Source organism: Capricornis sumatraensis, chromosome 12, assembly GCF_032405125.1.
Source record: "Capricornis sumatraensis isolate serow.1 chromosome 12, serow.2, whole genome shotgun sequence".
In the NCBI taxonomy this organism is placed as follows: domain Eukaryota; kingdom Metazoa; phylum Chordata; class Mammalia; order Artiodactyla; family Bovidae; genus Capricornis; species Capricornis sumatraensis.
In genome coordinates this window covers 30,885,563-31,173,920 of record NC_091080.1, presented here as the reverse complement: position 1 = coordinate 31,173,920, position 288,358 = coordinate 30,885,563, and the positions used below count along the sequence as shown (strand labels likewise).

General features: G+C 44.9%; 2 protein-coding genes and 1 pseudogene across 2 annotated transcripts; 1 reads left to right on the top strand and 2 right to left on the bottom strand.

The window, feature by feature from the left end:
• Positions 1 to 21,744: 21,744 nt before the first annotated feature.
• LOC138089208 (large ribosomal subunit protein uL22-like) lies at positions 21,745 to 22,299 on the bottom strand (annotated as a pseudogene).
• Positions 22,300 to 45,010: 22,711 nt separating this feature from the next.
• DHRS12 (dehydrogenase/reductase 12) lies at positions 45,011 to 85,969 on the top strand. The gene is made up of 10 exons (XM_068984536.1): positions 45,011 to 45,112; positions 55,664 to 55,797; positions 58,480 to 58,562; positions 63,614 to 63,706; positions 64,920 to 65,001; positions 78,889 to 78,950; positions 80,202 to 80,306; positions 81,903 to 81,993; positions 84,509 to 84,646; positions 85,442 to 85,969. Exons 1-10 carry the CDS (start codon positions 45,057 to 45,059, stop codon positions 85,549 to 85,551), a joined length of 954 nt encoding a protein of 317 aa, XP_068840637.1. The 5' UTR covers positions 45,011 to 45,056; the 3' UTR covers positions 85,552 to 85,969.
• Positions 85,970 to 94,181: 8,212 nt separating this feature from the next.
• Positions 94,182 to 268,712, bottom strand: WDFY2 (WD repeat and FYVE domain containing 2). The gene is made up of 12 exons (XM_068984542.1): positions 268,385 to 268,712; positions 197,308 to 197,375; positions 180,813 to 180,886; positions 143,296 to 143,350; positions 138,960 to 139,110; positions 130,581 to 130,693; positions 118,532 to 118,658; positions 103,970 to 104,075; positions 99,063 to 99,164; positions 98,078 to 98,208; positions 95,952 to 96,060; positions 94,182 to 94,584 (listed from the first exon to the last, which is right to left on the bottom strand). Exons 1-12 carry the CDS (start codon positions 268,519 to 268,521, stop codon positions 94,555 to 94,557), a joined length of 1,203 nt encoding a protein of 400 aa, XP_068840643.1. The 5' UTR covers positions 268,522 to 268,712; the 3' UTR covers positions 94,182 to 94,554.
• Between the last annotated feature and the right edge of the window lie 19,646 nt (positions 268,713 to 288,358).

The following is a 288,358-nucleotide window of genomic DNA, read 5'->3' as shown; positions in this document are numbered from 1 at the left end:
CTTGCCAGGATCCTTCATGCCTTCCTCTCCTTATACTGTGACTTTGCCAGTGCTCCATCAAAAGGCAGAGTCTGTCTCCTCCCCCTTGAACCTGGGTGGGCCTTTGGATCAATCAACAGGGCACAGAGAAAGTGGTGCCATGTGAGTGCTGGAGCCCTTGTGCCTGCGAGCCAGCAACCATGCGCATCTTTCCCCAGCTCCATGCCCAGTGGAGTCATGTCAGTAGCCTGAAAATAGCCAGGGTGGGGTTATTTATGTCATGTACTGCATGCTAAGTCACTTCAGTCATGTCTGACTCTTTGTGACCCCATGGACTGTAGCTCGCCAGGCTCCTCTCTCTGTCCATGGGGTTCTCCAGGCAAGAATACTGGAGTGGGTTGCCATGCCCTCCTCCAGGGGATCTTCCTGACCCAGGGATCGAACCTGTGTCTTTTCCTTGCCACCCACAGAAGCCAGCAAATGCTACAGTCATAATCACACACAAACACACAGAGCTGGTTGTCAAACATTTACCAGCAAACCACCATTTCTGAGGCTAAACCATAACAAGTGTACAGATTCCTGGGGTTTTCCGTCTCTTAGTACATGCCTCCATGCTGGGAAAAAGCCCAGGGCCCATGCAGAAGCCACATGTGGTGTTCTGACTGACATCCCCAGCTGAGTCCCAGCCCCAGCGAGCATCAGTCACCATGATCCATGTGAATGAGGAAGCTTACTGATGACCGCAATGCCAGCCACCATCTGTCTACTGAGCCCAGTCAACCCCCAGGACTGAGAGATATAATAATAATAAATGATCGTTGCTGTTTTTTTGCCACTTGGAGCAGTCGTGCAATCATAGATAATCTGAACACTGATAACTTGCTCAGTTCTTCACTAAGGCATTATAAGTTAAGAGGAATAAAAATGCACCAGTTTCACATTGAAAAAAAAAATCTGTTATACATGATAAATCTTCATGTATAAGATTCATAACTAAGAATTCACATATAAGAATCAGAGTAAGATTCAATCATTCATTCATTCAACACATATTTATTGAGGGCTAGCTAATTAAGCATCAAACCCTGTGCTCACTCAGTGTTAAGGGTGGAGGAGTCCCCAGTATGCAAATGGAGACAAAATGGAAACAACCCAATGCTAGCGCGAAAGGTGCCAGAAGTGTGCTCAGGGTCCACTGGGGCTAGCGGGGTTGGGAGGAGGGCAGGCACAAAGGAAAAGGGGCCAACTCTTTAAAAAAGTTTTATTTAAGTATAGTTGATTTACAATGTTGTGTTAACTTCTGCTGTACAGCAAAGTGACTCAGTTATCCATCCATCCATATATATATATTTGAAATTCTTTTCCATTATGGTTTATCACAGGATGTTGAATATAGTTCCATGTTCTTTACAGTAGGACATTGTTTAATCCATTTTGCATACAGCTTGCGTCTGCTCATCCCAAGCTCCCAGTCCTTTCCTCTCCCATCTCCCTACCGTTTGGCAATCCCAAGTCTGTTCTGCGTGAGTCTGTTTCTGTTTCCTAGGTGGGGTCATTTTTGTCATAGATTTTACAGAGTAGTTTTACTTATTTGACTGCCCCAGGTCTTAGCTGTGGCGTGCAAGCTCTTCAGAAGTTGCAGCATGTGGGATCTAGTTCCATGACCAGGGATCGAACCCAGGCCCCCTGCATTGGGAGAATGGAGTTTTAGCCACTGGATCACCAGGGAAGTCCCTGTGTCATATTTTAGATTCCATATGTAAGTGACATCCTATGATACGTGCCTTCCCCAACCCTGATCCAGGCCCTGGGGATGTTGATATGCTCTTGGACTTGGCAGCCTGAACAATGGCCTGAGGACAGGTGCTATTCCTTTTCCCCAGCCCGCTCTAGGGCACCAGCTAGAACTGAGTAGAAGGGTTGAGGCTGGAGACCTTTCAGGAAGCAGGCACCCGTCTCTCAGGGGTGGGTCTTCACATCCTCCCCACAGGCCCCTGGGACCGCTGAAACAGGGGCTCCAGGTCACCCCAGTATTTCTGTGGAGCATCTTAGGCAGGTGCCCAGTTCCATGGCATCCTTAGAATCTGAAGGTTTGGCTGTCTTTATTTTTTCTCCTAGACCCAGGGTTTTTAAATAAAAATTGCAGTAAAATATATGTAACATAAAATTGACCACCTTTTAAGTGCACAGTTTCGTAATGTTAAGTACATTTGTAGTGTCCAACCATCACCACCATCCATCTCCACAACTCTTTTCTATTTTGCAAAACTGAAATTATACCCATTAAGTACCCGCCACCCCAGTCCATCCTTCCCTTAGCTCCCGGCAAGCACCATTTTGCTTTCTGTCTTAGTGAATTAGACTACTCTAAATACCTCAAATAGATGGAATCATACAGAATTTGTACTGCTGTGACTGGTTTATGTCCCTTAGTATAATATGCTCAAGGTTCATCCAGACTATGGCTTTTGTTGACTGTCTTTCTCTCTTTCTTCTTCTATAAATTCATTCAGGACATAGGTTCTGCTTCTCTTTTTTTCTTAAATTGTCTTCAGGAAAATTGTGCTGAGAAAACTCAAAAAAAAATTGAGAGTATCTATTAAAGATGCTTTCTGATTCAGGTGGACGTTGAAGGGAGGGACCCTGATGGTTTCTCTCAAATTAGGAAGCCATCAGGATTAGCAGATGGTGAATATAGGAAAAAACAAAACTCAAATACAAGAGTGACATCAGAATGGACAGTTTACCAAGGAAAGCCTGAAAGGGATGTGAATGATTACACAGAACTAATTTGTTTGAGAATAACACACTATAAAAGACAGCCTTCTGAGACTCCCCTAGTGGTCTGGTGGTTAAGAATCTGCCTACCAGTGCAGGACTCATGGGTTCAGTGCCTGGTCCAGAAAGATCCCACATGCCTCGGAGTAGCTAAGCCCGTGAGCCACAATTACAGAACCTGGGCTCTAGAGCCTGTTCTCTGCAACAAGGGAAGGCAGCACAGAGAGAAGCCTGAGCATCAACTAGAGAGTTAAATAAGCAGGGTGACAGTATACAGCCTTGACGCACTCCTTTTCCTATTTGGAACCAGTCTGTTGTTCCATGTCCAGTTCTAACTGTTGCTTCCTGACCTACATACAGATTTCTCAAGAGGCAGGTCAGGTGGTCTGGTATTCCCATCTCTTTCAGAATTTTCCACAGTTTATTGTGATCCACACAGTCAAAGGCTTTGGCATAGTCAATAAAGCAGAAATAGATGTTTTTCTGGAACTCTCTTGCTTTTTCCATGATCCAACGGATGTTGGGAATTTGATCTCTGGTTCCTCTGCCTTTCCTAAAACCAGCTTGAACATCAGGAAGTTCACGGTTCACATACTGCTGAAGCCTGGCTTGGAGAATTTTGAGCATTACCTCTTTAAATAGTCCGTGTTCAGTCTGTTCTTCCTCATAAGCTACCAGCATGCAGAGAGCAAGAAGAGAGAAGAGGCTGCCAGACATGCCTGCACTACCCACTAACGTTAAGGCCCTGAAATGGAATGTTTCCAGGACTAATTTATAACCAGTGAATTATAACTTCGGCACCCAAGTGCCACAGCCCATCTTTAAAAGGCTTCCCGGGGTTGCGCTGCTGCCCCCTTCCGGCCCTGGGCAGTACTGCAGGACGTTGAAGCTGGTGGTGGGGTTGCGCTTTCCACATGGAGGGTGGAAACAGAGATAAACCCCTCCGTCCCAGGGAAAAGCCAGGAGTTGCTGTCCTGCTGCGGAGAGAAATCTGAGATGAGACAGAGAAAGGAAGCGTGCGGCAGGGAGAGGGGACCCGTAGGTGAAGAGAAGTCCATCAGTTGTAGACTTGGACCAACCACCCGACCCCACAGTGGCCAAGGTCAGACTGGTCCTGGATCTGGCTCTTTGATATCAGCTCAAAAGGTGAGTGGAGACAGCGCTGTGCAGCCTTTCAAGTTGGAGAGAGAATCCTAGCAGATGGTTTCTCAGAATCATTCAGGGGAAGATGACAATGTGCTGATTTGTGCTTCCTGGAAAGAAAATGACTACAGTGTGAAAGTGCTGTTTCTTAATTGTGCGGAGAGAAAGGAAAACTTAATCTTCATGGAGTCTAAGGAAAATGGGTTTTCCCATGGAAAAGAATAGTCGTAAAGGAACAGTGAACTTCAGGGTGAGAGCAAGTTGTGCTGGGTTCTTAGAAACAGTTTGGTAACTACTGGGCAGTGAAGATGGAGCCCCTGTGGGGTCTCTGAGCAGGTGACTTGGACATGCTCATGATAAAAGTGTGTGTAGAGCCGGGAGGATGGACATTTTCCATTTCATAGGACCCAAACACTGAAAGACTCCTAGGGAAGTGGTGGATCACTCTGGCACACAGTAGGTTTGCAGTTACCTCCACGGAACTCATGCAGGATGGAATGGTTAGGAGGGGAAATGGAGAAGATACATAAAGAGCTACAGATAATAAAGGATTTGTGTCCTGAGCACCCAAAACATCTGTTGGAAATATTTAACAATTCAGGCTAACATCTGTCTTTGGAGGAACAGGTATGGAGGTGGTTAAGGTTTAACATTTAATATTATTCAAAACCAGGCCAAATTGAGCTGAGTTTCCACTCACCTCTAATTTAGGTAAACAGCCTAATTTACCAAGTCAGTCACTGACTTCTCCAGGCAAAAATACTGGAATGGGTTGCCATGCCCTTCTCTAGGGGATCTTCCCGACCCAGGGATCGAACCGAGATCTCCTGCATTGCAGGGGGATTCTTTACCGTTTGAGCTACCCAGGAAGCGATAGCTCTGAGAGACTGCTCCAGAGAGAGTGGCGGAAAGGCAGTGTACATGTAATTTGGTGAAGGGGGAGTACATGCAGTCAAGCACATATTTTTCCAAAGTTTCTGCTAGTCTTGTGAAAGTTAGCCGCAAGGAACAGTCATCACCATGAAGGACTTTAGTGCTTTTTTAGATATGAGGAGATACAAGAATTAGGATTGGTCCCTGAAAGTATTTAACTATCTGAAGACTTGTCTTGCCAGTACTTCCTCAAGTATAGTTTTGCCTCATTTCTGCTCTCCACCCTGGACTCCTCTCAGGGGGTGTTGAAGGTCAGCGCACGTGACCTCATCCCTGTAGAGGCCGATGGCAGGTGCCAATGGCAAGTGCCAATTTGTAATCGACACAAACCAGACATTTAAAATAAACTGGTATTTTATAAATCTGAATACTAAAACTGTGAATGTTAGTTATAAAAACTTGTAATTATTGGCATTTAGACTAGATTCTTTGTTGTTGGGGGGCTGCCCCATTCTTTGCAGGATATTTAGTGACATCCCTGGTCTCCATCCATGAGTCACTAGCCACCACCCTCACCCCAGTGAGGAGAATCCAAAATGCCTCCAGACATTGCCAGGCATCCCCTGGGAGGCAGAATTACCCTTGATTGGCTACCACTGAAATACAACAATTGGACTGAAAAATGAAAGTGTGTTAAGAATGTCTATTCTTAACTATTGTCTATTTGGTGACTGTTGGTGACTATTACCAATTAATTTTCTATTATCAATTAATACCGTTTATTGTCACTGGACTTCTAGGGGAGGACGTCGCAGGGGGCTGTTATCACTTCTCTTACTGATGCAGAAACAAATGAGAGACAAACAATCCTATCACTCAGACACAAGTCACTGTTGATTCCCACAGGAGAGAAGGGGCTCACCCAGCCCACTCCCGAAATCACTTCCTATGTCAGATTTCTACCAAATAGGGAAACTTTCTACCAAACAAGAAACATATTAATTTTCTTAGTACTTAGAAAGCTTAGAGCTTGCCTAAAATGGTCCTTGCCACCCTTATTAGCGTGGATCTATCTCTTGAGCATCTCCTTTGTATGAGGGGTCCACCTTCTCTTAGAAGAGCTTCCATTTGAAAGGCCAGGGGAGCGTGTGACTGAGTTTTGTGAGTTTTGCATGTTCCCACCGTAATAGTGAATAGATTTTTCATAGCATATTTTTGTTTGTTTGCTTTCTACCTTTTGACCCCCTTCACCCATTTCTCGTTTCCATACCCCTACCTCTCTCCCCAGCAGTCACCAATCTGTTCTCTATGTCTGTGAGCTTCTGGGCTTTTTGTTTGTTTGATATTCCACATATAAGAGAGATCATACTTGTCTCTCTCTGTTTGACTAATTTCACTTAACATAATGCCCTTGAGGTTCATCCATCTTGTCACAAATGGAAAGATTTCCTTCTTTTTAGGGCTGAATAATATTCTAATGTACATATACCACAATTTCTTTATCCACTCACCCATTGATAGACGTTTTTTATTTCCATATCTTGGCTATTATAAATAATGCTACAGTGAAAATGGGGGTGCACATATATCTTTTTGAGCTAGCGTTTTTGTTTTCTTTGGATAAATACCCAGAGGTGGAATTGCTGGATCCTATGGAATTTGTTTTTAATTTTTTGAGGGCACTCCGTACTGTTTTCCACACTGGTTCCACCAACTTATGTTCCAACCAACAGTGTGTGAGAGGTTCCTTTTCTCCACATCCTGGCTAGCACTTGTTATTTGTCTTTTTGATAATAACCATTCACCCAGGTGTGAGGTGCTATCTCGTTGTGGTTTTCATTTTCATTTTCCTGACGGTTAACGATGACATCTTTTCATGTACCTGTTGACCATCTGCATGTCTTCTTTGAAACATGCCTATTCACATCCTCCCACCTTTTATCAGGTTGCTTTCTGCTATTAAGCTGTATGAGTTATTTATGTATGTTGCTTTTGTTTTTTTGGCCGCACTGTGTAGCATGCGTTTCCCTAGTGGTTCAGATGGTAAAGAATCTGCCTGCAATGTGGGAGACCTGGGTTCAATCCCTGGGTTGGGAAGACCCCCTGGAGAAGGGAATGGCTACTCCACTCCAGTATTCTGTCCTGGAGAATTCCTTGGACTGTTTGGTCCATGGGGTTGCAAAGAGTTGGACACGACTGAGAGACTTTGACTTTCACTTTTGTGCAGCATGCAGGATCTGGGTTTCCCCGAACAGGGATCGAACCTGCTGCCCCTGTAGTGGAAGTGTGGAGTCTTAACCCCTGGACCACCAGGGAAGTCCCTTGAGTGTTTCAAATTATAAAAGCAAAAGGGTAAAAAAGCAAAGCAGTGTTAGGTTATAAAGTGAAGCAAACATGCTTCGCACACCCACCTCCACTGTTTCCTCTGCCCCGCCCTGTGGTCCTACTGTGGCTGCTTCCGCCCGTAGGAAATGGTCATTGACCACGGTTCACTGGCATGCTCTGTCCTTTCCTACTCGAGTATGTCACGTGTGGACAGTTTTCCATGGATGAGACTGCACTGGACACATCCCCCTGCCCGCTGTGCTTGCTATCAACCTCCAAAGAAGTGGCACCTTTCACATTCCCACTGACGATGCACTGAGTGTCTCCCTCTTCCCTCACTAGAATCCTAAACTGTTTCCTCATCTTGCCAATCCGATACGTGAAAGCTGATACGTCATGGTTGTTTTAATTAACGTTTCGTTCCTTATCATTGTGTGATGCTGAACATCACTTACGAAGTCTGTTGTCCAGCATTTGCAGCCTCGCAGGGGAACTCCATCTTCTCTTTCTAGCTTGGGGTCAAAGCTCAGTTCCCATGTAGAGCCTTCTGACTCCCAGGGAACATTCTGTAAGGTGTGACAGAATTAGCAACACATCAGTCTTTTTTACTTCTCATCCATCTTGCCAGTTTATAAAATAAAGGGCTTACTGGAAAGAGAATGGCCTCATTTATAAGATGGATCTCATACCTGGTATTGGCTTGTCTCACTGGGTCTGATGTTATAACCAGTAATGGTATCACTGGTTTTCTAAATGGATGTTTCTACCATTATTTTCAGTTAATGACTAAAGAAAGCAGTCAACTAAGTATAAAATAAATAAGGTACAAGGATGTAATTACAGCACAGGAAATAGAACCCATATTCTATAATAACTTTAAATGGAGTATAATTTATAAAAATATTGAATCATGTTATATAAGTGAAGCTAATCTAACATTGTAAATCTACTGTACTTCAATTAAAAAAAGAAACACACCTAATGCACACACACACAAGAAAGCAGTTAACTTGGGATATTTAAATTTTTAAAAATCTCTCTGCATCCCTACATTGTTTTTTGTTTTTTCTTCGAGGTTCACAGACTTAGTGGCCCACGGTGCAAATATGTGTGTTGTTATGATGTAACACAGACAAGTACAGATGGTTTCCACTGGAATAGCTTGGGTTGTAGGTATACTAGGAACAGTTCACATGTTGTTTTAATGGAAATTTATACGTTTTTGGCAGGCTTCCCATGTGGCACAATAGTAAAGAATCTGCCTGCCAACGCAGGAGACGCAAGAGACGTGGGTTTGATCCGTGCGTCAGAAAGATCCCCTGGAGAAGGAAATGGCAGCCCACTTCAGTATTCTTGCCTGGCGAATCCTATGGACAGAGGGGCCTGAGGGACTACAGTCCATGGGGCTGCAAAGAGTTGGACACAACTGAGCGACTGAACCCACACACACACACACTCACACACCTGTGGCAACCCTGCCACGCAAATAGGAACAGCTTACCCTTAGTTCCCCTCCCTTTGTTATTTCCCTTCTGTGATGCGAGAGGAGGGTGTTGGCTAGATACAAAGTCCACACCAACCCCCGAGAAGGAAATTCCACCAGCTTCTCAGTGGTATTCACTGCTGCTCCCTGGTACCCAGGGCCTGTGATGAAGTTCACCAGTCCTAAACCTCCGGAGGGCTGTCTGAGGGCAGGGGTGCCGCCCATTGGGAGCTGAGACAGAAAGAGAGGTGTGCAGGGGTTGGGGATGTATTCTGTACTGTTTCTGGGGACATGGGGAGTGGGGTTCTCTCCCCCAGACACCCCAGAAGCTGATGAGATTCAGAGCGAGCTCTTTGGCATAAAGGGGGACATACCAGTTCTTCACCTCAAAGAGTGAGGTTAGGAAAGACCCTTAGAAGCCCTGAATCGTGTTAGTCACTCAGTCATGTCCAACTCATTGTGATCTCACGGACTGTAGCCCTCCAGGCTCCTCTGTCCATGGAATTCTCCAGGCAAGAATACTGGAGTGGGTTGCCATTTCCTTCTCTAGGGATCTTCCCGACCCAGGGATCAAACCTGGGTCTCCTGAATTGCAGGCAGATTCTTGGCTGCCACGCTGGACCAAAACCTCCTCCTGCCCTTGGATAGTTGAGTTCGTCCTTGGATACAAGGACAGTTGTTTTTCTAGATGGAGTTTTAGTGGTTTAGTTAACATGGCACCCTTGTGATAATCGACCTCAACAAGTATGAAAGGGAAAGTGAAAGTCACTCAGTCGTTTCCGACTCTTTGTCACCCCATGGAATTCTCCAGGCCAGAATACTATAGTGCGTTGCCATGCCTTCCTCAAGGGGATCTTCCCAACCCAGGGATCGAACCCAGGTCTCCCACACTGCAGGCAGATTCTTTACCAGCTGAGCCACAAGGGAAGCCCCAACAAGTGTGGACACCAACAAAAAATCTAATTCATTCAATTGCCAGTTGTCCACGACTGGGGGCCCCCTTTCTGTTTGACAGAGGTGTGCCCCTGGCAAGCCACGTGAGGATGGCAGACTGGCCTAGCTTCATGTCTCTCAGTGAGAAGCTGGTCAGTGATGGAGAGGAGGCTGCTGTCCACTCTGGGCTTCAGTTCCCGATTCTCTGTGTGTCGGGGCACCAAGGTGACAATTTTTGCAAGGACATTGTGGAAAGGGTGAATCCTCGTGAAGTGATGTTTGCATAGCAGTTCGCAGGATCGTGCATTAGATGTATATTGAAGACCTACTAGGTGTCACAGACGTGTCTTCCACGGTTGCTGCAGGAGGAGGCAGATCGACCTGCGCTCACTGGGACTCCCTCAGCACCGCATTCCGCGGAGACAGGGTGTGTGGCCCCCTCGTGCTCTGCTCCGACGCCTCGAGTCCTGTCTTCTCCATGCTGTGGGACCCAGCTCTGGTCGAGTGAGGGCAAACCTCTCAAGCTTGATGGAGCTGATGACCCCTGAGTTCTCATGTAGCTGTCTGACCTTGAGCAAGTTCTTAACTCTCCCGATCCTCCATTTTCTCATCTGTGGAATGGGCACGATGCTCCTTACCTGGTAAAACATGACCGCGCACCCACAGTGCTGATGGGGACGGTGCGCCCACCTTCTGCCGCTCTTGACTTTCACTGGGAAGCCCTTCCTTTCTGGATTTCCTCCCCTTTCCTCCTGCCCTGGGATAAGGGGCAGAGACTGGGCTTGGAAGTCAAAGAGACCAGTTTTCAAATAGAGTCACAGAAGCCTCATTGCAAATCCCAGTTCTGCCACTCGGTAGCTGAGCAGCTTTGAGCCTGTGAACCATCTGACTCTCAGTTCTCTCTGTACCTTGTGGGGAGCTGGGGGATGGCATGTGGTGACGTGAGGAAGACCCTGGCAGGGCGCTGGCCACTTGCCTCTGGTTCCAGGTGACCCGTCTCCCATCCCATGGACTCCGACTTGCTGCAGAGGGGCTCCTGCAGTGGGTGCTAAGGCAGGTTTGAGTGTGATGCGTCCGAGAAGCAAAGTGATAGGGAAGAGAAGCCCCGTATCTCATTGTCACCCCTGGAGGAATCACCCTGCTGGTGGGTTAGCAGAGGATCAGCGCTGCCAGGGATGGTCCTGCCAGCAGGTCCGCGCTGAGCAGGCGGTGTGCGCTCCTCCTCCGTCTTCACGTCCTCTACACACACACACACCCCACCTGCCCTTACCGCCAGCACCCTCTGCATTCAGATCTTTCCACTCCAGAGAGCCAGCCGGGAGCATCCTGAATGCCGCAGTACCAGCACTGAGGTCTTTTTAAAAAGCGTGTTTGCAGATGGAGCCGTGCTCATTCAGGACAGGTTCCTGGAGGGACTTTGTGTATGAAGTAGGGATGTCTTTGCCCCAGGTCCTGTCTGGATCAGCCAGCACCCCCTCTCCCCCACCCCCAGAGCTGAACTTGCTCAAGCAACAGAATAGTAGATTATGGACCCGTCACATCCCAGCACTGGGGGCAGACGGATGGAGCACCACAGCCCCCATCGAATGCCTTGACAGGGCCATCTCGTTCCCTGGGTGGGGGAATTTGCTGTTACACCTGATTGGTCGGGTGTTTGGTTCTGTATTTTATTTATTTAAATGTTTGATCTTTTTAATTCCGCAGAGAATGAAATGTGAGTTATAATATGTTTTGAGTATAATAGGGCTTCCCTGGTGGCTCAGCTGGTAAAGAATCTGCCTGCCATGCAGGAGGCCCAGGGTCCATCCCTGGGTCAGGAAGATCCCCTGGAGAAGCGAATGGCGACCCACTCCAGTATTCTTGCCTGGAGAATCCCATGGACAGAGGAGCCTGGAGGAAGAGAGTCCATGGAATGTTTCCAGGCAAGAGTATTGGAGTAGATTGTCATTTCCTCCTCCAAATCCAACACCTGACACTCGGCAATAGCTCAATAAATGATACCTTCCCTCCAGGCCCTGTGTCTTCCCAGCTGTGCATTTGTGGGCAAGCCTCTTAACCTCTCTGAGCCTGCTTCCCTCATCTGTGAAATGAAAGATGTTTCCGTCTGATCCTGGCTGACACAGCCACACCTGCCGGCTGACAGATGACAAAGCCGGCATCTGGAATCCAGCCTGACCAAGGTCACTGGAGCCACAGGTGACACACACAGAGGTAGTTAATGGGTGCTGAGGCAATCCTGCAAAGATTTTTCTAATAAATTCTGAATAAATTAGATTTGGTTCCCAGAACTTTGTTGGCAAGCAAGAACCATGCTGGGAGGTGTGGAGGAGGCACGGCATCAGTGCATTTCTAAAACTGCCAGCGGTGGTGAGTTGCAGCTCAGAGAAGTGCCCTAGCCTTGAAGGATTGGGGGGAGGGGGGTCTGAGATAAACGTGACTTGTTCCAGCCCAAAGTGAACCTTGTGGGTGGTCTGTGCTTGGCTCAGGGCGGCCTTGGGAGGGTGGCTGGGGGCTCAGTGTCCTTCCGTCTCTTGGTGCCCCTACTTCTGCTCCTAACTGAGGAAACTTAAGCTTTTCGTCATGCACAGGATGTGTTTTCAACACAATATGTGTTTGAAAACATCTGAGTGGATGGAGTTCCTGATACAACCAATGAGAAATGGCAGCAGAGCTAGGGGACACGCAGGGAGAGGGGAGTGGGCATGGATTGGGGTAGCCTCCGCACCCCACCCACCCTGTCTCCTTGCCAAACTGGATTTTCCCTCGACTTCTCCGAGTGGGGCGCTTTGTGTACAGAGGGGCAGAGCCACAATGCAGAGGGCTCTGGCCTTTTGTCATAACATTTGGGATATCCTTAGAGACCTTGGGGCTCCTTGAAATGAAAGCATTGACCTCCAGGTGAGATGTCTGGTTTCATTTATAACTGGTGTCTGAATAAAAGGAACCTCGTGGGAAGTCTTAAGCAACTTATCTTAGAGCAATAATACTCAGAAACAGCAGGTGGAGGGTCGAGTGGACTGAAGTATGGGTCAGGAGAACAAGGGGATGGCGGATCGGTGCCTGGCAACCCTGACGTGCTGATAGCCACATCTGGTCACCAGCTCCTCACCTCCCTCTTCTCCAGGGACATCTCATTCACTGCTGTACCCCCCCCCCCCAGCACCTCCAGTGGTGCCCAGCACACAGTAGGAGCACAGCGAGTGTCCCCTGAATGCCTGGATGGGTGAATGACCTACCCGCTCCTAATACAAGCTTCTCCTCTTGCTGATATGCCTGCCTCTAGACGCCATCTCACCCTCCTCAGGCACACCCTGACATTTTATTCCCAGGAACGGCTCTGGGGTCCACAGCCCCCTTCACCTCTGGAGCGTGCCTACTGTGGGCTATAGTCCACAGAGTCCCAGAGAGTCAGACACAACTGTAGCGACTTAGCACGCACGCAGGCCTAGCACTTGAGTGCTTTTATGCTCCTTTCTTTCCTTTATCAGCGCATCTCACTGGTGTTCAAGTCCCTGCCCTGTCTGCATTTCGAGATCACCCTCCTGGCTGAACTCCAGATCAACCTCCTCCCTGGTCTTTCAGCCCTGTCACCACCCCACTGGTCCAGGTTTTTCCAAATGATCTGACTTCATGTCACTTGGCAGCTCCACGTCCTCCACTCCCTTTACCTTCCTGAAAGTGAAAGTGAAGTCGCTCAGTCGTGTCCGACTCTTTGCGACCTGGTGGACTGTAGCCTACCATGCTCCTCTGTCCATGGGATTTTCCAGGCAAGAGTACTGGAGTGGGGTGCCATTTCGTTCTCCAGAGGATCTTCCCTACCCAGGGATCGAACCCAGGTCTCCCACATTGTAAGCAAGATGCTTTACTGCTTTACCGTCTGAGCCACCAGGGAAGTTTACCTTCCTAATCAAATGCAAATGCCCTGAGGTAGATTGGAAACGTTTCCTGTTCTCAAGTCCTCGTTCCAGTTGTATTTCTCACTTATCCGTTGGAGGACCTACGCTCAGGCAAATGGGGGGCTTTGCCTCTCCCCAAAACCACCCTGAGCTTTTCTTCCTGAATCTTTTCCTATAGGATTTTCTTTTTGATTGAAAAGCTACTCTGCCTGTCAAAACCCTGCCCATTCATTCATTATCCAACACCGTTACACCTCCTCCTGGAAGCATTCCTTGATTTCCTCAGGACTCCTTCCTCCTCTGGGCTCCTGAACCTCTTAGCACTCCCCTGGTGGCCCCTCTCACACACTGAGGGGCTCCTGGGCACCCATCTCATCTCCCTGATAGGGCGTGAGGTCTGTGCTGGTGAGTTAGTGGGGGCCGTGGAACAGGCCAGGTGAGAGGACGATGCAGGTGTTGACACGGGGATGGAGAAGAGGGAAGGATGCAAAAAAATCAGTCCAAGAGAGAGTCACTGGATGTACCAGGAGAGGACAGAAGTGGCACAGGTGACAGGATTTGGTGCCTTTAAAGATGCAAGGCAGAGGGCAGTTTGGAAAGAGGACTTCGTTTATCCTCCTGAACTCTCTGCCAGTTGCTTCCAGGGTGTTTGGTAGCTGAGTGGAGCCTCCAAAAGGTGGTGTTGCAGAGAAAACTGCTGGGTCCTGGTTGCGGTTTGCCTGATAAACAATTTAAGCCCGAGAGCAGGAGCTACACTTGTTTTTCAAAGGCACCAGGTTCCAGAAATCCCAGATAGCAGACTGAGCCAGAAGCCACCCACTTGTCTTATCAAGATTCCCCTTGGAAACATGCTTTCATACTTCTGATCATGTATTTGGAGGGATAGCTGGGTGCTAACATGTCTTATTTTTTAAATTTTTAATTGGAGGACAACGATGTTTTATCGGTTTCTGCTGTACAAGTGAGGCCGCCGTAAGGATACATGTATCCCCTCCCTCTTGAGCCTGCCTCTCTCCCCGCCCCCACCCCACCCCTCTGGGTCATCGCAGAGCACCAGGCCGAGCGCCCTGTGTTCCACAGTAACTTCCCACGAGCTGTTTCACACGTGGCAGTGTATACACGTCAAAGCTACTCTCTCAAGGCGTCCACACTCTCCTTCCCCTGCTATGCCCAAGTCCGTTCTCGACATCTGCACCTCTATTCCTGACCTGCAAATAGGTTCATCAGTACCGTTTTTCTAGATTCCCTGTATATCTTGATTCTAATATCCTCCTATCACCATTAATCCTGTTATCTTCTCCTTTAGGACTCTCGGTTGACTTAACAGTTTCACTCAGTTCTTTTAAACAGACTTGATGGAAACTCATTTCATCAGAAACCAGGATGCAGCACCCTGAGCCACACTGGAATTGGCGCTCAGTAAACTTGAAGGCATGGTGGTGTTTATTAGAGGCGGTCATTGCTGTCGGTGACCTGTCCTGGCCCAAGCAAAGTCAGTGGGAAACTCAGTCACTGTCTTAGAGGATGTTCATCACCCCGACTGCTCTCCTGGGACACAGGGGAATAAGGGCCAGCATCCCAATCCCTGGCCGTGGCTTGGGTGGTCCTTATTAGCACTGAGGGATAAAGAGGCCCCCAGTGTGGGTCAAGCTGGTCATTTCCCTCCCAGTGAAATCCCACAGCCCAGTGTGGCCCCAGCACCTCACACTTCCCTGAGCAAACAGGCTCCAAGGAAGAACCGGGCTGAAGACTCTCCAGCCCCCACTTATAAAAAGGATGGCAAGTGGACCACCTGCTTCACAGTCCCTGGAGGAGTTGCTTGGAAATACAGATTCCCAGGTCACGCTGGCAGAGATTCTGACTTCCTGGGTCAAGAGCGGACAAAGGGAATCTGAGAATCACGTGTCCCAGGGTGAGAGCGGAAGTGAGCCTGAGCCCGTGGCGGTGGTGATGCCGAGGCTGGCGCCAATGAAGCCGGGCTGCGGATGCGCTCAGGAGTGAGGGCGGGTTTACTTGTCTCCCGTGGAGGCTAATTCCCAGTCCACGCGACCTGCTAGGTCTCGCTTCCTCATCTTCAGTTCTTCAGTTCTCTGTTTGAACTCCAGAGCTGGGGGCAGGGGAGTGTCTGAGATAAAAGGGAAGCCACACGCCTAACACGACTTAGCGGCTAAACAGCAACACCCCTTCCATCACAGCGGAGGAGAATAATGGTGGTGATGATAAGGGCCAACACTTACAGAGCGTTTATCGTGTAGCAGACCCTGTGTTAGGTGCTATATGTGGCTTACGACATTTAATCATTTTAACAAGTCTGCTGCTGCTGCTAAGTCCCTTCAGTCGCGTCCAGCTCTGTGTGACCCTATAGATGGCAGCCCACCAGACTCCCCCGTCCCTGGGATTCTCCAGGCAAGAACACTGGAGTGGGTTGCCATTTCCTTCTCAATGCATGAAAGTGAAAAGTGAACGTGAAGTTGCTCAGTCGTGTCTGACTCTTAGCGACCCAGTGGACTGCAGCCTACCAGGCTCTTCCATCCATGGGGTTTGCCAGGCAAGAGTACTGGAGTGGGTTGCAATCGCCTTCTCCGAACAAGTCTCCTAGGAAAGTCCTATAATTATGCTCATGTCTTAAGTGAGGACACGGAGGCCTCAGGGGTGAAGAGCTCAGCTGTCAACACTGGAGAGCGTGGAGTGGGCTGTGAGCCCAGGCCACACCCAGGTGGCAGGTCCTCATGCTCTCCTCTGGGTGGTCCTGAGGGATGTTCTTGCCCCAGCCCCCTTTCTCAGCCTTGCTCCAAGGCAGGAGGCTTGCGTGACAGGGGCCCCTGTGTTACTGAACACCTGGCTTACACGTGTGGCCAGGTGGCACCATCTGTCACAAGCTTGCAGAGCAGTGAAGGATCTTTTTAGGATGCTGATCACTTTATCATCCTGGTAACAAGCCCAAGGCCAGGAATAGAGATGAGATTTATCCACTTCCTGCTTTTCTATCACGTATCAGCAACAAATTTCTTCCTTAACCCCCACTGTAAACTGGGAACTAAAACAGATGCGGCTAGATTAATGGCATTCTCCCTTTAATCTGCCACATGGCCAGCAGTGCTATGTCCCTCGTGATCCACAGATCACCCCAGGACTTGCCAGGCTCAGCTGCAGAATGAAGATGCAGAGCATCTTGTTCAAAAAGCTGGGAAAAAGCTGCTCACGGTATTGAAAGAGAAAGCTTTTCCCTTTCTTCTGCAATCTCTTTGGATCTGTCATAGTGTTTTTCATTTGCTATTTAATGTCATTTTAGGTAAAGAAAAAAGAAAATTTTCTACCAACAATTTTAAGTTAGTAGCATAGGGATGCTCAGACTCCTTGATCCCAATGCAGGGGGCCCAGGTTCAATCTCTGGTCAGGGAACTAGATCCCATATGCTGTAACAAATAAATAAATATTTAAAAATAAAATTAGTAGCATAAATTTTATCATTCACCCTAGTGTTATATAATGACAGATTTTTGTGGGGTTTTTTTTTGGCTTGTGGGATCTTAGTTCCTTGACCAGGAATTAAACTCAGAACCCCAGCAGTTAGAGCACTGAGTTCTAACCACTGGACTGCCAGAGAATTCCCTATAATGACAGTTTTAAATGCAATTATAAGAGCATTTAATGCAGATGTAGAATCACCAAAATGACACTATTTGTGTTTCATAGCTCTTACATGTGTATGCATTTCGTTTTTACCAGAACAGTGTAAATAATACCATATCAGATACTATGAGATACATGGGTTTCCCTGGTGGCTCAGATGGTAAAGAATCCTCCTGTAATGCAAGAGACCCGAGTTTGATCCCTGGGTTGGGAAAATCCCTTGGAGAAGGGAATGGCAACCCACCCAGTATTTTGGCCTGGAGAATTCCATGGACAGAGGAGCCTGGCGGGCTACAGACATGGCTGAGCAACTGATACTTAACACTATGGGATGTATAACCCATAAATAAATGGAAGGGAAGAAGAAGACTTCGTGATGCAGATTCCTTAAGTGATGAAGCGAGTTGTCAGAGAACCTTATGCAGGGCAGGGAGGAGCCATCTGCAGTGGGTACAGGTGCCCAGGAAGCACAGGGTAGATCCTGCCTGGCTCTGTGAATGCCAATGGCTCCTGCTCATGAACTCCTTTTCTAGAAGTTGTCACTGTGGAGAGGTCGTGCAGGAAAGCTGGGCCTTGGAATTGGCAGCCAGATCAGAAAAAACCTTTAGCTGTCTCAGAGATGCAAGTCCTGGCTTGAACTCCTGCCTCTGGTGTGGAAGCCCCAGCCAAGTAGAGACCTCCCCCCATGCCCCACTGTCATCTGCTGTCTTGACAGAAAGGGCAGATTTCATGCAACATGTAAGTAAACTGCAGTGGGAAGGAAACGAGAGCCTCTGTGTTCTCACCCACATGCGCTCCTCTTTACAGCCTGCTTTGTGTTTCTGCTCTTCACGTTCCTGGCACTGCTGCTGTCCATGGCCTTCACAGGTGAGCTGCTAGACGCCCTCAGTCAGCCAGGGGATGATGGTGCTTCATCTTTAAACAGAAAATGTTTGATGGGAAGGCCCTGGCAGTCCAGTGGTTAGGACTCAGCTCTTTTACTGCTGTGGCCCGGGCTTCAGGCCCCAGTCAGGGAACTAAGATCTCACAAGCCACATGGCACAGTCAGAAAGCAAAACGAAACAAAAACCCCAAAATGTGTGCTAGAAAGAGCTGATGATTTTTGGACACATACTCAGTTCCATTCAGTTCAGTCGCTCAGTCGTATCTGACTCTTTGCAACCCCATGAACCACAGCATGCCAGGCCTCCCTGTCCATCACCAACTTCCGGAGTTTACCCAAACTCATGTCCATTGAGTAGGTGATGCCATTCAACCACCTTATCCTTTGTTGTCCCCTTCTCTTTCTGCCCTCAGTCTTTCCCAGCATCAGGGTCTTTTCAAATGAGTCAGCCCTTTGCATCAGGTGGCCAAAGTATTGGAGTTTCAGCTTCAACATCAGTCCTTTGAACACCCAGGACTGATCTCCCTTAGGATGGACCGGTTGGATCTTGCAGTCCAAGGGACTCTCAAGAGCATATTTGTCACGCAGAATTACTTGCTGAACATTTTGCAAGTACAGAGTGCCAGACCCTGCCCTGAGGAATACTGAGGACAGATATCTGCTTTTTAAAATCTGTTTAGATGGTTCCTGTGTCTCTTGCCCAGGTTGGGAGTCACTGGACCAGAGGTTTCCCAAGGCTCCTTCGCAGTCCCTGTGCTCCTCCGTGGAGCCCTATGAAAAGATGAATCTCAGGCTGTGTTTATCGTCAGCACTCTATGCATTTTTTTTTACTGAATGAACAAATAAATATTTCCATTAGTCATGTATATTAAATGATCTCAGTTACTCAGAAGTTTGAAGTGTGAGGAAAGACTGAGGAAGTGGAAGGGTTCAATCCCTGGGTCGGGAAGCTCCCCTGGAGAAAGAAATGGCAGCCTACTCCAGTATTCTTGCCTGGGAAATCCCATGGACAGAAAAGCCTGGCGGGCTACAATCTATGAAATCATGGAATCAGACATGACTGAGCAACTGAGCACACATGCCCGCAGAGGTAATGGTTGCATATCATTGTGGGTATGTCAAAGGTCACTGAATTGTTCCCTTTAAAATGGTTCATTTTCTGTTATGTGAATTTCATTTCAGTTTTTTTTTTTTTTACAAAAGTGACAATACAAAACAAAAATGAATACAAAAACAGGATTCTTAGATTTGTATCAAGTGAAAGCTGACAGCTTGACAGGAAATAAAAGAACAAAATAAAATTTTCAAATTTGCACAGAACTCATATAGGCAAGTAGTCTGGGGCCATCTAGTGTCAGGGCAAACAGTTCAGCCACTTCAACAGGCTCTGAAGTTGTCATTGTTATAGGGCAGTTCGGAAATGAACATGTATTATATGGCTCTGCTTTAGCAAAAGAGTTTCTAAGGTATAAGGTGTACCCTGCTTAAGAGTCCCCGGTAAGAAAATGTCCCATGCGAAATCTGTCAGCGAAAGACAGAGGTTTTTTATCAAGTCAAAAGCCTGTGCTTCAGTTATCTAAACCGCAAATTGAAACAATTCACCCGCTAACATGACTGCATAAATGAGACAAGACCCCACAAAGCCAGTTGACGTAGAGGTTATGTTAAAATCACTACATCCACCACCAGAAGTGGGCATCGGGGAATTATTGCTTAATAGTTACAGACTTTCTGTTTGGGGTGATGAACAAGTTTTGGAAATTGATAGTGGTGATGTTTGCAGAAGTTTGTGAATGTAATTAGTGCTACACTTAAAATAGCCCCCTAAAATTGTATGATGTATATTTTATCACAATAAAAATATTAAAAATACTTTTTAAATTTCCATAATATGCTCCCCCCATCACTATATCTAGTAGTTTTACCAAATGTACTGGGGAGACTTCTAAAGCCCAAAGAGAGTAATTGTGATTACTGCAGGTCAGATAAACTCCCGAGGTCCCAGGCAGCACACGGGGCACACGGGGGAGGAAAGATGCTTTTATTACATTTATTAGGATCCTTTTAAGCCATCTGTGTGCTGATTGACTCTCCTGTGAGCAGCAGCTGTTTTTATTCATTAGCAGTGAGCAGGTATATCAGTCATTACTCATGTTCATTTCACAGCTGGGTTTTGAATGGAAAGGCAGTTCCTACCCAACAACGCTGGCATCCAGTATTTAAAGGTCTTTGTGTGAAAAGGTTGTCTTGAGACTTGGAAAATATTTCCATCTAATAATGTCTTCAGTTAAATTAGAGATGTCGAGAAAGGCAGGCCTCTGTAGGCTGTTGACAGAGATACACACAACATGTGTATGTGATTTTGCTCTGGGACCCTGAATTTGCAGGTCTCTGAATACTTAGAAATCTTTATTCATTTCAATGAAATATGGTATAGTCATAAGAAAATGGTGTACTCCCTCTGTTTTAAGTACCAAAGCCTTCATGGGAAATGAAAATGTCAAATCAAAGCTAAAACTTTAAATGTCGTTAAATAGAAGACTAGTCCTACAGTGAGAATCCACTTTCATGGGTTCTGGTGACAAATGCATTGGTCAGAGTAACTTTATGCTGCAGGAACAAACCAATCCTGGAATCTCAGTGACTTAATACTACAAAAGTTTCTCTCTAAAATTTTTTATTTTAATTTTAATTTTATACTGAATCAGTTCAGTTCAGTTGCTCAGTCGTGTCTGACTCTGCGACCCCATGAACCGCAGCACGCCAGGCCTCCCTGTCCATCACCAACTCCCAGAGGCCACCCAAACCCATGTCCATTGTGTCAGTGATGCCATCCAACCATCTCATCCTCTGTCGTCCCCTTCTCCTCCTGCCCTCAATCTTTCCCATCATCAGGGTCTTTTCAAATAAGTCAGCTCTCCGCGTCAGGTGGCCAAAGTATTGGAGTCTCAGCTTCAACATCAGTCCCTCCAGTGAACACCCAGGACTGATCTCCTTTAGGATGGACTGGTTGGATCTCCTTGCAGTCCAAGGGACCCTCAGGAGTCTTCTCCAACACCACAGTCGAAAAGCATCAATTCTTCAGCGCTAAGCTTTCTTTATAGTCCAACTCTCACATCTATACATGACCACTGGAAAAACCATAGCCTTGACTAGATGGACCTTTGTTGGGTAAGTAATGTCTCTGCTTTTTAATATGCTGTCTAGGTTGGTCATAACTTTCCTTCCAAGGAGTAAGCGTCTTTTAATTTCATGGCTGCAGTCACCATCTGCAGTGATTTTGGAGCCCAGAAAAATAAAGTCAGCCACTGTTTCCACTGTTTCCTCATCTATTATACTGAGTATAATTGTATTAGTTTCAGGTGTACAGTAAAGTGATTCAGTTATACGTATATCCATTCTTTTCAGGTTACTTTTTCATATAGCTTATTACAGGATATGGAGTAGAGTTCCCTGTGCTATACAGTAGGTTCCTTGTTGATTATGAAGGTTTATTTCTTGCTCATGCAAATTCTGGTGTGGGTCACGAGCCTTTCCAGGGCTTCTTCCAAGTGATGTGATGATGTCATGCTCTAAGCTGCTTCAGTCTTGAGCACTGACCATCTCAACCCACGGTTTCCAGTGGGTCAAAGCAGGGGAAGGATCAAAGCGAAGGATCATGGGTCAGTTTTTTTTTTTTTTAACTTTTCTTTTTTTTTCCCCCAGCCTAGTCAATTTTATTTATTTATTTTTTTTGTGTGCTAACACTTGAAATACATTTACTAATTAAGACAACCAACAATTTTACTTTTATTTGCATTTATTTTTTGTGGCATTTATTCCCGGGCCATAAGTTTTTGTTTCTTCAGTTTCTTCTGGGATATCTTTTTCTTCTGTGCAACCTCCTCTTCTGGTTTAGGAACAATCTGTTCTTTCTCAGTAAGGATCATCTCAATGTGGCAGGGAGAGCTCACGTAGGGGTTGATCCGACCGTGAGCTCTGTAAGTCCTGCGTCGCATCTTGGGGGCTTAGTTCACTTGGATGTGCTCAATGACCAGAGAATCTACATCTAAGCCCTTAAGTTCAGCATTACTCTCTGCATTTTTGAGCATGTGTAGTAAAAATTCAGCACTCTTTTTGGGCCATCGACCCTGAGTCCAGCCCCACTGTTTGGCCTGTGCACACCTGCCAACTCCACCGTTGTAGCGGCCGAACGGCACACACTGCTTCTTTAACGTGACGTCCTTCAGGTACTTGGTGGCTTTTCGGATATGCATACCCTTTATGGCCTGGGTGGTTTCACGAGTGTTCTTAAAGTGTACGCGAAGATTGGAACCTCTTGATTTGCATGATTTTGTGGGGTTTTCTGGGTCAAGTGAATAGAGCACCATTTTTAGGAGTCACCTCAGGCCACTTACCGGAAAAGGAAGCTCAATTTTATTTTATTATTATTATTTTTTAACTTTATGATACTGTATTGGTTTTGCCATACATCAACATGAATCCGCCACGGGTGTACGTAAGTTCCCACTCGTGAACCCCCCTCCCACCTCCCTATCCATACCATCTCTCTGGGTTATCCCAATTCACCACCCCCAAGCATCCTGTATCCTGCATTGAACCTAGACTGGCGATTCCTTTCTTATATGATATTATACATGTTTCAATGCCATTCTCTCAAATCATCCCGCCCTCTCCCTCTCCCGCAGAGTCAAAAAGTCTGTTCTGTATATCCGCGTCTCTTTTCCTGTCTCGCATACAGGGTTATCATTACCATCTTTCTAAATTCCATATATATGTGTTAGTATACTGTATTGGTGATTTTCTTTCTGGCTTACTTCACTCTGTATATTCGGCTCCAGTTTCATCCACCTCATTAGAACTGATTCAAATGTATTCTTTTTGATAGCTGAGTAATACTCCATTGTATATATGTACCACAGCTTTCTTATCCTTTCATGGGTCAGTTTTTAAATGCTTTGGCCCCCAAATGTCCCACAGTCCTTTGGCTGAAATGAGTCTCACAGCCCTGGGTACCCACATGGGGGCTGGGAAATGTGAGGGCCATGTACTGAGCCATCAGCGCTTCTGCACAGCCAGAATGTGTGCTCGGACCCAGACTGAGGGTGATGAGCATTTCCTTCTAGTATTTTAAAATATTTATTTTTATTTCATAATTTATTTGGTTGTGCTGGGCCTTAGTTGTGGCGTCTGGGATCTTCAGTTGCAACAGGTGGGCTCTAGTTCCCTGACCAGGGATCAAACCCCAGGCCCCCCTGCACTGGGGGCATGGAGTCTTAGACAGTGGACCACCAGGGAAGTCGCTCTTGTAGTTTAAATAATGCATCATATTCAGTTCAGTTCAGTCGCTCAGTCGTATCCGACTCTTTGTGACCCCGTGAACCGCAGCACACCAGGCCTCTCTGTCCATCATCAACTCCCAGAGTTCACCCAAACCCATGTCCATCGAGTCGATGATGCCATCCAACCATATCCTCCGTCGTCCCCTTCTCCTGCCCTAAGTCTTTCCCAGCATCAGGGTCTTTTCTAATGAGTCAGTTCTTCGCATCAGGTGGCCAAAGTATTGGAGTTTCAGCTTCAACATCAGTCCCTCCAATGAACACCCAGGACTGATCTCCTTTAGGATGGACTGGTTGGATCTCCTTGCAGTCCAAGGGACTCTCAAGAGTCTTCTCCAACACCACAGTTGAAAAGCATCAATTCTTCAGCACTCAGCTTTCTTTATAGTCCAACTCTCACATCCATACATGACCACTGGGAAAACCATGGGCTTGACTAGACGGACCTTTGTTGGGTAAGTAATGTCTCTGCTTTTCAATATGCTGTCTAGGTTGGTCATAACTTTTCTTCCAAGGAGTAATAATCTTTTAATTTCATGGCTGCAGTCACCATCTGCAGTGATTTTGGAGCTCAGAAAAATAAAGTCGGCCACTGTTTCCACTGTTTCCCCAACTATTTGCCATGAAGTGATGGGACCAGATGCCATGATCTTAGTTTTCTGAATGTTGAGCTTTAAGCCAACTTTTTCACTCTCCTCTTTCACTTTCATCAAGAGGCTCTTTAGTTCTTCACTTTGTGCCACAAGGGTGGTGTCATCTGCATATCTGAGTTATTGATATTTCTCCTGGCAATCTTGATTCCAGCTTGTGCTTCTTCCAGCCCAGCATTTCTCATGATGTACTCTGCATAGAAGTTAAATAAGCAGGGTGACAATATACAGCCTTGACGTACTCCTTTTCCTATTTGGAACCAGTCTGTTGTTCCATGTCCAGTTCTAACTGTTGCTTTCTGACTTGCATACAGGTTTCTCAAGAGGCAGGTCAAGTGATCTGGTATTCCCATCTCTTTCAGAATTTTCCACAGTTTATTGTGATCCACACAGTCAAAGGCTTTGGCATAGTCAGTAAAGCAGAAATAGATGTTTTTCTAGAACTCTCTTGCTTTTTCCATGATCCAGTGGATGTTGGCAATTTGATCTCTGGTTCCTCTGCCTTTCCAAAAACCAGCTTGAACATCTGGAAGCTCACGGTTCATGTGTTGCTGAAGCCTGGCTTGGAGAATTTTAAGCATTACTTTACTTTACTAGCATGAGAGACGAGTGCAATTGTGGGGTAGTTTGAGCATTCTTTTGCATTGCCTTTATTTGGGTTTGGAGTGAAAACTGACCTTTTCTAGTCCTGTGGCCCCTGCTGAGTTTTCCAAATTTGCTAGCATATTGAGTGCAGCACTTTCACAGCATCGTCTTTCAGAATTTAAAATAGCTCAACTGGAACAGTTCTACGAAGACCTACAAGACCTTCTAGAACTAACACCCAATGCATCATATGACCATTGGTTAAATAAGCCTGGAGACAAAGGCTTAAGAATGGTTGAGAGAAAACATTGCCATGGGGAGAAGAAGAATCATAAGAAAGGGTATGAGTCTGGGCTGATTTGATAGTTTTCCAATATGGTGGCGAAGGATATGTCAGTAAACTCATGTCCCAACCTGGGGGCGGGGGTGGGGGTGGGTCGGGTGGCTGAACTAGTCAATGGTGATCATATGGTTGCTGCTGCTGCTAAGTCGCTTCAGTCGTGTCCGACTCTGTGTGACCCATAGATGGCAGCCCACCAGACTCCCTCATCCCTGGGATTCTCCAGGCAAGAGCACCGGAGTGGGTTGCCATTTCCTTCTCCAATGCATGAAAGTGAAAAGTGAAAGTGAAGTTGCTCAGTTGTGTCTGACTCTTAGCGACCCCATGGACTGCAGCCTACCAGGCTCCTCCGCCCATGGGATTTTCCAGGCAAGAGTACTGGAGTGGGGTGCCATTGCCTTCTCCGGATCACATGGTGCCTGCCCCTAATACAGCACCAGGTTCTGCACACGGAGGAAGAGTTCTCTGCCTGTTCCACGCTGCCCTGTGGACCCTGGAAGCAGAGTAAATGGGACCCTTATATTACAGAGTGGATACACTGTGGGAACGCGACCCATAAATTGGATCCTATTTTTAAACTTTTTTGAAATTTTGGCTACGCTGGGTTTTTGTGTGCGGACTGCTCTCCAGCTGCGGTGCTCAGGCTCCTCACTGTGGTGGCTTTTCTTGTTGGGGAACATGGACTGTAGATGCACGTGGACTCTGACGCCTCCTGGGCTCTCGAGCACGGGCTCAGCAGTTATGGTGCAAGGGTTCAGTTGCTCCGCAGCATGTGGGATCCTCCCTGACTAGGGGTCCAACCCGTGTCCCCTGCTTTGGGGGGTAGATTCCTAACCACTGGACCACCAGGGAAACCCTGGATCTTATTTAAGCCCATCAAGACACCTGGATATTTAAAGGGATCCTTCGGATCCTTTGGTAAAATGCATCATTAGAAATATGGGTCGTCATTTGCTGGCTTTTCATAAAAGCAGAGCAGACCTGTAGCCAGTTAGTACCCAGGCAAATGGTACAGTGATGTCTGGTCCCAGCTCTGATGTCCTGTGGACTGCCATTCCGTCCGTCCACTAAGTACCCTGAAGATTGGGTGGCTTGGGAGACTGGGCAGATTCTCCAAGCAGGGGATCAAGCTTCGGTTTGTGTGATTAACATGTTGGCTTTTGCAGACGTTCGGTTCATTTTCCTGATGGGCATTGTGTTCTTGAAAGCATTTCTCTCAAACCTCCTGTTCTCTCCCCTCTGCAGGAATGAAGTTTATGGAGAACCGTCCCATACAGTCCCTCATTCCTCTGTACTTGCTAGTGGGTGGGATCACCAGGGCCTTAAAAGTAAAGTCTACTGGTCAGTTGTTTGTAGTTTCTATTGAAATTTAGCTTACAGGCACCATGGAGTGCAGCCTTTAACCCACTCCAGTATTCTTGCCTGGAGAATCCCATGGACAGAGGAGCCTGGCAAGCTACTCTCCATGGGGGTCACAAGAGTTAGCGACTAAACCACCACCACTACTCACAGAACAGCTTCCTCCTAAGCACAGGGTTGTTGAAAAGTAGGATCAGGTTTTTCCAGGTGAGGAGTATTCACCCAAAGCTTCCCTCCTCTGCTCTGAGTTCAGTGTGCTAAGCTGAGGCTTTCCTCTGACAATCATTGATGCAGATAAATTACCGATTGCCAATTACTTATACCATTGAATTCAGTTGTAATCATGACCTTTCTCTCTGCTTCTTTTTTAAAAAAGTTTCTTATGTCAGGAAGTACAGATTGCATCTAGTTAAAATATGTTTGATTTTAGCAGTTCCTAATGTCTGTTTTTAACCATAGCTCCTAGTTCTCAGCTGACTAGCATGGAATTCGTTAGCTGCAGTCATCAGTGAGACATTAAACTCTGATGTTTAGGGGCAATGTCTGTGACTCTCAAGCTTATGTCAGCCTAGAGAGCTGATTTGCTCTTGGGTAGTATTGACATATGGTGAAACAGGAATAGTGATGGAAAAGGAAATACCAAAGGTCCTGCATAGCCTGCAGTTAAATTTTCAAAATTCCTAGCCTACAGAAATGTCACAGCTGCCAAAAGCACCTTAGGTCTAAAATACCTGAGGTCAACCTCCATTTATCAATGACCTTTCCCAACCATCCAAGCTTTCCATATCAAAAGCTGCAAAATACAAGCATTCATTTTTCCAACTTCTTTCTGGTGCTTGGGGCCTTTAAAAGAGGCTGCCTGGTGGCACTGGTCAAGATATTAATCCGAGACATCAAAGGAATATCTTCAAGACGTCTGTCCTCATATGCATCAGTAGCTACAAGCTCTGCTCCGTCTTGGGAAATGTATATGATTTAGAGCCTTTTTGGTTTGAGTCCACCTCACTATTAAATGCCCTCCTCTTTTGGCAGCAGTCTGCTGGGCAGTCTTAGTGTGTGTGCTCAGTCGTGTCCAACTCTTTGTGACCCCACAGACTGTAGCCCACCAGGCTCCTCTGTCCATGGGATTTCCCAGGCAAGAATACTGGAGTGGGTTGCCATCTCCTTCTCCAAGGGATCTTCCGGACCCAGGGCTTGAACCCGTGTCTCTTGTGTCTCCTGCATTGGCAGGCAGATTCTTTGCCACAGAACCACCTGGGAAACCCACTGGGCACTGTTCTGGAATGCATAAATACACGATCCTTTCTCTTAACATCCCGATGAAGTCTACCTGGGGCTCTGTTTAGCTCCAAGGAGACCCGAAGGCTCTTGGATCAATAGGGCTGCATATTCCCTGTGGCCCCGCAGTGTTAGGGCAAAGCTCTGATGGACTGAGTGCCATAGAGATGCTCAAAACAAGGGCGCAGTTTTCAGCAGTAATTACCTCTGCCCCACCCTCTCTCACCGGACTACCTCATAATCAGGCTGCAAACTAGAACTTTCCTTTAGAGATGTTACCATCCATGGAGTCTGTTCCTCTTAATAACAGCAAACTTTTGTCTTATGAAAGTCAGCTCAGAACCCAAAGGTAATTTATTTTAATGAACAAACAAGAGCCCTAATAAGCAGCATTGATTTTTTTCCCCCTGGCAATCGAAAACTGTTTGAAGCCAAATTAAATTTTTGTGCTCATCATAGCAAGGCAATAGACAGTAAGTCTATAACCACGAGAACAATAGCAAACAGGTCTACAGAATCCCCCGACAGAGAGGTCTACTCGGGAGGCCAGTGTTTTCTGTTTAACCCCCTTGGAGCACTGCATCCTCTCTGAAATGAGTCCCTGTATTGGCACCACTGTATTCCATGGCACCACCTTATTCCGGTGTTGAATAGAAAGCTGCAGAGAAGAGCATGGACATTGCCCAGGGCCGCCTGAGAGCACTGACAGTCGTGACCCATTAGAAGATCATGAAGATCCAAACTGGGACACTGTTGGGCTGTTGTGAGTACAGGGGTCTCTGATAATAATCGCGCCAGGAGAACAGCATAAACCAGGACTCCCTGAGCCAGTGAGGACGTTTGGTCACCTGATTGCTAGGCTGTGACGGGAAGTGTATTTGTTATTGAGCGCCATGTTGAAAGAATCTGAAACGCTGATTTAGTGGCCATTTCCCTACCTAACAATCCTCCCCCTCATCTTCCAGGCTCCCACTTCTCAGTAACAATCGCTCCCACCCGGGAGCGCTTATTGTGTGCCAGATGCCGTGCTAAGGGCTTGGCCCTCGTTCTGAACTCATTCAGTTCCCACCTCGCCTCTTTTGATGCAAACTCTTGTATCAGAAAGGATTTTTTGAATATAAGGAACAAAATTTCCGGCTAACCTGAGAGGTAATTTGTTAGAAGGGCTGTTAGGAGGCTGGTGTGAGAGGAAGGAACCAGGCGGCTCCAGAAAGCCTGGGCCGAGGGACCAGCCAGGTGCTCTGAGCCTGCAGTGAAGTGACTGAGCCCCAGGGGGTTTCTCCTCTGCGGGCGTCAGGTGCCTACCAGCCCGTCCTGGGAGGGCGGCCAGGTCCCTGGATCCTGGGTGCCAGGCAGCCCCAGGGTGGGGAAGGTGCCTCCAGGGAGGACAGTGCCCCAGATACACCCTCTGTACATGTGATGGTAGAGGAAGCTCCCCAGAGGCTAGGGCCCTGCTCGGAAGGGAAAGCGTGCTGAGTAGCTGAACCCCGAGCTGCGCTGTCAGCTCCAAGCTTACAGATGAGGAAACCGAAGCCAAGAGGTTGCTTTTCTTGTGTTTCTATGGCAGCGATGGCTGAGCTCCTGTGCCCCCATGCCTGCCCCACCTCATAGTCCTCTTCGGCCACGCCGCTCCTTCCAACTGGGTTTCCCCTGTTGCCCAAACCCACCACTTTCGGGGCCCAGCCCCTACAGGATCTAGGGAAACCCGAAGGAGAAACGGCGTCTGCAATTGCGATTGATTTAGAGAGAGAGAGATAGTTAAGAATGTTGTAGATAAGAAAATAGAGGAGAGAAGAAAAGAGGCTGGTGTTCCTTGGTTTATACAGAAAATCAATAAAGTCTCAAGACAAGAGACTTGCACCGTCTACGTGAGGCCACAGGTGCCCTCCCGGTCTCCCGGGGGAGTGAAGGCGCAGGGCGCCTTCCCGTTCAGGTCATAGAAACCCAGGCAAATAAGTAGACACGGCGGATCTCTGTACTCCAGATGGGAACTAGCCTGAAAGAGAGAGTAAGAGGAGGAAAATGATTGACACGAGGAGACCAAGCTGCTTTGATGAGCGAGATCCATAGCTTTGTTTTTAAACGGTACTTATATACCTTTTTTGTACATAGAGGGAAATGAAAGATCCAAGGTCATACAGAGTCAGCCCAACATTCCAGCAGTATTACCCTTATTGAAACCATGATTTTTCTGCATACCTTTTCCACAAAAGATGTTGTGTACAGTATCTTTCTGGCCTTGGAGGCCTGTGAACATTTTATGACCCTCTTTTGATAAAGGCTGCTCAACCAGAAAACTTATTTTCCCGCAAAGTGTTTTTTCTTTATATTTCTAATCTATGTCAGCCTCAGAAAATGCCAAACAGAGTTACGTTTTTCACAGAGCAAAGGTGCAGTGAGTTACAAGAAAGAACCAATTAGCTCAAAAGTCTGATGTGGTTAAATTCAAGGCTACACTTGTTTTTCTAGCATTCTCACCATGTTAACTAATGCATTCCCAGGTGCACAGTGGATAAGAGATATGGGAACTTAGCAACAAGCTTTGGCCCAGTAATCCTACACCAGCACTAGCACTACTCTAATAACTTTTAACTCTTTCAAAGGCTCTATATTTTAGGCTTTCCGTGCTTCTCACAGTTGGGAGTCTGTAAATAATTGTATGCATAGCTGCAAGAGTCTGGATAACCTGCCAAGCAAGCTAGAATGCTAATAGAGGGGGTTTGATTTGAAATATTCCTCTCATGTCCAGGAGACTTATTAGCTATAGCCCTAAGTTGATTTTCTCCAGAGAAAGGTGGTCAGGGTTAGCCCCCTGTTAATGTCAAGAGGAGTTGGGGAAAGTCATGAAACAGGAAGATTCTAGTTTTGGGGTAGATGCTCGAGAAAGCCTAGGGAGCCCCTTGAGTTCTGAAGCCTTGCTTAACAGTTCTCTTCCACATGACCTTGTCATGGGGGGGATCTCCCGTGGCAGCTTCCGGCACACCACCCTTCACCTTTGCCATCTCACTTCCCATTCCTACCTTTCTCTGCTCACTGGGGTTCAGAATATACCCCCCCTTTCAGGAAGCCCTCCCTGAATGCATCAGCTTTATCCAAGTAGCTCTCTAGACTCCCCTCTCAGCCCTCGCTTCCCTTTTCTTATGGAACTGTTCTGCCTCCCAACCAGGCTACAAGTCTTATTCCTAGAAAGGATCATAAATAAACAATCACCGTAGAATGTGAGAGACATGGTAGAAATACACACTTAAGAATCATGGAGACCCAGAGGAGAGATTTCTAACCCAGCAACTGATTGAGTTGAGGAGGCCCAGCGGGCCTTCACATGAGCCTAGAGTTCAGGAATGGAGTTGCAGACTTGAGTGCCATCTGTCTGCAGGTGAGTGGTGTTACTCAGGGGTCATGCCGTCAGCCTGTAGGTGGGTGGTGTTACTCGGGGGTCATGCTGTTGGCCTGTCGGTGGGTGGTGTTACTCAGGGGTCATGCTGTCGGCCTGTAGGTGAGTGGTGTTACTCAGGGGTCATGCCATCAGCCTGTAGGTGGGTGGTGTTACTCAGGGGTCATGCCATTGGCCTGTCGGTGGGTGGTGTTACTTGGGGGTCATGCTATCAGCCTGTCGGTGGGTGGTGTTACTTGGGGTCATGCCGTCTGCCTGTCGGTGGGTGGTGTTACTCAGGGATCATGCTGTCAGCCTTTCGGTGGGTGGTGTTGCTCGGGGGTCATGCCGTTGGCCTGTCGGTGGGTGATGTTGCTCGGGGGTCATGCTGTCGGCCTGTAGATGCGTGGTGTTACTCGGGGGTCGTGCAGAGTGAGTGCACAGGACCTGGGCACATCTGAGAGTCCATGAGGGCAAGCCGCTGGGAGAGTTTGCTGGTTTCTTCAATGCCTGCGAAGGTCTTACCAGCAAAATGCTGAGTATCCTAGCAGACTCAAGAAATGCTTGCCAGCCTGGATCTGGGAAAGGCACAGAGTGAGGATTTTGTACTTATAAGAGTTTTCAAAGGTTTTGTGTGTGTGTGTGTTTTTTTTTTTTGGAGGGGATAAGGTACAGAATGGGAGACCTTTTCAAACCACAGTTGCAGTTCCAGGGACTGTGAAGAGAGCGAGGTTTGTTGTTACTGCCGCTCCTGCTGGGCTGTTATTCAGCCACGGGCACCTTGAAGTTATAGAAAGAGCACGGACTTTCAAACAAGACACATTTTATCTCTCCTTGCTATGGTGGCTTTTGTTATGAGAAGAAGAGTGCTCTTATTTAATGAGTCTGGCTGCCTTTGGGGAATGTTAAGGAGCATCTCTCTTAACCCCAGATCAGCTGGGTTTGCTCTGTCGGGTGGGGGTGGGGGGCGCACAGCATCCCAAAGACAGCGGTAAAAGCTGCCAAGGTCAAAGAAGTGGATTCCCGCTCAGCACTGGTCTAGACCGCTAGCCAGGCGTCGCAGACAGAGCGTCCCCTTCTCAGTGTTTTCTCTGCTCCTGCAGGTCCTTCGCTGGGCCTTGAGTCTGCTTCTTCCCCTGGTTATCTGTGTGTGTGTGTGCGAAGTCACTTCAGTCGTGTTGCCTGACTGCAACCCCGTGGACTGTAGCCCACCAGGCTCTTCTGTCCATGGGATTCTCCAGGCAAGAGTACTGGAGTGGGTTGCCAGGCCCTCCTCCAGGGGATCTTCTCGACCCAGGGATCGAATCCTTGTATCTTACGTCTAACCTGCATTGGCAGGTGGGTTCTTTACTACTAGTGCTACCTGGAAAGCTCCTGGTTATCTGCGCACTTCTCTGATTTGCTGATGGCATAAAGCAGTGGTGTGTGTTTTTTGGCTGGGTTGCATGCAGTTTCACTAATGTAGATGTTTTTGGTCTCTGAGTTTTAATACTGCAGCTGCTAAGTCGCTTCAGTCGTGTCCGACTCTGTGCGACCCCATAGACGGCAGCCCACCAGGCTCCTCCGTCCCTGGGATTCTCCAGGCAAGAACACTGGAGTGGGTTTCCATTTCCTTCCCCAATGCGTGAAAGTGAAAAGTGAAAGTGAAGTCGCTCAGTCGTGCCCGACTCTTAGTGACCCCATGAACTGCAGCCTACCAGGCTCCTCCATCCATGGGATTTTCCAGGCAAGAGTACCGGAGTGGGTTGCCATTGCCTTCTCTGGAGTTTTAATACTACACAGTAGCAAATCTACTTAATGCCAGGCTAGGGTTTGGAAGTCTTCTGTAAATCCATTTGTTTGGAAGTCCACGATGACACTGAACAGCCACCGCTTTCATACCCTCTTTTCACTGTTTTGAGACGAGGTTCCTGGGAGCTGTGGCTCTGTGTCAGGGTGTCACCCCTGGGGTAGGGGAGCCCCTGTGCTCTAGAATTCTAGATGAAGATTCTGCCATGTGTCACAGCCTTTGCCTATTTTTACGTGGAGCTGGGCTGCTGTGTGTGTGCACACTTTATAATCAAACCCATTCCTGAGTGGCCACCAGTGTGGGGCACCTCCCTTTTTTCATAAATGTTAGCTCAAATAAAGAGGGGCTCGTTCCTCTCCATGACTTTAAGAGAAAAGGACCCATGAGTCCCATGGAGCACCCTCATTGAGTTTGGGGGCATCTGTCTCCTGGAATCACGTTTGGTCCTGGTTTCCTCCCAGGTTAAGAAGAGGGTGCTAGCTGCGCCCTCTGGTGGGCAAAGAAGGGAGAGCCTTTATTCCGCCCCAGTCCTGGGTATTTTCTAACTTTCTTTTCCAGTCACAGAGGAAGATCAGAGGGTTTGCAGCTTGCAATTCCTGCCCTCATCTGTGGTGCCCATGCCATTTCCATGTGTCTCCACGTCGCTGTCTCTGTGCTGGGTGCCTGAGAGGGCCTGTGAGCAGGCAAGGTGTTCCATGGCTGAGGGACCCAGACAGTTGCTCTGAAACAAATGAATCTCAGAGAACTCCTGTGCATGAATGCATGGACGGGACCCTGGGTGACTCAGGTGATGCACTCACCCACACACCAGCAGGCTTTGACTGGTGATGTAGTAGGGCCTCCCTCAAGGGACGGTGAGGGCTTCCCTGGTGGCTCAGACGGTAAAGAACCCTGAGACAAGAAGATCCCCCAGAGAAGGGGATGGCTACCCAGTCCAGGATTCTTGTCTGGAGAATGCCATGGACAGAGGAGCCTAGCGGGCTGCTTTCCACGGGGTTGCAAAGAGCTGGATGGAGTGACTAACCCTTTCACTTCACTCAAGGCATGGTGATGATGGTCGTGACACATTTCAGGAAAGAAGTGTTCACAGCCAAGGCAAATGGCCCACGACTGTGGTTCTCTGAAAGTCTGGCTTAATCCAGAGACGATGTCCACACTGTGTAGGAAGTGATGGCAGGCCCTTGAACTGATTCCGTTAGTACCATTTCCCTCATCTGGGCTCTTGATAGAAGAAGAGCATGGCAAGCTCACAGTAGTGATGGCTAGTAAGGCCTAGAGGGCGGGCATTCTACTAATACACCGCTTATAACTTAAGTATCTATACCTATGTACTGAAGTATATATACCTATGGGCTTCCTGGTGGCTCAGCAGTAAAGAATCCTCCTGCGATGAAGGAGCCACAAGAGATACGGGTTCGATCCCTGGGTCAGGATCGCTGGAGGAGGGGGGCATGGCAACCCACTCCAGTATTCTTGCCTAAAGAATCCCATGGACAGAGGAGCCTGGTGGGCTACAGTCCATGGGGTTGCAAGGAGTCAGACAGGACTGAGCGACTTAGCATGCACACACATATATATGAAGTGTAGTTATTTATATATACTGAAGCGCCAAGGCTGACCCAGAACACGGCCACGCATCCCTGCTGAGCATTCTAAGGCAATGGTATTCTGGGGAAATGAACACAGTAACAGCTGAACTTTCTGGATGTTATGAAAAGAAGAGATCCACATGGCAAGGAGGGATAATCAGACTTTCTATTCTGAGAAAAGTCTGCAGCAAAAACAAAGTATACCCTGAAATCACTTAATTCTTTTTGCTACATTGAAAAAAAAAATCTTGATCCTACTCCTTGCCTGAATCTATCAAGATGGCAGCTGGACACAGTAAAATGGGATTATTCCACTGAGGTCAGCCACACTGGTGGGTCTCAGACTTCAGCGAACATCAGAACTAGCCATGGGTTTGTTCAAGAGGCAGACTCACAGCCCACAGCTATTGTCATGTGTGGGACCCCACTGATTCTGATTCTGTGGGTTAGAGTACCACATGTGCGCCCCCAGGCCACGTCAGAGGCACACACTGATGCAGAACAGCCCCAGGCTGGCGGTGACCGTGAAGGCAGTAAGACGTTACTTTCAGTATTTCTCATCGTTTCCACCTGGTTTAGCGCGAGATGAAGCGAAGTAGCCAGTAACTTCCGTTTCTGGGTAACTGTATCTTGTGCTTCAATTTCCTTGTGGGCATCTTCATGGTGAAGAAATGAACTTGGGACAGTTTGTTCCTCGGCGCCTCCCCTGAGTGCCCCCGGGGAGAGAATCCTCCAGGCCCTGGCACTCTGTTCTTAAACCAGTGGGATCACCACGGGTGCAGACTTTGCACTCGGAAGACAGCGACCATCAGTGGCCTCTCGTGGGCAGATTTTGCTCCACAGAACTCATAATCCTCAAGCAGATGGCGGGGTTTGTAGTGGAGATTCTAGAAAACTGAACTGACAGAAAATTCTTCTTATTGATTCTAGTGGTCATCTTTCTTTCCATGATTATGAAAGGAAGAAGAAAACACACCTTTCTTGGAGACTGAATTTCAGTATTCTGTTTTCAGTATCATAGTAGCCGAGTTATCTTGACTATCCTGGGAGACAGCATTTTGCTATTTAACAAAAGGGAAATAGGAGGTGGAAATAGCAGGAGTATATTTAACATACATCCCAATATTTTAAATTGGAGTGCAGTCAATTTACAATGTTAATTTCTGCTCTGCAGCCAGGTGACTCTGTTATACATTCGTATTTCTTTTTTATGCTCTTCCACTATGGTTTATCACAGGATATTGACTACAGTGCCCTGGGCTATGCAGTAGTTTCTGGCTGTTTATGCATTCTGTATGTAAGGGTTTGCGTCTGTTAACCCCAAACCCCCAGTCCTTTCCTCTCCCAGCCCCTTCCCCTTGGCAACCACAAGTCTGCTCTCTTTATCCATGAGTCTGTTTTCCATCTCATAACAGCTCATTTGTGTCATATTTTAGATTCCACCTGTAAGTGATACCCTACAATATTTGTCTTTCTCTGTGTGGTTTACTTCCCTTGGTATAATGTCTAGTTCCATTCATGTTTCTGCAAATGGCATTATTATTTCATTCTTTCATACGGCTTAGTAGTATTCCATTGTGTACGTGTATCACATCTGTTGATGGACATTTAGTTGGTTCCTTGTCTTGGTTGTTGTTAATAGTGCTTCCATGAACATAGAGGTGCCTGTATCTGTATATTTTTGTCCAGATACATGCCCAGGAATGGGATTGCTGGATTACATGGCAGCTCTATTTTTAGTTTTTTGAGGAACCTCCATAATGTCTTCCATAGTGGCTGCCCCAGCTTACATTCAGGTGGTGAGTGTTTTCAAATACAGTCGTCTATTGTTTTCTCTGGAACAGTTTCTTAAATCAGTTAACTTTTAAAGTTTAAAACTTTCTGACTGCATTGTATGGAAGTATACTTCCACTTCATAGGCAAAGAAAAGGCAGCTGGGACTTTCTGCCGATTTGTACATACCAAGTGTGGCAGTGAGGTTCACAGATTTCATCAGGCTCCTGAAAAGTCTCTTAAATCCCTCTCTTCTGATCGCTTCCTCTTCCTTCCATTGGTGATAAAGGGGTCCCTTACTTAGCCTGACTACCCACTCCAGTATTCTTGCCTGGAAAATCCCATGGATGGAGGAGCCTGATAGGCTGCAGTCCATGGGGTCGCTAAGAGTCGGACATGACTGAGCAACTTCACTTTCACTTTTCACTTTCATGCATTGGAGAAGGAAATGGCAGCCCACTCTAATGTTCTTGCCTGGAGAATCCCAGGGACGGGGAGTCTGGTGGGCTACCGTCTATGGGGTCGCACAGAGTCGGACACGACTGAAGCGACTTAGCAGCAGCAGTAGCCTGACTAAGGTGGCCAAGCATAGAGCAGCCGTCGTTGAACAGATGAGACTGACGGCCTTTTCTGATCACACATACTCACAGCCTGGGGAGGAGGCCATGGCGTGCCACGCGGTGCCATGTGGAGCTTGCATACAGGAACAAAGTAAGCAGGCGTGGAAGGAGTCCTGTAAGAGGGTGGGGTAGCCTGTAGTTCCGCAGGAGGATGTGATTGGTTTGTGTGAATAATTTCACAGGCTGGCAGGGAAGTAAAGCCTGTTAACTTGAGGAGAGGGTGGGGTGTGGCCAGTCTGACCGATGTGGGGCACTAGCCGCATGGGGAGCCATCCCCACTGGGCAGTGGGTAGATCTGGTGAAATCAGAGAACTCACAGCTAGGACCCTGGGCCTCTGAAGCTCAGAGATGCCAAGGCAGCCCAGGAAGTTTTGGACCTTGCAGTACACCCCTTCCATCCCGCCTTTATTCGTTGGCTTATTCCCTGGGTTACTTAGTCCCGGATTCAAGTCTGGATTTGAACTTAACCACCAAAGCAGCAGAGGAGATATAATCAATGATAAGGTATACATTGTCCATGAAATTCACCCTCCAAGCATCGCTACCCAGGAGAGACCGCTCACTGTCTCCTTCCTGAACAGCTCTGTCCCTGGCTGACAGCGCTGACCTCCTTCTAATGATTTCCCCCCACAATTGCAAAAATCTTGCAGTCTGATTGAATTCTTCCAAGCCAAATTTTTTTTTACCCTTTATCTCTTCATAGGAATATTTCAGCCTTAAAATATCCTGTAGCCTGTGCTTTTCCATAGCTGCACACACACACAAAAAGGCATTTTGCAACTCAATCTATGGTTTATAAGTCTGTTTATAAAGCAGCCAGTTTCCCAGTCCACTGGGTAGGGCGCTGTGGCTCAGCTTCCGGGATCCCAGCCCAGTGGGGCCGCCCCAGCTGCAGCAGGTGCGGCAGCTATTGGCTCACACCTGCAGCCTTTCCTGGAGCCCATCAGTTGGGTAGAGCCAACTTGTGCATAAGTTACATTCCCATGCACATGCACACATGTACACACACACACGCACACGCATACATGGTGACCGTCCATCGCTAAGGACTGATCGGGACAGGAGGACATCCCAGCTTCAGGGCAGGTCAAACTCTGGTGTCATTTATATTCCAGAGCTCCCCAAGGGGTGAAGCCAGACCTCACGGAAGCCACACCCTTTCCAGGCTTCTTCCCTTTTCCTGTGCTTCCCCCGTCCTGCATTTGGGTTTCTCCTGAGACCACCCCCTCAATAAATCACGTTAAGTGAGGCTCCTCTGCAGGCTCTTCCTCCAGGAAACCTGACCCAGGACAGGGCTGTGTCCCCACAGCTGGAGGCAGGAGAGAAATCAGCAGCAGAGTCCCTTTTATAAGCCCTTTATTTTCCTAAAATGACTGTTCTAAAACTTTATTTTCTTTATAGAAGTGATACACACTTACGGCTAAAAATTCAGGTAGTGTCGAAAGGTATAAAAGCATAAAAGACTTCCAACCCTACCCTGACTCTTAGTCCTAGTCCCCAAAGGTCACCGGCATTCATTTTTTAGTCCCCTTCAGAACATGTTTATGTGTATTTAAGTATGAATGTGATTTTTATATAATTTCCATCACATTTTTCATACCTCTCTGCAACCTGCTTTTTTCCATGACCCTCTTTCCATCATTAATGCAAAGAGATCTGCCTCAAAAATGATCAGTAAACTTTTAAAACTCACTTAAAAAGTTACATCCTCTGTAACTGGCAGGGTCCATCGTTTCTGTGCTTCGAAATGGAAACACTAGTAATTTGACATTTTATTTTGCCAGATGAACAACTGAGAGCTCAGTTTGAGAAAGCAGTTGTCATTTCCCATCTCCCTCCTCGTGCTAAACACGTGAGCCTGATTGAACCCGAAGCCTCTGTGGAAGGAGTGAGGAGCCCGTTAGATGAAGACCATGTGACCCACCTGAGGGCAGCTCAGTGGCCCCCAGCAGTGGGTGAAAAATCATGGGAGGAAAAAAAAGTTGATTTGTTTCTGTGTTATTCACAGCCACAAAACCACATTCGTATGGAGCAAACTGTCCCTCCAATAGTGAGTGAGATTGTGCGTATGATTAAATAGATAACTAGATGTGCTAGGCAGTGAATACACAATAGAGGCAGGACTGAATATCTCAGAAATTATAAAATGTGTTTTAAGATATGTAACAAAAGCCACAATTAACCACAGAGAGATAGCATCTCACACCCATTCTGATGGCTACTATAAAACAGCAAAACCCAGAGAATAACAAGTGTTGGGGGAAAGGGTGTAGGGAAATTGGAACCCTCGTGCACTGTTGGTGGGCGTGGAAAATGGTGCAGCTGTTATGGAAAGCAGCACGGAGCTTCCTTAAAAAATTAAAAATAGAATGCCATATGATCCTGCTATTCCATTTCTGGTTATATACCCAAGGGAATTGAAAGCAGGGTCTTGAAAAGATATTTGTACACCAGTGTTCACAGCCGCATTATTCACACTAGGCAAAAGGTGGAAACAACAAGTGTCCTTTGTGGGATGAATGGATGGATAAACAAAATGTGGCGTATACATACCAGTGGACTCGGGTGTGTGCGCACACGTGTGTGTGTGTGTTCAGCTGCTAAGTCATGTCTGACTCTGCCACGATCCTCTGTCCATGGGATTTTCCCGGCAAGAACACTGAGGTGGGTTGCCATTTTCTCCTCCAAGGGATCTTCCTGACCCAGGGATCGAACCTGCATCTCCAGCATTGGCAGGCAGATTCTTTACCATGGATGTTCAGTCTTAAAAAAGGAAGAACATTCTACATTCGCCACATTAATGGACACTGATGACATTATGCTGAGCGAAATAAATCAGTCATGAAAGGACGAATACTGTACGATTCCACTCAATGGGAGGTCCCTGGAGCAGTCAGGTTCAGAGAGACAGAAAGCAGAATGGTGGTTGCCAGGGCCTGGGAGGAAGGGAGAAGACAGAGCTGATGTTTAATGGGCACAGAGTTTCAGTTTTGCGAGATGAAAGGCTCCGGAGATGGATGGTGGTGATGGTGGTGCAACAGTGTGAACGTACTTAATGCCACTGAACTGGACACTTAAAAAATTAAGATGGTACACTTTATGTTACATATATTTTAACCACAATTTAAAAATACATAAATAAAATCATGCATTCCTCAAACCTTCCCAGGATTAAACATTTAGTCATTCCATGCCTATGTAAGGGCACATGTGTTCACAGGCTCAAGCCCAGTCTCAGTCTTAGTTGACTGAGACCCATCTTTGGTCTCCAAGTGCCTCTAACTTAGGGGGAGGGTGTGGAGGCCACCCAGTCAACATAGGAACCGATCAACCAATCCCAAAGAGGAAGGAGATGGTAGGGGAGGGTTCCAGCGCCACGTGCTCAGTCGTGTCTGACTCTGTGCTCCGGTATGCACTGTAGCCCACCCTCTGTCCATGGGATCCTCCGGGAGAGGATACTGGAGTGGGTAGTCTATCCCTTCTCCAGGAGATCTTCCTGACGCAGGGACCAAACCCGTGTCTCCTGCATTGCAGGCAGATTTTTTACCCCTGGACCATTGGGGAAGCCCTTCTGGCTCCACAGACACATGACTTAAAGAAGAAACTGAAGGGAAGCCACCAGGAGACGTGTCACGTCCCTACAGAAAAGGTTAGATCCTGACTGTCAGCTGGGGATCCTGGCTCTGGTCCTTGCTAGATTCTAGTGTCGTCAGGGGCATGCCTTGAAATTCTCTGTGCTGCAGTCTGCTCATTTTAAATGAGCTTAAAACAGTGCTTGGTACTTGGCATGTGGAATATAAGCTCTTATTAAATAAGAGAAAAGGTCCTCTATTCCATCCTTATTCCTACGCACCAGGGGCTGGGCGCGTGGAGTGCGGTTTGGGGGAGGCTTAGGCTCAGGGAGGTGGGGCATCTCCTTTGAAGAGGCATCAGGGCTGAATGTAGATCCTTCGACTTTTGACCCCAGCTCTTGCCACTGTGTGTCTGCTGCCTTCTCCCTGCCCCTGGTGGCCCTTGTCTGGAGCCAGCGGTGAGAACCGGGCAGTCCTGGGAGTCATGGGTCAGGGCCAGGCACAACAACCCCTTAGAGCATCAGCGCACTTAGCTCTGGCCCCTGAGCCTCACTGGAGAAATCTTTTGCACTCAGAACCTGCCTGCCAGGAAGCAGCCCTAGAAACAGACTGTATGAGAGTTTCAGACCAACATAAGCCACATCTGCCGGAAATCACTTCCTTCATTCGTTCATTTATAGGGCAACTAATGGACCCAGGCGTCACGACTGTCCTGCCCTTGGCCTGTCTCATCCATGTGTTTGGTTCTTGGAGGGTGGACAGGGCTGGAGAATGAAGGTGGACCATAGTATGTTTTTTTTAACAGTTGGTGGTGGTTTAGTCGCTAAGTCGTGTCCGACTCTTGTGGTCCCCTAGATTGTAGCCCTCTGGGCTCCTCTGTCCATGGGATTCTCCAGGCAGATATACTGGAGTGGGTAGCCATTTCCTTCTCCCGAGGATCTTTCTAACCCAGGAATCCAACCCGGGTCTCCTGCATTGCAGGCATACTCTTCACTGGCTGAGCTATGAGGGAAGACCTCATTATAGTTATAAACCTTTTAACAGTTATTTGATCAATTTATTTGGCTGCACCAGGTCTTAGTTTTGGCTTGTGGGGTCTTTAGTTGCATGCAGTGTGTGGGATCTAGTTCCCCGACCAGGGATCAAACCCAGGCCCCCTGCGTTGGGAGTATGGAGTCTTAGCCACTAGACCACCAGGGAGTGCCTGTTTTTTGATCCGAATAAGGAATTCATGAACACAGTACAAAATTCAAAGGCACAAAAGGGTGTTTGGTGTAAGCAGAGTCTCCCTCCCCACTGACAAAGCTCTTACCAAAGGGCGTCCCCCTGCCGCCCCATGATTAGTTCCCGTGAGAGGAAGAAAATCCTTAAATCAGTGGATTCGCTCTTCAGGGAGCTGGTTCAGAAGGACGACAGACAGTTGCCCGGGGGCAGCATGTCTGTAAAAGCAGGTGGCATCCAGGGGCTTGGGATGAAGGCGGTTCTAAGAGGGGTCCTGCCCCCTGCTGGGTGCTGGAGTTGGGGGGGGTTGCTGTCTGCCATGTCACCCCTGAGCTGTTTCTCTCCTGTCTTGGTGTGAACCCCCCAAAACAGCCTCGGGTTTCTTGTAAGCCTTTTGTCAGTTAGGCTGGGAGGCCCCATCCCTTCTCGTGAATACAGGAGAGACTGGTTCCTTAATCCATGTACAGACAAGGTCCAGACACTGAGTAACGGAGCAGCATCAGAGACCCTCCTCCCCGCCCCCTGCCTCTCCCTCTTTCCTTTTTGTTTCCTTCCCTTCGCTTTCACTTCTCTTCCCCACCCCCAAGCGCACCCTAAACACATACAGTGAGCAGTGCCTGGGCTTCCCATGGATTTATGATTTATGGTTATTCATCTTATTATCTAAGTGGTTTTGCCAGGTAAAATATTAAGGCAGCACTGCCATGATAACTTTGTCTTCCATGATCTCATTGGCAGCTGGTGTTGCCATGACAACTGGGTTGGAGAAACTGGTACCGAGTTTCAGTGGAAGAGATGCAAACACTGGTGTGTGTGTGTGTGCACACACGCAGACCTCCCATCATGTATATCTCTGGTGCAGAAAGCCGTGGACTTTCCAATCCTCACCTTCTGCTTCTCCTTCCAGTTGGGTCAAAATTAGCTTCAGGGCTCTAAATCAATTAGAAGGAGGCTTTGGAGGGTGATTTCTTTGTGTGGCTTTTGACTACCAAATTGAAACTAGAGACAGAGAAGAGGTATCTTCCAGGCTTTCTCCTCACCTGAAATGAACCAAAGACACCCACTGGAGGTTGCCCTTTTAAAAGCACCTTGGGCCTAACTTATTTAACATCTTTGTGTAATTCTCTTATTAGTCATAGACAGAGCTTGAAGGGGCCCCAGATGTCATCTCTCTAATGTCCTTTTCATTTAGATGAGAAAACTGAGGCCCAGAAAGGTTAAGTGACTTGCCCCCATAGATTATGGTCCACTGAGAGGCCATTGGCTCTGAAATCGCACTGCCTGGCTCAAATCCTGCCTCCAGGGTCCATTTACTGTGACCTCACAGTAAATGTAAATGTGATCTCAGTCAAGGGGCTTCCCCTCTAAGCCTCAGTTTTGTTCATCTGTAAAATGGAGATGATAGCCAGAGCAACCTTACTAGGTCGTTGTAGGGATTAAGTGACACAATCTACAACGTTTGGACTTGTTCACTCACCAAGTCGTGTCTGACTCTGCAACCCCACAGACTGCAGCATGCCAGGCCTCCCTGTCCCTCACCATCCGCTGGAGTTTGCCCAGATTCATGTCCATTGAATTGGTGATGGCATCCAGCCATCTCATCCTCTGTCTCCCTCTTCTCCTTCTGCCTTCAATCTTTCCCAGCATCCGGGTCTTTTCCAATGAGTCGGCTGTTCCCATCAGGTGGCCATAAATTTTATCACTATTACCCAGGGCCACACTGAGAATCAGAAAACAGAACCAAAATCCAGCTCAGCTAAGTTCTTAAACAGGACCCTTTTTCCACGAATCCCATCCTGTCCTTTCGTTCTTGTTCCGTGTCATCCAGGGACGAATGGAGGTCTCTTCTGAGATGTAGGTTGTCTTTTCTTAGAACCCCCTATGAACTGTGTACACCGTAGTCCCTAGTGTATACTTGTTGATTTGAGGGTAAACATTACATGCTTCATGCACTAACAGAACGTGCATGGGATGTGCACGGGGTGGCTGCAATGCAGGAGGGAAAGAATGAGAAGAAAACTTAGGGCGGGAAATGAATGTTTCTTGACTAACTGGGCATTTTGCTGAGCTCTTTACAAATGCATTTAATCATAACAGCCCCATGACGTGAGCATATTCATCCCCACTCTACCAATAAGAAAACTAAGTCAGAGTAGGTCTGCAGCCACCGGGGTTTACACAGCAGGTTGAGAGAGCTTGGTTCCCACCCACCCTTTTACAGCAACGTGCTGCTGATGCCCTCAATACACCGTGTGGTTCACAAGAATTTCTCACCCCCTCTGTGAGCCAAACGCACATTTCCTGAGGTGGTGAGTTTCTGAACAGACTGGTACCTCTTCCATCACTGCCACAAAGCTGAGGGTACAAAGCACAGTTGTGTAACTCTGGGGGTCCAAAATGCTCTCCTGGTCCAACCCGACTGGCATTGAAAAGTCACACCAGGCTGGATGGCTTTGCAGAATGCCACTTGTTTAAACTCCTTTTCATCGCTCTGGCAAGAAGACGAGCAATGCAGGGGAACCTCACAGTCCTGTTCAGAGGAGCAAGCTGTTCTGGGGAAATGTATTTCAAAAGGTATCCTGAATTAAAAACACGCCCACTTGGGAGGGGGCAGCGAACCTATATCCTCTACCCTAGGTAATGAGGCCATTACACCAGCTGGTCTCCGCACATCTTATGTAAGAATAGCTCAGTCTCTGGGTGAACCTGGTAAACTAGTACAGAATCTAACCGAGTTAGGCTTTCCTAACTGGGAGTTAGAGATGGAGGTCAGATGGGGACAAGGGTGCCTGCCTCCTACATAACAGGGGCCCAGAGTGGGCTGGGTGACTGGTCTAGCGTGTGGGTTGGCATAGCCACTATGCTTTTTTTTTTCTTTCTACTTGCACTGTGTTTATTTGGCCTCGGGGGATTAGGGAGGCGTATGAAGATTTGAAAGTGATAAAGGGGCCCTTCCTGACATTACATGACGTTGCAGAACTGTGGCAAAAGCCTGCACTTCGGAGACAGACTCACCTCTCAGGAGGGAGAGCCAGTCTGCCTTGCCCCAGGCGGGTCTCTGTGCGCACCTCACAGACTTACTGCGTCTGCTGGTGAGCACTGTCCCTCCGCTGAGTTACTGCGGGTATTTCGCGAAATAAGAGGTGGAAACAGAAAATACTAGTTTTTCAGTAACCCTTAGGCTAAAACCCATCAGATGGAGACATGTTTTCAGTATCAGTAAGCCTCCTCGTTTTGAGTCCACACGATTTTCTAGGTCATCAGATTCGAGGAGGTGTGTTGCGGTGCCAGCTCTGCGTCCCAGTGATACCCAGCTGGCAGGTAACCCCCAACAGGTACTGACGCCGGCTTCCACCCCCATGAGGACCTCCCTGCAGGGTCTGCCCTCCCTCGCCGCTGCCTTCTGAGGCCCAGGCCGGAGTGGGGCGCTCTCCAGAGCCGCGGCAAGGCAGGGCTGGGGCGCGGGGGGCGGCGTTCCGCATCGTACCGAGACCCGGCCGCGTTCCCAGTGGGGACCAGCCCCGGAGGCCGTCGCGTTTACATAACTGCGATGATGTAACCGCTGGCGGGCCCGGAAGGGCGGGGCGGGGGCCGGGGAGCGCGGGGCCGCAGGACTCTGCGTGCTGCGCCCGGCCCACCATGCTCCTCTACCGCAGCGCCGCGTGGTTCGCCAAGGGGCTGCGCGAATACACCAAGTAAGGGTGCGCGGGGTACCGCGCCGGCGCCCGGGGCCCGGGGGCGGGCAAGCCGGCCGGCCGTCACGCGGCCCGCCTCGGCGCGGGCAGGCGGGATGAGCGGGAACGCGCCCGCGACTCCCCCGCGATCACTCGGACCCACCGAGCGACGGAGGCGCTCGCCTGCTGGCAGCCCACCTGCTGCAGCCGCGACCCAACCCAGGGGAGCTCCTGGGCCCGGCGCCCGCCCGAGGGGCGGGGCTGGCCTCCGGGGGCGGGGCTGGTACTCTCGGGTCCCCACCCACTGACGTCAGGCGGCCCAGGGGTCTGCGAGCCTCCTGGGCGTTGCCTGGACGCCCCGCTTGGGCGTGCCCTGGCTCTTGTCTCCTTGGGGCTGTTTTCGGCGTCTGAAGGGGTTAGTTCTAAATTGCTAGTTGAGATTCCGCCTAGTACTTTCCTTGGTGTGTTTTTGTCCTTACTAATAAAATGCGGCTTGTGGACTGTGACCGCTCCCTCCAGCTGGAACATTCCGGGCACGAGTTTCAGGGCGGGTGTAGACCACGCGTCCAGTGTGAGCTTGCTGAACATTGCTTGATGGTCCCCGCCACCCCCGCCCCCGTCCCGTGATCACCCTGGCTGTGCCCCAGTCGACCTCGCCCCCTTACTGTGATATTTGAGGGGTGGCCACTTCTGGGAGGTGGAGAGGTGGTTTTTAATCTTAGAATCTCCCAGTGGTTCTCATCCCTATTTGAAACCAGAAATCATCAGCAGAATATTGTTGAGGATATCAACTTTCAGCCCCTCCCAGTGGACATTTTGATTCAATTGATGTGCACTGGGGCTTAGATTGATGTTTTATTAAAAAAAAAAATCCTGCAGGTTCTTCTCTTATGCAACCCTCTTCTCTAAGAGACTTCCTCTCTTCCCTGCCTTAAGAGTTTTATCAGTATTTTTATCAGTTCCAAAGGCTACCTGGGAGAAGGCAATGGCAGCCTACTCCAGTACTCTTGCCTGGAAAATCCCATGGACGCAGGAGCCTGGTAGGCTGCAGTCCATGGGGTCACAAAGAGTCGGACACGACTGAGCGACTTCACTTTCACTTTTCACTTTCATGCATTGGAGAAGGAAATGGCAACCCACTCCAGTGTTCATACTTGGAGAATCCCAGGGACAGCGGAGCCTGGTGGGCTGCAGTCTATGGGGTTGCACAGAGTCGGACACGAGTGAAGCGACTTAGCAGCAGCAGCAGCAAGGCTACCTGGGCAAATTTCCATCGTCCCGGGACTCCAGGCATCATTCCAAGGGGAGACAGCTGCTGTTCCTCCCTTCTCGGCTTGCAGAAGTGTTTTTGAAAAAGTGCAGACCCTCCTTAGGGGCAGTGCTGCAGAAAATGTGGGAAATGTTACTGAGTCCAAGCTCAGTCTCCTCGCTATACACAGGCCTGTTAACAGAGAGAAAATGTTGAGGCAAGGAATACGACTTTTATTGTGAAAGCCAACAAATCAAGAAGATGGCAGACTAAAGTCTCAAAATAACCACCTTGCTGTGCGTCTGGATGTGAGGTTCTTGTACAGGATAGAGAGGGGTTAGAGTTGAGGAAGTAGTGACCATTATCTTGTATGTATCTCCTGGAATGGCCAAACTCAGGGAAGGGATGTGTTCCTTCAGGCAAAGGGGCAGGGTTCCCTGAGGCAGGTCATTATGTAGGATTATAATAACTAAAGCAATGTAAAACAAAGGTTAAAGTCAAAGAAACAGATCCATCATGGAGTCAGAATTGGCTCTTCCCTGCAATATTTCCCACTACCATTGTCCCTTCAACAGTCTTGGAAAAAAGAGGGTGACGACTGTGCTAACTGCTTCATTAGATGGATCTTTCAGGGAGTGTTCGCAGCCATCCATGCCAGTTGCCAGTGTTCCAGATGTTGAGATTTGTCTTTCTTCGTTCCTCTTTGGAAAATGTCCACTTTACATCTGTAGCATACTGAATTTTAGGAATTTGGGGCTTTTCTATGTATGGGAAGATGCAAGAGTCAGGGCTCTTTAAAATTATTTCCTTGATATGTACCCTCAGGTATCTGGGGCAGTTAATCCTGTGTTTTCATAGGCTGAGTTTCCTTAGGGCTCATTGGCTCATGTTGGAAGCCCCCAGTTGCAGATGACTGATACGGCAGGAAATATTCCATTTCTCAGCTCCTCCCCTCTTGGTCAGGAATTTGACCAGTATTTGGGAGATAGTTCATGATCAAATCTTGTCCCACGGTGCTGGAAGGCTCATTCCAGATCAGGAAAAAATTCTTTGATATCCCATTCTAGCTGCTAAATTTCAAAGTCGACCCCCATCAATAAGGAAAGATTCTCTGGATCTTGTGCCTGATTATGATCCAGGAGACCTTTTCCCTCCCATTGCTTCTTCCCATACTTAGAATTACACTGTTACAATGATTCTTATGTTTTTAGCCATGTAAGTTTTGTTCAAGGCCTGATTACACCCTGGGTATTGTAAGAGACAACAATCTTATAAATTAGACAAGATATAAGTAATGCAGTTGGTGAAATTGACAATGACAGTGCATCAAGGAGGCACAAAGCACAAACAATTGGAAAACAAAGACCAAACTAGAACCATGATTAATTAGTTTAAGGGGAGGATTTTCCTTACCCCTGGGAAACAGATTTAAACCCGAAATTTTCTCTATATAGAAACCACAAAAACTGTAACCATATCTACCAGTTCACTCAGTTTCCCTGTAACTAATCCTTTTTGTTAACAGCTTTATGAAGCCATTAGAATTACTTGCATTTGTCCAAAAGTCCTTTTTATAAATCTTCTTGAAGGGGAGGCATTTTTGCAATGGCAACAAAGTGAAATCATAACTTTCTATAATAACAAAGACTTAAAAAGCCACATTTAAAGCACCTAGATTACTGCTGTGACATGCCACACTTTCAGATAATAACCAGAATTACGACGATAATACTTTAACAGGACACATCAAAATTTCATATAATCTCCAGAATATCATTTACCATAAAATATAACCTAAGAAGATTTATTACACATTTGATAAGACTTTCCATTGTAATTTAACATACCAAATGAACCTAATGAGTTTAATGTTTCTTTGGGGTGTTTAAAAGGCCCTTTGAAGCATCCCAAAGTTTAGCTAGAGGTCAAAGAAACTTATAATTTGATTTGGGAAGTTTTGTCAAAACAACATCAAAAGGGTATTAAAACACAACAGGATTATAAGTCACTGTGAAACAATAGTTATTCACTTAGCCAAAGTAACAATAAAAGATTTCAAAGGCAAATGCAGAGTAGATCACTTAAAAGGTAAAGAACTTAAAATCTGTTATCAAAGGTAGTTTGACATCTTAACAAAACTTGTCTAACAGAGAAAAGCCAAATTCTGTTCTCATTTCAAGATTTCAGCCCTGAGTTGGGTACAGCAATGTAAAACCCATCAGTCTACAAAAGAGGTCAGATTAAAATTGGGTTTCCAGCAGATGGAATAAATCAAGTTCACTTGTCTAGATGGCTAAACTCTTTTTACTAATGTTTATGGAAAGCAAGTCCAAATTACTCTTTTTCAAAATTTGCATTTAAAAAAGATGGTGGAGATAAGGGCTCCCATGAAGACCAGGTAGAACATTTGCAAAGATAAAATTTTTTCTCAGGATAATTTCATTTCCCCTTTATAATACTTTGTTGTTCTGTTTAATTGCTGTGTTGTATTAATACTTACAAACTTCCTCTTAAGATAACAGGGAAGGTCTTGGTAGTGGTAAAAGGATTAGTGGGTTTTGGATTCTTTTTTGGAACCATACTTTTGGTCCTAAAACAAAGACAGTTTTCTTTTTTTCTTTTTTCTTCAAAGAATTGGGTGGCTACCTGAATGATACTGAAGGACTGACATACGCATTTACCTATGTTGGAGAGTTAGCTTGGAGGAGAAGGTCTCTTCCAGAATTCCTGCTAGGCTCTAAATATCAGCTATGCCTAGTTTAGTAAGACCCGTGGCTTTCCATTTTGGTAATCTATTTAGAAACACTTTTGAGGATCTTCCCTCGATTTCAGCCAGTCATTTAAAACTTCCCAAGGGAGTGGAACCTTAGAGGAAGTGCTTCCCATTTTAGCTCAAGCAGTTAGTACTAGAAGTCTTTGTGCTCAAAGTAACCAAGTCAGACCAAAACCTTGCCAGCCAGAAAGTCACCTTCAGAGTCAAATGGCAAAACTGCCCCAAATGTGACCTCCTAGTCCCACTAGGCTTGTGACCCTTGTCCAAAGCACCTTATTTCCCTTCTCAGGGAGAACACCTCAAATTTGAGCCAAAGCCCGCCAAATGGAGCTGAAGCTTCCCAAGTTGGAGCCATAGTCCCCAAGTGTACGATATCAAAAAGGCCCTGGTGGGACCCTGATGTCAAGCTGTTCTGGGGAAAGGTTACTTGAGCCTTTAATTTACAAAGGAGAGTGGTATCAATTAGAGTCAATCAGTTTGTTCCCCACTGTCGGCGTGACCTGGGCTCCTGTCTTAGTCTAGGGCCATCTCTTCTCCAGTGTCCTTCCTCCCTGCAGCAGGCATGTTCTTCCTTCCCCAGTGGCGGCCTACCTTTAGGTTTCATGTGAGCTCAGTCGTTCAGTCGTGTCTGACTCTTTGCGACTGCATGAACGGTAGCCTGCCAGGCTCCTCTATCCATAGAATTTTCTAAGCAAGAATACTGGAGTGGGTTGCTGTTTCCTTCTCCAGCGGATATTTCTGACCCAGGAACTGAACCCGCATCTCCTACGTTGGTGGCAGGTTCTTTACCACTGAGCCACTGCGAGCCCTCCTTAGGTTACTCATTTTTAGTGCTGCTACCAGAAAACCTGTATTCCGTTTTGCATCTCCTTGCTTCTGTCATTGTTCCCTGCTGTTGAATACTTGTAAGAACAACGTCTACTAACTGAGAAGGATTCATTTCAAACACACTATCTAATTTCTGTAATTTTTTAATCTCTGGAACACTTTGCCTGATGAAGGCCATATTTATCATCCTTACATTCTCAGGGGCCTCAGGGTCTATCTGTGTAGCACCTATAAACTTGATAAATCCTTTCTAGAAACTGTGATGGATCCTCAGTTGGTTTTTGTTTTATCTCTCAAATTTTGTTTAAGCTTTCATCTACCCCATTGTGTACCCCGTTGGGTTTTCTCTCAGACCTCTGCACAATAAGGTGGGTAAGTCCTCTGACTCCTTTTTCTCCTGATGCAATAGCATAAATGCTTCTGCATATGGAATCTCATCTCTTTTGCCTGCTCTTTTGCAAAACACTTCTAACTGTGAGATCACCTAATAGTTGAGTGAGCCATTCAGGGTCCGTTGCTCTTCTGATCCTAACATATATTGGGTCCACACCCTATTATAGCAGCATAGTCATAGGCTTACAGTTATATTTTGCCCGTTTATCCAATATACACCCAAACGGGGTCTCCTTCAAGATAGTTGGAGTAATTCCCATTTGTAGATGGAATACTTCCCATTTTTAAAAGTATGACCACACCACAACACAAAAGATGAATAGCAATTCCAATATAAAAAATTCCACAAAAAAATTGCAGCATTGATACACCAACAGATTGGCCCCCAACTCCCAAACTTACCCTACGAATCAAATAATTCCAACTAGGGTAGACTTACCCCACAAGAACTAGTTCCCCAATAAACTGGTTCCAACTGAGCAGCTTCCCAGCTCAGGTAAATAAACTTATCCAACAGAACAAATGAACTAATTCCAACTAGGATAGGCTTACCCCCACGAGAACTAGTTCCCCAGTGAACCAGTTCCAGCTCAGGTACAGTCCAACAACAATTCCCCTCCCCAACAGGGTACTCCAACCAAATTGGCTTGTCCCCTAAAGGAAAAGCCCAAATTGAGGTGGGGGTATGTTTCCAGTGTGCACACTGGACAGACTTACCCTACAAAATTTAGTCCCATCAACGTCAGTTTCTTGCCTCAACTGCCAGGCGCTGGGGAAGCTGATGCCACATCAGGAAATCTTGAAGGGAAGATACTCAGGACAAGTGGTTCCAGCAGCTGCTAAAGCCTTGCCCCAGTATTCCCTGATTCATACCCAGGGCCAGGTAGCCACAAGCAGCAAGGCTTCTGGGCTGGCTAAGCCAAATCTGAGTCCACTTGCAATCTGCTTGCCAAATGACAGGCCCACTAACCAGGTGTTGAGGCAAGGAATACAGTTGGCAAGCCTAGCTGACAGAGAAGATGGCAGACTAATGTCTCAAAATAACCATCTTGTCTGGGGTCTGGGTGTGAGGTTCTTTTATAGGACAGAGAAGGGGAGGAGCTGAGGAAGTAAAAACCATCATCTTGCAAATATCTCCTGGAAGGAGGTATGTGTTAATCTCTTCAGGCAGAGGGGCAGGGCTCCTTGTATAATTTAAACTACAACTATAAGGGCAGGTCATAATGTATGATTATAACAAAAGCAATGAGAAAGGAAGGTTAAAATCAAAGAAACAGATCTATCAAGGACTCAGAATTGGCTTTTCTTTGCAACAGTGTAGCTGTCAACCCTGACCCACTGAATTTAGGTGAATACAATGGCCACCTCTTTCTTTCAAAGGGGTGTACTCGCCTTGACCACGATTTTCAGGATCTTTCCAGGTTATACAGAATGCAGCATGAAGAGCTTGAGTCAGCTTCCTGCCCCATGGAAAAGCAGACTTCTGAAAGTCTCTCCCCAGACTCTTTTGTGGGGTTCAGTTCAGTTCAGTCGCTCAGTCGTGTCCGACTCTTTGCGACCCCATGAATCACAGCACGCCAGGCCTCCCTGTCCATCACCAATTCCCGGAGTTCACTCAGACTCACGTCCATCAAGTCAGTGATGCCATCCAGCCATCTCATCCTCTGTCGTCCCCTTCTCCTCCTGCCCCCAATCCCTCCCAGCATCAGAGTCTTTTCCAATAAGTCAACTCTTCGCATGAGGTGGCCAAGGTACTGGAGTTTCAGCTTTAGCATGATTCCTTCCAAAGAAATCCCAGGGCTGATCTCCTTCAGAATGGACTGGTTGGATCTCCTTGCAGTCCAAGGGACTCTCAAGAGTCTTCTCCAACACCACAGTTCAAAAGCATCAATTCTTCAGCGCAGGGGTGTAAGCTTAGATGGTTTTCCCTGCTGTTATGCATTTTGTGAATTGGAGGGAAAGACAATACCTTACTTTGATTCCAATGAGAGTCTGTAGTTTGGGTTTACAATGCTTTTTCTTAGCACACCAGGATTTTTATAAAGCTTCCTTATATTGGGCCCCTAGGCAGCAGGATCTAGTCACAGTTTCCTTAACTTTGTCTGAACCTAAGAATTACCAGGGGCAATTAAAAAGCAACTCACTTGTAAGCACCTAGCAGGTGTGGATGGAACCTTAGCAAATTCCATACTGGGTAAATTGAGGGAAGCATGCTGAGGACCTTGCCTCCTGGTGACTCTTATATTCAGGGGTTCAGGAAACACTAAGTACAGTGATTGCTCAACTCGAATCAGTCTCCTGTAGGGCGTGTGAAACCACTGATTGCTGGGCCTCACCTTGGAATTTCTGGCTCTGTAGAAAGATTCCCAGGTGATGTTGATGTTGCCTGTCTGGGGACCACTCTTCTGAGCACCACTGGTGAGGCTGAGCCCCACTCCTAGGCTCAGTGGAGAGAGCATGGAAACCCCTGTGGGCTTTATCACCTACCATCCCATGGTTTGGGTAAGTCATTTACCTCTCTCTGCACCTGAAAAATAAGAACTGATATGAGGAGTTTATAAAAATAAAAAGAGAGGGCAGGAGGATAAGAAAAAATCTAAATCTTATTAACAGTGGATTGGATCAGGGTGGATCAGGGTGGAATCCCAGTGTTGAGGACGGAGGACAAAGGGAGTTATGACGTGTCCTGTAGGCCAGCCTGGCTCCACCCACTTGGCAGCTGGCTCGCAGCCTGGAGTTTGAGGAAGACGTTTAATCCACAGGAGCCACCCTCAGCAGACCTTACTCCCTAATAGGATCAACGTGGTAACCCAGATGCTAGAGTCTCCTCTAGCTGTGTGGGAGAAAAGCCCCTCAGCTTCCTGCAGAGGAGGAGGGGGCCTGGGGCCTGGTCCCTGTGGGGCATTTACCTGGGGTGTGTTCTCTGTGGCCTGCTCTTCTTGAAAGCTCTCTCTCCTGCTCCACTAGTGCCTTCTCCTGCTGGGCCCCTCGTCACTGACTCCCTGATCCTGGTTCTTTCCAAGAAACCTCTTTTCCTTTGCAAGAAAATCTTTTCACAATGATTCTGGGACGTCCACCCGTGAGGCAAAACAAATCTTCCAGCTTCACCTTTGGTTATAGTTTAAGTTATTCTCAGAGTCCCTAACGATTTGAGGGACTAGTGGACGAGCAGGGGAGGGGAGGGGCAGGGGGGCAAGCAAATAAGCTTAGTTTTGAACATGAAAGATATTAATATTATTATTAATACTAGTGACAATAATAGCAACTATTGTGTTGTTTAGTAGCTAAGTCATGTCCAACTCTTTTGCAACCCCATGGACAGTAGTCCATGGGATTCTCCAGGCAAGAATACTAGAGTGGGTCGCCATTTCCTTCTCCAGGGGATCTTCCTGATCCAGGGATCGAACTCACGTCTCCTACATTGTCAGGCAGGTTCTTTACCACTGAGTCACCTGGGATTGAGTTCTTAACTTATTCAAAGCATATGATAGATGCTTTACGTAATTATCTCACCTACGCTGCCCAAGAAGTAGCTTCTGTGAGAAGCTACTTTGTGCAGATGAAAAGACTGGAGCCCAAAAGGGTCAAAACAACACATGAGACGGCACAGCTGTTAGGAGGCAGAGCTGAGATTTAAATCCAGGTTGTTGGATCCAAAGCCTTTATGATTGAGATTACGTTCAGTTTCAAGTTGGCCTTTCAGGAAGCCTTGGAACAGTCAGAAGTCTTGCTTGCCCCACTAAGTGGGCTGCTCACAGCCGAGGCGATGAAAAGCTGCCCTGGATGTCTGGAAGAGTTCCAGATGGTGAGAAGAGCAGCAGTAACATTCTTCTTGGTCTCTTGACTGTGAGACCAGGGCCAATGACCGCCCCTGTGGCAATGACTTCAGACCAAACCTGAGCTCATAAACATTCTTTGGCCCTCTTCACCAGTGTCCAGGCATGTAGTTGGCAGTTGTGCTATCCTAGGGTGTGGGGCAGGAGACCAGCTGCTGGCAGTCTGTGCATAAACAGGGCATGGGAAGGGCACCAGGCACCTTCCAGAACCTTCAGGGGAAAAGAGTTGCATTCTATGTTGCAGGGAATCAGCTCTTTGGGCGAGAGATACAGGCTGAGACCCCCAGCCTGCCGGTCTGCAGGGAGAGCTCTGACCTCAGGGTCTCCTGCCAATCCCTCTCTATTCCCCCAGCCAATTCTGTAACCAGGAAATATTGACTACTAGGACAGTCAAGGGCTTTCCTGGTAGCTCAGAGGTTAAAGCATCTGCCTGCAATGCAAGAGACTCGGGTTCGATCCCTGGGTTGGGAAAATCCCCTGGAGAAGGAAATGGCAACCCACTCCAGTATTCTTGCCTGGAGAATCCCATGGAGAGAGGAGCCTGGTAGGCTACAGTCCACGGGGTCGCAAAGAGTTGGACACGACTGAGTGACTTCACTTTCACTTTCAGGACAGTCAAGGTAGACGAGGAATCTCAAAGAGCAGAGAGAGGCAGTTGAAAAATTCAGATTTCTTTATCTCTTCATTTTACTTATTTATTTTGGCCACACCACGCAATATGCAGGAACTTAGTTCCCTGACCAGGAATCAAACAAGTGCCCTCAGCGTTGAGAGCATGGGCTTAACCACTGGACCATCAGGGAAGTCCCCCTCCTCCAGAGTTGTTTCTGACCAATATGATGCCTTTGGGCCAATTGGAAAAAGCACCTCCTTCTCATTGTGCTTTGCTGTCATCCTGCAGAAATTGTCCTGATGCAGATACAAATGGGCCATCATTATGACCTGAACGGCGCCCCCTCGAGGTGTGGCCCTGAAGGAGCCTTGCTTCCTCTAAGGGGTGCAGCCCTCACATAACTGCACCTGCCCCTCATTCCCAAATTGCACATCTCCTCGCTTTGCTGGGGTCCTTTTATACCTGGGGAGGGACACCTGTCCTGGGGCGCAGTGGCCATGATGCTCTTGGTCTCCTGAGCTCCTCTCCATTTGCCCCAACGTGGGGGAAAAGGCCAAAAAATAAAAATAATAAAATCTATCAAAGAATGTTTTAAGGGGCAGGGGTACCTCCTGGTATTAGAGACAGAGGAAAATAGTTAGGCTGCCAAACTGTTGGAATCTCTAGGTATTTTCAGAAGGTCAGGAAGCTAATGGTATGGGTGCTGAGAAGATGGTGTTGTTCACAAGACCAGGGAGGAGAGCGGGGTCCCAGGGCGGAAGGGGCTGTCTGATGTATGGGGAGAGCACTGCGCCCAGCCCAGGACTTGGCCTTCTCGCTGCAGGAGGTTGTGTTCCCTGCTACTTAATGTCTATTCTTTCTGTGGGTCTGCTGCTGCCAGGAGTGGCTATGAGTCTGCGTCCAAGGACTTTGTCCCTGATGACTTGGAGGTTCAAGTTCCCGGAAGAGCCTTCATGGTCACTGGGGGGAACAGCGGCATCGGAAAAGAGACCGCCATGGAGATCGCCAAGCGAGGTGAGCAGCCTGCTAAGTCATGTATGTGCTGGGCCCCAAGGGCAGCCTGTGCCTGATCCACACCAGGAGCGCCCCAGCCGGCACAGGCAGGCGCCCTGGTCAGGGACCCCGTGCTGATTGGCACAGCTGCTGGCTTTCTCTTGTTCAGTCGCTCAGTCGTGTCTGACCCTTTGCGACCCCATGGACTACAGCACGCCAGGCTTCCCTGTCTTTCACTATCTCCTGGAGCTTGCTCAAAGTCATGTCAACGGAGTCGATGATGCCATCCAACCCTCTCATCCTCTGTTGCCCCCTTCTCCTCCCACCTTCAATCTTTCCCAGCATCAGGGTCTTTTCCAATAAGTCAGCTCTTTGCATCAGGTGGCCAAAGTATTGGAACTTCAGCTTCAGCATCAGTCCTTCCAATGAATACTCAGGACTGATTTTCTTTAGGATTGACTGGTTTGATCTCCTTGCCATCCAAGGAACTCTCAAGAGTCTTCTCCAGCACCACAGTTCGAAGGCATCACTTCTTCAGCGCTCAGCCTTCTTTATGGTCCAACTCTCACATCTGTACATGACTACTGGAAAAACTGTAGCTTTGACTATACGGACCTTGGCTGTGCATTAAGCTTCAGACTAGAGGTGGACAGAGTGAGTGACTGGAGGAAGCTCTCCTCAACACTTCATTCATTCACAGGAGAGCTGATGTCCCATCCACATGGCAGTGTTTTCTGATTAAGAACAGTAAGGGGCTCCAGTTAACCCTAGGCATCCGAATCACCAGTGGAAACTTAAAAAAACCCGCAAAACTTGGACACCTGGTCCCTGGTTCCTGTCTCCTCAATGAGAATGGGGGTGGGAGGGAGACTGGGAATCCATCACAGTTTGGCCCTGGACCCTAGTTGAGAACAGAGCCCCCAGAATGACGGAAGGGCGGGGGTGTAGTGAACTTCCTTCTTCCTTCCTACTGCTCCTGGTTTCCAGTCTCTGGAGTTTGAGCAGCTGGAAACTGCCTCCTCTCTCTCCTCCCTAAGCTTGGATCTAGAAAGAGGCTCTCTGGGTGCCCATACATTATTCAATCAGCTGAAGTCTTCCTTCAGGTAAATGCCGAATTCTCTGCATCAGCTCGACTGTCCCGGCTCACTCAACGGTACTGCGGTGGCTAGAAAAGTCAGCCATGTCTCTCCAGACCCCCTTCTCCTGGAAAAATGGATGTTCTGGCAGAAGTTGGGGAAATAACCTTGGAATTTATCACTTTTCAAGATGCTTGCGATTTTTTTCCCTCCGAAGTTAGGCATTTTCCATGGGAGTATTGTGCCATTTGGAGCTGTATATAATTATCTGTCAAAGCAGGGGGAAGATTAACTGGATCTTAGCAACTGGGAGGTACTCAGAAGAGCTGGGAGGCGGATCAAGCCGAGGGGCTATTATATGGTTTGCCTGCAGCCTCCTGTGCAACAGACCCTATTTAATAAAGCTGGGTGTTTTAGGCGAAGAAAGCAGGGTCCATAATGCTTATGTCTTAACTGCCACAGCCAAGGCATTCCCCTTTAAATAAGCCTTGATTGATGATGGTGTGACTTCTGCTGGAATAGTCTTGAGAGCCGTTTATAGATTCGCCCATTTAGTAAATATTTGTTAAATTCCGGCTACATATTAGGGGCTTCTCAACTTGGGCTCCTGGAAACCAGGAGCAGTAGGAAGGAAGAAGGAAGTTCACTACACACCCCCTCCTTCCGTTATTCTGGGGGCTGTGTTCTCAACTAGGGTCCAAGGCCAAACTGCAATGGATTCCCAGTCTCTCTCCCACCCCCATCCCCCACCCCCATTCTCATTGAGGAAACAGGAACCAGGGACCAGGTGTCCAAGTTTTGTGGGTTTTTTTTAAGTTTCCACTGGTGATTCGAATGCCTAGGGTTAACTGGAGCCCCTTACTGTTCTTAATCAGAAAACACTGCCATGTGGATGGGACATCAGCTCTCCTGTGAATGAATGAAGTGTTGAGGAGAGCTTCCTCCAGTCACTCACTCTGTCCACCTCTAGTCTCCCCACACATTAGACTCACCTGGGGGAGCTTTTAAACCATCCTTAGGCCAGGAGCTTTAAAAACTTTCCAGGTGGGTCTAAAGGGCAGCTGGGTTGAGACCAGTGTGTCAGGTTCCCTATGAGATGCTAGGGATGTGGGTGTGACCAAGACTGACCCTTCTTATCCTTGATGTACGTGGGTGTGTGTGCTTAGTCACGTCTGATCTTTGTGACCCCTGGACTGTAGCCCGCTAGGCTCCTCTGTCTGTGGGATCCTCCAGGCAAGAATACTGGAGTGGGTTGCCATTCCTTTCTCCAGGGGATCTTCCCCACCTAGAGACTGAACCTAGGTCTCCTGGATTGGCAGCTGGGTTCTTTGCCACCTGAGCCACCGGGGAAGCTCATCCTTGGTGTATTCAGACCCTTAAAGAAAATCAAGACGTTGCCCCAGTTGCACCGTCAGCCCAGGTAGGCAGGGGCACGGATTCCAGGACCACCCTCTCCTTTCCACCTGCTGCTCTGACTGTGGGGACCATCTGCAGGTTTTCCAGAATAGTCTCCGTATCAGGTCCTCTTTCTGTGAGCCCGTGTGTGTTCATCCCGCCTTGGGAAGAGCCCGTCTCCAGGGCTGTCACTGTGGCTGTCCCTCACAGCGCTTTTTTTGAATTCCACCAGGTGGCACAGTTCACCTGGTTTGTCGAGATCACAGCCGAGCGGAAGGTGCCAGAGCTGAGATCATCGAGGAGAGCGGGAACCAGGTGAGCGGCCGTGCCCCTCCTGCAGGGGGCTTCCTGCCTGCGGGCACGGCAGTGCGGGGGCGGGACTCCTGGCCACGCTCCTGCACCCGAGCTGGCAGGACTCTGTTCACGCTTCTGCTTGGGAGGCGGCCTCAGCCCACAGAGCTGGAGCCACGCTTCTCAAAGGCTGGGCCGGACCTGGGTGATGGGGCAGTGACCCCCACTCCCCCAGTGAAGGCCTGCCTGGGCGACATGACCCAGACAGGGCGCTGCTGGGGTCCCTCTCCCAAGAAGGAGGCTGCGTCCCTGAGACATGTCCAGGGGACTCAGGGTGAGCCAAGCTGTAAACCAACTCGGTGGCCTTCGGATAAAGAAGGACCGCAAAAGACGTTTCGGCCTTGATGAGAGCCGCTTCCTATCGAGAGTGTTCAAAGCTGGCTCACCGTTCTGTGGGCCTCCTGCTCTGACACACCTGGAACCAGGACAGGCTACATAATCTGCAGGGCCCCAGTGCAAAATCAAAGTGTGGGGACCCTGGTGTACAAAGCATAAGACTTCCATGTACATGTGTTATTATACTTGTTATATTATACTTGTTTTTCTCTTTCCGACTTCACTGAACCTATTTGCAGAACAGGAATAGAGATGCGCACACAGAGAACAGGGTTGTGGACGCAATGGAGAAAGGCAAGCGTGGGATAGAGAGAGTAGCGTGGAAACATATACATTGAAAGTAGCAGTGTTAGTCGCTCAGTCGTGTCTGACTCTTTGTGACCCCATGGACTGTAGCCGGTCAGGCTCCTCTGTCCATGGGATTTTCCAGGCAAAAATACTGGCGTGGGTAGCCATTCGCTTCTCCAGGGAATCTTCCCAACTCAGGGATTGAACCCAGGTCTCCTGCATTGCAGACAGATTCTTTTCTGTCTGAGCCACCAGGGAAACCCAAACATATATGTTGCTGCTGCTGCTGCTGCTGCTAAGTCGCTTCAGTTTTGTCCGACTCTGTGCGACCCCTTAGACAGCAGCCAACCAGGCTCCCCCGTCCCTGGGATTCTCCAGGCAAGAATACTGGAGTGCGTTGCCATTTCCTTCTCCAATGCATGAAAGTGAAAAGTGAAAGTGAAGCCTCTCAGTCGTGTCCGACTCTTAGCGACCCCATGGACTGCAGCCTACCAGGCTCTTCCATCCATGGGATTTTCCAGGTAAGAGTACTGGAGTGGGGTGCCATCGCCTTCTCCGAACGTATACGTCACCATGCGTAAAATAGTGTGGGAAGCTGCTGTGTAACACAGGGAGCTCAGCTCGGTGCTCTGTTGATGACCTAGGGAGGTGCGATGTGGGGTGGTAGGGAGACCCAAGAGGGAGGGGACATTGTATACTTACGGCTGAGTCATGCTGTTGTATGGCAAAAACCAACACAACGTTGTAAAGTAATTATCCTCCAATTAAAAATTAAAACAAAACCTAAGGCTTAGAGGACGGTGAAGGCAGAGCATTAGCATAAGCAGGGCCTGGATGTGGGGTCTGTGCGCCTGTGCAGTTGCTTCCAAGGAGCTGGCCCCGGTGGAAACCGCAGGGTCCCATGGAGGGGAGCAGGCTGGCCGGCAGTGACCACCAGCCCCTTGCATGTCCACTGAGAGCGTCTTGCCTCCAGGCCCACCTGGAGTTCCCTCCTCTGTCCTGTACCCCGCTCCTCCGGCAGCCCCCACGCCTGCCGCCTCTCCACGCACTGCCTCCAGCTGAGGGGCGGACGGCACCCCACTCCCACAGGCATGGGCCGTGGCCAAGAGGAAAAAAATTCTCCCCGGCCTAGAATGGAGTAGTCTGCCTCTGCCCATGAGGGTTATCTTTTATCTGGAAGTAATGTTTTCAAGGCAAGAGGCTGTCCTTCTCCCTTTCACTTGGCAGCCTCTCGCCATCAGACGCCCCCGGAGGCTTCGTGCCGGCCGTGAGCACAAAGGTCTCTAAACCTTCCTCTGCAAGTGGGGCTGCGATCTGGGGGCCGCAGTTCTTGAGATGGAAGGCTGGCTGGCTGGCTGCCTGCTGGTAACTTTGGGCGGCGCTGCTGCAGGACTTAATGGGAACGCTGATCTCGGGCCACGGGCAGGGGAGGGCTTGCCTGGATTCCAGCCCGCCGTGGGCTCGGCTACATTCTTTACCAAGTGAATTTATATAGAAAAAGATGCCAGTATGGTTCTGCTGATGCTGTTGAGCCCTCCTTATACCCAATGGCACCATCTTTGGGAGGAAGAACTGAAAGCAGGATCCAGCATGTTTCTTGGGGTGCGGAGAGGGAGCCCCATCCCCACACACAACCCCTGGCAAATCCTCTCCTCTTTCATCTGTGTAAGTGGTCTCCAGCACTCACTGAGAGCTCGGCGGTCCAGGGCTGGCGACACCTTCTGCCCATCCCTGGAGGTGTGGTTTCACTGACTCAATGCCTCCTCCAGGCTCTGCTGCTCTGTGATGACCTAGAGGGGTGGGACAGGGGGTGGGAGGGAGGCTCACGAGGGAGGGGACATTGTATATTTACGGCTGATTCACGGTGTTGTATGGCAGAAACCAACACATTATAAAGCAATTCAGTTCAGTCGCTCAGTCATGTCTGTCTCTTTGCGACCCCAGCATGCCAGGCCTCCCTGTCCATCACCAACTCCCAGAGTTTGCTCAAACTCATGTCCATCAAGTGAGTGATGCCATCCAACGATCTCATCCTCTGTCATCCCCTTCTCCCCCCACCTTCAATCTTTCCCAGCATCAGAGTCTTCTCCAGTGAGTCAGCTCTTTGCATCAGGTGGCCAAAGTACTGGAGTTTCAACTTCAGCATCAGTCCTTCCAATGAACATTTAGGACTAATTTCCCTTAGGATGGACTGGTTGGATCTCCTTGCAGTCCAAGGGACTCTCAAGAGTCTTCCCCACACCGTAGTTCAAAAGCATCAATTCTTCGGCACTCAGCTTTCTTCACAGTCCAACTCTCACATCCATACGTGACTACTGGAAAAACCATAGCTTTGACTAGACAGACCTTTGTTGTCAAATTGTTGATAAAGCAATTATCCTCCAATTAAAAAAAATTTTTTTTAAAGCTTAAAACTTGGAGTTGTGGGCCCCTTAATTGTGGGCAGCGGATGGAGCAGCAGCAGGTGTTGGGGGGGGGAGGCTGCTGGAGGAGCAGGTGTGCAGGACAGAGGAGGGAACCCCAGGCTCAGCTGCTCCTCTCTGTGAAGCTTTGTCAGGGGGACGAGGGGAGGAGCTGGGCTCTGCCCTCACTGAAGCCTTGTGGGCTAGACAGTGCGCTTAGCTTCCCTGAACCTCAGCTTCCTCATCTGAAAATTAGAGGTGATATTATTTTGTTCAGGTTCCATTCAGCATGCACCATCTTTAGTTGCAGCGTTCGAATTCTTTATTGCAGCATGTGGGATCTAGTTTCCAGGCCAGGGTTCCTACCCGGGTCCCTGGGTTTTTTACACACCAGCACCTGGCTGGTTCCTTCTCCTGGTCACAGAGGACAGCTGGCCTCTTCTGGGAGCTTCTGTCTTCCTAGCTTCTCGCAGAGGGAGACAGACGATTCCTTTCACTTTTTCAGGATGTTTCATTTCACCGGGATCCATGGCTGATTTCCCTGTTCCCTGCTGCTGAGATGCCTTGGGTGCTTCTAGGAAACTCAAGGAGACTGTGGGATGATCAGAGTAAAATTGATTTTAGCTCACTTGAATTTTGTTGGTTTTCAAACCTGGATTTTGTGTGAGTGTTTCGCAGCCCTGCAGGGTGGGAGGGGGTCCTGCAGTGATTTCGGGGAAGGCCTTGGAATGAAAGGATTAGGTGTCTGGACTTGGCCTGCCCTCATCGGTAGAGGGTCATGGCTGACTCTGGTGTGAGTCAGCAGCCTCGTGTTCCCTCTGGCTGGGCCGGGGCCTTCAGAGTCTTTTGAGAAGAGTGTAGTCCTGTACGGACAGTGCTTTCCTCTCCCTTGAAGGCAGAGGAAGACTCAGTTATGCCAGACTTAAGCCGAACATGGCATTCAAGCTCATTACAGGCCTTCTGAGTCAATGATAATGTTTCTCATTCTCTGAGCCTTTGTCTCAGGATGAGGCAACATGTTTTAAGATCGGTAGAAATTCTTCCTTGGGTTCAGTGGCTCAGTTGCTGGGGAAACGGAGGCAGGGAACTGAGCTCTGCTTTATCATGGGTTTTATGGCTTGTCTGGAGGTCAGTTTCCAGCAGCAGAAATCTCCGCCCTGGGCTGCTGATAAGTCTCTGACGCCTGCTGGAGTTCAGGGACGCTGAGCCTCAGTGACATTCAGTGATGTTGAACTCAGGGACGTTCAGTGGGTGCTGAGAATGCAAGTTTCATTTATGTGCTGGGAAAAAGGGCCCAACAGCCAAAGTGCATTGCTCATTTACATGCATGGCTGGGTGCGCACCACTGCCACGGGACGCCCTCGATGTGGCTCCTCCATCAGGGAGCTGTGAGTCTACGGCGGGTGGGGTGGGGGAGTGGGGCTGTGTCCGGAGGTAACCATAGCACAGGGCTGAGACTGACATTGTAAGCAAGGACTGAGTCACGGAGGAAGTTGTCATCTCATAGTTCTGATGTGCCCTGGATATTCTGTTGGGACCAAAATATTGACAAAAAACCCCCAAATGATTGGTAGGAAACTGTGACACATCCATGCAATGTTTTGTGGCCATTAGAAGAAATAAGGTAGATTTATATTTAAGGAAAAAACATCTCTAAAACATGTTGTTAAATGAAAAAGAAGGATATGGAACAATGTTTAGTCTGAATCTATTTATATGCAAAGGGGCTACACATACACATGTGTGTATATATAATGCTTAGTATATATATATATGTTTATATATAACGCGTAAAACATGTATGTATAAATGTTGTATGTGCTTAAAGTATTTCTGGGTGATTCATAAGAAATTGTGAACAATGATGTACTTCTGAGCAGTGAGACTTTCCATTTTATATCATTCCAAATGATTTTTTTTAAACCCTTTTTAATGAAAAAAGTAAAGTTTTCAAAAAAGCATTACAATTTCTTTTGTTTTCTGGTTTAGAACATCTTTCTGCATATTGTGGACCTGTCTGTTCCCAAGTCAATCTGGAAATTTGTTGAAAATTTCAAGCAGGAACATACCCTCAATGTCTTGGTGAGCTTTATAAACATAAGTAGGGGATATATCTCATGCATGAGTGTTTCTTCTCTGTGTGGATGAAGACTCTGTGTGGGGGGTATGTGTGTGTGTGTGTGTGTATCTTTATGGCGACACCGGAGTGAGACTCTTTTATGGGGAAGCCTGTTCATATCACCAGGTTCACTCATTAGAGTCATTCTAACCATGTTGCTTGGATGTGTGAGTAAAGGAAGGGACCCTACGCTGGTTCTTTGAGGGTGAAGGAAAGGTTCCATTTTTTCATAAAATGATTTGTGTACTGCCATTCGTGAACTCTGTAGATTTGGGGATCGATGTATTAAAATTAGAGGCTCAGGGGGAAAATTAAAAAGCTTAGTCCAAAAGAACACCTGTTGCAGCCAGCCAAAGCTTTTAGTATCACAGTCAGTTGCTCCAGGGAGAAAGTTGGAAGACTCAGGTGGGCTGGTGTCCCTCTGCTCCTCCCACACTTTCTGCTCTGAGCTGAGCTGCTTTTCTGCCCCGCGTTGCTCATGTGCTCCAAAATGTTCGTTCAGACCCAGGTCTCGTCTTCCACTGTCCAGTATGGCTACAGAGCATTTGAAATGCAGCTGGTTCAAAGTGAGCTGCTCCATCAGTGTGAAAATCCACCAAAGTCGAAAGCTTAGGGTAAAAAAAACCAAAAGTAAACTAACATTTTTATATTGATTACATTTTTATGTTGATTATATCTTGAAATGCTACTATTTTAGATATAATGAGTTAAATATTATACATTATTAAAATCAACTCTACCTGTTTCTTTTTATGTTTTTATTTTTTATTTTTTGGTGAGTTACGTTTTATTTGGGGCAAAATGAGGACTGCAGCCTGGGAGACAGCACCTCAGATAACATTGAGAAGCTGTTTTTCTTTTTACCGTTTTAATGTGACTACTTTCTAGAAAACTTGAAATTACATACTTTTACTGCATAGCATTGGTCTAGACACATTTCCAGGGCACTTCATTGTGAATTAGGTTGCCTGGCCACGCCTTAGTCATTGGAGGTCTCTGCACAGTCCCATGGCTGAGCCAGCTGCACAGGGGTTTTGGTGTGAAGAGACAGGAGAGCAGAGCATGAACTGTCATCATACACATGTGGGACCCGTGGTGGCGTGGAGCTGTGGGATGTGGAAACAGGTCCCTTGGCCCTATTTTCCTTTATTTTGAAATGGGAACTGTAATTTCTAGATCAATAATGCAGGTTGCATGGTCAATAAGAGGGAGCTCACGGAAGACGGACTCGAAAAAAACTTTGCTACCAACACTCTGGGTAAGTGTGAGCGGTTCTATTATTTATTTTTAGCAAGATAAATGGAGAAGATCAGAAACTGTAGAAGGATCAGAAAAGTAGTGATAAACTTTTGGAGTTCTTGGTGCACAGCATGATTGTATTCACTTTATCTTTAAATGCACTATCTTTTCTTCATAAAACACTCTTGTCTTATTTTTTATAATATGCGTTAGTGCCAGAAGTACTATTCTTAAAATGATGTTTTTCCTAGGAAGCTCAAGGCTCATTACAGACACGACTTTGCTGAGGAGGGCAGGGTCACCTTAGGTGGAGAGGGCAAGTATGAAAACAGCAGCAAGGAGAACTTCCAGCCAGGGCTGAGGAAGGAGCAGCCAGGAGACAAGAGCATGGGCCTAGAAAGGCATGCGTTTACCTGGGACACAGGAGCCCTGGGCTCCAGACCCTCCCTGCTCTGTAAGAACAGGCCAGCGCGTTTCGTGCCAGGTCAGTGATTCTCAAAGTGAGGTTCCTGGACCATCACCAGGGAACTTGGTGGAAATGCACGTTCCTGGGCCTCACCCCAAGATCCACTGACTCCAAAACTGGGATGGAGCTGAGAAATCTGTGTTTGAACGAGCCCTCCAGACGATTCTGGTGCACACTTCAGTTTGAGAACCCATGGGCCAGGATTTTAACCTCTTTGGATTTTTCTCCTTCTTGAACCAAGGGGTCTGGAGTACAGATCTTCCTCAGCTTGGGATGGGGTGAGGTCCCAGTCAACCCATCGTGCGTAGATTGATCACATTGTAAACTGAAAATACATTAATCCACCTAACCAACGGAACATCCTTGCTCAGCCCAGCCAACCTTAAACAGGCTTAGAACACTTAACGTTAGCCTACAGTTGGGCAAAATCATCTAACACAAAGCCTAGTTTATAATGAAGTATTGCATTGCTCATGTTTATTAAATATTGTGCTGCAAGTGAGAAACACAGCGCTTGTCTGGTCCAGAGTGGCAGTAACGTGCAGGTTGCTCACTCTTGAGCTTGCCGTGCCTCCTGAGAGAGCGTCTTACCGTTTATTACCATCTCTGGAAAAGTTCAAAATCCCAAATTCAACATACAGTTTCTAAGGAATGCATATTGCTTTCACACCATCGAAAAATCGTAATTCAAACCATTGTAAATCGGGGACCATCTGTAGACGATTTCAGTGCCTTGGAGAGATTTCACCTTGGAGAGGCAATGAATCTCAGATTCTCCCTGGTGACCATACCACTTCCTCTGAGGAAGTGAGGCTTTTAATAAGGCGTTTTAATTAATCCTGAGTCGCAAGATGAATAGTGGGGGTTCCCGCGGCTCCTGGGGTCATTGAGGGTGACCATTAAATAGCAACCTCTTCCCACCCAAGAACTGAACAGTGTGAAGAGTAAGGGCAGTAGAATAATAATGAGTGAAAGCCCTAAGTCACTGTTGCTGATAAGGCTGGTTGAAGGGTGTGGCTCGGGTAAGAGCCAGATGGCTTCCTTAATGCTGAATCCCCAGAATTAGACAGGCTTGCTGGCTTTGTTGTGACTGGATAATCCCAGACAGAGACCACCAACCCCTCCCAGGAAGCCCAGTTTCTTGCTCCCAAATGTACTACATTTATTACTGGAGTGCTGACCTCCTTGGGATGGAGGAAGGAAGGGGCCGAAGGAGGTTGCTCATCATTCTCTCTCCGGGAACATAGGGAGTGGAGAAGGACCCTTCTGCCGAGCTCTGAGGTTGCATTTCTTTCTTTTTAAACAAATCTCTGGGAGCTTGCTATGAAATGCTGCAAGTTTAGGACAAAATATTCCCATCTTCTGCTTTGTTCCAAATGCGTCATCCTTGCCCAAAGTACCAGAAGTACACAAATGTGGGGTCATGCCAGGGTTTGCCTTCTGACTCTCCTGGATGGTAAGGACTCCTGGGGTCCTAGCAGCTGGCCTCCTAGGTTAGCTGCACCCCAGGATCAGCTTTGTGATTTGTAGGGCCCAGCGGCAAACAAAAGTGGGGACTCCTCTGTTCAAAAAGTACAAGGGGTTACACAAGACGAAGCCAGCTCTGCTGCTTCCCACCCACCCGTCCACCACCCAGCTCCATTCCACTGGGTGTGTGCTGCGTGCTAGGCCCTGAGGGGTGGGTGGTGTATACACGTCATTGAGCCCACAGCACCACCCTGTAGTGGAGGTATTCCTGCCTGTACAGTTATAGGTGAAAAAGCTAGGACTGAGGGAGATTGTGTAACTTGCCCAAGGTCAAGTGGAGGAGCCAGAATTTGAAGCCAGGTCCGTCCGCCTCCAGAGCCCATGTTCATAACCAGGTCAAGTTCTGCCAGCCTCTCCCCCAGCATCTCCTCCCTCAGATCTGAAACTGCTTTGATGTGAAATAAGGGCTAAGGGAGCCTGGGAGTGGGGAGACCTGCCATGCTGGGGAAGCATGGTGTGGGGCTGGGGCACTGCTTAGAGGACCCCCTGGGAATCTGCATTGATTGAGAATGTGGGTAGATCTGATGAACTCCAAGACTGCCTTTTCTTTTTTTTTTTTTTCCTGCACTGCATGGGTTGTGGGATCTTAGGTCCCCAACCAGGGATTGAACCCAGGTCACAGTAGTGAAAGTGCTGAGTCTTAACCACTGGACTGCCAGGGAACTTCCTTTTATTTTTTGCCTTTTTCATTACACAGCTGGTTATGTTGTACTTTTGTATGGATCGGGTCTGCTTCCAAGGACCTTGATAGCTCTTCATTTTCATTTCCTACTTGTGCTAGAAACATTGATCTTTCCAACTTCTCTGAGAAGCCTGATAATTCTCATGCTTAATATTTATTCATCCTCTCCAGAGGGGAAGATGGAGTCCAATATACACAGAGGCAATTCAGTGACGGGAGGGCAGGTAGACGTCTCTCTGCTTCACAGATGAGGAGATACAAGGAGGTTCAATATTATTATTCTTGAGCAGGTCTGGAGCCCAATGGACAGCTCAGACCTCTGTCTGAGTCCTAGGAAATTGCTGGCTGCCTTTCTAATACGAAACATGTTTTCCCAGCTCGATTATGCAACACGGGTTACGTTGTTTTCTGTTTTCTAAGATTCAGTTGGGCCACTAGAAATACCTCCAGTCCTCAGGCAAACGTCAGTAGATTCCCGATAACCCCGAGGACAAGACGATACTAGCATCTGCAGAATTTATCGCCAGGTTCTAAGGGTTTGGAAACTCTTAGGTTTGGTGGAGGATCACTGAGATGCTATCAGAACCTGTGACTGTGTGCGGCTCCGCGTGACAAAATCATAGTACATGAATTAGATACAGTTTGGAAATCACTCTCCTTCTCCTTTTGTGGGTGTGGGTGGGGCCTGGAGAGGTTTTCATCATTCACTCTCCCGGGGAACAAAAACGAACTGCCTGGGGTAGCTTTGTGGGGAGATGAAGCGTAGAGGTGAAGCGATCTCATGAGACAGATTCTGTTGGGTTGCTGTTCTTGCTCCTGGGTTTTGGGTCTTCTCCAAGCATATACATTTTGCCTGTTAGTATTCAGTGGCATTAAGAGTCTGTGAGGAGGGAAGACAGATGTGGGGAGGGGGCGGTGGCACTTGGCTGAGTGCTGTGCTGGCAGCCGGCCACAGCCCGAGCTCCAGCCGATTAAAACTCTCACCCACGCCTCAGCCCCTCTCACCCACGGGGCGCAAGATGAGAACGCTGTCCACGTCCTCCAGAACTGCTGTGTCACCAATTAATTGGCTGTAATAAACAGGTGGGGTGCCTCAGCCGTTTGGTAGAAGGTGGGGAAGTTCAGTTGAGGTCACTTTGGAAGGCCATACATACACTGTGTGAGCGTGCATGTGTGTGGAAAGTCGCTTCCAGTCATGTCCGACTCTGCGACCCTGTGAACAGTAGCCTGCTAGACTCCTCTGTCCATGGGATTCTCCAGGCAAGAATACTGGAGTGGGTTGTCGCGCCCTCCTCCAGGGGATCTTTATGACCCAGGGATGGAGCCTAAATCTCCTGTGGCTCCTGAATTACAGGCAGATTCTTTACCACTGAGCCACCGGGGAAGGCTGTACGTAAGCAGTATGTTCAGTATGTACAGTAAATGTTCATGTTCTGTTCACTTCACATTCTGTTATCCGGATCTTTCTACTGCTGGCATAGATCCACACCCAATGGGAAACGCTACTGAAAGCAGGGACCCAGGGTCCAGAAACACCTTAATATGTGTTTGTTGTCTAGTCACTAAGTCACGTCTGACTCTTTGCAACCCCGTGGACTGTAGCCTGCCAGGCTCCTCTGTCCATGGGATTTCCCAGGCGAGAATACTGGAGTGGATTACCATTTCCTTCTCCAGGGGATCTTCCTGACCCTGGAATTGAACCTGCGACTGCTGCACTGGCAGGCAGGTTCTTGACTGGTCGGGGAAGCCCACACCTTAATGTAATAGTGATGATGCTAATGGTATCAGTGTACACACCAGGCACTTTCCACATGCCAGGGCTGCACTGCTTTTCTTGAATTATCTCATTCAGTCCTCCTAACAACTCTACAGATTTCACAGACAAGGAAACAGGGTCAGAAATAGTTTGAAACTATTTCTGTGACTCACCTTCCTAAATAAAATTATAGTTGGTACGTTTTTGCTCTAGAGTTGTATCTGTCAGCTCTTGCTACATAACAAGCATCCCCCAGATCTCTGAGGCACACAATAAGAAACATGTATTTCTTGCTGACTCTTATGCAGGTCTGTTGGGTGGACTAACCTCAGCTGGGCTCAGCAGGGTATCTCAGCAAATAGTGTCTACATTATGTTCTAAATCCTTGCATCCTCCTTGGACCATTAGGCTGGCCAGAGTATGTTCCAGCAGCAAGAGCAGAAACCCAAGTGTGCCAGCACCTTGCAAGTCCCTGCTTGCTTCAGACCTGCTAACATCTAACCACTAATACAAGTCATTTCACTGCGTTATTATTATTGTAAAAACATGTGCTTATTTGACTGTGCTGGGTCTTAGTTGCTGCCGCGTGGGATCTAGTTCCCTGACCAGGGGCTGAACTCGCACCCCATGCTTTGCACACTCACAGTCTTAGCTACTGGACCCCCAGGGAAGCCCCCAGTCAGCCCATTACTAGATGCTGCTGCTGCCAAGTCACTTCAGTCGTGTCCAACTCTGTGCGACCCCATAGATGGCAGCCCACCAGGCTCCCCCATCCCTGGGATTCTCCAGGCAAGAGCACTGGAGTGGGTTGCCATTTCCTTCTCCAATCTATGAGAGTGAGAAGGGAAAGTGCAGATGCTCAGTCGTATCCAACCCGCAGCGACCCCATGAACAGCAGCCTTCCAGGCTCCTCCATCCATGGGATTTTTCAGGCAGGAGTATTGGAGTGGGGTGCCATCGCCTTCTCCATTACTAGATACCTCCGTGCTTTTATCTCTAAGGCGCCTCTGCCGGGAATGTCCCCTTCCTGGCTCACTTTCACTTCTCTGTGACTCAGTTGAGAGCACCCCTAGCCTGGAGGTTGGCCAGGGCTCCTGCTCTTGGCTCCCAGAGCACTCTCTGTGACTCTGTCTTAGGACCATAGAAGTCACCCATCAATAGGTGGTTTCTAGTGAAGGGCATGAGTCACTGAGGGCAAGCACTGCCTGGCCCTTACGAGGAGCTCAGCCTGTGATCCAGCTCCTCCAGTGACGTATACAAACTGCCTCACATCCCCATTCTGTAAAATGGGATCGTGATACCTTTACAGGCTAGAGGCAAGGGTTAAAGGAGTTGGAAGCTATGTTCCCAGGAGAAATCAGATGTTCACACAGAAACATGAGCACGGATGTTTATAGCTACCTTATTTTTATTCCTCATCACCCTAAACTGAAGACAACCCAGCTGTCCTTCAACTGGAGACTAAGCTGTGGTACTTCCACAGCACGGGACGCTGTGCCGCAAGAACAAGGAACAAAACATGGACATTTGCGGCAATGTGGATAAATCTTCAACGCACTGGTGAAAATCAAGCTAGACTCGAAAGGGTGCATCATATGATTCTATTTACATGACATTCTGGGGACTGCGAACAGATCAGTGGTTGCTGGGGGTTAGGGATGCAAGGAGGATGTGACCACAAAGGGTCCAGGTGACTGTGAGGAAATATTTGGGGTGATGGATGGTTCTGAATCACTCTACAATGTAATGCATAGTTAGTTACCCAACCTTCTGCATCAGCAAAAGCGCATAGAGCTAGACACACACATACACGAGTTTCACTGTATGTAATGATATATAAGATAAAGCAAAAAGAAAGGACAGCATCTTAGCTCTGGGCACAGTAAGTCTGATTCTTGGTAAGAAGCAGATCCTTTATTACGATGGATTTGAGGTGCCCTCCTTAGTAATCCATACACTCCTAGAAAGGGCACTGTCTTCTCTCCAGCTTAGAGCACAGGTCACCCGGCTCAGGCCTGGGGACAGCGGGTGCTCAGCACTATCAGCTGGCGAGGAGGACACGCAGTGGCACCTTCCATTCAGTGCAGCGCTGTGCAGAGGTCGGGATCAGAGTCCCAGAAGTCAGAGGTCATTCACCCGTCAGCTTTGGTTTTCTGCTGCTGTCGAGGCTGTTTGGGATGAGACAGAAAAACCTTCTAGAGTTGAGCCCCTGGGCCATAGTGTGGCTGGAACCGCCCCCCCCCCGCTCCACCTGCCCTGCCTGCCTCTCCAGGGTAGTATCTGAGCTGCTGCAGTGCCCAGGCTGGAGTGATCTTTCTTGGGGCCCTGTGGGCACCACTCTCACACTCTCCCAGCCAAGGAGCACTGGCCCCAATCCAGGGAGCCAGCGAGGTGCCCGACCCCATCCTGTCCTGGGGGCTCAGAACCTTGTCTGATGATCTGGTTGGGGTTCCATGGGTGTTTTTCAAGGAGTGCTACCCACAGCCATTCGAGCAAGTGCTCATTTGAGGAATCTTAAGAACAAAATCCCAGTTAAGCACCTTCATGCTTTTAATGAGCCTGCGCTCTCCCCGCTGTAAACAGGAGCTTTCACTGTGTCCCAGGTGTAGTAGCAACAGCCTCCCTCTCAGATGTGACAGCAGGGAGCAGATTCAGTCATCCCGCACCAGAAACACTGCTTTAGCCTCTAGCATCCTGAGGCGCGGGCCTCCCTGGTGGCTTCAGGGGTTAAGAATCTGCCTGCAATGCTGGAGACCTGGGTTCGATCCCTGGGTTGGGAAGATCCCCTGGAGGAGGGAGGGCCTGGCAACCCACTCCAGTATTCTTGCCTGGGAAGTCCCGTGGACAGAGGAGCCTGTCGGGCTACAGTCGGCGGAGTCCCAAAGAGTCGGACACGATTGAGCGACTAAACAACAAGAGTCCTCAGACTCAGACCTCGGATGGCCTGGGGAGGACAAGGAAGTGATGACATTTGCACCTCTGTGGGTGACCTGGGGCCCAAGACAGGTGCCAGGCACCGGCACCCCCACCCCCACCCCTAGATGGCTCCTTCCCATTAGAGCTCACAGAGGTCCGTCCCCACGTTTAAACAAGGCTCTCTGGCTGCTCTCGGCTTCAACCACCCTTGAGTGAACCCTCCACCCCCGGGCTCTTTGCGCAGACTGCACCCCACGCCTGGTCACCCTCCTTCCCACCCCTGCCCCCTCCCAGCACCCTGCCTCCCCTCTCAATCTTAGCTTGGACGTCATCTTGTCGCTCCTGTGGCTCTGACGCACCCCCACCCCACCCCGTGTGCTCACAGCAGTCCACACACTTCCGCACAGCACTGACCTCACTGCAGGTGTAGGCTCATTACATGATGACGTGTTAATGCCTGGTGAGCACCCTGCGGCAAGGATCCCTCACAGTACTTAGTACTGGGGCTGGCATTTAAAGGGGCTTCCCTGTGGCTCAGGGGTAAAGAATCTGTCTGTAGTATGGGAGACATAGGAGACACGGGTTCAGTCCCTGGGTCAGGAAGATCCCCTGGAGGAGGGCATGGCAACCCACTCCTGTATTCTTGCCTGGAGGGTCCCATGGACAGAGGAGCCTGGTGGGCCACAGTCCCTGGGGTCGCAAAGAGTTGGACACGACTGAAGCAACTTAGCATGCATGCAGCCACTGGTATTTAAAACGTGGAACTGGAAGTGGCAGGGAGAGGGGGAAGTTGAGGTTGGGGGCATGGGGAAAAGATCTGAATCCCCCTCACTGCTGTCTGACCCCAAATCAAGAGTAAATACCCCACGGGAAGTTGATGACTTGAATTATCTTCCTTATTACTGAGAGCAGGACTCAGCTTGAGTCCTGCTTCTTCATTTTCTCTGGGACTCGGTGCTGCCAGCTTTCCCCATAATATGATCTTTGAAATGGTCTTTATATAATTTGTCAAGTGAGTGTGTGAGGCCCCAGGGCTCACTGTGGGATGTTTGTGTTACTGTACCCATGGGACAAGTACCGAATGGTATTCACCATGCAGCTGTCTGCTCCTTTAAAATCCACACTAGTAACTTCCCAGGGGTAGAAGGACCATTATTTTCCCCAGCAGATAGTACAATTGGTAAAGCATGGACCCAAATGTACCCACCTAGTAACCAAAATGACTTTAATTCAAGCTGGTTTTAAAGGTTTCTTTTAATAGAATCTCCAATCATTTCTCCGTGCTAAGTGTGAACACTGCAGTATATTTTTCTCATCAAACAATTATTTTAATTCTATTGAAATATATCATACCCATGCTATGGTACGGTTTCAGGGACACCATAAATTTAATATTTGGGTGGAACTGTGGTTTCCGAAACACTTTAAGAGGAGTATGCATCTCTCCTCCAGCATCGCCCGGATTGACGCAGTTTAGCATCTCTTCCTAATTAGCTTATATAGAGAGATTTGCTTCAAGTCATGTACCCATGTCATAAAGGTCCTTGTTGCTGTATTTAGAAGACTGTGTCCAACATAAATCCACTCCCAAATCTTCTCGTAATGAACTTCCATCGACATAATGAGTTCCTTAGAAGGAAGGCATTGTGTAAATTTAAAATACTAATGAGTCATAATGATAATGAATCACTTTCCTTATTACTGGGAGCAGGACTCAGCTCAGGCACATTACCCCATGGCTGAAGGTGTCTTCCCTACACCCAGGCCTGCCTCCCCCAGGAGCCCAGAATCTAAAATAGCTTCTCCTTTATTTTTTTTTCTGTCCACATCAAAGCTCACAATCCCCCAAAAGTCCCTGGTCTTAGCTAGTCAGTCTCGGAGGAACAGAAGTTGCAGAACTGGCTCACGCTAGGACTGAGGTGGCCAGACACCCACAGCCGTTTCCAGCAGAGCCTGCCTGTGTCTTCCCAGGGGTATTCCCATGAGCTGATGGTGCAGGCAGATGAGTGGGCTTTCTAGCTAAGACAAGCCCAGTGTCTCAGCGATCGTCTGGTTACCAGGAGCAGGAACCCACACAAGCTGACTAAACAGAATTGATCTCCTGGAGGGGGATGCAAGGATGGCCTTCATAGAACTCAGTGGTGGAGGCATAGCTGGGCTTTGGGGGGGCATCAGGGACAGGACAGGAGAGCATGAGGACCAGGCGAACTTTCCCTGTTTCTCTGGGACCGTTGTCCACCATCCCAGGCCTCCCTATGTCTGCTCGTCCATACCCACGGGCCAAATATGGGGGCCGCTGAGCCAAGGGTCCTGTGTCCACATGCTTGGAGGGAGAGTTTGACTGGCGCAGCTCGGATCAGGAAGAAGAGAAAGTGCTGGTCGCTTAGTCGTGTCTGACTTTTGCGACGTCATGGACTGTAGCCCACCAGGCTCCTCTGTTCATGGGATTCTCCAGGCAAGGATACTGGAGTGGGGTGCCGTTTCCTTCTCCAGGGGATCTTCCCGACCCAGCGATTAAACCCGGGTCTCCTGCTAAGGTCTGGGTCCCCTCTAACTCAGTCTGCTCTGTCCATGTGGTCGAGGCCACATGGCTCAAATGACAGTGCCAGGCCCAGGGTCACGACTCGATGTGCGTTGTGATAAACAGGATACGGGGTCACCCCTAAAGGTGGGGGGCACATTTCCGGAAGAAGTCCACATGCCAGGCCAAGGAGTTTTCTGCTTACTCTGATTGGGAGCCTGGAGCGTTGAAGGGCTTTGGGGCAGGAGAGTGGCATTGGTGCCTGTGTTCACAGTGGGCCTGGGGTAGGATCTGTGAGCTGGGCGTGGAGCTCCTGGCACCAAGTTCATCCCCAGAGAACGGTGACTTGCAGACAAGGGGCTCGTTCCTCCTCCCTTGGCACTCAGTAGGCTGGGACTCTGCGGTTTAATGACTCAAGGAAAGAGAGATTAAAAAGAAAAAACAATTTGCCATCTGTTTTCCACTCTGCATGGACTTGCTGGGAACTTGGAAAAGTCACAGAACCTCTTTGGGATTGTCTTAATTCCAATTCTTTTCATTAAAAAATATATAAATATATACATGAAGTGAAAGTGTTAGTTGCTCAGTTGTGTTCAACTCTTTGTGACCCCATGGACTGTAGCCGCCAGGCTCTTCTGTTCCTGGGATTCTCCAGGCAAGAGTACTGGAGTGGGTAGCCATTCCCTTCTCCAGGGGATCTTCCCCACCCAGGGATTGAACCTGGCTCTCCTGCACTGCAGGCAGATTCTTTACCATCTGAGTCACCAGGGGACCCCCAAAATATACATACATATTGCTTATGCATTTTTATGTTATTAATTGGCAATTTTTTAAAAAAGTTCTTATTGGCTTTAATCAGAGATTGATAAAATTGGGGAGCATCCATTTAGCAGTAGACGGGGCATGAAAAAGCTGTACAAGGCTACAACTTTTATAGGCAGGAGGGAACAGAAACAAGGAAGTTAGACAGGGCATTTCGCAGATTTTTCTTGTGTTTCTCTTTGCTGGCCTGAAAAGATGCGGAAGGTACATAGGAGGGGCCTCAGAAGGGAGGCTAGGCGGCTGGAGGATTCTAAACTGCTTATGGCCGGAAAGAGAGGCTTCATCTCCTTCTAAGGGAGGAGAAATGCTTGCTGTATGAGAAGAGTAACACATGTGTTTTGAAATGACAAAGCTGGAGACCCAGGAGGCAAAAAACGTGCATGATGGCTCCGATCTGCTTGGGGGTGTAGCTGGGCCCCAGGAAGTAGGGTGGGGGACTTGGAATGAGGGAGCATTTTTTTTTTAATTGGAGTATAGTCGCTTTACAGTGTTGTTAGTTTCTGCTGTACAGCAACATGGATCAGCCAGAGGTACACATATATCCCCCGCTTCTCAAATCTCCTCCCCTCCCACCATCCTCCCCTCTAGGTCATCACTGAGCACTGAGATGAGCTCTCTGCGATGACCTGCAGGGAGATCTTGTTTTTCCTCTTTTTTTAAGATAGAAGAGGCCCCGGAAGGCCTGTTGTTAAAAACTGCAATTTCTCCAGGAGTTTTTAGAAAGTACCTACTACCTGGCGTGCCCTACAGGTGAGGATGAGTGGCCCAGCTAATCTGCCTACGGGTAGCTCTGAAAGTGAAAGTGCCCGTCCTTCAGTCATGTCCAAGTCTTTTGTGACCCCATCGACTGTAACCTGCCCGGCTCCTCTGTCCATGAAATGCTCCAAGCAAGAATACTTGAAAGGGTTGCCATTTCCTTTCTCCAGGGGATCTTCCCGACCCAGGGATTGAACCCGCGTCTGCTGCATTGCAGGCAGATTCCTTGCCAGGGAGCCAGGGAAACCCCACAGGGCAACTCTGCTAGCATCTAAATGGACACAGCATATTCTCACAGAGGAAGCAGAAAACAAAACACATCACTGTCTCCTGGGCTTTGGGGAGAGGCGCAAAGGGGCACCCCAGCTCTCATCCATCCTGGAGGTGGGCTGGGTCAGCGGGGTGAGCAAGTCTGACCCTGGAGGGAGCCTCTCAGGGAGTGGGTGAAGCCTTCCGCGTGGAACCTGCTTCCAACTTCCCTTTCCTTTCCGCCAAGGAGTCATTTATGACTATCCGTCGTGGCAGGGCTGATAGCTGTTGGCAGAAGTCCTTTCTACTTCTCGCAAATTAAATCACAGAGTCAGTCACCAGCAGTGAATGCAAAGGAAGGGTTTAAGGCCACTGCATGGAGGCGAACAGCTGTCGGAGACCCAGCGTTCACCAGACATTAAAAATCACGAATGTTGAAAACAAACAAACACGAATATTAACAAGGCTGGCCCCTCCAGCAACGATTTGGGGTATGGAGAACTGAGAATGCTGTGTGAGGTGATAGGCACAACTGAGAATCACTAATAATAATAGTAATAACGATAAAGAAATAAAATGGCAAAAACTAGTGCACACAGAGAGCATTCCAGTTCTCAGGCACAAACTCTCTGATCCCAGGAGGTGGGCTGGCCAGCTGTCGTCTCCTTTTCACAAGAAACCCAGGCCGTACTGCTCTGGCGACCTGCCCCTGGTTGCGCCGCTGGCAGGCACCAGCCAGGACTCAAATCCAGACTCCTGGCTGCCCCAGTGCCCTCCCCACGGTGCCAGGCTGCTCCCGTGAGCCTGGGTGCGGGGTGGGACACGCGCTGGGCTCCAGGTGGTGAGCAGAGCTGGTCCGGCAGGACCTGAGGAGTGACTCAGGAAAGAGTCAGGGCTTTCATTTACCCCGCCCGCCACCCCTAACACAAGGTAATATATGTTCATTGTCTGGGGGAAAAAATACAGATAAACATAAGAACATAGACATAGCCTGGTGGGTCAGACTGTAAAGAATCCCCCTGCAATGCAGGAGACTGGGGTTCCTTCCCTGAGTCGGGAAGATCCCCTGGAGAAGGGAATGGCTACCCACTCCAGTATTCCTGTCTGGAGAATCCCATGGACAGAGGAGCCTGGTGGCCTACAGTCCACAGGATTGAAAAGAGTCGGACATGACTGAGAGACTAACACTTACAGACATAATAATTGCCCACTCAGAGAGAAGCATTTTGCCTGACTCTAGGGAAGTAAGTGAAAGTTGCTCAGTCGTGTCCAGCTCTTTGAGACTCCATGGACTATAGTCCATGGAGTTTCCAGGCCAGAAGACTGGAGTGGGTAGCTCACCCCTTCTCCAGCGGATCTTCCCAATCCAGAAATCGAACTGGAGTCTCCTACATTCCAGGAGGATTCTTAACCAACTGAGCTATCAGGGAAGCCCTGTAAACTTTTTAGCGCACCAAAATATCATCCTTGCAGATACTTCTTCCTCATTTTGACACACCTTTCCTCACAAAAATGGAATTCTGTTCTTCCTGCCATTGTATAATGCTTCATTCCATATACTGTGAATATCTTTCCACGTCGAATAACACTTCAACAATGTTTTTCTCATTTCATTAAAAATGTTATATATATGGCTTTTATGATTACAGAAATAATTGCAAGATTCTACACTCATTTTAAAAATATTCAGGTTCAAATCATACAGAAATGTCCAGTAAAGGAAAGAAATATTCTATCAATCCCACCCTTGGGGCCTGAGCTGTGTTGCTGCGTGTCCTGTTTCCACTTTCATATTTTTCCGTGTACAGGCTAGATGTAATGAACACGTGTGTCTGTATACATTTTTTTCCCTCCTCAAAGGGGGCTCACAGACTGTTGTGCAGTTTGCTTTTTTTCTTTCTCTGGTGTGGACATCTTCTCGTCTTGGTGTCTGAGGTTCTAAGGCGTCTTTGTTCCAATCCTGGGGAAAGGAACCCCCGTGAGGCTGGAGAAGGGACAGGCTAGTGAGTAAGGGCAATACAGGGCTGGTTCCAGTGCTGAAATAAAAACCCTCCCAGAGGAGGAGACTGCGGCCCAGGCAGCCACTTGCCGCTCGCCTGGAGGAGAGAGGTAAGGGTGCCACCTGGCCTCCACCCCAGGGCCATCTAACAGGAGGCATCCCGGCCCCTGATGGCCCCCGAGACCTCACGAGTGCTCTGTGCTCCCCCCCAGGTGTGTATGTTCTCACAACCGCCCTGATCCCTGTCTTGGAGAAAGAACACAACCCCAGAGTGGTGAGTTGACCTTGCACATGTCTTGTAAGTCAGCAACTCTGTTCCAGATGGGCAATCAGTGGTCCTACATTTGGGGCCCCAACTGTCCCGAGGTGGGGGCGTGCTGTCCACATCCACAGTGAGGGCCAAATTTGAACCCGGGGTCCAGAGGCCTTGAGGTTTGATAACCTGAGATCCGGCAGTGGTGTGCTGGCCCAGGCAGCATCCAGGTGGGTCTGGGGAGTTGCTGATGCAGCGGGCAGGGGTCCAGGCCTAGGTGAGGGTCGGCCTGGAGCTTTGTCCCATGGACACACGTACTTGCGGAGCTCCGGAGGCACAGCCTGGGCTTCCAGGATGCTCCTTCTGGCCGTAGAGGCTTCCTGGGAGCCGGCTGTCAACCCAGCTCCCTCTGGCACTCAGGGGCTCCTCCACGTCCCCTGCTCCTGCCTCTCATCCTGGCTGGGTTGTTGCACACAGAGCCCATGAAAAGGGAGGCAGAGCCATGCAAAGGGCCACGTTCAAGACCCCAGCCCTCAGCGAGGTCTCCTCCCCAAAGTCATCTGAGAGTTGGCAAAGCATTGGAAAAGGGGGGAGAGTGGGGAGGCAGGCAGGGGTGGGTGGGTATACTTCCTGGAGAATCTGCCACTCGAGCGGGAGGGGACAGCTATGGAGTTAACGCTAATGGGCTAACATGACAGAAATGAGAGAAGTCAGGAAGAGGGCGGTTTATGCAGGCTGCCTTCTCTCTGCTGGCGGGGTGGAGGGGTGAATAATGACCTCCCTGGACCCCCGAGGTCCAGGTCCCAGTTCCTGGGACTGTGTCACCTTGACCTGGCAAAAGCGACTCTGCAGATGTGATTAAGTGAAGAATCGTGAGATGGAGGCGGGGTGGTTTCGTGGATCATCCAGGTGGGCCAGTGCAGCCCCGGGGTCCTCAGAAGATGGCCCGAGTCAGAGGAGACATGGGGATGGAAGCAGAGGTGGTCAGGGTGGTATGGCCACAAACCGAGGCCTGCGAGTGGCCTCCGGAAGCCGGAGAAGCCAAGGAATGAACTCCCCTCTCAAACTGCCAGATGGTCTCTGCTGACACTTGGATTTTAGCCCCACAAGACACATTCAGACCTCTGGCTTCCAGAGCTGGAGGGAATTCACCTGCACTTTTGTAAGCCTCTTTGTGGTCATTTGTTGCAAGAGCAATAAGAAACAGATACACGGAGAAGAGGGATGGGAAGGTATTACCAGCTTTTCTTCACAAATCTCCCTTTCCTGCAGATAACTGTGTCCTCCGGAGGAATGTTAGTTCAGAAACTGAACACCGATGACCTGCAGTCAGAAAGAACAGCGTTCGATGGCACCATGGTCTACGCACAGAACAAAGTAAGCCCACGGTCACCTGGGCTCTTTTCCATGGAAGGCTTATTCTGGGATACACACTAGCTTGGATCTAATTCCCAGAGCACCTGACTGTCCCTCATGGGAGAGAGAATCCTCTTCTCCATCAGAAGCGCAGCTCAGCTCTGCCTGGACCAGGGTGGAGGTGCGGGGCTTCAGCTCACCCCGAGGAGGAGCCACAAAAGCTGCCACCTCTCTTCCCGAATTTCTCAGACCCACAAAGAAGGTGGTGAGAGCAGGTGATTCCCCAGAGCAGGACCTGGCAGAGGTTCCTTGTCTTGTGTGGTTCAGAGGGGACATGGACCCAGGGGGCCCCTTCTCTCTGCCTGGGCAGCCCCTGCTCACTGGCTGGCTGGATGCCACCAGAACCATGCTGGGCTTCCGGCTCCCTCTGTGGGGTGTGCGCTCAGTTGCTTCAGTTGTGTCTGACTCTTTGCGACCCCATGGACTGTAGCCCGCCAGGCTCCTCTGTGCAAGGGATTCTCCAGACAAGAATACTGGGGTGAGTTGTCATGCCCTCTTCCAGGGGATCTTCCTGGCTCAGGAATCGAACCTGCGTCTCTCACGTCTCCTGCACTGAGGCAGGTTCTCTACCACTAGCGGCACCTGGGAAGCCCCCGTGAGGGGGATGTACATCCAGTTCTGAAGACATGAAAGCACAGAGGTCTGGTCTCATGGCCACTCGGGACAGAAAGTTCTGTTCTAGGAGCCGCTGTATGCCTGCACCATTCACGGCTCCTGCCCTTCAGTTCACCTGGTGGGGGGGCCTCCCTGGTGGTTTGTGAAGCCACCCTCGCCCACAGCTTTCCCCCTTGTTCACAGGGGAGTCCTGTCCCACCCCTCTCCCTCACTCTTGTGCCCCGTGTACCCCGGTTCTCTGCCCCACTTTCACTCACCAACCCCCAGACCAGCTCCTGGTGGGTGACTTGTCATGACTCAACATCCCACCAATCAGAGGCACCAGACTTCTTTACAGATTTTCCAGAGAACCTGGGAACAAAGCACTCACTCCATAAATGGGGCCCAGGTGGAGCTCTTTGTAAAATGTAATCTAACTGCCCAGGGCGGGGGGGTGGGGTGGGGGGCAGTGGCCTCCACACAGCTGAGGCTTATGTGGGGGTACTTGGTGATTTTTAAAGAAATTTGCAGCAGATGCGTTCTCTAAGCATCTCGGGACGGTTCCCACCCTCCAAGGTTCCTTCACGTGTCCGCGGACACCCACTCAGTGCCTGCAGGGCGGGAGTGCGGGGGTGCTCTGTGCTCCCACCAGCTCGCGTCCAGCAGCAAATACAGTAACAACGAGCAACTAGGAGAGAGGGTGCTGTGGGTGTACTTCCCTCGGGGGAGGGAGGGGGAAGCCCCCAGGCCACGGGCAGCCTCATTCTTGCTCCTGGTCTGTCTGCATCTCAGATGGCGGGGCCAGGACGCAGCCCTGGGTCACAGCCAGAGCTCGCTGGGTGAAGAGCCGGTGATTCTAGAGGAAGTTGCATTCTGACTTTGTGGAGGGCGGGGGATGGGGGCTCTGCACACCTGCAGCCCTCCTGCTTCCCCCTCCCATCTGTTCACCCTCATCCCGTCCAGAGGCAGCAGGTGGTTCTGACGGAGCGGTGGGCCCGAGCGCACCCGGCCATCCACTTCTCATGCATGCATCCCGGCTGGGTCGACACCCCAGGTAGGTCTTTAAGTTCCCTGCCGCCCACATTTCATCTAAAAATATCTGGGCGGCCGTGAGATGGACTCTCCCCAGGAATGACCTAGAACTGGTATCCGGAGGATGAGGGATGGCTTCGTTTCTGCGGGAGCCGGGCAGACTGGGACAGGAGAGGGAGAAGCCTGGTCCTCAGAGGCCAGAGCTGGTGTGGTCAGTCTGCCCCACGTGTGCGTGGCCCAGGGAGTGGGTGGCGCCCGGGTTGGGGTACGGCTGGGGACCCCTCCCTCGGGATAGAGGGTGCTTGGTCCACACCCAGTGTTAACGGGAGATGCTGGGGACGTGGGGATAGGCCAGGCCACTTCCCCATTGCCCGGGTTTCTAGAAATAGTGAATGCACAAGGGGAGAGGAACAATCACTAAGGGGACAGGTGGAATTCTCTGGAAGCGTGGAAAAAGAGGTACGGAGAACAGAACTCTCTGCGGGTCAGTCCCTCCCACCTCCGAGACCTCGGCACATCACTTGGGCTCTGTAGCTGTTTCCTCCTCCCCCCAACAGGGGAACTGAAAACAGCAGCCGTGGCAGAACACCTGGGACGCTTGAGGGCCCGGAGCTGCTCCCAGCGCTGTCTCCATACCATCGCCTGTGCCCTCACCACCCTCCTGGGGTGGGCACTACCGTCACGCCCATTTACATCTGGGGAAACTGAGGCACACGGAGGGGCTGGGACGTCCCGGCTGGGCCCGGCCACAGTCTAGTGAGAGGCAGGCTCTCATACGCTTGCTGTCACCTTCCGAAAGCTGGTTTAGCAGAGGCCTTAGTATCTGCATCTCCATCCTTGGAATTCATCCTAAGAGATGCGGAAAATGAGGTTGCTCGTCCCAGCACTGGTGCTCGGAGAGTGAGTTGATAAATTAGGGAACACCTGCACGGGAAATCTGTTCAGCCCTGAACACCGCTGCAGACAAATGTCTATGGGAAGCAAACGGCGCTATCTGATTAAATGCAGGTATTGGGCGCTCAGACCTTACAGCCTTCTGGTCTTATTTTCGCTACGCCCACATCCCCATGGAGAAGGGGGTGCGTTGTGCTCCGTTGCATCCCACGGAGACTGGTGGGGAGAGGTGCAGCAGGCCCGCCTGCCGGGGTGGGGGTGGGGTGGCGGAGCTGAGGACGTCTGGCAGTCTCCTGTTGTAAATGCAATGGGGGGTGTCCTCTACTGAGCACCCCAGGAGGCGCTCGGGCCAGGGCTGTTGGGAGAGGGTGGCTTCTTATTTCATGTCACTTCCTGGTGGGAGATGTGCCCAGCCCTGCCTGACCAGGTAGCTCCATCAGCCAGTGGAGAACCACCAGCCTTTCATCCCCGCAGGACATCACCCTGACAGTCCTCATGTCAACCTGTGTGCTGGCTGAGTCAGCACTCCGAGCTCACCACCTGAGTCCAACATCTGGGTCAGGGTCCACAGGTCACAGGGCAAAGACTGGGCTTCTCAGAGGCTGCTGACTGGGCCTTAGTGTCCAGAGGGAGGGCTGGGGAAGGGCCTGAGCCCACAGACGCTTGTCCTCCCGGAGTGGTATGATGTGTGTGCGCGTGCTAAGTCGCTTCAGTCGTGTCCAACTCCTTTTGACCCCACGGACTGTAGCCCGCCAGGCTCCTCTGTCCATGCGATTTTCCAGGCAAGAATGCTGCAGTGGGTAGGGAATGCTGGCATTCCCTTCTCCAGGGGATCTTCCTGACCCAGGGATTGAACCCACGTCTCTTACGTCTCCTGCACTGGCGGGTGGGTTCTTTACCACTAGCGCCACCTGGGAAGCCCAACGGGGCACTCAAATGCCTCTGTTTACTCATCAGAAGTATTCCCCAATTTTCCCACAATAAGCAAGTACTCTTTCTGTAAAGGGAAAAAGAAACGTTTATTTTTTAATTTTGTTTTAGATGATCCTTTCTCTGAAATCCTCTGATCTCATTACATCTCTCAAATGTTGTTTTCTCTGCTTTCTTTTCTTTCTTTGGCTGCATGAGAGAACAGTTGTGTTTCCCATAGTGCTAACTGTAAAGACGGTGTGTTCCCCGAGGTCTGTGGGCACATGGGGGTGTGTGGGGGGGTGTCGCCTGCAGCCAGTGCTGGGGAGCATGAGGGGGAGGGAGGAAAGAGTCCCTTCCCTTGTTCCAACACGCCTCGCTGAAAAAGCAGAGAACACTCTCGCAGCCCGAAGGACACTCAGCCTGGATCCTGGGAGAGATCAGAAGCCTTGAGAGAGACAGATGCGTCCCCCAGGAAGGGGGGAGTCTGATCCCCTTTTGGCCTCAGGTGTGACCCTCATATCTTAGGATGGGAATCGGGGAGGTCCAGGGGATTTTGCTCCCAGGGGACAGGCCTGTCTGGGCCGAGAGCCTGCATGAACGCTGTTTTGAAGTGGAAAGAGGGCAGTTGGTGATCTCATTTCATCTCCGCGTGGTTATTTTGGTATTAAAGCATCCAACTCAGCTGAGGATGAGGGCGCTGTTCTCACGGCCCTGTGTGTGCCTCCCCGCAGGTGTACGGCTATCGATGCCTGGCTTCCACGCCAGGATGGGGGCCAGGCTGCGCTCTGAGGCTCAGGGCGCGGACACGGTGGTATGGCTGGCCCTTGCTCCCGCTGCCACCGCCCAGCCCAGCGGCTGCTTCTTCCAAGGTGACTTTCTCTGTAAACCACAGCCCGAGGGTGTCTGGAGGTGGACCCTCTTCTCTCCCTGAAGTCGGGTGGGGAGGGGCTGGCTCCCTTCCCGGTGATGTGCTGGCCTGCCTTGGGAGGACGGCTCCTTGGCCTGTTATTTTGGGAAGGGCCTCACCTCTGGCTCTGCACTCCCGGCTTTTTGCATCCACCTTCCCGAACTCAGTGGGTCCCGTGAGGATGAAGTCCTGGGGTTATGACCCCTGACCTCAGTGTCTTGGGCACGGCTGGACTGGTGGGGCACCTCGGAGATAGGAAGCTCCTTTGCTGGAGCCCAGGGCCTGGGAGTCAATCTCCGCTTTTCTGTTGCTGGGGGCGGCTATCTGTTCAGCAGATCCGAGAAGAGGGGGCAGACTGAGGAAAGAAGGGGGAGGTTCTCGCCCGGCCTCGGAGGTGGCCACGCTTGCGTGCGCAGTGATGGAGCTCTGGGGACCCTGTGGCGGCCAGGAGGGTCGCCGTGCCTTCTCCTCTCACTATCACCTGCCAGACCAAATACGCCACACTCCCAGGTCCCCGACCCCCACCAGCCGGCACCCAGGCCTGGGGACCCTGCCCCCCGCCAGCCAGCCCCCTGGAGTCCTGCCGCCCGGCCTCCCGCCTCAGCCTCCCTTTGCAGCACCTCATTGTCCGCGCGGACCCTGCGCGCAGGGGCGGCCGGCCCCCTTCCCGTGTGGGCTTGCCCCCAGCAGGTGGCCGTGAAACGACTGACTCGAGGCCCGGCCCTGCCGCTCACGACTTTTTCTCTCACGTTTACAGACCGGAAACCGGCGCCCACACACTTGCCTCTTGCGAGGACGTCGTCCTCACCGGCCGAAGAGGAGAAACTCGTTGAGATCTTGGAAGAGCTGGCTCGGAGATTTAAATAGCCCAGGCTAGACCCAACACGGGGCCGGAACTGCCTCAGAAAATACGGCAAGGTGCGGACCAGCGGCCAGCGAGGAGACCCCACTGCGCCTTCGCCGCCGTACACCGGCCCATCTTCCACGGCTGCGCTTTGAGCTGGTTTCCTCTCCATCAGGAGTCACAGAAGTTAGTCCCGTCCTTTATATACAAACCCTAGTACTGAAAGCTTGACTCACCACCGCCTCATGGGACTGCAGCTGGGTTAACTTACCCTCTGGGGGCCTCATTTTCCCTGTCAGCGGAGATTAGAGTGCTCCCTACCTCACGGGGTGGTTGTAACGATTAAGTGAGTTACCACTTGTAATGCTCTTAGCAGAATGCCCGGTGCGTCATAAAGACTTGATACGTGTTAGCTACTAACATCAGCATTTAACTGACAAGTGTGCTAAAATTCATGGGGGAAAAAAAACCCCTAAAGATTGGAAACTTTTATTTTAAAATACATACGATTGCAGCTGAGAGCAAGTGAACCTTCATCTTCCGCAGTAGCTTCTTCTGTGTAAATCTCTCCTTGATTTGTGTGTGATTTTCTTAAAGATTCTGGGTCACTGTCAGTATCAGGGGAGCAGGGCCGGGAGGGGGAAGGAGCGGGTGCTACACTGCCCTGGCCTGGCCCTTAGGCTTCAGGGGCAAGGCGAAACCAAGGGTCAGTGCTTATTTACAAGCAGTCACTAGAGGCCTGGTTCACAGATGCTAATTAAGATTAGAAGCGGCTTCAATTATGCACTTGGCAATCTGGTGTTGCCGTTTGGTAAAACTTTTAAATTATTTGCGTTTTATGTCTTAGTGAAACCAGGGAGAGCTCTAACACAATCGGTCAACAGATTTAGGAAAGCTCTACATATACTCTGTACATTCAAGGGGAAATGAATGTAACTAGGGATCAACGGAGGAGGAGGACCCGGGGAGGGGCGGGCACAGCTCAGCCAGTCCCACCATGCCGGGCTTCGGAGATACCTGAGGTGCTCAAATCGGGCTCTTAGCCAGGGAGCTCCAAGAAAGGGGCTTTTTGGTGGGTCTGCCTGAAAGGGCGGTGAGCACTGGCTCCACCAGCCTGCATCTCTCCCTTCCTGAAGGACAGTAGGGGGCGCTGGAGTGCTGGGTGTGGGTGGGGCTGTGCTTTGACAGGCAGGCTGGAGGAGGGGGCAATTCAGGTGCCCCACCCACTGGCCCTTCCCAGGTGGCGCTAGTGGTAAAGAGCCCATCTGCCAAGGCAGGAAATGTAAGAGGGGGAGGGTTCCATCCCTGGGTAGGGAAGATTCCCTGGAGGAGTGCATGGCAATCCACTCCAGTATTCTCGCCTGGAGAATCCCACGGACAGAGGAGCCTGGTGGGCTACAGTCCATGGGGTCGCACAGAGTCAGACACCACTGAAGCAACCTAGAACAGCACAAGTCATTGATTGCTTCACAATTTTAATCCATAAATAGACCTCATGCTTTTTTTTTCTTTTGGTCAGTGGGGGTAGGCTGTGCTGCATGACCTGTGGGATCTGTTCCCAGAGCAGGGATTGAACCCGCACCCCCTGCATTGAAAGCGTGGTGTCTTAGCCATTGGACCACCAGGGAAGTCCTGGGTCTCATGAGTGTTTATAGAGGCTTTCCCTGGCTGTATTTTTCCTGAGTCTTCTCTCACTTCATTTGGAAAGCTTATCAACCACACTTATAGCAGCCTTACGCGGGCTTCTCTCGTTACTCAGGTGGTAAAGAATCTGCCTGCAAAGCAGGAGACCCAGGTTCAATCCCTGGAGATCCCCTGGAGAAGGAAATGGCAACCCACTCCCGTATTCTTACCTGGAGAATCCCATGGACAGAGGAGCCTGGTGGGCTACAGTCCAAGGAGTGGCAAAGAATTGGACACGACTGACTTTCATTTTTTTTTCACTATGTGAAAGATAAAACAAAAAGGACCCCTCAGCCAGCCCTGGTGAACACCGACACAGGGCTGCTGAGGTGCATATGGTCACAGGGCACAGCTCGACGACAATAACATGACCACAGGAAGGTTTCCACAGAGATTTATTTTAAACCGTGGCGGTAGCTCGCACTGGGTCTTGACACAGGTCGTGGCTACACATACATTTTGGTTAGAGGGAAGCACAGAGGGAAAGTGAGCAGAGTTCAGGAACATTCACAACATTCAGCAGACATTTAACGTTGTGGGAAATCCTGGCTCATTCCCACCTAGTCACATTCAGGAAGTCAATGTCAAGACTGCTTGGTCTGACCGGTGGAATCTGGTGGTAGAGGGCGTGGTGACGCCAGCAGGGTTCAGCTAGAACCACATTTGAGAAACCTCTTCCAGCTTTGGGCTTATGACATTCTCAGCCTGACCCCTTGGACAATTTCATTTCATAAAGAAAGAAAAAAAGACATTTTGTAAAGCAACATGCCGCGGCAGCCAGGTTCCGACTGGGCTGCAGGCTGATGGGCATGCAGGATGGAAGCGTCCTTGTCCCTGGTTATGGAGTCAGTGGGAGGCAGGCACGAATGTGGGGCTAGCACCTTCCCGGTTGTCCAGTTAGTAACAGTTTTTGTACTTTTCATGTATTTTCTTCTGCAAAATGACAGTACATTGAAAAAAAAAAAGGCAGATGGCGTAAAACACAAATATGTAAGTATACATCGGTTACCAGCGACACAAGTATTTTGGTCCATACTTCATATGCTACTAACATAAGGCGGCCATCCATTTAAATGAAGGGAAGAGTGTTTTTAAGAGAAATACTTCTTTCAAACCGTTTCCCATTTTTGTGTTACAGTTTACTCTCATGCTTCCCGGAGAACCAGGACGGGGAGTGGGGGGTGGGGGGAGGAGGAGAAAGGATCCTAAATATCAAGGTGGCATTCCAAATCTAACCTTTAAGCCAACCTGCAATTATTCCCTTTCTCTCCCAAGAAAGTCAGATACACTTGGATCCACAGAGGTGAACATTCTGAGGTATCTGTTTTTAATGAGATGGTACCATGACTGACCTCTGCCTTCTCCAGCCTTTTTCAAACCTCCTGGGCTCTAGATGGGAAAATACAGGCAGCGGTTTACTTGATGTGACACCAGACAAAGGCGGTGGGGGACACTCCCGTTTACCTGAGTTAAGTCAGCCACGAGCAGGCAGGCCACTGGTAATGGCCAGGTTAGTCCAATGAGTAACAGCAGTCATAGAATCGTAGCATCACAGATTGGAAGGGATCTTAAGCATGATCATCGAATTCAACTTTTATTCAAGGCTTTTAATCTCCTTTCCACAGCTTCTCCACTAGACAAGGGGCTATGGACTTGCTGTTAAAAAATTCCCTGGCGTAAGAAATACAATGGAGGAATCCTCTTCCAGTGCTGGACAGATCTAATGTTACACCCTGCTTTCTTGTGTTAGGCCCAGACAGGCTTCCCTGTGGAAGGGATAAATTTGAAAGGCAAAATGACAAACTAAAAACCTAAGGGTTGGTGTGTATCTAGTTCTTGATGGTCAAGTTGAGTTCAAGTTTAAAAACGAACATGGGTGTTCCTGAATTAAGTTACAGACATGCGATACGCGGGCACTGGAGGAAAAAGGCCAGTGGGTGCAGTACAAGTAACAGGAAGGACCGAAGCCCACCATGGGATGAGGGGGCCCCGGGCTCCGCACAGCTGGGTCTACGGAGCCTTTTTACAGTCACTAAATTGAGAAAAATGTTCCCTTCCCTTGGCGAGTGCCCCTGCCTGAGCATTTATCACAGTTACCACACTGTACTGAGATGACCCACGGCTGCAGGAGGGATGTGAGGCCAGAGGCAGATGAGGACAGCAGCGGCCTGCTTGCTCACAGAGATCACACGCGTGCAGGGCCTCTGCTGTCCAGAATGGGCTCCTCCACAGGTCAAGGGCTGTCCTTTTCAAAGGAGAGCAGCCAGGGAATAATAGGATTAGTATGTTGTAAGCTCATCAAGGGGCTTCCCAGGTGGCACAGTGATAAAGAATCTGCCGGACAATGAAGGAGATGTAAGAGACTCGGGGTCAATCCCTGGGTGGGGAAGGAGCCCTGCAGAAGGCAGTAGCAACCCACTCTGGTACTCTTGCCTGGAGAATCTCATGCACAGAGGAGGCTGGCAGGCTACAGTCCATGGGGTTGCAAAGAGTGGGACACGACTGAGCGACTGAGCTCACAACAAGGTTGTCCAGACCAAAACCAGGCAAGCAGTGGTCTCCAGCCCCACCTCATAGCCTCCAGTGAGTGGCTGTGCCCCTCAACAAAGTTCAAAAATTAGTTAACCATGGGTCCTTTTAAAGATAATTCCAGGTGTTTCCAAAGAAAAAGAAACTTTGATACTGGCCTCAGCTGCGGGAAGACTGGACTTGTCTGGCAAGCCTCTGGGTAAAGGTGTTTGGCGAACTGTGGGCTGCCTCCCTCCCCCTGCGGCCATGAGCATCCTGTCTGACAGTGACGAGAAGACAGCAGGCTCCAAGACTGCAGCTGCACACGTGCTACTCTGGAGCTCCAAACCGCAGGTGGGACCCTGGTGCCAGGCCGGTGCAGGTCTTGGCCTTTGCTGGCATTACTTCCACAGCCTGGAAACTCAGGTCCTTCCTCAGCTCACTCCAACTCTTCATTTAACTCTCAGCTCTGGAGTCCTTTCCTCTGGGTTCTCCTCTCCCCTGTGGGTGCAAGAGCACCTGTGTATCCTGGGACGGGACCCCACGCCGTCTGTCACCAGAGTCACCACGTGGCACAGAGATGAGCCACAGCAAAGACATGAAACCAGTCAATCCTAAAGGAAATCAGTCCTGAACATTCATCGGAAGGACTGATGCTAAAGCTGAAGCTCCAATACTTTGGCCACCTGATGCAAAGAGCTGACTCATTGGAAAAGACCCTGATGCTGGGAAAGATTGAGGCAGGAGGAGAAGGGGACAGCAGAGGATGAGACGGTTGGATGGCATCACTGACTCCATGGACATAAGTTTGAGCAAGCTCCAGGAGTTCAGGGAAGCCTGGCATGCTGCAGTCCACGAGGTTGCAAAGAGTCGGACATGACTGAGCAACTGAACACCAACTCATCTGTGTGGCCTCTGCCCAAGCCACAGAATGGACCTCTTGACCCCAGGCCTGGTTCAAAGCCTGGTGTGTGGTGGACACTCAGCAAAAGGCTGGACTATGAGAGTTAAGAGACTCCAGGGTGATATAGATCCCTCGGTGCTCAGGATGGACTTAATCTCTGTTTCGCCGTCATGCTGATAGACAGCCACCCTCACATCCAGAAAAATGCAACTTAACTTTGTTCTAGAGGAGAGAGAAAATGCCAAAAAGCATTGGCAAAATGTTTTCTTTCATTTTAAAACAGAAATCTTAGTGGACAAGATCACTTAGAATTAAACTACTGTGAAAAGGCAAAGCCAAAGGGATCTCATTTAATGGATATTTATGTCTGGTAACTTTGATACATAGTTCAGACTGAGTCCCTTGCTTAAAAGGTAAATTTCAGGCTTTAAAATTTGATTGATGTCAAGCAAAAATACATTAGGCTTTTGAAAAAATGAGTATCAAAAATAGGGAAAGGTGGCATTTCATGAGAAGGGCAACAAGACTCTCCGGGGCCCCCCTGCAGGCAGAGGGCAAGGTGCAGTTTCAGTCCCCTTGAGTTCCACTTAAACTGCGCAGCTGGCGAGGTCAGTGGGGTGAGCATAGGAAGCTGGTTGAGCTGATGGAGGCCTGCAGTGACTACCTCGCTGCACGAGCCCACCCATTTGGAGCCACAGGAGGTATCAGATTTGCCTGTGACGAGAGGACCAGACCCTGTTCTGAGCACTCCCTGCCTTGAGCCTCGAAGTCATTCCTCCCACTCACGCCATTACGAGTTCACATTCAAAAAGCAACTGTTGTTCCAAAATTCTTATAGATTCCCTTTGCCGATACCTCAGTTATACCTAACTGCTTGGTGTGACTGTGCTTGGAACATTTTAGAGGTCTGAAGAGTCCCTTCCAGGTCTGTGATTTTAGGATTCTTTGCATAACATTCAATCAATCCAGTGAGAACATACCACGGTTGACTGACCTCATTAAAAAAAAAAAGACACATGACTCCAAGTACTTCATCTAAAACCACCTGTGCTGCTGTGCAGACAACCCAGGCAGCTAAAGGGTCCAGGAAGGTCATTTCTCTGGAGAGACGGAGCATGGGATTGGCTCTGTCCTACCGAATAAAAGGCACAAGCGCGGTACGTGCGGGTGTGCCACTTCCCAGCATTGATCGTGCTAGGCTTGACTTGCCAGCGCTTCTGCGTGTTGAAGCAATAGAGCAGAAAGAAAAATTATATATATATAAAGTGCAATTCCAGTGGGGTAAAACAAGAACGATGAGAGTTAACCCAGACAGGAGACAAGCCAAGTGCTGGCGCCAGCTTTTGCTCCTAATGAATGAAGCCTCTATTCCATAAAATGCTTGGAAGGCACCCCAACACCAACACATATCGATGAGTTACACAAATGGTGGTGGGAATGTAATACTCAAGGATTCACAGTATTATAAACACACAGTTGGCATGCTAAGGGCTTCTCACCAAACTAAAGCACCTACAGAGATGAGGAGAAACGAAAGAGCAGAGCAGTGGGCACCTTGACACGTCTGTGGTGGCTGGCCGCGACTCTCACCACCAGGAGGTGTGTCTGCTGGTCTCCGCCTCTGAGCAGCTCGTGGGCTGGGGGCACAGCCGTGCTGGGAGGGAGGCGGGTGGACTGAAGGGCGGGCTCACAGACCAGAGCGATCACAGGCTCACAGGAGACCCAATGGGGACAACCAGCTTCCCCGGCGTGATCCGAGCTCATCTCGACCCAACCCAGAACCACGTCAGGTCTGCTGGGCACCTGACCCACCGCCTCCCTGACACTCTGTGCCTCTCCGTATTCAGGCCACGCTCCAAAGGAAGGGAGAAGACAGCTATTCATTTTACTACTCATGTCTACCACATTGTTCTTTATTACGTACAACTCCGTAAGTGACTCCAGGTTCTAGCAGTAAACTACAAAACAGATATTTGAATATTTTAAACTGAATTCCCTTTTTTAAAGCTCTCTCACAACCGTGCAGAAGAGACTCAGGTTAGTTATAATGGCTTTCACTGATGGCCAGCAAGGGCAGGGTGGAGGGGGCAGCTGAGTGGCAAGTGCTAACTGCTGCTGCATGGTGCAGTGTCTGTGTCCACAGCCTCAGAGTATGGTCACGTGGGCTGATCTGCCCTGATTTCCCAGGTCATGGCTGTCCTGCACCATGGCTGCACGGGGCACACCCACTGTCCTGTGCCCCAAAGCTGCAGCAGCAGAACCATCTCGAGGAGGCCTGTCACCAGGAAGCACAGCTGGTCAGTGCTGGGGTGGCGGTGGGGGGAGAGCTTATCCCAGTCTGGTTGGGAGTCCTTCTCCCAGTTAGAAAAGTAATGAATGATCGCGAGGGGAGAAACTACGACCACCCTCAATTGTCAAGTCAGCAGAGGACAAGACCCTGCGGAGGTAGGGCTCACAAAGGGAAGGGCAAGTCACTGGCCTGTGGATCTGCAAGGCTTTGTGTAACCGTGTGAACCCCAAAGACTCAGGGGTCCCCTGATGCTCCTGACGGGTGAGGGATGAATGAGGTGGTCCCAGTAAAGTGCTGAGAAGGAGGTGGGCACAAAGGACATGCCTGCTGCTCATTTAAATTCTACTTTTACAGGTTGAAAATAAGTATCCCAAATGGGGTCTCTACACACAAGAATATCCCAGTTTATCAAGTTGATTGGATTCCCTTAAAAATCAAGGTTCTTCAGGTTCATTTCCTAAAGCCTCCCCTCCCCCTCTTTTCTGTACATTCCCAACTGGAACACACAGCATGAGCTGTAGGCCTGAGTACCTTTTATGTCTCAGATCACGCAGTTGCAGTATTAAAGCCTGCAAAGTGTTCTGATGAAATACATGAAGATAAAAATCTTTAAATATCTGGTTTTGAAAGGGGAAGCAAATACAGACAGTGAGGAATAAAGCAGCATGCAACCTCACAGCAACGAACATGTTCAAGTTCAGAGGTGATGTCACACAGAACCACAGATCTCAAAGACACTCTTCTTGAAGGACACAGGGTTTTGTTGTTCCGTTTTGCTTGTTTTTAATATCAAGAGCGAAGGAGAGCAGTGTCAATAAAACTAAAACCCAAAAGGCTCAGAAAGCTCCCACTGAGTTAGAAAGGATCCAGGCACTGAGAGTTGAAGGTCTGAGTTTGATAATCTACTTCCGTGGCTGAGAGTGGCTTTCTCACAGCAATTTTTTTTTCTTCTCTTTTTTTAATGTGGCAAAGAGAAAAACTGAGGCAGAAACATAAGGTCATTTCCACTCTTTTAAGATCTAGACATTACAAATGGATCACCCTTCGGGCAATTTAAGAAATCAGCTGGGAAAACCACAAGGATGGTTTTCCAGATCTCTCAACGGAAAGGGACTCCTACGAAAGCAAACACTGCAAATAAATTGTGAATATGCTCACTCTGGGGAACAGTGGAGGAAGCTGAGCGGGGGGAAGACGCAGACCACAGGATACGTGCCCAAGGGAGAGAAACACGGAAACTACTTCACAACGACCCCAAATACCCTGAATAGTTATACACTCCTTGTTTCTCCGACACAAAGAAACAGCTAAAACCAAGTGTTGACCAATATAAAACTGAAAACACCCCACACTGAGTTTTCGGTATACTCAAAACAAGGGAGCAGAGCCAGACTGTATAAACCATTTGTTAAAAAAATATCCTCTTTTTATATTGTATGAACAAGTTGAAAGAGTTCCCTCACAAGAGCTCACTGACCGCTCACCGCCACGTGTGCAGGTGACGCGCAAGCTCAGCTCTCAGCTCAGCTTTTCGGCTTCTCTCCCGCCACTCACACATCTGCTTTACTGCTCCAGTCGTGACTGGGGTTAGAACAACCGTTTCTTGAGTAAATTCTGTCTCTCTGGCGCCTGGAAGGGGCATCAAGACACGACTGGGGTCATATCCCACAACTGTAAGAAGAAAAAGATCTCTGATGAACACCTGGAGAAGGAAACGGCAACCCACTTCCGTATTCTTGCCTGGAAAATCCCCTGCATGGAGGAGCCTGGTGGGCTACAGTCCACGGGGTAGTTGCAAAGAGTGGGACACGACTGAGCGACTGTGCAGTGATGAACTGCCATTCAGCTGGGTTGAGGAGCCATATAATGTGTATAAAGAGTCCCTATAACTGAATTCAAGCGCATTTTTTAACTTAACAAGGAACTGAGTACTATATGAGCATCATGGATAAATCTATACGGTAGTACTTATCCATCAAAAAGTTCAACATAACCCTCAAAAACAGGACAAAGGCAGCTGGAAGTTTTAATCCAGCTGATGGAGAATAAAGGCAGATGAGATTTATTCAAGGAAGAAGGGAAGAAACACTATAAGGCAACAAACGGGTAGCCAGACGTGTCCTTTCTGTATCTCATCTCATCTTCTAAACAGTTCTACGAGATGTCTCGATTTCAAAAATAAAGGAACCAAGGTGCCCACAATTTACTTTAAAAAGTCACATAAGACTGGTGGCTTCCAAAGAGGGTTATTCGAACCACCTTACCCTGTGGTTGCCTCCACGAAGGAACCAGAAGAGGCCTAGGAAGTTGGGCTCAGTGAACCAGCCAAGCCTCTGCCACTGGGAGCCTCAGAGAATGAATGATGTGGGGATGGCCTCTTTGGTCCTGGGCTTTGGCCTGGGCAGGGAATCCATGTGGCCTAGCACAGATCTTGGAGAGGCCCTGGAGGACTGCTCCTGGCTTAACTGATCTCACTGGGAAAAGATCTTGTTTATTACTTGTTGGCTTATCCAACGCTTGGCTCAAAATCTACTGTCCTCACGAAGCCAAGGCCAGTAGCACCATCTTCCTCCCCTGAACTCTCCCAGTAACTTGTCCGTTTCACTCTGGCTGCTGAACATGTTAATAATTGTTAATAATAAACATGTTAATAACATGTTAATAATAATTAACTGTCTTCTTAAGAGTGTGTCCCCAGCAGACTAGCAGCTCCTTTGAGGGGAGGGCCAGGTCTCATCTGGGTGAGTATAGCCAGTGACTATACGTGGTGTGTAGTGGGTTCTCGTTGCTCAGGGGAAGCTTCAGGAGAAAGTTTCTCAGCTCACCTCACATCTTCTTGATGCTTCTGTACATTTGCTTAGGGCCAAAGATGGAAGTGGACCAAATCGATGCTCCTGAGTTTGAGCAAGCCCTGGGAGATGGTGAAGGACAGGGAAGCCTGGTGGGCGGCAGTCCACTGGGTCCCAAAGAGTTGGACACGACTGAGTGACTGAACCACAGCAAAGACAGAAAGCTCCGGAAATACGATGGCGTCCTACCTTAATAACCTTGTCAGTTCCCGAAGTCAGTAACCATCCTCTGGTCGCGTCGAAGTGCACGTGCACGATGTTATGTTTACTGTCGTGGAAGGTCGCGGTGGGCGCGCGTCTGGAGGGAGCAGAGGAAGTTTCCAGAAGTGAAAGGCAGAGTATATAAATGAAGAAGATCTAGAGTGACAGTAAGCTCTAATTTTTAGCCAAATGGCTCAAACGACCTCACGGTTAGAGATGCTCCTCAGAGCTACTTTTATTCCCTGGGAATGAAAAGAGTGAAAGGATTCTTAGACGGTCCAAAATGGTCAAGAGATGACGAAATTTCTTTAGAAACTTTTTGGAGAAATTTGTTGCTCTGATTGAGTCTGAGATTCTCCACCCGTGCTATTAACAAATCTTTAAAATAACCCACTGTGCTTTTGCTAAGTTTGATCTCAGAAGGACTTGCTGATAAAAGTCTACTTTGGTCTATTTCATTTTAAAAAAGGCACACTCGTTAAAATGCCTAAGACACTATTGCTTTCATCTAAGGGCTATTTATTTTTTCTCTTGTTTACCCTGGTATAAATGCAGACTCAGGTTTTTCTTTGGCATTCTAATGCTTTAACAAGTAAAACAATATATAAACAAACACTGTTACTTGCTTTTTATTTTTTTAAGACTTGCATTCTTTTAGTAAGAAAGCTGGTAACTGCCTAGATGCTCTAGAGGCAATGCAAAATGCACCCACAGGGAAGAGGCAGAAGAACCAGTGATGTGGGACAGCAACATAGGGGATTAGGCTGCAGTTTTCTAATCATGTTTCAAGTTCCCACTCCTCAGCAGTGGGCTCTCTGAAGACAGCTGTTAATTGCTCAATCTGGAGAACAGATCTTCAGTATCCTAAAAATGATGATTGCTTTAAAATATTTAGAATTAAGGAATTAGGTTTAATCTGTAGTCACTTAGACCCTCTGGATCTGTGTCTTTAATGAAGAATTCAACGGGAATATCCCTAAAGTCTCTTGCAGCTCCTTAATTTAATGAGAAGCACTCTTTTATTAATTCCATCACATACGATGAGCAGAAAATAATCAGTGAACATAAATGCTTACTTATGCAAGGGCATCTTAATTTATATTTCCTGTGACTAATATGAATAAAAAACATATACATCAACAGGAGGATTATCTGCAAAAGAATGTTTTGTTTTATTAACTTGCCAAGAATTTCCTCTAAATACTGACCTCCTTGAGTGCATCTGAAATATGTTTCTATTTATATGCAGCTTTTAGGACATCCATCTAGTACTTAAAATGATTTTACTACATTATATGAGGGGTGGTGGTGAGAATTGGGCAGACAAGTCCCCTATGAGATTCTAATTCACTAAAAGGGACATTTGGTGAAGAACACTCTGTTTACATGGAGGGCAGTTTGCAACAGCTAACATTAAAAAGATAACATGGGGTCTTTCCTGGCAGTCCAGTGGTTAAAAATCTGAGCATCCAATTGGAGAGGTGAGGGTTCCATACTTGGTTGGGAAACTAATAACCCACATGCTGTGCAGCATGGCCAAGAAAACTTTTTAAATTTTAAAGAAAGAAAAGAAAAAGGCAACATGGATCTGCATCCCCCACCCCCCCACCCCCCACCAAAAAAACAGCACTGTAATCTCAGGTTCTGGGTTATTGGGCAAGGCCAACCAGCAAGATTCTGCAGCTGGACAACTGGTGGTACAAGACTCTTAGGAGAAGAGATTTGGCTCTTTCTGGAAAATAAAGCCCGTGGGCTTATTCACTAATGCAAAGATACCAACTGGGTATAACAGTGAAGCTCAGGCTCCTGTATTCCCGGGCAATTCTCCAGTAAATTAGCAGGCAGAGAATTTGCTCCAAGATTATCTATTTTCAATGCACACACCCCTGGGATTGACAACAGCGCAGAGATGATTTCTCAGCGCTGCACTCTCTCCTGCCTCACAAGGGGACACCACCTCCTGGTGGAAAGGAGGGCTTTGCCCACCTGCCACGGTCCGTATTGGAAGCCACCAGGAGCCAGGGTGCCATTATTCATGGCCGCGGGGCTCGGTGCAGCGCTCGGACCGCACTCGCCCCTTGACCTCGACATTTCCGCAGGCTGCTGTGACTTACTCCTCGTCTGTGATGGCCTCGTGGCAGCTGTCACACACCCTCACTTCGAACTCGAAGCCCATCAGCGGGATCGGGGAACGCTTGGAGCTGCACTTGCCGCAGACCGCCTTCCCGCACTTGCGGCAGTGGTGCTGGAGGGAGAGAAAACGTGCTCACTGCGCCTGCGCGCCTCCGCGCGCCAGGACCGCCCAGGCGTGACCCACAGCCCCCCAGGTGCGGATGCTCAGCGGGAGGCCCCCAGCGCACTGGAAGCGCGAGCCAGAGGCTCTTCTTTTTGGTTCTGTTTACTCAGAATGAGGACTGTTTAGGAAGTAAATCTGATTGTGCCACGGTCCCAAGCGCCCCTTTCCCCAGTCTTGGTCCTTTCCAGTTATCATCAATGTGAACCTCCAGCAGTCGGGTTATCTTAAGGGTGTCGGGTGTGCACAGGGTTTACGGAGGAAGTGCCACCTCCAGAGATTACACTGTTCCGTGAAGAACTGGGATGAAACCAGGCTCAATTCACTGTCTACATGTTGGCAGTGCTCAAGCTGGGGGACTGGCATTTGATTTCCCCGGGGGGCAGACCAAACCCAACCATAGAATCAGGCTGAAAATGCTGTCTTATAAGTAGATCTAAATAACTAAAACTAAGATGGAAGGAACGAAAGTGAAATTAAAGAGAAATAAGTATCACTTACATAATTTCATGGTTTGGTACCATTTGAGCTAAGCTCGGCCTCTCTAATTTTAAGGTATATTTCACTAGATGCCACTAGAATTCTAAAATCATATCTCTTAACTACTGGGAACAAGTCACTACAGAAGCTAAATCCAGTAGGAATGAGCTTCAGTAGAGAAAGGGAATAAATTCGGCACTAAGCGACTCCAAGAGAATAACTTAGCCCCATCACAGCTCCCACCCAGGGGTGTTATTTCTTCCAAGATCACAAGGTAAAGTTATTTCTAGGTGATAACGTTTTGATGAAGCAAGCATATCACCCACCTGTCTCAGGCCAATTTTCTTACTGTCCCACATTTGCTTGAAGTTCCAGAAAAAAGGCTGGTCACACTTCTGGCAGGAATCACTGTCCAACCATTCAGGGGTCTTGCCAAACAAAACACACAACAGGTGACAGTGAGAAGAAGTGAGGATCGTGGAAGCATCGACACTGCTGACACTTACGCAGTCAGGGTGTGTCCCTGAGAGACACATGATTTCTCAATCACTTAAAAAATATTTACTGAATGCCTCGTGACATGTCAGGTCCTGGGGATGTAGTGGGGAAGAAAAAGAATTCAACATCATGGAGCTTATAATTTATCAGGGAAGATGAAACATGATAATCATATTAATAGTAGTTAACTTCCCTGGTGGCTCCAACGGTAAAGCGTCTGCCTACAATGCGGGAGACCCAGGTTCAATCCCTGGGTCGGGAGGATCTCCTGGAGAAGGAAATGACACCCCACTCCAGTACTCTTGCCTGGAAAATCCCATGGACGGAGAAGCCTGGTAGGCTACAGTCCATGGGGTTGCAAAGAGTCAGACTCGACTGAGCAACTTCACTTTCACTTTCATTATTTGAAACAGAAGGATCAAAGGTCAGAGAAAGAAGCACAGAGAGCTATGAGAACAGGATGATCTAGGCTGGGGTTCAGGACTTATCTCTGACAAATGATAACAAGCTGAGATCTGGGGATGGATGGCAGGAGACCAGGCACATGGGGCTGAGAGAGGGGCAGGATGGCTGGAGCACAGTGTAGGGGTGGGGAGAGAAGGGCTGGGGGTGGGAGAGGGTGTAAAGGGCTGAGGCTGGAGGGGTTGGATGTAGGGGCCACACCACAGACAGCTATGTTGGTTTAGGACTTTATCTCATAGTCTCTGATCCTATGCAATTATCTCATACTCTGATCATATGCAATTATATTCTCTCTGACTGTGTACAATTATATGCATCTGCTTATTACACTGGCATGCAGCTACATGTGCTGGGGGGACAGGACCCGACCACAGTGGGTACTCAGAGAAGCACTAGTCTGCTGTCATGTCGGAGTCAGCAGGGTTAGTCCATTTCCCTACCTTTATTTTTTATTTTAAAAAGAATCCTTATATTCTTTTGTAAAAATTTATTTTTGGGTGCACTGGGTCTTCATTGCTTTGCACAGGCTTTCTCTAGTTGCAGTAAGCAGGGGCCGCTCTCTTGTTGCTGAGCATGGACTCTAGGGCTTCAGTAGTTGTAACTCACCAGCCCTGCTGCTGCTAAGTCGCTTCAGTCGTGTCTGACTCTGTGTGACCCCAGAGATGGCAGCCCACCAGGCTCCCCTGTCCCTGGGATTCTCCAGGCAAGAACACTGGAGTGGGTTGCCATTTCCTTCTCCAATGCATGAAAATGAAAAGTGAAAGTCAAGTCGCTCAGTTGGGTCCAACCCTCAGTGACCCCATGGACTGCAGCCTTCCAGGCTCCTCCGTCCATGGGGTTTTCTAGGCAAGAGTCTTGGAGTGGGGTGCCACTGTCTTCTCTGCACCAGCCCTAGAGCGCAGACTCAATAGTTGTGGCACACGGGCTTAGTTGCCCCATGGCATGTGGAATCTTCCAGGACCAGGCATTGAACCTGGGGAAGTTCTCACCTAGCTTTAAGCAGACACAAACCTAAAGCTATATATTTTCTCAGGAGAAAAAAGAAAAGAAAGTAAAAAGGTGACATTTTAAGAAAGTTTATTTATTTTATTAAAACTGAGGAAAAGGGACTTCCCTGGTGGTCCACTAGTTAAGACTCTGAGCTTCCAATGCAGGGAGCCTGAGTCATATCCCTTATACGGAAGTAAGATCCCACAAGCTGTATGGCATGACCGAAAAAATTAAAAAGGCAGAGTGCAGTGACAAGGGTACAGAAAGAATGATAATACATTAAAAAAAAAAAAAAAAAACCTGAGGGAAAGAAGTAAGTTTCAACTTGCCTAGTAATTTTCATGCCCTAATTCATGTAAAGACAGATCAATAAAATAATACATAGTTTCTTAGCTGAAGACAACAGTTTAACCCTAAAAGACTTATCTATGTTGTGATTTTTCTGAACAGTTATGATGTAGGAAAATAAGGAAGATTTACAAAACACACACACACACCCATGTTTTACAAGGAAGCATGCAGGTTTAGAATGTGTATAAAATACGTTAGTGGGTGTCTAAGAGGAGGGAGCTGAGAGTAGGGCTCTGAAAAGGCGGGGGGGTGGGAAATCAGCATGTGTAGTATGATTCTCTTTTTTGTCAAAAAAAGAAAAATCTAACGTGTATCTGCAGAAAAAAATGTAAGAAGGGATGTTTGCCAGTATGTGAAGAGTGAAATTTCTGGGTGGTAATATCATGGATGGGCTTTCCCGGTGGCCAAGCTGTAAAGAATCCACTAGATTCTTCAGTCTCTGGGTGGGGAAGATTCCCTGGAGAAGGAAATGGCAACCCACTGCAGTATTCTTGCCCGGGAAATCCCATGGACAGAGGAGCCTGGGCAGGTTACAGTCCATGGGGTTGCAATAGCATGGGATATGACTTAGCGACTCAGCAACAACCCTGAGTAACTGACATTTTCTTTGTTAAGGAGCACTGTAATTTTTCTACAAAGAACATGTATTAGGTATACTTAAAAAAATAGTAAAATTGTGAAAAATCAGATTTCGTTAAATGTATAAACACACGTTTAACCTACATCAAGATGTCAAACAGATCTGTGTTCAGCCACTCAAGGCCTTCTCCCACCTGCCCACCCTCTGGGCTGCCACCACATCCGCTCTGCGTCCATTGCTCTGCACTCGACCACTCCTGTGTTTCATCTTGGTCTGAGTGCGCTCACTCTCCTGCCACAAACCCTTTGCTGGAATGTGAGCTGATGGTGACAAGCCCCAGCTCTGATGCTCTAACCCCTATCAACTGTGGTTGATTTATTTATACCATCGAATCGTTTTCTGAAGCTTTCCCCTCCACGTCTTTTCTTCCAGAAAGGCTACCAGCCCTTCGGGGCAGGGACAGTTTCATTACGTCTCAGGCTTCCCAAGCTGAGCGCCGCATGGCACCTGCCACAGCCGGAAAGCAGCCCCACGGATCCACCCGGGAGGCTGCACGTTTATCATATATGACACTTGCGAAAGATGGATGCAACCCTCACCACCACCCAGTTAGAGCTTTAAATCACGCGCGAAGATTTACAAGTACCACGTGCCCATATATCTGCATATCAAAAGGCATCACTGTCAAAAGCCGGCATGTCAAGCCAGCTCCAAGAACTGCCCACGGACCAACCGCCTGGTTTCCTTCTCTGGAGAGTGCACTGGTATCCTCCTTGGACTTCTGTCTATCGAGGGTGGAGACTGTGTGCGCAGCGGCTCCCCTCCCGGGGTCTGGTCAGTCAGGCCTGGGAAGAAGCCTGGACACACCGGCGTGACTGTCCCTCACCCAAAGCAGGCTGCCATGCACCTGGCCGGCACACACCGTCTTTATGCCAATGGGGCCAAACTGTACTTTCAAAAGCAATATCCCACAATTCCCCACTTCCTGACTGAAAGGATCATTTTAATTAGTTACTAATAGAACTCCTATGGATTTACGGTTTGAGCAAATCAGCTTTAATCTTCTTAAGCATTTAATTACTGGCATTTGAAAGGCACGGCATCGTGGGTAACGGCAACGACTCTCTTGAAATGAGACTGGGATGAAGCTGTGGAAAGAAGCTGGGAAATGGCCTTTGTCTAATTTTTAAAGTGTTGGTCTTCTAATTCTTGTATCCTGTGAGGACACAGATTAGAATACACATGGTCAAAGGGAAAATTTACCCAGCATTATTCTAGGGAAATGAGAAAATGGTTAACTTCAAAGTACTTGTCAAAGGGGACGTTCAGTAAACAAACCTGCTGTTATGATGCTGAATGATGAAAAAGCAAGTTCATTGAAAAAAGAATGTTATGGTTAAACTGGCAAAATTTATGTTCTGTAAATTTTATCTCAATAAAAAAATGTGTAAATAGTAAATAAAAAAAGAATGTTATGACAAAACTTAAATGCTTAAAAATGACAATGTGTGTATTTACATCTGGATAACTGTTTAGAATATGACTCATAAGCACAAAAAAATTATTTCTAATATTTCTATTAATACCAAACTAGGATTCTTCATCAAATACCACTTCTCACACACCAGCCACCATTTCCCCCAATAACATAAAGGGCCAAGCTGTCTGCTTTCATAGTGCACTTTAAACCAAAGGGCTATAATTACCTGAAAATAGATGTTTCTTCTCCTCAGAACTTGTAAATTGTGCAACTGATCTGAAGTCTAAACAGCTTAGTCTCAGTCTTCTTACGAATCTCCACTACATGAGTATTACGTGCCACTTTGTGAGGGGCTTATAAAAGGAAGCTCCTTTCATACTAGAATTGTATTTTATTTTACTATTGTTTTTCTGATTTTCTGAAATAACATGTCTTATTTTCATAGTTTTCTCAAAGAAAAAAGTGGGCTTCCCTGGTGGTTCAGTGGTAAAGAATCTGCCTGCCCATGCTGGAGACAGGGGTTCGATCCCCGGTCTGGGAACCTCCCGCATGCGGCAGAGCAACTCAGCCCCTGTGTGCACCACAACCACGAGCCTGTGCTCTAGAGCTCCGGTGCCGCAGCTACTGAAGCCTGAGTGCCCGAAAGCCCGCGCTCCGCAAGAGAAGCCACTGCAATGAGAAGCCCGCGCACAAACAGAGAGCAGCCCCAGCTAGACGCATCTAGGGAAAAGCTTACACAGCAACGAAGACCCAGCACAACCGAAAAAAAAAAGGTGAGCAGGAGGGGAGGCTGAGGCGTTCCTCAGCAGTCGGAGGTGCAGAGCCCAGCCCGGTGGCCATGGAAGGGTGGCTCGGGCCTTCTGTGAACCTACCTCCTGCCTCTCCACGTCCATGTTCCAGACCACGATGCCACCATCACCGCCACAGGAGATGAGCTGCCGCGTGTGCTGGGCATAGGACAGGGCCTGGACTTTGTCACTGCCGAAGAAGCAAGAGTCAGTGACAGTTCCCGAGGGCAGGGAGAGCCCCCAGGGCAGGAAGCCTGGCGGTGAGTCTCGTGCAGGCCCACCCGAGTGCCGCCCAAGAGCAGACCTTGGAGGCTGGAATGGAATTGTCCGCATGCTAACGTCGGGAGAGTGAAAGGTCAGGGCGAGGTCAGGATGAAAGTCAGGGCAAGGTCAGGCATGCCTGGGCATGTCAGGACATGCCCCAGCAGAGGGCGCTGCAGACACACCCCGGAGACGGGCCGGCAACCAAGCCGACCAATCAGGAGCCAACACGAAGCCCTCGCCGTCCAATCAGGAGCTGACACGGAGCCCTTGGACACCAATCACCGCTGAGCCCGCGTTTTCTTCCTTATATGGGAGCCCCGGCCCGGGCTATAAAACCCCTTCCCCACCCCTCACACCTCGCAGACTCCGCAGACTCCTTTTCCCCCGCTGACTCCCTTTGCTTCGCAGACCCCCCTTGCTTCCCTGCTTACCCGCCCCCAGGAGTTCTGCCCCAGAGCGACCACCCCATAAAAGGCCCTGTTCAACGGTCCATAGGGGTGGTTCCTTCTTCCCGCGGCGTTTCTTACAGAGTACTCCAGATCTGCGACATTTAGAATGAGTCAAAAGGCGCGTCCAATAATTAGCGATGCTGAACATCTTTTCATGTGCCTGTTGGCCATCTGTAGGTCTTCTTTGAAGAAATGCCGTCTTAGGTCTTCTGCCATTTTTTTGGATTGGGTTGTTTGTTTTCTGATGTTGCATTGTCTGAGGTGTTTGTATATTTGGGAAATGAAGCCTCTGTTGAGTGCATCTTTTGCAAATATTTTCTCCCATTCTATAGGTTGTGCTTCCATTTTGTTGATGGTTTCCTTTACTGTGCAAAAGCTTGTAAATTTGAGTAGGTCCATTTGCTTATTTTGCTCTCATTTCTTTGGCCTTGGGACACTGACTAAGAAAATATTGCTTATATTGATTATGGGATTAGCAGATACACACCACTACATATAAAACAAACAAAAAAGATTTACTGTATAGCACATGGAATATATATATATGTGTGTGTGCTTCCCTAGTGATTCAATCAAAGAAGGCAGTGGCACCCCACTCCAGTGTTCTTGCCTGGAGAGTCCCGTGGGCGGAAGAGCCTGGTAGGCTGCAGTCCTTGGGGTCGCTAAGAGTCAGACACGACTGAGCAACTTCACTTTCACTTTTCACTTCCATGTACTGGAGAAGGAAATGGCAACCCACTCCAGTGTTCTTGCCTGGAGAATCCCAGGGACGGGGGAGCCTGGTGGGCTGCCATCTCTGGGGTCGCACAGAGTTGGACATGACTGAAGCGACTTAGCAGCAGCAGCAGCAGCAGCAGCAGCAGCAGCAGCAGTGGTTCAGTGGTAAAGAAACTGCTGGCCAACACAGGAGATGCTGCTTTGACCCCTGGGTTGGGAAGATCCTCTGGAGAAGGAAAAGGCAACCCACTCTAGTATTCTTGCCAGGGAAATCTTGTGGGCAGAGGAGCCTGGTGGGCTACAGTCCATGGGGTTGCAAAAGAGTGGAACACAACTTATCGACTAAACAACAACAAATATACGTATGTATAACTGGATCACTTTGCTGTATATCTAAAACTAACACAACATGGTAAATCAACCATAGTTCAAATTTTTAAAATGCTCATGTGAGATGCTAAGGCCCCAAAAAGAGGCGGTCTCTGTCAATTACCAACACTTAAGGAAAAAAGCTGTTGAACTGCTTATAATCTTACTGGTTCCTTAATTGATCAATTAATTAAAATCTGTGCCATCTGTTCATGTTACATTTGTAAGGTCATCGGGCACCTAATGGAGCCAGGTAACCTGTGCTTCCTGGGATGCGAGGTGCCAGCACGGCTCCAGGGTGAATCCACAGCAGCAACAGACTTGAGTTCACTGAGTGTCTCTCTCTAGTTCTCACGCCCTCTTTCTTCAGGTTGTGTCTTATTTTTCTTTCTGGTTGGTACATGGCTGACAAGTTATACCCTCTTGGTGGGAAATCCAGTTTAAGGGTTTGACAATTTAGTGACCACCACCAAAAGATGACAGAGATCTACTCCATCTTGGGAGAGAAAGAATGGGGAGTCTGGTTTCTTGGCTGTTTTTGTTTGAATGTTCTTCTGTTTTGAGCTCTAATTAATTGAGAATTCTGTGCTCACTGGGAAGGAGAATAACTCTGTGAAATCTGGATTGGTGATTGTGTGTGTGTGTGTGTTTGTGTTTACTTTTGACTTGTGCCTCCAGTTGTAGGACTGAAGCTGTTAAGCCTGTGTGTCTGTGTCTGAAATTCAGGGGGTGTTTACCTCTTGTGTATGGAACGCTTTCCTATTTCTGAAGGTGTCAATAAATTAGATTATGGTACCTGTTAATTATAAGCACTTGCTTATAAAGATAAGCAAATGTTTATATAAATTGAATATTCCTGAACTTCACAGAAAATAAGGAAATTAAACCTCTAAAGCTTTAAATTTACTAGGCTTAAAAATAAAAATTATTTTATAGAAGATACTAACTCAGTGATATTTTAAGACTCCCAAGTTCACAAAACTAACGTTAAATCTTTGGCAAATGACTAGAGTGATGAGTTTCAAAACACAGCCAGGTCTTTTTCTGGCTTTATTAATGTTAAATATAATGCAAATGTACATTTTGCTTTTGTACAATTCTTCTTAATTTATATAGGATTAATGGTCAAATAAGCTAATATTATGCCTATATAATATTTAAGATTATGAAAAACAAGCGTATTCAATTAAATAATTTTTCTCATAAACTTTAGATAACAGTTATGTTTTGTAGCATACCAACTTAAAGATAATTCCCCAAGATCTTTGGGTAATTTACAATGGAATCATAGTAAGTTGAGCTAATTGATGTCACTAGACACCTATAGTGGATAATTTCTTTCTTTTTTAAAAAAAATTCAATCTATTTATTTTTGGCTGCATCAGGCCTTAGGGCATTCAGAATCTTTCCTTGCAGCATTCAGACTTCTCTCCAGTTGTGGCTTGAGGGCTCAGTAGACCCTTGGCATGTGGGATCTTAGCTCCCTCACCAGGGCTTGAACTTGTGTCCACTGCTTTAGAAGGTGGATTCTTAACCACTGAACCACCAGGGAAGTCTTGATCATTTCTAAATAAGTTACTGAAATTTTGACTGTACAGCATAATATTAAAGATTATACATGTTTGCTTATTTTTATGTGCTATAGAGAGACTGTAACTTAGGCACATGTCTGCTCAGTCATGTCCAACTCTTTTTGATCCCATGGACTGTTGCCCTGCCAGGCTTCTCTGTCCATGGAATTTTCCAGGCAAGAATACTGGAGCAGGTTGCCATTTCCTACTTCCCAACCCAGGGATCGAACCCCTATCTCCTGCATATTTTGCATTGGCAGGGGGATTCTTTACCACTGCGCCACCTGGGAAGCCCAACATAACTTAGATGAGTCATGTCAAATGAACATGTTTTCCTTTCTTTTACCACTTTAGAGGGATGTAAAAGTGACGTACATTGCAGTAGAAGCTGACGTCACGTTTCGTGAGCTGTGCTAAGATGCTCCCTATGATGGAAAGTTCTCAATTATGCATATCCTCTGTCCTCCCAGTCTTCTCTACAAAATAAGTTAGCTACTTTGGTTAATTACTAGAATTAAAATGGGTGACTGAGATGGTGCCAGGTGCAATGATGAGAAGGAAATACAACCGTGTCTGTGTTTTTGTTTTGGGGAGGGAAAAGAGTAGTTTTAAAGCAGTGGTTCTCAAATTTTTTAGTCTCAGGACCCCTTTACATTCTCAAGTCTTACTTGAGGACACCAAAGAGCTTTAGTTTAAGTGAGTGGTAACTATCAATATAAGTGGCCTGATGGTAACTATCAATATAACTGGCCACCTGATGTGAAGAGCCGACTCATTAGAAAAGACCCTGATGCTGGGAAAGACTGAAGGCAGAAGGAGAAGAGGGCGACAGAGGGTGAGATGGGTGGATGGCATCACTGATTCAGTGGACATCAGCTTGGGCAAACTCTGGGAGACGGTGAGGGACAGGGAAGCCTGGCATGCTGCAGTCTGTGGAGTCTCAAAGAGTTGGGCACGACTTGGCAACCGAACAACAACTATCAATATACTTGAAATAAACCTGAGAAATTTTTAAACTATTGATCCATCTGAAAACAGCAATGATGAATCATTCCCTTTTAACCAAATAACATATGTTTTGGGAAAAATGTATTTTCCAAAACAAAATATTTTGAAGGCAAAATGGCATTGTTTAATATCTATGCAAGTCTTTCTAATGTCTGGCTTAGTAGGAGAAAGCCAGACACTCATCTCTTTCTGTGGGCATTATGTTACTCATGTAGCCTCTGGAAAACTCCATTTTATACTTTTGAGAGAGCTTGAATGAAAAAGGCAATTTTAAAGTAAAATATAAATTTGTTCCAGAATATCAAAGAGAAAAATAAAGGACAAAACATGGAAAGTGAATTTTGCTTGCTTTGGTTTATAATACTTGGGAGTCTTAAAAAAAAAAAGCTGCAAAATACATTAAAATCTTGGTATAGTTCCCTTGGTTTTGATGGCTTGCTTCCTTAGTTTGCTGATTAATACCTTGGATACAATGCAAAAGGATATTCCTTACCTTCTATGGAATCTGCCTAGCTAGCAGAGATTTTGTCTCACCAAAATCCTTTTCAGAGCTTTATGCTGATTTGAAAAGTTCTTGATTATTTAAGGAATGAAAAGAAGAACAAGGGCCCTCATTTGTAAAAAGAGCTACATTCTTTAAGACTGTATTGCTTTCTGTATTTATTTCCCAAGTCTTCTTGTTACTCTGATTATATAGATAGCCAAGTATTGTTGTTTAGGCACCTGTGCTATCTTAAGTATCTAAAGATAAGTATCCTCTGACAATAATTTTGGTTTTGCCTTCCCAGGTTGAGCCCTATATTTTTTGGGAAAAAATTGTTTAGGATATTTTTTTACACCTAAAACTATCTTTGAGATTTCCTAGAGGGGTTCTGGAAAATTACGGATCTGTTTCCTCTGCCTCATAAAAATAAAGATGGTATTAAAAAAAAAATCACATTTGTTTACTGTGTTACTATTTAAAGAGTTGCATAGGAAGAGTTGTCAGATCAGAGAAGATGCTTAGTCTTCCCTAGGTTAAGTCAGTATGGCTAAAAGATTATTAATATATTTCTGAGATTGTATATTACGTGCCAAGACCCTAGAGCTTTATACAATGCTTCCACTCCATAAGATGCTTTTACCTTCAGGGAAAACACTGATCAATTGCTCAGGAAATAGTTATGTAGGGAATATCAATAGAGAATTTCACTCTTCTCAATTCTGATATCATTTATTTCAGTAAAAAATTATCCATTACGTTTCTATAATCTACAGGTAAATTTGTATTATTCTGATGCTTGCCTGAAGGCTTTGTCACAAGCTACAGGCCACAAGGGACAATCTCAGAGTTTCGTGGAAAACGATTCTATGCACCAGGTACTTTTAAATACTAGCATTTTAAAGATTCTTAGGCAAAGAATACTAGACTGACATAACTTAGTCTGTAAACTGGGATAGTGGACTGAGTCAGGATTTCCTTGGATTTCAGGACATTTTTTAGTCTGGAAGTAGATGGCTTTACAGATGCACTGGGATAGTGGATTGAGTCAGGATTTCCTGGGATTTCAGGACTCTTTTTAGTCTGGATGTAGATGGATTTACAAATGCAGACTGCTAAACCAACACCCAGCAGAACAAGAATTAACAACACAGGACCAAATGAACTGAAGAGGGAAATTTTACTGGCGTTACTTGTCTAGAATACTGTTGCTGTTGTTTTAACATTCTACTTTTTTGATCTATGAGGATGCCTTTTCTCTTACTTTTTAGGCTGTCTCAAACCTACCATTTAGTAAAGTCTGCTTTGGTAAGCTAAATCTAAAAATTTAAGAATAATATCCAATTCTCAGAAACCCCCCAGAATTCAGAAACCGTTACTGAATCACCTTGATTTTCATGGCAATATAGTTATTTCACAGTTTAATTAGAATCTATCCACAGGATATCATTGGGCAACCAAGCCCTTACCTACAGTGTCATATGAGAGAATGGTGTGCACTGAATCAGTTATGAGTAGCCTCTTTAGCAACTAAGGGAGCCAGTGCCTTGGGAAGTGGTCCTGCTTCCTGAAAGGAAAACTGGTCCTGTACCTGGTTTGCAGGGTCCTGGTATTACAGGTGTTAAGAAAGCTACCAGGCCAGGAAACTAGCAAATGTTGAAAATCTCAAAGAATTCAACCAAAGTTATAAGTATTATAGGTGAAAACTGGTGATTTTCTTGGGCTTGTTTTCCTGCTGCTAAGTCACTTCAGTTGGGTCCGACTCTGTGAGACCCCATAGACGGCAGCCCATCTAGCCGTGGAATAGCAGATAACAGAGGCTCTGAAAAGCCCAATCCAAGATTCCTTATAAAAACTTTTGTAAATTTCATGGGCTTAATAGTTGCTTAATAACATACAGCTCCATATTTGCAAAGCCAACTAAGATGGCCTATAGGTTAATTAATACTGCATCAATGTAAACGGTGAGGTCAAACTTTGTGAGGCCAGCTGTTTTTCTGTGACCAGGAATAATCTTATGATTATAGGTGAGAAGAGGGGAGGATCTCTCAGATCAAGAACTTGGAAATGAGTAAAAAGAGATTATTTGGTATCTTTTTCAATGGAATATCAGGTGTAATGTGATACATCCTTCTGTGTTTTCTGCCTCTGTGGGAGTCAGAGTTATTATCTTTAACTGTGCTATTTTATAACTCTGTAAACTGTAGGAAATTGACAGCATTGCAAATGAATCTTATCCAGTGAAGATGCAATGAATCCCCATGCCCGGCTCTTCCCATGGAAGAAGTCAGCTGTGAAAATACAAATGCATTTCAGCACTCTCCATTGCCTCTTCATGTTTCTACTCTTTGAATTTCCCTTTGAACTGGCTGTAACATCTTACTAGTTCCTTTACTAATTAATAACTAATATAGAATCTTTCACTAAAAAACAAAGTCAATTTTCTATCTCTCCTGGTTGTGATTAATGCTTCATACATTTCAGGGTATGGACTGATGCCATTGTGACATTCAGGGGCAAGAAGGAAAATCCATCTAGTTGAACAGACTCATAACCACCCAGTGATCTGAACTACAATTCATTTGTTAAGGCACCTTGATACATATCAATGATCTTGCAAAACCAAATAAGCTACAGAAGGAACTGCTTTGCCACTCATAGCTGGCAGCAACATTCAGCAAGAGATACATAATTTATGGGACTCCAATCCTGTTAATATTCCAACACAGAAGAACACAATGATGAATGCTGGATCCCAAGCCTTGTAATAAAGCTGCTCCAGGGCTTCTTGATTTAAGGATTCAAAATACAACCACCTTGCAGTTAAAAACAAGATGAGGAAACATTCCCAGGTTTACAGATCCAGGGTGATAAAACAGTGAAAGATACCTTCCTCTTGCACTCATGTTTCATCTGGCATCATGGTAGCATTTATACTAACTAGAAAGCATCTTAAAACCGGTTATTATTTAATCAATGAGCATTCCGTGGACTGCACTGCAAATGCTCTTATGAGCATATAAAGACTCCACTTTGTTAAAAAAAAAAAAAAAGAATTACAAGATAATGACAGCAGAGCATTAAACCAAGGGTGGGGCCGCTTTAATCATGAGGCCTTGTGCGCCTGCCTAGGTCACATGCCCATGAAGCTGGTCCTGTGTCCAATGCTTCTTAAGAGAAAAGGTTAGCGAAGCCTTCTCTTCTCTCTACAGGAGCAGATTTTCAGACACAGGCTAACATATACCTAAATGTCAGCTTAGGTCCTCTTCCATCCCGGAAGAGTAGGGGATGGTGCTTAACTGAATAGCAAACAAATGAAACTGTCCAAAGAATGGAAAGTCTCAGCCCACTTGGTGAAATCTAATCAGCTATGCACCTACTTCCAGAAATCTCAGGCTCTTAGGTTGGAAACTCCCACCTTCATGAATTTCCCAAACCTCCAAGGACCAGAGGGGTGGCTTCCCCGGTGGCTCAGTTAGTAAAGAACCTGCTCGCCAAGACAGGACTCTCAGGATCGGGATCCCGGGGTTGCGAAGATCCCATGGAGAAGGGAATGGCTACCCACTCCAGTATTCTTGCCTGGAGAATTCCATGCACAGAGGAGCCTGGAGGGCTACATGCAGTCCATGGGGTTGCAAAGAAGTCGGACACGACTGAGCGACTAAACCACCTAAAGCACAATTGCCACCAAGGAGCAGGGGAGGTCGGGGAGCAAGTCACACTTGAGAGGCCTCCAGGATACCTGAAAACACTGTCCTGAGTTCCTGCAGTTCTGTCTGGGTAACACCTCCTGATCCTAAGAACTCTGAGGATCTATTCATCTCCTGAGATTCAGATCAAGAGGCTACCTACTTTCTAGTGCAACAGCAAACTGTCCACCTTTCCCTTGTTTTCATACATCCAGCACAGCTCAAGAGAAGCAGGGAATGTTTTTCTTAGTCACCTTTGGGCCCTAAGAGCCCAATTCAAAGTCTGGTCTGTAGACAGAGCTAAGTGAACATCGGCTGACCGTATCAGGCAAAGAGGGAGTAGGCGCACGTGGCAATATTTCCATTGGAAACGCAACAATTGGGGGGCTTCCTTCATAGCTCAGCTGGTACAGAATCTGCCTGCAATGCAGGAGACCCGGGTTTGATTCCTGGGTCGGAAAGATCCCCTGGAGGAGGAAATGGCAATCTACTTCAGCATTCTTGCCTGGAGAATCCCATGGACAGAGGAGCCTGGCTGGCTACAGTCCATGGGGTCGCAAGAGTTGGACAAGACTTAGCGACTAAACCACCACTACCACAATCAGAGAGAAATAGTCATCTTATCTGGAAGCTTGATTTATGGATTATTACCATTTTTCTTAACGAGAATGCTGTTAACAAGAGTCACTAATATCCCCTTAATCTTGTGCTGATTATTTTACACGCATTATCTTATTTATGGTTTTTGACAACCTTTGAGGGCTTTTTGTTCATATTACACTTATGTTAGAGATGAGGAAACTGAGGGTCAGAGAGATGAGGTGCCTTGTCGAAGCCTACGGAGCCTGCAGCTGAAGAGCTGTCTCATACCCAGCCTGGCCTGCTCTGAGGTCGTTCTCAGTCACCACCCTATACAGAGGAGAGAACTCTACCCTCTGTGAGAACGTTTTTTTTTTCCTATGAGAACACTAGTTGTTAATACTTTGATCTATTATGTGTTTAGCTAAATAGTTAAAAATAGAAAAGACATCTCTTTCCGTTGCCCCTAATAACTCTCCACGGTGACAGTGAGAAGCACTTCTAAATCTCAGATGGTCATGGAGAGAAAGCTTTCATGCGTATTCATCCTTGATCTCCTCCCCCAAACCCAGAAGCAGCTGAAGGCGAGAATGTTACTTCCTTTCATGACTTCAATACAAGAGAAAAGCACAAATCCTCCCAGTGCACATTTATGGATGAATTGCCTATTGCTTTACCAAAAGAATTTGAGAAGGCTGATAACAAAAGTCTTCCTCACGGTAAGAGTAGGAAAAGAGAAACCCTGAACTGGGATTGTGGAAAGAGGACGCAAAGACACAGGCCGTGTGTGCCACGGGTCGTGGCTATGACAGAGCCTCAGGCAGCCTGTGTATCCCAGTCTTGGTGGGGAAATCCACCACAAGGGACCACGCAGACCTTTGCCTCTGCTTCATTTTTAATTTTATTAACCCTGGTGACTCAGCTGGTAAAAGGACCTGCCTGCCGACACAGGAGACATAAGAGATGCAGGTTCGATCCGTGGGTTGGGACGATCCCCTGGAGAAGGAAATGGCAACCCACTCCAGTATTCTTGCCTGGAGAAATCCCAAGGACAGAGGAGCCTGGCGGGCTACAGTCCATGGGGTCGCAAAGAGTCGGACATGACAGAGCACACATATACACTTTTTAAAAGCTGCTTAACACAGAGTCTAGCCCCTAGTGTTGGCTCACTGTTATGAAGGAACTTTATTAAACTTATTTCTTGGCCTCAAAGCATGTGGGATCTTAGTTCCCTGACCACAGACTGAACCCAGGCCCCTTGCATTGGAAGCATGGAGTCTTAATTACTGGGCCGCCAGGCAAGTTCCTTACATGTGCTTCAAATCAAGTTACCACTCAATTAAATTGCTAGCAAGTCTCAGAGACCTAGGAAAACACTATTAGAAAGAAAAAATGTGACCATAAAGCTGGTCATGAAATGATAGCTACTATGGAAGAATATAAAAAGTCCAAGTCTCCTGATCAGATTTGATAAAGTGGGCCTGGGACAATACATGTCCAGGTTTATGCTTTGATCACATCCATCTAACTGGTAACTGATTCTCAAAAAAATGTAACTGGTCCCTGAAAGTGGAAAACCTTGTCTCTGCCTCCTTTCCACAGAGCTTGCACATAATTCATGTTTCACTTGCTCCAGGAAGTACAAGTACCAAAATGCTTCAAATGCAGATAATACTGTGCTGGAGAAGTCTACTTTCTTAGCTTTTTTCCCTTGGACTTGGAGACATTTTCACTGTCATCAATCACTTACTTGTGCTAAAGCTCTCTCTGCTTTGATGGGATTTTTTTACACATCAAATCAAACTGGCTATATAAATGTCACGTTTCCCCACAGAAGGATGGTGTGAAAGCTCAGAACTCGGGACGGAAGCCACAGGGAGCTGTCCCTCCACACCACGCCTGGACATTTCTAGAAGAGGGGAAGGGAGTCTCCCCACCACAAGGGGCAGGGGGCCTCAGGTTCCGTCTGCTCTCCCCAGTGCCCGAACTCAAGGATTTGGTCCATGAACGGGAACTCGGGCCGCCAACGGTCACCCTGAGGGAAGGTAGGGAAATGAGGAATTGTAGGAGAGCAAGGGGCAGCCTCAGACCTAAGCAGAAAGTCTTTGCCTTCTGAAGTAGAAGGGTGACAGAGAACACCGTGGGGCAAGATGAGGACCGTATGTTATTCAATGTTCACTGCCCCCCACCCCCAGGGCCTAGCACAGACTACAAAGAAGGTTCCAGAAGCCTTCTCCACTGGACTGATCTGGGAGTCCTAAGCTACCAGCTTTGGGGTCTTTGAGGATGGAAGTCTATTCGTGCATGTGTGGTAAGCCACCTCAGTCGTGTCCGACTCTTTGTGACCCTATGGACTGTAGCCTGCCAGGTTCCTCTGTCCATGGGATTCTCCAGGCAAGAGTACTGGAGTGGGTTGCCATGCCCTCCTCCAGGGGATCTTCCCGACCCAGGGATCAAATCTGTCTCATGTCTCCTGCATTGGCAGATGGGTTCTTTACCATTAGCACCACCTGGGAAGCCCACAAGCTCAATATTCTCATTTTTTAAAAAAAGGTATCTGACCTCCCTCTTTCACAGGGTTATTATAAGATTAAACTGAAGTGTCTGTGTGTTTTGAAAACTCCTTGACAAAATATTGGGTGCTACTCGAACACAAGAATCACTGAACATGAATCCAGTGGTCAATTTTCAGGGCAAAGGAATGGATGCTGTGAACGTGGGCCTTATCCTTCCTGCCACACGTCCTGGCCCCTTCTCTGTGAACCCCATCCCCCTCCTGTCAGTGGTTCCAGCGCTCCCCTCCCCCCCGGCTCAGGTGTCAGACCTGCTCTCACAGAGTGAAGTCAGTGACACTGACGAAGCTCATCTCGCCTGCTTCGGTGACAACAGGGTAACCCCTTTGAGGCGACCGGTGACAAGGAGCCCCTCACACACTTCACCTTATTACTAAATTTAAATTAAATAAACACCAGGTCAAGGCCTTCCCTTTCCTGTTCAAGGCACTTCTGCCTGGCAGCTCTGGATCTCACCAGCCTGCCCGCCCCACCAAGGTGTGATATCCTATCAGGGTGGACTCCAGGATGGACGTCAGGGTGGACTCCAAGGATAGTCGGCTTCATTTGCTCAAAGTCCAAGCCAGCATGTCTTAGAAACTGGAAGACCTATTCGTTTAGGTTTCATTCTTCCGGGACTGAGAGACTCTATCTCCACTTGATAACCTTTTCCTTTCTTACCCAACTGGAAGGTTTCCCAGCACGTGTTGCCTGGGGACATGCCACACCCAGAAATGCTGGTGGTGAGAACTGACCCTCGCCCTGCCAGCAGTCTTTATGAACCACTGCATAAAAATAAAGCTAGTTATGAGCTAATCTGAATGAGTCCAACAAGCATTACTGATCTTCATTCTAAGCCTGTATTTCATTTCTCTGAAGGAGCCCAAGTTGCAGGAATTTCTTGGCAGATTAAATAATAACCGTGTGTTGTGAGACAAGGCTTCCCAGGTGGCACAGAGGTAAAGGACCTGCCTGACAATGCAGGAGACACAGGAGACTCGGGTTCAGTCCCTGGGTGGGGAAGATGCCCTCGAGAAGGGAATGGCAACCCACTCCAGTATTCTTCCGTGGGCGTCTCAGAGAGTCCACTGCGACTAAACCCACTGTGAGGCAGGGCTGTATTTGGCTCTTCTTTCTCTTCGCTTACATGGATGACGTCAATTCCTTCTATGTGACCTCTATATGTGTCCCTTTGTCATGGAGAGAAACAGAAGGGAACAGTTCCTTTAACGACCTGATACTGAGGTCCCAGTGGCTCAACAAGCCAGGTGTAGTCCCAGACAACTGATCTGTTCTCTCATGTGGGAGAGGAGGGCTTAATAGCTACGTCTCTAAAACTGAACTCTAACACAAAAAGATAATGGTCTGTGCGTAGGCCCTCTAAAGTTGAACTGTGTCTGTGTGTGCTCATTCGTGTCTGACTCTTTGTGATCCCACGGACTGTAGCCTGCCAGGCTCCTCGGTCCATGGGATTCTCCAGGCAGGAATACTGGAGTGGGTTGCCATTTCCTACCCCAGGGGATCTTCCAGGCTAAGGGATCAAACCTGCGGCTCCTGGCATTGGTAGGTGGATTCTTTACCACTGGACAACATGGGAAGCCCCAAATCGAATTAGCTCATATTTAATAACTCCAAACCATAAATTTAACTACTTAGGAGAAGTTTGTTTGCTTTTAAGAGTTTTTTTTTTTTTTTTGATGGGGAGCATTTTTAAAGTCCTTACTGAATTTGTTACAATACTGCTTCTGTTTTAATGCTTTGGCTTTTTGGCCATGAGGCATGCGGTATCTCATCCCCTTAACCAGGGATAGAACCTGCAGCCCTGGCGTTGGAAGGTGAAGTCTTAACCACTGGACTGCCACAGGAGAAGTTTTTTAAGCTAGTGTTTCCAGACAGATCTGTAGGCAGAGCTAATGCCGCTTAAAACCAGCCAGCTCAGGGAAGTTGATATTAGAGTCATCTTTAATATGTCTGGAAACTTTAAAAGTTAAAAACAATTCGGATTAGCTTTAGAGTTCTAAAGCAGATAGAAGATTCTTTCCAGCCACAGGATCAGACTTGGCCTCCAGGCACTGTGGGCGGCACAAGCAGGATGAATCAGTGAGGTCCAAGGGTCCCCAAGAGAGTTGCGCAGGAAGCTTGTGATGACACGACGCCCTTAGCTCCAGACCAGTGAGGATCTCAGAGGACGGGGCCGAGGCTTCTACTTCGCAGTGTCCTCAGTGATTCCTTGTGCAGGCGAAGTGTGAGAACTGCTCCCAGGAACAGCACTAAGCTTTTCTCTGCTGTTCCCCTCGGCCTCCTGAAATCCACCCCTTAAGGAAGAACAGTCTGATATGAATTAAGGCGAGTTCTCAGTAACTGTCTGGGGAAGGACAGAATGTACTAGGTGAGGATATTATCGCTCCCTTTCTCCTTCAGTTGCCAGTAATCTTGCAGCCACATTTGAACTCAATTACAGAAATTCTGTAGGACTTCGTGGCTTGCATTTTGAAGCTCTTTTTTTGCCCTTCCTCTCAAACATTTACTCTTATGGTCTTCTCTCTGGTTCTCCTTTTTACCTTTTACTTCTTTGCTGGCATTATTTTTTTTTTATGGCTTTTTGGTAAGCACTCTCAAATCCTCTGTGAACTAAAACAGGGTATAAATAAATAAACATATTTCCGTACAGATATAAATCAAAGTGGCCATTTGCGTCCCTGCCATGTTACTCCCACGCTCAGCTCTGGGCACGGAGACTGGCTTGCATGCCTCTGTTCTAGCTTTCAGCCCGGAGTCTTCCCAAAGTTCTTTGTAAAAACATGCAGCAGGGAATCCCCTGGCGGTGGTTCAGTGGTTGGGACTACGAGCTTTCACTGCTGAGGGTGCACGTTCCATCCCTGGTTGGGGAACTCAGATCCTGTGAGCCGAGAAGCACAGCCAGAAACAAAAGCATAAAATAAGATAAAAAAGCACCAGCAGCCTTACTTGTGTCCTTGGAGCTCAATGGCTGTTCCTTTTCTCCCACCGATGTCCCACATGATGACGGAGTGATCGGAGCTCCCCGAGAACAACACCCGCTGGACAGGGTCCCAGCAGAGAGCAGTCACCCCACCTGAGAGGAAAGAGAGCTGGCCATTAGTCACAAAGTGACAACGCTATTCACGGATGAGTCGTGAGAGCGAGGGAGTTCAGATCTAGGGCAGTTCCTGGCACGTAAAACACTTTTGTTGAAAAGAACAAGTCCCCAATGAGAGAGAAAAAAAAAAAATTGGTCCCAAGAATAAAAGTCCCATGCTTTGTGCATTTTTCCCCCCAAACTTAATGTTCCATAAAATCAAACACTGTAAAGACTAAAGGGAAATGAAAAAGGCAATTAATTGACCTTAAAAAAAAAAAAAAAAGACATGGTTCTAAGCATGGAAAATATTGCACTGTCCGGAAATATTAACCAAATTTTTTCAAGCTGCTGTTGTCTACCCCTCACCCCGCCAACAGGAGATGAGAAGTAAATGGGGTTTTAAAAAATTCAATTAGATTTTTCATTCTTTAATTTAAAAATGCAATGATTTTTTTCTTTTCCTTTTTAAATTAATTTTTATTGGAGTATGGTTTATTACCATGATATTTTTGTGTTAAAATTCTTGAATATAGATGTTGCTAGACAGAATTTAAAATGTATTTTCTCTCCTGGGGAATTTAAAATTATAGGTTCTGGGAAGATTACTTACATCTTCAAGTGACAGTTTCCTCCTCTGTAAACTGGGGACGATGGTAATACAATGACCACCACTAATACTGATGCTAATATCCGCTTAACCACTACCTGCTGCACACGGGTGCAGAGAGGGTGACTGGGCCAGTCACACAGGGCTGCTCCGCACACTGTAGCACAGATGGCTATCTATTAGCATCGCTCCAGGGGTGTGGCTATAAAATATTACAACACATCTTTTTCCTCGGCAGTTCCCATCATAAATCAAACTCCTTGCGTACTAAGAACAATAGCAACTTCTTCTGGATAAGATGAGCACATAGCTTATGAATACTTCAGAAATATGAGACTCATTTTTTAAACTCATTTTTATTGAAAAACATTATATTCTCAAAAGAACATACAATTGCTTCTTATTTATTGGAATCTGACATTTTCTTTAGATCATCAATCTGTTCTAATGAAGTACTGCACTCTAAAAGCTTTTAGGAAAGTTTCTCTCATGTAATGTCTCAGGAGATATTTTTCCAAGATCGAAAGGAAAAAAAAGAAAAAAACCCCACTATCTAGATTATGCTTAATAGCTTCTTCCGGTACCTGCACAACAAGCCGCTTGTATGTATTCTTGTCCCTGTAAGAACACACACCACTCCCAGCAGCACACCTGTGCTGACCACCCTCTGTATCTCCCATCACCTCCCCCCCACCCCCCCACCCCCGCCCCCGCCTCCGCCTCCACAATAAGCACAGAGCCAGCAGCAGGCAGGCTCTGGTGGTATCTGTTGAAAGGACGAAGGAGCAGATGAATGAAGACACAAACATCTTATTTCGGGACTTCCCTGGTGTCCAGTGGTTAAGACTGAGCTTCCCGCATGGGTTGATCCCTGCTTGGGGGAACTAAGATCCCACATGCCGCACAGAGTGGGTAAAAAAAGAAAAAGAAATCTTTTTTTTTTTTTGTATCCACAAATCTTGTTATTTGGAACTCCTCAGCTGTGCTTACTTAAGCCTTTGAAAGCTGAATATTTTCTCCTGTATAACTCGCCTTCTCTCCCTGTTATCGAATGCCATATACCCCTCCTTTTTAACCTTCCTTCAGTATCTGAGAATGTAATACTTCAGGATATGGATTCCATGGTGCAAAATGTTTATTCCCACACAACTGTACTCAAGTGACTCACTTTGTCATGATATCCATGGCAGAGTCAGCTAACAGTCTACTGAAATCCACGTCCCCCCTTCTGTACATACAGCTTTCCCTGGAAATCTGTGGTCCTGCAGGGACCCAGGTACCAGCCCCTCTTGCACCTAGGGGACCAGTAAGTGACCAGTTCTCAGCAAGGGAGCCCAGAGAGTATGTGGAAGTCATACGCATCCATTCCGGGCCTGGGCGGTTTAGATGGCCCTTTTCCTCGTCTCTTTAAACTTGTCCCGGAGCACTCCAAGACCCCAGGGCACACAGAAATTCTGGAAGGAGCCTGGGACCCTGAATCACCACACAGAAAAGAACAGGAACGCTTGCACTGGACTGTCACGTGAGTGGGAAATCTACCTGGCTTATTTAACTTTAATTAAAGGCGTCACTGGCCGGGCTGTGTGTGTTCTGTCCAAATAAACGTGGAAATACTTAAATAGGGCTTTCTATGTGCCAAGTGATAGACAGCATTAGTTCCCCCTACCCAGTGCACCCCAACACCGCCCAGCACCGCGCTATGAGAAGCAGGCCCTCGGGCCTTCTTTGTTGGTGACTGTGGGACAAGGATGGTTGATGGTGAAGGCACTGAAGTTTGTTTCCAGTATCAGAAGTGCCAAGGCTCTGGAATCAGATTCTAGATTCAAATAACAGCACCTCGGGGATGTTGTTTTAATACTCTGAGCCTCAGAAGCTTCATCCATAAAAGAGGGATGGTAATACTTTTGTTAAGATTCAATGAGTTACTGGTTCAAGATGGCGGAGCAGAGGCGCACGTGCTCATCTGCTCCTTCGAGAGCCGAGTGAACACACAGCAGCACCTAGCATGGACAGCAGCCAGGACACGGGAAACGCTCAGGCAGCACGTGCTGTGACGGCAGTGCAGGAGGCCTCATCTGGGCCACCTCTGTGACGGCGTCCTTCGTTGAGTCAGCCCGAAGCGGGGATCACCACGTCCCCATGCTATCTCAGCAGCCATCATGAGATCAACTACATTTCAGAAATAAGATCAGTCTCTGGTTTTTCCACATTACATCAGGCTGTAAGGAGTGAGAGCGGGGGAGGGGAGTTCTTGATAATGGAGGCAGGAAGAGAGATAACCAGGTTAAAGCAAGTTACACCATGTTCCTCAGACCCTCCCAGGGCTCAGAGTGTTATACCATAGGCTTTAACATGAGTGGGAAAGAAGGAAGGAAAAGCTGCAAGACAGGAAACAGGATGCAACTGGGGAGATAAAATTAAAAAATCACTTTGTGCTCTATCCCATCTCTATGTAAACAGCCTTATAACGGGATCTCTTTTGGAGGCTGGCTTATCAGTTGTATCAAAAAATCACAGCATTCACTTCAAATCAGTTCAACAGGCATGTGCTGAGCATCTTCTATAAGGCAGGCACTGTGCTAAGCTCTATGGATATAATCAAATCCAATCAGAGACTCTCTGCTGTGCTGAGTCACTCAGTCGTATCTGACTCTGCAGCTCCTTGGACTGTGGCCCTCCAGGCTCCTCTGCCCATGGGATTCTTCAGGCAAGAATACTGGAGTGGCTTGCCATGCCCTCCTCCAGGGGATCTTCCCAACCCAGGGATCCAACCCAGGTTTCCTGCATTGCAGGCGGATTCTTTACCATCTGAGCCACCAGGGAAGCCCAAGACACTCTACGCCAACATAAATGTACACTGTTAGTTCTGAGGATGAAACATGCACACACAGGGTGTTTGGCAGAGCCATTCTCTCACAAGACGTGGTTACCCCCTCTGCCTGGAGTGCAGAGGTCCCACCTTTTACCACCCTCTGCAAGGAGCAGCTCAGACGCCCTCTCCTGCAGGAAGCTTTCCCCCGACGCTCCTATCTAGGTGAGACACAACGCATGCTCTGTTGCTGTCATCACCCACTGGATCAAACTGCTGGTTTACAAATCTGTCCCCACTGCAGACTTCGTTCCTATATCTTTGTCTTCGAGCACAGCACGTGGCTCAGTGGGTAAAGAATCCACCTGCAACTCAGGAGACACAGGAGACCTGGGTTCAGTCCCAGGGTTGGGAAGATCCCCTGGAGGATGAAATAGCAACCAGCTCCAGTATTCTTGCCTGAGAAATCCCATGGACAGAGGAACCTGGCGGGCTGCAGACCAAAGGGTCACAAAGAGTCAGGCAAGTGTAGTGCACAGGGTCAGTGAATGTTTACTCACTTGGCCCATTAACTGAATGGCAGGCGAGCCTGGGAGGACAGTGCATCAGAGCAATGAACCCTCGGGACAGAAGCTTCAGGAGAGCCTTGGGGTGGGAGCTTCCTTCTGAGGAGACCGCTGCCTCTATCGGCAGACAGACCTCCGGATGAGCAGCAGCGCTTTCCGCCTGACACCTCTGGCAGCAGGGAGAGTGACTCACCCTCAGCGAGTCCACCTTCCCGAGCAGCGCAGACACACACCCCTCCCACTATGTCCACACCCAGACCTTTCTCCTCGTCCTTCGTGATCCATAGCTAAGATGGAGAATGAGAACCGAGACTGCAGTGGTTGTGGGTTTCCGGAGTGTCTGATATTTTAACTGAAAAGAATCATTTATTCCATGTGATTGTATTCACTCCAGATTTCTGTCGGCCCACCCCCACCCCACCGGTGTTTTATTATATGCTTCTCCCCGCCTTGGCTCTCCACAACGTGACTGACGTCAATGACTGAACATACATGAATCCACTCTTAAAAGTCAAGGTTTTGTCTATACTAGTATATACTCTCATAAATGGATTTTTTTCTTTAAATGGTGAGACAAGTGTCTTTTTACTTATTTGGCTGTGCCGGGTCTTAGTGGTGGCATGTGGGATCTAGCTCCCTGACCAGGGATCGAACCTGGGTCCCCTGCATCAGGAGCTCGGAGTCCTAGCCCCTGGACTACCTGGGCACCCCATAAGTCTGCATAATATTCCAGCATGTGGATGCACCTTATTTCAATCACTGTTAAGATTTTTCAACTTTTCACTATTATAAATTTTGCTAAGATGAACACTTTTATACATAAAACTTTATTCACCGTTCTGATTTAGTGAGAAGAGATTCCCAACCGTGGAACCAGATCGGAGTATAAACGCTTAGAAATTAAATACATGGTACCAAATGCTTAGGGAACTAATTTTTGGAGGCTGACAACGTATCTTTCAAAAGCTACAGACGAGGTGGAGGGTCACAAGTCAGGGCCCGGAAGTGCCAGGTGTGTGTCTACCAGTGTGACCAGGTACCCCTCCATGAGGGTCCCAATTGCACCTGCTCAGTGAGGCTGCGTGGGTGAAGCGCGGCTGCAGGAGAGCCATCCAAGGGAGTCCTTGAATAAAGTATGGACCCTTCGGTTACTGCTCTTCCCTCCGGGTTGAAGTGGTGGGAGTTTCTGGAAAGGGGGATGTGCTCTGTCTCTAGGCTGCACCCCGTCCTGAGATCCACAAGGGGACCTCCAGCTGACCCCCCGCCACCTCCTCAGCGTGCCACTCTGTCATGTTCGGGTTAGAGCACCATGATATTCCCTCCTGAACCTGCTGTCACCGCCAACGTTCCCATTTTCCAGAAATGGCACCACCGGCCACCTGAATGTTTCAGACAGAAACAGGGAAGCCACACCTCCCTCAATCAGTCATCATGCGCTGCTGACCCCTCTCTCCTAAACAGACCTGAACGCCTGCTCTTCACTCCACGCCCAACGCTGTCCTTCTGGTCCAGACAGGGGTCTCCCTATCCACGCACTCCAGCAGTAGCCTTCCTTCTAAACACTCTCCTCTCATCCATTCTTGGCCCCACTCAGTCCCCCACCCGCTGCTACCACAGCATCTGTTACCATGGAAACCACATCACCACCCTTCCTCAGCTCCACCGCTGTTTTTCCACTGCCTGAGAAAGATGTCACATTTCCTGGAAGATTGCCCTGTATCCCTCATGCCCGGCTATCCACAGGGCCCAATGGGCTCCATTCACACTTACCCACTGTGGGCTTCAAACTGGCTTCATACATCTGGGGTCTGGAATGTTCCCGCCACCCAGTCTCCTTAGTGAAGTTAAAGTCGTTCAATTGTGTCTGACTCTTTGTGACCCCCATGGACTATACAGTCCATGGAATTCTCCAGGCCAAAATACTAGAGTGGGTAGCCGTTCCCTTCTTCAGGGGATCTTTCCAACCCAGGGATCGAACCCAGGTCTCCTGCATTGCAGGTGGTTTCTTTACCAGCTGAACCACAAGGGAAGCTCAAGAATACTGGAGTGGGTAGCCTATCCCTTCTCCAGCGGATCTTCCTGACCCAGGAATCGAACCAGGATCTCCTGCATTTCAGGCAGATTCCTTACCAACTGAGCGATCAGTCTCCTTACAGTCTTGTTTAAACACCACTTTTCTCAGAAACCTTCCTTTAACTCTCTGGATGAGAGGAAACTTTCTTCTTATCTGCTACCAAAGCAGCCGATATGCAGCACTGGGGCTTCAGAACATTTGCTACAAACATTGTATTTCCAATTATTGGTTGAATGTTCACACTGCATGAGCGGGAGTTGAACAGAGCAAGCACTAGGCTGAGTTTATTCACCAATGTGTGGCAGCACTTGTCACGTGGAGATCCCAGGACTTGACTGACTCTCGATGAAAATCCATGTCTATGGGTGTGAAAGCCTCCATTGCAAATGAAAATTAAACTTTCAAATTAATGATATGAACCTGCACATGTGCACTGAACTTTGCCTGCTCTTGTCTTAGTTATTTTTGTTTAGCTAAACTATTACTTTCAAGACTTCTCCTAATAGTCAGTGAACAAGTCTGTATTTCATTTTCCATTAAGTAGTGTACTTTGGCAGGTTCACATCCAAGCCCTCCTGTTTCCAATATGTTCGTACTAACCAAAAAATTTCTTAGAAGAAAAAAAAGATTTTATGGATATTATTAATTTTCAACGGTCAAAATCTGATTTTTTTTTCCCCTTTGTTCAAATCAGTATATGACTTCCTGGTAGAAATATATTCTAATTTCTGAAGAAATATCAAAGAACTATGATAGTTGGCATTTAGTTCCAGACATAAAACCAGCAGAGGGAGCGTAAGAACATAAAATCAGTTTGCTAAATCCCCATGGGTTAGTAAATGCTATGTTTTGGCCTTCAGGTATGGCTATTAGGCAGATTCCATCACTAACTCACATTTTTTATATGACTGTCTGCACTGTGACGGAGAGTGATGGATGAATGGCTGACTCTGTACACATACTGAAGAACTTCTCTGCTTCTGAGTTTGAATCTGTACTGATTAGATCCCCAAGATCAGTCTTTAATGAATCTGGGCTCATCTTAAATCTTTGTTTGGGGGGTAAAGGAATGAGGTGATTAAGCTAATTCTCCATTCACAGACCCTTTGTCCACAATTGTGTCTGATTGAGTTTGGGACCTCCTAAGGCCCAGATGGACTTATTACATAGGAAGAGCTTCACAATGCTCGAATCATCGTGGAATCTCTCAGACACCCTTGTACTACCTATAAATGAATCAGCAGTGCTGTAGCCAGACAGGAGATAGAGACTGGGTAGGTACTACTGTCTAGGAATAATGATAAGTTAGATATGTGATCTGGGTTTCCCTGGTGGCTTAGCGGTAAAGAACCTGACTGCCAACACAGCAGACATGGGTTTGATCCCTGGGTTGGGAAGACCCCCTGGAGAAGGAAATGGCAATGCACTCCAGTATTCTTGCCTGGGAAATCCTATGGGCAGAGAAGCCTGGCAGGAAACAGTCCAGTGGGTTGAAAAGAGTCAGACATGACTTAGTGAGTAAACAACAACAAGAAACGTGACCTGCTAACTTTATCTGCCTTTGGGTTAGAGAACGACCTTTCTGGGCCATGTCCTCTCTTCCTCTAAGATACTTCATGGTGAAATCACGTGAAAATATTTTGCCCTCTTTCAGAAAGATAAGATACAATATCAAAGTTCTCAGCTGTGTCTGACTCTTTCCGAATCCATGGACTATAGTCCGCCAGGCTCCTGTGCCCATGAGATTCTTCAGGCAAGAATACTGGAGTGCGTTGTCATTTCCTATTTCAGGGGATCTTCCTGACCCAAGGATCCAACCCACGTTTTTCACGTCTCTTGTACTGGCAGGCAGGTTCTTAATCACTAGTGCTACCCGGAAAGCCCATGGAACTAACTTGGAAGAAAGAAAAGAAAAGTGAAAGTGAAGTTGCTCAGTTGTGTCTGACTCTGCGACTCCATGGACTGCAGCCTACCAGGCTCCTCCATCCATGGGATTTTCCAGGCAAGAGTACTGGAGTGGGTTGCCATTTCCTTCTCCAGGGAATCTTCCCGACCCAGGGATGAAACCCGGGTCTCCCGCATTGTAAGCAGACGCTTTTACCATCTGAGCCACCAGGGAGGTCAACTTGGAAGACATGAAACAAACCCTCAGGCCACCCCCCCCCCCCCCCCCCCCCGGCTCATCTCACAGTGAGAAGCAGCTGCTTGCCTCTTTTCTGACCTGGAGGCAGCAACTCTGAACTCGGAGGCCTCAGATCAGTGCTCTGGGCAACATCTAACTACTAAAGGGTCAGCAGTTTGGGCTGAAAGCCACCTTTGCCGAAACCAAGTCTGGGAACTCTCCAGTCCATCACCATGCCTGCTGAGCTAACCACCTAAAACTTTGCCTTGGGTCCACTGACTCCCTGCTCTCCCATCATTGCGGACACACTGTGAAGGAAAGTTTCCTACCAGCTTTTCCATCATATCACTGTCTCCAGCGAGCAATCTTTTAACATACAATCAGGTTATATGAAAATTCCAGAGTAGGCAAAAAACAAAGGAACGGTTTTCTTTGCATGGGGAGTGGGGAGAGGGAAAATCAAGCTACTGTTTTGGGGTGAAGCTTCTGGGCTTATCAGAATGCTTTCAGGGTTTACCCATATTATTGCACATATCAACAATTTCTTCGTATTATTGAGTAATGGTCCCTTGTATGGATATATTATGTTCTGTTTCTCCATTTATCAGTCGATGAACACATGAGTTGTTTCACTTTATGGACACTATGAATAGTGTTATTTAAATTAGTATACAAAAAAAGCATCTGACCAGGTTAACTTCTTCACTTAAAACCATTTCTCCCTGACGTCAGGATAACCCTCTCAGTGATCTGAACTGACTCTCATTTCCTTTCTGGCTTCCTTCTCCCCCTTCCCTCCCCCCACCATCCACACTCTGTGTTCCAGCCAAAAGAGTTAATAGGAGTTCCCAAGAGAACCAGGCTTTTGCAGATCCCCAGGCCTTGGGCTCTGCTGGTTTGCTCTGCCTGCACTGTTCTTCCTTCTCTTTCATGAACTCAACGCTCACTCCTCCCCTAGGTTCTTAGGTCCAAGCCACATCTCCCCTGGGGAGGCCTTCCCTGACCAGCTCCCCCTCCCGTGCCAGCGAGGTGCCCACTCCATATTCATGGACATGCGTGGTGTGGCTCCCCCAACTCTGCCAACAGGCACTATAATCACTGTTTAGCTTCAGTCTCACTCACTGGGTGGAGAGGAATTTGAGGACAATGACTATGCCTTTTTGTTCTGTGACTGGGAGTAGTGGCCAAGGTCAACCAGGGAGAGCCCAGGAGGTCCCGGCAGAATCCCCCAAACAACCCCAAAGGAGAGGAGAGAGTGCAGTCAGAGGCTTCAAACCGAGAGGGAACATGTTTCAGAAGCCAAACGAGGGCAGTCACAGCAGGAAGGAATGGCCACAATGTCAAACGCTACCGAGAGGTTAAGTAGGACAGAGTTTAAAGCGTGTCCACTGGATTCAGCAACCAGCAGGCCACTGTCCCACTCGGGGACAGCAGTGTGACCGGAGTGACAGTGACGAGCCAAACTGCAGGTGGCAGGAAAGCCAATGGGAGGGAAGAATGTGAAGCAGCTGGGAAAATGATAGTCTTTTAAGAATCCACGACAACATGAAGGTATTATGCTAAGTGAAACAGACTGGTCACAAAACAACCGATACTGTAGGCTTCCCCTCATGTGCGGTGCCTGGAGTCACTAAATGCAGAGAGACAGACAGCAGGATGGTGGTTGCCAGGGCCTGGGGGTAGGGGCTGGGGCAGGGAGTGGGTTGGCGCCTCATGGGCACAGTTTCTGTTTCACGAGATAAAGAATATTCTGGGTGGTGGTGGTTGCACAACAGTGTGAAGGTACTTACTGTCACTGAACTGCACACCTAAAAATGGTCAAAGTGGGGACTTTCCAGTGATTCCCCCGGTCGGGGAACTGCAAGCTGCATGGCCCAAGCCCTCCTCACCCCCCAAAAAAGGTAAAAAAAAATGTTAATGGTCAAAATGGTCCATTTTAGGTTGTGCACATTTCACTGCAACTTAAAAAAATAAAAAAGCAGCACTGCTGTTAAGATGAGATCAGAGGGGTTTTGTTGTTGTTGTTTTTTTCCCCAGAAGCAAAAAAAAGTTTCCATGTTAGTAACTTAGAAAGAGTGAGTTGGTCAAAAGGAAGACTGAAGGATTAACCTGCAGTGTGGAGACCCTGAGAAAGAAGAGCCCGGGGCCAAGGACAGCACGAGGCAGGAGGGCAAGAGATGGGGAGGCGGAGGAGGGGAAGTTGGCTTACTGTGGAGGGAAGATGGGATGGTCAAGAACCAAGCATTTTAAGAAAGCTTCTGATAACCTTTGTTTTTCTTTCAGCAAGGTCTGGGGAGAGTGGGGAAGGTCTGAAAAAGCTGCCGAGGGGATGAGAGGAGGGGTGTCCCGCGTATGGAGCCGGGTGCTGTGAGGCGGCTCCTGGGTCTGGGCTGGAGGGACGGCTCTGGTGACAGTGGGCAGAGGCTCGGGCCGTGACCCCCGGCAGACCCCGAGGCTGAGTGCACGAGGAGACAGGCGCAGTCTGAATCCCAGGTGACATTTACCAAGGAGGGGGGACAAGGATCCCCAAACTGAGAATGCTGGGGAATGCACAGCTGAAGCGAGGGGGACAGAAGGAAAGATGGGCCCAAGGACACTGGGGAATGAGGGGTCGAAAGCGGGACTCCTCAATCAGGACAAGAGCAAGCGCAGGTGGAGAAAGGGCTTAGGGAAGCCACAGGTTCGGAGACTGAGGTCAGGGGGGAAACAGTCCCAGCATGGGGCAGTTTCAGGTCCCTGTCAGGTCAGAGTGAAGGTGGCTAAAAAGAGAAATCCAATCAGAAGAGACCTGGGTTCTACCCACAGGGGAGGTTTCCGTGTGTTCTTCCTCCCTAAGGCACAGATAATTAAGATGATCTTTGATGAATCTTTCCCCTAGATTCAATCTTCTCTTTTACAGCATTCCTCTTTTTCCCTTCAGGAAATCCCTTATGATCTGGGTACTATCCCATTTTACATCCTCATTCACCTACTTTTGTTCTTATAAGACATCTAGACTCATATTAACTCTGTTCTATCCTGAATAGTGGGCTGGTAAACTGCAGAAGACACAAAAGCTTGCTAAGAACTACAGACAGGCAATGATTCATTTTCCAGGGTCAACATCACATGTTTAAAACATGAGTAAAAAATTAATCGTCATTGTTTACCCAAGTCTTTCAAAGGCTAAGTGTGGATACAGTTTATCACCCTGCTTAAATGACCTTGAGCAGGCCAGTAACATAAAGGGGGGTCTTGAAAAGAGCTCGAGTAAGGAAAATTAAAGAGGAACTTGTTCCTTTTTTGTGTAGGCTAGCTACCAGTGAGAAATCTATTTTTCATTTCACTTGTCTTAAAGTAGAAGTCTGTCCCCCACACCATCTTCTTGCTCCAAGGAGGGCAAGTACAGATCAAGGCAGCTGTCCTTCCAGGGTCCCTGCAGTTGCCAGACAGCCTCAAACAACGTCTCATTTAATGTCTGCCCACCACGGCTTTCTCCAGCATAACATGACAAAGAACCAGATCACCACCACTTCTGCAACAGACTGTTTGCCCTTTTGTTTAAACTGATGGAGAACATTTCTGACCTTCCATCTTTCCGAATCATGCTGCAATCAGCTACATCTATCACGTGTTACCATCACACAGGCCCAGGGTGTACCTCGTCACTTTCACAGCACATCATGTGAGTATCAGAACACGCGGCAGGGGACAGGTCGGTGTGAGAGGAGCACTTGGAGGGTCCGCTTTCAATCCCACCTGTGTGTCCTCTGAATGTTGTGACCAGGGTGCAGTTTTCTTGCTCCAGTTTGAGGATGGTTACTTGGCCTGACTGGTCACCAATGAACACGTGCCGGGTTTCAACATCAAATCTATCATGTAAGCATTAAGGATTGTTTCTCAAAAGTGAGTGGATGGGTTGACCGCCCCCCACCTTCCCACCAAAAAAAACATAAATGTAAAAGAAAGGTGCAAATCTCACATGAGGAGAACCTGGATATAATGCTGAAAGACACAAAAAGTGGAAGTAACTAAGTGGAAGACATGCTGTATTACTGAACAGTGGGACTCAACATGATAAAGATGAGAATTCTGGCAACATGAATTTATAAATGTAATATAATCCCTGCAAAAATTAATTTTTTCCCCTTAGAATTGGATATATTTATTCTAAAGTTCACACAGAAAAATAAGCAAGCAAAAAGAGCCAAGAATACTCTGAAAATAAGAGTAATGTGGTATTGTGACTGGGGGAGGTTAGCCCTACTAGATGTTAAGACATGTTGTCAAGTCTCTTTAACTGAGTGTGCTACTTAAATAGTCAGACCACGGGAACAGAATAGAAAGTCTAGAAATAAGCCCCAAAGCATGTAGAAATTTAGTACATATCTGATAAAAAGCTGGCTTTTCAAATGAACAAGGAAAAGATGAGTGAAAAATAAAGGTGGCACACACTGAGCAGTCATTTGGAAAAATAGAACAGGATCTGTATTTCTTTATATGCCAGGATGAATTCAAACGAATGAGGGATCTAAATGGAAAAAAATGAAGAATATAAGTTCTAGATGGGAGAGTCTCCTTCTAACCTTGGAGTGGGGAAAGCTACGATTCAAAAATACAAACAACAAGCAAATACCATAAGCAAGGCACAAGACAAAGTGGAAAAAATATCTGCGACTGATGTCACAGAAGGTCCAAATTTCTAATATGAAAAGAGCAATTAGGAAGGAGACTACAAACCTAGTTTAAAAAAAATAGGCAAGATACATGAATGGATAGCTGAAGAAATGAAAATGGTACTTTGTGGGGAAAAAAAAAAAAAAAACAAACCTAGCAGGCCTGACTGGTATCCTTTGAAAGGCTGCTATTTCAAGATTGGCATGGCTTCTGGGAACTTGGATTTTTGGGAGCATTCCCACCACTTTAACAGACAATAGTGGCTGACTGTGCCTTAACTGTGTAAACAATACAATTTGTGCCAAACACCTGCTTTCCTTCTGGGAGTCTGGAATGCTGATCCATGTAGGAAGAGGCTGCCTATGTGACTGGTCTCCAGAAACAACCCAAAGTCATCCCTGGTTGGGAATGCCCAGCAATGCTATTTGAACAGATCTGCCCCAGAGATGCAATGGCCAAAATAAAGAATGATATCCCATAACACAGTATGAGCTAAAGTTTGGAAATGATCCAAAAGTCCATCAAAAGAGGACTTAGTAAATATGATGCGTGCCTGGTCGCTTCCAGTCATGTCCCACTCTTTGTGACCCCATGGACTACAGAGCCTTCCAGGCTCCTCTGTCCATGGGATTCTCTAGGCAAGAGTACTGGAGAGGGCTGCCATGCCCTCCTCCAGGGGATCCTCCTGAGCCAGGGATCGAACCAGGGGATCCTCCTGAGCCAGGGATCGAACCTGAGTCTCTTATGTCTCTGGCCCTGGCAAGCAGGTTCTTCACCACTTGTGGCCACCTGGGAAACCCATTAACTATGATACATCCACCAAAAGAACCCTACACAGCTAGGAAACTTGACATGGAATAATTTCCAGGATATTTTATTAAGTGGGGAAATAAAGCCGAGGTATGTGAGAGTTTACATGCTACCCTACCTTTATGTAAGAACAAGAGGGAAATAGAGTGTGTGTGTGTGTGTGCGCGTGTGCGTGCTTATATTTACAAAAGGAAACACTGGAAAGATAAATTAAGATTGATCAAAAATGGCTGTCGGGACGTTCCTGGTGGTTCAGTGGTTAAGACTCTGGGCTCCTAAAGCAGGCCCAGGTCTGATCCGTGGTCAGGGAACTAGGTCCTGCATGCCACAACTAATGATTCAGAGTGCCACAACTAAGACCCGGCACACCCAAACTAAAAAAATAAAATAAAATTTTAATTAAAAAATTAACTAAAAACATTTTTTTAAGTGTAAAAATAAAAAAAATTTTTAAATGGCTGCCTACAGAGAGGAGAGAAAAAAGCTGAGCAGATGAGGGTGGTAGTAAGAACTTTCTCTTATCAGATCATTTCCATGATGGAATCTTGTATTATTTTACATATGAAAAATATTCATAATTTTTTAAAAAAATCCCCCAAATTGACAACAACAAAAAAATGAATACAGCTACTATCAACTTCCTGATATAACCACAGAGCTAACATAATTATTTCAAGTCACTTTAAAACACAGCATTTTAACTGTATATTCTTGGTAGAATATATCCTCAGGACAAAGAAAACAACAAAAAAACCTAACATCTCATTCAGTGGTCCTGTTATTATAATATTGTATCATTATTTTGAAACAAATACAACCTCCTAGTGCCTAGTCACTAAATCATGTCCAACTTTTTCAGCCCCATGACAGTGGCCCTCCAAGGCTCCTCTGTCCATGGGATTCTCCAGGCAAGAATACTGGGGTGGGCTATCATTTCCTTCTCCAGGGGTCTTCCCAACCCAGGGATCAAACTCAAGTCTCCTGCTGGCAGGTGGGTTCTTTGCCACCAGGGAAGCTCTACATACACCATGGGATAGAGCCAAATAAGGAGTTATGCTGGTGCTTAGGAGCTAAGGTTTTCAGCCCAAGACAAAAGAATCAAGTACAAAAATGAAATAAAAACTCTATAAGGTGAAATCTGAGTTAGAAATATTATATGAACTGATGATTTATTTTCTTTTTTTTAAAAATACACATACACATATTTCCTAGCTATCTCTGAGTACTGTTCTTCACTAACAGAAACGGCTGATTCCAGGACTGGAACAGGAAAATACCAGACGAGCTTAAAACATGTTGCGTCAAGAAACAAAAATGCTGGAGTAGGAAATGGCAACCCACTCCGGTATTGTTGCCTGGAAAAGTCTATGGACAGAGGAGCCTGGCAGGCTACAGCTCATGGGGTCACAAAGAGTCGACACCGCTGAGCAGCTGAGCCCAAACAAGGGCCCACCTTAATCCAGATTTATCTCATCTCAAAATCCACAACCACATGCACAAAGATTGTTTTCCCAAATCAGGTCCTCTTTGTAGGTTCTGGGTCTTTGGAGTCGCTATTAAACCTGCTGCAGTCTGGTCAGAAAACAAAACAAAACAAAAATGCTACCAAAGGCGAGTGGGGTTCTATCAAAAAGACACAGGAGCCAATATGATGTGGCTCTCACTGGCCAAAGATGGGACAACATGAGCATCAGGGAAAAAAAAGGGGGGAGCAAATTCCCTGGCGATCCAGTGGTTAGGACTCCACACTTTCACTGCCAAGGACCCAGGTTTGATCCCTAGTCAGGGAAGTAGGATCTCACAAGCCGGTTGGCACAACCAAGAAAAGAAAATAAATTTTAAAAAAATTTTAAAAAGAAAGAAAGTGGGAAACAGGGAGCAGTTTACTGAAATATACTGAATATATTATTAAAAACCAAACTAAGAGTTTATAATAATGCTCCAAAAACAAATCTCTACTGAAGGTAACTAGGGCATTAAATGGTCTGCTTTAAAAATGAGCAATTAAAGAGAAATAATTAAGAACTGATGTTGCTTTTCCTGTACTAACTGTATTTCAGGATAACCAAACAGCTGTAGTCAATGAGGGAAAATTCTACTTTATAGAAGAAATCCAACTAATAAATGTAGAAAAAAAAATGAAAGGATTACAAAATCACCCTTTTGCAATCCTAACGAAAGGACCGGATTTGGGAAAAGAAAAGCAGTGGATGAACCCGCTAAAGGACAGGCTGATGGGGAAGACTGCCCTGAAGGGACCCCGCTGCCACCACCAGAACCACCGATCCATCTTGCTGTCACTGGTAGGGTGATGACCCGACATGCCGTGTGTCCTGATGAGAAGCAGAATGAACCACACAGCGCAAATACCAAGCGTTCTGCCCAAAAGCTGAATCTGAACTGAATCAAGATATCAGAGGCCACTTTCAGCTTACAGGAAAATTAGGGGAAAAGGTGGGAAGAAGAGCAAGTTATATGACATTACAAGGTAGCAGAGGCCACTTCAGAACATGAGACTCTAAAGGAGAACTGACTCAGTCCCCTCAACAAGGTACAGTGGCATAAAAAAAAATCTGAAAGGAAGACCAGGAAGTTTAGGAGATGCAGCCACCACATCCAACGTGTGGACCTTGATTTCAAACAGATCCACTGCAAAGAGCCACTTCTGAAACAATGAGTTAAATTTGAAACGTATCAATTATTCAGTATTATCAAGGAGTGATTATAAACTTTAGGAGTAATGACAGCGCTGTGGTTATTGGGCAAAGATTCATATTTTTGAGAGGTGCATAACGAAGTGTGTAAGGATAAGAAGACATAAGGTCTAGAATTTGCTTTAAACTACTCCAGTGAAAAGACAGACAGAAAGGGACAGTAAGTACATGAGTGTCCACTACACTGTCTTCTTCAATTTGATACGAGTTTTAAATTTTTCATATTAATGCATTTTTTTTAAGCAAAGGAGAACAAGGTATAGCAAATTCTTCTGGTCTCAAGAATAGGGAGAAAAGTTATCAGATATACATAAAACAATATTAAGATTTACAAAGAATAAGATCGCCTTAAATGTTAATCATCTTGATTAATTACAAGAAAAAACAGATGCAAGTCTTTGCAACTTCGGGGAAATAATACACACACACACACACACACACACACACACATACATGGATGCAACACAAGCTATTTGGAAGAGGGCTAAAATAAAATTATAGGAAAACCTCAAAGCCAGAGTGACTGGAATTTAGTATGACACGAGGAAATATGAAAATCAAGATAATCTTAATAGCTTTTCAGTACTCTTTCCCCAAATAGGAATAAACAGAAGAGGATGGTACCTTGGAAATATCTCCAACATGGAGAAATTCTTAAGATGCAGAGTACCTAAATTATTTTTGTGGAAGCATGACCAGATCTGACCAAAATGTGGTCCAATGACCGAACGAAGGATGAGGCTAGATAAATGTAAAGACCAGCAACAGAAGCAGGGGAGGAAAACAGCTCTATTTCCTACGTCAACCTGCCATGGGACCCGGGGGAACCAGCTCCGTTCTGCTGTATCTAGTTGTGCACAGGGCTAGCTCAAAGATTTAAAATCCCAAGTTCTAATCCTGGTTCTGCCAGGTAACAGTCATGTGACCTCAAGAAAGCCTCTCTGATGCATTCTACTCTGAAAATTGAGAATGAGGTCTTTATGTTTTGCTAGGGAACAAAGTAACGTTATGTAGAAGCACTAGGGAAACACTCAGGGGCTGCAAATATAAGATATTATCTTCTTTTTCCTCTCCTTCACTTCCTTATTATTATTATCATCGTTGTTGTTGGTAATATGATAATCTGGCTTCCTGGGCAGTGCTAGTGGTAAAGAATCCACCTGCCAATGCAGGAGACCCCGGAGATTCGATCCCTGGGTCAGGAAGATCCCCTGGAGGGGGCAATGACAACCCACCCCAGTATTTTTGCTTGGAAAATCCACAGACGGAGAAGCCTGGTGGGCTCCTGTCCACGGGGCTGCAAAGGGCTGGATACGACTGGACACACACACACACAGTATGGTAGTTCACTTATTATCTGTCAGACCTTCAGCCAAAGCAACAAAGATTTTGAGGTGATTTCAAACCTGATAATTCAATTTGTGAACTGGTCAGTCGTTTTGTCATCCTTTGTTTCTCTACTTGAATTTTGGTTACTTTCATTGCATATTTACTTCGCAAAGAGGCCTGAAAGAAGAGGAGAAAGGCTATATTCCCTCTGACTTATTCTCAATTGTTGGCTTGTTTGAATGACTGTTTGAGATGCAGATGGGAAAGAATGAATTTATATGTAGAAAATTTTTATCTACACCACCAGCGTCCACTATGAAGAGAAATGGGGATTATAATATTATTCTGAACGTTTTATTTCAACAGATCTTCTTTTCATTATCACTAACCACCCCCCCCCCACAAAAAAAACCCTGTAAGTATAGAAGACGGCAGAAAGAAGTGGGGGCGAGGTGGTGGAGGAGGGGGGTCCCATGAAACAAATGGGTTTAAAAACTGGATTTTAGGTGGACCCCAATCTGTATGGGTTGTTTATTAGCAATTACACACCAGGCGGCTCTCAGGAAAAGCCCTGCAGCCTGGGAAGGTCACATGGTTCCTGGCTGAGACTCTCTGGCAAATTCAGCGTTGTTATGCATCAGGTCACGGCACTGGGAAAACACCAGGCAGTTATAGGCTCCCAGGAGCTAGGGCTGGCACTGGAACTCCAGAACTGGAGCTAGGGAGGCGGAGGGAGTTTTCTGGAAGGGCATCTCTGCAGTATTGCACCTCCCTTCCAAGGTTGGACTGGATGGTCATTTGCACGGGGGAATGAAGCCTGAGGTTTTCACTACACATCAAAGCTTCTGCTAGTGAATCCCATGATTTTTTTCTGCCTGGTAAAGCACATGGTGTGGCCAAAGGAAACAGGTGAAAAATGAAGATGACCTCTGGAGATGCCTGAACAGACGAGGCAAAGACCATAATAAGAGTCAGGACAAGTTTAATTCTGTGTATTTATGGGGTTCCCCCCAAACATTTTCAGATAATTTAAAAAATAAACTTCTTAAGGGCAAGATCTGTTTCTTTCTATGCTCCCCGGCTTGGTTAGGTGATACAGAAGATACATCACTAGGCTTGGCTAGTGATAGAGAAGCCAGAATGTTAAGAACAAAATATATTGATGCCATTGGTTCTTTTCTCAAAGGGGTAATGCAGTTTAACCGCTGGGAAAACCCAGCAGTCCACGGCAGAAAACCTGGGTTGTGGTGGTGATTTTCCTTCATACCAGCTGGGGGGCTGCAGAGAGAGGCATGGGACCCACTCTGGGCTATAGCTGCTCATCTGTAAATGAGAAATTGGACGGATGATCTCTCAGGGAGATCTAATCTAAGCACTACAAGAAATCATTAATCTACTGGCAGGAGAGATCATGTACTTCAATTCAAGCATTATGCTTGTCTGAACCGGCTTTTTAGTAAGTAAAGCATGGAGTTTCTTTTGTCAACCACCCTCTCAAAGATAACGTTGATCTCCATTTCCATTCCTCCTCACCCTTGCTTCTGGTCTTCTTGGTAACCTGCCACTTTCAAAACTTCCCATATGGCCACTCTCAGTTTCTTCCTCTTGCCCTTTCAGTAGGAAAATAGGAGTGGCATTAACCTAAACACACACACACACAAATACAACAACCGCCACATGTCTGCACGGAAACAGCAAGGTACTCTGCCAGATGGCTGCAAATTACTGAACAGGCATTTTATAAATATGAGATGAAAATCTGAAAGCAAGCCTTAAATTCTTCCATCCTATTTCTGCAGACAAGTAATCTGTTTCTAACTATTTCCTCGTTTGTCAGAAGGTGGAGAGATTCTATGCTTTTGAAAGAAGAAACTCAGAGCCCCTTCCTTCTTACAATGGTAGCATCACCCATCCAGGCCTCACACTTGTCAGGCCCATGTTCACTTGTCAGGCCCAAGTGCCCAGAGCGCTGGATGTGAGGATCACCCATCACTGGCAGGTATGCACAGTGAGCACACGGACCCTGGAAGCTTGGGAGATAAGAGCTAGTATCATTCTACACATTCTGGAAAAATCTGGTACCTGGAACAAAGACTTATACATAGCATTACCTTGTTCAGTCAGCCTACGCTGGTCCCAGCATGGTAGCTTCTCAATAAATATTCTTAAAATGAATAGGGATCCTGTGGTTCTTCTGCCAGGCACCAAAATGTGAATGTTCTCAACTTTAATACCTATGTGTAAATTATTTCTGTACAAAAATAAAAGACTGTAATTCAGTGACAGCATTATCTCCGTGTTCCATAACCTTTCTGAAGGCTGAGGCTCACAAATCTGGGCTGTGTGCTGTGTAGATGTCAGACTCTGCTCACGGCAGACCCACAACCTGCTCGGCAGGGACTGTTATTTCAGGAGAAATTGATTTACCCCACCTACATGAGGACCTCTGACAATTTACGTGTTAGGACGGTTTATAAGCATCTTAATCAGCAGGGCAACTCAGCAAATAAAACACAAAACCTTCAAAGTGCACATACCCAGAATGCTCATGAAAGAAAGAAGTCAACAGCTAAGTTCCCACCAGGGGATTCTGTCCAGCAAAGGATACTGCAGGCCTGAGGCCACAGCACTGGTGCGATAACCTCCCAGACGCTGCCCACTCTCGGAGCAGTGCCAGGCAAACTGCTTGTCCTGTCCCGTGCTCAGCACCCACTCCAGCTCCAGGACAAACTGGATCATCGTCACTCGGCTCTGATGCGCTGAAAACCAAGAGACAAGAAAACAACCCATCAAGCATCCTAAACAAGGCGTGGTCCACAGAGGTGCAAGGTTGTCTCCTCCCCCACCCCAGCGTAAGCTAAACAGTAGATCATCACGGCAACCGCAAGCTGGAACAGTGGTTCTCATCAGGGGTACAGCCATGCCCCCGGAGAAGACCACATCCGAGTCCCTGTAAGAAAATGTTCCCAATAACCCAAGGGCCAGGGGCCACCTCTTTTAGACTTGTTAGAACTGCTGGTCTAGAGAAAGCCAGATCACTGTGACTGCAAAACACATTAGGAACGATGCTCTCCTAGTAAGTTACTGGGTCAGTTTATTTAAGCTTAAGAAAAAAAAGCAAAGAGCATTACTGTCCTCCTTTTGATGAAGGCTGGCTTTGAAACCCACAACAAAGTTTAGATGAATTTTCCATGACAAATCAAATGCTTGGAGCTTGGAAAGGACAGCAGAATTATTCTCAAGGGCCACATAAAAAAAAAAAAAAAAAGAATGAAATATCCCCTACATCAAAGTATACATAATGAGATAATGGGAGCAAATTTCCCAGGGTCGCTCAGGAATAAGGGCACCACCATCACAGAAGTATTGCATCACACAGTTTCAGAGTTAGAAGACACTATTCAGGTCCTCGACCCCCTCTCCTTGCTTTGCATGTGGGCAAACTGAGGCAGGATCAAGTCGAGGAGTTTGGCCAAGGTCTCATGGCTTCTCAAGTACCAAATAAAATCAGTAAAGTATTTGCTTTCTTCTTCATATACAATTCCAGGGGGAGAGGTATGGGGGTGTCCATGGCCACTGAACAGAGCTGACTGGAGTAAACAAAGATTGAAGTCTCGGAACTTGGACCTCACCAGGCTACCTGTGCCCAGGAGGTGGCAGCCTGGTGGGTGAGAGGAGACATCCTGAGTGTGACGAGGTGACAGAAAAGACATCAGCTTCCCATTTTCATCATGAAAACAGGATGAGACATGGATGGATCAATGCAGCTCTATCAGCAGTAACAATATCACTGCCAATTTCTGAATGTCTAACAAGTGCCAAGGACTCAAACATATTCTCTCACTTAGTCACTGCAATGACTCTGCAAAGCTGGGGGGCCTCTTTCTTTTACACACACAACCTGGTCTTGGCAAGATGGCCCTTCTAGACTGGTGACCAAACAGTACGGCCAGAACCACAGTGAATCCCTCTGGGACAGACATTTCACCAAATGCCTGATGTCTAAAAATCTGACATCTAAAGCTGGAGTGTCTAAAGGGATTTAGAAGGGGCACAGAAGCAATAATACTGTAACTTCTCTGCACAGTACCTGCCTTTCAGAGAATCGGCCACCATCAATATCAAAATGCTGTCTTAAACCCAAAGATGGGACTTCCTGGAGAAACTCCTGTCGTGTCTGTGTCATCAAATGGCCAATTTAAGCTCCACCAATGGTGGAGTAAAAGCGGACTCTCAAACGGCTCACTTTCAAGTCTGCTTCAGGCAGAGCGTGGCCCCCGGCGCCTTGCTCCCTGTTTTCAACAAGGCGACGTTAACCCTCTTCCTGTTACTTTCTAAGCCCAAGGGGATGATAGTAGGAAGATAAGGGGGTTTACAGCGCTCCAAACTACCATCCTGCATCCGAGGAGGAGACAGAGACTCAAAACTCTTATGTGACTTGCTCAAAGCTGCACAATCACTGAGTGACAAGCACGGAATTAAAACCCTAGTCTCTCTGCCAAAGTCGGTTCTCTTTCTCTGTCAGGCTGCCTATGACTACTGAAAATACAAACAGAAAACCAACAAAAAACAAACCTAAAACTCAAAGCGCATAGTCTTTCTACGATGACAGAATTCTCTTATTCAAAAAGAAACCATTTGAAGAAACATACGTAGCGCTAAGCTTCAGGAACCTAGGCTTGAAGCCTGGCTGTACTTGTTAAACAGGGGCCACGATCCATCTTAGGGAGGAAACATCTAGTTTCTCACAATTCAGTACACGTGACCCCTGAACAAGGCACGTTTGAACTGCATGGGTCCACTTATACGCAGTTATGTTTCAACAGTAAATACCTCAGCACTTCCCCATCTGCAGTTGGACAAGAGTCAACAGCATGATGTTAGCTATAGTTTGTTTGTTTAACAGTTGTTTCTCTTCAAGCTGGGGAAGTTCCTGTCTATTTGCAGTTGGCTGAGAGTTTAGATCATGAGTGAGAATCAGGTGTTATTGAATGCTTTTTCTGTGTCAATTAATATGATCCTATGATTTTTCTTCTTTAGGCTTTTGACGTGACGGATTACACTGATTTTCACTGAACCAGCTGTGCCTATCTGGAATAAACCCCACTTGGTCATCGTGTATAATTCTTTTTACATGTTGCTGGATTTGCTAGTATTTCTTTTAGGACTTTAACGTCTAAGTTTATGAGAGAGTTGGGGCTGTAGTTTTCCTTTCTTGTAATGTCTTTGTTTTTGGAATCACTTGTTTTAAAAGTGACTGTTTTTAAAAAATGGTAATTGAGATAAAAAATCCACATAATATAAAATTCCCCATTTAAACCATTTTTCAGGGTATGATTCAGTGATTTTTCGTATATTCACAGTGTTGTGCAATCATTATGGGGAATGTTCTACTTTTAGAACATTTCTCTCACCTCCAAAAGAAACCCATACCTCCAATCCCCTTAGCCCCATCCCTGAGGAACCCCTAACTGACTTTCTGTGGCTATGAATTCTCCTATTCTTAACATTTCATATAAATGTAATCATATGATGTATGGTCTTTTCTTTCACTCAGCATGTTTTCAAGGTTCATCCACATGGTAACGGGTATCAGCACTTCAGTCTCTTTTTGTGGCCAAATAAGAATCCACTGTATTGATAAACCATATTTTGTTTACCCATTCATCCATCTGTGAATATTTAGGCTGTTTCCATTTCTTGGCTATTGTGAATAAGGCTGCTATGATATGGACAAACACCTGTCCCTGCTTTTATTTCTTTTTGGGAATGAACCTCACTTGGTTGTGATGTACTTCCCTTTTTATATATTGCTGAATTTGATCTGCTTTAATTCTGTTTAGATTTACTTGATTCTATTTTCATGGGGGATGCATGGATACTATGCATGCCTTGTTCACTATTATAATTTTCAGTTATTGGAACACAGTAGGTACTCAATAAATGATCAGTGATACATAAAAAAACACTAAAGAATAAACCCAAAGGGATGGTGATGTACACACTGCTATATTTAAAATAGATAACCAAAAAGGACCTACTGTATAGCACACGGAACTCTGCTCGATGTTATGTGGCAGCCTGGATGGGAGGGGAGGAATACACGTATGTGTATGGATGAGTCCCTTTGCTGCTCATCTGAAAGTATCTCAACATTGTTATTGGGCTATGCCCCAGTGCAAAATAAAAGGCTCAAAAGAAAAAAAAAACTAGTTATTAAAGGAGAAAAAAAAAGAATAAACCCATAGGGAAATGAATTTTTGCTCAACATCTAGAAACGAAGAACTTAATGCTGAGAATTTTCTAAAATCAGGAGGGGTTGCTATGTCTAAGGATACCTCAACAGGAGAGGCCGGATGATCATGAATGAGGTCACAAGATGTGGATGAAATGACCTCTAAGTGTTCCAAGGTCTACTTCTAATATTCTGGCCCCTGCCCCTGTTGACCTGGAGGAAACACTCCTCAGTGAAAATTTGCTCCTGATCTGCGTTATGTAAATGGTCTATGGAACAATGCCAATGTTGAAGACACAATACAACCCGAACGCCTTCCCTGAGACAATATGAACCTTTCAGAACTGTTACCCAGAGCTGGAATGAGCTCCGTGGAAAGCAGCTCACTCCCAAGCCCGGCCCTGCTCTCCAAGTCTGCTGCAGGGTCTGCAGGCAGCGGGGTGGAGCAGGGAGACCAAGGACAAAGGCCATGGGTGCTGGAGTCACATGGGAACTGGACGGGCTCTGCAAGCTACCGGCTACAGGACTGCATGCCAGTCAGCCGATCTCCTCAGGCCTCTGCTTCTTGATTCAAAAACCGGGATAATATTCACCACAAAGCACTGCAGAGCTTTGTTCCCAGTGACTGTTGTAAAGTTAAATCCCGTCTTGTGGCCATCAAGGAACATTTCAAAGTCGAAGGCGATGAAAACACTACCCTCATTCCTACCTTGATAGCTTTTCACAGGAGTCATCTTGTTATAATCTTCTGATAAAATAAACTCCTACAAAAGAGAAGGAAAATATTAAGCAAAAAGAAATTCTTTAAGTGAATAAACATGTTTGGTAAAAATTGGATTGTATAAAGCAAACATCATCACTGAATTACATCTAACATTAGTATTTTGCCAATCAACTCAGCATTTTTTATACCCCTCTAAAAGTAACAATCATAATTATGATCCAATGCAATTATCGTCATTTTTAACCTTACAACTCTGAAATTGATTTTTTTTTTTTTTTGAGTATACATGAGAAGAAAACTGGATCAAGTTCAGAGTTTTGATCCAGGTCAATTTTGAAGGTAAATCCGATTCAAATTACTTTTTTTCTCGGTGGTACCACAGCTGAAATTTTGCAAGTCTCTGGCCAGAGATCAAACAGGATGGTAATGCTCTACTAGGAAAATAAGTTAGCTATTTTAAAGATTCTGTTTCCAATAGCAGTCTTGTTTCCCAGTACAACAAGCTTCTCAAGGCTGCATCTTACTCATCCCTGTGCCCCACAGCACCTGACAGTGCTTTGGCACAGTAGAGAGTCAAAAAATAGTGAAAAACGGGTATGTAAAAGACAGTCAATAAGTAGTGAAAAACAAATATGTAAAAGGTATCTCCCAATCTGATGAGGTTAGTTTCAGTGTCAAATTTACTCAAAATGATCAGTTTCTATATAACACACTGTACATACTCTTTCTGAAGACACAGAAGAGGTGATTTTGTGTTTATGTTAGCCTACTTCATCTAAGCACAAAGACCCATATGTAGAAGCCACTCAAAGGTATATAAGTTCCAGCCAAGTTTTGAGTCCTTTAACTTCTTTCAAATGCAAAATCTGAAAGCAGCATTTCAAATTTTGAAATGTCCATATTTCTTTTTTAAAAAATATAAATTTATTTATTTTAATTGGAGGCTAATTAGTTTACAATATTGTATTGGTTTTGCCATACATCAACATGAATCTGCCACGGGTGTACACATGTTCCCCATCCTGAACCCCCCTCCCACCTCCTTTCCTGTACCATCCCTCTGGGTCATCCCAGTGCATTCTTAAACAGTATATTTCCATATATTCTTAAACAATAGGCTGTCAAATATAAGTAAAACTGCCAAGAGTAATAAATTGAAGTCTTTATGGGAACTGAAAAACAGAACAATGAATCTTTTCAAAACATTTGGAGGCTTTCAGAATTGCTCCTTGATGACTTCAAGAAAGGCGGTAGGAGGACAGATGTACAGACGCGTGACTTGCAATCTGGGTATTTACTGAATTCATATAGTTTCTGTGGGTTTTCAGAGGTACATAATTACACTGCTTTTGCAATAGGTGCCACAAAGTTGAAGTATAAGGTGATGTGAGAGGATAAACACCTTAACAAAGTCCCTCTGGGTATTGACTCTTCCACCCCAGCCCTCCTTAAGAAGCTTATCTGCAAATGGGTTTTCTTCCCCATGTTTTTCTCAGTAATAACATTATGCAACTTGTCATTTTTAAAATTCGTTTCATTATTCCTTCAAGGAGTGGCATAATATTCATTTCTGGTTTCTGAAGAGCTAGGCTCACTATTGAAGAGAGCAGACTAATTTTTAGAGAAGTCAAGTAGTTTTCCCATAAGGAGATTGTTAAGTGTGGGTAAAAAGGCACGTACGTATCTGAGCAATGGTTCACGACCAACCTTAATCCCCGGCAAGAATAGCTCAGCTCTGGGCCCCATTCTTTATTTATGTTTATTACTGGAGGATAATTGCTTTATAATGTTGTGTTAGTTTCTGCTGTACAACAAAGTGAATCAGCTATCAGTTCAGTTCAGTTCAGTCACTCAGTCGTGTCCGACTCTTTGCAACCCCATGAATCGCAGCACGCCAGGCCTCCCTGTCCATCATCAACTCCCGGAGTTCACCCAAACTCATGTGCATCGAGTTGGTGATGCCATCCAGCCATCTCATCCTCTGTCGTCCCCTTCTCCTCCTGCCCCCAATCCCTCCCAGCGTCAGGGTCTTTTCCAATGAGTCAACTCTTCACATGAGGTGGCCAAAGTATTGGAGTTTCATCTTCAGCATCAGTCCTTCCAATGAACACCCCGGATTGATCTCTTTTAGGATAGACTGGTTGGATCTCCTTACAGTCCAAGGGACTCTCAAGAGTCTTCTCCAACACCACAGTTCAAAAGCATCCCCATACTTTAGAGCATCCCAAATTTCCTATCATACACACAAAATGTATTTCTTAAAGACAATCGCTATTTGGGCAAGTGTTCACTGAGTTCTTACCGTGCATATGTTATTTTGAATACATTGAAAGGGTTCTTTAGCTTGGGCAAAAGGTACATTAATTCCTATCAGAGACAGGCAGGATATAAAATAAAACAACTTGATGCAGATTTGTGTTTAGGGTTAAGATATACATATATAATAAAATTCTCAGTTCACTGCCTAGGTGAATTTAATTTCTGTTCATTTGTTTTTCCTATGAAAATAGATACATAATCATGGAGAAAATTTCAGAAACTGTCAGCATTTTTTTTCATTATTACTTTCTTGATCAAACAGACAATTTGCTATTCTAGGAAACATAAGGCTGATAAATATTTAAAAGCTCCTTATGATACTATTTCTCAGAGATAATTATTATGAAATTACTGGAATATGGAATATTCATACTGGAATATGTAATAAAACAAAATATTAATATCATTTAACAATACTATTTTCTGGTAACAAATCACGCACATCATTCCATATGAGTACATACTTATTGACTTCAGTCTTTTTAACGACTGCATAGGATGTACTGGAATGTTCTTCTGTTGACAAATGTCTATATTATTTTCAGTTTTCCTTATTAAAACAACAGAGACCTCCATGGTGGTCTAATGGCTAAGACTCCGTGCTCACAATGCAGGGGGCCCGGGTACAACCTCTGATCAGGGAACTAGATCCCACCTGCTGCCACCAGAGTTTGCAATCCGCACCTAAAGATCCTGCATGCTGCAACGAAGGTCAAAGGTTCTGCGTGCCACAACTAAGACCCAGTGAAGACAAATTTAAAACAACAGAGGACTTCCTTGGTGGCTCAGTGGAGAGGAATCTGCCTGTGGATAACATCTAAGCCTGTGGACCATGTCCACTGAACCTGCGAGCGGCAACTACTGAGCCGGTAATCAACCACAGCCACTGAGCCTGGGTGCTGCAAATACTGAAGCCCGTGCGCTCTAGGGCCTGTGCTCTGCAACGAGAAGCCACTGCAACGGGAGGCCTGTGCACTGCAACGAAGACCCAGCATAATCCAAAACAAGTAAATTAATTTTAATAAAAGACATGCACATTTAAGGTTATTTTATCCATCTTTCTATCCTCCCTCATTTATTTTTATTTTTAAGAACATTTTTAGATTCCCAGCAAGATTGCGAGGAAAGTACAGATTTTCTCATAAAGCCCTTGTCCCCACACATGCACAGCCTCCCTCTTTACCAACATCCCACCAGAGTGGTACATTTGTTAGACTGATGACTTATATCGCACATCATTATCACCCCAAGTCCACAGCTTGCACTAAGCTTTACTCTTGGTGTTCTAAATTCTGTAGATTTTGACAAATGTAAAATGACATTATGTCTGGCATTGGAGTATCAGAGTATTTTCACTGCCCTAAAAGTCCTCTGTGTTTTGCCTATTCATCTTTCTCTCCTGCTTAATCCCTGGCACCACAGAGCTATTCACCATCTCCAAAATTTTGCCTTATCCAGGTGGCCATACAGTTGGAATCACGTTAAGCAGCCTTTTCAGGCTGACTTCTTTTACTCATTAATACCCATTTAAGTTTCCTCCATGTCTTTGCTTGGCTTGATTGCTCATTTCTTTTAGCTCTGAATAATATTCCATTGACAAGATGTACCACAGTTTACTTATTCATTCATCTACTAAAGGATATCTTGGTTGCTTCCAGGTTTTGGCAATTACAAATATAGCTGCGGCTTCTCTCCTAGCTCAGTCAGAAAAGAACCTGCCTGCCAATGCAAGAGACACAAGAGATGTGAGTCGGGAAGAGCCTCTGGAGAAGGAAGCGGTAACCCACTTCCGTATTCTTGCCTGGAAAATCTCATGGACAGAGGAGCCTAATGGGCTACAGTCCCTGGGGCTGCAAAGAGTCGGACACGACTGGAATTAAACCACCACCAAATGACTGCAGGCAGGTTTTTGTGTGGGCGTACTTTTTCAAATCCTTTGGGTAAATTCCAAGGATTGGTGGGTGGTTGGTGGGACTGCACTGAATCCATAGATCAAATAGGGAAGAACTGAGATCTTGACAATATTGAGTTTTCCTATGAACGTGGAACACCTCTTTATTTAGTTCTTCTTTAATTCACCAGAGGTTTGTGTTTTTTTTTCATATATATCTACATATTTTGTTAGATTTGCACTCAAGTGTTTCATCTTTCTGGATGCTAGTGATATATATATTTTTTAATTTCAATTTCTACTTGTTCATTGCTGGTATACAGGGAATGACTGACTTGTATATTAACCTTGAATCCTGAAATCTTAATGTTGTTGTTCAGTTACTAAGTCACGTCCAACTCTTCGCAACCCCATGGACTGTAGCCTGCCAGGCTTCCTTCCTTCACTATTTCCCCGAGTTTGCTCAAACCATGTCCACTGAGCCAGTGATGCCATCCAACCATCTCATCCTCTGTTGCCCCTGGTCTCCTCCTGTCCTCAATCTTTCCCAGCATCAGGGTCTTTTCCAGTGAGAAACCTCAATAAGACTGCTCATTAGTTCCAGGAGGTTTTGTTTTTTTTTGTTTTTTCTTTTTTTTACAATTCTTTGAGATTTTCTACATAAATCATCATGTTATCTGCAACAATGATAGTCTTAATTCTTCCTTCCCAGTCAATATACATTTTATTTCCTTTTTTGTTTTTAATCTTATTCCATGCACTAGAGAACTCTTAGAACAATGTTGAAAAGAAATCATAAGAAGGAATCAAGTTTGAAAAGAATTATTGCCCTTGCCTGAAATTTGATTTTAGGGAAAGCTGCTGGGTTCTCATCACATCTGTCTTAATGTTCACTGTAATAGCTGAGCATACAAATCACACAGTATATATAAAGAAGAGGTTAGTAATTATCTCCACTCTCTATCTCAATCCTTTGAGACAGTGCTAACAGTCTATTGTATCATTCCACATGTTTTTTTCACCCTAAAGAAAACCCTTATGTAAATATATAGGGTTTTTTTTTTCTGGTTTGTTGTATAGTATAAAAATAGGATCATATTATATACATTATTCTACAATTTGTTCTTTTCATTTGTAATATATCAGAACTATCTTTCCAGGGCAAAACACACTCCAAAATATGGATATTCCATATTTTGTTCAAATATCTTTCATTAAATGGACATTCTGCTTGTCTCCTATTTTCTACTATTACCACAATACGGCAAGAAATGTCTTCAAATGTATAAACATATGAACTAACGCATATGTTGCAAAGATGCTGGATGAAAGATTGTGTACACTTAATATTTGAATACGCTCTGCCAGATCACTTTGTAGAAGTACGCAGAATTTCATTTCCCCACCATCTGGCCTTCATACGAAAGCCTACTTCCCCATATCTCATCAGCATTAGGTATTACTCATCTTTCCAAATTTTTTGCCAAATTAACATACAATTATCTATTTTATAAATATAAATATATACATATAAATATATATTTATATAAATAATATGCATTATCTTAATGGGTTATGAGTCCGAGCACTTTTTCTGTTTATTTGCCATATACATTTCTTGTTTTAGGAATTTTGTCTTCAGATTCTGCTGCAGCCTGGTTTCCTAAAAAGTTGAGTTTGAGGTGAAACCTAAGTGCTGTTTCCTAGTTTGCAGATGTGGTATCCGTGGTCTGAGTGAGGGAGAAGCAAAGTGAAGCAGAAAAAGATGAATGGTGTGTCACTAACTTGGGCTGTGCTTCGTGAAGAAGCTCAGCTGGTTCTCCAGAGCACAGCAGGTCTCTGGACAGACAGGACAAACAAACACCAGACTTTGGAAGAATCCACTGGAGAGTGGGGTAAAGAGGGAATTTATCTACCAACTCTGCTTCCTTGCTTTAAAATCTGATTATAACTCTACCAAACTCACCTTCCCCCTCCTTCTAGAAGGCTGGGTTGCCTATTCCTTGTTAGCAGTCACTGGGGGAAGCCAGATTTTAGGCCTTTCAAGGGGTGTACTTCATACAACTCAGAAAGTCACTGCAGAACCAGAGAGCTAGCTAGCTTCCGTCAGTTTTAGTTTAAAGATAGCAAAGAACAGGGTAGGTAAGAGTTCAGACCTCGGGCACTGGAACCAAACTGTCTGGTTAAGATCCCAGCTAAAACATATACTAGTTACATGATCTTGGGGAAGTTAGTCAGGATTTCTGTGCTTCAGTTTTCTTCTCTGTAATAGCCTCATAAGACTGCAGTGAGGATTAATTAATATTTATGAAATATTTAAAGCAGTATCTGGCACACGTTACCTTCAGAAAATGAATCAAGCATCTTATCTTTTAAAAAGGTGGCTTTTCGGCCTTTTGGCTAAGATCAACTGTGGTATGGGGGCTTCTCAGGTGGTACAGTGGTAAAGAATTTGCCTGGCACTGCAGGAGAGGAAAGAGATGCAGGCTCAATCCTTGGGTCAGGCAGACCCCCTGGAGCAGGAAATGGCAACCCGCTCCAGTATTCTTGCCTGAAAAATTCCATGGACAAAGAGGAGTCTGGTGGGGTACAGTCCATGGGGTTGCAAAGAGTTGGACATGACTGAGCAACTGAGCACACAAAGCTCTTAAAAAAAATCTTCTGGAATTATAATAAACAACTCTGATTGAAGGATTAGAATTCAACTAGAAAATCAGGAACTCCCAGTCCTTTAAAAAATAGCAGCTTTTTGACAGATATTCCAATTTCTTCATTTAAAATTAATTTTAATTGGAGTACCTGGTGGCTCAGACGGTAAAGCATCTGCCTGCAATGCAGGAGACCTGGGTTCGATCCCTGTGTTGGGAAGATCCCCTGGAGAAGGAAATGGCAGCCCACGCCAGTATTCTTGCTTGGAAAATCCCATGGACAGCCTGGTAGGCTACTGTCCATGGGGTCACAAAGAGTCGGACACGACTGAGCCACTTCACTTCTTCACTTCTACAGCTGATTTACAATGTTGTGTTAATTTCAGGTGTACAGCAAAGTGAACCAGTTACACATATACACATATATATATCCACTCTTTTTTAGATCCTTCTTCCATATAGGCCGCTACAGAGTATTGAGTCGAGTTCCCTGTGCTATACAGTAGGTCTTTATTAGCTACCTATTTTATATATAGTAGTATATATATGTCAATCTCAATCTCCCAGTTTATCCCTCCTCATATCCTTTCTCCCTTGGTAACCGTAAGTTTGTCTTCTTCACCTGTGTTTCTATTTCCGTTTTGTGATATCATATGGTATTTGTCTTTCTCAGTCTGACTTACTTCAGTTCAATCGCTCAGCCAAGTCCAACTCCTTGCAACCCCATGGACTGCAGCACACCAGGCTTCATTGTCCATCACCAACTCCGAGAGCTTACTCAGACTCATGTCCATCGAGCCAATGATGCCATTCCAACCATCTCATCCTCTGTCGACCCCTTCTCCCACTTTCCAATGAGCCAGTTTTTCACATCAGGTGGTTAAAGTATTTGGAGTTTCAGCTTCAGCATCAATCCTTCTAATGAATATTCAGGATTGATTTCCTTTAGGATGGACTGGTTGGATCTCCTTGCAGTCCAAGGGACTCTCAAAAGTCCTCTCCAACACCACAGTTAAAAAGCATGAATTCTTTGGCGCTCAGCTTTCTTCACAGTCCAACTCTCACATCCATACATGACCACTGGAAAAACCATAGCTTTGACTAGACGGACTTTAGTTGGCAAAGTAATGTCTTTGCTTTTTAATATGCCATCTAGGTTGGTCATACCTTTTTTTCCAAGGAGCAAGCGTCTTTTAATTTCATGGCTGTAGTCACCATCTGCAGTGATTTTGGAGCCCCCCAAAATAAAATCTCTATTTCCATTGTTTCTCCATCTACTTGCCATGAAGTGATGGGACCAGACGCCATGATCTTAGTTTTCTGAATGTTGAGTTTTAAACCAACTTTTTCACTATCTTCTTTCACTTTCATCAAGAGACTCTTTAGTTCTTCTTCTCTTTCTGTCATAAGGGTGGTGTCATCTGCATATCTGAGATTATTGATATTTCTCCCAGCAATCCTGATTCCAGCCTGTGCTTCATCCAGCCCAGCATTTCGCATGATGCACTCTGCATATAAGTTAAATAAGCAGGGCGAAAATACACATCCTTGACATACTCCTTTCCTGATTTGGAATCAGTCCATTGTTCCATGTTCAGTTCTAACTGTTGCTTCTTGACCTACATACAAATTTCTCAGGAGGCAGGTCAGGTGGTATTCCCATCTTTTTAAGAATTTTCCACAGTTTGTTGTGATCCACACAGTTAAAGGTTTTGCAGTAGTCAATAAAACAGAAGTAGATGTTTCTGTTGGAGAAGGAAATGGCAACCCACTCCAGTATTCTTGCCTGGAGAATCCCAGAGACGGAGGAGCCTGGTGGGCTGCCATCTATGGGGTCGCACAGAGTCGGACACAACTGAAGTGACTTAGCAGCAACAGCAGCAGATGTTTCTGTGGCACTCTCTTCCTTTTTCTATGATCCAATGGATGTTGGCAATTTGATCTCTGGTTCCTTTGTCTTTTCTAAATCCAGCTTGAACATATGGAAGTTCACAGTTCATGTACTGTTGAAACCTGGCTTAGAGAATTTTGAGCCTTACTTTGCTAGCATGTGAGATGAGTACAATTGTGTGGTAGTTTGAACATTCTTTGGCATTGCGTTTCTTTGGAATTGGAATGAAAACTGACCTTTTCCAGTCCTGTGGCCACTGCTGAGTTTTCCAAATTTGCTGGCATATTGAGTGCAGCACTTTCACAGCATCATCTTTCAGGATTTGAAATAGCTCAACTGGAATTCTGTCGCCACCACTAGCTTTGTTTGTATGATGCTTCCCAAGGCCCATTTGACTTCACGTTCCAGGAGGTGAGTGATCACACCACCGTGGTTATCTGGGTCGTGAAGATCTTTTTTGTATAATTCTTCTGTGTATTTTTGCCACCTCTTCTTAATGTCTTCTGCTTCTGTTAGGTCCATACCATTTCTGTCCTTTATTGGGCCCATCTTTGCATGAAATGTTCCCTTGTTATCTCTAATTTGCTTGAAGAGACTTCTAGCCTTTCCCATTCTATTGTTTTCCTCTATTTTTTTGCACTGATCACTGAGGAAGGCTTTCTTATCTCTCTGTGTTATTCTTTGGAACTCTGCATTCAAACGGGTATATCTTTCCTTGTCTCCTTTGCCTTTACCTTCTCTTCTTTTCTCAGCTATTTGTCAGGCCTCCTCAGACAACCGTTTTGCTTTTTTGCAATTCTTTTTCTTGGGGATGGTCTTGATCACTGCCTCCTGTACAATATCACGAACCTCTGTCCATAGTTCTTCAGGCATTCTGTCTATCAGATCTAATCCCTTAAATCTGTTCATCACTTCCACCGTATAATCATAAGGGATCTGATTTAGGTCATACCTGAATGGTCTAGTGGTTTTCCCTACTTTCTTCAATTTCAGTATGAGTTTTGCAATAAGAAGCTGACTTCATCCAGTATGAAAATCTTTAGGGCTATTCATGCTGCTGCAGATGACATTCTTTTTTTCTGTTTTTTCTTACATTAAAATTTTTTTTTTTTCTTTCTTTCTTTCTTTTTGGCTGTGCTGGGTCTTCGTTGCTTTGCACGGTCCTCTTTAGTTGTGGTAAGTGGGAGCTACTCCTCATTGGAGGACGCAGGCGTCTCATTTTGTGCTTAGGAGATGTAGCACGTGGACTCAGTAGTTGTGGCTCATGGGCTGAGCTTCTCTGTGGCAAGTGGAATCTTCTTGGACCAGAAATCGAACCTGTGTCCCCGGCATTGGTAGGCAGATTTCTATCCACTAGGCCACCAGGGAAATCCTATATCATTGTTTTTAATGGTTGAGTGATATTCCATTGTCCTATATCACTCTTTTTATGGCTGAGTAATATTCCAGTGTGTTTGTGTGTGTGCGTGTGTGTGTATCACATCTTCTTTATCCATTTTAATGTTTTATCCATTTTAATGTTTTATCCATAACATTATCCTAAATGTTCATTGTAGATTGCCTTATGTCCTGGTTATTGCAAATAGTGCTACACTGGGGTGCATGTATCTTTATGAATTATGGTTTTATCTGGATACAGGCCCCAGGAGTGGGATTACTGGATCATCTGGAAGCTCTATTTTTATTTTTTTAGAAAACCTCCACATTGTTCTCCATAGTGGCTGTACCAATTTATATTCCACACCCCCTCCAGCATTTACTGCTGTAGATTTTCTGATGATGGCCATTCTGATCAGTGTGAGGTGATACCTGATTATGGCTTTGATCTGCATGTCAACAATTGGCAATGTTGAGCATCTTTTCATGTGCTTTTTGGCCATCTGTATCAGCCCTGGGATTTCTTTGGAAGGAATGATGCTAAAGCTGAAACTCCAGTATTTTGCCCACCTCATGCGAAGAGTTGACTCATTGGACAAGACTCTGATGCTGGGAGGGATTGGGGGCAGGAAGAGAAGGGGACGACAGAGGATGAGATGGCTGGATGGCATCACTGACTCGATGGACGTGAGTCTGAGTGAACTCCGGGAGTTGGTGATGGACAGGGAGGCCTGGCGTGCTGTTATTCATGGGGTCACAAAGAGTCAGACACGACTGAGTGACTGAACTGAACTGAACTGATGTCTTCTTCACAGAAATGTCTATGTAAAATTTTCTAATTTTCAATTACAGCTATTGATCTATGTAAGCATTCTACTTCTCCTTGAGTAAAATTTATTAATTTATATTTTGTTATAAAATCATTCATTTTCAAATTTTCAAATATATTACTACAGAACTAATATAATATTGTCTTCTGATTCTTTCATTCTCTTACACAGGCAGCTCTGCTATACCACTTATGCTAAAAACACGAATTAGTTTCAACAGGATTGGTATATTAGGGAATGATCTGAGTATACCTCTGATTTCACAGGTGCTTATGCATGATTTTGTCCTCCAGAAATACTAGGTGAACACAGAAAACTGAACCCAGCTGAACTGAGCTGCACAGGAACCCACAGTATACACACACATACACACACACACACACTTTCAACATCTACCATCTACCTCAGGGTATCACCACCTGAGAACCACACCTATCTTCATTTGGTGTTAAAACTTGGCCTTCTGATTTCAGTTAACCTCCATTAATTCAAAATAACTCACAAACTGTGACCTTTCTGAGGTCCACTTCCACATGCAGGCTTCATGTCTTTCCCAGGTAAAATTATGCATATATTGTAACGTTTATGGATTTCTCAACCATGTAACACATGCATAAAAACTATGCTAGCATTTTAACCAGTGTCCTATCTTCATTTTTTACACATCATCAACAAAGTTGTTTGTTTTCTGGAAAAATTTTTTGAGTAACGTGCCCTGATTTTTCACATATCCAATATTTCCCATATGTCCTATGGTTTTTATTGTGTGATCATGCATCATCCAATAATTTTTAAAAACACATATGTTCCATTACAGCAAAATTCAGTTCAGTTCAGTTCAGTTCAGTCACTCAGTCGTGTCCGACTCTTTGTGACCCCATGAATAGCAGCACACCAGGCCTCTCTGTCCATCACCAACTCAGACTCATGTCCATCGAGTCCAGGATGCCATCCAGCCATCTCATCCTCTGTCGTCCCCTTCTCTTCCTGCCCTCAATCCCTCCCAGCAAGTCAACTCTTCGCATGAGGTGGCCAAAGTACTGCAGTTTCAGCTTTAGCATCATTCCTTCCAAAGAAATCCCAGGGCTGATCTCCTTCAGAATGGACTGGGTGGAATCTCCTTGCAGTCCAGGGGACTCTCAAGAGTCTTCTCCAACACCACAGTTCAAAAGCATCAATTCTTCGGCGCTCAGCCTTCTTCACAGTCCAACTCTCACATCCATACATGACCACAGGGAAAACCATAGCCTTGACTAGACGGACCTTAGTCGGCAAAGTAATGTCTCTGCTTTTGAATATGCTATCTAGGTGGGTCGTAACTTTTCTTCCACGGAGTAAGCGTCTTTTAATTTCAGGGCTGCAGTCACCATCTGCTAAGGTGGTTATAAATATAATACCCTTGTATCTGTTTTCTTACACTTAATATCATATGCTTTTTACTTTTATAGTTTTCCTTAATGACATGTGCCAGGAATTTGTTGTCTATTTTATCAGGACTTCCTAAAACTCAGCTTTTGGTTTTATGTACTGTCCTTTTGTTTTCTCTATCTCTAATTTCAAGATTTACTTTTATAATTTTCTCTTCCAACCTTCTTTTGGCTTACTTTACCATTTTTTCATAAATGAAGCTGAATGCTTAGGTTCACATGTATACATCTGTATATTAAAGTAAAATATTTTATGGCAAAATTCTCAAGGTATAGATTTGACTGTATTCCATAGGCTTTGATACAAAGCAGCTGCTTTTAAAACAATTTCAGTGTTATTTTATGAATTAATAAATATATCATTTATATGTTGATTTCCTCTTTAAATGAGGAGTAATTTAGAAACAATTCTTAATTTATGAGCATTTATATTTATGGCTATTTTTTGTTGTTAATTTCTAGTTTTATTACCTTATATTCAGAAAGCATGTAACATTTTTACATTTTAGAATTTAGTTAAGATTTTCTTCATGGTGAAGATACTAATGATTTTGTAAGTGTTTTGTAGATGAGAAAAAAAATGTATTTTATCCAAAGTTCTAGATTTATTTGTATATCCTTCCAATGAAACTTGATGAAAAATTTCAAATAGTCTATATTTTTACTTATTTTTTATCTAGTTGAATTTCAAATTCAGAAATAAGCAGACTAAAGAACTATGCTTTATTTTTACTATTTATTTTTCTTATTATAGAAGTAAAGACGAAAACTGTGGAAGAGTATCAAGAAGGAAATTTAAACTGTCTATAATTCTATCAGTGATAAATATTGTTAATATTTTAATTATTTTTTTCAACCTTTTCCCTGGTATACGTAAGAACACATTAAATTGGAATAGTAGTAGTACTACTGAAGCAGTTCTCAGGTTACTAAATATTCTTTGAAAACATAAGTTTAATGGCTACATAATATTCCATTGGAAGACTATATTGAGATTTCAACTAATTAGTCTCTGACCATTAAATTTCTGAAACACCAGTTTTTATTTTAAAATATAGTTTTATTTTATTAAAATATTTTATTATAAAAAAACAAGATTATCTTTATAAATGATCTTTGTCTGTTTTTATGATGATTTTCTTTGAATGGTTTTCCAGAAATGAAATTATTGATATAATGGTACAAATACTTCTAAAGCTCTCACTGCATATTACCAGTACTTTTTCTAAACAATTTATGTTAATATGTCCTCTCTATCAGTGTCTAAAGAGAATCTATTTTATTCAATTCTAGCCAATATGAATTTTAAATAATATTCTAAAATTGCTATTACTTTAGATAAAAATATAATTAAAACATTTTAACACTCTAAAATACTTATTAGACTTTAGTTATTTCCTCTTCTTTGACTTTTCTACTATCTATAGCATTTTAGTGTTTTTGTTATTTATTTCTATATTCTTATCACAGTTTGAAGACAATATATTTCTTCTTGGAGAAGGCAATGGCACCCCACTCCAGTACTCTTGCCTGGAAAATCCATGGACAGAGGAGCCTGGTAGGCTGCAGTCCATGGGGTTGCCAAGAGTCGGACACAACTGAGCGACTTCACTTTCACTTTTCACTTTCATACATTGGAGAAGGAAATGGCAGCCCACTCCAGTGTTCTTGCCTGGAGAATCCCAGGGACGGTGGAGTCTTGTGGGCTGCCATCTATGGGGTCGCACAGAGTCGGACACGACTGAAGTGACTTAGCAGTTAGCATCCATCCTCTATCACATTTTAAATAATTATTTGTTGTTTTCATAAAATTGTATTTAAGCAGGTTTTCCAGATTGAGAAATTTTGAAATGTTATGTAATTAAATATATTTTCTTTTGTGATTTCCACTCTTTTAAGCTTACATGTTCTTCCTCTTAGAAACTGTATACTGCCCACTCTGTTTACTTTTAGTTTTTTAGTTTTCTTTTCTAAAGCTTCATTTTGTATGTTTAAAGCTGCTTAAGGCTCTTGAAATTTATTTTGCTGTAGGACATGAAGTGAAGATTAAAATCGATCTTTTTCTTAACAGCAAACCAACTGCTTTAGCAATATTTATTTAAAAACTTTTCCCATCCACAACTGACTTATAATGTCTTCTTTAGCCTGTTTTATGTTTTTACACATAATTGGGTCTGTTTGGGAGCTGTCTAACTCTGGTCTATTGATCTGCTCTTCTATTCTTGTGTCAAAATGAAAATGACTTAATTACTGCAGATATAAAATATGTCTTAACACAGAAGCTATGTGTCTCCTAGTTTCTCTTCTTAAAAAATGTAGCTGGATGATCATTATAATAACCTTTTTTGTGACAAAAATGAAATATCATATTAAAAATGTTGATTGGAATTTTACTAAATCTCTAACTTCAGGAAGAAGTGACATTTAAATGTCTTCTTTTATGTATACTCACAAAATTGGATAATTTTCTTCAACAAAGTTTCACATGCTGCTTTTTGAGATCATATTTAGATTTTCATTACTTTCTGTGATTGTTTTTTCAGTCCTTGGTAAACCAAGTTTTAAAAAAAAGATAGATTTATGGTTGCTGCTTTTGGACTAAAACTGAAAAACAGTGATATCACAGTCCCAGGGTCCATCACATTATGGACCCAGTAAAAATCCTGATTTGTGGCAGCTACAGCAAGACGATCAATACAGGAGAGGGCATGAGGTTACATGGGACGTTTAACACAGTCTTAACTGCCAAGGTGGACTGAAGCACCATTCCACTGGTAAGATTTAGCAGGAAAGGAAGAAGGCATGTTTCAGATCAAATGAAGGAAAGAGGAGAAAAGAGGAAAAAAACCCGGCAAGACTGGTTACGTTCCAACGTTAAGGGCCGTTATTGACAGTCAGCGCTTGGGCTGGGCATGCAGCAAAAAGATAAAAATGGAGCAATTCTAATCAGCTTCTCTGTACATTTGTTTATTTCCTCCCCCCCACCCCCACCCCCCTACTCCTCTTTGTCTCTTTAAATTCCTATGAAAACCAGGTCCTGCAGAATGAGTCAGTCAGACGGTAACATTTCTTTCTTTGGGCCACATCATACTGAAAGGAAAAGTTGCTGACATACCATCATTAAAGCATGTCAATGAGGCCTGCGCTGGCCTACATGCACACCGCTCTCAACCCTCTGGAGGCACATTTCCCAAGAACGACGACTGTTTCCTGTGGGTTTATAAAAATTTGTCCACGGATGCCAGGGCTCTTGTGCGGTTACAGACGTCACTTCACCTGAGTCAAGTTGTTCCTCAGCTTTTCGTGAGTCTAAGGAAGAGGTCCACAGGCAGTACTTTCTGTGTTCACTCAAATGAAAGGCATTTTTGGTTTTCTTCTTTTAGTCTTTCTTAGACTCCTACACAACACACGTTCCAGGGACGTCCTGGAATCTTCTGGGAAATGCAGGAAATGATGGGACAGTGGCACGCTACAGCTTCTGATTCCATCCAGGCAGGGATCAGGCAGGCAGCACAGGCAGGCCCAGGAGCTAGAAGAAATGAGTGTCTGCACCCCTGCAAAAACACCCAAACTTTGTATGGAGGTCAAGGCAGCAGCTGCCAACTCTGTGCCAAGTACTGGGTTGGCCAGACTCATCGGAAAAGACCTGATGTTCAGAAAGATTGGGGGCAGGAGGAGAAGGGGGCAACAGAGGATGAGATGGTTGGATGGCATCACCAACTCAATGGACATGAGTTTGAGCAAACTCTAGGAGGTAGTGAAGGACAGGGAAGCCTGGCGTGCTGAAGTCCATGGAGTTGCAAAGAGTCGGACACAACCGAGCAACTGAACAACAAAAAGTTTCTTCACGGTTTTCCAAACCATCTTAGAGAAAACCACAAAGGAATGTTTTAGCCAACCCAATACATTGCTTGCTTTCCCTCTTTTTTCTCTTCCTCCTCCCCCCCGCCCCACATTTTTCAAAGTGATGCTAAACCACTGCAAAATAGAAGACCTTTTGAACAATCAATAACAATTAAATCAGAAAGCCATGAGCGTGGCTCTTTTACTGTTCCCGTGGTCATCCTGATACTCCTCTCTGAGTTATACAGTGAGTGAATGTTACACTCTTCTAAGCACAGTCCACTCGCTCACTTACTAAGGTTCAATGAAAAAGATTCTGAAGAATTCTAATAATAGAACTGTGGTATCTTCCACATAAAACACACACACACACACAAACACCCATACATATAAACATAAATTATGAAGTTTCTTGCTTTAGTTGAAAGTTTGCCAATGATCTCTTATTTCTTAAAATATAGCATGACTCGAGGGAATAGAAACGTCTAAAATTAGATAACCCGCTACTCTGTCTTTGTTGTGTTTGTTGCATACCAGAACTTATAAACTGATTTAATACTTGATAAATCTAATTTTTACAAAGAAAACTGAATCAAAGACTCTGTAGAGGTTTTCCACTCCCTCAGAAAAAGAAAAAAAAAAAAAAAAAGTCCAACTATCCAGCAAGATCATTCAAAAAATAAACAGGAACTCTTGGGACCTCCATGGCAGTCCAGTGCTCTAGAAATTTTTTCATCTTACAAAACTGAAACTCTATACCCATTAAACACTAATTTCCAGCTTCCCCCCAGTCCGTGGTAAGCATCTTTCTAGGTCTTGTTTTTATGAGTTTGACTACTTTAGATGCTTCACATGAGGAGAGGCACACAGTACGTGTACCTTGGTGACGAGTTTATTTCACAAAGCAGAATGTCCTTGAGGTTCATCAATGTTGTAGCATCAGAATTCCCTTTTTTAAGAAGCCTGAATAATATTCTATTATATGTATATGTTCTGTGTGTGCTAAGTTGCTTCAGTAGTGTCCAACTCTTTGTGACCCCATGGACCATAGACCACCAGGTACCTCTGTCCATGGGATTCTCCAGGCAAGAATACTGTGTGGGTTCCCATGCCCTCCTGCAGGAGATCTTCGTACCTTAATTGTGTTTTTGTTTAATTAGCATTTCTCCAACTTTTGGGTCTCTAGTTTCCTTTACTCTTAAAAATTATTGAGGACCCCATGGGTTGAATCTATTGATAGTATCATAATTTTTAAAGATTTTTTTTTTGATGTGGAATGTTTTTAAAGGCTTTACTGAAATTGTTACAATACTGCTTCTGTTATTCATGTTTTGGTTTCTTTGGCCCTGAGGCATGTGGGATCTTAGCTCCTCAACCAAGGATCGAACCTGCACCCCCTGCACTGGAAGGTGAAATCTTAACCACTGGACCGCCAGGGAGGTCCCCCATAATAGAAATAAAGTGGAGAAAACTGTAAACTATTAACTCATTAAAATAACAACATTAAATTTGTTACCCTGCAATATAAGTAACATTCTTTACAAAAATATCTATATTGTGCAAAACAAAAAATTTAAGTGGAAAGCATGGCATTGTTTCCATTGTTGCAAATCTCATTAACAGAAGACAGCTGGCTGGTGGTCTCTGCTTTTGCATTCAATCTGCACGCATGTTAGAAAATGAAAATAAAAACGTGAACAGATCATCTCAGTATTATTATGAAAATACTGAATAGCTTTGACCTCACAGACTACAGTGAGGACAATGGGTTCAGTGACTGACCTGACTTTTGGTTTTGATTAACCTTCACTTTAGATTCTGTCAATCTGCCTGGAGAGTTGAGTTATTCCTTTTTGTTTTTAAATTATGAAAAGAGGCTTCGCTGGCTACCAAATGTTGGAACGTTCCCTCCACCTAGGAACTGGGAGGGCAAGAGCCATTTTTCCCTTCCATGAAATGCCTAATGGCCCTAATCTTTTCTCATCATATGTATTTTGAGAAGTAGGGAGAAGGAATCCTTTAGCTGCAAACCCCCAGCTCTCAACTGTAAGAAACCCTTAGTCATATTTCTAAGAAGACTAACATGTCACATTACTAGGAAGCATTTGAAGCAAGAGAAAAGATAATTGGGGTTTGTATGGCAACAGCAGCTGTTAGTCTCTCTAGATTCAAAATATCACCTACAAAGAAACACAATTGCATTTATAAATTCTTTCGATAAATTCTCCTTCCAATACAGGCTTAGACACAAAACAGAATTTCAAGGTCTGCGTGCACATAAACGCTACTCTCTCTCTAGGTTTGCCTGGATGCTTGTTTACCTGTTATCACCTTTCTTTACTTCAATAATAAAATGTTTTTGTGCTTTCCCACCTGTAGTCCCCAAACACAGAGTGCAGGTAACCAGATCCAGTTGGTTTTTCAATAGTATCTCTCCCAAGAGGACAGAAGGGAGGGAGCAAGTAAAAGAAAAAAGATACACAAGTTTGAATGTAACCACTTCCAAGGCTGCCTCTGGCAAATTTCAGAATTCTAAAGACAAATGCTCCTGGAAGTTATTCAATGAAGGGGGGAACATCCTGCTCAAGGCCAAAATCTGAAGCCAGAACATTGATGTATCACCCAAAGAAAGTCGTTGAAGTATTCAGGGCCCCAATTATTGTTCACAGTGCAAAGAACTGAACACCGTAGACAGCATCCACACCCCATAACATCCTGCTGTAATATTAACAGCAAATTACATGAGACCAGTTTACATAAAGTATAGTTGTTAATGCTTTTTTTTTTTAATGAAAAAAGAAAAGCTCGAAAAATTTGACCAAGTTGTTCTGGACAAAAAAGTTGCTGCTGAAACTGAAAAACTGCTTATGGCTGATGTCATGAAGTTTAGCCTGATAGCCAAGGCTGCCAACTATGGTTCCTACTTATGAAAGCAGCTGGTGAAAGAGGTTTGGATCTTTGGTTGGTAAGTTTTGGAATTCTTGAAATTTTAGAATTTGCAAGGGTCCTAAAACAATGACTTATTCTTTAGGTAGAGAAACAGAAGTCCAGAGGTACTAAGGGACTTATCCAAGGGTCACAGGCGTAATTGATTGCACAACCCAGGCTTGACACTTGGGTCTTTGCTACATGTTAAATACTAAAAAGTTTAAGTAGCTTTTTCAGGATTGAAATTCACAAATGTTTAGTCCTGAACATTATTCAAACCAATAAATATGCAGATAGCAAGCAATGAGCAAAAGTAGAAAGCAAACATCAGTCGCTGTGAACAATGCTATATGATACATAGGAGAGTTGAGGGTTAACGCTAAGACTCACATTAGGGAGAAAACAATTTTTTTCTCCTTTCCTTTCTTTTTGTTGTATCTATAATATGAGAAGACGGAGGTCTGCTGGACCTATTGTGATCACTGTTCCACAGTATATGTAAATCACACCATCATGCTCTACACCTTAAACTTATGGAGTGACATATGTCAATTTCTCAGTAAAACTGGAAAAAAAGATTATTGGGTTGGCCAAAAAGTTCATTCAAGTTTTTCCATTACATCTTATGGGCAAACCTGAACGACTTTTTGGCCAACCCAATCCACATAACATCAGTTTTACTAAGCAAAAATGGTGCTCACAAGAAACAAACTGGTTTAAAAAGTCTAAGTTTTTAAACATTATCTTTGCAAACAACTGCATGAAAACTAATACTCTTTAATTTCAGATAAAAATTATCAAAATGTAAACTCAAGTTCATCTTTTCTTGAAATGAACAGAATTTCTGCTGTAAAAATAACAAGGACCAGCTTTTGAGGCCTTTATATAAATTACCTCATGTAATCCTCACAACCCCATTCAGTTAAGTTCAGTCACTCAGTCATGTCCAACTCTTTGCGATTCTGTGAATTGCAGCACGCCAGGCCTCCCTGTCCATCACCAACTCCCGGAGTTCACCCAAACTCATGTCCATCGAGTCGGTGATGCCATCCAGCCATCTCATCCTCTGTCATCCCCTTCTCCTCCTGCCCCCAATCCCTCCCAGCATCAGAGTCTTTTCCAATGAGTCAACTCTTCACATGAGGTGGCCACAACCCCATAGGGATGCATTATTCTTCCTAGTCCACAGTGAGTAAATTGAGGCTTATGTGAAGGGAACCAACTCATCCACCATTATTCAGCTAAAAGATGACAGGGCTGGAAGTCAGATGTGGTTCTCTCTGGGACCCAAGCTCGTACCTCAGTCACCAGGAGGTCTGGCCCTGGCTATATGAAGGCAGTGAATTAACAATGATTTTCCCCACAAATCCAGAGTGAGCTCCACCTGAAGAAGGCAGGGAAGAGAATAAAACACCAGCTTCCTCCATATCGGAGAGCTGGTGGGAAACGAGGGCTTCTGTGAGGATCACTGGATTATAAGAACGAAAATGAAAGGAGCAAGACCATCTGGGTGAAAACACGGAGGAAACCAACCAGTCTGGTTTTGATTCATGTGAAAACTACTGCTGATGTTCCAGTTCCTTCCAGCTCTGGACTGGGTCCTGGAAACGGCCAGGGACAGAACACGGCTCCTGCCTGCACGCAGCTGGGCTAAGGGAGGTCAAGAAAGCAAGGGAATCAGCACTTACTAAATATGTCCTACATACCAGGCAGGCACTTTCAGGAGCTATATAGGTGTTGTCTCATTTAATACATAATCATATAGCTGAAGCCTGCATGTGAACTAATTATCACATACATGCTGAAGTGGAAATTTGAACTAAATGCTAGGAAACTCTTAAGAAGAGCCTTTGGGGACTTCCCTGGTGGGCCAGCAACGAGGACTCTGAGCTTCCACTGCAGGGTCCGTGGGTTCAATCCCTGGTCAGAGTGCTGAGATCAAGCATGCTGTGGTATGGCCGAAAACCAAACAAACATCAACAACAACGAAACCCAACAAACTGAGGATGTGTGGCGGGGGCCTTCCCTTGCGGCTGGGAGACCTGGGTTTGATCCCTGGGTTGGGAAGATCCCCTGGAGAAGGGAAAGGCTACCCACTCCAGTATTCTGGCCTGGAGAATTCCATGGACTGTATAGCCGATGGGGTCACAAAGAGTCGGACATGACTGAGTGACTTTCACTTTCACATGTGCTACAAGTTTTTTTTTTTTTTTGTTAAAAACAGCCTTTTAACCTACCCTGGAGGTCATGCAACCTGCTCAGAAGAATATATCTGGGGCTTTAGGCTAACTCTTAAAGATGAGAGAGGAGTTTCTCAGGGCAGGAGGTCAGCAAAGTGACTCCATGTACACGGGCAAGCAATAAGGCTGAAACCTGGGTAGGAGAGTTGTGATACATGGGGCTGGCGAAGTGGGCAGGAATCAAGGAATTTGGATTTTATTCTTCTGGAAGTTACGGAGAGTTTAAACCCAGAGGAGTGGCCTAATGACACTAGAACTTTGGATATCTGATGACAGAGGAGCCAGAGGCTGCAACAAGAGACGGGAGGACCGGTCTGGAGTTTACTTCAAAAGTCCGGGGAAATGCTGCGGGAGACAGAGACCTGCAAAATCCTCCTGGGAAGAGACAAAGGGGGAGCATGGAGGCAGCGCTGAGGTAGTCAGGCCAGGGAACTGGCTGCCCTCAGGCTTGAGAGGAAATGCAAATACATTACAGGGCTCCCTAGGTGGCGCTAGCGGTAAAGAACCTGTCTGCCAATGCAGGAGACGTAAGAGACAGGTTCGATTCCTGGGTCGGGAAGATCCTCTGAAGGAGGGCATGGCAACCCACTCCAGTATTCTTGCCTGGAGAATCCCATGGACAGAGGAGCCTGGCAGGACCATAAACTGTAGGACCCCTACAGTTTGGAGGGGTGGTAACTCTGCTTGCTCCCAATTACCAGTGAAGGTTACATGTTTATAAATACTCATTTGGTGTAGGAAGAAAATGATTGGTATTAGACCATCAGCTCATTGAAGCAGCAGCTAGAGTTGCAGAAAGACTGCTCCCCATATTCGCACAGCTTCTCCAGTTTATGGGGTCTCAAAGAGTCGGCCACAACTGAAGTGACTCCACACATGCACACGGATAGACGTATTATAACTCATTTTTGGTTGCGGCTACTTGGGTGCATTTGTTAGTCACTCAGTTGTGCCCGACTCTTTGTGATCCTGTAGACAAATGGCTACTTGATGATGCCATTTACTGAAGGGCTATGGGAAAAAGAGTATATATTGGAAAAAAGAAGGTATTTCTATTTAGAATATGCTAAATCAGAGGTGGCCTGGAGACCCCTAGGTAGGAATGCCAAATTGGCCCCTGGAGTCTGAGCTCAACTTCAGGAGGACAGAATGGGCTGCAGCCCTGAAAGCTGCAGGTGTGCGATAATTAAGCCATCAGGAGAGAGTAGGCAGCACACGGCAGAATGCTGGGGAGCATCCGTATCTAAGTCTCTGCTAGAGGACGAAGAGCCGGCGAGGAAATCTGGAGAGAACTCGGGGTTTACTAAATTTTAAACAGCCCCCAAATTACCCAGCCACGCCACCAAACTGCAAGTACCCTTCTGGCTCCTTTCTCTCCCATCCATGACAGACAAGCTCGGGAAGGAGGAACCTGCCGTATGGTTTTCTCCACTCCCTAGGCCAGGACAGAGGATGAGATGGCTGGATGGCATCACCGACTCGATGGACATGAGTTTCAGCAAACTCCAGGAGGTGGTAAAGGACAGGGAAGCCTGGCGTGCTGCAGTCCATGGGGTTCGCAGAGTCAGACACAACTTAGCGACTGAACAACACCCAGTCCTGGAAACTAGCTGGACCTGAGTGACTGCCACCGCTGGAGAAGCTGTGCGAATATGGGGAGCAGTCTTTCTGCAACTGTGTCTGCTGCTTCAATGAGCTGATGGTCTAATACCGATCATTTTCTTCCTACACCAAATGAGTATTTATAAACATGTAACCTTCACTGGTAATTGGGAGCAAGCAGAGTTACCACTCCTCCACCTGAAGGAGGTGAAGATGGAGATGAGTGGATTGTGGTGCCTACGTTCAAGGTGCGGACTGAAGGAGCTAAATAAACAGGGAGGGCCTCTACTCTAGAAACAAAAACCCCTCTGAGTTACCACCACCCTAGGCGAGTAGCATTCAGTCACAGTGGAACAAAGAAACACAAGCCCAGCAGTGAACACCAGCGCCACATCCCAGGGGCCGGGAAAGACCTAATGCTACTTCCCTCTCTGCTAACATAAGCTTCCAGCTGGTGGGGGGCAGCCTGCTTCCAATCAAACAGTAGGTGTTATAGCACCAGGTGACAGCAGCCAGCCACCGAGGGACTGGAAAAGAACAACGGCTTCCTTCGCACACACTGGCTCTAGTAAGTTCTCAAGCTTTATAGCGAAAGAATAAATGTCATTTGGTGCTTAAAGGGCTATTTTTCACGACTCTGGTGCTGTCAAGGTGCCTGGGAGGAAAGCCAAAGGTGATGGACACGGAAATGCCACCTCGGCCCCTCTGGGCTTTGAACTTGGACAACTCAGTGACAGTGATATGAGAACTGTGGTTGGGATCTATAGTCTGTGTAAGAGAGAACTCAAAATAAAAAGCAGCAAAATACTGGGCTACCCCGGTGATCCAGGGATTAAGAATCTGCCTGCCAACTAGGGACATGGGTTTGATCCCTGGTCTGAGGAGATCCCACGTGCGTGCTGCAGCTACTGAACCTGCATTTCAGAGCCTGCGCTCTGCAACAAGAGCAGCCACCCCAGTGAGAAGCCCGCACACTGGAACTACAGAGAAGACCGCACGCAGCAATGAAGACCCAGCGCGGCCAAAACTAAACAAACGGCAAAACGTGTGCACACAGAGAAGACGGTTCTCGTACTCTAGACGGACGTGGTTAAAAGATCTGTGATATGAGACTGATTCCCAGTGTTGAAATAAACCATGTAGGGCCACAGATAACTCTCTGAAAATCTTGGCCTATAAAATCCAGATTCCCAAATGAACAGAAAGTGGCAGGATGGCTGGCTACCTCCCCGCCCCCGTTCGCTCCATCCGCTGGAGGAAGGGTGACTCTTGGGGCGAGAGAGTTGCTACAACCTCTCCAATCTTTAGTCACCTCTCAGAGCTCCACCTTCTCCTGAGGGTGACAAATGGTAGTAACCTGGATAATAAACTTTTTTTTTTTTTTTTGCAGGAAAAAAACCCAGTATTTGACAACCTGTGTTTTAGAAATCACTGGTGAATTACTGTCATGATGCAGCTAAGATGGAAGATGGGACCAGGAAGGAGTGGAAGCATCCTTAGAAGCATGCTGCCATCAAACCCTTCCTCCCCTGGGAACTGGCCTGCTAAATCCACAGGACAGAGATTCTAACCAAAGCTTACTGGTTCCCATCAACTGAAGATGTTGCTGCGAGTGACAATGATGTCGATAAGGAGCATTTGAGTATTGACGGGGACTTGATGCACACCGGCGCTGTCCCAAGAGCTTTATGTGTTTTGTCAGACAGTCCTCATCAGAACCCTGAAAAATGGATACAATGACTATCCCTACTTCACAGATAAGGAAACTGAGGCACACAGAATAAAGCAACTTGCCTATGGTGACCCAACTTAAGGGTGCAGAGCTGAGACCTGACTCCGGCAGTCTGATTGCAGAGCCTGTGCTCTTAGCCTCTGTACTGTCGACCTGATGGACTATGCTAATTCATTCACTCACTCATTAATTCAGTCTATAAATATATGCAGGCACTTCCCTGGTGGTCCAGTGGTTACGAATCCATCTTGCAACACAGGGGACATGGGTTTGACCCCTGGTCGGGGAACTAACGTCCCACATGAGCAACTAAGCCTGTGTGCTGCAACCACAGAGACTGTGCACGGCAATGAAAGATCCTGAGTGCTGCAACTAAGACCCAACACAGCCAAATAAATAAAATAAATATTTTAAAAACATTTTTAAAAATTACATGCAAAGCACTTACAATTCCCAGGCACTGTACTGAGTGTCAGAAATGTAAGAGAGTCAAGCGGACACAGCCGCCGCCTCACAGAGCTGATGCTGGACACAGGCAATAATCAGATAATCACACGAATGAGCATAAAACAGAAACTCTGACAATGGCTACAAAGGAGGGGTGCTCAGTGCTACGAACACATACAATCTGGGGACATGGACTGTTGGAAGATTGGGGATGACCCCCCCCCCAAGGAAAGGAAAAATGAACTGAAATCTGGAGGATGAGAAGGTAAAGGGAGGAAGCAAGCACACCCCAGGCAGAGGCTCTGGGAAAGGAGGGAACAGGGTGGACACAAGGACCAGAGAGTGGCGGAAACTCGGGGGAAAGGGCACTGCGGAAAGCGTGGCTACGGACAGCCGGGCCAGGGCCAGCAGACGGGTCATGGGAAGAATTCTGGCCAGGGTGCTAACAGCAAGGGGAAGCCCGAGAGAGGTTGGACAGAGGGTATGTGGAGATAAAATGTGCATTCTGGAAAGATCCTTTCGGCTCCCATACGGAAAACAGGCTGGAGGACGCAGAGCACATCTGGGACAAGCAATGTGGGGCTCCAAGGAGATGGCGGGGTGGTGATGATAGTGGTGACAGCGGGGAGCTGAGAGGTATTCAGGAGGCAAAAACTCATGAACAATGGGCTGGACAGAGTCAGAGAAGGGGAGAAAAAGAACTCCAAAGAGCCCTGGCTCATGCACAGAGTTTACAGTCGCCTGGGGCTTCCCTGGTGGCTCAGATGGTAAAGAATCTGCCTGCAGTGCGGGAGACCTGGGTTCGGTCCCTGGGTTGGGAAGATCCCCTGGAAAAGGAAAAGGCTCCCTGCTCTAGGATTTCTAACTGGAGAATTCCACGGACAGAGAAGCCTCACAGGCTTCATGGGGTCCATGGGGTCGCAAAGAGTTGGACACGACTGAGCAACACACACAGTCACTTAAATAGGGGACACTGGAAACACCAGGTGTGTGTGGAATAAAAGGAGGCTGATTTTGTTTTTGTTTTTTTAAATAAATCTACTGAAATACTTTAATTTTTGAAGAAAAAAATTTGGGGGGGGGCCATGCCACACAGTCTGTGGGATCTTAGTTCTCCAGCCAGGGAGGGAACCCACGGCCCTGCAGTGGAAGCACAGCATCTTAACGCTGGACTGCCAGGGAAGTCCCAGGAGTCTGATTTTAGACCTGGTGAGTCTGAGGTTCCTCTGAGATATTCGACAGAAAATATTACGAAGGAAGTTGGAATTTCAGAAAAGAATGTCTGCATAGAGGTTAAAAGTTGGACTTTATGATCACATGGGCAGCAAGTGAGGCCCTGGCATGGGCAAGGCTGCCCAGAGAAGCAGGGGTCTGAGAGGGCAAACGACGAGAAACCCCAGCACTGAACCAAAGCGGTCCTGAGCTCAGGAGCAGAGGAGAAAACAGCGAACAGGAGGAGAATCCGCAGGGATCTGTATTGTGGATAGACACAAAGAGTATTTCAGGAAGAAACAGGAGAGCAAAATGCTGCTGGGAGGTCAAACACAATGAGGACGCAAACTCGTCCGTCAGGCAGACGCACATGGAGACCTTTTGTAGCCACAGCCAGAGCTGTTTGGATTGACTGATGAGACCGGAGGCCAGACTGCCGTGCTTTCAGGCAAGAGGGGTAGGGAGGAAATGCAGAAGGAGACTACAGACCAGTCTGCGGAGATGTTTGATAATAAGGAGGGGGAGAGAGAGAGAGAGAGAGAGAGAGAGAGAGAGAGAGAGAGAGAGAGAGAGAGAGAGAGAGAGAGCATTTGTGAACAGGGAAGTGAGTTGTTCTTAAAAAACAAACTTTGTTTTTAATAACAAGAAAGTTGAGTTTAAAAGCTAATGGGTAGGGTTGGGGGTGGGGTTCGTCCCTGGTGACTCAGTGGTAAAGAATCCTCCTGCCAATGCAGAAGACGTGAGTTTGATCCCTGGTCCAGGAAGATCCCCCATCCCTGGGGATAGTGAATCCCAGGCACCACAGCCACTAAAGCCCGAGTGCCAAGAGTCGTGCTCCACAACAAGAGAAGCCACTGCTGTGAAAAGCCCGAGCACAGCAATTAGAGAGAAGCCCCCGCTCGCTGCAACCATAGGAAGGCCGAGTGCAGCAACAGGGACCCAGCATAGCCATAAATAAATGAAAATAAAATTTTTAAAAAGCTAGTGGGAAGGATCCAGGCGTAGGGAGAGATTATTATGGAATAAGGCAAAGGGAAAGTAACTGGAACATAATGTACTCATCAGTTCCTAGCTGGTTCCTTTCTGAACCATAGATACACTGTTTGATGTGGCCAAGATAAGATGATCACCTTCTAAAATAGGAATTCCCGGGTGGTCCAGTGGCTAAGACTGCATGCTTCCAATGCAGGAGGCCCGGGCTGGATCCCCGGTCAGGGAATTAGACCCCACATGTCACAACTAAGAGTCCACAAGGCTCAACTAAGACCCGGTGCAGCCAAATAAATATATATATTTTTTTTAAGTCATAATTTTTAAGTCATTTCTAAAAAACATAAAATAGTAATATGGATATGGAGAGTTCCCTGCTGGTCCAGTGGTGCTGTGGCCCAGGTTCAGTCAGAGAAGATCCTACAAGCTGAGCAGCACAGCTAAAAAAAGGTTCTAAAAGAAATAAAATAGTGATACAATAATCCTAATAAGGCCAGCTTTTGCGGCAGATACCTCCTGTAGGGAGCATATAAATGATTTCAACCTGCTACACACTCTACTGGGTCTTCTCAGCACCTGATTTAAAATGCAGGGCAATCTGGGTGCTCCTACGGGTATTCATGCTACAGAATTGGTGTAAAAGTGGGATCGAGGGGACCTTCAAAAATTCATAATTGTAATGGAGGTGCCATGAAAAAATCTGGGGCCAAAGAGTGCTCTTGGAATCTGCATTCAGTACGACTTGACCAAGCTTTTAAGAAAACATTCATATACTGAACAAAAGAGAACTGAACTACCTATACAACGACATAATAGGAAGAGACAGGCTTGTTTTTAAGAGATTCCAAGGTTTGTGACCCAAACAAACACTCCTATCGTCAGAGTTTTCTTTGACAAAACCACCTTCAGTGAATTATACTGTATGAATAAACAGTAAGCAACCAGCATGTCAGAACTAGAGGACTCTTGTTCTGCTAAGTAGGAAGAAAGATTGAGATATACACACATATGTATGTGTATTTGATGATATTTAAATATTTATACATATTTAAGTTTATAATAACTTACTAGCACAAATTCAGAAGAGAATGGCTACCTCGTTGTTTAGGGGCTAAGTCTTGCGACTCCTTTGTGAACCCATGGACTGTAGCCCACCAGGCTCCTCTGTCCATGGGATTTCCCAGGCAAGAATATTGCAGTGGGTTGCCACTGCCTTCTCCAGGGGATCTTCCAGACCCAGGAATTGAACCCAAGTCTCCTGAATTAGTAGGCGGATTCTTTACCAGTGAGCCACTAGGGAAGCCCGAATGGCCACTTAACAGTCTATAAAAGGAACTCCTCACACCAGAAAGTCCAAGGTCATAGAATGATGAAAAAACTCAGAAAAGATGGTCTTTTGTGGTAGAAACCATGGGAGAAGGAGGGAATCATAGGCTAAGCTAGTGTAATCGTAAGCTATGTGAGAGTTTCAAAGGAAGCCCGGGAGATTACAGATCTCCATGTCTCTGAACACAGGACCTCTTGAAACTTTCTTCAAACCTAGCCTCCACTGAGCTCATGAGGAGGATATTACTCATGCGTGCTGTGCACGGTGTCACACCGGCAATCCTGTGCATGCGTGTTAAGTCATGTCTGATTCGTTGTGACCATATGGCCTACAGTCTGCCAGGCTCCTCTGTCCATGGGATTCTCTAATCAAGAATACTGGAGTGGGTTGCCATGCCCTCCTCCAGGGCATCTTCACAACCCAGGGATCGAACCCAGGTCTCTTATGTCTCCTGCATTGGCAGATCGGTTCTTTACCACTAGCACCACCTGGGAAATTCTTAGAAGGCAGCGAAATTCCAGAAGTGACATCAATTCATCTGTAAGTACAAACCCTGAAATGCGCCATGATGGCTGACAGGCTGGAGCCAGTTGGCTGTAGCACTGTGGTGTCTGAGCTGATCAAGGTGAAGGTTTTCTGATGACTTTCCCACCAGAAGGAGTGGCCTGACTGTACATTAAGTTTGGGTACAGCTGAAGGGCTTTATACATGGGTTACTTGTCATCACCGCAGAACGTGACCTCACCCTTTGGGTTCAGCCCCTGCAAGCTTATTATAACCTGTAGTGATAAACAACTCATCCACGACACCTTGTTACATTAAACACTCAAATTCTTTAAAAAGAATTATTTTAGCAATGACTAAACTCATGGAACAACACAAGCTTCCAATTCATTGGTGATCACCCTAGGGCAATTCGCTGCAATCATGCTGTCCTAGTTGTGTGAAGAAATTGGCTTGGTATGGTTAGAAGAAAATTTGTCTGGGGGTCGAGAAGGTCCTAGCTCGGTCACCACTACCTTGACATGTGACCAATATATATCACTTAATCTAGGGGAAGAGCTTCCCTGGTGGCTCAGTGGTGAAGAATCTGCCTGCCAACGTAGAAGACTAAGAGACCAGGGTTCGATCCCTGTGTCGGGAAGATCGCCTGGAAGATCGGCAACCTGCTCCAGTATTCTTGCCTGGAAAATCCCGTAGACAGAGGAGCCTGGTGAGGCTACAGTTCATGGGGTCACAAAGAGTCAGACAGAACTTAGCAACTAAACAACTACAATAATCTAGGGGAAGATGGCATTAGATAGAAGTATTAAGGTCCCTTTCAATGTAATCTTTTCTGTCCCCCACAGGGATTCTGAACTGTCCTCTTTTAATATCTTTCAGTTCAGTCACTCAGTCACGTCCAACTCTTTGTGACTCCAAGGAATGCAGCATGCCAGGCTTCCTTGTCCATCACCAACTCACAGAGAGTTTACTCAAACTAATGTCCATTGCTTCAGTGATGCCATCCAGCCATCTCATCCTCTGTTGTCCCCTTCTCCTCCCGCCTTCAATCTTTCCCAGCATCAGGGTCTTTTCCAATGAGTCAGTTCTTCACATCAGGTGGCCAAAGTATTGGAGCTTCAGCATCAGTCCTTCCAATGAATATTCAGGACTGACTTCCTTTAGGATTGACTGGTTTGATCTTCTTGCAGTCCAAGGGAGTCTCAAGAGTCTTCTCCAACACCACAGTTCAAAGCATCAATTCTTCAGTGCTCAGTTTTCTTTAGACTCTAACTTTCACATCCATACATGACTACTGGAAAAACCATAGCCTTGACTAGACAGACCTTTGTTGGCAAAGTAATGTCTCTGCTTTTTAATATGCTGTCTAGGTTGGTCATAGCTTTTAATCCAAGGAGGAAGTGTATTTTAATTTCATGGCTGCAATCATCATCGGCAGTGATTTTGGAGTCCCCCAAAATAAAGTCAGCCACTGTTTCCACTGTTTCCCCATCTATTTGCCATGAAGTGATGGGACTGGATGCCATGATCTTAGTTTTCTGAATGTTGAGTTTTAAGCCAACTTTTTCACTCTCCTCTTTCACTTTCATCAAGAGGCTCTTTAGTTCTTTTTCACTTTCTGCCATAAGGGTGGTATCCTCTGCATATATGCGATTATTGATATTTTTCCTGGCAATCTTGATTCCAGCTTGTCCTTCATCCAGGCTGGCATTTCTCATGATGTACTCTGCATATAAGTTCAATAAGCCTTGATGTACTCCTTTCCCAATTTGGAATCAGTCCATTGTTCCATGTCCGGTTCTATCTATTGCTTCTTGACCTGCATACACATTTCTCAGGAGGCAGGTAAAGTGGTCTGGTATTCCCATCTCTTTAAGAATTTTCCTTGGTTTGTTGTGATCCACACAGTCAAAGCCTTTGCTGTAGTCGATAAAGCAGAAGTAGATGTTTTTCTGGAACTCTCTTGCTTTTTGATGATCCAATGAATGTTGGCAATTTGATCTCTGGTTCCTCTGCCTTTTCTAAATCCAGCTTGAACATTAATATCTTTAGATACCTCCAAAGGCATCATTTTTCACATTCACAAAATTGCTTCCTAAGCAACTGTCAGGACACAGTAAACAACATTAGGACATCACAGTGTTAGGACACTGTAAATAACATTATAACTAGGTATACTGAGTTGAATACTGTCCTCTCAAAATCCATATCCACCTGGAACCTCAGAATATGACATTATTTGGAACTAAGGTCTCTGCAGATATAATTAGTTAAAAGGAGATAATACTGGATGAGGGTGAGCCCTCCATCCAGTGACTTATAAGAAGGTCATGTGAAGACACAGAGAGTAAGGCGATGTGCAGATGTGAGCAGGGCAACTTCCCTGGCAGTCCAGTGGTTAAGACTCTGAGCTCCCAATGCAGGGGGCAAGGGGCTGACCCCTGGTATAGGAACTAAGATCCCACATCCTGCACTGTATGACCAAAACATAAAAAATAATAATTTTTAAAAATAACTCTTTATTAAAAAAATAAAAAAGATGTGGGCAAGGACTGGAGGGACCCATCTACCAGGCAAGGAACTCCAAGGATTCCAGCAGTCCCACAAACTTTCAGGAACACATAATATTTCTATTTAGGTTTTTTAGTTGTTTGCTTCATGTATCTATCTTACTAATTTCAGGAAGCAGAGTATGGACATCATATTCTTCTATACGCTTAAGCCTGTCATTTAAACATAAGGTGCACTCATTGCGTCAACTGTTGAGAGTAATTTTATCCTTCTCGTTAAGTGCCCAACTTTGGCTGTAGCATCCTGAGTGGCAGGAACTGCAATGCCTTCCCTCTTTCCTTCAATAGACCTTTCACAAAGTTTCCATGTCCAGGAAACAACACGGAAACACGTGGCCTCTGCCTTCAGGCAGATGACAGTCAGGTGAAGGAAACAGACCCGTAACCAAATGAGGCAACAGGCAGGATGGAAAGCCGTGAACAGAGGCAGGAAGGGCTCCTGACCAGCAGTGTGGGGTGAGGACAAAGCCCAGGCTCCAAGGCTCAGAGTTCCTAGCTCCAGTAGGAGGTATTTCCTGGCTATGTGAGCCGGGGAAGCATGTGAACTCTCTAGGCCTTAGTCTTATCCGAAAAATGTGAGTGACATCACCCACATCTTAGAATTACTTTGAAGCTGTAATGAGGGAATGTATGTAAGGCAGAGTGCCTGATGGAGCTTCCCCAGCGGCTCAGCAGGTAAACAGTCTGCCTGCTATGCAGGCAGTGAGGTTCGATTCCCGGGTTGGAAAGATCCCCTGAAGGAGGAAATGGTAATCCACTCCAGAATTTTTGCCTGGAAAATCCCACAGACAGAGGAGGCTGGCGGGTTACAGTCCAAAGGGTCTCAAAGAGTCAGACACGACTGAACACGTGCATGCAGAGTGCCTGGTACACAGTAATGCTCAATAAAGGTTCATTCTCTTTCCTTTTTCATTCCCTTGGATAAATGATACGAACTCGAAGACTATAATAACCACCAGAACTACCAAAACGGTAGCATCAAATCCATACATGGTCAATATCATTTATTTTTATATAATAACCCTTATTCTGAATGCTCACCACTATACAGAGCAATCCTTTCCTCTGATCACAATCAAACTTCCTGTAACACATAAATGAAATTCATCTTCAAAGAACAGAGATTTTATAAACTTGGGGCCTTGTTCAAAAACTTTCCAGTGACTATTTATCTTGGCAAGATTTTAATAAAACTTTTGGCTCCCTATCAGTTTTGGGTTTTTTGTTTTTTTTTTTTTAAGTTTTTTCTGTTGTTGGTTTATTTATTTATTTGGCTGCACTGGGTCTTCCTTGCTGGGCATAGCCTTTCTCTAATTGCAGTACTCCATCTTCTCATTGTGGTGGCCTCTCTTGGTTTAGAGCACAGACTCAAGGGTGCACAGGCTTAGTTGCCCTGAGGCATGTGGCATCTTCCCAGATCAGGAATCGAACCCATTTCCCCGGCATTGGCAGGCAGATTCCTAACCACTGGACGACCACGGAACTCCCTCCCTCACAGTTTGGATGAAGAAGGAAAAATATAAAGATGACGTGAGTTTCACCCACCCACCCCACCCCATGCCATTCATTGTGCCTAAAACACCTTTCCCTTCCTATCTCTATCAGTCTCCACGGCGCTGCCCCAGACCGCTCTCCACTACTTTCTTCTGACCTCACCGGCTGCCACGGTCACATTTACCAGTGCAGTGCTGCTCCTGCTGTGGTTTTTTTTACTTTGTGTTATTAATAGTTATTTCATAACTTCACTTTTCATTCTGCTCCAAGCCAAACAAGCTCTCTGACATCAGGAGCCACATGTTAGAGCTGAGCAGAACGGTTTGCACACAGCTGATATTTACATATTTGCTGGCTGACTAGAATACACAAGGCATTATGACAGAAAAAAATTTTAAGTCCTACTTCATCAGGAATAGCAGTTAGCACAATCTGACTAACTTCTTTCAACATGAAAACAGAAGGCGTTTCTGAAAACTCAAATGCACGATGAATTAAATTATTGGCAGAACTTCTTCCCCTGTAGAAGTTAGTTCCATTGTGAAAATCATTTTGAATAGCAAGAGAACTGTAAACTATCTCAGAATTTAAGCAGGTACTTATTACAACCAACTATATTAATATATACTATATATACTTAGTCAACAACTTACTTAACAAATTATTCACTGAGTCCCTAATTTGTACTACAAAGAACCATACGAGCTAAGATCCAATGGGAGAGGAGATGGATTAAAGACTGGCCAGTTCCTTAGTGAACACTTTAATGGAAGAGACAGACTTGAAAACTTTTCACAAAACAGGTTAAATAAGCAGTATGATATAACTAACCTACCGAGTATTGTGTGTGAATTGGGAGGCCTCAGGAACCACTAGTCCAAGAAAAAAGGGAAAAAAGAAAGAGAGAAAGGATGACATTTGAACAAGACCTTGAGAGAGAGAGAACTGGGACTGTAGACCCAGACGGCGGAAGGAGGCTCTGGGCTACATGGCCAGAAAGAACAAAAGCTATGGACGTGAAAATGAACCCACCTTCAGTTTTGCTTCCCTCAGTAGGTGACCTAACGTGCTACTTCACGAGAAAAATAAAAGGTCATTCCTCTCTTATATCTCAAAACAGCCTCTGTCTTTCCCTAGCTTAAAAATTAAAAGTCTCCCCACTCCTTCCCAAACCTGAATTCTCTGCGTTGTTCTGGGCCCTCTAGGCGCTCGTCTGCTACACATCTTGCTCTGGCACTCACCTTCTCTCTTACCCTCTCCTTCTGTGGCCAGACTTTTGAAAGAATGGTCTCTCTTCTTGTTACCTCTATTTCATTTTTTTTAAATTTTATTTATTTATTTGGCTGCTCTGGGTCTTAGCTGTAGCATGTGGGATCTAGCTCCCCGACCAGGGATCGAACCTGGGCCCCCTGCACTGGGAGCTCAGAGTCTTAGCCACTGGACCACCAGGAACGTCCCTATTTCGTTTTTTTTAAAGATTATGTTTAGTTTTGGCTGTGCTCCGTCCGTGCTGTTGCTCAGGCTTTTCTCTGGCTGCGGCGAGTGGGAGCTACTCTCCAGACGCGCCATGCGGGCTCCTCACCATGGCGGCCTCTCTTGCTGCGGAGCGCAGGCTCTAGGGCAGGGGGCTTCAGTGGCTGTGGCCCCCTGGCTCTAGAGCGCGGGCTCAATAGTTGTGGCTCGGAGGCTTAGCTGCCCCGCAGCATGTGGGATTTTCCCGGATCAGGGATCAAACCTGTGTCTCCTCCTATATTAGCAGGCAGATTCTTTACCACTGAGCCACCAGGGAAGCCCTCTACTTCATTTTTAATACACTGCTCAGTTGCACAAGGTTAACTGCCTCCTCAATCGCTTATATGCAGCAAAATAAAGTAAAATAACAATTTACTTTCTGCGTTTTAAAGTTAAGTGAACCACTAGTATTTCTTCTAAAAAATATTTGGTATATTTAGGATACAGAGAATTTATGGTCTCTGAAAAGAATTTCTCATGTCCAGCAAGTAAACTATTCAATAGGTGAGATTCTGTAAGCATTTTTAGTAAAGAACCTTGTATTGTAGTGATCAATGAGAATTCTGAATGTTAGACACCCTGTTCTCTCGCTATATTGTTCCCTAATACAGAACTCTTTACAATTCTTCACATGAAAACAGGCAGGGTATACAGTTCATCTTCTTCAGCAATATACAAGAGAGAATTTTAAGGAAATTATTTCATTCAAGCCGGAGTCTTAATCTTTTTTAGAAGACTGAGTAAGATGAGATTTGGTATCTTGACACCAGGCTGACACACCTAGAGAACCATTTTAGTGCAGTTCCTCACTATGATCCAGTTTTCTGGCAATTTCATTTATAAAGGAATAATGATACAGTAAATAGCCAGAACTCTCCAGAACTTACTCTGCTCACCTGTCTTGCCTTCAAAGCCAAATTTATCAGCACCCACCAATCCCCAAGACTGATTTCCCAAAATGCAGGGAATCTCTTCTACGCTATACACACAGAGAAGGCATTTCACAGAGAGTGAGTGTCACACAGACTATTGCATGAATTGCTGGCGATACATGGATCTCAGCTCATCTTTTCAGATTTTCTCTTGTGATGAAACTTCAGTTCACTGAACAATCCAATTATCTCTCCTTGCCTTTTAAAAGTAAATTTATACTGCACACACCACACTTGTTAAAAATGGCTCTCCTTAAAAAAAGACAACAGTCTGTATCATGACCTTCAATTCCAACCTAAGGAACAGGGTTTACAGACCTCCCAAATGCATTAGATCTTACAGGACCTCTGTAAATATTTGGCACAGGACTGATTGTTATATGTAACAATATCATTAAAATATTGTTGAAATTTACATAACAACCACCCAACAAATGTTTTCACTAAAGATCAAATAGCAAATGTCAAGCTCGCCTCTTCAGACCCCGAAGCGGGGCTGGGTCAAGACCAGAAAGGAAGACCCACGTTCCATGTATCTAAATTTGTTAAAAGTTTTAAGTCAATTTAAATTATTAGATATGGCCTCTTCCTCCAATCTAGACAAACATACCTTCAGCCACTTGGAGGCACAGGTATAAAGTCAGAATTTTTAGCCCCTTTGAAGTTCCCTGTCACAGTGTGGCGACAGGAGAGGGCCAACCCACGCCCTTTTCCACTCCCAGTTCCGACACCTTGAGGGGCCTTGCCCACCCATGCGGGCATCCTACCCACCTCAAACCACTGCCCCTGAACCACCCTTCAGGCTAAAGGCACACAGTTTTATCCTCCTCAGGACAGATCCAGGGAAAAGGCCCATGGAGGCCCTAGAAGCAGGCCCTAAGCTCTTTGGGGGCAGGAAGTTTCCAGAGTTAAGTACCCAGAGCATGGGCGTGAGTGGAGTGAGGGCTGAGGCTGCACACAACCTCTGGCCCCTCAGATCCTTCATCCTGTGCGGAGGCGTGCCAGAGAGGGGTCCTCTAATTCCCAGGTCCCAGAGCAGGGCCTCTCTTGCCCACGAGTAAAGACAATACTGGAGAATTTACCAGATTGGCCATCTTACTAGTTAATATACTAGTTGAAAATAAATATGTAAAACGATGATTAAGTCGTAAAACCTAAAATTCCAATCTCTGATCACTTCAGTTCCCTCAAGATCTCTAACCAATGGGTCTAATGTTTATCTGGATCTACTCAACAGACTAAATCTAGGTCCTGTGCTTTCTTAACAAATTTGTACAAATGGATAGAATTCTATTCACATGTTCAAGGGCGGTAAAGAAGACCCCAAGGAGCAGGAGGAAGAAGGAGGTCAACATCAAGTATCAAAGTTGAGATCAGACACCCAGGTCTAGGAGAGGGTTTTCCTCGTGTCCCGTCACTTACGTGGAGCCACATGTGGCGCCATGCTTAACCATCTCATCAAAGCCGCCAGTATCACAGCTTGCTCTTGTCAACCCCCAGAACCAGGTAGTTCACCCCATGGCCTTGTAATGCCCCTACTCTAACCACCATGAAGGCGGACATGTATATCAAGCCGAATCTCATTGGCATTTGACATTGATGACACCTCTCCCTGCGACTTACCAGTATTTGCTGCAGTGCAATTTCCACTTAACTTGGCAAGAAAATTAATTTGCTAATTTGAAAAAAAAAAACACTAATAAATAATTTTCATCACAATACACATATACATACTCCACAGGAGGGGGAAGTATTTCAACTGGAAATCTTATTTATGGGTACTTACTGAGATTGTACCATTGTCTAGACCTATGGACAGTCTTCTTGTTTCCGGGTTAAAAGACATGCATGAACATGGAGCTGAAAGAAATGAACATGTTGATGAAATTAACAAAACGATGATGCTCGTGGATTCAGGAGTGACTGACTAGCTCAAAGTGTGCGGCTACTTTTCTCCCCCCACTATTTCCTGGCAAACAGTTCATGGAACTCCCGCTCACAGAAAATAAAAACAGCAATTTGACAACCAACCCCGAGTTTTTCAGTTATCCTTCTAATGACTGTAACAAGTAAGACACAAACTGGACAGGTTCCAGGCGGCGTGGTCTTGCCTGTTCTCTCAATACCAGTCTAAATTTGCTCGAGTAGATTAACAACATTGTGCTGGGTAAGCCTTCTGTCACCAAGCTCTCTCTTCCATGAAAACCCCATCTTTAATGGAAATAATCCATTTTTGCTGAACTAAGGACACAAAAGAAAGACCTTATTTCGGGCCCCCTCCTTGCCCTGCACACAAAATAACAGAAATCTATTTTTTTTTTAATTCAGAACTGATTGGCGGCATGTGGACTAACAGAAGTCTTTTACTGCCAGCACTCAAAGCAGATGCAGGAGGCTGCCGATTCGGAAAAGGCTCGCAGGCTTTGTCTCAAGCCTCCAAGCAGCTCAACACAGTGCCAGGCTCCAGAGAAAAGAAGTCGGATGGGTCAGTTCACCCAGACCTGGACAGGCCCTCTCTGCCGGGTGGGACTGACCCCTCGCTACCACCACGCTTGAGTGAAGGGAGCAGGCTTGGAAACCCCAAATTGCCAGGTCAGTTTCCAGTTCCTAGCCTCTTTCTCTATGCTTACTGGCAAGAATGGGGGCCTTTTGACAACTTTACTTCATATCGAAATGGTGTTCTACAAAGCTCAACGTAACTTATACTCATTTTTCTTTTCTTTTCTTTATTTATTTTGGCTATACCACATGGCATATGGGATCTTAGTCCTCGAATCAGGGACCAAACCCGCTTCCCCTCCACTGGAGGCTAAGAGTCTTAACCACTGGGCTGCCACAGAAGTCCTCAACATAATTTTTCGCAGTAGCCCTACAGGTCTTGAATTACCCATCATCAAAATCATAATCAACATCAAATATTTTTATTCATATTTTTAAGTTATGATTAGATGTCTTAACCAAGGTCACACAGGGTAAAAAAAAAGCTGAAGGAGGTTCAAAGGCAGATTTCAAACACACAGTCCTATTTTCAAATACCTTTAAACTATTAAAAAAACAAAAACACTTCAAGTCCTACTAACAGAACCACTTCATAAACACTTGGTAACATCTTTTTGATTCTCTATACAAGGGCCAGGACCAACAACAACAAAATGCTCTGAACTGCAAAAACTACTTACTTTTTTCTAATTTTGAAACATGATATATTTAATAAATAGAAATATATACCCCCCCCACCAAACTTTCACCAATATAGCAGAATATCTTCTTTTTGTTTAGCCACACATTTAAACCAGATTCCCAAAAGAACACTGCTGGGAAAAAAGCAATCAAACAATATTTAATGTACTGCCCTAAGAAAGCCAGTTTTACTCATCTTTGGCCCATAAACTCTGTTACCGAAATCCCTACACACATGCTAAGATGCCAGGTCTCATAATCCCATAACATGTGTGCAGGATTAAAATTTAATGATTCCATGGAAAACTATCATGTTAGCTGAAAAAAGCAAAAGAAAAAATTATACTGATTACAGTACTACATAAAGGACACATACATAAAAATACACATGGAAAAACTCAACACAGTTCCATTTGAGTGACGTAAGTATTTCTATAACATGGTCTTTGCTTATTATTTTGCTATTCTTGTTAAAATTTTTACATATCTAACAATTTATTATGATGTAACTATGCGTGTATGAAGCAAAATTGGACTGCAGTCCAAGTGGCTACACATAATAAAGAAAAATCTCATTACTCAGCCGCCTCCCTGACCATATAAAAGTATTTCCTATGTGATTTATTCAAAACTTCCTATCTGGTTATGTAATAATTAGAAAACCCACTGATCTCCAAATGTGGTTTAAAAGACTTTTTTTTTCTCAATACTGCACAAGCTACCCTTAAATCAACACTGCTATTTTGTTACTCCTTATTTTACCCCCATTTACTAAATTTTTTGTCATACTTCAACAAAAATTTAGAATGCTTGCTATGTTCAAGACATTTGATGCAATGATATATAAGATATTATAGCTGTCATCAAGGAATTGATAGATTATGACACCAACTATATATAGGAGCCACAATATAAAACTTGTCCCCAACGTCACCTCCTTGGTTCACATCACTTTATACGGATAGTAAGAAATGCCTTCAGAACGCAAAAGGAAAAAAACCTGTCTTAAATAAGTAAAAGAAGCTTTAACAGAAGTTCTGTTGTTGCAGAACCCATATGATAGAACTCATGTGGCCTTAGACAGGGGATTGACAGAGACTGAGATATTACCTCCCAGGTGCCCCCCAAAGTGTAAACATTCTTTCAAAGAGGCATTATGGCAAAACACCAGAAAAAAAAACCCTACAAAAAATCTTGTGTGTGTGTGTGTGTGTGTGTGTGTGTGTGAAGACTTTCAGTAGGTAAGTCTTATGATGCTTTTCAAACCACTTCCTCACTATAACATTCCCATAGGAACAGGCCCTGGGTTGGTTACCCATAGGCGATGCAGGGCCAAGGAGGAAAGAAGTGGATTGAAAGAAATATTGGGACTTTCCTGGTGGTCCAGTGATTCAGAATCTGACTTCCAATGTAGGGTCCATTCTTGATTGAAAAACTAGGATCCTACACGCCAAAGGGCAACTAAGCCCATTCCCCACAACAAGAGAAGCCCAGAAGAGGCAACAAAGACCCAGAGCAACCAAAATTTTAAAAAAACAATAAAAACCACCTTACTTAAAAAACAAAAAGAAATATCGATGCCCACATTTGATGTTATAGTGTCTTTCCATTTCGGGGTTGAAGGAGTAGATAAATTGACTCAGAGATCCTTCTAACTTCAACTCACCAGAAATTAATTGAAAAAGCAACCTCTGAAAGACTAATGCTATGGTCCATATGCAGTAAGCCCCTATTCATCCATGCAAAAAAATACCAAAGGGCAAAACTGTCTGAGTAAGCATACTAAGACACAGTAAAGTCATAATTATGACCACATGGTCGAGGGAATCCCACAGAAGGAAGCATAAGGGAAGAAACAAACAAAATATGATTTAGACCCAATGTTTGTAGCCAGGTTGCAAAAACATGATATCTCACAAAGAAGAATTCAGCCGTAATAACTAATAATTCACCAGTCAATGAAGAAATAATTGGGTCTTTCTGATGGCTGAAAGTTCAGGTCAGAGATGAACTTGGTTGAGAGACTGTTCTATCGCCCACCTTAAACATGCATTCTCCAATAGTCAAGCAAAGCAGCTGGCTGAAATACATTTTATCTAGAAATAAGGGAAGGCGCTTCCACCACCAGTGGTAAAGAATCCACCTGCTAGCGCAAAAGACGCAGGTTCAATCCCTGACCCAGGAGGGTCCCACATGCCGATGTTAACTAAGCCCGTGTGCCACAACTATGGCGCCTGTGCCCCAGAGCCCAGGAGCTGCAACTAGTGAGCCTGTACGCCACGACTACTGAAGCTGGAGCGACCCAGAGCCTGTGCTGTGCAACAAGAGAAGCCCACTGCAACGAGGGGTCCAAGTACCACAGCCAGAGAGCAGCCCCCACTCCCCAGAACTGGAGAAAAGCCGGAGCAGCAGTGGAGACCCAGCACAGCCAAAAACAAATAAGTAAATACAATTACTTTTTTTTTTTTTAATGAAGAAACAAGAGAAGTCTCATTTTCCAAGTTGTCTGATCAAGACTGGCCATCTCCCTGCTTAGTCTCAGACTGACGACACTCAAAAGAAGGATATTTGGCAAAATTTTAGGAAGCAAGACCATGAAAAGTACAAATATGATAGGAAAGAAATTTGTAGAGGTCTGTGGGTAATGGGAAATAATACTCTCTCATATTAGTGTCAGGACTTGGTGGACTGTCAAAATCTTATCTTTAAACACTTTTGCAATACTGAATGTTTTTTAAAAATGAAATCTGGTAGTTTAAGGCAGGGGTTCAGCTTAAAGTTTAGGGAGAATGAAAAGAGAACCCCTAGTCTGGGTGATTATATTAATGCCCATTTAATTTGAAGGGGGAAAAGCTCAGGACATGAGCCGGTATGGTGCTAGCGGTAAAGAATCCGCCTCCCAATGTGGGAGATGCAAAAGATGCTGGTTCGATCCCTGGGTAGGAAGATCCCCTGGAGAAGGCAACGGCAATCCACTCCAGCATTCTTCCCTGGAAAATCCCATGAACAGAGATTTTCCATAGGTAAAATACTGACTGATAGCCTGGTGGGCTACAGTCCCATGGATGTCACAAAGAGTTGGACATGACTGAACAGCCGACCACGCATCGGCCCTAAGCAAAGGGAACACAAGAAACCAACGTCAACTTCAAGGGACCAATAGTTAAATGGATTAGAGAGAAACTGGCTAATTGAATTTCTAACTTATCCCATGGATGATCTAAGAAGAAATATTGCTCTTGCTTTCTAAAAAAATATAAGTTGAGAGGAGGCATTCTCAAAATACTTCTATTTGGGGGAAAGTTTACCCATTTCTAGCATTTAAACCTATAATTCTTTCATTTTATGACTAATTTATTTCCTGTCCTTTGTTGATCATTTGAACTTTACTCAAATAAACACAAGTTCCAATGAAGGTTGAACTGTGGATTTCAATCACTCTGACAGCTTTACTATGCTAAAGGCACTATTTGGCAGGAGACACTAATCTTCATGGGATGTGCTGAATGGATGTGGCAACTTTAAATAAGCAACAGTACTCTGAATAAAACTTCAGGTATTTAAAGGCATCCTGGTGAAGTTAAATGTCAGGATCCTTTGGCAGAAACCAAAACAATACTGTAAAGCAATTATTCTTCAATTAAAAATAAAGTAAAAAACAAACAAAATGTCAGGATTCTATAATAAGAGGGCCTTGACTAGAGAGGCATACAAAGAGAACCCCACCACCATAAAGCAAAGATTTAATTAATTCCCGGACACTACTCCATTCAGCTGTGTGTCACAAAATAATATTTATAGCATATAAACATATACTTTTTTTTATAGTATTTGGCCCATGTTTTACCTTACTAAGAACACTTATATTTAGGACCTCAATTGCCTAGCATGAAAATGAAGTTTTCTTTTGAATCAAATATTTTATGAACTCAATTAAAATTAACCCTTGGTTTTGTTTTAATTTAGTCTAAGTAACATCAGTAAAATGACGGTGAATGGGCAGTGGTCCCTTTTTCTCCCAGACACGTTTTAAGTGACAGTAAAGGGATCTGACTATAGGAAGCTTTAAATTACTGTCAGATGAAAATCAGAGTATGCTAAATAAATGTTATCATCGTTCAGATTAATTAATATCTGTTATCTTTAGCTCGGATAATTTGTTCTCCTTCAATTCTGTAAAATATCAAACTTCCTTGGGTACTTTTTTTTCTGAGTAAACAGAAAATCAAAAGATCAGATTACAGTGTTATTTTGGAAAATGTCACGAATAAAAACAAGTCATTTTCTACACATGGTTCTATAATACAACCTATACCAAAAAGAGACCAACAAAGGAGCAGTATATGTCACAATGAGGAACCAAGAAGTTATGTGAAATATGATATGAACTAAACAATAGGATGAGCATTTCTGAATTATATACACATCCCCCACAGCCAACAAACTTCCTCAACTGAATTAAACATACTGTTTAAAACTCACCCAAGAAAGCACTACCTTATAAAAATAGAAATACCAAATTCATTATTTTAAATAACTTTCCGTCATTCATCTTCCCACGTGAATTTCCCCCAAAACTCCAATAAACCCAGCAGAAAGGGCGGGACAGCGCACAAACCCCCTCCACTGTCCCAAGCCTTGGACCTCACAATGGGAACATCGCAGACTAACTCATTTCCATCCCAAATATATCAATATGAGCACATTAATCATTTCAATTTTCTAAATCCTCAATTTCAAGCTGCTCTAAGACTACAATTCCAACAGATGGGACACCAATCCAGCAACAACCTCACAAATCAGCCAATCTTTCCTAAATTCCTCTGGGTTAAGATGAGCGAAGAGAGTGTATATTGCTAAACACCAACAACTTGAAAATAATTTACAAATATTTACTTGACATATAACCAAAATATTTATGCAAATCTAAGAAATAGAAAACGGACAGCTTATCTGTTAGGTTCAGAGCAGAGAAAATGATAGGACTTGCCCAAAGTCAGTCAGCAAATTGGCAGCAAACATGAAAATCAAAGTCCAGTTTCCCACCCAGGCACAAGTGCTATCCTATGAGCAATGATGAACACTCCAATATGAAACAATGCATCTTTATCAGAATTTAATGCAAACAGTATGTTCAAACTGCATCTCTCATTTGTCTTAACTAAGATAACTTACTCCATGCATTCCCTACCTCATTTCAGAAAGAATTGAAAATGGCTTTAAAAGCAGATACAAAAAACAACAACAACAACAGCAAAGGCTAGAAGTAAGCAAAAAGTCTTGACTGAGGAAAACATATCAAATCTGAGAAAGAAAATCAAAAGAAAGGTCTGTGGGGAATACAACAGAGCCCATGTTCCACCTAACCTATAAGGACTATGTACCAGGTCCACAGAGTTGCTCCTCCTAACCTTTTTCACCTCACAAATCACACAGAAGCTTAGACGTGAGCAAAACAGCCTGGAGGGAATGGGACAGACTGCTGGGGCCCCGATGACTGGATTGCTCCTGCCCAACTAAACAGATCAGTTTGCGGGGCCCGGAATCCATTTGGATCATCCCGGGACGCTGTAACACATGATGAGAAGTTCTGCCTTAGAGAAAGCCAAGGGTTTCTAGCTCTCCTATCTGAAAAGTCATTTTCGTTAGTGGTTCTTCAAAGGGGTGCTGAGCATGATGGCAGATGAATGTTCATGGCGGCAAGACTTACAATAGCCAGGACATGGACGCAACCTAAGTGTCCGTCAACCAAGGAATGGATAAAGAAGGTGTGGAGCATATATACAGCGGAGTATCACTCAGCCATAAAAGAGAAATAATGCCATTTGCAGCAACCTGGATGGACCTAGAGACTGTCACACTGAGTAAAGTAACAGAAAGACAAGCATCCTATGATATCACTTATATGTAAAACAAAAAGGGGTGCAAGTGAACTTGTCTACAAAACAGAATAGAAACACAGATGTAGAAAACACACATACGGTTACCGGGGGGTGGAGGGAGTAGTGGGGAGGGATAAATTGGGAGACTGGGATTGACATATACACCCCACTATATGTAAAACAGATGGCTAATAAGGGCCTACCGCATAGCACAGGGGACTCTGCTCTGTACTCTCTAATGGCCTATGTGGGAAAGGAATCTAAAACAGACTGGACATCTGCATTTGTGTAACAGATTCGCTTGAGTGTATACTCGAAACTGACACAAAATAATCAACTAGACTCCAACAAAATTTTGTTTAAAGAGGCAGATAAAACATTTCATGTATACACACAGCAGTATGAGCTGAGAGCCCAGTGAATGCAGGCATTTCTGCAGAAGGATAACACGAAGCAGAAACTCTCAGAATACGGATGAATAGTCGACTGCATATATATCCTTTATACTACACATCACAAATAATAAACAGCCTTTCGCTCAACCAGGCTGATGAAAAAATAAATAAAACTGGAAAAGCAGGCAGTTCAAAATGAAGGTTTTTAGTGAGGACTAGAGTTCCTGCACTTTATTGTTTAACTATTATTTGATTGTTTACTTAAATTTTAAAGTTTTAAAAATCTTAGATTTATTTTTATTGAGCTAACATTGGTTTATAACATTACATACATTTCATAACATTACATAGTGTGGTGTAAGATGTTATGGAAAAACCTAAACAAACTTTCCGGCCACCCCAACGTTTCTACACTTGCTACAGCGTGTTCACCACCAAAAATCTAGTTTCCACCTGTCACCACACATTTGATCCCCTTTATGTGTTTTGCCTTACCTCTGGTAACCACTAATCTGTTCTAACTATATCTATGTATTTATTTTTATTTGGTTTGTTCATTTATTTTATTTGTTGGTGCTTCATATTCCACAAGAGGAAAGTCACATGGTCTTTATCTTTCTCTGTCTGACTTACTTCACTGAGTAGAGTTCTTATACTTCAAAAAGTTAGCTGAGCAAATGGTCAAGTGGCCACACTGGTAGGAAAACTGAAGGGGCCCAACCACAGCCTCAGCCTGGGCAAATGCCATCCCACCAGATGGGATTTTCAAGGCAGAGAGCTGAAGATCCTACAAAATGGTCATTTTATTTATTGGGTGTGCCTTTTATTTGTAGTCGCCTTTGAAGAGCCATCTTCTGCTCTGCTTCGGGGACAAATGCATAAACACTCAGGAGCCAAAGTAAGTTCCATCTGTCTGTCCCGGCAGTGACAGAATCCACAGAGGTTTTCCAATTGCCCAATCCTCAACTCAGGCCTGAGACTCTGGCCTTCTTAAACTCCTATTCACTGTACCTTTGGCAGCCAAGTGGCTTTACCTCTTCTCCATGGGGGAAGTGTCGGCAAGAAAGGTCCAGACATGATACCCAACTCTGCAGAGTAAGAAAAATCTCAAACACCTGCCACCCCGGCTCCTGCCCACACTCTCCTCTACTCTTTAGTCTGACCCCATGAATAGCAAAGCTAGTTGGTAAAGGAAATCTGAAATAACTCAACCATGAAAATAGGAATGCCTGTGATTTTCATGCTTGCTTGTTTGTTTTTTTCCCCTCTATTCAGTTCAGTCACTCAGTCGTGTCCGACTCTTTGCAACCCCATGAATCGCAGCACGCCAGGCCTCCTTGTCCATCACCAACTCCGGGAGTTTACCCAAACTCATGTCCATTGAGTCAGTGATGCCATCCAGCCATCTCATCCTGTTGTCCCCTTCTCCTCCTGCCCTCAATCCCTCCCGGCATCAGAGTCTTTTCCAATGAGTCAACTCTTCGCATGAGGTGGCCAAAGTATTGGAGTTTCAGCTTTAGCATCAGTCCTTCCAAAGAACACCCAGGACTGATCTCCTTTACAATGGACTGGTTGGATCTCCTTGCAGTCCAAGGGACTCTCAAGAGTCTTCTCCAACACCACAGTTCAAAAGCATCAATTCTTCGACACTCAGCTTTCTTCACAGTCCAACTCTCACATCCATACATGACCACTGGAAAAACCATAACCTTGACTAGACAGACCTTTCTTGGCAAAGTAATGTCTCTGCTTTTTAATATGCTGTTTAGTTGGTCATAACTTTTCTTCCAAGGAGTAAGTGTCTTTTAATTTCATGGCTGCAGTCACCATCTGCAGTGATTTTGAAGCCCCCCAAAATAAAGTCTGACACTGTTTCCACTATTTCCCCATTTATTTGCCATGAAGTGATGGAGCCAGATGCCATGATCTTAGTTTTCTGAATGTTGAGCTTTAAGCTAACTTTTCACTCTCCTCTTTCACTTACATCAAGAGGCTTTTTAGTTCTTCTTCATTTTCTGCCATAAGGGTGGTGTCATCTGCATATCTGAGGTTATCGATATTTCTCCCGGCAATCTTGATTCCAGCTTGTGCTTCTTCCAGCCCAGCGTTTCTCATGATGTACTCTGCATAGAAGTTAAATAAGCAGAGTGACAATATATAGCCTTGACGTACTCCTTTTCCTATTTGGATCCAGTCTGTTGTTCCATGTCCAGTTCTAACTGTTGCTTCCTGACCTGCATATGGGTTTCTCAAGAGGCAGGCCAGGTGGTCTGGTATTCCCATCTCTTTCAGAATTTTCCACAGTTTATTGTGATCCACACAGTCAAAGGCTTTGGCATAGTCAATAAAGCAGAAATAGATGTTTTTCTGGAACTCTCTTGCTTTTTCCATGATCCAGCAGATGTTGGCAATTTGATCTCTGGTTCCTCTGCCTTTTCCCCTCTGTAGTAAGATGCAAATATAGTGGTTGAAATGGTATCTACTAGAAGCCTGGAACAAATAATCACATTTACAGCTATAACTAAAACCTTAACTCTGTATCCTCAGGAAGGTTCCTCCCTGGTATTCAAGGTCAGGCAGGTCCCAGCTGGGAAGGCTATAACTTGATCTTGTCATAGTAGGCTACTTTCCAGCTACCATGTGAGATAATGTCAGGAAGACACAATTTTTGAAAGAATATTTGATAAGGACATACTCTTATTTCTCACTCATCCATAAACATCAGCTTAGAGGAAACTAAAAAACAAGTCATCAGTCACCCCAAATTCTCTATAGATACCAGGGTTTAAAATAGACCTTCCAGACTTCCCTGATGGTCCAGAGGTTAAGAATCTGCCCGCCAATGCACGGGACACAGGACTCGATTCCTGGTCCGGGAAGATCCCACACGTCATGGAGCAACTAAGCCCATGCACCGCAAGTACTGAGCCCACCGTCAAGAGCCCGAGAACTGCAGCTACTGAGCCCTCACCCCACAAACACTGAAGTCCACGCACCTAGAGCCTGGACTCCGTAACAAGAGAAGCCATCGCAATGAGAAGCCTGTGCGCTGCAACAGGAAAATAAACCCCACTCACTGCAACTAAGAAAGCCTGTGAGCCTCAACGAAGAGCCTGTGCATTGCAACAAAGACCCAACATAGCCACAAATAAAAATAGATAAATTCTGAAAATATAAAATGGAACTTTCTCAGGGACCTCTTGTGACCATGTGCCCATTACACCTACTTCTGTTAAAACTCACCAGGCACTGTGGTACTCATTTTACATCTGGTTCCCCCAACCGACTGTACCATACCATGAAGACAGGAATCATCTGCCATATTAAACACTCTATCCTGGGGCTTCTCTGGTGGTCCAGTGGTTAAGACTCCATGCTCTCAATGTAGGAGACACGGGTTCAAACCCTGGTCGGGGAACTAAGATCCCACATGCCACAGAGCATGGCCAAAACAAAATAAAAATAAATACACACCTTATTCTTAGCACACTGCACAGTGTTTGGTATGGAAGAAACATTTAAAAATTGTTGAACGCACTGTCCAAAGAAATTAAGCAAGATAATTTTTTCTGCTTTTCATCTTTACTTGCCCTCACTTTTCCCATACTGCTTTCAGCTCAATACCTCAGGGGCACCAATAGGGACCTACTAGACTGCACGGCTCAGTCTTTCCTCTTTAAAGATCACAGAGATACAGGAGAAAGTGAAAAGACAGGAACTGGGAGGTGTACACTTAGGGTGAGGCGGAGTCAGATACTTGCAGCGGCAAGCAGCAGGAACCCACTGCATGGACTTAAGTGCAAAGAGGCATATGGCAGTAAGAGAGAGGGTACCTTTTGAACTCAAGGGCAGAATCAGAGTCAAGCTTGGGAGTTCAGAGCATGAAGAAAACCTTGAGGCATCACTTGTTCAGGCTTCTCTCCCTCTGGAGCCAAGTGATTCACACTTTCTTCATGCATACAAATGCCACAAAGCTGTTGGATTTCTGTGTTCCCAGCTCAAGGGACCAGCCTAGGTGGAGACTAGCATTTCCTACTCCAAACTTTAAATCCCTAGGAAAACTGGACTGGCTCAGGGGCAAACAGCCTTAACCAGGCAAATCTAGTTTCTCCTAGATCCCTCCTGGAGAGGAAGCAAGTCATGATCTTTGCGACCCTATTGACTGTAGCCTACCAGGCTCCTCTGTTCATGGGATTGTCCAGGCAAGAAAACGAGTGAGTTGTCATTCCCTTCTCCGGGGGATCTTCCCGAACCAGGGATTGAACCTGAGTCTCCTGCACTGGCAGGTGGACACTTTACCACTGAGCCTCCAAAGAAGCCCAGGGAAGCAGGAGCGCCTCAGAAAAGACAGGGTATGAGGATGCCTCCAAAGCAGTGGTTGGCTTTTTGATTGCGATGCGTCTGCTCCTCATCTTTCTCTCACCTGCCACTCTCTGAAGTTCATGCAGTCGTATCACATTTCTACCTTTCAGGCTCACTCCTTGCCCTCAAACTTGGCCCTCAGTATTCACTCTTGCTCATCTAATGTCTTCTGCTCCCTTCCCTGCAATCAACTCCAAATGCTTCTCAATGCTATAAAACGTTACTAGCCTACTCAGAATGCGACAAACACCGTATTAAAAGGGCTTTTTTTTTTCTTCTCAGTGTTTGATATGTCAGGTTCTGTGACTTTATTTTTTCCCAACTTTATTAAGGTATAATTTTCAAATAAAATTATAAGGTATTTGAAGCTTACAAAGTGATGAGTTGATATATGTTGTGAAAGGATTCCTGTCATCAAATTAACACATTTTTAATTCACCTCACATATTTCTTTTTTTTTTGGTAAGGACATTTAAGTTGTACTCTCTCAGCAAATTTCAATCGTACAATACATGTTATCAACTGTAGGCCACCATGTCATACACTAGATCCCCAGACTCCACACATCCTGTAACTGAGCTTACGTTTGCCACCTCTTTGCCCCTAGCAACCACTTTTCTACTCTCTGTTTCTATGAGTTCAACTTTTTTAAAAGGTATTTTAATGGACAAAGTAAGCAAACAAATCATATATTGCACATACAAAATATAAATTATCTCTGTTTTCTCCTGGATTTGGAATACTACTTTTTTTTGTATGACTATAAACACACCAGATGGTCATATTTGCCTTGTGGTGTCCATACTATAGCCTCTAGTAAACTATAGTTTTCCACTTAGTGAGTGAAGTCAAGTCGCTCAGTCGTGTCTGACTCTTTGCGACCCCATGGACTATAGCCTACCAGGCTCCTCCATCCATGGGATTTTCCAGGCAAGAGTACAGGAACGGGTTGCCATTTCCTTCTCTAGGGGATCTTCCCAACTCAGGGATCAAACCCAGGTGTCCCGCATGGCAGACAGACGCTTTACCATCTGAGCCACCAGGGAAGCCCCTTTGCAACTAATACCACATACCCCTTATTTAAGGACAATATTGAGTAACCTCTTAACAAAACACCTTCCAATAGAAAGGACTGCCAAAAAAGAAAAAAGTGGAAATTCAATAACTGAATACATTCTAAATGACATGAAAATGTAACCTATTTCCTTATGCAATAAGATTCTGCCTCTCTTAAGGTAAACAAAAGATCTTGCTCAGAGACCAGTTCCTATGTTACCTGAATGCATATGATCCCTAATATAAAAGCCAGTTTCCAATCAACTGTGAAGAACACAGCCTTCTGTTCTTTTCACCCTCCACGATAGATGGAACAGTCCAACAATGAAAGAGTACGGAAATTATCCTGACCATTCACCTGCTGCTCACCTGCACCTTCTGGCATCCAGCTTGATGGCCTGTATATAGTCAGTGCACAGTAAATATGTGATCAACTAGAATGTGTATTTATATCTATGTATTTACAAATCAACACTGTACAGGCATGAGCCTTCACACGTGTTCATATAAACATATGTAAACAGATCAGCATGTTGGTTGTTCAGTCACTAAGTTGTGTCCAACTCTTTGTGACCCCATGGACTGCAACACGCCAGGCTCTCCTGTCCTTCACTATCTCCTGGAGGTTGTTCAAACTCAGTCAGTGACCACTGAGTCAGTGATGCTATTTAACCATCTCATCCACTGTCAGCCCCTTCTTCTCCTGCCCTCAATCTTTCCCAGCATCAGGGTCTTTTCCAGTGAGTTGGCTCTTCGCATCAGATGGCCCAAGTATTCTTCAGCTTCAGCATCAGTCCTTCCAGTGAATATTCAGGGTTGATTTCTTTTAGGATGGACTGGTTTGATCTCCTTGCCGTCCAAGGGACTCTCAAGAGTCTTCTCCAGCACCACAATTAGAAAGCATCAGTTCTTTGGCGCTCAGCCTTCTTTATTGTTCAACTCTCTCACCTGCACATGACTATTGGAAAAATCATTTCCCGCATGTTGGAGAAAATGCCAAAAGGCAACCTCAAAATATAAAAGGCATTCAAATCACCTCCGGATCTTTCAAAATGCAGATTCTCATTCAGTAGGTCTCAGGTGGAGCCCAGTATTTGTATTTCTAGTAAGTTCTCAGGTGACCTTGATGCTGCCGGTCCACACACCACATGTTGATAGCAAAGTAACCCCCCTTCTTTACTCCCTTTCATAGACGGTCACAGGCAAAATAATTAGAGGGTCATTCTTCTCAAAGATCACGTTCGGTCACTTAGGAAAATGTATGATAATACTCTCAGGGAAATCATCTTTGTTAACAGATTCAAGTCTTCAGTAAGTACTTGTTTACTGAGAGCCTATGCCGGGTGCAAGAGTTACAGCAGCTTTCTTTAGTCACTCAACAGATACAGCTTACTAAAGCACAAACATGCAACTCGCGGCTTCTCTGTATCCTCCGTGATATTTGAATAAAGAGAATATTAGAGAGTGACATCAGATGTGTATGGATATGTGTACTGGGGACTGGGGGTGGTTGGTAAGCAACTGTTTAGGATCCCACATCTTCATGAGGTTCCTATCAACACCCATCTCAACAAGATTCCTTAAGCACCATCCCCAAGCCCTCGTCACTCTGCCCATATTGGCCTCTCCTGTCTTCAGAGTCACATGGAAATTACAGGACTCTGGGGTCAACTTCAGCTTGCTGGACTACAGAATCTCCCCAGCTCGTCCTGCTGGATATTACGTCAAGTGTGATGAAAAAGGCCATAGGTGACTGGTTATACCACTTAAAAATAAGGGGAAAAAAAAGTCAATCATAGGATTCCTTTCCTTTTCCATTTACCTAAGGCCTCATCACTGTCAAGACTTAAGAAGAAAGCTCACCTTGGGTCTTTGCTGTGCAGTGGCGTCTGCTGGAGGCGCAACCAGTAAGGTGAGAATCTAAGCACAGTTAAGTTCCCTACATACGAAACCTTCAAGTTGAGTTTTCAAAGATGCGAACGTGCCCCCTTATGCCAGCTGTCGTACTATACTGCTATACTTTTCAAGGTACTGTACTGTAAGATTAAATGTTTATTTTTTGTGTTTGCTTTTCATGTATTATTTGTATGAAAAGTATTATAAAGCTATTATTACAGTACAGTACTATGTAGCCGATTGTGTTCATTGGGTACCTAGGCTAACTTTGCTGGACTTAGGAGAATGGGCTCTCAGGATGGAACTTATTTCCATATAGGGGACTTACTATACTGAATTATAAGTTTCTTTTTTGATAATGTAGAGTGGGATACTTGGTTCAACCGCATGGTTATCATCTATTCACTACAATTCTAAAGAAATGCAAACCTCAAAGATAAATCTGAAATCACAGAAATCCATTACATCCTTAATAACGTATTTGTTCATAAACACGCAAAACTGTTGCTTATCACAGTCTTCTTTTGCCAGAGGCGTAAGCTTTAGCATATCTATAGTGCAGCATGAATTTTTCTGGGTTGTATGCTGTGGCATATACTACTCAAACAGGGATGCTGGTATCAAGGGAAGAGGCGCACATTGCAGGAAGCCAGAGGGTACAGAGACCCAGACGACAAGCCCAGGGCATTTTTCTAGTATGCTGATTTCAATTAAGGTTTGCAGGAAGGGGAGTAAGAGAAACGTTTAACAATATGACTGACAATGAATTCAAATAATTACACTAAAATAAATATGGAATAAGATACCCAAACTTCATTAAGTTTGATAAAGAAAGAAATTGCCTATCTGGGGAGGGGGTTGTGGGGCGCGGGCAACAGCTCTCTCCCTGCAGGGGAACTTCTGCCAGTTCAAGAATCTAAGAATTAGTCATCTTTTTTTAAAAGTATATTTGAAAGATTCACTATTTATCAGTGCAAGGACATATTTCTCATAGGAGCTTTTGGGGAAATGAGACAGACTTCTAATTAGAACATTTCAATCCACAGCAAATCCTTTTGAGAGCTGAATGTTCAATGCTGAATGTCCTGAATTTGAACAAATAATAGAACAATAATGTAAGAACAAATTTACTTCACAAATGTAATCACCGGACAAAATTTTGAATTGTCTAAGGAACTACTTTACAAAAAAGTTAAACAAAAAGTTGGAAATGAGAGGGAGACAACTGTAACCAGGGAGCCTAGGTATTGAAGTCCTTCCATAAATCTTACTCAGAAACTGTGTATATACAGTCAGTTTCAAAACAATTTTCTCATTTTACATAGAGAGCTAAAATGATATAATGATATCATTATAAATATAAATATAAAATGATATAATCCTTTCCATTATAATGACAATCCCAACCCTCATGCATCTCTACTCAAGAGAACACAGCGCAGGCAATCTGAGAAGGAAGGGGAGTTGGGGTCCATGTCTGATTCTTAAAGACAGAGATCCAGATACTTACAAGGCATCACATGGTATATGCTTGGCCAGTACTGTCCACTGTCTCTCTTTAACCACACACGAACAGTCCTGCAACAAAAGAAATGGGTGTTTAAATCACACTATTTTTGGTCATGGGAAAGTTGATAGGAGGTCTTAAATATATATACAGTGGACCCTCAACAACACAGGTTTGAACTGTACAGGCCTAGTTATAAGTGGATTGTTTTTCATCAAATATGCACTACAGTACTACACAAGCCACGAATGGTTGACTCTGCAGATGTGGAACCACAGGTACAGAAAGTCAACTATACAGTCATGTGCAGATTTTATTTTTAACATAATTTTATCTATTTATTGATTGATGGCTGTGCTGGGTCTTCACTGCTGCGCGGGCTTTCCTCCAGCTGCAGCGAGTGGGGGCTACTCCTCATTGCAGTGTGCAGGCTTCTCAGTGTGGTGTCTTCTCTTGCTGCAGAACATGGGCTCTGGGCATGTTGGCTTCAGAAGTTGCGGTTCCCGGGCTCTAGGGCACATGCTCATAGCTGCTCCAAGGCATGTGGGATTGTCCCAAATCAGGATCGCGCCTGCGTCTCCTGCACTGGCAGGTGGATTCTTTACCGAGACACCACGGAAGCCCTATGTGCGGATTCTAAACTGCACGGAGAATCACTGCCTCTAATTGTTCAAGGCTCAACTCTGTGTGTGTACATGACATAGTCATATTGCTATAATTAAATAATATATATTACATATAAATATGTATCACGTTTGTTTATAACATATGTCTATATAACACATCAATATAGATCCTAACTATATATATATATATCACACATTATATATATGTGCACATACACACCACTTATGCTTTTCTAAAGATACTATATTCCTTAAATTTAAGGCTGCATATATTTAGAATTATATGACTGTTTTATAATTAAATATTTAAGGATAATTAAATTTTATCCTCATGTATTTATATACCCACATGTGACAGTGTTCAAAAATTATCCTTGTAGCTGTTTTGCTCTTGGAGTATACGGCCTTTGCCCTAGTCTGCTGGAAGCATTCATCTCCCTGGGCAGTAATTGGGATTTACTAGGGAAGAACACAGGAAGAGATAATGAAGCAATACGCAACATCTGACACACAAAGAAGGCTTACCAGTAAATTCAGTCTTACAAGCTAGGCCATTGTCTCAAAAGAGGGTTTTTCCAAACACGGTCAAACAATGATAAAACTCTTGAGACTCAGATTACTGAGCTAGAGGACTGATTGTGGATCCCACCAGGGAACCGGGTAATCCTGCAACAAGGTGGGGGATAAGGGTACACGCCAGATGGACACATGGTAGACATCCAGGACAGAGGATGAGATGGTTGGATGGCATCATCAACTCAATGGACATGAGTTTGACCAAACTCCAAGAGATTGTCAAGGACCGGGAAGCCTGGCATGCTGCAATCTATGGGCTCACAAAGAGTTGGACACGACTGAGTGACTGAACAAGAAGACATCCAGGAGAGCTTGGAGAGGAGGAGTCAAAGAGAAAATGATGCTGTCAGGGGATACTGCCAGGTTCTTATCAACCAGAAAGGCCCTACCACAGGTTACACCAGCACCCACCCACAAGGCCAACACAACTAGGAGGTAAAGGGATACTGCCCCAGAGACCAGAGGAAGTAGCCAACATCAAACCAAGGGAAATGAACAGTGCCCGTGGCTGCCAGGAGAGCATATACACCACAACTCTCACCCCATACCCTTGCACCATCCCAGGGTAAAAGGCGGACACTGAGCACTTTTATCTCAGAGAGAACCAGACAACATCTAAATAGACTATTTAAGTCATTACCTTAGACTAAGTTTTAAACTGTATTGGATTTCTTCCCCAGTTAATCAGTGGGTCACCCAACAGGAGGAAAAGACTTAACTACAGACACAACAAGGACGTGCCATTTTCTCTGTGTAGCCACAAGAGTCGATGTAGCGATATACCAGGACACGACTACCTATACTTGTAGAATTCCATCTTTTCGGTCAACCAGCCAATCTGTGAGATGGACAGGTGTAATGGAAAATAATTCCTAATAAATAATTCAATACATACATTATTTATACACCTAATCAGCCTTCACTTAAATTCTTTTCATAATTACACCAATACATTTTAATATGGAGACTATTATCTCAACAAGAATAAATAAAAGAGTGCCGTCATGGAAAACGGTATAACAGGAAGTTCCAAGAATCAGTCCCTGTACCAAATCAGTTATGGAGCTGGGAAGAACTGTCAGAATCACTGTTTCAGAATTATGAAGTCTAGTTAGACACTTGCAGCATCCGTGGGAATGCCTGATGAAGAAGCAGGCTTGTGGCAGTAAATGCCACATCTTACTTGCAGCTGCCATCATGCATGCCCCATTCAAATAGCAGGTAGCTGTGGGGACTGCGGCTCGTGTTTCACAGAGTGGCTTGCAGGTACCAGGGTGCTGGAACCCAGTCCTTCAAATCTGGGGGATGTGTGTTTTAATTTGCCAAGTGGTTCACTGAGGGAGTAGAGAAGAAACTGGCCTTTCTCTCAGATCTCTAGGTCTGAAGGGCTTTCCAGGGCAGTGTTTGCCAAAAGAATTTAAAGGGAAGGAAGACCTTTTTCTCCTTAATGAAATCACTGGTTGACCTCAGAGATAGAAGAACAGAAATTTCAATGATCACATGCAACAAGAAATACAGTCTTTGCAGAAAGAGCTTGGAAAAGTCACTGAATAGACAACTGCACCATTCAACAAGTAACAACAGCAATCTCTAGAAAAGAGGGGGATTGTGACTTTCCGTTACCACATTATAATTATTTAAAGCATTCCGTTTCTAGACCTGTGTTTGCTAAGGCGGAGGGGAAGTGAGGGAGGGGCAGACTGGGAGTTTGGGGTTAGCAGATGCAAACCATTATGCATAGAACGCGGTTACGTGGGTTATGAGCCCATGGCCATCGAGCAGGTAACATCCTCCATTTGGTGGGAGTTTTCACATCTATTAAAAAAAACTCACGATGTATGTACCAGATATTATCATCGAAGTATTTCAGAGAGGAACAGGGCAGGGTTCTGTCCTGGGAAGGCCCCATAGAGTCCTGCTCAATCACAATTGACTCCCTCATTAGAAAATAAGCATGAGGGAGTTCCCTGGCTGTCCAGTGGTTATGTTGCAGAGAAGAACCAACTGGAAGACCAACTGGAACCAAAGAACCAGTTGGAGCTATTTCTTTCACTTGCTTTTCATTGCTGTTGTTATTACAGGCAAGAGCCTGCCTCAGAGGACCCTGCCCCTCTACCTAAGTGTTTAACTAAAGTCCTTTGATCAGCTCACAGGGAGATAATCGGACCCTGTCCACCTATGAAAAGAGGAGATTAACACACCTCTTACAAACGCTGGCCATTCTGAGATGATTTGAAAAACCAATGGCCCTTTTTACTTTACTTCCTTACTGACTCTCCCTCTCTATTCCACCTCTTGACGTTGGTTCCTCACCACTTCTCTCTCGGTTCTGTAAAAGAATCTGGCATCCAGATTCCCAACAAGCTGGTTATCCTGAGACATTTCTTGGTTGTTCAGTCACTCAGTCGTGGCTGACTCTGCGATCCCATGGACTGCAGCACACCAGGCTTCCCCGTCCTTTCACTATCTCCCAGAGTTTACTCAAACTCATGTCCATTGAGTCGGTGATGCCATCCAACCATCTCGTCCTCTGTCGTCCCCTTCTCCTGCTCTCAACCTAGCCCAGCATCAGGGTCTTTTCCAATGAGTCAGCTCTTTGCATCAGGTGGCCAAAGGATTGGAGCTTCAGCTTCAGCATCAGTCCTTTCAGTGAATCAGTTTAGTTCAGTCGCTCAGTCGTGCAAGTCGAGACTCTTTGCGACCTCTAGCTTTGAGCTTTGAGCTTTGACCTTTGTTGGCAAAGTATGTCTCTGCTTTTTAATATGCTGTCTAGGTTGGTCATAGCTTTTCTTCCAAGGAGTAAGCATCTTTTAATTTCATGGCTGCAGTCACCATCTGCAGATTTTGGAGCCCCCAAAAATAAAGCCTCTCACTGTTTCCCTATCTATTTGCCATGAAGTGATGGGACCAGATGGTATGATCTTAGTTTTCTGAACGTTGAGTTTTAAGTCAACTTTTTCACTCTCCTCTTTCACTTTCATCAAGAGGCTCTTTAGTTGCTCTTCTAGTTAATTTTCAGAGCTAATTTCCTTTAGGATTGACTGGTTAGATCTTGTTGCCCAAGGGAATCTCAAGAGGTGGGTATGATTATTAATGAAACAGGAGGGAAGGGGGTAGGTCATAACCTTTAACAGAATTACATACCCTGAGGACATGACAGAAACTGATTAGATTTGGGGAAGAGGTGACTTCCACTAGACCTAGGTCCTCAGTATAGCATGCTCGTTGTAACACATCAGCCCGCTGAATGACACGCCCATAAGCATCATGACAGTTTCGAGGCCAATCATCAAAACCCAAAAAGTAAGCAGTGGCCCAATTCCTGGAAATCTTCACCCCTTCCCCAAAATAGTTGGAATAACCCTCCCATTCATTAGTTGATGAAATCACTCAGCCCATAAAAGCTAACCACACCACATTTCGAGGCCACTCTTGCCTTCTGAGGTGGCCCAACTCTGTCCATAGAGTGTGTTTCTCTCTACATAAATCTACTTCTTACCTATCGCTTCGTCTCCCACTGAATTCTTTCTGCAATGAGACATCAAGGACCTGAGCTTCATTATCTCCTTAAATCAGGTAAGTGATCTCAGTTGGAAGACTGTGGGTTTTGGCCAGGTTCAAGTCTTAATCTGAGATAAACGCTTTCACAAATGTCATGGGCTGCACAGAGCCCCAGGGTGAACCAGGCATCCACCTTCAGACACCACTACGCTGTGCAGAGCTGCTCCCTAACAAACGGCGGGCGGCAGGGGAGAGGACGGCAGGAAAACAAGGCAAGTTTCACTTCAATATACTGAGTTTAAAGTTACTACAGATCATCTGAGTTTCGATTACACACGGAGCAGCTTCTTTCATGTGGGTTACAGATAAAGGCACTGAGAAATGGGAATGGTGGTGGTGCTAGGTGCTAAGTCGCTTCAGTTGCATCTGACTCTTTGCGATCCTATGAACTGTAGTCCTCCAGGTTCCTCTGCCCGTGGGATTCTCCAGCCAAGAATACTGGGGTGGGTTGCCATTTCCTCCTCCAGGGGATCTTCCCAACTCAGGGATCAAACCCATGTCTCTTACGCCTCCTGCATTGGCAGGCAGGTTCTTTACCGATAGTGCCACCTGGGAAGCCTGAGAAATGGAATCAGTTCAGTTCAGTTGCTCAGTCATGTCATGGACTCTTTGCGACCCCATGGATTGCAGGACTCCAGGCCTCCCTGTCCATCACCAACTCCCAGAGTTTACTCAAACTTATGTTCATTGAGTTGGTGATGCCATCCAACCATCTCATCCTCTGTCATGCCCTTCTTTTCTCACCATCAATCTTTCCCAACATCAGGGCCTTTTCAAATGAGTCAGTTCTTCACATCAGGTGGCCAAAGTATTGGAGCTTCAGCTTCAGCACCAGTCCTTCCAATGAATATTCAGGACTGATTTCCTTTAGGATGGACTGATTGGAGCTCCTTGCAGTCCAGGGGACTTTCAAGAGTCTTCTCCAACACCACAGTTCAAAAGCATCAATTCTTCGGCGCTCAGCTTTCTTTATAGTCCAACTTTCACATCCATACACGACTACTGGAAAAACCATAGCTTTGATTAGCCGGACCTTTGTTGGCAAAGTAATGTCTCTGCTTTTTAATATGCTATCTAGGTTGGTCATAACTTATCTTCCAAGGAGCAAGCGTCTTTTTATTTCACGGCTGCAATCACCAACTGCAGTGATTTTGGAGCCCAGAAAAATAAAGTCTGACACTGTTTCCACTGCTGCCACATCTATTTGCCAGGAAGTGATGAGACCGGATACCATGATCTTCGTTTTCTGAATGTTGAGCTTTAAGCCAACTTTTTCACTCTCCTCTTTCACTTTCATCAAGAGGCTCTTTAGTTCCTCTTCATTTTCTGCCATAAGGGTGGTATCATCTGCATACTGAGGTTATTGATATTTCTCCCGGCAATCTTGATTCCAGCTTGTGCTTCATCCAGGCCGGCATTTCGCATGATGTACTCTGCATAGAAGTTAAACTGGCAAGGTGACAATATACAGCCCTGACATACTCCTTTCCCTATTTGGAACCAGTCTGTTGTTCCATGTCCAGTTCTAACTGTTGCTGTCTGACCTGCATACAGATTTCTCAAGAGGCAGGTCAGGTGGTCTGGTATTCCCATCTCTTTCAGAATTTTCCACAGTTTGTTGTGATCCACACAGTCAAAGGCTTTGGCATAGTCAATAACTTCCTGCTAAATCAGTAAACAAGGATGCCACAGCCATTAGCAATTGCTGCCACTACTGACGGTGAGCTGGTTGAGCCCTGAGGGAACTCAGGAAGGAAACAATACCTGCCATCTATCAGACATCAGATTGTAGCCATTCCCCACCGTGAGCCTTGAGGAAGCTCAGGATGTGAAGACACAGGATACTGACTCCCGATAGCCAAGATGCCTATCAAAGGAATGATTTCAGTGAGCCCCGACTCTGCATGTTCCCATACGTAGAAAAGGGCTAAATTTGTTAACCTGGGATATCTGGTTTTCTCTCATTAACAATCATCATCTGATGTTCAGACTATCTGCCTTTATTGTAAAATTTCTCTGTAAGCTGGTTGCTCCCCTGCCTCCTTGGAGCTGTTCTCTCAGGGTTACTTGAAATGCTGTCTCCTGGGCTTGAAGTCCTAAACATGCCCACCAAATAAAACATAACTCTCAACTTTTAGGTTATGAATATTTAAGTCCACAGCAGCATCTACACTATGTGCACAAAGGCTGTTACACTAGTCTAATGTTAGCTGAACCAGTGGTCTTTCAGAAGCATAAATTATTTTAAAAATATATAAACACACACACATTTTTGTTTTTAAAGTAACAGTGTTCCTAAAAATCTTAGTTAAAAAAAGGTACACATCAAATCAACACAATTAGCACAGACTTGGTTACAGATTTTTTAAAATACCTGTACAAGTCAAAAAAGGTGGCAGGATAATATTAGCTTTAATTTGAATAACAGTAACAAACATTTCTACAGAAATAACAGCCCCTCAAACACTTTGCATATACATTTAATCATTGCAAAGCCCTATGAAACAGAAACCATCCTTTAGAGACAAAAGTATAAGCCCAACACAGCTTAAGTGATTTACCCATAACTAGTGAGCGGATGCAGTTATTTTAAACTCTGTGTTGTCTTCACTAAATATTAACATGTTAGCTTCCTTACCTGAACATGTATCTGATAACTGACAAATTTTACAATCTAAAAATAAAATGCTATAAAAACACCTGTTCTCTTATATTCAGAGTTGTAACAGCAGTTTAAAAAGGAAAAAAGGACACTGCATCCCAGAGGTCAAAAGCACAATTTGGAAGGCTCAAAATTTCTTAGATAAATGTAAATTCCACTATACAAAGCCTGTAAGTCAAGTGCTCATTTTTTTGCAAATTATATTTTAAAAGCAACACAAAAACTTTTTTCTTTGAAAAAAAAAAAAAATTTAAGAAGTAACAGCTGTTGATTAAGAGTCAGAGTTAAACCAGTAGAGGTCAGTGTCCTGGAGAAGAAAAACGCATGACCTGCTGAAATGCAGAGAAACTGCATTTGTCGCCCACGCAAAGTCTTGGGGTGAAGAAGAAAACCAACACAGCACGGCCCAGGCCACTTTGCCACGTCCTGTTTTCCCCTAGCCTCTTCTCCCCCAAGTTCTCAGCAGTAGGCAGAAACACACTGGGGAGAAGCACTGCTCATCTCAAAACTAGCAAGATAAGGCCCCCCCAATGGGGCTCAGTCAGTTGAACAGCTGGGCTATTTTGAAAATACCCTGGACATAGCTGACCACATTTCAACAAGTAAAAATTACTTTAAAATATGGTCCTGAAATATTATTCCTTAGACCTAAAAAAATTTTTTTGAAGGTTAAAATAGATGTTAGATAAATGTGCATTTATCAAAAACTCCCCTATCATCAGAGCTGGTTGGCTCCATGACTGAGCTCTAAATACAGTCAGAAGAAACTACATTTTATCTTACTTAGCATCTGCCCCAGGGCCAAGCCCCATGTGAGGTTCCCAACTGGTGCTCATCATTTGACATACAAGAAAGACCGGTCAAAAATTCCTCCCTCTGGTCACCTGTCCTAGTCAGGAAGTCTCTATTTATACCTGCACAGACTCATGCAGAAGGGCAGCAACTGAGTTAGGCTGACACCGGAAAATCTGTACACTGTGCTGAGATGATGGGAAGGGACTAGAAATCCTTTCCTTCTCAGCGCCAGCATCCACTGATACTCCAAAGAAATAAGAAAGGGAATGGTATTCCCAGGCTGCCTCCCATCCCCACCCTCCCACAAGTTATTCCAAAGAACTGAATCCAGCGCCTATCTGAGCTACAACCTCAGCCAGGACAGGTGTGTGCTCCTCACAGCCAGCCCTCAGGTCAGCAGCCATTATGATCACACAGAGGGGTACAATCAAGTGTGTGTGTGTGTTGGGGGGGGGGGTGCTTCCTTTATGAGATTTTTGCAGGTTTCTGTTTGACTTTCTTGTTTTGACCAGTGCTAATACTCAGATGCTGCAGTGGAGTTGAGTTGGACACGGTTGCTGAACTCTGTATCTGCCCACGTGTCTGTGTGTGTGTGCACGTTTATACAGAGATATACAGCCAGGCACCACACCAGGTCCACCCTTCCACATCCTATCCAGGAATATACCCTCTGTTCTACATTCTAGCCATCTTTAAGTCCACTTATCCTGGCGGGGACAATGAACTACCGGGTTGGGAACAACTTGCGTCTTCTAAAACTATTAAAATCTTCAAAGTTAGGAATTCTGCCCCACTGCCCCACAAGTGCACTTATACATTCAATCAATGACCTCTTTTTTTTTTTTAAGTTTTGGTGCTGCTGAGTCTTCATTGCCGTGGGCGGGCTTTCTCTAATTGTGGCAATCGGGGGCTTCGCTTGTTGCAAAGAACAGGCTCTAGGCGCGTGGGCTTAGTTGCTTCGCAGCATGTGGGATCTTCCTAGACCAGGGATGGAACCCGAGTCCCCTGCATTGGCAGGAGGAATTTTAACCACTGGACCACCAGGGAAGTCCAATCACTGACTTTTTGATCATTAATTCATTCAACAATCATTTTATTAAAAACCTGTACGGATGTGAGAGTTAGTCCAAAAACAAGGCTAAGTGCTAAAGAATTGATACTTTCAAACTATGGTGCTGGAGAGAAGACTCTTGAGAGGCCCTTGGACAGCAAGGAGATCAAACCAGTCAATCCTAAAGGAAATAAACCCTGAATAATTCACTGGAAGGACTGTTGCTAGAGCTGGTGTTTCAATGCTTTAGCCACCTGATATGAAGGGCCGCCTCATTGGAAAAGACCCTGATGCTGAAGGCAAAAGGAGAAGGCGGTGGTAGAGGGTGAGACGGACCTGAATTTGAGCAAACTCCAGGGGATAGTCGGGGACAGAGGAATGTGGCGTGCTATAGTCCATGGGGTCGCAAAGAGTCAGACACGACTTAGCTACTGAACAACAACAACAAAAGGGGCTAGTACATGAAAGGCACAAAAACAAACAAACGCCAGCTGTGCACTAAGAGTCACGGGAGGGAGAGGCCCGTGCACTGCTCCAGGAGCATCGCAAGCATCTCACTCTGACGACAGAGCTGGGTCAGGGGACGGCGGGTGAAGCTTCCGAGGGCTCTGCCACCCTCAAGAGTCTGGATTCTTACTTTGAGGATGCTGGGAAGCTGATGGAGGGTGAGCAGCCGGCCACAAACTCCAAATATTTTTGTTTGTTCAGGAGAAGACTGGAGAAGCCTGGTTACCCTAAAGTAACCACATTGGAGGATGTGGTCAGAACAACAAGCAAAGAAGGAGGAGGCCTTGGACGAGAGAGGAGGTCAGAAACACTGGGTGGGGAAGATCCCCTGGAGAAGGGCATGGCCACTCACCCCAGTGTTCTTGCCTGGGAAATGCCATGGACAGAGGAGCCTGGTGGGCTCTAGTTCATGGGGTTGCACAGACACACACTGAGCGCACACACCACCCAGGAAACGCTGTACAAGCACCTGGCCCCGGCGGCTGTCCTTTGGGGCTGGCCCCGGAGGTGGGGTGCTGTGGGAATGGTGGTGCCATTCTTCAGTAAGTGATTCCTGTGGGGGGCAATGCTGACTTCATCTTGAACTTGCTGAACCTGCAGACTGAATTAGTGAACTACCTACTACTGCCTGCCTGCAGTCCAGTGCGAGACCTGAGCTGAAAAATTAAGATCTGGGAGTCACTACACACAAGCAGTAGGTAAGTCATCAGTGAAGAAAAAGAAGAGGGCTAAAGACAAAGCCATGAGTAACACCAAAAGGTAAGCGATGCAGAACCAAAAAAGATCCCTGAAGACCTCAGTGAGGGCTGCCAGGGAGGTAGGAGGAAAGCCCTTTACTTCTCAGAACCCGCACGTGTCCTAATTTTTTGGTCCAGAAAATAAGGTCACTATAAACATACCTAAGACTGAACCAAATTCACAGTGCCCACAATAAAAAACCATCTATATAGGTCACTTTTTTGAAGGAAGAGGGAAGATTGGAGGTGGTGACAACCAGGAGACCACAGGTTGCTAAGCTACTGGGTAAAATAAGACGGGGCGTCTACCCATGTCGAAATCCAGGCTTTTAAGAATGTGCCCTAGAATGATGCAACCTTCATTAGTTACCATAGCGATGAGCTTCATTTCCCTGGGGGACAATTGTTATTTTTGCCACCACTCGGGGTGGAGGTGCAGGGAGTGAATCCTACTGTGTTTTGAAGACCCTGAATTTTCAGGGATTACTTTTCTACTAGATCACACATTACAACCTCCTTACTAACAAAGGCAATCCCTATCAATCTGCAAACTAAGAGAACTTTGAGCAGTGGGATGTGAGTCAATGTCTTTTTGTAGTTTTCACAGTGACTTGCTTCAAGGGGAAAAAAAAGTGCCTCTAATGCAGGGAGAATGTCATGGAGATTCTTGGAAAACAGAGCTGAAAGATTTTTTTTTTTCTATGATTATTCGTAGTAAGAACTGACTATGACATTCTCATTATATGCATTCAGATCACACGGAGTAAAGAAACTAAATCAAATCTTCTACAAAACACTGTGTATTTCTGTATGGAGGGTTTTTCCCAGGATAGACAGAGGCTGCTGTGTGGACTGAATGAAGGCGGCTGGGGGATTTCAGAGTCAGGGGCTCAAGCTGGGAGCTCTCCAGATTCTAGACCACAGTGCCAGGCAGCTCAGTTCCAAGTATTAACCAGCTCACTACATCAGACCTAAACAACTCTGCTGAACCACAGACACTTGGACTTCTTTTCCCACGGCTGTAGGAACCTAGCAATCAGCAGCTGGAGAAGAGATGTGGCTGTTTTATAGTTCAACACCTTGAGTTTTGAAAGGTACTCCTGCTTTAAAAACAAAAACAGTCATTCCAATCATTTACAGCCTCGTGTTTCATCAAGGGGTGCTAACCGCAAGGCATTTTAACCAGCTGGATAATTTCTCTTCAACCAAAGGTCACCAAAGCCTTTACATTTAGAGTTTTAAAAGTCACGACCAAATGGCAATATCTTCATTGGTTTTTGTGTGAGTGTGTGTGACTCTTTGCCACCCCTTGAACTGTAGCCCACCAGGCTCCTCTGTCCATGGGGTTTTTCAGGCAAGAATACTGGAAAGGGTTGCCATTTCCTTCTCCAGGGGATCTTTCCCACCCAGGGATCAAACCCATATCTCCTAGATCTCCTGTCATTGTTTTTTAAAAATCTATAAAATGAAATCTCCAAATGAGATTAAACAAACCCAGATGTCAGAGGAGAGATTACAAACACACATGAAATACAGGTAATTGTTATCTTTATCAATCAGTAGTAAGAGTCTTGAGAGAAACAAGCCCCTAATTCTGAGTCCTTTTATTACTGATAAACCCTATTCTGTGCCTGCAAATAGTTTACTTGCAGTGGAGACTTGTTTTGCATATTTTGTTTTCTTGGTAATTTAAGCACAGACTTCCTGCCCTGGCACAGTTGTGGGTTTTACCATTCTCAAACCTCCTTCCCCATAACAACTGTTACCTGGCTATCTGCTCTCCCATGTAAGCATAACTCCCCTACAAGCCTCTGGGACTGCTGGGCAAAATTAAGCTTCAGGATCACACCGTATCTTGCCAATGTAAGGACAGTTACATTAGCCATCAATGCCAGTGAGCAATGCTGGTCCTTTGCCCCACTGGACAACTAATTTCTTAAAGACTTCAAAATGTTTATCTTTAAATATTTTTATCTTTGATTTTCTTAATACCTACAGTACTTTGATTTTGAATACATACAGTACTTAGCATAAGAGAGATGCTTGGAAAAGGTCATAAAGATACATTAAAGAAAAAAAGAAAAGAGAAAAAAATGAACACATTCCCAGTGCGATGGTGAAGAACAGCCCACAGGGAAGCACCAGGAATGCCCCAGAGCTCAGAGGCTGGAGAGTTTCTGGATGTTAGTTAGCATCAGAGACCCCATCTGCTCCTAAGTCACAGCCCCTCACAGGACAGAGAGTCATGAGGACAAGCCTTGAGCAGCTGGTTTGAGCAAGTCAACAGTACGACAGTGTTCGTCAATATCACTCATCAGGAGGCATGTGATGGAATCACTAGAGGAACAATATGGAATTAGATATAGTTCTTGACTGTGCACGCAGTGGGAAGGCGTGGTCTTTGTCATACCACTCACCACTCTTCCTGCAGCCAACACGTGACAATTGCTCAATAGGGACTTAATGACTGAAAGAGCAGTGACTCACACAGGATGCCCCTGGCTGCCGCCCTTCTGAATCTGTAGAAAGATGAACTACTCCCTTTCAAGGTAGTAAAATGGCCAAGAATTTTACACCTGAAAGATACTGCAGAGGGACTTCCCTGGTGGTCCAGAGGCTAAGAGTCCCAGTGCAGGGGGCCTGGGTTCGATCCCACATGCTGCAACTGAAGACCCTGCGTGCCACAGTGAAGACAGAGACTCCCCGTGCAGCCCAATAAATAAAAATAATTTTAAATTTTTACAAACAAACAAAACACATCAGAGCTGGGGGAGGGGAGGGTGGGGTGTTACTGCTCAACAGGTACTGAATTTCCATTTGGGAAAGGGATAGTAATGATGGCCGCACAACATGTGAACACACCCAATGCCCCTGAATTGTATACTTATGTGCTAAATAGACAAATGGCTGTCTATTAATATTTTCCACAATAAACAAAGAAAACAATTTTTTTAACCTTTAAAAAGAGAAACACAGCAGAAAGACTCTCTCTCAGAAACTGTAGTCTTCATAGAGTGGCCGGTGTCACAGCAATTAGATCATCTGCGGACAGATTGGCTTTACTTAGAACAGGTCTGCAGAGGGCGTCTGGGCCAAGAATGTGTAAAAGGGATACACTTGCTCACTCCAGCAGGGCAGGGCAAAAGGGTACCCTTCCAGGATTCAACTGAAACTCAGGGTTTGGAAGAATTAGTCTTGATAGCCTATGAAAAGAGTAACCAAGCAGAGTTTCTGAACCAGGAGTAACCAGGAGAAGTTACCTAGTTATCTAAAGTTATCTAAAGGTAGATAATGACAGGGGGTGTTTTTCAAAAGACTGCTTTGGCAGTGAGCAGCCTGGGTTAGACAGGAGAAAAATTAAAGGCTGGAAGACTAGTGAGAGCCTGCTATGGGGATCTACATGTGAAAATACAGTGGTGTCAGGGGAATAAGGGCAATAAAGAGGAAGAATCAAATCCTAGATACGTGACTAAGGAGGAATCAACAAGCGAAGGAGAAAGAGTCAAAGGTGACGCCAACATTTCCAGCCCGGAGAGGCATGCTGATGATGAAGGCAGGTTGCGGCAGATGCCACTAGCCAGTATTTTGTTCTTTCGTTTTTGGCTGTACCACAGTGGCTTGTGCGATCTTAGTTCTCCGGCCAGGAACCCAGGCCCCAAAACTCTAATAGGGGAGTTTTAAAGTTTTTAACCTTAAAAGTTCCTTTTGAATCCTGGAGATCTTAAGTTATTTCCTTTCCTAGCTGAACTGATCAGATCATGATGGTGACTGTAACTCAGCTGTTCTCCTACTATTTTCCTGATACCCTAGAACTTTAGACCAAAAAGGAAAACAAAAACAAAAACAAAAATTCCATACTGTTTTACAGAAAAACCAGAATGAGCTTTCTGACCATCCCTATACATTTTTCAATACAATTTCTTATAATTCAGCGGTGACTGGAAATTATCCTTGAATAAGACGGACACAAGTTAAGCAGAACTTGGCTTTGGGAAGTAATTTCCACTAATGAATTAAATAGAGTACGGCAGAAAACATGAAGTCCATCCGTTTTGTCTGCCTTTCTCTAATTCTCTTTATCCTTTACAAAACACCCTAAGATGAATGAAGCAAAAACACAATCATTCCTAGTGACTGTGTGAAGGTGTTAGGAATCTACAGGAATTAAAGAATTGATGAAAGTTACAGAGGAAGACGGTGGGAAAAATCACATCAAAACTCTGTTGTCCTGGGGCTCCCCTGGCCATCTTGTGCTTCCAACACAGGGGAAATGGGCTCGATCCCTAGTCGGGGAACTAAGATCCCACATGGGGCGTGGTGTGATCAAATATATATATATTACATTTTAAAAATACTTAAACTCAGTGTGTGAGCCTTGTTTGGATACTGCTTTGAATAAATCCACCAGAAAAAAAAAAAATATGTATTCAATTAGGGAAATTTGAACATATTAAATGAACATGTTAAATAATATTGCTGTTGCTGCTGCTAAGTCGCTTCAGTCATGTCCGACTCTGTGCGACCCCATGGACTGCATACCAGGCTCCTCCGTCCATGGGATTTGAAGAAATTATTAAACTCTGTATGATAATCGTGTTGTGGAATGTAAAACGACTTATCATTTATGGCATTAACAGGTGAAGCAAGACATTAATCCAGAATTCGTTTAAAGTGAATTCCAGCATCCCTACCCAACAAAGGACGGAAGGTGGAGATACACAACACAAGCCTGGCAAAAGACTGATCATTCAACTAGACTCCAATAACACTTTTAAGAATAAATAAAATACGTGAGTTACCAAAAAAAAAAAGACTGAATATTGCTGCTGGGTGATGGGTACATTGTCATTTTCATGCGTTGTATATGTTTGAAACTGTCCACAATAAATTATTAACAATCTTGAGGCCTTGACTCAACAACGGTATATAACTGTATGTAACAGAAAGGCATGACCTCCTCTGGGAATACAGAGAGATTATGACTAGAGAAACAGCGGTGCATATTAATTCAAGCAGTACTGAACACTTTCGTCATGCACTTGGCAATCCGTGTTGGTTTGATATCACTTGTAGTTATCAATAAATCACGTGCAAATGAAACACTTTTTTATTTCTAGAGAATAGATAACAATTTGTGGATCTCTAAAATGAATGAACAGCTTTGAAAAGTTATGCCTGAATAGGTATAAACGGTTGGGGCAAATTATTTAAACGTATATGCCCAGAAGACATTGGTACAATATCTCAGAATAATCCTTCTAGAAAAATTTTTCAGAATTCTCATGTTAAATATTCTCAATATATAAATCACAGTAGCATATGTCAATGATAAAGGAGACAGTAATAGCATATGGACTGCTTTGAAGTTAGTAGAGTGGGTAAAATGTCTATTTTCTGCAGTGCTTAAGTATATTTCATTAAGTGATTAAATTCTCCTCACTACTGGAAAACACTAAATGGCACAAACGAATTCAGATTCCACATTAAATAATCTACATTATTTCAAACATCCATCTGCTATCCATTATGACAAAGAAACAAGTAGTCAGTTTCTGGATGGAATCATAAAAGCCCTTACAATCCAGGCTATTTTATAAAGTAACTAAGGCTACTCATACTTCTCACAAATTTTAAATGCATCTGACATGCTTTGTAGCAGTACAAAGGAGGGATAGAACAGGAAAATCAAAAAGACAATGATACTACATCTTTACTCTGTCAGGTCAAATAAACATACAACAGTAGCTCCTGCCCTCTGCAATTCTGCCTGATGTAAAGTGATGATTTAGCAGGGATGGTTAAAAACTGTCATGCTCTCTTGAAAAACCAAAGTATACAGATATCCTCTCTTCCTATAATCAACCTTTCTTCCTGCGGGCTTTTGAGATACATAATGTATACTCATGAATGTTAATAAATCCCATAAATCAAAATCACATTAACTTTCCTTTCATATTATAAACCTTCCCCATAAGCTTCTGCAGAATTTCCTTGATGTATCAAAGTATACGGTGTAAAAAGGTGTAGATGAACCTAAAACAGGAAAATTTCTTTATATGTTGAAGAAACATCTATTACCGGAAGTAATTCACTATTGCTTGGCTGCCCTTGGAAAACATGCTGGATTTAAGCCATGTCAATAGAAAAGCTTACATGGAAACTAATGAAATAAAGAGAGCAAGCCATAAAACCAGAACCTTCTGTTTACCAGTAAACCCTCAGTTTTGCTTTTGTGGGAGAGAAGTCAGGTAAAATAACAGCTGAAATGAAATTCTTTTCTAAAATTTTTTTAAGAATTCATTAATTTGCAAAAAGATACTGAAATTCATAAGAATCTTGAACTAAGGCTAACATAACATATAGACCTTCCACCAAAAGCCATTATGTAAAGCAAGCATGCTATGTAAAATTAATCCCTGCAAAAATAAAAGTCTGAAAAGGTTAGCAGAACCCAGTATTTTTACTAGCCAGCATTCTCCCAAGGACTTATATCTGTAATAAAATGAATGAAATCAGCATTTTCTGACTTACACAGCTTTTCATGAATGAGTACTTAAGTGTGAAGATGGATTAACTCTCTGATCTCATTTTAATGAGTTTCTCTTTGTCTTTGAGGGACTACACTGCACAGATGCTCAATCACTCTACACTAGAGTCATTTAAATCAATCCATATAAGAGTTTGGAGAACTGAGCTGACTTGCACTTACTTAGTTATACTAAACTGGCTAAAATTTAAAGTCAGGGAATAATTTAAATTATGTAAAGTTACCTCTTCCATCCAGTCGGCTGCTAATTCCTGCCAATTTTCCTTAGTGGAACTAAAGTCTTCTCTCTGCTATCTACACTGCTCTTAAATCCAATACACTGCTAAACCCTGTCAATCCTACCTCCCTTAATGTAACTAACACCCGTTGTCTCTATACTATCTGTAATATCGGCTTGGTCTCACTCGCACTGATACCCTCGAGAGAAACTCCCCCTGGTCTCCTCCTGTTTCCCCTTTCTCTAATCCCTTCAACTGGGCATGGAAGTCAACTTTCTAAAATGCAAACCCAATTATGTCACAACCTTCAAAGATGTGGGGATCAAGTCCGGTTCTATGGTCTAACAGGTCTTCTAGGATCTGACCCCCATCCGTTTCACTGGCCCATCTGTCCAATACCCTACCAAGCTGTTCTTAGTCCCCTACCTCACTAACCTGAAAGGGTGATGAATTAAATACAGGCTTACCAGGTTTCTATTTTGCCAAGAAAAAAACATTTCAAACAAAAGCAAAATCTACATTTTGCGAGCGCTTTCATTTTACAAAAAGAGCATGATCTTAGAATTCTAAAATCTGAATAAATTTAATTTTAGACACAAAAAGCACATTATATAGTCCTTAAAAAAAAAAAAAACTTTCACTGCACTCTGGTGAAAACTCTCGCGTGAACTCATTCAATGAAACTGACCTCATTCATCAGATCTTCATGCCCCTGAGGGTGCTGACCCTCTGCTGAAGCACGTCTTTCTCCCCCACCCCCCTCCACCTGTACATAGTACTCATCTTTATACTGCACTTTATAAGGCAATCCTTTTCAAATTTTAATGTGCATAAAAATAACCTGGCAGTTTTGTAAAATGCAGATTCTGGTCACAAAGATTTTGTGCTAGAAGAGTTACAGCTTTAAGTTTTACATTGAAGTATATAATCCACTTTGTGTTCATTTTTGTATGTGTATGAGGCATGGAAAGCTTCTCTTTTTAGTATGAGGGTATCAACTATTCCAGCACCTTTTCCTGAAAAAAGAATCCTTCCTCCACCAAACTGCCTTTGCTCCTTTGTTATAAATCAGTTAGCTCAATTAGCCATGTATGTGTGTGGGTCTCTTTCTGGACTCTATCCTGTTTGTTCCATTGATCTATTTGTCTAGACCAAGTTACCTCACGTGATCTTAAAGGCTCATGATCCAAAAACAAAAGTATTCCGTGCAAAGAAAGGCCCTGGAATGTTCCAAACCTCCCTGATGTTTACCTGTGTTTTCTTTCTCCTGCTGCTCTATCCATCAAAGCCTTAAGTAAGTATGCTTAGTGAGTCCTTTCAATTAACTGACCCTGCAATGATTTTGCTGTCTGTAATTAAGAAGACAGAACACAAAGCCGAAGAACTGGCTGTATTCCATCCTGCCTAAATGGGTCAAGGTCAGTTAGCCCTTCGCCCCTCTCTTCTGGGAATGTCACTTCCCAAGTTTTACTGCTTATGCCCTACAGGTCTGTTTTGATAATAACCAGTTGATGATGGCCAGATATTATCTCAGATAACAAAGGATAATCATAAAAGAAGGAATTTTTCGGTCTAAAGCATGCTTATAGTCAAGAGTATGTGAGTGTAAATGTGCATGCATGAAGGTGAACGTGAAGACAGCTGAAGCTAACCGACTCATGGACCTGAACATGAGCAAAACCCAGCAAAAGCCAAACTCTTTCAAGAAATATCAACAGCTACCCAACAGACAATTGTCAGGCTCCTTGATAGAAACAAAGGTGGGCATCCAGCACTTTGCAGAAAAGAAGGAGAAACTTCTGGTGAGAATCCTTTCCATTAAGCATTAAAGCCAGATTAAAATGTACAGGGGAACTTTCAGAGTCTGAGAAGAGAGTTCCACTCTGGCGCTGCCCAGATATGGGGACGCTAGCAGAGAAATGGAGAGCAGTGGTATGGTTACGGTAAAGCTTCTGTCTCTCTCTCCAGAAGTTTAAAGTATGAAAGTCAAAGTGAAAAAAAGAAAGTCAAAGTGAGTGTTAGTCGCTCAGTCATGTCCAACTTTTTCCCACCCCATGGACTGCAGACCACCAGACTCCTCTGTTCATGGGATTCTCCAGGCAAGAACATTGGAGTGGGTTGCCATGCCTTCCTCCAGGGCATCTTTCCAAACCAGGAATCAAACCAGGGTCTCCTGCCCTGCAGGCAGATTCTTCACCATCTGAGACAGTTAGCTAAAAGTAGTAGAAGGGAAAATAATAAAGATTCAGAATTAAATGCATGTGTGTGCTCAGTCATGTCCAACTCTGCGACCCCATGGACTGCAGCCCAACAGGTTCCTCCGAATAAGTGGATTCCCTCCAAATTCATACACTGAAATCCTCATCTTCACTGTGATGGAGTTAGGAGGTGGGAGGTAATTAGGTCATGCAGGTGGTGCACTCATGAATGGGGTTAGTACTCTTTTAAGAAACACCAGGGACACATCTTTCTCTCTCCTGAACTAAGACACCAACACCCTGAGCATCTGTTATGGAAGACACATTGTGACTTGCATCCTTCACTTCTTTTATTTTTTTTCAAAAAGAGGCAGGTATTACTAGAGACTTATCTTTTTATCACTCTGTGTTTTTTTATTTTTGTTTTGGACACACCTCACGGCATGCAGCATCCTGGTTTCCTGACCAGGGATCAAATCTGAGCCCTTCGCAGTGGAAGCTCAGGGTCTTAACCATTGGACCACCAGGGAAGTCCCCCTTCACTTCTTAATCCTCACAAACATTCAGAGGGGGTCCTATTTTTGTTTCCATGTCAGATATGAGGAACTGTGTTTCTCTTTGGAGGGAACAAGCCAAGAGTTACCCCCAGGCAGTCTCACTCGAAAGTATTTTTGCCTGGAGAATTCCATGGACAGAGGAGCCTGGCGGGCTATAGTCCACGGTGGTCCCAACGGACACGACTGAGCGATTAACACTTTTCACTTACCCACCACACTGTTCCTGAAGTTGTCTGGCCACTCAGAAAGAGAAATGAATCAGACTATGAGGCAGCAGGAGAAATGAACCTGGTGACCTTTTCAAGATTTAGACAACAATGGAAGACAGGGACCCAAGAAAACGGCGGACAGGCATTCACAGCACCTTGCACAGGGCATTACTCAGGTCTGGATCTGATACATCTAACACGCTAAGAGGTACAGCAGACAAAAAAACATGCTGCTCTGTGAAATTCCCTGTTACACAAAGCTGCCGTTCTTACAGGCTGGCATGGAAAATGATGATCACTTCATAATTCATCTCTCAACTCTTCCTTATGCCATTCAAAAGGATTAGGGCTTCCTGTCGGGGCAACTATGTATATTTCCCTACCGTCTCCTCCAACTCTGCTTTTTTAGTGTGGATGAAACCCACTTAATCCAAACATAACACATTTGATTGTGTTGATCAGTACACAAACATTTTAGGAAAAAAAAAGTCCTCCTTGCTCTAAAGTTATTTTTCCACTACTGAACATGTGAGAAACATCAGCCTTTTCCTCTCTGATCATGCTAAAAGGTATTGTAAATTTACAAAAGTTTAATTGACCCTTACCTGGATCCATGATATTTTAAATATCTTTGTTCATTATAAGGCCAAAGTATTACATTTCCTTCACTCTGAAAAGCACGTAGAGTGCTTATCACAGAACAAGATCAGTACTAGAAACACAAAGAGGGGTACAGCCCACAGAGAGGGTTTTCATTCTTTTCTTTTTTTAATGTGGATTAAAAAAAAAAAAAAACTTTTTATTTTGTACTGGGTCCATGGGTTCAATCCCCGAGTCGGGAAGGTCCCCTGGAGAAGGAAATGGCAACCCACTCCAGTATTCTAGCCTGGAAAACCCATAGACAGAGGAGCCTGGCATGCTGCAGTCCATGGGGTCGCAAAGAACTGGACACTGACTTAGCAACTGAACAACAACAAAGCAGCCAAGCCAGAGACTGGAATACAATGGCTGTAAAACTCAGGCTTAAACTCTTAATCACTCCATGCACACACAGAGGGGCCAAGTCCACCAGCTCCCCTCTTACAGCCGGTGGACAGCTCCTGGAGTAGAGGTGGGCAAGACCAGCGCTGGACAAAGGGCCACCCTGGAGCTTCTGCCTGGGCGCCAGACCAGGCAGCTACTCGGGGGAAGGGAAACTACCCCAGTAGGCTCAGTGTTGCCAAAGCAACACAAAAGGAAGACTGTTCCGCAACAAAGCAGGGCTCTGCCCTGCAGCTGCGTCCCTCTGCCCACAGCTCCAGCCTTACCCCACACAGGCTATCAGGACTCTGAGCTGCTGCTGAGAAGTTACAAGCATCTAACTTTTCCCCCTATTTTTTGCTGGTAATGAAAAGAACTGAACAATGACCCACAGAGTCTCTGACAAAGCAGATTTCAGTTACCAACACGGAACAAACTAGACCTCACTTGGCAGATGAGCAGAGAAGCTAAGAGAGGTGGGGACATTCTGAACAGTTAGCGTAAAGGCAAGAAACAAGACAACTTAACAAATTTTGAAATTTACGTCCTCAGGGAGATTCAAAACACTGAATCTCTAATACAATGAAAGGCAAATGAAAAAAAGAATTAGAAACCAGTACTTGAAGGTAAAAGTGAAACTGGTAGCCGGAAGAACAGAGGCACTGAAATGCAGCCTGGCTACCGCAGAAAACCACGCTGGAGTCTGTGAAGACCTGCTCGGTGAAAGCTCCCAGAACTCACAGGAAAACAGTGACCAGGCGGAAACTCTCACTGAAAAGACAGCACCTCCACAACGGACCCAATACGTGTATTACAGGCATTTCAGAAAGGGAAAATAAAACAGAGGGGGAAAATCACAAGTAAAGGAGAAGCAGCAGCTAAATAAGTTATGGGAGGAAGAGACAACTTACAAATGAGTTTTTCAGACTAAAATGATCTACTCAGAACTTGACAGGATTAATCATAAAAGATCCACACATTCCCCAAATTTCTGAATGTCAGGAGGAGAAAAACTCAATAAAATCTGAACCTCCACCAAGATTTTAAAAAAATAAAAAAGAGGGGGAAATTAATTAAAAAAAAAAAAGATAAAAATACAAAAGGGGGACTTCCCTGGCAGATGAGTGGTTAGGACTTTCTGCTTTCACTGCCATGGGTGGGCATGTGTTTGATCTCTGGTTGGGAAACTAAGATTCCTGCATGCTGCAAAGTGCAGCCCCAAACAAACAAACCAACCACTAAACACCAAATAAAATAAAAACTAAAAAAGGAATATGAATGAGATGGACATCGGACTTCTCAGCTGCCATACTGGCTGTGAAAGACAAAGGAGTAAGATTTCCAGAACTTAGAAGGAAAAAGACTGTGGTCTAAGAATTTGAAATTTTTAATTATTATGAAAATAATTATTTTATTTTATTATTAAATTATAATATTATACCTATCATTAATTACAAAGCAGAAGAAAGCTATTAATGGACATAAAAGGACTCAAAAATATACTTTCCACCTATCTTTTCGGGGAAAAAAAAAATCTTAAGGGAGTATAGAAATCTTAAGTGCAGGCATACAGAAGCATAAAAGTAGTAGCAGTGAGCAGTAACACTAATGAAACTAGCCTGGTCTAAATTATGTATGCTAATTGTTGACATCATGAGAGAAATAATCAACAAGGATGCTGAAGGAGCAAATTATTAAACAAAAAAAGTGTGGACAAACATTTCTAATTATTTCAACAAAATTCATGGGTGAGGGGAAGGAAGGAAGGAAAGAATGTGCTGAAGCATATGGTGTAAGGGAATCCACAGATACTGTTCCAATGATACCTACAAATTTTAAAAGTACCCACAGTTAGAACAAAACCTGGACATAACACTCCCAAGTTACAAGGAGAATTGTTTTTCTTTTTTTTTTAATTGAAATATGTTGATTGGTGGCTCAGATGGTAAAGAATCTGCCTGTAGTGCAGGAGAACAGGGTTCAATCGCTGGGTCAGGAAGATTCCCTAGAGAAGGGAATGGCAACCCACTCCAGTATTCTTGCCTGGAGAATCCTATGGACAGAGGAGCCTGGCAGGCTACAGTCCATGAGGTCCCAAAGAGTCAGACACAACTGATCGATTAACACACACACTTTTCAATAGTTGATTTACAATGTTTCAGGTGTATAGCAAAGTGATTCTGTTATACACATATATATTCTTTTCCAAATTCATTTCCATTATAGGTTATTATAAGATATTGAATATCACTCAGAAATTCCATTTGTAGACATTTATTCTCCATTCACATTTATAAAAGAAATTATACATAGAAAGAATGAATTAATTCAAGACAGTTCCCTCAGTTTAGGATGATGTAAGCGGCAAATTTTCCAGTAGTTATGTATGGATGTGAGAGTTGGACCATAAAGAAAGCTGAGCACTGAAGAACTGATGCTTTTGAACTGTGGTGTTGAAGAAGACTCTTGAGAGTCCCTTGGACTGCAAGGAGATCAAACCAGTCAATCCTAAAGGAAATCAGTCCTGAATATTCATTGGAAGGACTGGTGCTGAAGCTGAAGCGCCAATACTTTGGCCACCTGATGCGAAGGTGAAGGTGATTCATTTGAAAAGACTCTGATGCTGGGAAAGACTGAAGACAGGAGGAAAAGGGGACAACAGAGGATGAGATGGCTGGATGGCATCACCGACTCAATGGAGTTTGAGCAAGCTCCGGAAGTTGGTGATGGACAGGGAAGCCTGGCATGCTGCAGTTCATGGGGTTGCAAAGAGTTGGACACGACTGTGCGCCTGAACTGAACCCGAACTAAGCTGCAAATAACAGAATACCCAAAGTGATTTAAACAAAAAGACTAGAAGGCAGGCAGTTCCAGGTTGATTCAATAGCTCAAATAAATCCTTAGTGGCCAAGGCTTCATATTTCCATCCTATCACCTTCATTGTGCTGGTAAAATCATGACAGGTGAATACAAGGCTGATAAGACCATGTATATTAAAAGATCTTAACTATACTAAAATCAGAAGAAAATAAGAGTTAAGAAAAATCTCTTAATACTGGTTGTTCCAAGATGGTGGGATCCTGCTTTACAGACTTCTGTACTTCCCATATATTTTAAAGAATGTAATATGTGCATAAACTGAATACATATATATGAAGAAAAAGAGAAGAACTACTGAAGAAAAGGGCTCAATACTCCTTGGCCATAATGACATAAGTATTTTCTCCTTGCTTCCCAAATAGAACTCTTTTAAAGTGATGTGTTGCGTGTAAGAATTTTCTAATTCTCCACTACGCACACAATAGTTTCATATAAAAAGCTTGTTATGTCGTTAATGATTATCCTCTATGTAGTGTGTAACATCTGTACAGAATGTAACAGTTCCCTTTCACATGCTTTTATTTCATGACACTGACTACAAACTTTACAGATAAACACAGAATAGTTAAGAACAGCTAAAGAGAGCCTTTGCCATGTGGAATCCCATCATTCAAGAGCCTTTCCGAAAATCACGTTAAATTGGGAAATTTAAATACAATTTACCCCAAATTCATCTCACATTTCATAAAGACAACATTAAAACAAATTCATGGTTAGACTGCATCAGTTTTCAAGGGACTCCAATTCTTTTAGGTATTGAATTAATAATACCAGTAACCATCTGTGCTCCTAAAGCTACTGCAGAGAAAATAAGCATCTAGACCAAAGCAGGCTAACAGAAGCCTACACAATCCATTTGGTGTCTGTCAGTTACTTCCCAGCCTAGAGTATCACTTAATCAGCTAACTTCATAGGCATTTTCCAAGACTGCCTCTCCATAGTTTAAAACTACAAATTTGAATTTCAGAATTTCAACTTCAAAACTGAAAAATACATGAGAAATACTCTAGCAAAAGTCCTAATCTGATACACAAGGAAACTGTCAAGGCATGGTTTTTTGTTTTTGTTTTTGTTTTCCAAGGCATGGTTTAAAACCATCAAAATGGATCACAGCGGGGACCTTCATCAGTCTAGTGGTTAAGACTCGCCTTCCAACGCAGGGGGTGCAGGTTCTATCCCTGGCAGAGGAACTAAGATCACAGTCAAAATGTTTAAAAAAGAAAATCACAGTTATAAACAGAGAAGTTCCACTGGGCACACAAAGATCTCTTTTGAAGAGGGCTAAACCCTGCAAAGAATTTATCCTGCTGCTCAATCTCTAGTGATGAGCCTATTTTTAAAATGCTGGTCAGTTTCTTAGGTCCTTTTTAGACATGACAAAGCCTCAAGGAAGAAAATTCCATTCAGTTAAATCATGACAGAGTAAAGCAGCCACGTGCCCTTCATCTGGTCCATCAAGTAAGGTCATCCTGTCTCCTCTTCTCCATCCACAAGGAACGGAATTTAATCTTTGCCTTTTTGGTTATTGTTGTCTTCAGTAACGTGACACGAAGCATGGAAGAGAGGAATGTGGAAACACCAAATTGTGAACCAAAAGCTCACTGAAATAAAAATTGTTGTTAGGTCGGTTTCATTTTGTTTTAGGTCCTGCCGTATTTTGCACATAAATTATGAAATGCAGTATACTTCATATACAAAATTAAACAATCTATCAACATCTACAATTTAAAATAACAACAACAACAACGATTTCACTGTCCATCAGTATTAATGATTGGAGTCACTGGAGAGGAGGCTTTGGATCGGAGAAAGAGGAAGGAGCAATTTAATGAGCCTTGCTTGTAAGGAGACGCTTTGTGTAACTTCCACAGAGCAAGGCTGTCACAAGTACTTGTCAAGAAGAAGAGAAGATCTGGGTTGTACTGTGGAAGAATTTTATGTTCTAAAGACAAACTCAGGCCTCATTCCATCACTTACTTAGGAGTTGGAGATTTTCAAGTGAAATTCTAGAATATTCAGAATCCCTTCGCATCTGTCTCCCCGCAGACTCTCCCCAGGAGGCTGCTGGTGGGAGCAGGTCTGGCCTAGTGGCCAGGGGACTCTGGGTGACCCAGCTAGGCAAGAAGAATTCACTAATTCTTAGCAAGGTATGACAGTGCTAATCCAAGGGAAGGAACTCCCTGGAGGGCTAAGTGTTAAATGCTGCATCAGGTGAAAATTCCCTCCGTTGGTACCAGTTTCCTTTCCGAAGTTCTGGCTGCACCTCACCCCTGCGCTGTCAGCATTCCGCCCTCAGCCAGGGCTGGCCATACCCTGAGTTGCCTCATCCTGGCTGAATTCCACAGGGTTTTAGTTGGCCTCGGTAATATTTGTGCTTAGCTCTCTAGTCCAGAGATACTTATCCTATAAAGTGACTGCCATTTTTGTACTGAAATTCTGAAATCCTCCAAATTGAGGAATATCTTAATTGAATCTTACTGAAGAATAGGTACCAAAGATGAGTGGCAGCTGCCATGGGCGGGGTAAAACAATTTTGCTTTGTGCATCATAAATATCTTTGCCTTCTTTTTTTTAAGGACGGATGACTACTTTAAGATAAACATACATTTTTTTCATTACATAAGTGAAAGTCACTCAGCTGTGTCCGACTCTTTGTGGCCCCGTGGACTGTGGCCCAACAGTTTCCTCTGTCCATGGGATTCTTCAGGCAAGAGTACTGGAGTGGGTTGTCATGCCCTCCTGTAGGGGACCTTCCCGACTCAGGGATCGAATCCAGGTCACCTCTCACTACCTCCGCCATCATCACCCAGGTCAGTCACCATCGCCTCTCCTACTGCGATCTGGCCCCCAGCTTCCGTCCTCACTTACCCCCACCCAGAACCTAGTCATCACTTACACAACAGTCGCTGACACTGTTAAAGCAAGTCCAGTCTCTCCCCTCCTCTGCTCAAAGCTCTGCAAAGGCTCCCATTTCACCGCAGGTAAAAGCCAACATCTTCTCAATGTTCCACAATGCAATCTTTCACCCTTTGACAGTCCCCAGCCACGCCTCTTAGCACTCTCTTCCCTGCCACACTGAAATTGAAAAGTGAAAGTGTTAGTTGCCCAGCTGTGTCTGACTCTTTGCAACTGACTCACAGCCTGCCAGGCTCCTCTGTCCATGGGACTCTCCAGGCAAGAGTACTGGAGTAGGTAGCCATTCCCTTCTCTAGCGGGTCTTCCCCAACCAGGGGTCAAACCTGGGTCTCCTGCATTGCAGGCAGATTCTTTACCATTTTTTACTGTCTGAGCCACCAGGAAAACCCACACTGACCTCTGCCCCAGGGCCTTTGCACCAATTGTTCCCTCTAACCTCCTCATCTTTCCAGTCTTGATTCAAATACTGCCTTCTCAGTGAGGACCATCCTCACCATTCATTTATAAAAAATTGGAAACATCAACTCCCTCCCTGCCCCCACATCTGCGTTCCCAATCCTTTTATTCTGCTCTGTTTTTTTTTCCCCCACAGTGCTTATCACTTTGCAACACACCATTTACTTACCTATTACGATCACTGTTTATTTCTCCCCAAAAGTAGTATCCCCTCCCTAGAATAGTGCCAATACAATCAAGAACTCAACTAATATTTGTTGAACACCGGTAGAATTAAAACAAACAGAATGAAGGTGGCAGTTGTTCAAGACGCCAGCACATAAGATTCCTGCCACTCCCAGCAATGAATGAAACAGGACAAGCAAATCAAGAGTCTCAAAAGTGGAAGAGTGATGGCTCAGACCACAGTTCTTGGGAACAGAGAATAACAATCAGGCAAGGCCTGAAATACAGGGTTAGAGTATCTGGGATGAAATCTGAACTCTCGCTTTTAGCAAATTCATCCTATCAGAATCCAGCAGTAATCTGTCCACAACAACCCCAAGAAAGGCAGGTGCCTGGAGTAGTCTCTGATTAAATGAATCAATTTCACTTCTATTGGTGTCTCCCAACCTGATCCTTGCTCTAATCCTTTGTCCCTTATTACGCTATCTCAAAATGGGGTTCAGCCACTTCAAAGACTGCTCTTGAAAGGAATATGAGGTGACAGTGAGAGCACAGTCTTTTAATTATTTCTGTTTATTCTGCCCCTTTATTTTAAAAGCATGGGGTGAGAGGTGAAGAAATTACTTCTATACATTAAAAAAGGGTCCATTCCTTTACAAAGAGTTGCCTATAAAACTGCGTGTTGTGGAAAGACAGAAATGACAACAAGATTGGGAGGGCAGAAACCAGAGAATATCCTGAATCTCTAGAGGGGATGAGAAATAAGGTAGCTTCCAAATGTCCGCAGGATGTTCATTCTGACCTGTGGCATGCTGGAGAAAGGAGCAGCTTCACTGATGAGACTAGATGAGTTCTAAAGATTAAACCACAGGGACTTCCCTGGCAATGCAGTGGTTATGACTATACTGCTAATGCAGGGGGCACAGGTTTGATCCCTGGTCAGGGAACTGAGATCCCACGTGCCATGCAGCAAAGTCAAAAGATAAAACATAAAGTAAAATAACTTTTTAAAGAAAAGATTAAACCACGAACAGCCATTGAGAGGCTACTGTGTAAAAAAAAAAAAAACCTACAACCAAGGAAAGTAACAGGTGGTTACTGAAAAATGGGTGGAAAGATTTTTTAAAATATGCTGAACTCTTAGGCAGAATTCTAGGAGCTTGAATTAACTCACTGAATCCTCATAAAAACCCCTATGGATTAGGTGCTATAACCATACCCATTTTACAGATAAGGAAAGTAAGGCATTCTCCCTGCTTCCCCCCAACCCCATCCTCCCCCTGATCCTTCCATCCTTCTAGCATAGCTCTGACTTACGCTATCCATTCACCTGGCTTGCCCAGGACTATCCTGGTGTATGCCTGTGGTCCTGGTCTAAAAAAAACTACTAACCCTTTTCTTTTTTTCAATTGTAAGGAAAACATACAACATGTGGTGGGATGGGAGAGGGGAGGGAGGCTCAAGACAGAGGGGATCTATATACACAATTATTACGGATTCCAGTTGCTGCATACTGCAGAAACCAACACATTGTAAAGCAATTATCTTCCAATTAAAAAGTTTTTTTCTTAATTTACCATCTTAACTATTTTTAAGTGTACCCTTACTTTTAAAAGTGCTGCAGTTTAGAAACTTCCCTGGCAGTTCAGTGGCCAGGATTTTGAGCTTTCATGAGGGCGCAGGTTTAATCCCTGGTTGGGGAACTAAGATCCCACAAGTGGGCTGTTGACCAGAAGTGTTGCAATTTGGATCACTTTTCTCTACTTGAACTTCTCTACTGTAACTGGTTACCTCGCTGCCTCTGTGAGCTTTGGAAGAATGGTATGTCCTCTGTTTTTATGCTCGCAGCCCAGCACAGTACTAAGCATATTGTTCACAATGTTCAGTAAATGAACAAATGAAAGAACATTACCCTAAAATTCCTACTGGTTAATTTTCATGTTACTGACTTCCCCCAGGTTTAGAATTTAAAACTTGGAAGCTTTCCAGGTGGCACTAGTGGTAAAGAACCCACCTGCCAGGAGACATAAGAACTGTGGGTTCACTCCCCTGGGTTGGGAAGATCCCCTGGAGGAGGGAGAGGGGCGTGGCAACCCACTCCAGTATTCTTGCCTGGAGAATCCCATGGACAGAGGAGTCTGAAGGGCTACAGTCGGATACGACTGAAGTGACTTAGCATATACATACTGTAGGGCAGCTTAGCTGTTGCACAGCTGTCTCTGAAACCAACCAGTGGTCTATAGCTTTGGTTCCCAACCATTTTGGCACTAGGGACTGGTTTCAGTTCAGTTCAGGGACTGGTTTAGTGGAAGACAATTTTCCCACAGACAGCGGGGTGGTGTGGTAGTTTCAGGATGAAACCAGCGTGTTACATTCTTTGTGCATTTTATTTCTATTCTTATTACATCAACTCCACCTCAGGTCATCAGGCATTAGATCCTGGAGGCCAGGAACCCCTGAGCTCCAGGAGACTGTAAATGTGTGCTTGTTAGCCAGGAAAAAACAGTCATTTACCCACCAGAGGGCTATCACGGGAGCAGTGGCTGCAAGACAGTGGGTGTTGGCTTATACAGATTTGGACAGATTCACAAGACTGAAATAAGGAGCAATAATTAAAATGCCGGGCTGGATGAAGCACAAGCTGGAATCAAGATTGCCGGGAGAAATATCAATAACCTCAGATGACACCACCCTTATAGAAGAAAGTGAAGAGGAACTAGAGCCTCTTGATGAAAGTGAAAGAGGAGAGTGAAAAAGCTGGCTTAAAGTTCAACATTCAGAAAACTAAGATCATGGCATCTGGTCCCATCACTTCATGGCAAATAGATAGGGAAACAGTGGAAACAGTGTCAGACTTTATTTTTGGGGCCTCCAAAATCACTGCAGATGGTGATTGCAGCCATGAAATTAAAAGATGCCTGCTCCTTGGAAGAAAAGCTATGACCTACCTTGACAGCATATTAAAAAGCAGAGACATTCCTTTGCTGACTGTCAACTACAAACTGGCACTTACCAAGAGCACTGCCAACAACTGAACCACAAAGGCCTTTGCCATCTGCCTCTATGGAGACTGAATCCCATGCTTTTAAAGCTATTGACCTTCAACAACCCCTGAGGGAGTTCAGGGTGGAGTGAGGCACTCTGTGCTACCGGGAATCTGGTGGGACAGGTCTTTAGATAGTTGGATGCTTTTAGGAACAGATTTTGTGACTTCAATCCTCGCATTTCCTCATATCTCAGTTCAGTTCAGTAACTCAGTTGTGTCTGACACTTTGCGACCCCATGGACTGCAGCACATCAGGCCTCCCTGTCCATCACCAACTCCTGGAGTTTACTCAAAATCATGTCCATTGAGTCGGTGATGCCATACAATCATCTCATCCTCTGTCGTCCCCTTCTCCTCCCACCTTCAATCTTTCCCAGCATCAGGGTCTTTCTTTTCAAATGAGTCAGATCTTTGCATCAGGCGGCCAAAGTATTGGAGTTTCAGCTCCAGCCTCATTCCTTCCAATGAACACCCAGGACTGATCTCCTTTAGGATGGACTGGTTGGCTCTCCTTGCAGTCCAAGGGACTCTCAAGAGTGTTCTCCAACACCACAGTTCAAAAGCATCAATTCTTCAGCGCTTACCTTTCTTTATAGTCCAACTCCATACATGACTACTGGAAATACCATAGCCTTGACTAGATGGATCTCTGTTGGCAAAGTAATGTCTCTGTTTTTTAATATGCTGCCTAGGCTGGTCATAACTTTCCTGCCAAGGAGTAAGCGTCTTTTAATTTCATGGCTCATATCTAGAGAAGCGCTAAATCCCTTCATGGTGACATCAGATCCTCATGACTAACAAAAAACTTTTCGTAAAATGAACGCTTCATGGTATTAAACTCCCCCTTCACCAAAACCTTAATTATTGACTTTCTCCCGCTGCTGCTTTGGAGCAGTCTCTCAGAGCTATCTGAGATGCTGCCTCACGGGCTGCAGTCCTCATTTTGCCCCAAATAAAACTTAACTCGCAACTCTCAAGTTGTACATCTTTTTAGTAGACACAACAAAGCTATGGTTTTTCCAGTAGTCATGTATGGATGTAGGTATTGGACCATAAAGAAAGATGATGCTTTTGAACTGTGGTGTGGGAGAAGACTCTTGAGAGTCCTTGGACTGCAAGGAGATGAAACCAGTCAATCCTAAAGGAAATCAGTCCTGAATATGCATTGGAAGGACTGCTGCTGAAGCTGAAGCATCAATACTTCGGTCACGTGATGTGAAGAGCTGACTCATTGGAAAAGACCGTGATGCTGGGAAAGACTGAAGGCAGGAGGAGAAGGGGACGACAGAGGATGAGATGGTTGGATGGCATCAATGACTCAACGGACATGAGTTTGAGCAAGCTCTGGGAGTTGGTGATGGACAGGGAAGGCTGGCAGTCCATGGGGTTGCAAAGAGTCAGACACGACTGAGCAAGTGAACTGAATTAAAACAAAGAAACTGCCTAAAGAAGAAGGGACTGGGAACTCAGAGAGGAATGTTAAGTGCTCCACTTAAACATCCTTTTACAATTCAAATACCATCTTCAAGGAGGCAAATACACTATAAAAGCCCCACACAGCCAGCATGTGGCCTCCTGGAGTGGGGAGAAAGCACAGCATAAATGAGTTTGGGGTTAATCCTACGGATTGTGAAACAGAAAATAATGACGTACAATTTCAGTGCAATTTTATAAGCCTAAAATGCACTGTTTTATATGAAGCTAAATAACCCATCATTCTCGTTCTCTCTCGCCACCCCACCCCCGCCATGCTCTTAGCTTTCCACATCTAATTAAGCTGAGCAAAAAGATAAAATAAAATTAAGAAACAGGGATCAAGGGAAGTCTGGGTTTTTTGTTGTTGATTTAAAAACAGAAAATTCTACTGTATTACTAACTGAGGCAGTTTCATCATCATCATCCTCATATTAATGCCAAAGCTCTTTTTTTTTCTTTTAACCCCTCCACCCAAGATTTTGGGTCACTAGTACCACACGGTCACTCCAGAACTGATCTAATCTCTGTATTTTTTTTCTGATAGCAATTGCCCTGTGTGCCTGAGGGAACACAAAAGGACGGGCCTGGCCACCATCACACCAAGTACTTTAAAACTTTCACGCAGAGAGTTGAGGCAGCACCCACTTTATTATTTGCAACACTGTTTAAGATATAAAGTCCACAGAAGCTTCGATTCAAAGTAGTCTTAAATAAAACTGAGTCGATCAATCGTATCCGACTCCGTGCGGATGACTATGGACTGTAGCCCGCCAGGATCCTCTGTCCATGGGATTTCCCAGGCAAGAATGTTGGAGTGGGTTGCCATTTCCTTCTCCGGAGAATCTCCTCGACCCAGGGATCGAACCCGGGCCTCCTGCTTTGTAGGCAGATTCCTAACCATCTGAGCCATCAGGGAAGTCTCAATAATAATAAGATCCCTTTAATTCTTATACACTTAAAAAGAGAGTATTTTCATGCTATTAATTACTTATACTGAACATGACCACCTCACCCCACCCCACCCCCCACCAACCTATCAAAGAAAATTGTCTGGCTCAGTGAGGCTTCCGTTAGGGCAGAATTTGAGTGGGCGGGGGGGGGGGGGGGCAAGGTAAGGGGCATAGGATTTCACAGTAGTAATTCCAGGCTTTATTCGGAGAAAAGGTCCTTTTGTAAATCCCTTTAACTTCAGTAAACATATTGAAGCCAAGGAGACTTGCTCATTGAGTTTCACATGGAAAGCAAGTTCTGGGCAAATTCCCTGGCGGTGCAGTAACAGCTGGTAAAGAATCCGCCTCCAATGCAGGAGACCTGGGTTTGATCCCTGGGTTGGGAAGATCCCCTGGAGAAGGGAAAAGCTACCCACTCCAGTATTCTGGCCTGGAGAATTCCATGGACTATCCTGTGGGATTGCAAAGAGTCAGACATGACTACGTGACTCACTTTTAGAGCTGCTCACTTTCACTGCCCAGGTTCGATCCCTGGTCGGGTAACTAGGCTCCCACAAGCCACATGACACAGTCAACGGGTGGGGCGGGGAAAGGAAGTTAGGATCTGACAGGATGAGGATAGGAGGGAGGCCTGGTACAGAGGGAAGTGGGAAAGAGGGGGAGCGGGAATCACGGCAGGAGGTGGGTAAGTGTGTCCCAACCTCCCCGGCTTGGCATGTGTGAGGGCGGGGGCTTCTCTCTGCCTCCCGTTTAGGATTCTGGGGAAAGACTGCCTCGCAGCCCATCCCACCTAACCAGGGTCGGTCAGCAAAGTCAACTTTGCTACAGCAAAGGCAAACAGAACAACAGCCAGCATTTAACTTTCACCTGACTTTTGTTTCCAGAAGACCCAGAAAATCCTGCCTGGGCGGATGTGGGATGGAAGTGAGATGCGGATGGGGGTGGGCAGAAGGCCACAGGAGGGCCTGGGAAGGTGGTGTCACTACAGAGATGGCAGGGGACCAGCCTGCTAGGCTGAGAGCTGGACGAAGGACATGGCAGAGACCCAGCGGGGAAACATGCCTGCAAGGGCCAAAGTGCAGCGGAGCCCGCCAAGAGCCCCACCAGGCGCGACGGAGCATGACAAGCAGAACAGGAGCTCCACCTGCAAGAGTTTTCAGCGGCCGGCTCCAGGGAGGGATGCCACCCTCGGCCACCTCCAGCCCAGGCGACGGGCCAGGGCAGCTGCTCCAGGGCGCAGCCAGACAGGGTCCAGAGGTCACCAGGTGGGTCTACACATCCCCTCCACCCCCACATCCAGCTCACCAGATGCCATCTTAGAGAGAAATGCAGAGGGAGGGGAAATACAAGAATCAGAACACTTCACATGTCTCAAAGTGAGCCTGTACCTAAACGCTACTAGAATTATTACATCATACCAACTGTAGTGGATTGAACCATGGTTAAGCTCCTCCCCCATTTCCGGACCAGGAGTGGGCTTGTAAGGGCGATTATTACAGACTATTAGAAACGAGGAACCCTTCTCTCTGCCTGTGTGTACGGAAAGTCACCACTGTTTTTTCTCATCCTTATTCTGATTACCCACAATAGGGTGGTGTTGTTCAGTCGCTCAGTCCTGTCCGACTCTGCGACCCCATGGACTGCAACACGCCAGCCTTCCCTGTCCTTTGCTATCTCCTGGAGCGTGTTCACGCTCATGTCCATTGAGTAGGTGATGCCATCCAACCATCTCATCCTCTCCCGTCCCCTTCTCCGGACTGCCTTCGATCTTTCCCAGCATCAGGGTCTTTTCTAATGAGTCAGGTCTTTACATCAGGTGACCAAAGTATTGGAGCTTCAGCTTCAGCAGCAGTCCTTTCAATGAACACTCAGGACTGATTTCCTTTACAATTGACTGGTTGGATCTCCTTGCAGTCCAAGGGACTCTCTACAGTCTTCAACACCACAGTTCAAAAGCATCAGCTTTCTTTATGGTCCAACTCTCACATTCTATGGAAAAACCACAGAATAATGAAAACAGTCCCCAATCCTATTTGAGGGAACTGAGCTCCTTTAATTTTGGAAGGGCCAGAAGGAGAATCTCTACTAAACCAAACTCTCTGCTGGAGTTCTTTCTTTGCCTGCTTTTGGAAGAAGTGGGTCTTATGAGGAAGGAAGGAAGGAACTGACAGGGTTGAGAGAGAGAATGAATGTCAGCAAGACAAAGCGCGGTACCATTTGCTTTTGCGTGCTTGGAGCTCTTCTGCTCACCATCCCGGGTCATGCTTTGAGAGGCCAAAGGCATCACTTATTTTGTTTGCTTCTCTAGTCTGACGGAAGGTGCAGATGTTCCAGCAGTCTAGATGACAGGAATGGGGCTCCTTCCTTTCCACCACGCCCACGCCCTCTTCTAGAGTCACAGTGGCCACGGGCTGGGAGGAGCCTTCATTGTTTTGCGCTGGCAAACCTCCCACCTTCTAGAACTGGGATGTTCTGTGTTCTGGGAAATTCCAGCAATGTTCTGTGAGAATATGGGTTAATTAGTCACAGGCTGATGCAACATACTTACAGTGTGGGTTGGGCGTATGTCATGAATGACGGGGACAGACAGGCAGGTTCCTTTCATACAAGGCAGTCAGGCGGCATTATGCTCCGCTGTAGGAAACCATTTCCACATCCACTGACTATGTCAAGATCCATTAATTATTTGTAAACCATGAAGCTCTTCAAATTAGGGGCCAGCTGATTCCACTGACTCTGTCCACTGGTTCCTTCATTCACCTATCCACTTACACAGGCACTGAAGTAGCCTTTTTTTTTTTTTAAGTAATACTTATTTGGCTGCCTTGGGTCTGAGAGGTGGCACGTGGGATCTAGTTCCCTGACCAGGGATTGAACCCAGGGCCCCCTGTATTGGGAAGGTTAAGTCCTAGCCACTGAACCATCAGGGAAACCCCTCATTGAACTAACTCGACTGACACACACTGTGGGACTACGGGGTGATGCGCAGTAGAACAAAATACAGGCCTTGCCCTCAGGAAGCTCGGAGGCCAGCAGCAGAGCGCCACACTGTTGAGCCTTAGTTTATTATCAGTACCACTGGTACTAACGAGTCTTAGAAACAGGCCATCTGTTGGCCTAGAGCAAACTGCTAATGAGGTCAGCGTAATAAGACACTCCTGGCACATAGTTCACGTGCTCAAAAAGAATGTTAATTATCTTTCATATCCTCTCTTTACTGATACTCTCAAGGAACCGCTGCCAAAATGTAGCACTAAGCCCAAGTGGCCTGAGGACAAGACAAAATTCTGTTGAGTCCATGCAGGGCTTGTCACTTGAATTTAAGAGGCACCCCAAACTCTTACATCAGCTGAGGTATGACTGCTCTCTTCACAGGCACTGGAGTTCTACAGTCAGTGCAAAGACTGCTGAATGGCAGGAGACGTTATCATTAAATAGAAACACATGGGCAGCTTCAGCCTTTATCATCGAATTTGCTTATTACAAAGAACACAGCATGTTTTCTATTTAACAACTAGAGAATCGAGAAAAATAAAACCAAGCAATCAAGCAAGTTAGCATGGAAAAATGGAAGACCTAGAAAGCTGGCCTACATCTCAAACATATCAGGCTCAGGACACATTTCTTGAGATTTTTTGAGATTCAATCCACCATTAGATGAAAACAGCAGGAGGGATTTTCTGCCTCCTCTCAGATTCTAAGAGAAACATTTGTCTTATCTTGTTCCATCCTGAGGAATTTAAGGACCTGAAAAGTCTGCTTATTTATGAGAAAACAGGATGGACTATGGGGAAAGGAAGGAAGAGTAGAAAGAAGAGGAACTCCATCAAGCCCGGAAGCTTCCTGGCTAAATGATGGACTTCACAATAGTAAAGAACTCTAAGGGGGACTTCCCTGGTCGTTGAGTGGTTAAGACTACATGCTTCCGCTGCAGGGAGCACGGGTTCAATCCCTGGTTGCAGAACTAAGATCCTGCATGCCGTGGGACATGGGCAAAAAACAAAAATTGATACCAAAAAAAAAATCCATGGTAAACAAAAAATTTTTTAAAAATGAAAACATAAAAAGAACTCTGCTCTTGGACTTCAAGAGTGTAGGGGGTTGTGGAAACATATGTCCTTTCTGTTAATGAAATGTACCTTCCCACTCAGCCAATAGCGTAGCTAAAGAGTTCCTGTTATAAAATGCATCCCTGATACTATAAATAAGAATTTATTGTTATATAAATTAAAACCTCACTAAGTTAGAGTTTTGTAAAAATACACCAAAAGCCTCACAGAAATTTCCTTTATAACAAACACTTTCTTCACAGAGTTAGAATGAGCAAAAGGAGGACGATTTTCAAAATATTTATGAAAAGTCATCACAAAATCTTACTTCAAAGGTGCCTATCCACACATTGTTGGTGGGAATATAAACTGGTACACCACCATGTAAAACAGTACGGAGGTTCCTCTAGTTCAAAAAACTAGAAATAACTGCCATATAATCCAGCAATCCCACTCCTGGGTGTACACCTGAATAAAATGGAAACCATTAATTAAAAAAGATGCACGTATCCTCAATGTTCATAGCAGTATTATTTACAATTACCAACATATGGAAGCAACCTAAGTGTCTATCAACAGATGAATGGATAGTGATGGTAGACATACACAATGGAACACTGCTCAGTCCTTAAAAAGAATGAACTTTGCCATTTGCAGCAACAGGGGTACACCTGGAGGTGAATGCTTAGTGAATTAAGTAGACAGAGAAAGACAAACACTGTATGTGAAATGTGAAAAAAAAAATAAAATAAAAAAACAGAAACAGACTCACAGAGAACAAACTAGTGGTTATGGGGAGGCACCTAGGGGCGCCCTCTCATGTATTGTACGGCAGAGTGAATACTGTCGATATTTTATAACATTAAATGGTATATAATTGATAAGAATTGTGAATCATTTTGTTGTACACCTGATTTATATAATATTGAATAATATATTATTCAATACAACACTGAAAATCAACTACATACAATATATTATATACAAAATTAACTAAAAAGATATTGAAAATCAACTATACCTCAATTTTTTTAAAAAAGTACCTATTCCCAAACAAATCTTGTTATCTTTCGCAAATTTAGTAGAATGTGAAGTCAACAAATGCCTGTAGACTCAATATATATGCAAGTCAATTCTTACACATTTCTTAAGATATCCATCTAGATTAGCATAAATTACTTTATCCACTAAAACAAAAACGTAAGTACGTGCCAGACACTGTTATAGAAGCTCATCTTATAGTTCCCCTATGAAGCGCTACAGGAGTCATCCGGGTGTTCCCAAAGCCTCCGATGCGCCTCCTCCCAAGCACGTGGTAGGATGCTCTTCCCAGCCTCTTTAAATTTAGGCATGACCATGAGACTTGCTTTGACTGATGAGATGTTAAGTGGAAGTGAGGTGGCTCACTTCTGGGAAGAGGTTTATAAAAGCCAGCGCAGGATCTGCCAAGTCCCCGCCCCGACGCGGTGAGTGGCACTGCCCAAGTTAGTGGATGGAGGCTTTGTTGGCCGACCCAACTCTGTTTGCAGAGCCCACAGTGAAGTGTGAAAGTGAAAGTCGCTGAGTCATGTCCGACTCTTTGAGACCCTGTGGACTATATACAGTCCGTGGGATTCTCCAGGCCAGAATGCTGGAGTGGGGAGCCTTTCCCTTCTCCAGGGATCTTCCCAACCCAGGGATCGACAACTCTCAATAGCCATGAACCATGAGTGAGAAATAAATCTTTGTGGCATAAGCCTCTGACATTTGGAGGTTGGTTGTCACTGCAATATAATCTAGCCTATTCTGTCCTATACAAGGTAACTGAAAGATACATACTATTTCTTCTCCGATATTGTTATCATTCGGGTTGTTCACTAATCCAGGCCGTTTTCTCCCTACCACATCGTTTGCCCCCTTCTGCTCCCCCATAACTCCCAGAAGACAAGCCATAAAAATCACTATTAGCATTTTAGCATTTTTATAGAATTTAAAAGGCTTACATCCCGTTTTTTAAAATTCTGCCTTAAAAAGTCACTACTAGTTTTCAAAAAACGCAATTCATCCTTGCAAAATATGTAAATACACACAAAAATAATTCACTTTTGTAAAAAAATTCAAATAATATCTACACATAGAAAGTCTACATATAAAAAGTGAAAAATTGTCAGACCTCTTACTCCAATTCTTTTGTATACATATATAGATTTATTTTTATACTATCACAAAAATAGTATACATGTTAAATACTTTATTACTTATATAGTAACAGTAATTACTATTACTACTTAATAGTCCACAGACAACTTTTCAGTTAAATAATTGCATTGTATGGCCATCACAAAATTTACTTAACCATGTCCCTGTTGATGAACATTTTGGCTTGTTACACATTTATATTTAATTGCAATGCCACAATTAACATCTTTGTAAAATCATGCCATTATCTCAAGAAGGGGTCCTGCTAAGTCAGCGGGTACGTACATTTCACATTTTGACAGATAACACCAAACTGCTCTCCGAAACAATGGTATCAATCTAACAGTACTGCCAACAGTACATAACAGTGCTTTTTCTCCCTAGAATCTGGGTGAAACTGATTATTATCAGTTTTTTTAAATATTTGCCAAGCTGGGGATCAAAGACATAGTGATTCAGTATTTCTTTTCATTTGCATTGCTTTTTTCCCCAACTTTTTCAGACTATTTGCTTCAGAGAAATGGCTGCTTTTCCATATTTTTTCATTTTTCTAATAAGGTGAATTTTTATTATTTACTTGTAGAAGCTTTTTATCTGTTATGAATATTAAGACTGTTTCATCTATACTGCAAATATTTTCTCTAAGCCTCCATTTATGGATGCTTCAACATATTAAGTTAATATAATTAAACTTGTAAAAATTCCCCATTATAGTATCTGGGTTTCAAGATACAGTCCTTTACATTAATTCCAAGCTTAATAGGTTAAACACAAGGACACTCCCACAAAGAATAAATTAATAAATGAATCCTCTATAAAACCACCCTGAACTTACTTTTTTATCCTTTTAAATAAATGTGCATATGACCTTTCTGAGTGCTGATACTTAAATAACATAAACCCACCCAGAAGCAACTAGCACAGCGTCTAGTATGCAGTAGGCTTTCCATTAATGTTCATTTATTTTATTTTTCCTGAGTCTCATTAGTTTAGGGGCAACATAATCCTCTCAAAATAATTTGAATTATTTTGAGAGGATTCCAATTGTGTTCAGAATTCCAGTTGCGTTCAGCATGTCAACCTGCCCCACCAAAACACAACTGCATTTCCCAGCCTCGTGTACAGCTGGGGGCGGCAGTATGACACAGTTCTGGTTAATGAGATGCAAGCAGAAGTCACTGAACTGAGTTTCCAGGAAGCTCTTTGAAAGAGAACAGGCACAGCTGGTACATGCCTTTTTGCCATCTGCCCTCCTCCTCTTTCTTGCCTGGAAGGCAGACGCAATGCTGGCTGGAGAGCAGCCATCTTGAGACTTCGAAGTGACGAGATGACTAAAGACGGCCACATGGAAAGGCAGAGGTCTGGGTCTTTGACGGCTTTGACCAATCCTGAAACGCCCACTTCTGGACTTCTCACAGTAATAACAAGAGGAAAATAACCCCTTAATTTGTTGGCGACTATGAATGAGTCAGGTTTTCTGTTATTTGCAGCAGGTTTTCTGTTAATACCCAAACTACATGTCATGGTGAAGCCGAATACCTTCATACAGATCTTAAAATACTCCCCATTTTCATGGCTCCAGATGGTCTCCTGAAGAGCAGCTACGCTGGTTTGAAGGGAAAGTTCTCCACTCACACGTTTATTTAATTTTAAAAGGAGAAATCAAATCATTAAGCACTTCAAACAGAAGCCCAAGAGGACCCTTAAGGAGAAGCTGATAATCACAAACATATGGTGTCACCTGTGCTAATCCTGGTGTTCAGTTACCCTTATCAGGACATCACACAGCTCATTTCAGTTGTGAAATAAAGTTTTAAGGACAAAAAGCTTTCCAATGCGGAGGTGGGGGGGGGATATACATTGAAGATACTCTTAATAATTATACAAAACTGAATTTTAATTTTTGTCATTAGTAATTCTCAAGAATTTGGGTTCACTTGTAGTTTTAAGTGAAATCAAGAATTAAGAAAATATTCTGGAAGGTGCCCAGTGAAAATCCCACCACTCTCCAAGATCAGATTCTTCAATGTACTGTATTTTACTAGATTAGGAAGGCAAAGAACAAGCTGAGGGAACTCAGCCACTTTGCTGAGGAACTGGTCCTATTTTCAGTCTGGCCAGCCCCCCAGCCAGCCCCCCAGCCCCAAGGAAGGAGCCAAAGGGCCAAGAGAAGAGCGGGTTCTGCCCCACCCAGAGGTCCTCAACAACACGGCCGTCGCTCCCGCCTGAGAAGGAAGGGGAGGAGGGAGACACACACCGCAGTCTCCAGGAGGCAGGGGACTCAGTCACTGCTTCCACCAGGAAAACTTGTCTTTCCTTTTTGTAAGATAATTTTATTTTTCACTGTCTTTTTTCAAATAATTTTTTTTACAGTATCTCCTTATCAGTTATCTGTTTAAAATACAGCAGTGTGTACATGTCCATCGCAAACTCCCAGTCTATCCTCCCCTCAAGTCTTCACCACTAATAACCATAAGTTCATTCAAGAATCATTTTCTTTTCAAAAACACCCAATCTTCCCCCATCTAAGTGTCTTTCACATGACATTAAATATACTTTAACTGAATTCTTCAACTGTGAATAAGCTCCTTTCCTCAGATCAGACACTGTCCAGTTTGGCTCTGCAGTAAGAAGTACTATACCTCAGGCCACTCATCACTCTCTCTACCCTCTCTACCCCTAAGGGGAAGGGAAGATGAGGGAAGAGCAGGATTGGACGCAGAAAAGAAAGTCCAAGGACAATCTGTAAATGGTAGTGCAAAGAACATCATGAATACGGTCAGCCATACCTTTCCATGTTAACAAATGCCAATACTGCTTCCAAAGCCAGCCAGCCAGCCCCTACTCCCATTCAGTCCAATAGGCTGGTCAATGATTATTTTAATTCCTTTACAGATGAACCATATCACTTCTCAGAATTTAACACAGTTTTTAAAATACCTATCTACAAACTCAGGCAGAGTATAAAAAAAACATTTTGAAATGTATATATGCCAAATAGTAAAAAAAAAAAAAAATTTACTTTACTTGTAAAAGTTGTTAATTTATAAAGTTTCAATTTATGTCAGCCAAGGTAAGAAGGCAGATTACAATATCCATGAGAATTTCAAAGCAGTATTTGTCACAAGTAATCAACCACAAAATAACTAGGAACTATCTAAAATGGATTTCAAACAAAAATACCTAAATTTGGTAATCCAGTTCCCTCCCAACCTGGAGGCAGGGCTGTTGACAGAGAAGCTGCGCATGGAACAGGAAGAGCCCTGGGTGGGGAACCAGAGCACGCGTTTCAATTCTCCCCACTTCAACAGAGAAGTCAGCCGTCTAACGATGATCATCCTATTTAAAGGTCTGTGAGTCTCAGTTTCCTTGCCTGTAAAAGGGCAATAAGGATACCAATATCAGGATGTTCTCAAAAAGGGAAATTTATTCTCAGGTAATAAGGCAAGCAGCAGGGCTGCTCCAGGGTTGGTTCATTTGGTAGCTGGTTCTCTTCATCTTTCTCTTCCATCATATTCAGCATACAGCTTATTTTCAGGTCTCTGCTTGTAGTCTCGAAACTGCTAGAGCAGCTCCAAGTGGTCACATCCAGTCCACACAAGTAGCAGAAAAACAGAGCTCATTTCTTCCGTGTGTGTGTGTGTGTGTGTGTGTGTATGTGTGTGGTGGGGGGTGGGTGGGTTGGGGTGAGGATTGGGAGGCTAAGGGGGAGGGAGGGGGGAGGGAGGGGGAGGGGAAGGGAGGGGCCTTCTGCCAGCAGACCTTCCCTCTCACATCACTGGCCAGAAATGGGTCACGTGGCTCTTTCTAAACCAATCCCTGGCAAAGGCAAGGAACTTATCATAATAAGCTCAAACTGATCAAAATTTAGTTCGAAGTCACAGTGGGGTAGGGGTGAGCACCTGCACAAAATTGGGGTTCCATCAGCAAGAAAAAATGAAGTAGATAACTAGGCAGATAATCAAAAGTCCGGAATCCCGTAGTTCACAAGTGCTGTAGTAAGGATCAAGTGATAAAGCATGAAAACCTATAAACTATAACATGCTTTTTAAAGAATTATTCATTCAAGGAGAATGTTGTGTATTGAGGAAGCAGAGTTCCCCAAAATCTCAGATGAAATATACTCACTCAAAATAAAGGGTATTCTTTTTTAAAAAGTCACTACCCAGCAAACAGTAATGACCACAGGGCTTCCCAGGTGGCTCAGTAGTAAAGAATCCGCCTGCAAATGCAGGAAACAAGGGTTCCATCCCTGGGTCAGTAAAATCCCCTGGAGAAGGAAATGGCAACCCCCTTTAGTATTCTTGCCTGGGAAATGCCATGGACAGAGGAGCCTGGAGGGCTACAGTTCACAGAGGGGCAAAAGAGTCCAGCACAACTTAGCAGCTAAACAACAAATAATGACCCCCATCCAAATAATACAATGTGAGGTCTTGAACTACTATGAACATACATACACATTCCAAATACCTGCACGCTGTCAATACGAAGCAGCAGCAGTAGGTTTTGCAGCCTATATAAATATATGTATATACATATATATATACACTTCTATAGTTAGTATTTTCTGAGCTTCTGCTGTGTACCAGGTACTACTCTAAGCACTAGGGATAACACAGCAAACAAAGCAAAATTCCCACCTTGTCCATACTTAACTACATAACTATTTCTTAACACAAGCATTCTTCGTCATGAACATATGAAATTATCACAACATGAGTGACTATAAATCAATTACAATGGCTTTAGCTTTTGTTGACTTCTCTTACTTTCCATACCACCCAAAACTAAAATCATGAATGTAGGGGGGAAAAACTTGACAGGCTCTCAGCATTAAACCAGATTCCTCTTTGCTGCTCTTCTCCACTCATGAATTCTGGATGAAGGCCAAAAAGCAGAACCACATTTCAGCCATCATTTCTAAAAATGATACTTGCAAAGGGTAGAGCTAAAATGGCATTGATATATGTAGAAAAAAACAATCAAATACACACAAAACACAGACAACTGAAGAATCCCAGGAACAAAACTACAAAAGGTTATTTTCCATGATTGTTGTCCATTGAAAGCAGATTTGACATTATACATTTTTCCGGGAATCTTACAAGGATAGTTGGCCTTCCAAACACAGGTGCATGTGTGTGGGTTACATGCAAATTCTATGCCATTTTAAAATATATATATTTATTTGGCTGTGCCAGGTCTTAGATGCAATATGTGGGGTCTTTAGTTGCAGCTTGTCGGATGTAGTTACCTGACCAGGGATCAAACCCGCGCCCCGTGCACTGGAAGCATGCAGTCTTAGCCACTGGACAGTCCCTCTAGGGCATTTATACAAGGGATTGAGCATCCGCAGATTTTTGTATCCGCAAGGGTCCTCGAATCAATCCTTCTCGAATGCTGAGGGATAACTGTTAAGTTGTACATTTACACCAATCCTTGCCGCTAGTGCTGTTGCGCTAGGTCGCTTCAGTGGTGTCCGACTCTTTACAACCCTGTGGATTGTAGCCCGCCAGACTCCTCTGATCATGGGATTCTCCAGGCAAGAATACAGGAGTGGGTTGCCATGCCCTCCTCCAGGGGATCTTCCTGACCCAGAGATCAAACCCAGGTTTCTTCCGTCTCCTGTGGGTTCTTTATCACTAGCAGCACCTGGAAGCCCCACCAACCCTTACCAATCCTAATGTTCTTTTTTGGCACCCCACTCCGGTACTCTTGCCTGGAAAATCTCATGGATAGAGGAGCCTGGTAGGCTGCAGTCCATGGGGTCGCGAAGAGTCGAACACGACTGAGTGACTTCACTTTCACTTTTCACTTTCATGCACTGGAGAAGGAAATGGCAACCCACTCCAGTGTTCTTGCCTGGAGAATCCCAGGGACAGGGGAGCCTGGTGGGCTGCCGTCTGTGGGGTGGCAGACATGACTGAAGCGACTTAACAGCAACAGCAGCATAGTTAATTTACAATGTTGTGTTAGTTTCAAGTATAGAGCAAAGTGACTCAGTTATACATATATGTATATATTCTTTTCTAGATCACAATCCTAATTTTCTGAGAGCCAGATGGCCAAATTTGTTAGAGTTCTACTTAAGGTAAATGGCAGTAATAAAAGTCAGAATACTGTTTCCCTCTGGGGGCTGTAAATCAGGAAAGGGCATACAAGGTCCTTCTAGAGGCCAGGAATGTTCAATTTCTTTTTCTATAGTTTTTTTTTTTTTTATTGAAGGATAATTGCTTTACAGAATTTTGTTGTTTTCTGTCAAACCTCAACATGAATCAGCCATAGGTGTGTATATATATATATATATATATGTATATATATATATATATATGTATGTATATATATATATATATATATATGTATATATATATCCCCTCCCTTTTGAACCTCCCTCCCATCTCCCGTCCCACCCCACCATTCCAGGTTGATACAGAGCCCCTGTTTGAGCTTCCTGAGCCATACAGCAAATTCCTGTTGGCTATCTATTTTTACATATGGTAATGTAAGTTTCCATGTTACTCTTTCCATACATCTCACCCTCCCCTCCCCTCTCCCCATGTCCATAAGTCTATTCTCAATGTCTGTTTCTCCATCGCTGCCCTGTAAGTAAATTCTTCAGTACCATTTTTCTAGATTCTGTATATATGCGTTGAAGTGAAAAGTGAAGTTGCTCAGTCGTGTCAGACTCTTTGCAATCCCATAGACTGTAGTCTACCAGGCTTCTCTGTCCATGGGATTTTACAGGCAAGAGTACTGGAGTGGGTTGCCATTTCCTTCTCCAGGGGATCTTCCTGACCCAGGAATCAAACCCAGGTCTTCTGCATTGCAGGCAGACTCTTTACCCTCTGAGCCACCAGGGAAGCCCCATATATATGTTAGGATACGATATTTATCCTTCTCTTTCTGACTCACTTCACTCTTTATAATAGGTTTTTGTTCATCCACCTCATCAGAACTGACTCAAATGCATTCCTTTTCATGGTTGAATAATATTCCATTGGGTATATGTGTAACAGTTTCTTTATTCATTCATCTGTCAGTGGACATCTAGGTTGCTTCCATGTTCTAGCTATTGTAAATAGTGCTGCAATGAACAATGGGACACGTGTCTTTTTCAATTTTGGTCAGAAATGTTCAATTTCTTGACAAGGGTGTTTCCTTTCCAATAGTGCATTTTAACTATACATTTATGTATTAGATCCTTTTCACAACTTAAAAAAAAAAAGTTAAAATAACACATATGCAAAAATTTTAACAGGAAGATAAACATTTCCCCTAGAGAAGGACATGGCCACCCACTCCAGTATTCCTGCTTGGGAAATCCCACGGACAGAAGAGCCTGGTGGGTTACAGTTGGGGCTGCAAGAGTCAGACATGACTTAGTGACCAAACCATCACCACCATCACACATTTCCCCACCCTTATTCCAGCACGCACTTGCATAAACACACACACAAAGTGACATTCATCCAGGTCGTAATTTAATTGCTTGCAATTATATTTTTAGATAACAGCCAATGAGATTTATTGAAGATCCTTCATTGCGGCATTGTTTGTAACAAAAGAAAGAAAAACATAAGTCTTCTGTAATAGGGGACTGATATACTATGGTACTGAATAAGGCAGATCACCTCATTTTGATACAAAAATATGTCCAAGACTATAATTAGATAAGCAAGCTGCAGAGTAAGAAATAAGCATGTCTGATATGATCTTATTTGTATCAAAAGGAAAGAATGAATACAGCTACTCCTGAAGTCTTGTAAATGCATAAGAAACTATTAACAGTAGGAATAGCTGATGAAGAAAAACAGGGGATTTTACTTTCTACCCTTTCATTTTATTTGAATTTCTAGCCAATAACCAAGTATTTCTTTAAAAGTAAAAAATTAAATAGACATGTGCATTTGCTGCTGTAACAAATCACTACAACAAACTTAGTGGTTTAAACCAATTCAAATGGGAACTTCCCTGGTGGTCCAGCAACTAAGGCTTTGAACTCCCAGTGCGGGTTCGATCCCTGGTCAGGGAATTAGACCCTGCATGCCACAGCTAAAAAGTCCCACATGCCACAACAAAGATCAGAGATCCTGAGTGCTGGCAACTAAGACCTGGCACAGCCAAACAAATAATTTAAAATAAATATTTCTAAATAAAATAAAAAATACATCTTTGGGGGGGTGGGCCCTGTTCAGCCCAGCACAGCAAATATACACCAAACTGTCCTTGGAGGATGCCTTTAGGATTTGAGATGTGGGGAAAAGAGAACGAGGAAGCACTTTAACTCCTATGTGCGTGCTTAACCGCCCAGTTGTGTCCGACCGTTTGTGACCCCATATACTGTTGTCCACCAGACTCCTCTGTCCATGGCATTTCCCAGGCAAGAATACTGGAGCTGGGTGACATTTCCTACTCCAGGGGACCTCCAGACCCAGGGATCGAACCCACATCTCTTGCGTCTCTTGCACTGGCAGGTGGATTCTTTATCATTAGCACTACCTGGGAAGCCCCTTCAATTAATGAATTAATTTTATTTTTGGCTGCGTTGGGTTTTAGTTACAACTTGCAGGATCTTTCATTGTGGTGCACAGACTCTTCACAGCAGCAAACACACTTCCCTCTAGTTGAGGTGTTGCAGGCGTGTGGCACTCAGGCTTAGTTGCTCTGCAGCATGTGGAATCTTAGTTCCCCAACCAGGGATCGAACCCATGTCCCCTGCCTTGGAAGGCAGATTCCTTATCAGTGGACCACCAGGGAAGTCCCTCTATATTATTTTAAATTCTGACATTCAGTATGAATTGTTTCTATCAAAAACTGAATATATATACCCTATTTAATCAACTCTATCATCAATCACAGATACATTATTTATGACTGAGAAAGGTAAAACACTAACTATGATTTCACTGCAATATGATGGTAGATGGCTGGCAAAAATACACTCAGAAACCCCTCCTATCTCAGTGTCTGTGGCCACAGTCTGTGGTGTGGCTGCCCTTTTCATCAACAGGCAGTCTACTACCCCACTCCCTGACCCTGGGCCTGACTGTGTAACTTGCTTTGGCCAGTGAGACATTAGCAAACGTGGCTCAAACAGAAGCTGAAAAAGTACTTGCAGGTTGGAGCTCCCCTTCTCTCTAGCTGCTGCCTTTCTGTCATGTAAACAAGTCCAGGCAGGTCTACCAACCACCCCAGCCAACTCACTGAACCTTATGCAAACAATAATTGTTGTTTGAAACCACTAATCCTGACGTTTAAAGAAAAAAAAAAAATGTGGATCTTCAAGTCAATGAAATACGGTATTTCAGTAAATATTAACACATTTCAGTATAATATCAGTGTATTAGTAGGTGTCTAAAGGGTATGTCTAGGAAGAAAATTTACACATTGTAGGGAGCAGGGTTCCTGTATCACATTTTGACTGCTACAGGTCACTTTTACTTATTTTCTAGGTTTTAGTTACATTTCGCATAGTTGAAGTCACTGAATTACATGAACACTGGCACTGCAGGGCTTCTGCTTTCTGCCACAGACTATTAGAGCAAGATAAATTATCTTGTCCATTCAGTGGGAAAGAAACTAACAACCACTAGCATTAAATGGTGAAAAATTACTACTTTATATGCAGGTAGGTACGCTGGATTATAAATTAAGAGTGACAATGTTGGCAAACAGCTCAATTTTGTTAGCTGAAGTATATAATAATTTTATCCAAAAATTGAAAATACAGTGGCATACTGTGAGTTATATTTATTTGCATTTTTTTTTAACCAAAATGATTCCAAATACAAAAGGGGCTCCATGTCCTCTTAACTACAAAACCACATCTACAGGCCTGTTGTGACCATCTTGCTCATACTCCGCTGACATAAACAAGATATATTTTGTTAACAGAAGGTCAAATGACAGTTTGCTAGTGACACGTGCATCTCCTGCTCTACTGCTTTAGAATCCAGTTTCTGGGTCGTGATAATAACTACCATTTACAAAGTGCTTGTTTCCCAAACAATCCGTTATAATAATACCTGACCCAACTGTATAACTGAAGATAAATAAACAACAGAAGTAACAACTTTACCCCTAGGGAATTTCTTCTCCACTTTGACAAAGAGTTACACAAATTCTTGGGTTATTAACTTGATGCAGAGTTAGTTATTGAGTGCTTGTAATGTGCCGGACACTATGCTTCAGACTATGCTAAACACCAAATCTCCTAAATTTTTGAACTGGAGATATCAATTGAATTAACGCATTTTCTTTTCCCAATATCTATTTTTCCTTATTTATTTTGGCGGTGCCGGGTCTTCACTGCAGCGCTCAGGATCTTTGATCGTCGTTGTGGCATGCAAACTCTTAGTTGCAGCATGCAGGATCTTGGTCCCCTGACCAGGGATCAAACCCATGCCCCTGCATTGAGAGTGTAGAGTCGAAGCCCTTGTTGTTGCTTAATCGCTAAGTCATGTCTGACTCTGCGACCCCAGGGACTGTAGCCCACCAGGCTCCTCTGTCCATGGGATTTCCCAGGCAAGAAAACTGGAACGGATTGACATTTCCTTCTCCAGGGGATCTTTCCAACCCAGGGATTCAATCTGTCTCTCCTGCATCACAGACGAATTCTTTACCCCTGAACCACCAGGGAAACCCCTGAGTTAATGCATTTTCTAACATCTAAAAATCCTATCATGCACCAGAACCTTTACATACAACTCTTTCTGCACTTTAATAATTACGAGCGCCCTACCACATTTCTTCTTTGCTCATTAATATCTCTGGCTGTGCTGGGTGTTCGTTGCTGCCACCAGGCTTTCTCCAGTTATGGCAAGCAGGGGCTACTTTTCAGTTGCGCTGCGCAGGCTTCTTATTGCGGTTTTTCTTGTTCCGGACAAGGGCTCCAGGGCGCACTGGCTTCAGCAGTTGTGGCTCCTGGGCTCTGGAGCACAGGCTCAATAGTTGTGGCACACGGGCTTGGTTGCTCCATGGCACGTGGAATATTCTAGGATCAGGGATGGAACCTGCATCTCCTACACTGGCAGGTGGATTCCTCACCACTGAGCCACCAGGGAAGCCCCACACCAACACATTTTAAAAATGATTTTAACCTCGACGAGATGAGTCACACAGCTAGTAAGTGGAGGAGCTGGGATTCAACTCAGGATCTATCTGGCTTTCTTTACCATCCAACATTGCCTTTTCTTGTCTCTGCCTTGCGCTTTTGATTTATAGTGAGAAGAGAATTGCCTCAGTTTATGCTATAATCAAAGTCAAGAACAAACTCATAGAGTACCAAGAGGGGGAAAAAAAGTCATCTTGGAAGCTGGAGGAGAGGAGGAATAAATTAGGGGGCTGGAACTAACAAACACACAGCACTATATATAAAATAAATAATCAACAAATATAGCACAGAGAACTCTACTCAATACTCTGTAATAACCTATATGGGAAAAGAATCTGAAAAAGAACAGATGCATGTATAAGCATAACAAGTCATTCTGCTATATACTCGAAACTAACACAAGATTGGAAATCTACTATATCCCAATAGAAAATAAATTTTAAAAAACATATTAGTAGAAAACACACTACAACTGTTTATGTGAGAGAGCATCCACTGGTTGGACAATTACAAATTCTTCCAGCAGTTCAATATCTGATTCTAAATGAGAAGAGCAAATGAATGAGTTCAGTTGGTTCTAAAAGGCCTACAAGAATTGGGGAAACTTCCTGATGGTCTTCCTGTTTGCCAGAATAACTGATGGACATGAGGGTGGTCCATGACCAATGAAATACCTTTAACTTCTATGCAGAGTACATCATGAGAAACGCTGGGCTGGAAGAAGCTGGAATCAAGATTGCCAGGAGAAATATCAATAACCTCAGATATGCAGATGACACCACCCGTATGGCAGAAAGTGAAGAGGAACTAAAAAGCCTCTTGATGAAAGTAAAAGAGAGCGAAAAAGTTGGCTTAAAGCTCAACATTCAGAAAACGAAGATCATGGTCCCATGACTTCATGAGAAATAGATGGGGAAAACAGTGGAAACAGTGTCAGACTTTACTTTTGGGGGCTCCAAAATCACTGCAGATGGTGACTCCAGCCATGAAATTAAAAGACACTTACTCCTTGGAAGGAAAGTTATGACCAACCTAGATAGCATATTGAAAAGCAGAGACATTACTTTGCCAACAAAGGTTCATCTAGTCAAGGCTATGGTTTTTCCAGTGATCATGTATGGATGTGAGAGTTGGACTGTGAAAAAACCTGAGCGCCGAAGAATTGATGCTTTTGAACTGTGGTGTTGGAGAAGACTAAACTTGAGAGTCCCTTGGACTGCAAGGAGATCCAACCAGTCCATTCTGAAGGAGATCAACCCTTGGATTTCTTTGGAAGGAATGATGCTGAAGCTGAAACTCCAGTACTTTGGCCACCTCATGCGAAGAGTTGACTCATTGGAAAAGACTCTGATGCTGGCAGGGATTGGGGGCAGGAGAAGGGGACGACAGAGGATGAGATGGCTGGATGGCATCACCGACTTGATGGACGTGAGTTTGACTGAACTCCGGGAGTTGGTGATGGACAGGGAGGCCTGGTGTGCTGCGATTCATGGGGTCGCAAAGAGTCGGACACGACTGAGTGACTGAACTAAACTGAGCAACTAAACAACAACAATAAAGCATAAAAGTCCCTGGCCTATACCCATGACTTTAAGAAACCACAGATTTCTAATCCTCATACTAGGATTTAGATTCCCGCATTTGGCCAATCTGGGAAGCTGTTCCAAGCAGCAAAGGCAGTCCTGCAGTGCTTTAAGCAGAAGGGGCAGAGCTGGAGGAGGAGGAGGAGGAGTTGTCATCAGTTGAACAGGCTACAAAATTCAAATGGAGCCCACATGAGGACAAGGCTATTCCCAAGCTTAAAGTCCACACTGGTTCAAGGAGTACAGCGTGGTTTGCCTAGACAACGGTCTCATTTGAGATCACAGTAGTTATTTGTCTTCCCACTATCCAAATTTGTCGAAGTGTTGGTACTTCCCTGGTGGTCCAGTGGTTAACTCTGCACTTCCAATGCAAAGTGTGCAGGTTCAATTCCTGGTCAGGAAGCTAAAATTCTGCATACCATGTGGCATGACCAAAAAGAAAAAAAAAAAAAAAGTGTTAAAAATCAATCAATGAATAAACAAATGCACCATCCTCCCCTGCAGCTAGGTGGCCTTGTGATCGATTTATGACCACATGTGACACTGAAAGCCAGAGAACTGTCTTCAATCATGGGGCAACCGTAGGATGAAAGCCACAGGCTGAGATGGCAGGACGAAGAGAGACAAGGACCACCGATCTCCAGAGGTCTGGTTATGTGAGACGGATCAGCCTATAAACACACCCACGGAGCCCCAAAGGCCCTCATCATTCACAGACCCTGCTGTCCACCAGGAAATGCATAGCTCTTCCTGATATCATTCCTAGTTATATCGACAGTTTTGTAATACCCATACTTAGAGCAGATGAAGAAGGCATCGCACAGATGGAAAAAGGATGTCTGCCCTCTTTTCACTTAATTTGCATTGTCACTTGTTGACTGATCTGCTAGCTTTTCCTCTGAAAAACCAAGTTCAGCCTGCTGTGATGTCCGTGGAGGCTCCTCGCTGGCCCCTCTACAGCTCTGAGGGCTCGTGTAGCTCAGGGAGGATGCATGACAGGGCTGTGGGTTCCAAGGAACTAGGGGCATGCACATCCCCATTCTGCTGCTTCTCGGCTGCATCTGATCCCTATCTTTCAACTAAGAGTGAAATACTAGCTTCCTAAAATCATTTGGAGGGTTAGATAAGAAAAGGCTGAGAGAGGGCTGAACACAGGGCCCGGCACATGGCAGGTACTCAGTAAACGTAAACTATTATTCCTTACCATTAATATCCTGGAGTTTTTTCAGCCTCCTCCCTGAAATAGGATAAAGACAGTGTCCTTATGTGCTCAGCAGTCTGGTTTCAAGCCATTCTTTGAATTTCAGTTCGCTAAATGTATAACAAAATGTATTGTTTATCTATCTACATATATATATATATTCACTGATCTATCGATACGTATTCCTCGATCCAGCCATATACATTCATCCATCTATCTATACTCATCCAGCAGGAAAAAAATCTTTTACATTGCCATGTGTTTTGGAGTTTAGAAATATGGTCACCACATGGGGTCCACTCACCAGTGCTGAAATTTCTCAAATAACAATAGCTTTGTGCTCAGCACTAGTTGTGAAATGTCTACCCAGCCCTCACTTTATATTCACTAGAGGAAAGCAGCAGTCAACATGTCAAATCAGCCAATGAAGCAGTGAGGAGAAATGTCTACCTGAAAGTGTCAAGGGCTGTATACATGAGCAGACCTCAAGGGAAAGAGGGCAGTGAAAATCATGAGAAAAGCAAGAGTCTGAGTTCATCATTCTGCGGCTACCAGGGCAACAACCCCACCCACCCTGCTCCACCCAAGCGGTGGGCACATGCTGGATTGCTGACCTTACATCTCTAGCTGAGCGTGCATGTGCAAGCTTAATCTTGTCCGATTCTTTGCGACCCTATGGACTAGAGCCCACCAGACTTCCTCTGGAATTTTCCAAGCATGAATACTGGAGTGGGTGGCCATTTCCTACTCTTCAGGACCCAGGGATCAAACCCGCAGCTAGGGCATTGGCAGGCGGTTTCTTTACCACTGAGCCACCTGGGAAGCCCCTCTTTGCTGAGACCTGCCCTCTACTCCCCATCCGCAGGCTGCAGCGGTGACTTCTACATTCCTGCAGCAGGGCTCTGCTTCTGGGCACAATCCTAGAATGGACAGATGACCTGGCTGGGGACCAGTAAGTCCCTTCCCCAGGAATTCTGGAACTGGGCCTGGGAGCCTGACAGCATCTCTCTTTGCTCATCTAGGCTATAACATGTAAAACTCGGGAGCAGCTGACAGCCATGTGGACCAAGTAAGAAACTCAGGAAGCCAGAGTGAGCAAGAGAAAAGAATGAAGCAGACACAAACCAACCCATGAGCAGCAGCGAGGCTCCAGTCCTTAGTTCCCTTCCTAAGGCCCGAATCCATCCCTGTCCTTGGATTCTGCAAGATACCTGAGCCTCCTGCCAGGTTGATTTCCGTTCACAGTACCAAAAAAAATGTAAAACACTCCACCATTTGCGTACGTGTGTCCTAAGTCACTTCAGTCATGTCCGACTGTGTGCGACCCTATGGACAGACTGTAACCCACCAGACTCCTCAGTCCATGGGATTCTCCAGGCAAGAATACTGGAGTGGGTTGCCATTTCTTCCTCCAGGGGATCTTCCCAACCTAGGGATAGAACCCAAATCTCTTACTTCTCCTGCACTGGCAGGAGGGTTCTTTACCACTAGTGCTACCTGACAGCTAGTTTCAGAGTGAGCCCTATAAACCAGGGATTTCCCTGATGACTCAGCGGGTGAAGAATCTGCCTGCAATGCAGAAGATACAGGAAACACAGGTTCAATCCCTGAGTCAGGAAGATCCTCTGGAGAAGCAAATGGCAAACCATTCCAGTATTCTTGCCTGGGAAATCCCATGGACAGAGGAGCCTGGTGGGCTTCAGTCCATGGGGCCGCAAGAGTCCGACACGACTTAGTGAGTAAACCACCACCTATAAACTGGGGGAGGCCTCACTGTAAAATAACATACGACACAAGCCTCTACGGCCCCAGTTTTGCCTACCACATTCTAAGTCCTGAGCTGGAGGCCTTGAGAAACACAGTGATGAGCATCCCAGAATGTAAGGTAATCAGAAAAATGTCCATGCCTGTGAGTATGTTTACATTTAGAGTGAGCTGAGGGAACGCAGCTGTCAGGAGAGAAGGAGGGGGCCCCAGGGAGCATCGCTAATTCCTAGAGCAGCTCTACAAGAGAAAAATTTTCAGTCGCTAAAGCAGAAATGCCCACTGGAGAAGGAAATGGCAACCCACTCCACTGTTCTTGCTTGGAGAATCTCAGGGACAGGGGAGCCTGGTGGGCTGCCGTCTATGGGGTCGCATAGAGTCGGGCACGCCTGAAGCGACTTAGCAGCAGCAGCAGAAATGCCCACAGCCATGGGCTTCAGGAGCAGCAGCTCCTGGGCTCTAGAGCACAGGTTCAACAGCTGTGGCTGACGCGCTTAGCTGCTTCCCGGCATGTGAGACATTCCTGGAACAGGGATCGAACTTGTGTCTCCTGCGTTGGCACGTGGATTCTCTACTACTGAGCCAGCAGGGAAGCCCCAAAATAAAGTTTAATTAAGCTTACTGAGTCAAACCCAGGCTTCTGGGACCTGGGTCCCTGACCCCAAACACTTGTTACAAGGCGTCCAGAAAGGGTAGGTTGCCACACCTAATTTCCTAATACTTGTCTTTACTTACACATTTATTTACTGTGTGCAACATCAGGTTCTCTTATAAAGGCATCTTAATTATCTCCCTCCACCCCCACCTAATTTTTTAGAAATATAGGCATTTTGGTTATCTTTCAATTTCTCCTTTCTTCTAAATACTGGAAAAACAAAAACAAAAACAAAAACAAACCCTCTAACCACTGACTCCATAAAAGGGGAAGTATACCTTTCAGACTCAGAGGAAGCCAAAAAAGCTCTCTGCTTACCATGTGCTGTCTTCCTGCCAGCAGGCAGCAGGGGTAGCGTGGGCATGGCCTCTCAGGGCCAAGTGGGCAGAGCAGGGATTTACAGGAGGGGGACTTCCGGCTACATCTTCTCATTTGTCAAGAGAAGCCAACAAGCTGGACTTGTATGTGAAATCCAGATTTTTCAAACTTGGCTACCAATTCAAACTTCTAAAAATGTAGCATATACAGACAAAATCTGTTTGAGGGTGGACCTCAGCCCACCAGTTGCCAAATTATAATGTCCAGTCTTCCGGTGGAGGACAGCTAAACTGGGGGTAGTTAAAATTTCATTCCTACTGCAATATATCGGGCTTCCTGGGTGGCTCAGTTGGTAAAGTTTCCACCTGCCAATGCAGGAGATGCAGGTATGATCCCTGGGTTGGGGAAATCCCCTGGAGGAGGACATGGCAACCCACTCCAGTATTCTTGCCTTGAAAATCCCATGGATAGAGGAAACCTGGCCAGCCACACTCAGTCTATGGGGTTGCAAAACAGTTGGACACGATGGAGAGACTAAACCACCACCTTAATATATTGGGTTGGCCAAAAAGTTCATTTGGGTTTTTCTGCACCATCTACGGAGAAGCCCAAACAAAGTTTTTGGCCAACCCAATACTCCCCATGGAAGACCCAGGATACATTGCCCTTGCCCCCCAGGAGGCCAATGGAGGCAGTGAACACACCATTTCAGAACAAGATGGCAAATGGAGAGAGAGAGAAGTTTGCAAAAGAGAACACAGGACCGCCACCCACCAGCCACACACCTCCCCTGACCCCTGACTTTCAGGGAGAACAAGTTTGGGAAGTGGCAGTAAAAAGATGACAAGAGTAACCCCACCTTGATTCATCTAGAGAAAAGATAAAGGGACTCAACCATAAGAAAGCAAACCAACAAGAATTCCACAGCCCCACTTTCGTGTATTCAAGGCGATTCTTAAAATAGTCAAGCCTTAATGAAACCATGACAACAGGCATGATGGTACTATAAGTAAAAAATAAAACTAACTTGTACTGAGTACCATCTATGCTCCAAGTACAATGCCAGGTGCTACAGGAATATCATCTCGTGTAAACCTCCCAACAATCCTGAGAGGAATCATTATTCTCAGATGCAGAAAGAGACTCTGAAATCGCAAAGTTTGGAAAAGAGCCAAATGATGCTTTTCCCATTAACTCGCAGACCAAGCCAAAGAGAGTCCAGCTATTATTATACATATTTTTAATGGCAGAGTCAAGAATAATTCATTAGCTATAATAATTAAAAGTGTAAGGGAGTGGGGAGGGTGGAATTAGGTGAAGGAGATTAAGAGATACAAATCTCTAGTGGTAAAATAAATAAGCCATGCGGATGAAACATACAAAAGAAGAAACATCAAAAAGTTATACTGTCACCAAATTATGACTAGGATGAAAGATGAATATTTAATTAATCTCTGGGTAAAGAATTAGGAATGATGGAAGAAATTTCAATTTAAGAAAAGGATAGATGGTTAAACTAAAGAGTGAACATTTTCTATATTAAAAAATTAAAAGGCTAACAGTACAGTATAAGACATATCTGGATATATAACAGAGATACGGTTAGTATTCTTACTATATCTATAAAATATTATCTATATATATAAAAAACAAAAAATTTTCAGGAGAACCAGGAGAAACAGAGGTCAGGAACAGACAATTCACAAAAGGAAAAATTAACAAGTAAAAAGCAAACAGAAAAATATTCACAAGTCAGTCCAAATATGCAAATTAAACATCAATGAAGTGCCATAATTTATTAAGTAAATTGTGAAGAAATTGTTTATTTTTAAAATTTTTATTGGAGTACAGTTGATTTACAATGTTGTGTTAGTTTCAGGGGTACAGCAAGGTGAGTCAGTTACACGCACACATATATTCACTCTTTTAGATTCTTTTCCCATATAAGTCATTATTGAGTACTGAATAGAATTCCCTGGGTTGTACAGTAGGTTCTTATTAGTTATCTATAATATATATAGCAGTGTGCATATGTCTATCCCAATCTCCCAATTAAACCTCCTCCCCCAAAAAATTTTAAATAATAATACCAGTGGCTGGTCAGATTTGGAAAACTAATACTTCCTATGTCACTGTAATTATAAACTGGCATAAGCCTTTCAGAAAGCAGTATGGCAATCTTCTTACAATTAGTCCTAAAGAAATCATCCAAAACCTGGAAGGAAAAACAGCTACACGCACAACAATGTTCATCGTAACATCTAAAAAGCTGAAAATAAACAGCCAACAGTAGGGGATGGAATCGTCAGTGCTATCCCCACTAGTAATCAGTACCTTGAAAGTAGGATGTCTTGTTCATGATGAGTTCCAGGAGCAAATTCATATAGTATAAGCATTCAATAAATATGGGTGAATACTGAAGGAAAGATATACAGCCACTTAAAATGATTAAAGACTAGGGACTTGGTGGCACAATTTTAAGTAGGGGACAAGAACAGAAAAGTGTACGATTACAGTCCTATTTTTGAAAGTTACATTAGGAAAACTGCTAGAGGGAAATACATACAACACAGTCTGTGCTGAGAGATATATGAGCGATTATTCTTTACTATAGTTATATTATCTTTACTTAAAATATAAACACCCTTCAGAGGGATTATTATTATAATTACTTAAAATATAAGTTAATCCTTAGAAACTGAGGAAAAGATTAAAAATTTAATAACTAGTAGAAAACACATAAGATCCCCCAATAGCTCCATATTACAGGGATATCCACCCAGCTAAAAAGAAAAGTACAGTCAGTCATATAAAGAGGCTACTAACTGACTTTCATAACTTGGATGCGATGTATCATTTCTAAGTCCTAACTCAGTAATAAATGAACACATCACAGGAAACCAAAACACAACTACTTCAATAGCTGTTCAATCTGCTGCACTCCTGGTTTCTTCTGAACTCTCTTTGGCTCTCAGCTGAAAGGGCTTAGTTAGTTATCTCTTGACCCGGAGGCTTCCAATGAGACAAGGTCAATTCTCTAATCTATGGAAATTCAGAAAAGCAAGACAGGTCAGGGGTGAGGTAGGCTGGTGGGTAAATGTCCCTGAGTTGAACGTAATGTATTTCCATCTCCTAGAAAACCAAAACTACACACAGACATAGAGGGTACAGAACTTCCAACAGTTTCTCAATTTTATGTGGCTGCCCGGATGGGATAGGAGCCTGGGGAAGAATGGATATGTGTATATCTATAGCTGAATCCCTTCACTGTTCACCGGAAACTATCACAAATCGGCTATACCACAATACAAAAAAAAAGTTTAAAGAAAAAAAAAAAACTGTTGTTTTCAATCCATTCTGAGTCATGAAATCATTTGCATGAGTCACAACTAGGATTTTATGACGGCTACGACAAAACAAAATATCAGTGTGCGTGTCACAATGAAAGGACACCATTTAACCAAACTTTTGTCCCGGTTATACATGTGTGTTATATGTCCCTGTATGTGAATCTCCAGTAGCAAATGCCAAATGTACTTCTTGCTATGATTTATGGTCCAAAAAGTTTCAAAAGCATTACTCTAGGCAATTCAGGACCTGACTTAGAGCCCAGAAAACCACTCAGAGCTAAACTGTTTAGTACTGATATTTCATACTGAAGGATTAAACTGTTTACTACTGATATTTCAAACTGCAGGATTCATCTGGAAATTAGAATGTAGAGAATCCAGTTCAACTAGGTATTAGGCATCGATACAAAACAGACGCCTCTTTAATATTTCATCCAGGAATAAAGGACGGCTGCTAGCCAAAGACTCCGGAAAGCATCATTTTACACCACCTCCCAAAGCCCGTGGCAAGTCTGCCCCCTCTGAACACTTTCTCCAGCTCCAGGTTTTAGGACCGTAGAGGTGCGGAGACTTTACATTTGTCTCACCCGGATGTGGGGTCATCACAGTGCCATAATCACAGCCAGGCTGCATTCTCCTTTGCTAGAAGGGAACTAATGTTTACAGTGTTGAAATGCCAGGTGCCCAAGGTCAATGCAGGGTTCAGCAGGGATCAGACTCCCAGTCTCAGTTCTTTTCCAAGATTCCTTAAATTAAAGACACATGAGAGCACAAACAGCACTCCCTGTCAAGAGACAAGTAGAGGACTTTGTTCTCCTTTTTGGTCTTATTTGTTGCCTACACCTCTGAAACAGTTTTTCAGTTCAGTTCAGTCCCTCAGTCATGTCTGACTCTTCGTGAGCCCATGGACTGCAGCACGCCAGGCTTCCCTGTCCATTACCAATTCCCGGAGTTTACTCAAACTCATGTCCACCGAGTCAGTGATGCCATCCAAGCATCTTATCCTCTGTCGACTCCTCCTCCTCCCGCCTTGAATCTTTCCCAGCATCAGGGTCTTTCCAAGGAGTCAGTTCTTTGCATCAGGTGGCCTAAGGATTGGAGTTTCAGCTTCAGCATCAGTCCTTCCAATGAATATTCAGGACTGATTTCCTTTAGGATGGACTGGTTTGATCTCCTTGCCATCCAAGAGGCTCTCAAGAGTCTTCCCCACACCACAGTTCAAAAGCATCAATTTTTTGGCGCTCAGCTTTCTTTATAGTCCAATTCTCGCATCCACACATGACTACCAGAAAAACCATAGCTTTGACTAGATGGACCTTTGTCAGCAAAGTAATGTCTCTGCTCCTTAATATGCTGCCTAGGTTGGTCATAGCTTTTCTTCCAAGGAGCAAGCATCTTTTAATTTCATGACTGCAGTCACCATCTGCAGTGATTTTGGAGCCCAAGAAAATTAAGCCTGTCACTGTTTCCATTGTTTCCCCATCTATTTGCCATGAAGTGATGGGACTGGATGCCATGACCTTCGTTTTTTGAATGTTGAGGTTTAAGCCAGCTTTTTCACTCTCCTCTTTCACTTTCATCAAGAGGCTTTTTAGTTCCTCTTCACTTTCTGCCATTAGGGTGGTGTCATCTGCATATCTGAGGTTATTGATATTTCTCCCGGCAATCTTGATTCTAATGCTTCACCCAGCCTGGCATTTCACATGATGCACTCTGCATATAAGTTAAATAAGCAGGGTGACAATATACAGCCTTGACGTATTCCTTTCCCTATCTGGAACCAGTCTATTGTTCCATGTCCAGTTTTAACTGTTGCTTCTTGACCTGCATACAGATTTCTCAGGAGGCAGGTACGGTGGTCTGGTATTCCCATCTCTTTTTAAGAATTTTCCATAGTTTATTGTGACCCACACAGTCAAAGGCTTTAGCAGATGTATTTCTGGAATTCTCTTGCTTTTTCTATGATCCAGTGGATGGTGGCAATTTGATCTCTGGTCAAAGTAATACTCAAAATGCTACAAACTAGACTTCAACAGTATGTGAACCAGGAACTTCCAGATATTCAAACTGGATTTAGAAAAGGCAGAGGAACCAGAGATCAATTCCGATACTGTAGTTGAGAAAAAAAAAAAAGTTTGGCTTGATGGACATTTTCTTTTCAGGTAAGTAATTCTGCATATAACTCACTTTAGAGTGGGGGCTCGAATGTAAAGAATCCGCCTGGAATGCAAGAGACCTGGTTTGGATCCCTGGATCGGGAAGATCCCCTGGAGAAGGGAATGGCTACTCACACCAGTATTCTTGTCTGGAGAATTACATGGACAGAAGAACCTGGCTGGCTGGAGGGTCCATGGGGTCACAAAGAGTTGGACAAGACTAAGCAACTAACACTTTCACTTTTCAATTTAGGGTTCCAGGTGTCAATAGATCAATATTTAAAATAGTCTTAAATCACAATTTATTACTGACTTCTAAATGGTACTGTTTTAATTTCTCCAAAGCTGTTACTTTTTAATGACACCAAAATGGCTTTCAACAACAAACAGAAAAGCTCTCCCTCTCAAAGCCAAATTCACAGTGAAAACTAAGCCAGGGGAAGACGCTGTGCAAGGAAAAACCAGTTTTTCCATTTTTAAAGTTTTGATTTCGTTTGCTTGGAAAAAGGTCAGCTCTCCAAAGTCTCATCTGACTGCTACTGCCCTATGATTTTTTAAAGCCTGTTTTTCTTTTTTCAAAGTAAGTTTAGTAACACTTGAAATACAAGATAGCTGGCTGGGATCTCACAATCCCAGATGCTTCATTTTAGGAGCATCAGAACTGTCTCTCAAAACATCTCCCCTTATCTTGTGATATCCAGATGAATGTACCCTGATTAAGATCTTTAGGCGCTGGATAGAATCTGCATTAATCATGTAAATTAAGTAGGAAATTCAGAACCATCAGGAGTTCAGGGATCACTGGAAGCTGAGCCTCCTTAGTGAACCTCCTTGAGCAGCTTTCCCATAGTGATCTTTTCTTTAAAAGTCAAATCTATGGGAGTTGAGAGGGAGGCTCAAAAGGGAAGGGAAATACATGAACTTAAGGGTGATCCCTGTTGTTCTATGGCAGAAACCAACAACACTGTGAAGTAATTATCCTCCAATTAAAATTTTTAAAATATTTTAAAAAGTCAATCTGTATTTTGACCTTTAGAGACCCAGAGGCAGCCTGTTTTCAGACAGATCTGCTGGCATGAAGACTGCCACATGCTCTGAATTCAGGGTAAAGGTCTCATTTTCAAAATCATATGGGGCAGATTCCCATTTGGGGACCTTGAAACCAGCAATTACTAGCAGCAAGTGATGAGTCTCTGGTGCACAGCTGAAAGTTTACTAATTTTCTGGCATTAAACAGAGGCCCGACATACTCAAAAAGAAGTTTCTGTTTAGTCACTCAGTCGTGTCCAACTCTTTGCGACCCCATGGACTGCAGCACACCAGGCCACCCTGTCCATCACCAACTCCGGGAGCTTGCTCAAACTCATGTCCACTGAGTCGGTGATGCCATCAAACCATCTCATCCTTTGTCGTCCCCTTCTCCTTCCACCCTCAATCTTTCCCAGCATCAGGGTCTTTTCAAATGAGCCAGTTCTTTGCATCAGGTGGCCAAACTATTGGAGTTTCAGCTTCAACATCAATCCTTCCAATGAATATTCAGGACTGATTTCCTTTAGGATGGACTGGTTGGATCTCCTTGCAGTCCAAGGGACTCTCAAGAATCTTCTCCAACACCACAGTTCAAAAGCATCAATTCTTTGGCACTCAGCTTTCTTTATAGCCCAACTCTCACATCCACACATGACCACTGGAAAAACCACAGCTTTGATGAGAGACCTTTTTAGTCAAACTAAAAAACAATTCAGATGGCTTCCAATTTTGTCAACTTTAGAGACCTCACACCATCATTCCAGAAAGTCCTCAACTTTCAGAACTATGTTTGCACATTGGGAAAAATGTTGATTTGCATTCGAAAAATTTTAATTCAAGTGTTATAAAATGCATGGTACATAAAATACCATGAGCTCAACTAACTGAGCCAATGTATTAAATGAAACTAACGGTTTCAACTAGAGGACCAAGACAGTACAATTTCACATTGAAAAGAATCAATGTATGAGCCAACAGTGTGAGGATTTACAAATGATATTTTAACATTATCTTTTCAAGAAACAGTCACAAATGAACCCACTTAAAATCAGAAACGGAATCACAGATGCAGACAACAATCTTATCTACTAAGGCGGGGAGGGGAGGAGGGATAAATTGGGAGGCTGGGACTGATACATACATATTACTATATATAAAACATATAACTAATAAGAACCTACTGCTACTGGCAGGAGAAGGGGATGACAGAGGATGAGATGGTTGGATGGCATCACTGACTCGATGGACATGAGTTTAAGCAAGCTCCAGGAGTTGGTGATGGACAGGGAAGCCTGGCGTACTGCAGTCCATGGGGTCACAAAGAGTCGCCCATGACTGAGCCTCTGAACTGAACTGAAACTTTTTTTTATTTTTGAGTGTGTCAAGCCTCTGTTTAATGGCACAAGGAACTCTACTCAATAATGACCCATTAGGAAGAGAATCTAAAAAGGAGAGGATATATGTATACGTATACGAATCACTTTGCTGTACAGCAGAAACTAACACAACATTGTAAATCAACTATACTCCAATATAAAAAAGAAACAGTCAAGTACTCATGGCCTCTTAGAGTAGTTCAGAGTTGGGGGAAAAAAGGCCTTAAAGACTTTTTCAAATCCTAAAGCTCTCTAATTCACCCCTTTCCCACTCCTATTCCTTGGTGTGACATTAGTCCGTCCCAAAGTAAGCTGCTAACCTTCTCTCTGGTGGCTCAGGTGGTAAAGAAGCTGCCTGCAATGCAGGAGACCTGGGTCCGGTCCCTGGGACGAGAAGATCCCCTAGAAAAGGGAAGGGCTACCCACTCCAGTATTCTTACCCGGAGAATTCCGTGGATAGAGGAGCCTGGTGAGATCCAGTCCACGGGTTCGCAGAGTTGGACACAACTGAGTGACTAACAATTTCACTTTCTTTCCAGCTTCTCTCAGGTTCAACTTACATATCTTTACTTCAGGAAACACACCACCTCCTCAGGCCCATTCCATTCCAAACAACTGATAGATCAGCCATTGCATCAGTTCATTCAATGAACATATACAAACTGGCTATCTCCTCTGGGACAGTGAAGGACGCAAGCCTGGCGCGCTGCAGTCCATGGGGTCGCAGAGAGTCGGATACAACTGAGCGACTGAACGACACGATGGCGCTGGAGGACAGGTCCACTGAGATAAAATACGACTCCCTGTTACCCACCATATGGTCCTAACCCCTTAGGACTGACAGAGAACACAGATAATGATGTTCCTAAACTGGTCCTTAATCAAGCGGCATACAAGGTGGCAGTTCTCCACTGTCCCTCCCAATTACCCTCATCCCCCGCAGGCCTGTCCCCACAGCCTTCTCCATCACACCCTACCACCACACCCTCAGGCCTTTTATCCAGAGAAGAGTTTCAAATTCTGTCACTCAGAGGTTTTAGGAATGTTTGTGGTTGTTGTTCAGCCTCTAAGCCTTGTCTGGCTCTCTGCAACCCCATGGACCGCAGCACGCCAGGCTTCCCTGTCCTTCACCATCTCCCAGAGTTTGTTTCAAACTCATGCCCATTGAGTTGGTGATGCCATCCAACCATCTCATACTCTGCTGTCCCCTTCTCCTCCGGCCTTCAATCTTTCACAGCATCATGGTCTTTTCCAGAGTCAGTTCTTCCTATCAGGTGTCCAAAGTATTGGAGCTTCAGCTTCAGCAGCAGTCCTTCCAATGAATATTCAGGACTGATTTCCTTTAGGATTGTCTGGTTTGATCTCCATGCTGTCCAAGGGACTCTCAAGAGTCTTCTCCAGCACCACAGTTTCAAACCATCAATTCTTTGGCGCTCAGCCTTCTCTATGGTCCAACTCTCACATTCGAACTTGAAAAACCACAGCTTTAACTAGACAGACCTTTGCTGGCAAAGTGCTCTCTCTGCTTTTTAACATGTTGTCTAGGTTTGTCACAGCTTTCCTTCCAAGGTCTGGATGCCATCATATTAGTTTTTTGAATGCCGAGTTTTAAACAAGCATTTTCACTCTCCTCTTTCACCTTCATCAAGAAGCTCTTTAGTTGCTCTTTACCTTCTGCCATTAGAGTGGTGTCATCTGCATATCTGAGGTTGCTGGCGGTTCTCCCGGCAATCTTGATTCCAGATTCTGATTCATTCAGCCCAGCATTTTGCATGTTGTGCTCCCCATGTAAGTTAAACAAGCAGGGTGTCAATATATACAGCCTGGATGAACTCCTTTCCCAATTTTGAACCAGTCCATTGCTTCATGTCTGGTTCTGTTGCTTCTTGATCTGCATACAGGCTTCTCAGGAAACAGGTAAGGTGGTCTGGTATTCCCATCTCTTTAAGAATTTCCCACAGTTTGTTGTGATCCACACAGTCAAAGGCTTTAGCATAGTCAATGAAGCACAAGTAGATGTTTTTCTGGAATTCCCTTGCTGCCTTTTCTATGATCCAGTGGACAGATCATAGCAATTTGGTTTCTAAGCCATTAGCAATTTGGTTTCTGGTTCCTCTGCCTTTTCTAAATCCAGCTTAGACATCAGAAGTTCTCGGTTCACATACTGCTGAAGCCTAGCTTAAAGGATTTTGAGCACTACCTTCATAGCCTGTGAAATGAGCACAATTGTGCGGCAGTTGGAACACTGTTTGACATTGCCCTTCTTTGGGATTGGAATGAAAAATTACCTTTTCCAGTCCTGTGGCCACTGCTGAGAGTTCCAAGTTTGCTGGCATACTGAGTGCAGTACTTTCACAACACCATCTTTTAGGATTTGAAATAGCTCAGCTGGAATCCCTTCACCTCCAAAGGCCCACTTGACTTCACACTCCAAGATGTCTGGCTCTAGGTGAGTGACCACACTATTGTAGTTATCCAGGTCATTAAGACCTTTTCCAATAGTTCTTCTGTGTATTCTTGCCACCGCTTCTTCATATCTTCTGCTTCTGTTAGGTCCTTATTGTTTCTGTCCTTTATTGTGCCCATCCTTGCATGAAATGTTCCCTTGATATATCCAATTCTCTTGAAGACATCTCTCGTCTTCCCCCTTCTATTGTTTTCCTCTATTTCTTTGCACTGTACACTAAAGAAGACTTTCTAATCTCTTCTTGCTCTTCTCTGGAACTCTGCATTCAGTTGGGTGTATCTTGCCTTTTGCTTCTCTTCTTTTCTCATTTCTAGAATGTTTGCTATCATAATTACTCCTCTGGAGACACTAATTTTCCAGATTCCTCAAAGTGTGACACTCAGAGCTGAGTTCTGAATTCAAGCTACCTGATGGAGCCTGGCAGGTTCAAGTCCATCAGGTCACAAAGAGTCAGACACAACCAAGCAACTGAGTCCTGACTACATTCTTAACCAGTCCATTCTAGTGCTTCTCAATGCATGGGGAGATTTTTCTTCCCCGTTGAGCTAGAATGCCCCTTACAACACCCTTGCTTTCTCACATGAACTATTCATGCTGCAATACCCATCTGGAGGAGAGTTCCTTGGTCTCTTTTCTAACCATTACAAGCAGAGGAGATTCTTCAACAACCCCACTGGGTGGTATCCCCTCTTCAACACATCTCCTTATATAAGATAAAAATCTGACCCACTTTTACCCATTGCATGGGTATACACTCCTAGTGAAGGAACAATTCCCTATAACTGTTAAATAGTAACTACCTAGAGTTACTGCCCAGTGTGAATGCTAAGATTGTTGACTTGTGTGAAGATATGCATATAAAGAACTTACAAAGATAAAGGTCTGGACTGGGCTGGGTACCACCTGGAGCAGTCTCTTCTAGCTTTTAATACCTGAAGAGGCTCCACTGGACACACCCTGGTAAGCTGCAAGCTAGAGAGTGGTCTTGATCAAAATGCAGCCAAAATGTCTGGGAGGAAACTCCTAAGCAAAGCATGTTAAAATGACACTCACTCAGAAAAGACAGTCCAGACAGAAGCTGGGAAATGAGGAGCCCAATGGACCCAAGTTGGGCATATCCTTTTGAGATGGAATCTAGCAACAACCAAAGCAAAGACAGGCTCAGATAAGGCCAGTGAGTTCTGAGAACAAACTCTATTTTATGAGAGCAGAAATCTATACTTGTAAGTCAGATTGCTTTTATCTCTTCTTCCTTTTTTTTTTTTTTTTTTTTGGCTGCAGCTTGTGAGAGTTCCCTAACAGGGACTGATCACAGGCCACGGCAGTGAAAGTGCCGGGTCTCAACCACCAGACCACCAGGGAAATCCCATTTTTATATTTCTTCAGTTCCCTTGTGTTTTCTCCCTTGGTATGAAGTAAAGATGCAAGCTGTTTTAACTGTGCTCAGATGAAATGAGAATAAGGGTTTTCAGCCACTCTTGGTCCTGAAGATTAGAATATTATCAACCCATGATGGACAGCAGACTTAGGGTGAAAATGGTATTACAGCCCAAACAAAAGAATCTTCCAAAGGAAGTAAAATTTAAGGAACAAGAAGGGCTGTAAAACCCAGCTATTCTTCCTCAGGTAAAAATTCTCTTTTCAGAACTAAATCTTGGAGTTTGTGGTTTTATTTTCTTCTAAAATTCCACACACACACCCACGCCCCACTAAACTATGAGCACCTTGAAAGGACCTTGTCATTTTCACCAGTGAAGTATACACATGTGCATGGAACACAATAAAGGCATTTAAATGTTTGTTGACGCAATGAATGAACAATGCATGGTCTTTCAAAATTTTAAGGCACCTTTTCTTCATGTTTTTAAAAACTCTGGGCTGGTCTGTGTGGCATCCAGTCAGATTAAACCTGTACCCTCTACAGTGGAAGCTCGGAGTCGTATCCACTGGATCACCAGGGAAGTGCCTTAAGGCATCTTTCAAGGCCATCCAGTCCAATCCTTTTCCAAACATTTGTCCACACAGAATGGTTTGGTTTCAAACAAATATCGATGAAATGTCTACAATAATTAAGATGTGCTTTCAGGAACAACAAAAAGATCAGGTATCGATATATGTTCATTGAGGGCCTACTATGTGCCAGCCACCATACTAGACCTTAAGATATTACAATGAGTAAGACATATGGCACCTTAGGGAATTCACGGAGAAGATAAATGGACAAGAAGCACCAATAACATTGTTTAAAAAGATAGAAAATGTTGCTTTCAAAGATATCATAAAGGCTATTAGGAATCAGAGGTCAAAAAGGAAAACCAAGGTTTCAAAAGGACTTATGAGACACTGTCATTCAGAACTAGGACATTATTTTGTGGTTTAACCTTACAGTTCAGGAATGAAAACTACCAGAGTCTAGCTGAAGTGGTAAATGGAAATGGCTTGGTAGGTTTTGATGAAAATCCAATATTCTATCTTCATATCTTTACTATTACGTCAAATGACAGTGACACCAGCTTTTGAAAAGAAAGAATACAGATCAGTTCTCTTTTAATGGAAGCCATAATTGAAACTGAGCTCTAACAAAGTTCTTGTCACATGTGACTATATGACCTACAGAAACACGGACTTGTTGACCTGAGTAATAAGAAAATACATCAAGAAAAATCCTAGACTTACTTATTTTAACACTAACTACATTATAAAATATTTTCTATTACATTGTAAACTGAGAAAGTAAAAGTTAATATATAGCTAAACACTATAGCCATTTTGTCCCATAATCAAATGAAACGTATCTTCACTTTCTTTCATATATGCTACTTCAGAGTCTCCAAATACTCTAAAACGTACCCCAACTAAAGTCGTTTCCTTTAGTATAAACAGTGACATGGAAATCAGAAACTAGGAGCCAAGCTTGATTTCACCACCAGGAACATGAATTTGGGCAGGTAGATTCTCTGGCTTAAATTTTCTCAACCGTAAAATGAAGGTGTTATAGCAAATAATCTCTAAGATCCCTTTGAACACTTAAAAAAAAGAAAACTAACTTCTACTTCCAAAGTAGAAAGTTCCAAAACTAATACTAAAGCCACTTAGGTTTTAATTACCTTTCTCCCTCTCCTACTTGATTCAACAAACTTATGAATTTCCTACAGCAGTCAGAATGAGCAGTTTCATCTCTAGTAGTTAAAGAAAGGGAAAGTGACGTCTATCAATATATTCTCTTTTAAAAAAGCACAATTCTGTGACAAAGAATTTCTAGGTCCAGAAGCATCCTCTTCAGTAGAATTTTGCCTCTGTGGAAAAATTAAACACTCTTAAGCTTTCTCTGTGAATTTCAAGTGGTTTCTACATCCATATATTCCATTACAGCCCATGAATTTCTTCTGTTCTTAGCAGACTGCTTGCCATTGGTGTATGTTTACAGTATTTCCCCTTGGATCTGTATAGGAGGTGAATCAGGAATCATTTGGCCATCTTATGGCGTACGATGTAGACAAAAATATGACATTAATATGTAATCATCCTAATTATACTGAAGAATCTATGATATGAATAGATCTGTCAGGCACATTTTCTGAGACCACTCTGCATGCAAAGCACTGAAATGACCATAAAGACGGTATGAACACATTGTTGCTTCACTTTTCTTTGCCTGAAATTTTACAAGTCACCAAGAAGAAATATGTTTTACCTCAGTACAATGTTAACTTACATTAAGAAAACCTATCTACCATTTAAAGGCTAAAGCTCCTTGTCATATACCTCTACAATATGACATTTTGTAGAATACCAGTTGATACTATAAAAGCAACAATTCCAGATCAAAACTATTACTACTATATTCAAGCTTCATTCCTCTGGAAATGAGCTTCATCTGCATAATCTTTGCATATTAAAGGACATTAAGTTCAAACAAACAAAAAAACGCCACTGTCTAAAAAACATGGGAGAACACTACAGGCAGAACAACTGGCTCTACTTCTGCAAATTAAGCAAAATTAGGCAAAAAAAAAGTAAGGAAGCCAGCAAAGGGAAGGAACTCCAGAGCTATTTGCAGCAGTGATCCCTCCAAAAGTTCTAGGAGCTTCCCCTTGAGCTTAAAGAGGGCAAAGGAGAGAAGTCAGCTATCCTTCTGGGCAGAAGCCCAGATACTCTTCACAACTTGCAATATTTATTGAATTCAGTGGAAGATGTCTGGGAGATCTGGATTCGGTGAGAATGTCTGGGCGAAGGGAGTGGCATTTGCTTTCCTCAGCCTGGAGCCTTCAGAACTGTACCAGAGTTCTCAAAACCCCTTAGTTATCTTACAGAAGAGCTCTGAGCATCCTCCCCACGCACACACCTGCAGGGCCGGGCAGCGCCTCCCTCTCCCTCCACTGTCCTCAGGGCTGGACCAAGGTCCAGTGGCCGGCGCACCGCTAGTCCAAGAACACCCTGGCCCCGGCGGACGCCACCCGGGCAAGCCCCAACAGAATGCCGCCGTCCCGGTTCCGCGTCCCGGAGCCACGCAGCGGCGGTGACTGCGCGGCTAGACACCCGCACCAGCAGGATGCGCATCAGAATAAAAACTTGGACGAGCGCTCTCGCCCTCGCGCCGACGTGGAGGCACGGCCCCAGAAGCGGGCTTTCGGGGACCGCCGGCCTGTCCCGCCCCTGCTCGCGGCCGAGGGGGCAGCGGTTCTCACCTGTCCTCCGAGACACTGATGACACCCTCCTCCTTGGGCACGATCACGGCCATGTTCACCACGTCCTGAGAGCCCTCGACCCGCTGCAGCAGGATCGGCTTGCGGGTCAGCGGCTTGGGCTGGATCTCTGCCGCCATCGGAGGAGGGGGCGCGCCGGGGGCGCCGCCGCCAACTGAGCCGAGGGATTGGGCTGAGACGACCGCTCGAGCGCGGGCACCAGCTGAGACAGAGACTCTGTTTGGCCGGAGCGGGAGGCCGGGGACCCGCGATCATAGCCTGGCCGCCTCCCCCGGGGACGACTCCGCGCTCCCGGCTTCGGGCAACGAAACCGCCACGACCGGCGCTGCAACCCGGCGCCACCACCGGAGGGACGGGGCGGAGAGTCGGGGGGCGGGGCCGACGGGGCGGGGCCTGCCGCAGGGGGTGGCCGCTGGTGGGCGCGAGGGCGGCTGCACTTCCGGGAGGGTGGTGGAGGAGGAGGAGGAGGAGGGGAAACTGACAAGGGGGGCGGGGCGCTGGCGGCCCAATGCGCGTGCGCCGCCCGTCCACTAGGGCCGTTTCCGCCCCACTCCTCCGCCATTCCCGTAGCCTCGCCGCACCGCCTCTAGAGCGCATGCTCCTTCCGTCACCCGCGGTCCCCTGGTCACCTTCCACACCCAGTGTTTAGTGCCCTCCCTTTTTCATCTCTCGTGAACGCGCGCGTACACACTCCTGGGAACGCGCTTGGGGTGTCCCGCCTACCGCAAAAATCCCTGAAAAGGGGGCGTTGGTGGGGCGGGGAAAAGCTAGCCTGGGCGAGGCCGGAAAGAAAAGAATCCCGCAGGAAGGAAAGAAGCTGAACGCGTTGGCGCGAGATTGCGCATGCGCACGAGTAATCTGTCCCTCGCGGGGCGGGGGCCTGACCACCGAGCATGCTTAGCTGCTCCCAGCATGCCTCTGCCCCGGGCTGCCGAGTGGTACCCCGTGGTCTCCTGGGAGTAGTAGTTCTTCAGAGCTGCCTTTCCCTCGTCCTGAGATGACCTATCGCCTACTTATCGTTCCTGTCCTGGGGAGCTTGGTGGCCTCGGAATCACTGCCTGCAACGTCCTCTAAAACAGAGAACCAAAGGGCAGCCCTCGGTGGAGCGGACTGTGGCCGTACTCCTGCCACTGCCCGTAATAGTGGAGCGCCAGAAGTCGGGGAGAAAAGATCTCATGCAAGCATCTTCGAAGGAGCTTTGAGATGACCTGTGTTGTCAACCTCCTCTTTTTCTTAGATGGCCGCGTTACTAGCCCTTAGTTAAACTGTAGCTTCAAGTTAGGGCTGTGGCACCCCCCAGACTTGAACTCAGGCACCCATGCTCCTTGGTCCTTCTTCCCATTCCCCAGTGGTCTTTCCCTTCTAGCTTGCACTGGAAACAATGGAGAGAGTTATTGTAATGACTGAATGAATGTCAGTTGCTTGGCACAGGGCCTGGCTTGTGGGGTCGTTGGTTATGTAATAACCCCATTAGCCCTCCCACAGTTGTCTTGGTCTATGTGGTGTGACTGGGCTGGCAAGGGCTCTGGAGGGGAGAAAAATAATATGCCAGAGCTGGACAAAGAACGGGATGGGCCTTGTAGAAATGCCTGTCTTATAGGGCAAGTTTTGGCACAGCTTTGGTGATAGGTCTCTGTTTCTTTACCACCTCCCATCTTCATAGAAATTCTGTAAGGCACTTGAAAGGGAGGTTGAGATAGTTTCCAGCTTTGTAACCTAGAACAAGGCATTCCACTTCTCTGAGCCTCTAGTTGACCATCTACTAAATGTAGGATAATAAAACCTACCTTGGGTGGTGGTTTTTAGACTTACAAATGACAGATTATTTTAATAATTATTTTTATTTATTTGGCTGCACAGGGTTTTAGTTGTGGCACGAGGTACGTTTTTAGTTGCGACATGTGGGATCTAGTTCCCTGAACAGTGATCAGACCCGGACCCCCTGCACTGGAGTGCAGAGTCTTCCTCACTGGACTACCAGAGCAATTCCACAAATGACAGATTTTTAAGTGCGTTCATACACGATAGGTTCTTTAAGTTTCCAGGAATTAGGACATGGACATATTTAAGGGACATTATTCAGCCTGCCGCAACGGTTTTAAATACCATCCATATGCTCTTGGTTCCAGTAATAATCTCTACCCTGACCACATTTCTGAACTCACATGTCTAATGCTACTCTACATTGTCACTTAACTGTTTACTAGGTGTTCCAAACATTCCCAACAGTAGCTTTAAATCTGCTACATCTTTCACGCAGTTGTTCGAAACTGAGCTCCTAGGAGTCATCCTTAATCCTTTTCTTTTTCTCGCAGTTCTATCCAGACCATTCACAAACGCTATCAGCTCTACCTCCAAAATGTATCTTGAATTTTCCCATTTATATCATCTCCACCCTAGGTCATCATAATCTCTGGCCTCTACTGCCACATGAAGTCTAACTGCTTTCTCTGTTTCTCCTTTTGAACCCATACAATCCATTTTGATCTCAGTGGCCAGAAGGATTTTCTTTTAAAATATAAACCAGATCAGTTCCTCCTCTTCTTCAAACACATCAACGCCTTACCATTGCACTTAGGATGAAATGACTCTCCAAGCTTACCTCTTCTGCTCAGTAGTTTGCAAGCCCTGGTTTGGAAATTCCCAGAAACACCAACCTCCTTCCTCCTGGTGGCCTTTGCACCAACGGGGTTCACCTTTCAGCTACTTTCTTCTCGCCACTGAGGCTTCAGTTCCAATGTTGGCTCCTTAAACAGTCTTACACTCCCAAATGAACCTTACCTCTTCATAGCACTTCCGAGCATATTACCTGGGTTTATTTTCTTCCCAATACTTACTTCTGCCCCAAATAATCATGTGTTTCTTATTGGTTTTTCAGTCTTCCTCTTCTAGGAGAGAAACACTGAGAAAGGAGATAACTGTCTGCTTGCTCATCATTGTATTCCTTTTAGACTAGTACCTGGCACATCAGGAGGCATGTTGTTAAGTAGTCATTAAATATTGTAAGATTCTATTTATATGAAATGCTCACAATAGGCAAATCTGCAGATCCAGAAAGCTGATTAGTAATTGCTAGTAGCGTGGGGGGATTTGGGGGGAAAGAAGGAAGGGGGCCCAATTTTGATGGCTAAGGAATGTTCAAGATTTCTTTTTCAGATAATAAAAATGTTTTAAAATTAATTATCATAGTGATTGCACAAATTTGTGGATATTCTAAAAGTCACTGAATTGTACACTTTAAAATGGTAAATTTTATGCTATATGATTATAGTTGTCTATTATCCAATATTACTTTTGATAAATTACTGACAGATTCTATGATGCTTTCATGGGTTTTATTGAAAGCAAAATATTGGAAATCACCTGACGTGTGAAAAGAATTTTTGCACATTTATTAAAATATACCAAAAAATATCATATAACTGCTATTTTTATCTGTTATTTTGTCACTTAAAGGCATTTTGTTTAACCATATATACTAAAAAAGAATTGGGAACTTTTTAATGTTTTAAATTGAGTATATATTTACTAATACAATTTTTTAATAAAGTGCTTTTATCTCACCCCATGCTTACATATAGTTTTCTCCAACCCTGAGAACAGCAGATTTTTACAGAAGAAGATCACCCTGTAGCCTAGTTATCTAAATCCTATTGTCAGATGAATCAGGGAAATTTCTGTCATAAAAAATTTTTACTTCATTTTTCCATTCAAATAAATAATTATCAATAAGCATTTTGAGGAAAATTACAAAAATAAAATGAAATATATCTTGTAAGACAGATTATTAGCTGTAGTTGAGTTCAATATCATATGAGATATCACTTCACACCTGTCAGAATGGTTATTATCAAAAATACAACAGATAACAAGTGTTGGCAAGGATGCATAATCCTTGTGCACTTATGGTGGAAATGTAAATTGGTGCAGCCACTGTGAAAAACAGTATGAAGATTCTTCAAAAACAAAAATAAAACTATTGCTGCTGCTGCTAAATCGCTTCAGTCGTGTCCAACTCTGTGTGACCTCAGAGACGGCAGCCCACTAGGCTCCCCCGTCCCTGGGATTCTCCAGGCAAGAACACTGGAGTGGGTTGCCATTTCCTTCTCCAAAACTACTGCATGATCCAGCAATTTCACCTCGGTGTTTTTCTGAAGAAAATGAAAACATTAATTCAAAAAGACATATGCATTGTGTGGTCTACTTTATAGAATCCAAAACGCCTTAAGATAAGTCAAAATATCCTTGTTTCTTCTCTCTTATCAGGAATACTTACAAGGAAGACCAGAGAGATCTGTGGGTTAAGTTGCCTTATTGACCATTAAAGTTTCCTCCAGGAAATCAGAGGCTGGATGAAATGGGTGAAGGGAGTAAAAAATGTACAAACTTTCAGTTATAAAATAAACAAGTCCTAGTGTACATGTAGTGTACAGCATGCTAGCTATAGTTAATAATGCTGAATTCCATATTTGAAAGTTGCCAAAAGAGTCAATCTTAAAAGTTCTCATCCAGGGGGAAAAACTGAGTTGTAACTATGTGTGGTGGTGGATGATAACTAGACTTGGCGTGATCATGTCACAATATATTCAAGTATTGAATCATGATATTGTAGACCTGAAAATAATGTGTCAATTATATCTCAGTACAAAAGCATTTCCCCAACTCAATATTTTGTAGTATCTCTCTGTTGCCATTTTCAACTCCATCCAAAGCAAGTAGTTCAGTGTTAAAGAATCCACCTACCAATGTAGGAGACGCAGGCTCAATCCCTGTGTCAGGAAGATCCCATGGAGAAGGAAATAGCCATCCACTCCACTATTCTTGCCTGGGAAATCCCAAGGACAGAGAAGCCGGGTGGGCTATAGTCCATGGACTTGCAAAAGAGCTGGACATGACTTAGTGATTAAACAACAGCAGCAACAAAGTTTATGAAATGGGAGAACATCTAATATAAATGCAGACACATCCTCAGGAAAATCGATTTTAGACAAAATACAAAAATTTTGAAGATGTCCGTGTACCTCTTGACAAGTTTTCAGGGTTCCACAGGCGGCAGTTTGGATGTCACTGACCTGGGAAACAGAAAGGGGGCTGCCGCCCCAGCAGGGCACGGAGCTCTCCAGTTCAGTCCAGTCGCTCAGTCCTGTCCGACTCTGCCACCCCATGGACCGCAGCACACCAGGCCTCCCTGTCCTTCACCAGCTCCTGGAGCTTGCTCAAACTCATGTCCATTGAGTTGGTGATGCCATCTACCCATCTCATCCTCTGTCGTCCCCTTCTCCTCCTGTCTTCAGTCTTTCCCAGCATCAGGATCTTTTTCAATGAGTCAGTTCTTTGCATGAGATGGCCAAAGTATTGGAATTTCAGCTTCAACGTCAGTCCTTCCAATGAATACTCAGGACTGATCTCCTTTAGGATGGACTGGTTGGATCTCCTTGCTGTCCAAGGGACTCGCAAGAATTTTCTCTTACACCACAATTCAAAAGCATCAATTCTTTGGTGCTCAGCCTTCTTTACAGCCCAACTCTCACATCCATACGTGACTACTGGAAAAGCTATAGCTTTGACTAGACGGACCTTTATCAGCAGAGTAATGTCTCTGCTTTTTAATATGCTGTCTAAGTTGGTCATAGCTTTTCTTCCAAGGAGCAAGCATCTTTTAATTTCATGGCTGCAATCACCATCTGCAGTGATTTGAGAGCCCAAGAAAATAAAGTCTATCACTGTTTCCATTGTTTCCCCGTCTATTTGTCATGAACTGATGGAACCAGATGCCATGATCTTCGTTTTTTGAATATTGAGTTCTAAGCTCACTTTTTCACTCTCCTCTTTCACTTTCATCAAGAGACTCTTTAGTTTCTCTTCACTTTCTACCATAAGGGTGGTGTCATCTGCATATCTGAGGTTATTGATATTTCTCCTGGCAATCTTGATTCCAGCTTGAGCTTCATCCAGCCCAGCATTTCTCATGATGTACTCTGCATGTAAGTTCAGTAAGCAGGATGACAATATACAGCCTTGACGTACTCCTTTCCCGATTTGGAAGCAGTCTGTTGATCCATGTCTGGTTCTAACTGTTGCTTCCTGACCTGCATACAGATTTCTCAGGAGGCAGGTAAGGTGGTCAGGTATTCCCATCTCTTTTTAAGAATTTTCCACAGTTTATTGTGATCCACACAGTCAAAGCCTCTGGCATAGTCAATAAAGCAGAAGTAGATGTTTTTCTGGAAACTTTGCTTTTTCCATGATCCAGCGCATGTTGGCAATCTGATCTCTGGTTCCTCTGCCTTTTCTAAAACCAGCCTGAACATCTGGAAGTTCACGGTTCACGTATTGCTGAAGCCTGGCTTGGACAATTTTGAGCATTACTTTACTAGCATGTGAGATGAGTGCAATTGTGCTGTAGTTTGAGCATTCTTTGGCATTGCTTTTCTTTGGGACTGGAATGAAAACTGACCTTATCCAGTCCTGTGGCCACTGCTAAGTTTTCCAATTTTCCTGACATATTGAGTGCAGCACTTTCACAGCATCATCTTTCAGGATTTGAAATAGCTCAACTGGAATTCCATCACCTCCACTAGCTTTGTTCCTAGTGAAGCTTTCTAAGGCCCACTTGACTTCACATTCCAGGATGTCTTGCTCTAGGCTGAGTGATCACACCATCGTGATTATCTTGGTCGTAAAGATCTTTTTTTACAGTTCTTCTGTGTATTCTTGCCACCTCTTAATATCTTCTGCTTCTGTTAGGTCCATACCATTTCTGTCCTTTATCGAGCCCATCTTTGCATGAAATGTTCCCTTGGTATCTCTAATTTTCTTGAAGAGATCTCTAGTCTTTCCCATTCTGTTGTTTGCCTCTATTTCTTTGCATTGATTGCTGAGGAAGGCTTTCTTATCTCTTCTTGGCTATTCTTTGGAACTCTGCATTCAGATGCTTATATCTTTCCTTTTCTCCTTTGCTTTTTGCTTATCTTCTTTTCACAGCTATTTGTAAGGCGTCCTTAGACAGCCATTTTGCTTTTTTGCATTTCTTTTCCATGGGGATGGTCTTGATCCCTGTCTCCTGTACAATGTCGCAAACCTCTGTCCATAGTTCATCAGGCACTCTATCAGATCTAGTCCCTTAAATCTATTTCTCACTTCCACTGTATAATCATAAGGGATTTGATTTAGGTCATACCTGAATGGTCTAGTGGTTTTCCCTACTTTCTTCAATTTAAGTCTGAATTGGGCAATAAGGAGTTCATGATCTGAGCCACAGTCAGCTCCTGGTCTTGTTTTTGCTGACTGTATAGAGCTTCTCCATCTTTGGCTGCAAAGAATATAATCAACCTGATTTTGGGATTGACCATCTGGTGAACTTTTAGGAGAGGATTAAAAGAAAGGAATTAGGCTTAATAATTGGACCAAGGCAACTTGTTTTGGATTGACTTGTCACTCTTGGATGGCCAATTCTAGGGAACAAGGTCGTTCAGGGAAAAGGCTCAGAGAGGTGTCAAAGTTTTCCTATTAGTATACAGCATGGATTTTTCTGTTTCATCCTCAGCAACATAGTCTGGGGACAGAAAGCTGGGCAGGTGTAAATAACAAGAAATATATATATTGGTCTCTGCCCTGGTTTCTGACACAGAATTCTGAAGAGCCTTATAATTTCCGAAGTGATAAGCACTAGGAGTATTTCTTGTTCTAATGAGTGTGGTCACCAGAAAAAGCAAGCTATGTTTAGAAACTTGCAGACACATCCTCTTCCTCACCCCATAACCACCCACATCCATGAGAGGAGAAGGGCTGGAAGTGAAGTTAATAATTGTTCATGCCTATGTGAGGAAAAGACAGTGATGCTGGGGAAGATTGAAGGCAAAAGGAGAAGACACAGAGGATAAGAAAGACAGCATCACCAACTCAAAGGAAATGAATCTGAGCAAACTCTGGGAGATAGTGGTAGGGAATCCTGGCGTGCTGCAGTCCATGGGGTCTCAAAGAGGTGGACACGACTGAGTGCCTGAACAACAGCACGTGAGGGAGCCTCCATAAACTCTCGAGAGTAGAGGGGTTCAGTGAGCTTTGAGGCTGGTGAACACAGTCATACCAGGAGGGTGATGGGTCTCCATCACCACAGGGACCGAAGCTCCTGCACTTGGCACCTTCCCGGACCTCAGCCTATGCATCTTTTCATCTGGCTGCTCACCTGTATCCTTTATCAGATCCTTTAGTAAAATGGTAAATGTGTTTCCCTGAGTTATGTGAGCCCCTCTAGCAAACCACTTGAATTAGAGGAGGGCTGGTAGGAAGCTCTGGTTTACAGCCAAAGTGGACAGAAGTTGGGGCTGGGGGGCTAGGGACTTACTATTTGCAGTGGTCATCTGAAGCAGTCTCATGGGACTGAGCCCTTAACCTGTGGGAACTGGTGCTATAGATACTACCAGAATGGAGTTAAAATACAGGATACCCAGCGGGGGTCAGAGAATTGCTTGATGGGAGCCTAACCCCACGTAGCTAGTGTCAGAAGTGTGCACGTGGAAGTCGTGTGAGAATTACAGAAGAAACACAAGAGAAGAGTTGGGCTTTCACTAACGCAGCAGTGATCTGGGCGTCTGGCCTCATCCGAGGAAAGACACACAGAGGTCTGGGATACTGCTCTGAGAGGCAGGCAGTAAGTAGCTGGGACACCCTCCTCCGGGCTTGGGTTCAAGAGCAGGGCATTCAAATCTACAGCGACAACTTAGAAAAGCAACGCAGGGTCTGGATCTGAAGGGCTGGTGTTCTGAGCAGGAGGCCTAGACGGAGTCCTAGGTGTCAGAACTAGGGGGCCAGGTAGGAGGAGAGCCACTTACCAGTGTGTCGTTCAGCAAGTCACTGTATCTGCTCGATCCCCCCTTTCTTCCTCTGTAACATGTGAATAATTACAGCCCCAACCTCACAGGGTTGTTGTGAAACATGAATAAGATCACTCATTTCAGGGAACAGGCCAGGGTCTGGCACGGGGTTGCTCTCAAGGAAGTGGGGGAAGCTGAGAAGGACTCGGAAGGGAACCACAGGGAGAACACAGGGATAGCAGGAAAGGGGTGGTGATGACTTGCTCTTAAAACGAAGGAGAAAGCTAATTCACAGAAGTGGATCATGAGGACTTCCCTGTTGGCCCAGGGACTAAGGCTCTACTCACAATGTAGGGGGCCCAGGTTCAATCCTTGATCGGGGAATTAGATCCCACATGGTGCAACTAAGACCTGGTGCAGCTAAATAAATAAAATTGTTTTAATTTTGATTTTTCAAATAAATCAATTTTTAAAAGAAAAAAGAACTAGGTCGCAAGTCAGGGCCACATCATCTTTCAACAGAAGTTCCAACTTTTCAAAAGGTAAAAATCTGAGAATAGAGATTCCACCTTTATTAGAAGGTCGTTGTCTAGCAGTTATTATTTCGAACTCTGAACTTTCTTGCTGACTCAGTTATGCATTGGTGGGTTTTCGGCAGGCTCACAAAATCCCTACAGTGCAAAGCTCACAGTCCCCTGGCATAGTGCTTCCATACAAATGATGCTTCTCCAAACGTGTATCTTTTAAATGACATCCAGAATATCAGATAAACATCCCTCCTGTCTTGTTTTCTTCCTCCCTTCCCCATTCCCTTCCCAGCAGCAGGCACTAGGACCCCCGCGGCAAGGATCTTTTTTATTTTTGCTCCTAAAACCCGTTGCACTGGAGTGCCTTGGGCACTTTTTGAAAATTCCTGAACTATCCCTGAATGGCTGCATTTGGTTTCCTGGGAGCTTGATCTGAGAATCTGAATTTTTATAAAGCATTTCGGGTGATTCTAATGCAGATGGCCCTCAACGGCTAGAGTAATCTGGAAAACACAGACCTGGGAATCCAATGGAAGGCCACAGGAAAAGTGATCCAAGATACAGAGCGCTGGGATCGCCCATGGCCTTACATTTCTCAGAGTGAGACACTAGCCAGCCTGCTTGCTCTTCAGCTGGTAGCATCCATCATTTCTGATCAGTCCAGTGTCTGTGTGTGTGTGTGTGTGTGTGTGTGTGTGTGTGCGCGTACAGCCCATTGAGTAACAGAACACAGGCTGTGACTTTTTCCCTACTCACCTGTGCTGGAAGCTAGCAAAGGCTTCTGCAAGGCTTCTTCCTCACTCTTCCTCTTCAACCCTCCCTGCTCCTCTCTAACCCAGGCAAGCTTGGGCGAACAACAGTTTTTCATGTACCCAAAGGGCTGAAGTAAAGGCTCATTTTATCTAATTTATATCTTATTAAATTTTATCTAATTATATCTAATTTTATCTATTTATATCTAATCTATTAATATTTACCTGTATCATCTAACTGCTCTTCCCTAGTGGCTCAGATGGTAAGGAATCTGCCTGCAGTGCAGGAGACCTGGGTTTGATCCCTGGGTCTGGAAGATCCCCTGGAGAAGGGCATGGCAACCCACTCCAATATTCTCATCTGGAGAGTTCCATGGACAGAGGACCCTGGTGGGCTACAGGACATGAGGTCACAAAGAGTCGGACACGACTGAGCGACTAACACTCACTACTTACTGTTGTCATCTAACTATATGTTTTTAATAGACTTTAGTTTTTAGAGCAATTTTAAGTTCACAGCAAAATTGAGCAAGAGGTATAGAGATTTTCCTTAGGTTCTCCATCCCCATGTGTGTACAGCCTATCTTCACTACTAACATCCCCCACCCCAGCGGCACTTTTGTTAGAACTGATGAACAGATACGGACACCTCATTATCACTCAGAGCCCATTATTTAACTTAGAGTTCCCTCTTAGTGTGGTACATTCTGTGGGTTTGGGCAAATGTATAATGACATGTACCCATCACTATAGTATCATACAGAATAGTTTCACTGTCCTAAACATTACCTGTGCTCTGCCTATTCACTCTCCCCACGCCCCTAACTTCTGGCAACCACTAAACTTTTTATTGCCTCCATAGTTTTGCTTTTTCCAAAATGCCTTAGAGTTGAAATCATACAGTATACATGCGTTTCAGATTGGCTTCTTTCACTTAGCAATATGCTTTTCTTAAGTTCCTGCATGTCTTTTCATGTCATGATGGCTCATTTCTTTTGAGCACTCAATAATATTCCATTGTCTGAATGTACCATTCACCTACTGAATCTTGGTTTGGCACCTACTGATCGTTGCTTGGCAACGATCAATAAAGCTGCTGTAAACATCTATGTTCAGGTTTTTGGGTGGACATAAGTTTTCAACTTCTTTGGCTAAATGCTAAGAAGCCAGGTTGCTCGATTGTATGGTAAAAATATGTTATTGTTGTAAAAAACTGCCCAACTCTCTTCCAAAGTGGCTATACCATTTTGATTTCCTGCCAGCAAGAAACAAGAATTCAGTTCAGTTCAGTTCAGTCGCTCAGTCGTGTCCAACTCTTTGCGACCCCATGAATCACAGCACGCCAGGCCTCCCTGTCCATCACCAACTCCCAGAGTTCACTCAGACTCACGTCCATAGAGTCAGTGATGACATCCAGCCATCTCATCCTCTGTCGTCCCCTTTTCCTCCTGCCCCTAATCCCTCCCAGCATCAGAGTCTTTTCCAGTGAGTCAACTCTTCCCATGAGGTGGCCAAAGTACTGGAGTTTCAGCTTTAGCATCATTCCTTCCAAAGAAATCCAAGGGTTGATCTCCTTCAGAATGGACTGGTTGGATCTCCTTGCAGTCCAAGGGACTCTCAAGAGTCTTCTCCAACACCACAGTTCAAAAGCATCAATTCTTCGGCGCTCAGCCTTCTTCACAGTCCAACTCTCACATCCATACATGACCAGTCGGCAAAGTAGTGTCTCTGCTTTTGAATATACTATCTAAGTTGGTCATAACTTTTCTTCCAAGGAGTAATAATCTTTTAATTTCATGGCTGCAGTCACCATCTGCAGTGATTTTAGAGCCCCCCAAAATAAAGTCTGACACTGTTTCCACTGTTTCCCCATCTATTTCCCATGAAGTGATGGGACCAGATGCCATGATCTTTGTTTTCTGAATGTTGAGCTTTAAGCCAACTTTTTGACTCTCCACTTTCACTTTCATCAAGAGGCTTTTTAGTTCCTCTTCACTTTCTGCCATACGGGTGGTGTCATCTGCATATCTGAGGTTATTGATGCTTCTCCCAGCAATCTTGATTCCAGCTTGTATTTCCTCCAGTCCAGCATTTCTCATGATGTACTCTGCATATAAGTTAAATAAGCAGGGTGGCAATATACAGCCTTGACGTACTCCTTTCCCAATTTGGAACCAGTCTGTTGTTCCATGTCCAGTTCTAACTGTTGCTTCCTGACCTGCATACAGATTTCTCAAGAGGCAAGTCAGGTGGTCTGGTATTCCCATCTCTTTCAGAATTTTCCACAGTTGATTGTGATCCACACGGACTAGGTTCATCTATATCTCAGAGGAAAACCAAGTCTTCTGGAGTTTGCTGAAGAGGAACTAAGAGGACAGAATAGAAAGAGGGGGAAGTGGGAAACAACCAATGGGAAATGGTGGCGATTAGGGTGAAATAGTGAGAGAAAAGATAAGGAGGAAGAGAGCGGATGTTTCTGCACCACCTTGGCTTTCTCTTTACTAGTAATCTTGATGCCACCACAGACCACCCTTACACCAGCCCTGACCTGGGCAGACTGACCAGTGAACTTGCTCCTTAAGAGACCAAGAACAGAGGAGCCCCCAAGTGCATTTGGTCAAGAAGAAGTGAGGCTACTATTCCTAGAACAGGGTGGGTCTCAACAAATTAGTGACTGAAAGCAGAAACAAGTCTGTAGCATCCTCAGCCTGTCATTTGAGGGTCTTAAGTCTATCAGAGTCCTCCGATTAGCTCAAGAAAAACTCAAGCTCACAAGTCCTTAGACATTATCGTCCTTTATTTTTTTCTCCCAGCAAATATTTGTTCATTGCCTTCTCTGAGCCAGGTTCTGGGTATGATTAACTCTCTTGTGAAGTCAAGGGCAGAACTCGATTTGGTTCATATCTTGCTTTTGTCATTAGAGGGCTGCTGGTTCTAGAGTCCAGTGAGGAAGCAGAGAAGAGGAGTTGATGTGATAAGATTTTGGCTTAAAAATAAAGGTCAGGACTATGCTCAGGTTCTGGGGGACAGGTAGGCAGTCAGTTTTTCTATAAATCTCCTACATCAAATAATGTTTACAAGAATGTATGCAGGAATCAAATGGGATCTTTGGAGAATAAACATTGCTCATAGGAAATAGTGAAAAGGGGAGGGGGTGAAATTTATTGCCATTTGGACAAAATGGTTTATTCATCTAGAAGGAGTCGTCTCTAACTCTCACACATAACTACAGTTTATGCAATGGCCATTGTATATGTTACGCAACTTTGATGGGGGATTACAGTTTTCTATAAATGCCTGAGTTGGGTTCCATTTTCCATCTAAAATTATACACAAGGGAAAGATAAATGATTCTGTTAACATAGAATGAGAGCATTGGGGACTTTTCTGGTGGTCCAGTGGTTAAGAATCTGCACTTCCACTGTAGGGGCATGGGTTCAATCCCTAGTCAGGGAATCAAGATCCCATATGCCACGCTGTGCAGCCAAAGAAATAAAATGAATTAGATCAATTTTGTCCTCAAAGACCTTGACAGAAGATCCGTGGTCAATGACCAAAAATTGTAGAATCTGGGCAGAATGGCATCTGAAAGTCTTTGTATATATCTGGTCACTCTTTTTAAAACACATAAATCTAAGTAGCAACACAGCACAGCTGTCTTAGATGTGGACAACTGTTATTGCTTAGGCTTCAGTGACTTGGTTTTAGGAAAAGCACTTATTCTCAGAATTTATTATACTACATGCCACCCCATTCCCCCCTCCCCCCTCCCCCCTCCAGTTTTTATTATCTTCTTGGCATGTGGGATTTTAGTTCTCTGACCAGGGATCAAACCAGTGCCCTTTGAATTGGAAGCACAGAGTCTTAACTACTAGACCACCAGCGAAGTCCCTAGTACAAGTCCTTTTTAAGCAGAGACTCACTTTTCCTCTCATATTGTACTGTCCCTCATAGCAAGTACAGTGCTGGGCATGAAGAAGAAGCTCAATAATGACAAGCAAGCAGAAAGATTAAATCTTAATGTCTTTTCAGAACAGTTTAAAGTGAAATGGAGCAGAATCACATACCTGTGTGTCCCCTATCAACAGAATTTGCTTGGCAGTTAATACTAGAGGCCAAAATGATTGGGACAAATATTTGTTTCCAAAGATCCCTCCTCTTGAGTAAAACTGGTTACGATCAGTTTAATTTCCCTCAAGAGAGGAGATACCATGGGAAAAGGGCTTTTGTGCCAATTGACTCAACATTTTTCTTTCTTCAACCGCCATTCTGTCTCTAGGGAGAAAAAAAGCAGAAACAAAAAACTCAAGCAACGAGAACATTAACAAATAAATAAGAAGAGTTCAGAGGAAATGTGGAACAAACCAGAAGTTCTATCGAGAATCAGAAGGAGGCCAACATGTTACTAATAGACGAAATAGTATACTCCAAACTTTGATCTCCTACATTCAGTCCCTGAAGAATTTTATGGGTATCTAAAATACGCATGCTTACTTCCAGGAAATAAAATCCTGAAAAATTTATATATTATCGTATGTTCACAGATTAAGTATTTTTTTAATCTGTTCACAGATTAAGTATTTTTTTTAATCTGATTCTCTTTTGCGATTCGTGCAAAAAGGAACTATAACCTGTACCCTTGAATGGAATGATGAAGGAAGTGGTGGTGTGTCTTGGTTTCCTGTTCTCAAGGCCCCAGTCTTGCTCCCTCCAAGCCACCCTTCTCATCACTGCTGGAGTAATCTTTCAAAAACCCACATCAGATCCTGGTACTCCCTAACACGGCCTGAAACCTTTGAGAGCTTTCCATGTCTCTCAGATTGAAACAACAGTCATCATCTGGCCCATTCCTTCCTTTCCAGCCCATTCATCCCCCACCTTCTACCCACTCAAACCTCAAATGCAGTGACCTTGCAGCTGCTCCCTGCTCAAAAGGCAATAAAGAGGCCAATTTGTTGGGAAGGAAAGTTTGCTTTATTTTGGATGTCAGCATTGTCCAGAGGCTGACTCTCCCTGCCTACAGTCAGGAGGCAAGAGCTTTTATAGACAGAGGGAGGCAGCTACACGCAAAGACAGCACAGTCAGCTTTGACAGTCATCTTGAAATTGGTCATTGGTGGTCTGACCAGCATCACAGTGACTGTTTTAAGTACAGTTAGTCTTCAGTTCCAGCATCGGTTTGTTTCCAGTTGTTTGAGGTCAGTTCTCAGAACTGTGGCAGCTTATGTCATAGCTACGTAAGTCTGGTCATCATGGAGTTAACTTCCTCCACCTGCTGGGTTTTTCAGTATCTACGAGACAGCTCACAGGATATGGCTCACAGTATTACCTATAGCCCTGGGAAAGGAACTAAAGGTCCTTGTTTATGCTTAACAGCTAAACTATTATTACTTGGTCTCCTTGATTGTTTTCCTTTGTTTTCGCATTTTCTCATTTCCTTGATTAAACTTATTCTTTGGCTAAAGTTTTTCCACACACAAAAGTTAGGCAGAGGGCATGGGAGGAAAGGACCATAAGGTCTTGCTCCGTTTCGATATGAAAGCTATTCAGGAACCAGGCAAGAGGTTTTCCTATACTAACTTCAGACTGGTCACCAGGCCAACCAGGTTCCCTAACTGCATGTGGTGCTCCATGCTTATACGACCTTTATTATTCCGAATTGGAATGGAGGGACATGCTCTAAATATCGGTACTATTTCCTCTCCCCTCCCAGATCCCAGAAAAAAAACATGCCACCTTGTACCTTTCCTCAATTTAACAGTATCTGAAGGTGGAGTAAAGAACGTTTCCAAAAGCTGAAATAAAATTGTTAGCATTATTAGCCATTTTGTAGCATACGTGCTCAAGGTTGGGCACAGTATACATAGCTGAGAAACATAAGACAATGGGGAAATGTCAGGGAGGCTAATAATGAGTTAGCCAACGAGAAGTGCTCTGCAAATGATAATACTGATGATAATAACGTAACTCTCCTGGAGAGCCCCAGGATTCAATAAAAGGACAGTCCCAGTGTTTGATGCTAGTATCTGTCATTAGAGTCACAAAAGCAGCGGAAGACAGGCTCTCTGACCTTAGCAGAGTCACACATCAATGGAGTAGCTAGAGACTATTAATAAGGATAGGCTAGTGCAGGATAAATTATACTTCTGTGCTGGCACTATAGCAACATTATTTGACTGATTACCCAGTGATCAGTGTGGAATGATATTAATCAGGAAAGGCTCTCGAAGGGGTGAGTCACAGATTTTTAAACAAGTGGTTGACGTGATGTGGATGGTACTCAAAAAATATTATCTTAGCAACTGCGTGGAGAATGAACCGAGACAAGGGAGCACAAAGCAAGGAGATCAGGCAGGAGGCGGTAATGCAAACGAGGTGATGGGAGCGTGGACCGCTGTGTGGGCTGTGAAACTGAGCTGGGATGCTTTAGAAAAGGCAGTGCAGGGGACTGCACACACTCTGGCTTTGCAAACCAGCTGACTCGGGCTCCAAGCCTGGCTCCCCCACTGACTAGCTGAGTTACTTGGCTAACCTACCTGCTCTAAGTCTATTCCCTCATCCACAAATTGCACTTAAGAGTGTATATCACTTTTGCAGTGTTTGCTGTTGTTATTTAGTTGCTAAGTCATGTCCGACTCTTTGTAACCCCATGAACTGTAACCTGCCAGGGTCCTCTGTCCATGGGATTCTCCAGGCAAGAATAGTCAAGTAGGTTGCCATTTCCTTCCCCAAGGGATCTTCCTGACCCAGGGATTGAACTCTCGTCTCCTGGATTGGCAAGCCTGTTCTTTACCACTGAGCCACAAGAGAAGCTCACATTATCTAAACATCCTTCCTACTTTGAATGAATCCTAATGGGAGTGGGAAGCCCAAAAGGGAAGCTGTTCCTCAGACTCTGAGCCGAGCCAGTAGATGCTCTTCCTCCTCTCAGTGGCGGGTGGGGGGATGTGTAGTGATGCAAAGGCACTGTGGTCAGTTTGAGAATCTTTGAGGCCTCTGTGGTGAGCTTAGCATCCAGAGGCATGGCGGGGCTTGTGCTGGGAATTGTTGCTGACGTTGGATCCCAGCTTTGTGCTGTGCTTCTTCGCTTGGCTCATTCCTGAACCTAGTCCTCCTCCTTCTTATAAATTCTGTGAGTTGCCTGATAACTTTCCAGCAAATTCCTTTTTCTGCTTAAGACAACTGTTGCCTGCTACCAAGAACACTAAAATATGACATCACAGGGCTATTTTAAGGTTGAATAAGAGGGTTTATACAAATCCTTTATCGTTTATCCTATATCCTTACCTCTCCCAGGTAAATGCATACTAAATGTTTGATCCAAGGAAAAAACAAAGAATGTATTTGTGACAGAATGGTTATAGACTTCGATGACTAATTAGATGTGTCAGAAGAGTAAAAGGGAAGAATGGGGAAGGTAACACTAGGTTTACAAATCCTTCCACATCCCCATTCTGCCTCTAATAAGACTATAGAAGCCAAGAGAAGACAACCTGCCTCAAACGGATTAGACAGTAAAGGCAAAGTACTGACTAGCCTGTCGGCTGAGAACAGGCTGTTTTACTGACACAACAAAGTATAGACTTGTTCGCCCAGCACACCAGACACTGTAACCCTGTCTGGACCTGCCTTTCCAGACCTGATGCTTGCCACTCCCAGAAAAGCACCTGCCACGGAGTCAGGACAAGTGGGTTGGTGTCCATGAGCGCACCACGTTATTCTGAGCTGCATTGCCTTTGCCCACTGGGTTTGTGCTGCCTGGAACGTCTTTCCCAACCTCCTTCAACTTCAATGCCTCATTTAAGGCTTGGGTTACAGATTTCCTCCTCCGCGGAAGCCCTTCCTAACTCTTTCCAAGCAGAATTACTTGCTCTGGCCTCTGAGCTCCCACAGAATTCCATTTCTGCCTCCCTGATACCATGGACCACACTTTACAGTGATGTTCTCTTTAAGTCTCTCTCTGTCATTGCCCTGTGTGGTCCCCGACATGGGGACAGTGGTTTGATTATCACTGCATCCCCTCTGGCTGGTGCCATGTGCCAGTAGACAGTACCCGAAGTATATAAAGAACTTGGTTAGCAATAAAAGGGGTTGCTTGTGAGAGAATGAACCTGATTTGATAATTCACGTGCAAAAATGTTAGGCTTGTTTGTTATTTGTTCATGTATCGTGTAATAATCATTGCCCTTTAACTTCCTAGCTCCTGAAGAGCAGAGCTCTGTTTTAATTCACTTTGTACCAGCAGGTGCAGTCCAGGAATTGGCAGCCCTTTTGGAGGGCTGCTTGGGTGCAACCAGAGTGATGTTGTAGCTGAGCTGAATAAGCCATGGGTGGAGACCTTGGGCTGCAAAAGGGCCAAGCAGGAAGACTTGGTTAGGCTTTTCCATACAGTCTCTCCAGCTCTGATCTCCAGGATTCAAAAAAATCACCTTTCCCAAATAGGCTCTCCTGGTAAAAATAAAGATTTCCCTTTGTATTTCCCTAAGTTAGTCATTAAGTATTGGGTTGCAGAGGAAAGTAGCCATGACACCAAAATTTAGTTTGATCTTCCATTGCCCTTAGAAAGTATTCTTTTTCATTTTACTAAAAGCATTGTAGAGATTTCATTTTTATATTATCTTTGAATAGATAACACATTGCTGTGGTCCAAAATTCAAGACTCTACAGTGTAAAGGGTCCCCTCCCAACCATGTACCTCAGTCATCTACCTTCTCCTCCCACTATTAACCAAAGCTGTCTCTTTCTCAGGCATTCTTCTAGATATATTTATGTAGGTAAGAAAATATTTTTAATTTCCCACTGCCTTTTATGTAAAAGTTAAAGTAATACACACAGTTCTGCATCTTGCTTTTTTTTTTATTAAATAAGATATTTTATAGCTCTTCTCATGTCAGCGGCTATCATTTTTCCTGTCTGTATAGTATTCCACCACTTGAGTGACCTATACTCTATTAAGCCAGTCTGCCATTAATGGACGTTCAGGTGTTTTCCTAATCCTTTCTATCTTAAAAGCAATTCAGCAACTCTATTAAGCCTCTCTTCAAACTTCCTACCAGCCTTCCTTAGTCTCCAAAAAAAAAAAAAGAGCTGTTTCTCTTAACTCACAGAGAAAACAGAGGCCATTACATAGAGATTTTGTCAATTTCCTGCCTCCCCATTTCTATAATGTTTACTTTTGAGTTTTTTTTTTAAATCAGGTAGATGTGAAATAAAACATTTTAAACCTGAGAAAAAAAATTTCCTGCTTCTCATTCATCTCATGCTTCAAACCCCATCAATATCAAACAGCAAATAGTTCTGAGAATCTGCATGTTCTGTCTTGCCTCTGTACCTTTGTAGAGGCCATTCCTATTCCCATACTTGGTTGGCTTGGGAATCCTCTATTAACCTTTCCAATCCAAGTTTGGATGTCATACAAGAGGGAGTTAATCAGTTGCTGCCACATGATATGTCTGTACCTTGCTCCACTCCCTCCATCCTACTTATTATGCTGGTTTGAACTTTGTTTACAAGTCTGTGTTCCCATAGGTCTGTGAGCACCTGGGGAGCTAATTCATATCAGGGTGTCCAGCACTTAGCACAGAGAGTCTGGTAATAGAAGCTACTCAATAAATTTTTGTAGAATAAATGAATAAATAATGTGAAGAAAACATAGGCATACTCTATAATTACAAGTATTTGCAAAAGAGCAGAATGAGTCTTCCATCTGTATAATGTAACAGAAATAGCATTGAACTAGAAATCAGGAGAAATCTGGTTCAGGGACTTTCCGGATGGTCCGGTGGCTAAGACTCCATGCTCCCAATGCAGGGGGCCTGGATTCAATTCCTGGTCAGGGAACAGGAGTCCACCTGCTGCAACT

Bases quoted from the DNA above. Each gene is read 5' to 3' on its own strand.
- DHRS12 (XM_068984536.1), top strand. From the start codon at position 45,057: ATGCTCCTCTACCGCAGCGCCGCGTGGTTCGCCAAGGGGCTGCGCGAA. The intron at 78,951-80,201 runs GTGAGTTGACCT...CCTTTCCTGCAG, and splicing joins AAGAACACAACCCCAGAGTG to ATAACTGTGTCCTCCGGAGG. The intron at 84,647-85,441 runs GTGACTTTCTCT...TCACGTTTACAG, and splicing joins CAGCGGCTGCTTCTTCCAAG to ACCGGAAACCGGCGCCCACA.
- WDFY2 (XM_068984542.1), bottom strand. From the start codon at position 268,521: ATGGCGGCAGAGATCCAGCCCAAGCCGCTGACCCGCAAGCCGATCCTG. The intron at 130,694-138,959 runs GTATCCTTTGCT...CTTACATGATAG, and splicing joins GCTGTGGCCTCAGGCCTGCA to ATTTGATGTTGAAACCCGGC. The intron at 104,076-118,531 runs GTAAGGCTGCTG...CTTCTTCGGCAG, and splicing joins ATTGAGCTCCAAGGACACAA to TGACAAAGTCCAGGCCCTGT.